This window comes from Bombina bombina, chromosome 1 (assembly GCF_027579735.1).
Source record: "Bombina bombina isolate aBomBom1 chromosome 1, aBomBom1.pri, whole genome shotgun sequence".
Classification (NCBI taxonomy): Eukaryota; Metazoa; Chordata; class Amphibia; order Anura; family Bombinatoridae; genus Bombina; species Bombina bombina.
The window spans coordinates 1,534,523,103-1,534,801,411 of NC_069499.1; the positions used below are offsets into that span (position 1 = coordinate 1,534,523,103).

The window sequence follows — 278,309 nt, forward strand, 5'->3', positions numbered from 1 at the left end:
AGACGGCCTGGCACAAAAGGATGGCAGGCAGGAGGGAGATGCAATTCAAGGACACTAGGAGACTGATTACTGACAGTCTAAACAGTGATGATTGACAATTTTTGCAATACTGTTAACAGAAATATGATTGCTGACAACAATTGGCTAGGTGGGCCTGGCTCACAGCAGGCTGCAAGGCAGGAGGAAAGTGCTATTCAATGGCACCAGCAAACTGAGGATTCAAATCACAGCAACTATTACCAAAAAATTTAATTTTTAATTATTAGAATACTGTAACAACAAATATGATTGGTGTAAATATTTTTTAAGTAGGCCTGGCACACAGGCTTGGAAGGCTGTAGAAAAGTGCAATTCAAAGGCACGAGCAAACTGAGGGTTAAGATCAACACTAAAATTTTTTTTTATTTCAATTAACTATACTGTCTGACTGTGACAACAATTATGATTGGTGTAAATAGTTGGCTAGACGGCCTGGCACAAAAGGCTGGCAGTGGCAGGCAGGAGGTAAATGAAATTCAATGGCCCTAGGAGACTGAATATTTCCAGTCCAAAAAATTATGTTTTTTGTTTTTTTTATTACTGTTACAAGAATTGTGATTGGTGCCACTAATTGGCTACTTGGGCCTGGCAGACAGGCTGGCAGATATGAGTCGTGGATGGTAGGTAGGGCAGCAATTTAACACAGTATGCTGTGTAAGTGACAAAAACACAGGACTGATAGAAAATTAAGTTACATTACACTAGCAAAATATTTTAAAATTTTAGATTTTAATATTAAAATTATGTTAAGAAGTGCAATGCACATATGACTCTATGAGTGGTCGCACTGGCTGGCTGCTACGTAGGGCAGCAATTATAACAACAGTATGCTGTGTAAGTCAGATAGACAGTTAGACACAGGCCTGATAGAAAATACAATTAGATTACACTAGCATAATGATTTAAAGACTTTTTTTTGGAAATTTTATGAAAAAGGTTAAGCACATACATATGAGTCGTGGCTGATAGCCTTGGAAGGGCAGCTATTAAAAACAGTAGGCTCTGTATGTCGGATACACACACGCCTGATAGAAAATACTATTAGATTACACTAGAAAAATGATTGAAATTATTTTTTTGGGGGGGAAATTAAAAAAAGGTTAAACACATATGAGTCGTGGCTCATAGACTAGGGAGGGCAGCAAGTAAACACAGTAGGCTCTCTATGTCAGCAAAACACACAGACCGGATAGAAAATTATATTAGATTACACTAGCAAACAAATTTAAACTTTTTTTTTTATATATTAAAATTAAGGTGAAAGAAAAATAGATATGAGTGCTGGGTGGCTGCCTGGCACAGACCAATTAACCAAAAGACTGGAAAAAAAGAGGTATATTAATGCTGAGTGAGCCTGACAGACACAGGCCTGATAGTCAATGTAATTAGATTACACTAGCAAAATATTTTTTTGTGTTTTTTTTTTTAAATTAAAAATAATGTTATAAACGGATATTAACACTGCTGGCTGCTGGCTGGCACAGGGCAATGAACCAGAGTATATGCTGTGTGACACTGGCCTGATAGAAAATGAAAAAAAATTACACTAGAAAAATAATTATATTTTTGGGTTAGTTAAATTTAAACTAATGTTGTTAGGGAGATATCAGTGGTGGCAGTAGTCACAGCATATGCTGTGAGCCTTAAACACACAGCTGAAAGCCAGGCAAATGCTAATAAAAAAAAAAACTGGCACGAAATATAGCCCTAAAAAGGGCTTTTTGGGGTGCTGTGCTTGCAGCAGAGATGAGTGGAGTCCTTCTGGACTGTAAATACACTAGCCTAGCTATGTTTTTCCTATTAATGTCAGGAGCAAAAACACAACACGTCCTCTCATTAAAAAAGCAAGGTCGTTATGAGTCTAAAATGGCGGATTCCGAGTAGCTGGGAGTGTCTGTGAGGGAGTGTCTGATGTTGATTGGCTCTAATGTGTCAGGCGGCTGTGACATAAAGGGTCAAAGTTTCCACAATGATGACACATAGGGGCGGATCGAACATCGCCATGTGTTCGCCCACAAATGCGAACGCGAACAACCTATGTTCGCTGTGAACCGTTCGCGGGCGAACAGTTCGGGACATCACTATTGACTGATTGCTTCAGCTAATAGGATTTTTTCAACTTTAATTCCGATTGGCTGATAGAATTCTATCAGCCAATCGGAATTCAAGGGACGCCATCTTGGATGACGTCCCTTAAAGGAACCTTCATTCTTCAGTAGCCGTTGACAGAAGAGGATGCTCCGTGCCAGATGTCTTGAAGATGGAGCCACTCTGCGTCGGAAGGATGAAGATAGAAGATGCCGTCTGGATGAAGACTTCTGCTCGTCGGAGGACCACTTCTTGCCACTTGGATGAAGACTTCTCCCGGCTTCGTTGAGGACTTCTGCCCGCTTGGATGAAGACTTCTCCCGGCTTGATAAGGATGGATGTCCGGTCTTCAAAAACTGTAAGTGGATCTTCGGGTGTTAGTGTTAGGTTATTTTAAGGGTTTATTTGGTGGGTTTTATTTTTAGCTTAGGGTTTGGGCAATGGAAAAGAGCTAAATTCTCTTTTAAGGGCACTGCCCATCCAAATGCCCTTTTCAGGGCAATGGGGAGATTAGGTTTTTTAGATAGGATTTTATTTGGGGGGTTTGGTTGTGTGGGTGGTGGGTTTTACTTTTGGGGGGTTGTTTGTATTTTTTTTTTACAGGTAAAAGAGCTAATTTCTTTGGGGCAATGCCCCACAAAAGGCTCTTTTAAGGGCTTTAGGCAGTTTAGTTTAGGGTTAGGGTTTTTTTTTTTATTTTGGGGGGGCTTTTTTATTTTGATAGGGCTATTAGATTAGGTATAATTAGTTTAATTTTTTTGTAATTTAGTTCATTCTATTTAATTCATGTAATTGATTTAATTATAGTGTAATGTTAGGTGTTAGTGTAAGACAGGTTAGGTTTTATTTTACAGGTAAATTTGTATTTATTTTAACTAGGTAGCTAGTAAATAGTTAATAACTATTTACTAACTAGTCTGCCTAGTTAAAATAAATACAAACTTGCCTGTGAAATAAAAATAAAACCTAAGATAGCTACAATGTAACTATTAGTTATATTGTAGCTAGCTTAGGGTTTATTTTACAGGTAAGTATTTAGTTTTAAATAGGAATTATTTAGTTAATGATAGTACTTTTTATTTAGATTTATTTTAATTTTATTAAAGTTAGGGGTGTTAGGGTTAGACTTAGGGTTAGGTTTAGGGGTTAATAACTTTAGTATAGTGGCGGCGGTGACGTTGGGGACGGCAGATTAGGAGGTAATAATATTTAACTAGTGTTTGTGATGCGGGAGTGCAGCGGTTTAGGGGTTAATATGTTGATTATAGTGGCGGCGATGTCTGGAGCGGAAGATTAGGGGTTAATAAATGTATTATAGCGTTTGCAATGCGGGAGGGCCTCGGTTTAGGGGTTAATAGGTAGTTTATGGGTGTTAGTATACTTTGTAACACTTTAGTTATGAGTTTTATGCTACAGATTTGTAACGTAAAAACCCATAACTACTGACTTTAGATGGTGGTAGAAATCTTGACGGTTTAGGCTGTACCGCTCACTTTTTGGCCTCCCATGCAAAACTCGTAATACCGGCGCTATGGAAGTCCCATTGAAAAAGGACTTTTAGAAAGTTGCGGTAGTTACGTTGCATTACGGCCAAAAAAGTATGCGGTACACCTATACCTGCAAGACTCGTAATACCAGCGGTAGTGAAAAAGCATCGTTATGAGACTTTTTCTACTCATTACACAAAACTCGTAATCTAGCAGACTGTTGTATTAATATAATTTTTACCTCTGTGATTACCATGTTTCTAAGCCTCTGCAGACTGCCACCTTATTTCAGTTAATTTGAAAAACTTCCATTTTAGCCAATCAGTGCCCTCTCATAAGTAACTCCATGGGCATGAGAACAATATTATCTATATGACACACATGAGCTAACACCCTTTAGCTGTGAAAAAAAATTGTCAACTGCTTTGAGATAAGAGGCAGCCTTCAAGGGCTTAGAAATTAGCATATGAAATTACCTAGGTTTAGCTTTCAACAAAGAATACCAAGAGAACAAAGCAAATTTGATGATAAAAGTGATTTTTGTTTAAAATTGCATGCTCAATCTAAATCATGAAAGTTTAATTTTGACTAGACTGTCCATTTAAGCAATTTCCTATTTGGTACGGAGCTTGATGCCCCATGTTTCCAGCGAGCCTTCTAAAGACCGCTGCTCTATAACCTGTCTGTCTGCTCTGAGGCGGCAGACAGAAATAAACCCGATCGAATACGATTGGGTTGATTAACGCCCCCTGCTAGTGGCCGATTGGCCGCAAATGTGCAGGGGACGGCATTGCACCAGCAATTTACAAGAACTGCTGGTGCAATGATAAATGCTGAGAGCGTTTGCTGTCGGCATTTATCGCTATATCGGACCATGTCCCCCCGCACAATCATAAATATGTCCCTATGGAGCAAACTAGTGCCACTCAGGCCTCTGTTCTGTTAGCTGATCATCTAGAAGGGAGATCTGATCCTCTGTTGCTTTAATCCCTTCTAGTTTGTGTCTGCTTCTTAGTTGTGTGTGTCCTTGCTCAGCTTTGTACCTTATGAGCTGAGTTTATTGCTAATCCTAAGCAGGAACACTGAAGAGTGTGCAAGGGTTTTTATCATATCAAAGAAGCTCCCCGGATTATATTCACTCTGCTATTAGTAAGGTTTTAGCTTGCTTGCCTCCAGCTGTTAAGCGCAGACATTTGCTTTGGAGGATAGTTCCTCTTTTAAGGATCCTTTAGATAGAAAACTATCATAGGTGATCCTTTCAGCTTGCAGGTTTTATGTTTAGACCAGCAGGCTGTGTTGCCACTGCCACTGCTGTTTGGTGTGAAAATCTCTTAGAATTTCTGCGTAAACAAATAAGGATCACATTAATCTCCTGAGAATAGCAAATTACATTATTTGTGATGCAGCAGTGGAAATGATTTATGATGCCAAGAATGCTGCTTTAGCTGTTTTAGCTAGTTGAGCTTTGTGACTTAATTCTTGGGGGTCAATTTATTAATGTGTGAGTGGACATGATATGATGTAGCATATCATGTCCTCTGCACATCGATAAATGCTGACAGCATATGCTGTCGGCATTTATCATTGCACCAGCAGTTCTTGTGAACTGCTGGTGCAATGCCGCCCCCTGCAGATTTGCAGCCAATCGACCGCTAGCAGGGGGTATCATTAAACCCGATCGTAAGTGATCAGGTTGATTTCTGTCCGCCGCCACAGAGCAGGCGGACAGGTTATGGAGCAGAGGTCTTTAGACTTAGACAAGCTTCTGTACGGCACTTGATAAATTGACCCCTTGGTCTGCTAATATGGTTTCTAAACTCAGACTGCTTTCTCTCACCTTACAAGGTAAATCTCTGTTTGGCCTGGGTTGGATGCTTTTATTGCCACAGTTACTGGGAGTAAGGGAACTTTTTGGCCCCAGGATAAGAAATATAAATGTAAGCTTATATCTGCAGGGCATTTTCGTATCTTTAGGCAATCTAAGGCTCAGAAAGATTCCCCCTCTGCCCAGAGTTTGGATTCCTTGGTCAAAAAACAAACAGTCCAAGATGTCTACCCCAGCTCCTAAGACTGCATAAAGGTGTGCCCCCCATACCAGATCAGTCTCTGGTGGGGGCAGATTGAGTCTCTTTCAGGAGTCTTGGGAGAGATCTGTTGAATATCCATGGGTATTGAAAATCATTTCCCAAGGGTAATGAATAAGCTTTTATTCAAGGCCTCCTCAGGGAATATTCTTTCTGTCTCAGGTGTCTCAAGATCAAGATTTAAAGGTTCAAGCTTTCTTGGTTTGTGTGAGAGATCAGGAATTAATGGGAGTGATTACTACAGTTCCAACTCTAGAATTAAACCAGGATTTAATCAAATAAAGAAGACATTTTTCAGGCCACAAAATATTAAACAAATTTCTTAAAGTTCCTTCCTTCAAGATTGAGACAATTCACAGTTTAGTTCCTTTAGTGCAGGATGGTCCATAGGCTTAAAAGATGCTTATCCACAGCGATCATGTCAAGTTCCTGATATTTGCTTCTCTATCAAGTATTATCAGTTTGTGGCCCTCTCTTTTGATTTTTCTAAAGCTTTTTTCTGTAGTTGTTTTTGTACACCATTCTGGTTCAGGCTCTTTCTTATAATCTCACTGTGTCTCACACTCAGATGGTTCTTCAGTTGCTTCAAAGTCACAGTTGGAAAATAAATCTTCCAAAAAACTCATTAAATTCTCAGACCTGTGTGTCTTTACTGGGGTTCATAATCAAGTCCATAACTATGTTTTCATTTCTGACAAATCAGCGCAGACTGAAGCTGCAACTGCAGATATGCATTCAGGAAGGGTAAATCCATAGGTAACCTAGTCTCTCCCATGGAACGGCATAATCTGATACAATATATTAGCTCTTGGTAACATTTCAAGGGTGTTTATAGATGAAGCAATTAAAGTTGTATGGCTTGTAACTACATTTCAGTGGGAGACACTTCCATGAATACCAACATTAGGGAAGTGTACAGGAAAAGGTAATGTGCCAATTGCAGTTCGGTATATGCCATTTATTTACTGACTTGCATTGGATGTCAGGTTCAATATCTGGGCTCACCACGAGGGAAGCCCGTACAAGGATACAGGAACACCTCTCAAACATCAAAGCAGGATCTCTGTCTACCCCCCTGATTCAGCATTTCAAAAATAAATATCAGAAAATAGCAAACACTGCAGGTGGCTGATTTTATAAGAATTAATAAGAATGCGGTCCAGGGGCGGAGACATGGACAGGGGGCTGGTCAAAAAGAGGTGATTTGCGTCCATAAACCTAAAACAAGAACTCAGTGTGGCTTGAACTTGGAATATGATGTTATACATTTCTGGTACTAACTTTGGCACTATGTGGGCTACTTAGCCTTTGTATGTTTTGAAATCAGGTTTTGGTCACATAGAGAATATCCAAATTGGAATTTTAGTGCCTTTAATTTGTTGTTCATATACTATAGCAATGGATCACTTAGTTCCTCTTTATATCTATTAATTTATTTATTTTGCCCGCTCCCTTAAGGTGAGCCTGTTCTACATTTTCTACTTATTCTGTTTATTTATTGACTGCATTATGGATTAACTGCATTGGTTGAACTGTTCACTACATATGAATAATTATGCCCTAAGAATTATGCCAGTGTTACCACGCAAATGGCTGAGGTGCATGAATTTCACGTACCTGTAAATAATTTACTATTTTAATTTTATATGTATGCTAAATACTCATTGATTAATAGGTACGCAAAATGTAAAACATAAATTATTATTGAGGCGGGGTGTAGCCGTGCAGGGACATGGCCGGATTCTGACAAGCTCCGTGTGTGTCCTAAGTCTCCAACTCAAATGACCAAACCTGAACTGAGGAAAATTCATTAACCCTGGTCTGCGTGAAAGAGGAACCTGGAGGGCAGCAATTGAGAGTGGCTACAAAACACCTAATCAACCCGTTGGTACTAACGAGCAAACGGAGGTTCACACCAACGCCAGCAGGATAAGCGAGCCCAATTGCATACCCCATCAAGTTAAAGGTGCTTGTTCCAGCCTAAATCACACTGCCGCAATAGAAGACTGACCGACAGAGGAGCTCCGACACTACTGGGAGCACAAGGAGACCAAGGACGCCATTATCCTGAGCCACGCGGTGAGTTAGCTGAGCGAGTATAAGTGAGGGGGAGGAAAAACTTATACGGAGCCCCTGAGACAGCACATATCAGATCCCTGAACCCAAATTCCACACCCTGAGGGGAACGCTTTGAAGTAGGCTCAGTTTAAGCCGAGATAGGTCTGGACTGGGGTCATATTGTGCTAACTGAGACAGCCGCAATAAGGGAGAAGCCCTACTACATAAGAGGCAGTGGTTTCTTTGCTTCGCTCTGTGCGCAGCACTGCTGGGACTGCACAGAGTTTAACACGATACTCAGCAGAGGGGAAAAGGATAAAAATAACTAAATATATAATAAATAATAATAATTTATAAACAGAGTGTGAAAGAAGTCTGCTTAGGCCATATTAACTGCTATACTATCTTGGGAGGACATATTAATTCTGCGCAAGCATCAATGGCAGCTAAAAGAAATATAAAATCAGACAAAAAGCAAACAAACACACCAATTATGAACTCTTTCTTCCCTAAACAAGATGTAGAATTGCAGGATCACCCGCAAACACTCACTAACAACAACAGTATACAGATGGACGTGAGACCTGCTAATCCAACCTCACACACGGACCAGTTATCTCAGATCCAGTCATCCAATATCTTATTACTCCCTTCCAAATCAGATATAGCAGACCTAAAATCCTTTATAAAAGCGGAAATGTCTTCTCTGAGGAAGGATATAAATGAAATGGGGTCCAGGCTAGAATACTTGGAAGAAAACCATGACACACTAAACAATATGATGTCCGATGTCAATCACCAACTAACAAGACACAAAACTTTGGTTCAATCTCTCCAACTAAAAATAGAGGACCTAGATAACCGAAACAGGAGAAGTAACTTAAGGATTTGTGGAGTCCCAGAGGATGCAACTAGAGAGTCATTGACCTCCTATCTCCTGCAATTGTTTGAATACATCATACCTAATCTTAAACTTACAGAGACATCGATGGAAAGGGCACATAGAGCTCTAAAGCCCATATCAGTTCCTCCGAAACCGCCAAGAGACATCATTATCAAATTTGCTAACTATCTGGATAAAGAAGCTATCTGGAAACAAGTTAGGCTACAAAAAGAAATCAAATTCCAGACCTACAGCATACAGATCTTCCAAGATATCAGCCCCGCAACTATTGAAAGGAGAAGGGAGATTCGCTTTATCACCCAGCGCCTGCAGGAAAGAAAAGTTAAATATCGTTGGGGATTCCCTTTTAGTCTCATAGTACAACAAGATGGGAAAACACATATTTATAAAGAACCTACTGACTTGGACTCTTTCTCTAAAAGCTTGAATATAGACTTTCCACAGGAGGGTGTACCATCTTCATCAACACAGAGATTGGATAAACCATTACCCCAGAGGGCACAGTGGTCGACAGTCCAACACAAGAAGAAAAGGGAGGAAGATCCCTCAATGGCTTCCTGAATAATCACTGGATGCAGTGATGGATCTATGTTAGAGACCCCCCTCAGAGGGAATATTTCGACGACTACCTCCAGAACTGATAAGTATATGACATAATACAATCAAACTGTCATGTGCCTAAGATTACGTCTAATATGCAGCTAGCCATTAAGCTATATGATCACCAAATTTGCATATTAGGGAAAGGCTGAGAAAGACAATAGATAAAACTGATATGTTGATGGTTGACTTTGATCTGTTTTGGTTTTATGAATGGGGGGAGGTCCTAGATAAGGATGTTTTGAGTTAATTAACCTAGAAATAAGAAAGATCTTGTTAAATGAGGGTTGTTACTTGACTGTTGTGAGGGTGTATATAGTTTAAAACTGCATGTGAACTTGTATTGCCACTTGTTAATGTTTGAGATTCTTCTAACGTAAGATCCAAGGCCGACTGAGTCAGTACATAAGCTAAAAGTCACAGTACCGGAATTTATAAGGTCAAATAATTAATTACACAAACATAAAACACTATCATATAGAAAGACTACAAGAGGGATAGTTTGGAAGGTATATTCTAAGTATCCCCCCGATGAAAATGAACCAAGTATATAGGGTCATATATGACTCTGAGGAAGACCCAGTTTAAAAAACCCATGAACTTGGACCAACATAATTACAAATATATTAAGGATATGACACTCTACTTCATTTTGAGTATACTATATAAGTGTGATAAGGGCTACAAACTAGCCGCAATAGAAATGAAGACCGTAGGGTGAATACTTAACTTAATAGACCCCAAACTTACAATAGATAGACATATGGAATTAATAGAGAGCCATCTCACCAAATACTTGTGGCCCTATAATTTAAAAAAAAAAAAGGGAACAATAGATAAGAATACAAAAGATTTGATAACATCGGCGACAATGTTAAACATTGGTAGAGTTAAAATCAAGGAGTTAAAATGGGAAATTCATGTTAATTCCTCATAAATGTATAATGATTAAGAGTTGGAGACTTAGAATTTGACATGCTACCTCAAGTTTGAAAGTATGTTAATTTCTATTGCATATTTTTTTTTTTTTTATGTTTAATTTTATTATTTTTGGGTTGTGTTCCTGCCCTGTCCCGTGGTTCCAGCCAGATTACTATAATACACTATTGCTTGGGATGTCACACATACTGCTCACTCATCACACATATCACCTAGATTATTACCTTAAAAATTAGAAAATGGAAATTTATGCAGTGATAACCCAGACTTGGGACACATATCTTCAATTGCTAACGGAAAAACAATCCACAATAAGTTAGACTGGTTGGGATTCCCGGGCGGGGCAAGACAGACCCATTTTTAATCCCTCTTTCCCCCTCTCCCCCCTTTTTTTTTTTTCCCCTTTTCTTTCTTTGGTTGTTGTTGTTGTTTTTTTACAACCTTGGGAGTTTAAACCCTTTCTAAAGGTTTTGATGATGTAATTAGAAACTCCCCTACGAACATTAGCTATAAATACGTTTATTAAACAGAGATTTCTATAATGCTGAATACTCACAACATGTTATGTTAGTATATTTTGTATTAGTTTCATGATAATAAAAATTGGACAACTGTTGAACATGTAACAACATGGAGCTGCGTCTCCTATTATATTTATCGCAATATACAATATTCAAAGTTTTTTTTTTAATAGCCATTGATTATGTATAGAAGTACACATCACTTTGATAATGCATTAACATATGATGAACATATACTGATTGAAGTATAGTTTTTTATCAATGAAATTGCATCTAAGAGGTTTTAAACACTAAAGCCGGAAGGTGAATCTCAGTTTTTATTACAGCTAACGCCAAAACGTGTCAGCTGATTTGACTCCGGTGGCATTGAGTGCCTTGTTTTTATGCTGTTTTTACACAGAAAATAAAATGTTTCAAGTATGGTGCTCCCCGTGTTGTGTATACACGTAAACGTAATTGAAATAAGGTCCTCGAGGATCTGTCTCAGATGATTCTGTTCAATCACAAGATATCCCTTGACTTGGTGGCAGACTCACCCATCGTTACCAATAAATATTATGGAACTCCGAGCAATTTCAGGGTTGACACAACTTCCGATACCAATCTTTTCTGAGATTCCAGCCAGACAACGTCACTGTAGTAATTTATGTAAATCATCAGGGAGGAATTTGCAGATCCTTACAGATGAGGGAAGTTTCCTTCATCATCATTTGGAAAGAGCACCATCATTGCAGGATTTCTGTTATCCACATTCTGGGTGTGAACAATTGGGAGGCAGACTTTCTCAGTCGCCAGTCTCTTCACCCAGTGAGTCAGGAAGTTTTCGACCAAATTGTGAGAAGTTGGGGTTTGGCAGAGAGATATCTCCTGGCTTCTAATTTGACTCACAAACTGCCTCAGTATTGTGTCAGGTCTTTGGACCCTTAAACGAGTCTGATAGGTGCCCTAATGGTCCCTTGGTCATTCAACCTGATTTACATTTTTACCTCTGTTTGTCTTGCTCTCTAGAGTGATATCAAGAATCAAGCAAGAACAAGCCTTAGCATTTCTAACTGCTCTGGTGACGACTTGAAAGATTTGGTTTGCAGATCTGGTGGGCCTGTACTTGTGCCCACCTTGGAGGCATCCTCTAAGACATGATCTTCTCTCTCAAGGTCCTTTTTTAAATCAAGATCTCAAAACTCTGAATTTGACATCATGGTTATTGAACGCTTAATTCTGTCTGAAAGGTTTTTCTGAAAAGGTTATTGATACCCTAATTCTGGCTAGGAAACCTGTTACCAGGTGTATTGATCATAAGGTCTGGAAAACCTTTTTTTGCATGGTGCTCTTGCGAAGTTTACCATTGGAATTTGTTGAAATTTTATCATTTTGATGTGTATGTTTCTTCTGAGGCTGCCTTTGGCAAGAAAGTTCCGCGGGCTAATTCACTGTGGTCTTGTGGACTCCATGGCTTGGGTATTGATTCCCACATGTGATGACTTCTGGACTCTCTTCATATATTGAAACAAAACAAAAATGTATTTTTACCTGATAAATTAATTTCTTTCATGATGGTGAGAATCCACAAGCTCCATTCATTTTGTTTAGTTGGCGGCAATACTTTTTTGGCACTTCTTTGCCCCTCTTTATCTTTCCTGCTTTTAATTTTTCGTCATCTACTTGGCTATGTGTATGACTGTGGATAATGGGATGTGGGAGGGATATAAAGCCATGGTATGTTAGGATGTTGTTTGCCTCCTCCTAGTGGTCAGGAAGGGAATATTCCCACACGTGATGACTTATGGACTCCCACTACGATGAAAAAAATTAATATATATATATATATATATATATATATTTAAAATTAATTTAAAAATGTGGAAAAAAATAAAAAGAACATAGGAATGTCAATTATTTCTATTAAAGAAAACATGGAAACATAATAAAATTGTTTAAAAGTGATAGCCGGACAGATAGCTCAGCATGCTAAGGCACTGTGGCTGAGCGCTGTAGCAACCCAAGGGTTGCAGGTTCGATCCCCGGCGAGGTCCAATCAGCCTTTCATCCTTCCGAGGTTGATAAAATGAGCAGCGCCTTGAGACCTTTACGGGTGATTAGCCGCGCTTTACAAGTACCCAATACATACATACATATTGTATATTTCAAGGTATTTGACTTTGAAAGACTTAAAATTGTATAAATATATCTATTTGTATGTAGGTATGAACATACAAATTGACACATGTATGCATACAAATATATATATATAAACTTCCGAGCACTTCCCAGTCAAACAACTTGCAATGTACCATATCCCTTTCAACCCATTTTAAACATTTATTTCAATAATAAACTGATATTTGTAATTAAGAATATACATGAGTGTAATACTGTATTTAAATGTGTTTTCTGAAACCTTTATTTATGTCTCATGTCGTGCTTATACAGGGGGTGCAACGCATAACTTTTAACTTGTAATATGAGCAATGTTTCGCGTGTTTGCGATAACCATTAAAAGTATAGGGAGCGCTAAAAAGATGTCGGCCGCTCTAAAAATTTTTATGTGAAATATGTATTACCATGGACTTGTAATATCAATTTGCGTGCTAATTTTAGTGCAAGCCAACGATATTGATAGCTCACCTTGTGCTATCAGTAATGTTCTACTTTATTATTATTATTATTATTATTATTATCAGGTATTTGTAGAGTGACAACAGATTCCGCAGTGCTGAATCTACTTGTAATCTGGACCATAATTTGGAATAAAAAAAAAAAAAAGCAATAAAATAAATACTTATGAAAGAGGGCACTAAATAGCTTGCTTGGTTTGTTTGCAAACAAGAGTGTATTTGTAAGCCAAAGGGTTATAGGTTTCAATTTCCAGCAGGCCAAACTATATATTACACTCAAAGGACATAGAAATATTGTGTGAGTTCCATTAAATTGTGCTGACAGTAACTTGTGTTTTTCAGCTGAAGCTCATAGCTATGGTTTCAGTGTCTTTGGGCTGTAAAGCACCGTAAACGTATTACGGTTAAAAGAAATATTATTATAACCTCAGTATAACCTCAGTATACAGCTACAGTATAAACACTAAAAATCAGTTTCTGCAATCTGTAACTTACACCTGTAGTTTATTATCCAGTTAATTGTGATGCAAAACTTACACGGTCTAATTTTTCAGAACATTATTTTTGAATTACTTACTCCATTTAAAAACAGCCAAATACACAAACCCTTTGCCCCTGTCCGCTCATCATCACCACTATCGGGCTACAATATGCTGCCTGTATTTATCATTGCACAAGCTTCTGCTTGTGCAACCCCGCCCCTAGTCTGTGCACGGGCAGGGGCTGTCAATCACCCTGATCTGAGAGGTCAGGAGGATAGAAAAGTCACTTAAGAGTTGGCGTAGCAGGTTAAGAAGTAGTGATCCAATGACTGCCGCTTCTTAACTATCAGTTGCAGGCTCGCTCATGCATTTGCAGTTTTTAAATGGAGCCCAAAGGGTTAAACGCATAGGTAAAAATGTGCTTTAGAGTCAAAACTGTTGCAGCTCCTGAGAAGATCATAGATCATGATTGGTCTGTTGTGCGACTTCCATGCCTGATTGACACACCAGCATTTTTTTGCTTTGGAGTCACAATATTTGCAGCTCCTAAGCAGGACTGACTAGCTCAAACAATACACAAATACACTATTTTTTGCATTTTATGTCCCTTTAATTTCCAAACAAGATAGCATTGTGACAACTACTGTTAGCACCACATCTGTTACGATCTAGAACCACAGATGAATACAAAGTTTTTGCTTTCCTCTCACTGAAAAAAAAAGATCTATACTCAAACCTTTCAAATATCTAGCAATTTAGAGAAGAATCCTGAATGGTGAGATAATCCCTGCTTTCCCTCTTTATCTATATTCTGATTTTCTCTGCAAATCCTGGATTCAAACGCTGCTCTAAAAAGCCCAAACCTGCACAGAATGCTACCCCTCCCCCCCGAGCCACTCAAGTAGCACTGCCTCAGGACAGCATAGTCCCTCCCTTTAATAGGCTCCATCCTGTGAACAGAAACATATTTATAATATACAGGTATTGACAAAAATGCTTCTAGTAAGTTATCACTGTTTTAGTGTTAACATTTTTCACTGCACGTGCATGTGAAGCATAGCTAGATATTTTCAGTGCACCAGCATTTTAAATAGTGCAGCTGCTCAGAGCACCAGTGGGGCTTGTATCATGTCAGCAATTAACAAGATGGTACAAGCACCTCTCTGAGCACTTCCTATGTTTATAATGCTGGTGCACGGTGCATACTTAAATACACTTTTGAAACAGCCATAGTTTTTATTAGAAGCATTTTTGCGAATAAATGTATATTACAGAAATGCTTCTAATAAAAAATCAAATGCATCCATGGAGATTTCAATTTTGACTGGAGTGTCCCTTTAAGAGCACATGAACACATTTTTAAATATCGAGAAGTATGCAAAAATGTTGCTTTTATAAAGTATGTACCAATTCTTTACTTAATGATGATAAATAAAAATATATACAAATATGTATAGTGGTTTAAAATGTATACAAAAGCCTTAAAAACTTATAAAATATTAACCAAAAATAATAATTATTACTATTATCATAAATATAAGGATAAGAATACTGGTTTCCACTTAAATAAGTATTTTTTTCCGTTCTTGAAATAAATTTACATGTGACTCTTGGCTAGCATACATTGTATGTTTCCTTCCATAATAAAGGGATTTTATTTCTTCCTTTATCCTATAGTGTACATTAACCTCTGTTGCCCTGTATTAAATACATTTTATACAACTTCTTTCTACTTCCTGTACTGCAGTCCAAGAAATGCGTTGGCTGTCAATATTAAAAGATACATTGAGCTTCCCAATTCTCTTTCATGGAACTAAGACAGTGGGATAGATTCACAAAAGTCTCTCTTAATCTTAATGATTTTCAAGTTATTCTGTAGAGCCTGTTTACTAAAGAATGTATTGATGTGTTGACTTAATTGAGTGAGCTCAATAGAAGAACCGGAACTGGTGAGAACAGATGCAGGAGTTAGTCACGTGATGTGAGGTTAAAGGGACACTGAACCCAATTTTTTTCTTTTGTGATTCTTTTGTGATTAAATTAGAAAGTTGCTTAACATTGCATGCTCTATCTGAATCAGGAAAGAAAAAATTTGGGTTCAGTGTCCCTTTAAGAGGTTCTACAATCTCGGCTTGTTGGTACTCCAGACATGCAGAGGCAAGTATGCTGCCGTTCAAGGCACATTTACATATTTGATCTGATTGGAGGATGGGGGCTATTAGCTTTGCTGCAAGCTCAGCCTTTTCCTTAGGGAGTGCCTGAATTACGGTGCTCACATTCAGGATCAAGAAGTTTATTTGTAAAATTTATAAAAGCCATTTACTTTTAAAAAATGCTCTACGTGTTGTGAGTTTCTAGGATGCTTTATATATATTGGTTAAAACAAATATGTCTGGTGACTATACTGGCCCTTTAAGATAAAAAAAACACTGAGGTAGATTCACTTACAGCCCCTCTAATCTCACTAGTTGTGATGGAATTCTAAAAAAATGCAAACATGCCCATGTTGCTTCAAATATTTTCTGGGTAGTATACTGGACTTGGCTGAAGTGAAGTCTTGACTGCATGGGGAGAGAGGTAGAGTCAGGCTGGGTTATGCACAGCGACTGGACAGGCTATAGGCAGGGTCAAGACCATGGCTGAGCCGTCTATGATTGTGTCTGGGTGTCTGTAGTTGGGTTTTAGGTGTAACCGTGGAATATAAATATTAGAGAGAGCATTAGATGGGACATTAAGACCTCAAATTTGGACCATTCCACAAAATGCCAAAAATAGAATACTTGCCTCCTTAGAGGTTTTTGTAACTCATGGTGTTTGCAGTAAATGGAGTTATATGGACATTAAAATAAGTTTGTTTTCTTTACTGGATCAAAAAGAGGCGATTTGAAAATGTATTTAATTTTTTGTACTTTTTTTTTTTTTTTTTAGAAAATAATTGGTCTTGTGATAATTTTTTTTTTTTAACTGTGGGACATGTAACACCAGTAAAAGACCAAACAGACAGTTCCCAGAAAAATATATCATCTGCTAGCACGGAGAATAATAAGACTCATGTCCACTTAATATGAAGTAATACCCACTAAATCCAAACGAATAAACAGCAAGGGATAGGCAAGTCATGTAGATGAAGCTCACACAGTGACCCCAAATAGAGAAATGTCCGGCATCCACTATAGCGGAATAAGGAGCTTAAAACTCACCCTTCTGATGGAGACAAATGACCGTTGTCATGTTTTATGCATAGCCTGGAGTTAGCGTGTGAGGATTACCATGTAATCACCTGTCTCACATCAAACGCTGTTCTCTCTCCAGTGCTTGTATCCGGGACTGAAGCTTGACGTCAACAGGGGTGTGTGCGAGTAGAGGAGCGTCTATTGGCTAGCCAGCCTCTTGCCTTTTATCCAGACGATGCCTTTGCTCAGCTTTATCACAGACTTGGGCAACAGCGGTAATCGAGCGTGGGGACTCAAATAGAGGTATCTGCCAATAAAGGATTCCTTGTAATCCAGTCGAAATAAGCAGCAACAAAAGAAGGCGCAGAAGTCCTCTTGTAAGTTAAAAATTCGCAACCTTTATTTCAATTGGATAAAAAATCCATAGCACAAAAAATACAGGACAGAAAAAACAAAAAAGTTTGACTAGTTCCGGCTTGTTGCCGTAATCATAAACCTGCTATACGATGAGTCTTGGGTAGTTTAAAAAGGGTAGTACTACTCACTCATTGGTTGATTAACCGGGAGGATTAAAACCTACCCATTAACCCCTGACTCTCCAGACTCACTGAACAATTGGAACAATATATCAAGTAAAATATGGCTAGATATTCACTTGGGGAACTATATACACAACATAAATGAATATGAATCAATTCACAGGTAAACGGACATGAGTAGTGATTGTACTTATAATATGTTTGTACTTATCCCAAAAGTGACCATTCAAAATTTTTAAATGATATTAAAAAAACAATATGTATGTAACTTACTAATTATAGAAAATGAATATGTGTTATCTTTTCAGCAACATGGTCTCCCTCCTTAAATTAATTACTAAGGGCTAGATTACGAGTGGCACGTTAACATTTACACGCAAGCTTAAAGGGGTTTATCACGGGTGTTTGTGCTCATTGGATTTTCCAATAGTATTACAAGTTGAAAGTATACATGATTGCTTGAGCGCAATTGAAGTTAACATGCGTAAGGTTAGCTCCACCTCATAATAACAATATATAATAAAAAATATTTTTAAAAATATTGCACAAAAAAAGTTATAAGGGCTCAAAGGAAGGGACAATAGGAAGGGACAATAATTCCTCCACTAATGTTGTTAGAATTCACAACTTTAGGTAAAAATTGAAATGAGGTCAGCAAAAACCACCTTATCCTGATGAAAAATCAGAAAAGGAGATTCACAAGAAAGAACAGATAATTCAAAAACTGTTCTAGCTGAAGAGATGTCTAAAAAGAACAATACTTTCCATGAAAGTAATTAATGTCCAAAGAAAGCATATGCTCAAACAGAAGAGCCTGTAAAGCCTTCAAAACCAAAATAAGACTCCAAGGAGGAGAAATTGGCTTAATGACAGGCTTGATACGAACCAAAGCCTGAACAAAACAATGAATATCAGAAAGATTTAGCAATTCTTACTGTGAAACAGCACCAAAAAAGCAGAGATTTGTCCTTTCAAGGAACAAGCAGACAAAATATTATGAAGAAACTATAAAATCCTAGGAATTCTAAAAGAATGCCAAGAGAATTCATAAGAAGAGCATCATGAGATGTAAATCTTCCAAACTCGATAATAAATCCTACTAGACACAGATTTACAAGCCTGCAACATAGTATTAATCACTGAGTCAGAGAAACTTCTATGACTAAGTACAAAGCGTTAAATTTTCATACCATCAAATTAATAATTTGAATTCCTGATGAAAAAAACAAATGATAAGATATAAGGTCTGGCCTTAATGGAAGTAACCAAGATTGGCAACTGGACATCCGAACAAGAACTGTAAACCAAAACCTGTGTGGCCATGCTGGAGCTACCAGCCACACCAAAGATTGCTCTCTAATGATTTAGAAAATCACTCTAAAAAGAAGAACCAGAGATGAAAAAATATAGGCAGATTGATAATTCCAAGGAAGTGTTAATGCATACACTACTTCTGCCTGAGGATCCCAGGACCTGAATAGGCCCCTGGGAAGTTGATTATTTAGATGAGATGCCATCAGATCTATTTCTGGAAGCCCTCACATCTGAAAAATTGAAAAACATATCTGGGTAAAGAGACCATTCTTCCGGATGTAAAGCTTGATTAACAGAGATAATCCGCTTCCCAATTGTCTGTACCTGGGAAAAAGACCACAGAAATTAGATAGGAGCTGGATTTAGCCTAAACAAATATCCGAGATACTTCTGTCACAGCCTAAAGACTGATAGTCCCACCCTGATGATTGACATACGCCACAGTTGTGACATTGTCTGTCTGAAAAAAACGTCTCTTCTTCAAAAAGAAACCAAACTGAAAAACTCTGAGAATGCACGGAGTTCCAAAATATCAAATGGTAATCTCGCCTCCTGAGATTTCCAAACCCCTTGTGCTGACAGAGATCCTCAGACAGCCTCCCAACCTAAAAGACTCGCATCTGTAGAGATCATGGTCCAGGTTGAAAGAACCGAAGAGACCTGTAGAACTAAATGATGGTGATCTTAACCACCAAATCAAAGATAGTTAAACATTAGCATTCAAAGATATAAAAAGTGATATCCTAGAATCCCTGCACCATTATTCAGCATAAAAAACTGGAAAGGTTTCCTATGAAATGAGCAAAGGGAATCGAATCCAATGCTGCAGCCATGAAACCTAAAACTTCCATGCATATATAGCAACTTGAAGGAAATAATAGAGACTGAAGGTTCCGACAAACGGAACCCAATAAACTTGTTACTTGTCTGTAAGAGACAAAAACATTGACACAATCTATCTGGAAACCTAAAAAAGGTGACCCTTGTGTGAGGAATCAAGGAGCTTTTGATAAAAAGATCCTCTAACCATGTCTTGAAGAAACAACAAAGTTAAATCGTATGAGATTCTGCAGAACAAAAAGACTGAGCCAGTACCACGATACCGCCCAAATAAGGAACACTGAGAACCTTGAAAAGATTCTTAGAGCTGTCGCTAGACCAGAAGGAAAAGCAACAAATTGGTAATGCTTGTCAAAAAAAAAAAAGAATCTCAGAAAATAAAAAATAATCTGAATGAAAACAGAAAATGAAGATATGCATCTATTGTATCTATTGTAAACAAATAATGCCATCAATGACCAAAAAGGCAGAATAGACCATATAAACACCATTCTAAAAGATGTTACACTTATATGACAGTTCAAAAAGATTTTCTATCTTTGGAACAATGAATAGTCTTGAATAAAACCCCAAATCCCAGTTCCTAAAATGAAACTAGAATAAAAACTAGAATAAATACCCCAGAAAACTCCAAGGGCTCAAAGGAAGGGACAATAGGAAGGGACAATAATTCCTCCACTAATGTTGTTAGAATTCACAACTTTAGGTAAAAATTGAAATGAGGACAGCAAAAACCACCTTATCCTGATGAAAAATCAGAAAAGGAGATTCACAAGAAAGAACAGATAATTCAAAAACTGTTCTAGCTGAAGAGATGTCTAAAAAGAACAATACTTTCCATGAAAGTAATTAATGTCCAAAGAAAGCATATGCTCAAACAGAAGAGCCTGTAAAGCCTTCAAAACCAAAATAAGACTCCAAGGAGGAGAAATTGGCTTAATGACAGGCTTGATACGAACCAAAGCCTGAACAAAACAATGAATATCAGAAAGATTTAGCAATTCTTACTGTGAAACAGCACCAAAAAAGCAGAGATTTGTCCTTTCAAGGAACAAGCAGACAAAATATTATGAAGAAACTATAAAATCCTAGGAATTCTAAAAGAATGCCAAGAGAATTCATAAGAAGAGCATCATGAGATGTAAATCTTCCAAACTCGATAATAAATCCTACTAGACACAGATTTACAAGCCTGCAACATAGTATTAATCACTGAGTCAGAGAAACTTCTATGACTAAGTACAAAGCATTAAATTTTCATACCATCAAATTAATAATTTGAATTCCTGATGAAAAAAACAAATGATAAGATATAAGGTCTGGCCTTAATGGAAGTAACCAAGATTGGCAACTGGACATCCGAACAAGAACTGTAAACCAAAACCTGTGTGGCCATGCTGGAACTACCAGCCACACCAAAGATTGCTCTCTAATGATTTAGAAAATCACTCTAAAAAGAAGAACCAGAGATGAAAAAATATAGGCAGATTGATAATTCCAAGGAAGTGTTAATGCATACACTACTTCTGCCTGAGGATCCCAGGACCTGAATAGGCCCCTGGGAAGTTGATTATTTAGATGAGATGCCATCAGATCTATTTCTGGAAGCCCTCACATCTGAAAAATTGAAAAACATATCTGGGTAAAGAGACCATTCTTCCGGATGTAAAGCTTGATTAACAGAGATAATCCTCTTCCCAATTGTCTGTACCTGGGAAAAAGACCACAGAAATTAGATAGGAGCTGGATTTAGCCTAAGCCAATATCCGAGATACTTCTGTCACAGCCTAAAGACTGATAGTCCCACCCTGATGATTGACATACGCCACAGTTGTGACATTGTCTGTCTGAAAAAAACGTCTCTTCTTCAAAAAGAAACCAAACTGAAAAACTCTGAGAATGCACGGAGTTCCAAAATATCAAATGGTAATCTCGCCTCCTGAGATTTCCAAACCCCTTGTGCTGACAGAGATCCTCAGACAGCCTCCCAACCTAAAAGACTCGCATCTGTAGAGATCATGGTCCAGGTTGAAAGAACCGAAGAGACCTGTAGAACTAAATGATGGTGATCTTAACCACCAAATCAAAGATAGTTAAACATTAGCATTCAAAGATATAAAAAGTGATATCCTAGAATCCCTGCACCATTATTCAGCATAAAAAACTGGAAAGGTTTCCTATGAAATGAGCAAAGGGAATCGAATCCAATGTTGCAGCCATGAAACCTAAAACTTCCATGCATATATAGCAACTTGAAGGAAATAATAGAGACTGAAGGTTCCGACAAACGGAACCCAATAAACTTGTTACTTGTCTGTTAGAGACAAAAACATTGACACAATCTATCTGGAAACCTAAAAAAGGTGACCCTTGTGTGAGGAATCAAGGAGCTTTTGATAAAAAGATCCTCTAACCATGTCTTGAAGAAACAACAAAGTTAAATCGTATGAGATTCTGCAGAACAAAAAGACTGAGCCAGTACCACGATACCGCCCAAATAAGGAACACTGAGAACCTTGAAAAGATTCTTAGAGCTGTCGCTAGACCAGAAGGAAAAGCAACAAATTGGTAATGCTTGTCAAAAAAAAAAAAGAATCTCAGAAAATAAAAAATAATCTGAATGAAAACAGAAAATGAAGATATGCATCTATTGTATCTATTGTAAACAAATAATGCCATCAATGACCAAAAAGGCAGAATAGACCATATAAACACCATTCTAAAAGATGTTACACTTATATGACAGTTCAAAAAGATTTTCTATCTTTGGAACAATGAATAGTCTTGAATAAAACCCCAAATCCCAGTTCCTAAAATGAAACTAGAATAAATACCCCAGAAAACTCCAGGTCTGAGCAGCGCTTGAGCCCCAACGGGTGACCAGCCGCACTTCACCAGTACCCAAAACATATAGGTCTGAAACACACTTCAGGAAAGTGTTAGTTTTACTGGAATAGCTGGAATATGATAGAGAAAAAAGACTTCTCACAGACGGTTTTACTCTGAAACCTATTCTGTACCCAAAGTCTAAGAATTTTGGACCGAATAGAACCAAATAAATTTCAAAAAAGTCTTAACCTGCCCCTTACCAGCCAAGCTGGAATAAGAACCGCACCTACATGCAAATTTGGGGAGCAGACTTTGAACTTTTTAAAAGGCTTAATTGAATGAGGAAAAATTCAGGATTCTGTTCCTTAGTAAGAACAGAAAACTAAAATAAGCTTAAAGATTTAGTCTTAGAACTCAATCTTGAAGCCCAGAGTAACAGTTAAAGAATTGAATCCAATTATGAACCAAATAATTGATTATCTTGGAAAAAAAGAAATATGGATTTTAGAAATCAAAATTGAAATCACAAAGTTCTTCTAGCTAAAATAGCTAAAGACATAGATTAAACCTCATTTGCGAAAATATTTAATAAAATGACAACACAAAGGAAATTATTAGCATGTTAATCAAGTTAAAGGACCAGTCAACACACTGGACTTGCACAATCAACAAATGCAAGATAACAAGACAATGCAATAGCACTTAGTCTGAACCTCAAATAAGTAGTAGATTTTGTCCTTTTAACAATGCTAAACAAATCATAATCCGATACTTGATCTTAAAGTATCCAACCAGAAAGATGACGCAATTGCAACATCAGCAAAATAAATTAGAGGTCTAAGAAAAGTACCTGAAAATAATTTTCCTTAAATAAGATACGACCATCTGAAGGAAAAAAATAAATACTATTTGCTATAAGAATAATAGTATATTTAGCAGGAGTAGAGATAGCCCCATTAACTTGGGGAATCTTTCCTCAAAACTGAAAACTAACTGCCGGCAAAGAATACAATTTAAAAACCTTAAAGAAGGACTAAAAGAAAATTCTCAGCCTATTCGATTCCCTAGTATCAGGGACTGGAAAAAAACCTCTGAAGCTAGTTTTTAAAATCAAAAGAACTAGTTACTTCAATATCCAAAATAATCAACACCTTTTGAACAAAGAACGAATGTACTCTATTTAAAAATAAAAAAGAAGATTTGCTAGTGTCAATATCTGATGAAGAAAAATTCTGAATGAGAAAAAACACCATCAGAGAAGTATAATTCATTATGTTGTTGGTCATTTGAAACTTCATCAACTAAAAAAGAAGATTGAAAAAGACCTAAAAAAAATTATTAGAAGGCGGGATATCAGACAAAGCCTTTAAAATAGAATCAGAAAAATATTCTTATAAATTTCTAAGTATATCTTGCACATAAGATATAAAAAGAATAGCAATATATAAAGCATAAATACTAATGGATTCTGCATGTAAAAGTTTATCATGATAACTTATTACAAACCATAGCTAAAGATAAACATTATGTACTCTATTTAAAATTAAAAAAGAAGATTTGCTAGTGTCAATATCTGATGAAGAAAAATTCTGAATGAGAAAAAACACCATCAGAGAAGTATAATTCATTATGTTGTTGGTCATTTGAAACTTCATCAACTAAAAAAGAAGATTGAAAAAGACCTAAAAAAAATTATTAGAAGGCGGGATGTCAGACAAAGCCTTTAAAATAGAATCAGAAAAATATTCTTATAAATTTCTAAGTATATCTTGCACATAAGATATAAAAAGAATAGCAATATATAAAGCATAAATACTAATGGATTCTGCATGTAAAAGTTTATCATGATAACTTATTACAAACCATAGCTAAAGATAAACATTCATAACATTAAAATAAATGAACTTAGCTTTGGTAGGACTGATATCAGTCAACAGGAATCCCTTAGCATTTCTTGATACAGGAACAGTGTTTGAATATCTTGCAATATGTAATAGAAAAAACAACAACATATAAAGCAAAATTATCAAATTCCTTAAATGACAGTTTCAGGAATGGGAAAAAATGCAAAATAAACAGCTAGCAACCAGAAGAAAAAAAAAAGTGAGTCTTAAATAATGTGAAAAAAAGTGGAACAAGTATGACGCCCACATTTTTGGCGCCAAGTATGACGCCCACATTATTGGCGCCAAGTACAACGCCCATATTTTTTGGCGCCAAGTATGACGCCACATCCTTTGACGCCGAAAATGAGGCCCACATTTTTTGGCGCAAAAAAACATCTGAACACACAAGCGTCAAAAAATTACGTAACTACGAACAAACTTCCGGCGTCAACTACGGCACCGGAAATGACAAAATTTGGCGGCAAAAAAAGTTTGCGCCAAAAATGACGCAATAAATTGAAACATTTTCTGCCCCCGCGAGCCTAACAGCCCCCAGGGAAAAAAGTCAATTGAAAATTTTCAAGGTAAGAAAAAAATATTTATTCATATGCATTATCCCAAATAATGAAACTGACAGTCTGAATGAAGGAATACTGATTATCCTGAATCATGGCAAATATAAGTTTAAACACATATATTTAGAACTTTACATATAAAGTGCCCATCCATAGCTTAGAGTGTCACAAATAAAATAAGACTTACTTACCCCAAGACACTCATCTACATAAAGTAGATAGTCAAACCAGTACTGAAACGAGAATCAGTAGAGGTAATGGTATATAAGAGTATATCGTTGTCCTGAAAAGGGAGGTAGGAGAAGAAATCTCTATGACCGATAACAGAGAACCTATGAAATAGATCCCCTAGAGGAAGGCCATTGTATTCAAATAGGCAATACTCTCTTCACATCCCTCTGACATTCACTGCACTCTGAGAGGAAAACCGGGCTTCAGCCTGCTGCAAAGCGCATATCAACGTAGAATCTAGCACAAACTTACTTCACCACCTCCATGGGAGGCAAAGTTTGTAAAACTGAATAGTGGGTGTGGTGAGGGGTGTATTTATAGGCATTTTAAGGTTTGGGAAACTTTGCCCCTCCTGGTAGGAATGTATATCCCATACGTCACTAGCTCATGGACTCTTGCTAATTACATGAAAGAAATTGTAGGAGTAAATTAGAAAGTTGCTTAAAATTGCATGCTCTATCTGAATCACAAAAGAAAAAAATTGGGTTCAGTGTCCCTTTTAGTAGATGAAAACATGAAAAAGCATATGTATGCAACATTCATATTTAAATGCCATGATACCCAAATGTTGAAACACTTGAAAGTGATGCAGCATAGCTGTAAAAAGCTGACTAGAAAATATCACCTGAACATCTCTATGTAAAAAAGAAAGATATTTTACCTCAAAATGTCCTAAGTAATCACACCCCATTGTTAAGGACTTTAAGCAGCAAATCAGTATGCCTGTCCCGGGACAGGCAAAGGAGTGAGCATCGTGCACACTCATGTTATTTCCCTATTCAGTTTAAGGAAATTTACTATGAAATTTCATGAGAGTTAAGTGAAATCTCATGAGATCACAGTAAAAGAGTTCATGACCTCAGCACTGTTGATGCTAATTGGCTACAGTTCATTTCTTCTTTTTTTTTTTTACCTGCAGCTGGACAGTAGCTAAAGTATAACTTTTTACACATAAATCTTCAATTTTTTTACATAGAGATGCTCAGGTGATATTTCCCTGTCAGCTTTTTACAGTTTTACTGCATCATTTTCAAGTGATTTAGCATATGAGTATTATGTCCCTTTAATGAAGTGTTTTATTGTCTATTTACTGAAAATATTTCACATTCCAATGTTCTGCACATAGAAAAACATGTTCTAAGTATTTTTAAATAGACATTCCTAAATATCTGTTGCAAAGAACTGACAATGTTCTGATTAATTCTGGGTTCAGAGTCACGTTTTGATGCTTTTTCTTTGTTTGGAAATCTTATTACATGTATTATTTGGTTACTGGGCTAAGTTTAGTGAAACACAACTTTACACTGCAGATATAGGTCATTATTAAATTAATTTTGTTTATAAAAAAATAGTATTTGTATATGAAGCCACACTCCATCATGCTTAAAGGGACAGTATACACTAATTTTCATTTAACGGCATGTAATAGACACTACTATATAGAATAATATGCAAAGATACTGATATAAAAATACAGTATAAAACCATTTAAAAACTTAATTAGAAGCTCACAGTTTAACTCTGTTAAAAAGGTTAGCTGGAACGCCCACTGCAAGTGCTTCAATAGCAAAACCAGCAGACACTCACCCCCTCCCCCTTCCTCTGCATATGAAAAGACCCTTTACACAAACAGGAGCAAGCTGGAGTAGGTATACGTCAGTATTCTCCTAAAACGTCGGGGCTTGGTTAGGAGTCTGAAAATCGACGCAATGTTATAAGAAAAATAAGCAAAACTAAATATTGGTTTTTTTAAAAAAAAAACCTGTATAGGCTATAGAAATGGATCATCTACAAAACATCTACAAAACATTTACACAAAGAAAAATTTAGTGTATAATGTCCCTTTAATTTACAATGTTTTATGTTTGGATGCACATTTTATATTTTATTATGTTTATACTTATGCTTTAAGTAATTAAAAACCATAAAATTGTATTAATCAAATGCCTACCTCTTTTTTTGTAATGTTTTGCAATGTAGCTTGTGTCTGTCAGTGTTGTAACTGTCATTCATTTGTCTAGATTTAATAAAAAAATCTTTCTTGAATATGATATTTAGATTGGCGCAATTCAACTTGATTGAGTACGATAGGGTTGATTGACACCCCCTTGCTGGCGGCGAATCTGCAGGGGGCGGCGTTGCACCAGCAGTTCACAAGAGTTGCTGGTGCAATGCTGAATACGGAGAGCGTATTGCTCTCCGCATTCAGCGAGGTCTGTCGGACCTGATCCGCACTGTCGGATCAGGTCCGACAGACCTTTGTTAAATAGGGGCCTGTATGTTAAAATAATGAAATCATGATGATAGAGCACAAATCCAAAAAAAGTGAAAAAAACAGAAATGGAGGATATGATAAAAAGCAGAATGATAAAATAAAAAAATAGAAATGAATAATTAGTATTTTAAAATCTTACAAAATGAATAATTGAACCATTCACATAAAGTATGCAGGAAAAAAATCTGTTGTGAATCGTAACAAAATTCTTCACCAAAAATTGTATTTTATCAAAAGCGTAAAATGTGTATGTAAATTACACAGGAATAAATTGTATTAAATATGCACAGTGTAATTCGTAATTTAAGTGCAGTGGATGTGCAAAAATCACTTTGCAATTCCTACTTATAAGTACAAAATAATAAACGTAATTGCTGTTTTTATGAAAATGTCTCTCTAATCCCAGTGTAATTCTGTAAAGATTTTCGTACTATAGTTTTTCCTTGCAAACTAAATAGTGAAAAGCTTTTCTCAAAAGACTTATAACCCTAATAGAAAAACACATGCATAAGAAAATAAAGGCAATTGTAAGACGCTATGTGCAGAAAGCAGCGTAATGTGATTTATTTTGGCTGCTAACTTCACTCTATGGAGCGAAGTTTCCCTTCCAGCAAAGCTCTATTAGTTTCAATAGTAGACATCTCGCCACTTGGGTTGGCTTGAAAAACCACGTCTGAACTTGTGAGGTTTAGATCTTCGAGCCCTTATTCTGATTGATGTGATTGACAAGCCCTTCTCTCATTTAATTTTTAATGTGAGTGCAGGGGAGCGCATAAATATGGAGACAAAATGCACCCAGCAACTTGCTATCTACAAACTCACTTCTCACAATGATAAATCTGCCCCTTCCACTGGTGATCAGCTAGAAAAGAAAGGTGAACTGATCCACCATAAAACTAGACCATTGTTTGGCTCTTTTGAAATGTTGATTGCAGCCAGAGCATTTATAAGACTCGATTTAATAAAACCAATTCATGAAATTAATCTCATTAAAAAAACTCACATCAAACTGTGTTAATAATAAAGATTTGTATCCGCCCTTCAGCTCAGCAGCAAATTGTTACATCAGCTCTACTATAATTAATAGAGCTACATCTCTTTACCGATAATGTTTCACTGTATAGAATATGTTCCACTGTAAAAGATACTGGCATCTCGCAAAAGGACCCTTACATTTTTGCTACAAAATATTAATGCCAGCTCAGTAAAATAAGCCAACAAATGGTGGTGCTAACCTCCCGAAATGATAATGAAGACCAACTTCTGGCTCAAAGCCAGCAATGTTATCTGTATCCTGACATAGCGAATCACAAAAGTATGATTAAGCACCAACTCTGCGACAAAAGAATTGCACTCACAGTGGAGCTTTTCTATTTAATAATAAAGATAGGCACATGCATTCGTGAGTTTCTGGATTTGCACAGATCTTGTGTGTTGAACTTTCACAAGAATAAATCCAGCTCCGTAAAATGGTTGATTGCGGCTTGCACCTGCCATCTTCAGCATTCTAAACTCACAAAATGTACGTGCTGAAATAAAAGGATACGCATGAAGAATTCAATCATTTTTAATACAAGTTTAAAAATGTAAGAACAGCTTTAAAGGGACACTGTACCCAAATTTTTTCTTTTGTGATTCAGATAGAGCATGCAATTTTAAGCAACTTTCTAATTTACTCCTATTATCAATTTTTCTTCATTCTCTTGGTATGTTTATTTGAAAAGCAAGAATGTAAGTTTAGATGCCGGCCCATTTTTGGTGAACAACCTGGGTTGTCCTTGCTGATTGGACAGCACCAATAAACCAGTGCTGTCCATGGTTCTGAAACCAAACATTTGCTGGCTTCTTAGCTTAGATGCCTTCTTTTTCAAATAAAGATAGCAAGAGAAGGAAGAATAATTGATAATAGAAGTAAATTAGAAAGTTGCTTAAAAGTGCATGCTCTATCTGAATCATGAAAGATAAAAATTGGGTTCAGTGTCCCTTTAAGTAAATCACTCAATGTGTTTCTGCCGAAGACCGCATCTTTTGCTTTCTTTAGCATATGGATGACGAATCTGGCTTCCTCCAATCGATGCATGCCACATAAGCTGGATGCCAAAGGGGGTACACAACGATTAGAGGAAGCCGGATTTGTCATCGATATGCTAAAGAAAGCAGGAGATGCGGGCGGAGATCTGCGTTATGTTTACCATAGCGCTAAGGTAAGTATTTAAAAAAAAAATAAGCATCTTTGTAAACTTTAATGAATTAAAGTGCCCCTTTTTTTAACCGCTTAATGACCACAGCACTTTTCCATTTTCTGACCGTTTGGGACCAAGGCTATTTTTACATTTCTCCTGTGTTTATGTTTACCTGTAATTTTCCTCTTACTCATTTACTGTACTCACACATTTTATATACCGTTTTACTCGCCATTAAATGGACTTTCTAAAGATGTCTTTATTCTCATCATATCTTATAATTTACTATAAAAAATTATAAATTATGAGGAAAAAATGGAAAAACACACTTTTTCTAACTTTGACCCCCAAAATCTGTTACACAAAAAACACCCATGCTAAATAGTTTCTAAATTTTGTCCTGAGTTTAGAAATACCCAATGTTTACATGATCTTTGCTTTTTTTGCAAGTTATAGGGCAATAAATACAAGTAGCACTTTGCTATTTCCAAACCACTTTTTTCAAAATTTGCGATAGTTACATTGGAACACTGATATCTGTCTGGAATCCCTGAATATCCCATGACATGTATATATATTTTTTAGAAGACAACCCAAAGTATTGATCTAGGCCCATTTTGGTATATTTCATGCCACCATTTTCACCGCCAATTGCGATAAAATAAAAAAAATTGTTCACTTTTTCACAAATTTTTTCACAAACTTTAGGTTTCTCACTGAACTTATTTACAAACACCTTGTGCAATTATGGCACAAATGGTTGTAAATGCTTCTCTGGTATCCCCTTTGTTCAGAAATAGCAGACTCATATGGCTTTGGTGTTGCTTTTTGGTATTTAGAAGGCCGGTAAATGCCGCTGCGCACCGCACGTCTATTATGCCCATCATTATTATTATTATCGTTATTTGTAGAGCGCCAACAGATTCTGCAGCACTATTAACAAAGGCGGAGTACAAAAAAAAAGTTATAGGGATCAAATGGGTAGAGGGCCCTGTCAAGAGTTGCACTGTTGTAGTCAGCTCTTGAGAAGGTGATCAACAAACAGCTGGACTCTTAAGCTTACATGCTAAGGTGGTTCAGGGGATAGCAATGGAGGAGAGGAACTGGTATAAAGAAAGGTTAGCGTAGGTTGTATGCATCCCTGAACAGTAGAGTCTTTAGGGAGCACTTGAAGCTTTTAAAACTAGAAGAGAGTCTTGTGGAGCGAGGCAGAGAGTTCCACAAGATGGGAGCCAGTCTGGAGAAGTCCTGTAAACGGGAGTGTGATGAGGTGACAAGAGAGGAGGAGAGTAGGAGGTTGTGAGCAGAGCGAAGGGGATGGGAGGGAGAGTATCTGGAGGCAAGGTCTGAGGTATAGGGGGAGCAGTGCAATTGAGGGCTTTGTATGTCAGAGTGAGAATTTTGTGTTTGATCCTAGAGGCAAGAGGAAGCCAGTGAAGAGATCGGCAGAGAGGTGCAGCAGATGAAGAGTGACTTGTAAGGAAGATGAGTCTGGCAGAGGCATTCATTAAGGAGTGTAAAGGAGCTAGGCGGTAGGTGGGGAGACCAGAGAGGACAGAGTTGCAGTAATTAAGGCGGGAGAGGATGAGAGAGTGAATTAAAATCTTAGTTGTGTCTTGTGTAAGGAAGTGTCTAATTTTAGAGATGTTTTTAAGGTGGAAGCGGCAGGCTTTAGCCAAAGACTGAATGTGAGGAGTGAAAGAAAGATCTGAGTCAAATGTGACCCCGAGACATCGGGCATGCGGGGTAGGGGTAATGATGGAGTTGTCGACAGTTATAGAGAGATTGGGGGTGGAGAGTTTTGAAGAAGGGGGAAAATAAGGAGCTCAGTTTTGGAAAGATTTAGCTTGAGGTAGTGAGAGGACACCCAGTTGGAGATGTGAGAAAGACAGTTAGTGACATGGGTTAGCAAGGAAGGAGAAAGGTCTGGTGCAGAGAAGTAGATTTGGGTGTCATCGGCATACAAATTATATTGTAAACCGTGGGACTTTATTAGGGAACCTAGTGATGAAGTGTAGATTGAGAAGAGAAGGGGACCGAGGACAGAACCTTGCGGTACTCCGACAAGTGGTGACGGGGCAGAAGAGGCCCCAGAGAAGGCTACACTTTGACAGGTAGGAAGAGAGCCACGAGAGGGCGCTGTCACATATGCCGAAGGATTGGAGGGTTTGGAGCAAGAGAGAGTGGTCAACAGTGTCAAAGGCTGCGGACAGATCAAGGAGAATAAGCAGAGAGAAGTGGCCTTTTGATTTTGCTGTAAGTAGGTCGTTGGTAACCTTAACAATTGCTGTTTCTGTGGAGTGATGGGGACGAAATCCAGATTGCAATGTGTCAAGGAGGGAGTTTATTGTAAGGAAATGGGATAGGCGTGCATAAGCTAGTTTTTCGAGAAGCTTTGATGCAAGAGGGAGGAGGGAAATAGGGCTGTAGTTGGATGGGGAGGTAGGATCAAGGGAAGGTTTTTTGAGGATAGGTGTGACCAGTGCATGGTTCAGCGATGAGGGAAATATACCGGTGCTGAAGGAGAGGTTGAAAGTGTGTGTGAGTATAGGGGTAAGGGTGGTAGAGAGGAAGGGGAGTAGCTGTGAGGGGATAGGGTCAAGGGGACAGGTAGTGAGGTGAGAGCGCAGTATAAGTGCCGAAACTTCTTCCTCAGTAACAGGGGAGAATGAGCAAAGTTTAAGGTTATGTGGGTTGTGGTTGATTGAGAGCATTTGAGGGGGTGAGAGAATGGAATTATGTTGAGAGCTGATTTCATTTCTGATGGAGTTGATTTTGTTATTGAAGTGGTTGGCAAAGTCTTGAGCTGACATCAGTGAAGGGGTTAATTAGGGAGCTTGTAGGGATCTTGTAGGGTTAATTTTAGCTTTTGCGTAGTGTAGTAGACAACCCAAAGTATTGATCTATGCCCATTTTGGTATATTTCATGCCACCATTTTACCACTAAATGCAATCGAATAAAAAAAATCGTTCACTTTGTAAATAATTTCAGTGAGAAACCTAAAATTGTGAAAAACAGCTTGTGCAATTGTGGCACAAATGGTTGTAAATGATTCTCTGGGATCCCCTTTGTTCATAAATAGCAAACTTATATGGCTTTGGCGTTGCTTTTTGGTAATTAGAAGGCTGCTAAATGCCGCTGCGCACCACATGTGTATTATGCCCAGCAGCGAAGGGGTTAATTAGGGAGCTTGTAGGGTTAATTTTAGCTTTAGTGTAGTGTAGTAGACAACCCAAAGTATTGATCTAGGCCCATTTTGGTACATTTCATGCCACCATTTCACCGCCAAATACGATCAAATAAAAAAAATCGTTCACTTTTTCACATACTTTAGGTTTCTCACTGAAATGATTTACAAACAACTTGTGCAATTATGGCACAAATGGTTGTAAATGCTTCTCCGGGATCCCCTTTGTTCAGAAATAGCAGACATATATGGCTTTGGCATTGCTTTTCAGCAATTAGAAGGCTGCTAAATGCCGCTGCGCACCACACTTGTATTATGCCCAGCAGTGAAGGGGTTAATTAGGTAGCTTGTACGGAGCTAGCAGGGTTAATTTTAGCTTTAGTGTAGGGATCAGCCTTCCACCTGAAACATCCCACCCCCTGATCCCTCCCAAACAGCTCTCTTCCCTCCCCCACCCTACAATTGTCCCCACCATCTTAAGTACTGGCAGAAAGTCTGCCAGTACTAAAATAAAAGGTATCTTAATTATTTTTTTTCACATATTTACATATTCTGCTGTGTAGGATCCCCCCTTAGACCCCAACCTCCCTGATCCCCCCCCCCAAACAGCTCTCTAACCATTCCCCTTTACCTTACTGTGTGCCATCTTGGGTACTGGCAGCTGTCTGCCACTACCCAGTTTCCATAAAATGTATTATTTTTTGAGGGGTTTCTATATTTTTCTGTGGTGTAGCTTCCCCCCCCCTCAATAAACAACCCCCTACCCCCTCCCAGATCCCTTTGGCTAAAATTCCCTCCCTCCTCTCTCCCACTTTGTGTACAAAAATGTCCCATAGTGTAGCGGTTCCCACCGGCTCCCGACCCCGTGCACGCCCCGGCGACCCCACACGTGATCCCACCCCCCTCTGACGCGCAAACCGACATAGATGGCCGCCCACCCGCCACCCTTATCGGCTCCCACCCACCAACGATCATGGCCATCGATGTCCCATGTGGAGAGGGTCACAGAGTGGCTCTCTCTGCATCGGATGCCTAGAAAATGTTATTGCAGGATGCCTCAATATTGAGGCATCACTGCAATAACAGGAAAGCGGCTGGAAGCGACCAGGATCGCTTCCACCACTTGAAGACACCAACGACCTACAGGGTACGTCCTTGGTCGTTAAGGAAAAATTTTTGTAGGACGTACCCTGTACATCGTTGGTCCTTAAGGAGTTAAGATTATTTTTTGATCCTGGGCTTTAATTCATTAAAGTTTACAATCACTTTAAGTAACAAGTCATAAAAACACATCTACCACTATTGATCATAATAATAAAAAAAAAGGAATAGTTATAGTCTTTTACCTAATATGGGCTAGATAACAAGTGGAGCGTCAAATTTGCCCGTTTGAGGGCATGCGATAAATAACCAGCCATTACAAGTGGCTGTTTATTGCTACCGCCAGCTCGCAGTAGCAATTAGCGTTTAGAAAATAAACCAGAGATCCGATCTCTGGTAAATTTTATAGATCTGCCCCAAATGCCCCCAAAATACTGTATAGTGTAGTTTATTAAAAAAATAAAGATGGCAGCACATATTAACACACATATATATATATATATATATATATATATATATATATATATATATATGTGTGTGTACTGTATATGCTTATATACATATATATTTATGTGTTAATATGTACACATATAAACACATAAATTTATATGTATATGCTTATATACATATATATTTAAACTTTGCTGCGCAACTTACCCCCTTTGCTGCGCTAGGTTCTGTGCCATGTATGATGACATCAGAACAAATATTCCATTGAAGCCTATGGAAGTGCGCTCTCGTGAGCACAAAGCTTCCATGCAATCGTCCACATTGCACCTTACTTATAATACCAGTGCACAATTAAGTGCGCTGGTATTACGTGCCAAATATCACGCTTGCATAAGCCCAATTTTGCGCTCCACTCATAATCTGGCCCAAAATAGGTAAATCTCTATAACTATTCCTTTTTTTTTTAATTGTGATCACCATGGTAGATATGTATTCATTACTTGTTACTTAAGGGAGTTTAGGATCATTAATTAACTCTCACCTAGATTACGAGTTTTGCGTTACAGTTTTAACGCTGAAAAAAATGGCCATTTCAGCGCAAAAAACGTAATGCAGCCATTACGAGTCTTGCCGGTATATCTGTACCGCAAGCATTTTAGCCTGTAATGCAACGTCAATCCTGCACTAAAAAAAAACACGTTTTTGCGTGGGGTTTCCATAGTGCCGCTATTACAGGTTGTGCAGTGAGGCTAAAATGCTTGCGTTCGAGACTATACCGACACGATCCATACCGCCACCTGAGACCAGTAGCTATGAGTTTTGCGCAACAAAACTGTTACACAAAACTCATAACTAAATTGTTACAAAGTACACTAACACCCACAAACTACCTATTAACCACTATTTTGCCATCCTCCTGCATCACAAACACTAAATTAAACCTATTAACCCCTAATCTGTCACTCCCGACATCGCCACTAATACAAGTTATTAACCCCTATTCCATCGCTCCCCGACATCGTCACCACTATAATAAAGTTATTAACCCTTATTCCCCCACACCCCAACATCGCCCACAGTATAATAAAGCTATTAACCCCTATTCCGCCGGTCCCCGACATCGCCGCCACTAAATAAAGTTATTAACCCCTAAACCTCTTATTAAAATAAATAAAAACTTACCTGTGAAGTTAAAAAAAACATAAGTTAAAAACGTACAATTAACCTAACATAACTATTATACTAAAATAACTACCAATTAGGGAGCGTGGCTAAGCCACGGACATTGCCGGTCATGAAAATCAATAGCTCCATCTATACAGCACACTCTCATCCTACTCTACGCAGCTGACTATCTATTACAGAAAAGATTTAGTGGCAAATGATATCAGTCTTCTTCCCCTCTCGTGTCCAGAAGTCCCTAACGGGTGAGACCAAAGTCTGCGGCCTATCATACGTTTACATCAATCCCCCCAGACAGAAACTAAGTCTGGTAAAGAGGTTGTCGTCTGCTGTATTCCTAACTTTCTAATCGTTGGATCCCTACACAACAGAAAACTGAAGTGTTTGCTAAGAAGTAATCAGAAACCATAGCCCCATACTAAATCATAATGGAGGTGGAAATCCTAACTCTCCTGCAGCGGATATCCTATAAAATGGACATTCACTATACCTCCCTCACTCTGAGTATGAGATCAGAGCGGACAGACGAGGCCACAGCTTACAGAACAGCTCCACTAACTGCAAGTCCACTGGTCATGACTGACAGAAGATGCAGAAGGGAACGTATTGCAGACCTAAATGAGGTGGCTTGTACAGACACTTTTCCAGCTGTAGACGGATCAGTTTTTCAAGGTGATAACCATCTGGATTTACCGATACAGAAAAGATCCGACATCGAGACTCTGACTAGAAGTGAGAGGTCGGCCCTGAGCACCCTGGAGATGCGGCCGGTCAAAGGGGTGCCTAGAATAGACTTTGAACCGAGGAGTCTCAGGGGCCTGACGCCAAAATTCACACACGCCACGATCCAGTCTGCCATGATTCTGCAACTTCAGAATATGGATGGAAGATGGAAGTCTGAGAGCTGTTGAACCTCCTCCACATGCCTGGTACATAACCTATCCCATACTAACCTCTTACGCCTTTACCTCAATATGCAAGAGGACAGTTTATTTCCCAACAACCTTTTATCACCGTATCAAATGTCTGATATATTGCAACTGTTGGATAGAATTGTTTTATCTAATTCTTTCTGTTTAATGATGCTGCTTGTCATGTCTTTGAAATACACAGGTGTTAGTATAGATGTTCAGAGTAATGTGTGGGAACAAATTATCTCATATATAGTAGACACATATACTTTAGTACTTAAAGTTTTTATAGTTAACACACATAACCTATTAGCAACCTATGACTTAGAGAAACTAGTAGACATTGACCATATCACACCCCACTCACACAGCATACAGTGTACTACAGTCCTCCTCCACAGTTAGTGTTGCCTACAGATCCTACCATGGCAGGGTTTATGTTTTTTGTTATGCCTATTATGTTTTGCACCCTCCCATCTATACTCAACAGGATAGTCTCTTAGACTGACTTTCAGATCTTGATAGCTTCACTATACTGTTGAAATGCTCCTAGATAATTTCTCTCCAAGTTTTTTGAGGTAAAGCCCTTTTCTTGCTCTATATGGTTTACATGATTTTCATTGCTCACCTTCTTAAGTAACTATACAATATCAGTTGCCTTGATATTTACAGCAATAACTATATTTACATTAAGTGTCATGAACAACCCAATCCCTCTCCCAACCTAGAGCAGCTCCTGTCTGCTGATTTACCCTGCCTCTTTATATCCCATTACATACTCTTTACCTTTATGAAAACTTTAGAATATAAAAATATCTGGATCCTTTATCAGTTATTAAATTCAATTTCTATACCAATACCCCTCTATTTTTTGTCATATAATATAACACTACGCACTCATAGTCTATCAGACGCTAAGACAACACTCAGTCCTAAGGTCCAAGAGTGACTGTTTCATTTGAAAATCTCCCCTTCTTGTACATTCTGGCTCCAACTGGGCCCAAGTGTGGCCTCACAGGAACCATGGGGAGTACCATTCGCCATTTTAGAAAAAGGAGGTTTCAATGTGTTATAGCCACTCATATTGTTGACATACTAGTCAGTTACGATTTTAAATGTCTGATTTTTTGGTTGTGTGGTGGGTGTAGGATATGTTCTCCTTTACTCCATTTAGTTATTGCAATTGCTTTTGTTTTTTTTTTAATGGTAATAATTAAATCCTTTGTTCACCACAGGACTGATGGATGATCTTGATGTGTACATTATCAAAACCTCAATAAAAAATGTAATATTAAAAAAAATAACTACCAATTAAATAAACTAAATTACACATTAAAACAAATTAACACTGCTAAAAAAAAAAAATCTAAAATTACAAAAAATAACAAACACTAAATTACGAAAAATAACAAACGAAATTTTACAAAATATAAACAATTACACCAAATCTAATAGCCCTATAAAAATAAAAAAGCCCCCCGAAATAAAAAAAAACATAGCCTACAATAAACTACCAATAGCCCTTAAAAGGGCATTCCCCTAAAGATATCTGCTCTTTTCCCTGTTAAAAAATACAAAGACCCCCCAACAGTAAAAAGCCACCACCCAACCAACCCCCCAAAATAAAAAAACCTAACTACCTATTGCCCTGAAAAGGGCATTTGTATGGACATTGCCCTTAAAGGGGCATTTAGCACTTTTGCATTGCCCTTAAAAGGGCATTTAGCTCTTTTAAGAAAGCCCAAACCCTAATCTAAAAAAAAAACACCCAAAAAAAGTAAAAAAAAACTTAACACTAACCCCCGACGATCCACTTACAGTTTTTGAAGTCTAGACATCCAGGAGGCGTGATGTCTTCATCCAGGCAGCGAGGTCTTCATCCATCCAGGTGGCGTCTTCTATCTTCATCCAGGCGGCATCTTCTATCTTCATCCTGGCGGCGTCTTCTATCGTCATCCTGGGTCCATTATTCAAGACATCTGGCGCGGAGCGTCCTCTTCATACGGTCGCCGCCATACACTGGATCCTTACTGCAAGGGAGCTTTTTCAAAATGGCATCCCTTGCATTCCTATTGGCTGATTTGATTTTTTAAATTCAAATCAGCAAATAGGATGAGAGCTACTGAAATCCTATTAGCTGTTCAAATCAGCCAATAGGATGAGAGCTACTGAAATTCTGTTGGCTGATTTGAATAGGTTTTTTTCTATGGGGAATGCGTGCACGAACACGTATTCTCAGCCCTTGGCTTTTGTGCGGTATGGAGCTTATTGCCACCATATCGCACACACAAGGAGGCTTTTTAAAAACTTGTAATGGCAGTGCTATGGGGGTGAAATAACGCAACTTTTGTTGCATTCGTTTTGCACCCTCTATAGCGCAAAAACATAATTTATGCTTACCTGATAAATTTATTTCTCTTGTAGTGTATCCAGTCCACGGATCATCCATTACTTATGGGATATTAACTCCTCCCCAACAGGAAGTGCAAGAGGATTCACCCAGCAGAGCTGCTATATAGCTCCTCCCCTAACTGCCATTACCAGTCATTCGACCGAAAACATGCAGAGAAAGGAAAACCATAGGGTGCAGTGGTGACTGTAGTTTAATGGAAAAATTACCTGCCTTAAAGTGACAGGGCGGGCCGTGGACTGGATACACTACAAGAGAAATAAATTTATCAGGTAAGCATAAATTATGTTTTCTCTTGTTAAGTGTATCCAGTCCACGGATCATCCATTACTTATGGGATACCAATACCAAAGCTAAAGTACACGGATGACGGGAGGGACAGGCAGGCTCTTTATACGGAAGGAACCACTGCCTGAAGAACCTTTCTCCCAAAAACAGCCTCCGAAGAAGCAAAAGTGTCAAATTTGTAAAATTTGGAAAAAGTATGAAGAGAAGACCAAGTTGCAGCCTTGCAAATCTGTTCAACAGAAGCCTCATTCTTAAAGGCCCAAGTGGAAGCCACAGCTCTAGTAGAATGTGCTGTAATTCTTTCAGGAGGCTGCTGTCCAGCAGTCTCATAGGCTAACCGTATTATGCTACGAAGCCAAAAGGAGAGAGAGGTAGCCGAAGCTTTTTGACCTCTCCTCTGACCAGAATAAACGACAAACAGGGAAGACGTTTGTCGAAAATCCTTAGTTGCCTGTAGATAAAATTTCAGGGCACGGACTACATCTAGATTGTGTAGCAGACGTTCCTTTTTCGAAGAAGGATTAGGACACAAAGATGGAACCACAATCTCTTGATTGATATTCCTGTTAGTGACCACCTTAGGTAGGAACCCAGGTTTAGTACGCAGAACTACCTTGTCTGAATGAAAAATCAGATAAGGAGAATCACAATGTAAGGCAGATAACTCAGAGACTCTTCGAGCCGAGGAAATCGCCATTAAAAACAGAACTTTCCAAGATAACAACTTGATATCAATGGAATGAAGGGGTTCAAACGGAACCCCCTGTAAAACATTAAGAACTAAGTTCAAACTCCATGGTGGAGCAACAGTTTTAAACACAGGCTTGATCCTAGCTAAAGCCTGACAAAAAGCTTGAACGTCCGGAACTTCTGACAGACGTTTGTGTAAAAGAATGGACAGAGCTGAAATCTGTCCCTTTAAGGAACTAGCGGATAAACCCTTTTCTAAACCTTCTTGTAGAAAAGACAATATCCTCGGAATCCTAACCTTACTCCATGAGTAACTCTTGGATTCTCACCAATATAAGTATTTGCGCCATATCTTATGGTAAATCTTTCTGGTAACAGGCTTCCTAGCCTGTATTAAGGTATCAATAACTGACTCAGAAAAACCACGTTTTGATAAAATCAAGCGTTCAATTTCCAAGCAGTCAGCTTCAGAGAAATTAGATTTTGATGTTTGAAGGGACCCTGGATCAGAAGGTCCTGTTTCAGAGGTAGCGACCAAGGTGGACAGGATGACATGTCCACTAGATCTGCATACCAAGTCCTGCGTGGCCATGCAGACGCTATTAGAATCACTGATGCTCTCTCCTGTTTGATTCTGGCAATCAATCGAGGAAGCATCGGGAAGGGTGGAAACACATAAGCCATCCCGAAGGTCCAAGGTGCTGTCAAAGCATCTATCAGAACCGCTCCCGGATCCCTGGATCTGGACCCGTAACGAGGAAGCTTGGTGTTCTGTCGAGACGCCATGAGATCTATCTCTGGTTTGCCCCAACGTCGAAGTATTTGGGCAAAGACCTCCGGATGAAGTTCCCACTCCCCCGGATGAAAAGTCTGACGACTTAAGAAATCCGCCTCCCAGTTCTCCACTCCCGGGATGTGGATTGCTGACAGGTGGCAAGAGTGAGACACTGCCCAGCGAATTATCTTTGATACTTCCATCATTGCTAGGGAGCTTCTTGTCCCTCCCTGATGGTTGATGTAAGCTACAGTCGTGATGTTGTCCGACTGAAACCTGATGAACCCCCGAGTTGTTAACTGGGGCCAAGCCAGAAGGGCATTGAGAACTGCTCTCAATTCCAGAATGTTTATTGGTAGGAGACTCTCCTCCTGATTCCATTGTCCCTGAGCCTTCAGAGAATTCCAGACAGCGCCCCAACCTAGTAGGCTGGCGTCTGTTGTTACAATTGTCCAGTCCGGCCTGCTGAATGGCATCCCCCTGGACAGATGTGGCCGAGAAAGCCACCATAGAAGAGAATTTCTGGTCTCTTGATCCAGATTCAGAGTAGGGGACAAGTCTGAGTAATCCCCATTCCACTGACTTAGCATGCACAATTGCAGCAGTCTGAGATGTAGGCGTGCAAAGGGTACTATGTCCATTGCTGCTACCATTAAGCCGATCACCTCCATGTATTGAGCTACTGACGGGTGTTGAATGGAATGAAGGACACGTCATGCATTTTGAAGCTTTGTTAACCTGTCTTCTCTCAGGTAAATCTTCATTTCTACAGAATCTATAAGAGTCCCCAAGAAGGGAACTCTTGTGAGTGGAAAGAGAGAACTCTTCTTTTCGTTCACCTTCCATCCATGCGACCTTAGAAATGCCAGTACTAACTCTGTATGAGACTTGGCAGTTTGAAAGCTTGAAGCTTGTATCAGAATGTCGTCTAGGTACGGAGCTACCGCAATTCCTCGCGGTCTTAGTACCGCCAGAAGAGCACCCAGAACCTTTGTGAAGATTCTCGGAGCCGTAGCCAATCCGAATGGAAGAGCTACAAACTGGTAATGCCTGTCTAGAAAGGCAAACCTTAGATACCGGTAAAGATCTTTGTGAATCGGTATGTGAAGGTAAGCATCCTTTAAATCCACTGTGGTCATGTACTGACCCTTTTGGATCATGGGTAAAATTGTCCGAATAGTTTCCATTTTGAACGATGGAACTCTTAGGAATTTGTTTAGGATCTTTAAATCCAAGATTGGCCTGAAAGTTCCCTCTTTTTTGGGAACCACAAACAGATTTGAGTAAAACCCTTGTCCTTGTTCCGACCGCGGAACCGGATGGATCACTCCCATTAATAAAAGATCTTGTATGCAGCGTAGAAACGCCTCTTTCTTTATTTGGTTTGTTGACAACCTTGACAGATGAAATCTCCCTCTTGGGGGAGAGAATTTGAAGTCTAGAAGGTATCCCTGAGATATGATCTCTAACGCCCAGGGATCCTGGACATCTCTTGCCCAAGCCTGGGCGAAGAGAGAAAGTCTGCCCCCCACTAGATCCGTTCCCGGATCGGGGGCCCTCGATTCATGCTGTCTTAGGGGCAGCAGCATGTTTCCTGGCCTGCTTGCCCTTGTTCCAGGACTGGTTAGGTCTCCAGCCTTGTCTGTAGCGAGCAACAGCTCCTTCCTGTTTTGGTGCAGAGGAAGTTGATGCTGCTCCTGCTTTGAAATTACGAAAGGAACGAAAATTAGACTGTCTAGCCTTAGGTTTGGCTCTGTCTTGAGGCAGGGCATGGCCTTTACCTCCTGTAATGTCAGCGATAATTTCTTTCAAACCGGGCCCGAATAAGGTCTGCCCCTTGAAAGGTATATTAAGCAATTTAGATTTAGAAGTAACGTCAGCTGACCAGGATTTTAGCCACAGTGCTCTGCGTGCCTGAATGGTGAATCCGGAATTCTTAGCCGTAAGTTTAGTTAAATGTACTACGGCATCTGAAATAAATGAGTTAGCTAACTTAAGGGCTTTAAGCTTGTGTGTAATCTCATCTAATGGAGCTGATTCAAGTGTCTCTTCCAGAGACTCAAACCAAAATGCTGCTGCAGCCATGACAGGCGCAATGCATGCAAGAGGTTGCAATATAAAACCTTGTTGAACAAACATTTTCTTAAGGTAACCCTCTAACTTTTTATCCATTGGATCTGAAAAGGCACAGCTATCCTCCACCGGAATAGTGGTACGCTTAGCTAAAGTAGAAACTGCTCCCTCCACCTTAGGGACCGTTTGCCATAAGTCCCGTGTGGTGGCGTCTATTGGAAACATCTTTCTAAATATCGGAGGGGGTGAGAACGGCACACCGGGTCTATCCCACTCCTTAGTAACAATTTCAGTAAGTCTCTTAGGTATAGGAAAAACGTCAGTACTCGCCGGTACCGCAAAATATTTATCCAACCTACACATTTTCTCTGGTATTGCAACTGTGTTACAATCATTCAGAGCCGCTAACACCTCCCCTAGTAATACACGGAGGTTTTCCAGCTTAAATTTAAAATTTGAAATATCTGAATCCAGTTTGTTTGGATCAGAACCGTCACCCGCAGAATGAAGCTCTCCGTCCTCATGTTCTGCAAATTGTGACGCAGTGTCTGACATGGCCCTAATATTATCAGTGCACTCTGTTCTCACCCCAGAGTGATCACGCTTACCTCTTAGTTCTGGTAATTTAGCCAAAACTTCAGTCATAACAGTAGCCATATCCTGTAATGTGATTTGTAATGGCCGCCCAGATGTACTCGGCGCTACAATATCACGCACCTCCCGAGCGGGAGATGCAGGTACTGACACGTGAGGCGAGTTAGTCGGCATAACTCTCCCCTCGTTGTTTGGTGAAATATGTTCAATTTGTACAGATTGACTTTTATTTAAAGTAGCATCAATACAGTTAGTACATAAATTTCTATTGGGCTCCACTTTGGCTTTAGCACATATAGCACAGATATCTTCCTCTGAATCAGACATGTTTAACACACTAGCAAATAAACTAGCAACTTGGAAATACTTTTCAAGTAATTTACTATAATATGAAAACGTACTGTGCCTATAAGAAGCACAGAAAAAGTTATGACAGTTGAAAATTAATAAACTGAAAAGTTATAGCATCAAATCTTTGTAAAAAACACAATTTTAGCAAAGGATTGCTCCCATTAGCAAAGGATAACTAACCCTGATAGCAGAAAAAAAATACAGAAATAAACGTTTTTTTATCACAGTCAACTACAATCTCACAGCTCTGCTGTGAGTGATTACCTCCCTCAAAACAAGTTTTGAAGACCCCTGAGTTCTGTAGAGATGAACCGGATCATGCAGGGAAGACAATAAACTTCTGACTGAATTTTTTGATGCGTAGCAAAAGCGCCAAAAAAGGCCCCTCCCCCTCACACATAACAGTGAGAGAGATCAGTAAACTGTCATAAATTAAATAAAACGACTGCCAAGTGGAAAAAAATAGTGCCCAAAACATTTTTTCACCCAGTACCTCAGAAAATTAAACGATTTTACATGCCAGCAAAAAACGTTTAACATTAATAAATTGAGTGTTATTAAAAAGCCTGTTGCTAGTCCCTGCAAATTAGGCTAAAGTTTTATGCATACAGTATAATTCCAGTGAAGTGCCATTCCCCAGAATACTGAAGTGTAAAATATACATACATGACAGCCTGATACCAGTTGCTGCTACTGCATTTAAGGCTGAGTTTACATTATATCGGTATGGCAGAATTTTCTCATCAATTCCATTGTCAGAAAATAATAAGCTGCTACATACCTCTTTGCAGATTAATCTGCCCGCTGTCCCCTGATCTGAAGTTTACCTCTCCTCAGATGGCCGAGAAACAGCAATATGATCTTAACTACTCCGGCTAAAATCATAGAAAAACTCAGGTAGATTCTTCTTCAAATTCTACCAGAGAAGGAATAACACACTCCGGTGCTATTATAAAATAACAAACTTTTGATTGAAGGTATGAAACTAAGTATAATCACCACAGTCCTCTCACACATCCTATCTATTCGTTGGGTGCAAGAGAATGACTGGTAATGGCAGTTAGGGGAGGAGCAATATAGCAGCTCTGCTGGGTGAATCCTCTTGCACTTCCTGTTGGGGAGGAGTTAATATCCCATAAGTAATGGATGATCCGTGGACTGGATACACTTAACAAGAGAAACTTGTAATCTAGGTGTCTGTGAACAGATAATTTTGCTTTAACGCTAAGTGTATGTGAATGTTTAGGGTTATATGATTGCACACCCTTACTTAAATACTTTACAAAACACCTATATTTAAATAGTTATCCTTCTCCCTTTGTTTTGTCATATTGCAATTTATATTTTGGTATTACCTTTTTAGGATTATTCCAGTAGTTATATAATTTCCACAAATGATTTATCCAACAAATATTTGTATAATAGTTAATTAGGACTATGGCCCATTGGGACTATATTAAAGGGACAGTAAAGTCATAAGTAGACATTCATGATTTAGACAGAACATACAATCATAAAAAACTTCCCAATTTACTTTTATTAGTTAATTTGCTTCCTTCTCTTGATATCCTAGGTTCTAGCTGCTGATTGGTGGCTGTATATATATATATATATATATACCAAGTGTCATTGGCTTACCCATGTGTTCAGTTAGTTCATTGCTGTTCCTCAAATGATACCAAGAGAATGAAGCAAATTAGATGATAGAAGCAAACTGGAACGTTGCTTAAAATTGTATGTTCTACCTAAATCATGAAAGAAAAAATGTGGGTTTCATGTCCCTTTAATAAGTATAATTTGTGAAATGTGACTTGCTAATGTCCTATGATATGATTTTAACTTGCACTAGCGGTGTACCACAGCTTAACTTAAAGGGACAGTCAACACCAGAATTGTTGTTGTTTTAAAAGATAGATAATCCCTTAATTACCAATTCCCCAGTTTTGCATAACCAACACAGTTATAATTATACACGTTTTACCTCTGTAATTACCTTGTTTCTAAGCCTCAGCAGTCTGCCCCCTTATTTCAGTTCTTTTGACAGACTTGCATTTTAGCCAAATCTAAAGCAAAGGAATATAGAGGGCGCTAAAAGCTAAGTTCTCCACCACATTTAGTCAATTATGGAAATAAACACAATGGATTTAGGGTAACAACTTTACTATCGGATAAAATTAAAATGCAAATTTATTACAATACAATACATAAGAGAAAATAAAGGGACGTCTCCCTGATTTTTTTAAAAAAAGTAAAAAAGGACTGGAGTACCACCTTAAAAATGTTTAAAAAAGGTATTTTGCATATGTTTGATTTGATACAATGTGAATAAAGGTATCCGTCAAACTCAAAAAAACAGTCTGTCCCAATTTAGGATATGTGGTTACAAAGTATCTTATAATAGCTGTTCACCAAATGTTGCAACTGTGACAGATAGGGTCGGCGTGAAAATCTTTAGAGTATAGCCCCCTTTAGGGAGAATTAGACGATGGAAGACACCTTAGTATCAGATCTTTTTTTCTTACTCACACTTTCTTTTCAGAGTAGCTTGCTGACGATTTTATGGCTCACGGCTTTGGAGATTGGACACAGGCAAACAGCGTCTCCCAATGTGGATCACCTTTGCTGGTGTCGGCTGAAACCGGTCAGCGTGAATGAAGACTGCTCGTTACTCCAGCGTTTGTAGTGCGCCAAATTGATCCCAATGCAGAGGGGATAAAAGAGATTGACACACCCGCACTTAGCGTGATACACGCGCGGGCAAGGATATAGAAAGCTAGGTACCTAGATTTTCAAATTGTGGTTAAAGTCCTTAGCAGGATACAACACAGATACAATCTACGCGTTTCACCCGTTAGATAGGATCTTGAAAAAGCCCTAACGGGTGAAACGCGTAGATTGTATCTGTGTTGTATCCTGCTAAGGACTTTAACCACAATTTGAAAATCTAGGTACCTAGCTTTCTATATCCTTGCCCGCGCGTGTATCACGCTAAGTGCGGGTGTGTCAATCTCTTTTATCCCCTCTGCATTGGGATCAATTTGGCGCACTACAAACGCTGGAGTAACGAGCAGTCTTCATTCACGCTGACCGGGTTCAGCCGACACCAGCAAAGGTGATCCACATTGGGAAACGCTGTTTGCCTGTGTCCAATCTCCAAAGCCGTAAGCCATAAAATCGTCAGCAAGCTACTCTGAAAAGAAAGTGTGAGTAAGAAAAAAAGATCTGATACTAAGGTGTCTTCCATCGTCTAATTCTCCCTAAAGGGGGCTATACTCTAAAGATTTTCACGCCGACCCTATCTGTCACAGTTGCAACATTTGGTGAACAGCTATTATAAGATACTTTGTAACCACATATCCTAAATTGGGACAGACTGTTTTTTGAGTTTGACGGATACCTTTATTCACATTGTATCAAATCAAACATATGCAAAATACCTTTTTTAAACATTTTTAAGGTGGTACTCCAGTCCTTTTTTACTTTTTTTTAAAAAATCAGGGAGACGTCCCTTTATTTTCTCTTATGTATTGTATTGTAATAAATTTGCATTTTAATTTTATCCAATAGTAAAGTTGTTACCCTAAATCCATTGTGTTTATTTCCATAATTGACTAAATGTGGTGGAGAACTTAGCTTTTAGCGCCCTCTATATTCCTTTGCTTTAGATTTAACTGTTACAGTCCTGGGGTGACTGTTCTAGAGTGGTCAAGGTTTTTCCTTTAGAAATTAGCGCCTTATTTCTGTGTTTATCCTTGCATTTTAGCCAATCAGAGCTGTCTCCATGGTAAATTCACGTGCATGAGCTCAATGTTATATATATGAAACACGTGAACTAATGCCCTCTAGTGGTGAAAAACTATCAAAATGCATTTAGATTAGAGGCGGCTGACAAGGTCTAAGAAATTAGCATATGAACCGCCTAGGTTTAGCTTTCAACTAAGAATACCAATAGAACAAAGCAAAATTGGTGATAAAAGTAAATTGGAAAGCTGTTTACAATGACATGCCCTATTAGAAACATGAAAGTATTTTTTGGACTTGACTCTCCCTTTAATGCCAAATAAGCAATTTTAAATTTTGGAATATAAACTTTACTTTATATAGTTTCCTTTTTCCTTCTGTCTTGATAAAATATAGTACTTTGTGCATTTTTACACGGTGGACTTCCTTTGTTCTTTGGTTGCTTCATGTGTAATTATTTGTTGTCCACAGTGTATCTCTGGTTATAATTAACCACAGTTATACTTTATAATTTAACTCTTTTACTCCCTACAATTTTTTTTTCTTAATATGTACATAGCCACCAATCACCAGCTAGCTCCCAGAAATGTATGTTCAAAGTTTAAATTTGAATTTATCTTAAGTTTAGCTCACGAGACATCAGTTATAAGAAACTATCTGCACTTCAGGATTTCTCCAGAATTTTCTGAGGTATTGATAGGGTGACCCACGATAATTAAAGGAATAGGAAAGTCAAAATTAAACTTGCATGATTCAGATAGAGCATGTTATTTTAAGACACTTTTATATTCACTTCTATTTTAAAATGTGCTTTGTTCTCTTGGTATCCCTTGTTGAAAAAGGATATGCACATATCCTACACTAGTGGGAGCTAGCTGCTGATTGGTGCCTGCACACATTTGTCTCTTGTGATTGGCTAACTAGATGTGTTCAGCTAGCTGCTAGTAGTGCAGTGTGGTTGCTTCAGAAAAAGATAAGATAATGAAGCAAATTTGATAATAGAAGTAAATTAGAAAGTTGTTTAAAATTGTATGTTTTACCCAAATCATGAAAGAAAATGTTGGGGTTTCCTGTCCCTTTAACTAGAACAGTGAAGATAGAAGGCACCAGACAGCCAAACTGGATACCCTGTACACCGCATAGAAAGAAATTCCTTCTGCTCAAAAAAGTGTCAACGCATTTTTACATACAAGATATTCAAGCTTTATTTAATCAGATCAAATTAGCAACGGTTTGGTCACATGCTAACCATAACTCATTTTGGACCAGATCAGCATTTCTGTATCAACCTGTATTTTAGTAAAGCAAAGTCAGATAAACATTCAAATGAATTTTATTTACAGATACAATTGATATTATGTTTTTACAGTGTAAATGTACAAATCTGCCTGAAGGGTCTTTTATAAAGATTTTATTTTCAAAACAAGCATTACACAACAATGGCTGACTGAAGTACTAAATTGTAGATTAATATTTAATAGTTTAATCTTTTTCCTTAGATACATCAGCAAAAACAGTTTGCTACAGTAAAGTTATTATAAAATATTATTGTGAGAATTTAACCAGTACCCACTAACTTTTTTATATTTTTTAGTGGGGTATATGATCTTTGTCAATGAAAAAGATTTAGTCAAATTTGTTTGTAAAAAATTGGGTAATTAATAAAAATATGTACTTGCCCCTTATCTGAGCTGCAAGTGACGAGTTCAGCACAGCAATTAAATGGAGATAAAACCCAAACATTTTCCTTCATGATTCAGATAGAGCATACACTTTCTAACAACGTTCTAATTTACTTCTACTATCAATTTTGCTTCATTCTTTTTGTATCCTTTATTGAAGGAGCAGCAATACACTACTGGAAGGTACCCAAACACATTTGTAAGCCAATTATAAGTTGCATATATGTGCAGCCACCAATCAGCAGCTAGCTATAAGCTCCTGAGCCTACCTTGGTTTGTTTCTCAACAAATTATATAAAAAGAACAAAGCAAATAAGATTATAAAAAAGTAAATTGGAAAGTTGTTTAAAATTGTATGTTCTTTCCAAATCATGAAAGAAAATGGGTTCCCTGTCCCTTTAACTTCTCATCCAATGTCGAGGACACAGGTGTCACAAAAATGTTCTAAAAACATTACAAAACAAACTAAAAAAAAATTCAAATAAATAGAGCTGTCAACTTTAACATATAAAAAAAATTGCAGAGAAATAAAAGATTTTTTTTTTTAAAATTGCAAAATAAAATTAAAAAAATTTCAGCTTTGAAATAATGAGATTCGACTTCAAAATTAGATACTTTAAAGTGGCAGTCATGTGCATTCAGTAGTTTCATTAGCTGCCAAATGCGGAAAAAGGCGGAGACTCACAGAATGTGTCTTTTTTCGGAGACGGATTTCTGCGTGTTAAAGGGCAACACATTAAAACCTGGATTTGTACAGGTCTTAATCTGTTGTAATTTCACTAAAAGAAATCCAGCTCTGAAAAGAACCAAATGACACAAGTGGCCACCTTTTTCCGCATTCAGCAGCTTACGAAACTGCTGATTGCCCATGCCTAGTGGCAACAGCGTCATTAGGAATTCCACATGTTTGAACAAGGCTCAGATGACAACGTTGAGAACACCGCCATAGTGCCCCAGATCTAACTGAAACACCGAAGGTTAGTCCCTTATTAACTTGTGCGAGATCGCAGAGAGAAATTCCTTCTATCCAGCAAGATGACTTTACCATATCTAAACAGACATGCAAATTATTAATAATTACACACATCTACAAAACACATTTGTTGTAATTATTGTTTTTCTGCAATTATAGCGCTTCTCGTTTGATGTGCAATTATTGGAACAATTAGAGAGGCGCCAATACCAAATTAATTCTTCATGATACAGATAGAACATACGGTTTTACTTCCATTATCAAATTGTGCATAGTCTTTTAATACACACTTACTGAGATGCCACCTCCTACTGAGTATGTGCAAGAGTTAACAGAGAATATGATTGGTTGATAGATATAATGGTGTAGATCTATCAATCAGCAGATGCTGCTTTCTTCGCCCGAAGTTTCAGCCTCGTCTGAAATGAAAGTTAAGAAGCAATGGTCGTAAGACCACTGCTCCTTAACTTCTCAGCCACCGATCGGGATGATTGACACCCCCTGCTAGCGGCCAATTGGCTGCGAATGTGCTGCTTGTGCAATGATAAATGCTGACAGTGTATGCTGACTGCATTTGGCGAGGTCGAGTGGACATGATTTGCTACAGTGAATCATGTCCGCTCAACCAATTATACATCTACCCCATTGTATATACTGATTGTATTTACATTGAGGCTGTAGATTTACCTATTGTGCCTTGTTATGCTGCTGACTTTTGCATCATCTATTAAGGAAAACCATCATCATTGTTTTTCTTTTACGCTTGTCATAAATAACAAACTGAGAATTATTTTCAGAAAACAAATCAAATCAGAATAATAAAAGAAAAATAACAAAAGCAGAAATATACAGAAAGGACATTCCATAAAACTAAAGTGTGAAAAGGATCAGAATTTTCGGACACAAAATATTTGGTAACATTGGAGTCAATAACTTTATTTTTAATTCACAAATTGCTTTATGCGTTGGGATTTTGTTTCTCAAAAAAACAAATAAAAAAAACATAACAGTTAAATTCTGAAATCTGCAGCAAAATCTCTTTAAAGGAAAACTTTGTCAACAAAAATATGTTAACTCTTTCATATTTATATATTTAACTATAAATCACCAGTGTATTGGAATTAAATGAATGGCACAATATTAATTTTCAATCATTCATACAAAACTGTTTAAAACTAAAGTCCTTAAATTTCACAATAAACTCTTACACGGAATTTAAACATTGTACAAGTTACTTAAACACGTAAATTGAAATAATTCAGTTCTCAGTATAATCAAGTTTATATTGTTAAATTAGTATTTATATATTTTGCTATTTACTTTTGTCTTACAATATACAAAAAAGAACAAGCAATCTTGAATTAATTCTACTCAGGGGCTATGTATCAAGCTCTTGAACAAAGGTAAAGGGATGTGAATATTCTTGGGACAGACATAACTATCCTGCGTATAAATATATATATAGTATAATTGAACAAGATTTTAAAAAAAACAGAAAGAATCAGATCAAAAATGGTCTGGACTGTGATCTTCCTTAAATGATAGCCAAATGTTGAAGCACTTGAAAGTGATGCAGCATAGCTGTAAAAAGCTGACTAGAAAATATCAGCTGAACATCTCTATGTAAAAAAGGAAAATATTTACCTCAACATTTCTTAAGAATTCACAACCCACTTTAAAGAGACTTAAGTCCCAGGACTTCCAAGGGAGTGTGCATCTAGAATGTGCAGGCACAGTCATGTTATTTTCCTATTCAGTTTAAGGAAGTTTACTGTGAAATCTCATGATATCACAGCAAAGCACTGTATGAGTTCAGCACTGCTGATGCTGATTGGCTATTGTGTTTTGTTTTTTGTTTTTTTTCTCAACTTGCAGCTTTACAACAGGTCTAACTGTTCACAGAAATATTTTCATGTCAGCTTTTTACAGTTATGTAGCATCACTTTCAAGTGATTTAGCATATGGGTATTATGTCCCTTTAAAGCTTAAAGGGATGAGAGAATGTTTTTTCTTTGTTGTGTAAAAAATGGAATTTTTTAAATATACTACATTTTTTAACTGATATCCCTGTCCTGAATAAAATCACTGTTACTTTCAAAGTTCCAGAAGATTGTGCCCTATTCCAAACACATTCTTAATGGTTAACAATTAATTATTGGGTGTCAATTGTGTACAAACATCCATTTCCTGATATTTTCAAAATTAAAGGGACATTTAGCTAAAAACTGTTCTTTCATGATACAGATAGCACATACAGTTTTAAACACCTTTCCAGTTTACTTCTATCATTAAACTTGCTTTATTCTCTTGGTATGCACTCTTGGGAGCTAGCTTAACACATTAGGTGAGCCAATGACAAAACGCATATATGTGCAACCAATCAGCAGCTAGCTTCTAGTAGTGCATTGCTGTTCCTGAGTCTACCTAGCTTTGTCTTTTTAAGAAATTATATCAGGAGAGTAAAATAAATCAAATAAAATAAGTAAATTGGATTTTTTTTTTAAATTGTATGAATCATGAAAGAAAAAGTTTGGAATTACTGCTCCTTTCATTTAAACAGCTATGACATTTTTTCTTCATAAAAAATAAAATCATTTTAGCATACATACATCAGCAATAAAGGTGTGAGGGCTACTCCTGTCTGCCAACGAGCATATACCTATATACAGTATATATATATATATATATATATATATATATACTCACTGGATTTTTAAAGTAAAAAGTAATGTTTATTCACAAAAGTCCATGGGACTCTTTTATGGACTTTTGTGAATAAAAGTTATTTTTTTACTTTAATTTTTTTTATTTGATGATTGCATAGGCAGAGTATAGTTTTGAACTGGGAATTTGGCTCTATTTATTTGTACTGAAGTGTTAGATTCTTCCAATAAATATCTGTATTCTATAAATTAAGATACAGATGTTATCTTTCTCATGTTGAGATATCAATGGGGGGAAATCCAGAGCTTGATAGATAGTCCTTTATATACAATTACATATATTTTTTAAACATATACATATTGACAATATAAAACATATTTTCATCTGTTAATGTATTTCCAGTCCCTCATTTACACCAATTTATCATTAGTACAACTATTTAATTAATTAAGCTCTTATGAGACAAATTGCAGGGCAAGTTTCAAACATATATCTTATTGAAATCAGAGGGGCTAGTCTGTCACCTTTATTAAACCATTAATGGTTATGACAAGATATCAGAATTGATGATCCATTAACTACCAAGGATTTGGAATTAGACTGAAGCAAAAAGGTTAAAAAAAATGGGTATTGAATACAGGCACCATGTTGTACTTTTTAATGTATACTTTGTTACAACAAGCTGAAATATTTAGCTATGTGAAACAAATGAAAACCAGCTGTTGAAATAATAAAGTGTGTTTAAAAATTTACTTGGTTATGGTATAATTCCAAAAGGTCAGTAGCTACCTATTAGTCTCATGGGATGGGGAACAGTTTTCCAGGATGAGGGAGGAGTTGCAGGTGTTCTGTGGGTGGTTCAGGGGCGTGACTTGGTGGTTAGGGGTGTGTCTAGGTGTTCTGGGGTGTGGCTAAACAGGAATAAAACATTTGTGGGGGGATTTTCTCTATACTACTCTTGCTGTCCTAAATTTTCCTCAGCAAGAGAGAGATTAGGAAAAAGAGAGAGATAGAAAGCTTAAGTTCAAACATGGTGGTGCCCATTAATTTAAAAAAAACTCAGTCTAATTTAGAAAACCAACCATTTTCAGACTTAAATTACAGAAAAAAGAGGACAAAATAAATAAAGTGAAAGTATACCGCAAAGTTGTTTAACTACACATAATTAATACTTTTAATTACAATCTCATACTGTTTAATTCCCCTGTAAATATTTTTTTCTTGTTTGGCGAATAAACAACATTTTGTACTTATTCTTGTAAAACCTGTTTTTGTCCACTATAGTGTACTGTCTTTATTAGTCTATTGTGAAGTTTTAGTTTTTTGGCAATGGCTTCAACAGTTAACACTGATAATTATGACATTAATTTTAGCTTCTTAACAAGATAACAGGTTCTTTTGTAAAGGAATTCTACATAGACCTTAAAAACTTTGCTAATTCAGCCACAAAGAACAGGGCAGCTGAGCGACAGACTCCAGTTTCATTTGCTTTTTACTTGTTTTTGAAAATAAAAATAGTTATCTGTATTTGTTTATGAAATACTAACAATGGCAGACAATATCTTTTCCAGGACTGGTCTGACATGGGTACAATGTGTTTACATATTACCCAGCTAGATTGTAATATTGATTTACGTATTTAAGGTTTTTCCCAAAGCAAGCTAACATTCCCAGATCCCCATGAAAAAATAATGATTTGGTGACACAGCACTGTATGACATTTTTTTTCTTACAATTATTTACACTATCCATGCCTTGGCTGTATAAACATCCATCCAAATTTGAAATCTGAATTAGAAATTCAGGAAAGCAACAAGAGAAAAAAATAAGTCTATATGTCCATGTCAACTGGTCTGATATCTCCTGTTTTGTGTTCCTTCACCCACAGTTCTCTGTCTTTCGCAGGGTCCACTTTCTGAAGAAGCTGATCCACTGGTTCTACCGTCTGTAGGAAAATAAATTATAATTTTAATGGGAGGTATAAATGGAGTTTATATACAGGGTTTAGGCATAAACAAATCTCCAGGGAAGATCATTTGATTAAAGAGATCACTTGAGAACATATTTTTCTTCCTCAAAAATAGACCAAATAACTTAGGTGTCTATTCAAAAAACTTGAGACCGGTTGGATAAAAAAATTGCATATTACAAAAGACTCACACTGCCCATGTCAGTTCAACAACATAATTTATGTAAGAACTTACCTGATAAATTCATTTCTTTCATATTAGCAAGAGTCCATGAGCTAGTGACGTATGGGATATACATTCCTACCAGGAGGGGCAAAGTTTCCCAAACCTCAAAATGCCTATAAATACACCCCTCACCACACCCACAAATCAGTTTAACGAATAGCCAAGAAGTGGGGTGATAAGAAAAAAGTGCGAAAGCATAAAAAACAAGGAATTGGAATAATTGTGCTTTATACAAAAAAATCATAACCACCACAAAAAAAGGGTGGGCCTCATGGACTCTTGCTAATATGAAAGAAATTAATTTATCAGGTAAGTTCTTACATAAATTATGTTTTCTTTCATGTAATTAGCAAGAGTCCATGAGCTAGTGACGTATGGGATAATGACTACCCAAGATGTGGATCTTCCACGCAAGAGTCACTAGAGAGGGAGGGATAAAATAAAGACAGCCAATTCCGCTGAAAAATAATCCACACCCAAAATAAAGTTTAAATCTCATAATGAAGAAAACTGAAATTATAAGCAGAAGAATCAAACTGAAACAGCTGCCTGAAGTATTTTTTCTACCATAAACTGCTTCAGAAGAAGAATACACATCAAAATGGTAGAATTTAGTAAAAATATGCAAAGAAGACCAAGTTGCCGCTTTGCAAATCTGAACAATCAAAGCTTCATTCCTAAACGCCCAGGAAGTAGAAACTGACCTAGTAGAATGAGCTGTAAACCTTTGAGGCGGAGATTTACCCGACTCGACATAAGCATGATGAATTAAAGAATTCAACCAAGATGCCAAAGAAATGGCAGAGGCCTTCTGAACTTTCCTAGAACCGGAAAAGATAAGAAATAGACTAGAAGTCTTTCGGAAATTCTTAGTAGCTTCAACATAATATTTCAAAGCTCTAACAACATCCAAAGAATGCAATGATCTCTCCTTAGAATTCTTAGGATTAGGACATAATGAAAGAACCACCATTTCTCTACTAATGTTGTTAGAATTCACAACCTTAGGTAAAAATTTAAAAGAAGTTCGCAACACCGCCTCATCCTGATGAAAAATCAGAAAAGGAGACTCACAAGAAAAGAGCAGATAATTCAGAAACTCTTCTAGCAGAAGAGATGGCCAAAAGAAACAAAACTTTCCAAAAAAGTAATTTAATGTCCAGTGAATGCATAGGTTCAAACGGAGGAGTTTGAAGAGCCCCCAGAACCAAATTCAAATTCCAAGGAGGAGAAAATTGACTTAATAACAGATTTTATACGAACCAAAGCTTGTATAAAACAATGAATATCAGGAAGAATAGCAATCCTTCCGTGAAAAAGAACAGAAAGAGCAGAGATTGTCCTTTCAAGGAACTTGCAGACAAACCTTTATCCAAACCATCCTGAAGATACTGTAAAATTCTTGGAATTCTTAAAAGAATGCCAGGAAAAATGATGAGAAAGACACCAAGAAATGTAAGTCTTCCAGACTCGATAATATATCATCCTAGATACAGATCTACGAGCCTGTAACATAGTATTAATCACAGAGTCAGAGAAACCTCTTTGACTAAGAATCAAGCGTTCAATCTCCATACCTTTAAATATAAGGATTTGAGATCCTGATGGTAAAAAAGGACCTTATGACAGAAGGTCTGGTCTTAACGGAAGAGTCCACGGATGACAAGAAGCCATGTGGACAAGATCCGCATACCAAAACCTGTGAAGCCATGCTGGAGCCACCAGCAGAAAAAACGAGCATTCCTTCAGAATCTTGGAGATTACTCTTGGAAGAAGAACTAGAGGCGGAAAGATATAGGCAGGATGATACTTCCAAGGAAGTGACAATGCATCCACTGCTTCCGCCTGAGGATCCCTGGATCTGGACAGATACCTGGGAAGTTTCTTGTGTAGATGAGAAACCATCAGATCTATTTCTGGAAGTCCCCACATTTGAACAATCTGAAGAAACACCTCTGGGTGAAGAGACCACTCGCCCGGATGTAACGATTGGCGACTGAGATAATCCGCTTCCCAATTGTCTATACCTGGGATATGAACCACAGAGATTAGACAGGAGCTGGATTCCGCCCATAGCAGTATTTGAGACACTACTTTCATAGCCAGAGGACTGTGAGTCCCTTCTTGATGATTGATATATGCCACAGTTGTGACATTGTTTGTCTGAAAACAAATGAATGATTCTCTCTTTAGAAGAGGCCATGACTGAAGAGCTATGAAAATTGCACGGAGTTCCAAAATATTGATTGGAAATCTCACCTCCTGAGATTTCCCAAACCCCTAGTGCTGTCAGAAACCCCCATACAGCTCCCCAACCTGTCAGACTTGCATCTGTTGAGATCACAGTCCAGGTTGGAAGAAAAAAAGAAGCCCCCTGAACTAAACAATGGTGGTCTGTACCACGTCAGAGGGTGTCGAACAATCGGTTTTAAAGATATTAAATGAGATATCTTTGTATAATCCCGGCACCACCGGTTCAGCATACAGAGCTGAAGAGGTCGCATGTGAAAATGAGCAAAGGGGAACACGTCCAATGCGGCAGTCATAAGAACCTAGAATTTCCATGCATAAGGCTACCGAAGGGAATGATTGAGACTGAAGGTTTCGATAAGCTGAAACCAATTTCAGACGTCTCTAATCCAACAGAAACAGAGACATGGACACTGAATCTATCCGGAAATCTAAAAAAGGTTACTCTTGTCTGAGGAATCAACAAACTTTTTGGTTAATTGATCCTCCAACCATGTTCTTGAAGAAACAACACTCATAAAAAGCTGGAAAGGATCTTTCCAATGAAAATGAGCAAAGGGAATTGAATACAATGCTGTTAAAACTTCTATGCATATATAGCAACTGAAGGAAATAATAGAGACTAAAGGTACCGACAGACGGAACCCAAATCAAATTGTCCCTTGTCTGATAGAGACAAAGATAGTGACATAAACCATCTGGAAACCTAAAAAAGGTGACCCTTGCATGAGGAATCAAGAGCTTTTGAAAAAAAGATCCTCTAACTATGTCCTGAAGAGCAAGTGAAACATATGAGATTCCGCATCCACAGGAAATAATCTGAATGAAAACAGAAAAATGAAGAATACGCATTTATTGTATCTAAAGAAAACAAATTAATGCTATCAATGACCATAAAAAAGGCAGAATAGTTTGAATAAAACTCCAAAACCCAGTTCCTAGAAAAAGAACTGGAAGAAATACCCCAGAAGATTCCAGGTCTGAGCAGCGCTTGAGCCATGCTTCAACAGTATCCAAAATATATAGGACAGAAACACACTGAAAGAAAGTGTTAGCCTTACTGGAATAAAATCAAAGAAATTTGGACAGAATAGAACCAAATAAATTTCAAAGAAGTCTTAACCTGCCCCTTACCAGCCAAGCTAGAATACGGCACGTACATCGCAATATTAGGGAGCTGATTTCGAACCCCAATTATAAACATGTTACTTGGGAAAGAACTCAGGAATTCCTTAATAAGAACAACCAAACTAATATAAGCTTAAAGTTTAGTCTTAGAACTCAATCTTGAAGCCCATAGTAACAGTTAAGTATTGAATCCAATTATAATTGATTATCTTAGAACAAAAGAAATATGGATTTTCTTTTTGTTGTTTTTTTTTTTTTTTTTTAAAACACAAAATTCTTCTAGCTAAAATAGCTAAAGACATAGATTAACCCTCATTTGCGAATATATTCAATAAAATGAAGACACAAATGAAATCATTAGCATGATAGTCCAGTTTAAAGGACCAGTCAAAACAGAGGACTTGCAAAATGCAAAACAACAAGACAAATGCAACAGCACCTAGTCTAGTAAATGTTGTCCCTTTAAAAATGCTAAAATAAATCATAATCTGATACTTAGAAATGTACCTGAAACTAAATAATTTTCCATAAATAAGATATAACTATATAAAGGAAAATAAATACTAGTTTGCTATAACAACAATAGCATAATTAGTAGGAGTAGAGATAGCTCCAATAAATTGGAGAACCCTCCAAATTAAATTTAACTGCTGACAAAGAATATAGTTTAAAAATAAAAGAAAATTCTCAGCCTATTCCATTCCCTAGTATGGGGAATTGGAAGGAAAACCTCTGAAATCACAGAAGAATAAAAAGGCAGAAATAGTGTCAGCTAGTTTTAAAGAACTAGTTACCTTAATATCCAAAATAATCAACACCTCTTCAACAAAGAACAAATGTACTTTAATAATAAAAAATTTATATAAAAAAGTAGATTTGTTAGTGTCAATATCTGATGAAGAGATTTTCTGAAAGAGAAAAAAAGATCATCAGAGAAGGATAAATCAGTATGTTGTTGGTCATTTGAAACTTCAATAATTAAAAAAGAAGTGAAAAAGACCTAAAAATTGTATTAGAAGGCACAAAGTCAGACAAAGCCTTAATCAGAAAAAATATTTCCTATCAATCTTCTAAACATTTCTTGTACTTAAGAATGGAAATGTATAAAGCATAAATACTAATGGAATCTGCATGTAAAAGTATATCATAATAACTTAATACAAACCATAGCTAAAGATAAACATTTATAACATTTAAAATAAATGAACTTAGCTTTGGTAGAACTGAAACTCAGTTAAGCATTTTTCCAGAAGTAGCTTCTGACTCAGTGTCAATCTGAGACATCTTGCAATATGTAATAGAAAAAACAACATATAAAGCAAAATTGATCAAATTCCTTAAATGACAGTTTCAGGAATGGGGAAAAAAATGCCAGTGAACAAGCTTCTAGCAACCAGAAGCAATAAATAATGAGACTTAAATAATGTGGAGACAATAGTGACGCCCATATTTTTTAGCGCCAAAAAAGACGCCCACATTATTTGGCGCCTAAATGCTTTTGGCGGCAAAAATGACGCCACATCCGGAACGCCGACACTTTTGGCGCAAAAAAACGCCAAAAAAATGACGCAACTTCCGGCGACACGTATGATGCCGGAAACATAAAAAAAAATTTGCGCCAAAAAAGTCCGCGCCAAGAATGACGCAATAAAATGAAGCATTTTCAGCCCCCGCGAACCTAATAGCCCACAGGGAAAAAGTCAAATTTTAAGGTAAGAAAAAAATTGATTAATCCATATGCATTATCCCAAATATGAAACTGACTGTCTGAAATAAGGAACGTTGAACATCCTGAGTCAAGGCAAATAAATGTTTGAACACATATATTTAGAACTTTATATAAAAGTGCCCAACCATAGCTTAGAGTGTCACAGAAAATAAGACTTACTTACCCCAGGACACTCATCTACAAGTAGTAGAAAGCCAAACCAGTACTGAAACGAGAATCAGTAGAGGTAATGGTATATATAAGAGTATATCGTCGATCTGAAAAGGGAGGTAAGAGATGAATCTCTACGACCGATAACAGAGAACCTATGAAATAGACCCCGTAGAAGGAGATCATTGAATTCAAATAGGCAATACTCTCCTCACATCCCTCTGACATTCACTGCACGCTGAGAGGAAAACCGGGCTCCAACCTGCTGCGGAGCGCATATCAACGTAGAATCTAGCACAAACTTACTTCACCACCTCCATAGGAGGCAAAGTTTGTAAAACTGATTTGTGGGTGTGGTGAGGGGTGTATTTATAGGCATTTTGAGGTTTGGGAAACTTTGCCCCTCCTGGTAGGAATGTATATCCCATACGTCACTAGCTCATGGACTCTTGCTAATTACATGAAAGAAATATGATTTTCTAGTAAAAGTAAGCAAGCTGCCATCCATTAAGTACCACCTTGAGACCAATTAGTGGAGTCCATTGGACTTTATCTCATGTCTGTGATTTCAAGTTCCATGTCCCTGATATATCTAATTTCAAATGCCTGCTTAAAATCTAACTACAGCATGCTCTTTTTTGTTAATTTTGAACTACATACATATATAAAATCCTGCAAAAATTAAAAAAAGACTATCTGATCCACTCAGTGTTAAATATAGGAAAATAAACAAATTTGCTAATTTAATTTCCAGCTTTACTTACAAGTTGTAGCAATCTGGCTAACATGTTGAGCAAGCCCAGCAGCACTGCTAGACACTATACAAACGGACTGTGATGAATAAAATGTCCAACAGCAAGGAACGACCAGGCATAATATTAAAAGGGCACCAAAATTAGGGCTAAAAGAGGCTAACACTTTTGATAGGAATATTTTGATTTTACAAATTTGCAATAGTTTAAAATCCTAATTAAAAATAAAATAAGACATTAAAGACTTCGTGGGGATATGCATTTGTCTCTTTCGTTATGAAATGAATGGCGAATATGATCGCTGCTAGTGGCATTCATCTCTATTCAGAGTCGGGGTTTCTTCTTGTCAAAGTGCAACACACTAAGATCTGTACAAATCCAAATCTTTCCCCTTTCACAAGAAGAAATGGAGCTAGCAGCAACCATATTCAACATTCACTTCATAATGAAAGAGACAAATGTACAAGCAATCAGACCTTCAAGCAATCAGAAGTTAATAAAGTCATTTTCCATAATTAACACAAGTAAGATCCCAAAAGACCAAATCTTGCTTAAAAGGACATTAAAGTATTTTTTTTTTATTTATAAATCAGAAATAATTAATTACATTTCAAAAGATCAGCATGCAAAATAAATATCTTAAAACAAATTGAAACGGTCATTTGTTTAGCAAAATGTGCACTATTTTTCAGGTCCAGGACACACCTCTTCATTGTTGTTTATCTTACTTCCTTTGTTGTGACCAATTAGATACAGACATGAATGAACTCGTGTCCACATCAACCAATCATAGTGCAGCATATAGGAGTGTCAGTAGTCTGCAATACTCTACAGTCTCTCTGATGGGAAAATGTAACACTACATGTTTCAGGAAAAACAGGTAAAATAATGAAAGAACTAAGCAAAGTTTTTTAGGGCTCTCTATACTTTTAAAGGATAGCACAGGGAGCTCTATTAGTGCGCTCCTTGTGCTCGTATTAAGTGATGAGTGAAGTGATACTCTCAAGTGTCATCCAAAAAAACCACTGTTAAATTTAGACCTTTTTAAGACCTGAAGTAAATCATTATTAATAGTATAGCATTGTACTACTTGAAAAACTCCGCTACTTGCACACCCTCAGCTTAGTGCACCCCAATCTTAGCTCTCAAGCGATATCCCACATGAAATTTACTGCACACTCTCATGGAACTCTATTCTGTGCACTCGCGCTATGAGATATGCAAATGTGAGTGTACCCTTAGACTAATGCTCAAGCAATACAAAAACATGTTTGGACTTGTAATATGAGTGCAAAATAAAAGCGGCATTGATTGTGCTCAAGCGATGTTAATGCAAAATAGTGCTAATAATTTGGTGCTTTGATTGTAATCTAGTCCATTATGTGGCATTACATTTTAAGTGTTTTTTTCCTTCATAACTTGAAATGTCTACGTGTGGTTTATTATTTAATTTGACGTGTATACAACATGAATAAAACGAACTACTTACACTTTGGTTAAACATGTCTGTTTCATGTCTTAACTGTGTGTACTGACATAGATGCTGACGTATCATTTCAACACGCTCCACTTCCAATCTTTCAAGTTCCTGCAAAAAACAAATTTAAGACATAACATATGAAAATATTCCAGATTGAAAATAAGACCAGCATATGACATATTGTAGGACTGGTGAACGGTTTTTCTCAATAATACAGCCATATTATATAATATGCATACAAATATAGGCTCCAATAGCATTCAGGCTCTACTCATATCCCAGTGAGTTGTGAATAATCCTGAAGTAACTGTAGTATAAATAATTATCCCCTGTACAAACACAATTCCATATATTTATATTTATAGCAGTTTTTTTTAAAAAAAGAACACAATGTAACCCATTTTGTACCGTATGTATTCATTTTACATGCTTTAAATGTGAGAAAGAGGGTAAAACCATTTACAACCCCATTTAAAAAGACAAAAGCCGTTAATAGGCTTAGTGTTAATTGAAAGCAAATTACCATCGTTTGGCTCCAACTAACTTCACTGGCAACAGAAACAGCCTTTTTACTGCTGCAATTTAGTGAGCACAAAATGAAAATCGGAAAGTTTTATAAAGATATTGATCAACAGCATAACTGTAAAATGCTGACTAGAAATTATCGCATGAACATCTCTGTAAAGAGGAAGCAATTTTGCCTCAAAATCACCTCAGTATCCACATCACATTGTAATAGGATGCTTGCCCCTGGCAAGGGCGTGCACATCGGGCATGTGCAGAAATAGCCACATTATAATCCTCATCAGTTTAAAAAAAGCTTGCTATAAAATCTAACAAAGTCATGGTAAACTGTCATAAGATTAAAGATGAAGTTGATTGGATATTTGTGTGTGGGGGGGAGGGGTTACTAGATGAAAGTACAAAGAGTAGCGGAATTGTGTTTACAGATCACTCTGGTGAGCTGATCTTAGCTTGAAATAAAGAAAAAACACATTTCCCACAGTTGCATGAAGGGTAAATGAGAATTTTAATGTATTTTGGATCTCTTTAAGAGATATCACAAGCAACAAACCTACCAGAGTCGTTGTAACCATTTCTTCAAACCACTTGGACTGTGATTGATTGTAGAGATCTACACAACGCATCAAGTCGTCCCCTTAAACAAATAGAAAATGAAGAATTATCAAAATAATATATCAATAAATTACTCCTTATACACCTCAAATTTTCACTTAGTCTTTAATTAAATTTTAACAAGGATTACCGCTATGGTAAAATTATAGGGGGGAAATAAGTGAGAATTTAGAACATTGTAGATGATCACTGCTGATAATATTGTCTTATTTTATTATCTCATTTAAAGGGACACTCAAGTCAAAATACATTTTTTATGATTCAGGAAGAGCATGCGGTTTTAAGACACTTTCCAATTTATTTTATATACACAGTTTCTGGGGAACAAGATCCTACTGAGCATGTGCACAAGCTCACAGGGTATACACATACTAGTCTGTGATTGGCTAATGTCTGTCACATGATAAAGGGGGCTGGAAATGGGAGAACAATTTAATTTGTCAGAAAACATCTACTGCTTATTTAACATGCAGAGTAGGTGTTAAATCATTGTCTTTTTATTATGCACTAGTTAATTATGTAATTCTACTGCATTGAGTGGTCATTTAATTATAGTTGCTTTCAAAGACTCAAATTTAACATTTACCACCTTTTTGCAAACAAAGCTTATTAAAACTAGAGGTACCATAAAGTGTCAGATTACTTCGCTTCACATCATTCAATCTCCAAGTGTGAAAAAGGAAAAAAAATCAGTTAATCTTTCTATAAGCAAAGCATTAACCTAACATGCTTGTAGTCACACATTGTGTAATATTCACTATATATCTTTAGTTCATAGTGTTCTCATTATAATAAAATTATGAAAATTAAGAGCATAAAAAAACACATTAACATTTCCCTCATCTAACTCATCTTTCTCAATCTTGCAGTCTTCACCACCTGTTTCTCAATCTCCTACCCTTCTAGATTGTAAATTCCCACGGGAATAGGGCCCTAAATTCCTCCTGTATGTGTTTGTAAATTTTGTCCTGTATCTTACAAGTCTTGTATTGTTTTATTTAAATAATTTGTATCCATGGTCAGCGCTGCGGAATATGTTGGCGCTTAATAAATAAAGTATAATAATAATAAAATAATAATAATAAGCATATCAAGAGTGTCTATAAAAGTATTAAGAAAGCTACATTTCCTACTTAAGACTGTAATTCTGTGTCTGATCACAAGAGGGAGCTAAACACCAAAGTTATGAAAAAAGCTACAGTCTTTATTAATAAATACATTGTGAAAAATTATAGTATACACTAAACAGCTTAAGCACAAAGCTAGAAAATCTCTCTTTGAACCCTTATCATTTCGTATCTCTGTCCACAGAGGTAATAAATTAAATCTATCTATCTATTTATCTATTTATCTATCTATTTATCTACAGGGCCGGATTTACATCTCAGGTGCCTGTAGGCACAAAAACCTGAAGCGCCCCCCCCACCCCCCCACCCCCCCTAGAAAAAAGTGGAAAAAATGAGGACTTTTTTTTATTATTATTTAGGACAACTAAAAATAAATATTAGATGTAAAATTACATTTTCCCTTTTATGGAGATACACAAATACACACACCAATTGCAATATTTGTTGTAATGGAAGCTACACCAAAAATCAATATTCACTTGACTCAAATGGCCATACAATTTCTATTATGTATAACAAAAACAAATCATGTTAAACTTTTAATGCAAAATATTCTAAAGAAAACCCTATTTAAAGGGACATCAAATGTGACAGTTTGCTGGGCATTTTATTATTGCACTAGTGCTTGCAGAGAAGTGTGTTAGCCTCTTGCAAAAGAGTTAAACACATAGTCAATGTCAGTTCTGAGACAGCAATACACATCTGTGCAGACCCAGATGGGCTCATAGGACATGTTTATTGACAAGCCATTAGTGTATTGCTTTTCTGGAGATGACTTTGACTATGTGCTTAACATTTTGTTGGAGTCAAACACAGTTTTGTGTAAACAATAGCAATATTAAAACTAGCAGCATGCAAGCTCATCACCATCAACAACCTGTGCAGCCAGTGGAAGAAAATATAAAATGTAGGGAAAAAAATCTTGTAAACTCTGATATTTTTGGTACAAACACACACAGATGTTACATTTATTTTGTTCTGAAATATAAATATCATATGATGTTGCTCTCAAAGGAAAACATGGAATGTTGTAGATTATATGTAATCCAGGGGTCAACAAATGTGTTTAAAATTAGAATTTAGAAATTCAATGGGAGGGGTTTAGTTTTAATCTTTGCCCCTCTCTCCTTCATGGCTCCCTCAACTGCTGTAACATATTCCCAATGAAACACTCGACTTTGTAGGCACCTGGCAGCACAATTCTTACTAAAATAAATGCCCTCATAAAAAATAAAAAAAAAAAAAAAAAAAAATTTTTTTAATTTTTTTTTTTTTATTATTGACAGGCAGGCGCCCCTCACTGCAAGGCGCCTGTAGGCACATGCCTACTGTGCCTAATGGGAAATCCGGCCCTGTTTATCTATCTATCTTATTAAAAAAATTCCCATAAATACATGAAGGCTCAAACTAAATTTTTCCTTAAAATCAGTTTATCTAGCCATGCATTGCAATATAAAGCTCAAAATATTCCCAAAAGATTTCACGTAATGCCTCTGTGTGCCGGCGAGTTTTTGATCCTTATGCCCTTGGTGTGTTTATTTATCGACTGGTTGCTCAAATAGCGACCCTATTTACCGACACTTCCATGACACAGGTACCTGGTTTCAGGCTAATTTTTTTTACCATTCGGAGCTTGATAAAAATGCCCCAATAGCTATTCTGATATCCCAGACTGCCATGATATATAAATACTCAATACTATTTTGTCATTTTGGCTATGTACATTTTAATTTAAAATGCATAATATTTATAAATTCAGGAGAATAGCTAAGAAAATCATAGTCTGATTTGAAGAAAAAAAATAATGGAAAACTCCTATACATTTTTAAAAAATGTTGTTTCATGTCTTTATCACATACAAGTTACAGTTCTGTCTGTGTTTTTATTTATTTATTTTTTTCTCTCGGAAAGATTAGATTTTTAACCATTAATAATAACCATTAATTATAATGAAATTTAAAGGGACAGTCTAGGCCAAAATAAACTTTCATGATTCAGATAGAGCATGTAATTTTAAACAATTTTCCAATTTACTTTTATCACCAATTTTGCTTTGTTCTCTTGGTATTCTTATTTGAAAGCTTAACCTAGGAGGTTCATATGCTAATTTCTTAGACCTTGAAGCCCACCTCTTTCAGATTGCATTTTAACAGTTTTTCACCACTGGAGGGTGTTAGTTCACATATTTCATATAGAGAACACTGTGCTCGTGCACGTGAAGTAATCTGGGAGCAGGCACTGATTGGCTAGATTGCAAGTCTGTCAAAAGAACTGAAAAAAGGGGCAGTTTGCAGAGTCTTAGATACAAGATAATCACAGAGGTAAAAAGTATATTAATATAACTGTGTTGGTTATGCAAAAGTGGGGAATGGGTAATAAAGGGATTATCTATCTTTTAAAACAATAACAATTCTGGTGTAGACTGTCCCTTTAAGAAACTTGTGGGGTTTCACAAACTAACAGGTCACAAAGAGGCCAGCATTCTATGACATTTTAATTTTCGTTACTGTATTCTTTACGCCCTAAAGCCAACAAAATGGTGATTTTATCTTTTAACCTTTCTTGCACCACACACAATATAATGTATGATCCAGTTAGATTGATGGAAATTTTGTTTCCATTAACCCCTTAATGACAACAGTACTTTTCCATTTTCTGTCCGTTTGTGACAAAGGCTATTTTTACATTTTTGCGGTGTTTGTGTTTAGCTGTAATTTTCCTCTTACTCATTTACTGTACCCACACATATTATATACCGTTTTTCTCGCCATTAAATGGACTTTCTAAAGATACCATTATTTTCATCATATCTTATAATTTACTATAAAAAATATATAAAATATGAGGAAAAAAATGGAAAAAAAACACTTTTTTTAAACTTTCAGCCCCAAAATCTGTTACACATCTGCAACCACCAAAAAACACCCATGCTAAATAGTTTCTAAATTTTGTCCTGAGTTTAGAAATACCCAATGTTTACATGTTCTTTACTTTTTTTGCAAGTTATAGGGCCATAAATACAAGTAACACTTTGCTATTTCCAAACCACTTTTTTTTCAAAATTACTGCTAGTTACATTGGGACACTGATATCTTTCAGGAATCTCTGAATATCCCTTGACATGTATATATTTTTTTTTAGAAGACATCCCAAAGTATTGATCTAGGCCCATTTTGGTATATTTCATGCAACCATTTCACCGCCAAATGCGATCAAATACAAAAAATCGTTCACTTTTTCACAAATTTTTTCACAAACTTTCGGTTTCTCACTGATATTGTTTACAAACAGCTTGTGCAATTATGGCAAAATGGTTGTAAATGCTTCTCTGGGATCCCCTTTGTTCAGAAATAGCAGACATATATGGCTTTGGCGTTGCTTTTTGGTAATTAGAAGGCCGCTAAATGCCACTGCACACATACTTGTATTATGCCCAGCAGTGAAGGGGTTTATTAGGGAGCATGTAGGGAGATTTTTGGGGTAATTTTAGCTTTAGTGTAGTGTAGTAAACAACCCAAAGTATTGATCAAGGCACATTTTGGTATATTTCATGCCACCATTTCACCGCCAAATACGTTCAAATAATTTTTTTTTTTACATTTTTCTAAATTTTTGGTTTCTTACTGAAATTATTTACAAACAGCTTGTGCAATTATGGCACAAATGGTTGTAAATGCTTCTCTGGGATCCCCTTTGTTCAGAAATAGCAGACATATATGGCTTTGGCGTTGCTTTTTGGTAATTAGAAGGCCACTAAATTCTGCTGCGCATCACACTTGTATTATGGCTAGCAGTAAAGGGGTTAATTAGGTAGCTTGTAGGGAGCTTGCAGGGTTAATTTTAGCTTTAGTGTAGAGATCAGCCTCCCACCTGAAACATCAGACCCCCTGATCCCTCCCAAACAGCTATATTCCCTCCCCCACCCCACAATTGTTCCCGCCATCTTAAGTACTGGCAGAAAGTCTGCCAGTACTAAGATAAAAAGGTATATTTGTTTTTTTTTATAGCATATTTACATATGCTGCTGTATAGAATCCCCCCTTAGCCCCCAAACTCACAGATCCCCCATCAAACAGTTCTCTAACCCTCCCCCTCTAACTTAATGGGCACCATCTTGGGTACTGGAAGCTGTCTGCCAGTACCCAGTTTATTAAAAAAAATGTGCTTTTATTGTTTTGTTGGACTTTTTTCCCATTTTCTGTAGTGTAGCTTCCCACCCCCCCCAGAACCCTTCGATCATTAATTGCATTAAAAAAAAACCCTTTTCTCCCAATTTTGAAATTACATTTTTCTGTAGTGTAGCAGTTCCCACCCGCTCCCACCCCGTGCACGCGCCTGCCCGCCGCCCACGTGCACGCGCCCGCGCGTCCGTGCGTGCCCCCGGACACTGCCGCATCCGATCCGGCCTCCGATCCCGCCCCCCTCCAAATCACAGGCCCTTGGCAGGCCGCCCACCCACCTCCCTGCCTTGCTCCCACCCACCAACGACGCTCCGGTGCAGAGAGGGCCACAGAGTGGCTCTCTCTGCATCGGAGGCTTGTAAAGGGGTATTGCAGGATGCCTCCATATGGAGGCATCACTGCAATACCCTCAGAGCTGCTGGAAGCGATTGTGATCACTTCCAGCACTCTGTTAGACAACTGACGTACCAGGTACGTCTATTGTCATTAACTGCTTGTTAATGCATGACGTACCTGGTATGTCAGTTGTCATTAAGGGGTTAAAGGGACACTAAACCCAATTTTTTATCTTTCATGATTCAGATAGAGCATGCAATTTTAAGCAACTTTCTAATGTATTCCTATTATCAATTTCTCTTTGTTCTCTTGGTATCTTTATTTGAAAAAGCAGGAATGTAGGCTTAGTAGCCGGTCAATTTTTGGTTAAGCACCTGGGTAGAGCTTGCTGATTGGTAGCTAAATGTAGACCTTGGTGTCCTTCACTAAGATCTGTACTTTGGAAAATATCCACCACCGCTTGGGTTCATGCCTATAGCCTGTTCAGGAGTTATTTACAGAAGGCTTCATCATAAATAAACAAAAATTAGAGATGGGGGACTTAAAGGGACAGTATACACCAATTTTCATTTAACTGCATGTAATAGACACTACTATAAAGAAGAATATGCACAGATACTGATATAAAAATCCAGTATAAAACCTTTTAAAGCTTACTTAGAAGTTCCCAGTTTAGCACTGTTGATGAGGTTAGTCTGGAACACCCACTGAAAAGGGCTAAGAGCAGACCCTTCCTCCTTCCTTGCACATGAATAGACCCATTATACAAACAGAAGGAATGTGAAGTCGGTACACATCAGTATACATCTAAAAGTTTGGGGCTTGGTTAGGAGTCTGAAAATCAGCACAAATGTGTAAGCAAAACTACACATTTTTACAAAAACAGATGGGCTGTAAAGAAAAATCTAGTGTACAATGTCCTTTTAAATAATGCCTGAGATAAGCAAACAGCTCTCCTACAAACAAATTAAAGGGATATTCCAGCCAAAATTGGAAACCACATGGGTGCATTTCGGTATTGAACAGAAGCAATATTGTAATATACATGCATTAGAAAAAATGCTTCTAATAAAAGCTATAGCTGTTTCAAAAGTGTATTTAAGTATGCACCGTGCACCAGCCTTTTAAACACAACACTTACTCAGAGAGCCTAAGGTGCTTGTATCGTCTGGTAATGACACAATTTGTTAATTGCTGACATGATACAAGCCCCACTGAGGATCTGAGCAGCTGCAGTATTTAATATGTGGGTGCAGTAAAAATATCTAGCTATGCTTTACATGCACATGCAGAGAAAAATGTTAGCACTAAAACAGTGATAACTCTTAATAGAAGCATTTTTGCCAATACCTGTATATTAAAAATATGTTTCTATTCAAAGATGCAATACATCTATGTTCATTTATATTTTGACTGGAATGTCCCTTTAAACTTACACTTAACAGGAAACTTGCTTGTTAGGCCTATCTATTCTTTTTCTATTATCAATTTTTATTTGTTCTCTTATTATATTTATTTGAATGTAAGCTTAGAAGCCGACCCATTTTTTATTCAGCCCCTGGGTAGCGCTTGTTGATTGGTGGCTACATTTAGACACCAATCAGAAAGTGCTACCCAGATCTGAACCAAAAATGCGCCGGCTCCTTTGATTACATTATTGCTTTTTCAAATAAAGATACCAAGAAAAAGAAGCAAAATTGATAATAGGAGTAAATTAGAAAGTTGCTTAAAATTGAATGCTCTACCTGAATTATGAAAGTTTAATTTTGACTAGACTATCCCTTTAAGGAGGGCAGCTTTATATGCATATCTCTGGCACTATGGGATGTGCACAAGTGGATAAACTACACACTCATCTCTCCTTGCTATATCAACCTATTTTTCTCATATAACCCCAATAATAGCTGTCTATACAGGAAAGAAATCCCAATCAGACTGCACTGAAGTAGCGAACAGACGCCCATAGCTATAGAATGATGATGAACTTTACTACACTGGGAAATTGCCACAGTAACTTGATTCCCCAGAGTGCTAGGGTAAAAGACGTTCCCTGCCATCTGTTAAGACACACGCAGTACAGAGACAGCCATTTAGTACATGGATAAAAGCCAGATTACATTTTATTTATTCAGAATGGAATTCTTGAGTTTTCTCTGCCTCTGAGGATAAAGGAATTGGCCTAAAAAGATGTTCTAAGAGGTTTTTAACAACTTGACTGGGAAAGGGTACTGCATAGCAGTGTGTGGCAGCCAAGTAGCTACATATCTCAGGTTTCAAGGCTGGGACACTAAGGGCTTGAATACAAGCGGAGCGCTAAATTATCACACACCCACTAACGTGCAATAAATAATCAGCCATTTTCAAGTGACTGGTTATTGCTATTGCAAGCTCCTGGTAGCAATTAGCGCACAAAAAATTAACCTGGGGTCTTAGCAGTTTTTAGGGGCTAAAGTCGGTGGCTGAAAAGTGCTTTTACATTGCAGTCTATGGGAACTGTGTGTTCCCAGTAAATATATATGTATATGATTATTTACATATATATTTATGTATTTAATATGTATATATACACATATCAACACATAAATATATATGTATATAGTCATATACATATATATTTACAAACTGCTGCCATCACTGCGCAACTTAACCCTTTGCTGTGCTAGATTTTCATGCCGTCTCTGACGGCATGAGAACGAGGCTCCCTTTGGAGCCTATGGAAGCATTCTCTTGTGAGCGCAAAGCTTCTCAGCAATGCGAAACTTGAGCTTGCATTCGCATTGCGCTTAACTTGTAATACCAGCGCACATTTAGCACTCCACTTGTAATCTGACCCTAAATTAACTTGATCACTAAAAGCAATGCCGACACACAACATTAGTGATCTGTATGTTGAGAAATTTGATAGTATGAGTCTAATACATTTTTTTTTCTTTCTTGCATATGAGAAGCAACGTGATGGGAGGTTGTAAATAAAATTATATCACATTAATACTTTTGTTGAATAAATATCTAACTATTAGTTAAGAGTTGCTATGTATTAGCTAGTGATGTATTTGTGTATCAGTATTGGTTTATTATTGCCATTATATTGCCCCCCCCCCCCCAAGCTATTTTGTTGTACTTATGTATAAATAAAAGGAAAAATAAATGTAAAAAATGGAGTGCCACCTACTATCTGCTAGACAAGAAAATAGACAAACAGGGCTATAAATCCCAGAAACAATTGCATATTTAGGGCATTAGAACAGGCAAGGAATCATAGAACTGTTTCGGAAAACCTGGGTCCTCTACAGGGGTGGGCAAGACGTCGATCGTAGTCTACCAGTGGACCTTGAGTGAATTTTGAGGTGATCGCCTGTAAGATTTCAAAAGTCTGCATAGTAAGAGAAAGATTTATCACACATCTACGGCGGCGAGGCTCTTCACTCAGAATCTAGAATTCTAGATAGAATCTAGATTCTTAGTGAAGAGCCTCGCCACCGTAGATGTGTGAGAAATCTTTCTCTTATGCAGACTTTTGAAGTCGGCTATGACTGAGTCTATGACGGCGGTATGGGCACTGTACTTCAGTATGCATGACGTGACTGTAGCTGAACTCACTGCCCCAGCTTTGGTTACAGGACCTGCTCCTTAATCAACCTGACATGGCGTCAAGCCAATAAAATTAATTTGTAGAATGAGTCTTGAGCTGTCTTGATTGTGAGACTACTTATCATACGCAGGCGCGGTACACAGATAAGGTTGCTTGACGGTCCCAAAGAGAGAGCTCTCGCAGAAAGTAAAGAAAGAGCGTGGCTGTATTTGTTAAAGAGCATGGTTGATTTTTAAAGCTGTATTATTTGGGTCAAAAATACAATTTTCATCCAGCAGGTCTTATTTGTGGCAAAATCTAAATTTATGCTTACCTGAAATATTTCTTTCTTTCCGGGCATGGAGAGTCCACAATGTCATTCCAATTACTAGTGTCATATTCAACTCTTGGCCAGCAGGAGGAGGCAAAGAGCACCCCAGCAAAGTTGTTAAGTGTGACTTCCCTTACCCATAATCCCCAGTCATTCAGCCGAAGGAAAATGAAAAAAAAAGAAATACAAGGGTAAAAAATATAATTTATGCTTACCTGATAAATTTTTCCGGATATGGTGAGTCCATGGAATCATCAATTACTAGTGGGAATATCACTACTGGCCAGCAGGAGGTGGCTACAGAAAAGCTGCTATATATATGTCACTTCCCTTACCCATAACCTCCAGTCATTGGGCCGAAGGAAAAAAGGAAAAGAAGATAACACAAAAGTGTAGAGGTGCCTGAGGTTTTAGAAAAAAATAACTGTCTTAACTAAAGGGTGGGCCATGGACTCACCATATACAGAAAAAAATAAATTTATCAGGTAAGCATAAATTATGTTTTCTTTCCTAAGATATGGTGAGTCCACTGAATCATTACTAGTGGGAATCAATACCCAAGCTAGAGGACACAGATGATAAGGGAGGGACAAGACAGGTAGACCTAAACAGAAGGAACCACTTGAAGAACCCTTCTCCTAAAAGAAGCCTAAGATGGGGCAAAAGTATCAAATTTATACAATTTTGAAAAAGTATACAAAGAGGACCAAGTTGTAGACTTGCAAAACTGTTCCATAGAAGCTTCATTTTTAAATGCCCAAGAAGAAGAAACAGCCCTTGTGGAATGAGCAGTGATTCTCTCAGGAGATTGCTGTCCAGCAGTCTCATAGGCCAAGCAAATAATACTCCTTAGCCAAAGAGAAAGAGAAGTAGCCGTACACGCACGCACAACATCTAGGTTGTGCAATAAACGTTCCTTAAGAGAAGAAAGATTAGGACACAAAGAAGGAACCACAATCTCTTGAATATTCTTGTTTGAAACAACCTTAGGTAGGAAACCTAATTTAGTACGTAAAACCACCTTATCAGAATGAAAAATAAGATAAGGAGAATCAAACTGCAGAGAACCTTGGCATTCTGCCGAGAAGCCATGAGATCCAGTTCTGACTGCCCCCAATTGAGGATTAAACTGGAAAAAACTTCGGAGTTCTTACTCCCCGGGATGAAAGGTCTGTTGGCTCAGAAAATCTGCCTCCCAATTGTACACTCCTGGGATGTGGATCACAGAAAGACAACAAGTTATGAGACTCTGCCCACTGGATTATCCGGGCAATTTCTGACATGGCGAAAGAACTCAGAGTTCCCCCCTGGTGGTTGATGTACGCCACTGAAGTTAAGTTGTCCAACTGGAACCTGATAAACCGGGCTAAGGCTAACTGTGGCCAGGCCAGTAGAGCATTGAAAATTACTCTCAGTTCTAGAATGTTTATAGGGAGAACTGACTCCTCTCGAGTTTAAAGACCCTAAATGCTCCACAACCTAGAAGGCTGGCATCCGTGGTCACGATCACCCAGGAAGGTCTACAAAAGCAGGTTCCCTGGGAGAGGTGTACCTGAGACAACCACCACAGAAGAGAGTCCCTTGTTGCCTGATCCAGAACTATTTGCAGAGATAGATCTGCATAGTTCCCGTTCCATTGCCTTAACATGCATAACTGCAGAGGTCTGAGATGGAACCGAGTAAACGGAATGATGTTCATGGAAGGTACCATGAGACCAATTATCTCCACACATAGAGCCACTGACGGCCGAGGAGAGGACTGAAGGACAAGACAAGAGTCGAAGATCTTTGTTTTTCTGACCTCTGTCAGAAATATCTTCATTAGTAGGGAGTCTATTATGGTCCCTAAAAACACTACTCTTGTGGCTGGAATCAGAGAACTCTTTCCCAGATTTACCTTCCAACCGTGGGAGCAAAGAAAATACAACAAGATCTCCATATGAGAATTTGCTTGTTGAAAAGACGGGGCCTGAACCAGGATGTCATCCAGATAAGGCACAACAGCAATGCCCCAAGACTGGATCACTGCAAAATGAGCCCCCAGGACCTTTGAGAAAATTATGGGAGCTGTAGCAAGGCCGAAAGGAAGAGCCTCAAACTGGAAATGATTGTCTAAGAAAGCAAAACTTAGAAACTTGTGATGATCCCGGTGAATGGGAATATGAAGGTACGCATCCTTTAAGTCTATGGTTGTAATAAACTGACCCTCTTGAACCAAAGGAAGAATAGAACATATAGTCTCCATCTAGAAGGACAGTACACTGAGGAACTTGTTTAAACACTTTACATCTAAAATAATAGGTCTTAAAGTCCCCTCTTTCTTGGGAACCACAAACAGATTTGAATAAAACCCCAGACCTTGTTCCTGCAGAGGAACTGGAACTATAACTTCCAGGGCAAAAAGATCATTGATACACTTTAAGAATGCCTCTATCTTTATCTGGTCTACAGATAATCTAGAGAGAAGAAACCAGTCTCTGGGAGGAAAAGTCTTGAATTCTATATTGTACCCCTGAGATACAATTTCCACGGCCCACAGGTCTGGGACATCTCGTATCCAAGCCTGAGCAAATTAAGATAGCCTGCCCCCTACTAGATCCAATTCTGGATCGGGGGCCGACCCTTCATGCTGACTTGGAGTCAGCCGCAGGCTTCTTAGACTGTTTCCCCTTGTTCCAAGACTGACCAGACTTCCAGGAATACTTGGATAGTTTCCTGCTTGGAAGAGGAAGCGGAGGGTTTACCACTAAAGTTACAAAAGGAACGAAAATTACTCTGATGTCCTTTCTGCTTATTCTTTCTATCTTGAGGAAGAAAATATCCCTTTCCTCCTGTGATATCTGAAATAATTTCAGCCAAACCAGGCCCAAACGAGGTCTTACCCTTGTAGGGAATAGCTAATAATTTAGATTAGAAGAAACATCCGCAGACCAGCATTTTAACCAAAGGGCTCTGCGAGCTAGAACCGCAAAACCAGACATTTTTGCTCCCAGTTAAATGACTTGTAAGGTAGCATCCGTAATAAAGGAATTGGCTAACTTAAAAGCCCTAATCCTGTCCTGGATCTCCTCAAGAGGAGCATCTGTCTGAATAGAATCAGACAAAGCATCAAACCAGTAAGCTGCAGCGCTGGTAACAGTAGCAATACACACCGCAGGCTGCCATGGAAGACCTTGGTGAACATACATTTTCTTTAATAATGCCTCCAATGTCTTATCCTTTGGATCCTTAAAAGAACAACTATCCTCTATGGGACTAGTGGTTCTTTTAGCCAAAGTGGAAATAGCTCCTTCCACCTTAGGAACTGTTGGCCACGACTCCTTAGTAGAGTCAGCTATAGGAAACATTTTCTTAAAAATAGGAGATGGAGAAAAAAGAAATACCTCCACCGCAGAGAGAACATCAAAATACTTGTTCAGCTTACTAGACTTCTTAGGGTTAACAATGATAGAAGTATCGGAGTAATCCAAGGTAGCCAAAACCTCCTTAAGTTCCAGCTTAAATCTGAAGGACACAACTTCAGCATCAGTAGAAGGAATTATACTGCCTGAATCCAAAATTTTACCCTCAGATGCACCCGAAAGAATCTTCATCCTCAGACTTCTGAGAGGAAATACTTTGATTAGCCACCTCAGTAGCTAAGTAACTCCAGACGGAGCATGAGAGGAAATGCAGGGCACTGCATGTGCAGATGAATAGGATTGGGACACTTGAGGAGAAAGCTGCGGCACATCTGAAACAGGAGGCTCCTGAACAGCATCCGCCTTAGCTAATGATGGCTCAAAAAAGTCTATTTCTAAAGTTCTTTTAATACATGAACAAACAGGTACTGGGAGTGTTACCTGGGCATCAAAACATAAGCTACAGGTAACATCCTGCACAGCCTCCTGATCCATAATACAAAAAAAGAAGCAAATAAAAAAAAAAAAATTTTTTTTTTTAACTTTTTTTACTTTTTTTTTTATCTTTTAACAAAGGATATAATACAGAACCAAAAAAAAAAAAAAAACGTTCTTAAATAAATGTTCCCTTTAAATTTACCAAGTCAAGAAAACATACCCCAGGCAACACTGAATTACTGAGGTGCCATACCTGTCCTGCAACCCGCAGCAAACTGAGGAAAAAAATTATCCCGTTTACAATCCAGATTTACAGAGAAGCAAAAACAGCAAGAAGCCTTCTAAACAGCAGAGCCATCTGAAATATGCACACCTCACTCTTACAGGAAGTGAAGAAAAGCGCCAAAAAACTCTCTGACATCACAGAATCAGAACCTCCCAAAAAAGCCATTTTTTTTTTTAAACAACTTTCTTGAAAAACAGGCTTAAAAACAAACAATGAACCCTCCCAAAAAAAGTACATAATCTGTTACTAAAAACGGATCCTCACTGAGCCATCAATAAAATAAATAACTCCTCACACTAACAGTGCCTGACAAAACTGCCATAAAAACCTGCACCCTGACAGGAATAATAAAAAACTTCCCCCTGCAGCGTTTCAGCTAAATAAGTGCCAAATTTTTCCCTGCAACATATAAAAATAAAACTGGCACTTACCTTAATATTTCTCTGTTCAACAGTAGGACAGCTCACCTGGTTTGAGATGATGCCATCACTCATATGGACCTGTGGAAATACAGAAAGAATGAGTAAACTTACTATCTAAATAGGACAGCAAAATGTTTTGGGAAAAACGCAGTCAGGATTGTACCCCACAAGTTCCCAATTGCTTAAAAGCCACCACTGCCCTTCTAAAGAGATTGACATGGGCTAAGGCTAGACCCTTTAGAACAGCAGTCGCCAATGGTGGTCAATGAGAAGATGTTGGTGGTCCCTGACATCATCAAGCAGGAATCTTCTCTGATGGTGTCACCCTTGTCGCGCGACAACTCCCTATAGTGCCTGGCTGGACATCAGTGAAAACCGGTGGAGGAGTTAAATTACAATCTCCCTACGTATGTTGTGTAGTACTGTGCAACTTGTGTAGCTAAATTGTATATTTAACTCCTCCTGCCTGGCGCACTGTTCAGAGAGGTTGGTATAGTCTTGGCTTGAAATATTGGAATTATAGTATATAAAAAAAGAAAATCTTAAAAAAAAAATTCTCTCTTATATTTAATTTATTTTCTTCCCTTTACCTGTCTATTTATAGTAGTTTTCCTAATTCCTTCAGATGGACTTACATCACTGTTTGTCTTCCTCCCCTTCATTTTCTTATTTTTTTAATTAAATATTAATTATTTTTCATTCTAATAATTTTCCAGCACACAAATCCATTCCACCTGAATTCCATTAATTGCCATCCAGCAGATTAGCCATATCCAACCAGTATTATAGTAATTGCCAGTAACATCTGTGGTAGTTAGCTCACATCCATATTGAAAGCTTTCTGATATGAACTTAATTTATGACTCCAATGTCTGTCCATGATCATAAGTAGTTTTGAATAATTCCTAACTGGGGAGGTAACTTAGAAGTCTTGAGGTCATTTTAAGCATAATTCTTTTTTCCCACTTTCTGCCTCTGTTTGCAGCTCAAAAGTTGGCACTCACCCTTCCTCTGTCATTCGGAAGGATTCTCTCAGTTCTGTCATACAGTTAGTTAATTCCAAAAAATTATTCTTAAAAAATGTGTAAATATATACATAATGTAAACTTAGCTATGGTTATACTAGTTATGTACAGTATGTCAGTATGTGTGTGTATATATACTGTGTATATATATATATATATACACACACACATTATAGAGGTTTGTACATGTTAGTGGTCCACGGGATTCAAAATTGTTAGTTTAGTGGTCCCTAAAGTCCGAAAGGTTGGCGGCCCTTGCTTTAGAAAGATCAGAGCAAACCTACTCTGCTTTAAAATAAAAAAATCTTGATTGTAGATCAGACACCAAAACTTCACCTCCTCCTTGCACAGCAGGCAAAGAGAATGACTGGAGGTTATGGGTAAGGGAAGTGACATACATAGCAGCTTTGCTGTAGTGCTCTTTGCCTCCTTCTGCTGGCCAGGACTGATATTCCCGCTAGTAATTGGTGATTCCGTGGACTCACCATATCTTAGGAAAGAAAGGTGCCTGAGGATTACTCAAAAAAAATGCCGAATTATAATTTCAAACTCCTATGGCATGAAGAGTTCACAAAGTCATTCCAATTACTAGTGGGAACCAATACCTAAGCTAGAGGACACGGAATGAACAGGGAGGGAGAACAAGGCAGGAGGACCTAAAAAGAAGGCACCACTGCTTAAAGAACCTTTCTCCCAAAAGAGGCCTCAGCCAATGCAAAAGTATCAAATTTGTAGAATTTGGAAAAAGTATGCAAAGAGGACCATGTTGCTGCCTTGCAAATCTGTTCCACAGAAGCTTCATTTTCGAAAGCCCAAGAAGAGGAGACATCCCTAGTGGAATGAGCCGTAATTCTCTCAGGAGGCTGCTGTCCAGCAGTCTCATAAGCAAAACAAATCATACTTTCTTAAACAGAGGGAAGTAGTAGAAGTGGCCTTCTGACCCTTACGCTTTCCAGAGAAAACAACAAACAGGGCAGAAGATTGGCCAAAATCTTTAGTAGCTTGTAGGTAAAATTTTAGAGCACGCACAACATTCAAGTTATGCAAAATACGTTCCTTATGAGAAGAAGGGTTAGGACAGAAAGAAGGAACAACAATTTCCTGATTAATGTTTTGATCCGACACCACTTTAGGGAGAAACCCCAATTTAGTACAAAGGACTGCCTTATCTGCATGAAAAATAAGGTATGGGGAATCACAGTGCAGAGCTGAAAGCTCAGAAACTCTGTGAGCGGAAAAAATAGCAAGGAGAAACAAAACTTTCCAGGATAACAATTTTATATCGGCTCAAATGGAGCCTGATGCAAAACTTTGAGAACTAGGTTAAGGTTCCAAAGAGGAGCAACAGGTTTAAACACAAGCCTGATTCTGATCAGGGCCTGAACAAAATCTTGAACATCTGCCAAATCTGCCAGACGTTTGTGCAAAAGAATAGACAATGCAGAAATCTGACCCTTCAGAGTACAGACTGACAAACCTTTCTCCAAGTCATCCTGAAGAAAATATAAAATTCGGGGAATCCTCTACCAGCTCCAAGAGAAACCCTTAGATTCGCACCAATGAAGGTATTTACGCCATACCTTATGGTAAATTTTGCGAGAAACAGGTTTACGAGCCTGAAGCATTGTATCAATGACCACTTCAGAAAAACCATGTCTAGAGAGAACTAGGTGTTCAATCTCCAAGCAGTTAGCTTCAGAGAATCCAGGTTTGGATGGAGGAATGGACCCTGAATTAGAAGGTCCTTCCTCAAAGGTAACCTCCAAGGTGGAAGAGATGACATCTTCACTAGATCTGCGAACAAGATCCTGCAAGGCCATGCAGGAGCTATTCGAATTACTGATGCTCTCTCCTGTTTGATACGAGCAAAGACTCGTGAAAGAAGAGCAAATGGAGGAAACAGGTATGCCAGAGAGAAGATCCCAGGAACCGCCAGAGCATCTATCAGAGCATCCTGAGGATCTCTTGACCTTGAACCATACTTTAGAACTTGGCGTTTTGACGAGAAGCCATCAGATCAAACTCTGGAACTCCCCACCTGAGGGTTATCAGAGATAACACTTCTGGATGGAGAGCCCACTCCCCGGGATGAAAAGTATGTCTGCTCAGAAAATCCGCCTCCCAGTTATCCACTCCTGGAATGTGGATGGCAGATAGAAGACAATTGTGAGCTTCCACCCACTGCAGACTGTGAGTCACCTCCTTCATAGCCAAGGAACTCTGAGTTTCTCCCTGGTGGTTGATGTTAGCCTCTGAGGTGATGTTGTCCGACTGGAATCTGATAAACCGGCCTAAAGATAATTGAGGCTAAGCTACCAAGGCATTGAAGATTGCTCTCAACTTTATGGGGAGAGAAGACTCCTCCCGAGTCCATAGGCCCTGAGCTTTTAGAGAGCCCCAAACATTTGTCAGGAAAATCTTCATGGACAGGGAATTTATGATTGTCCCTAGGAAACACACTCTTGTATCTGGAACTAGAGAAGTCTTTTCCAGATTCACTTTCCACCCCTGGGGACGTAGAAAAGACAACAACATCTCTGAATGAGTTTTTACAAGTTGAAAAGATAATGCCTGATCAAGATGTCATCTAGATAAGGTGCCACAACAATACCCTGGGATCTGATCACCGCAAATAGAGCCCTTAGATGCTTTGAATATTCTGGGAGCCATGGCAAGACCAAAAGGAAGTGCAACAAACTGGAAACGCTTGTCCAGAAAAGCAAATTTTAGAAACTGGTGATGATCCCTGTGAATGGGAACATGTAAATATGCATCCTTCAGGTCTATAGTTGTCAGGAACTGACCTTCCTGAACCAATGGAAGAATGGAACGAATAGTTTCAATCTTGAAGGGCGGAACTCTGAGGAATTTGTTGAGGCACTTCAAGTCTAGGATTAGACAGAAAGTTTCCTCCTTTTTGGGAACCACAAATAGATTTGAATAGAATCCTTGAACTTGTTCCTCTAGAGGGACTGGAGCAATAACTCCCAGAGAGGATAGGTCCTCTACACAATTTAAGAAGGCCTCCCTCTTAACCTGGTTTGAGGATAGTCATGACAGGAGAAATCTGTCTCTTGGATGGCAAGACTTGAATCCTATCGTGTAACCCTGGGATACTATGTCCACAGCCCACGGATCTGAGACATTGTATATTCAAGCCTATTGAGAAAAGTAAAGCCTGCCCCAAACTTGATCCAAAATTGGATCGGGGGCAGATCCTTCATTCTGATTTAGAGTCAGCAGAATGTTTCTTGTTTTGTTTTCCCTTATTCCAAGACTGGACTTCCAAGAGGACCTGGATTCGTCTGGTTTGAAAGAAGAAGAGGAAAACTTCTGTCCCTTAAAATTGTGAAAGGAAAAAATTAGAAGTCTGTAGACCCTTAGGTCTTTTCTTCTTGTCCTGAGATAGGAAAGATCCCTTTCCACCCGTAATCTCTGAAATGATTTCCGCCAGACCAGGACCGAATAGGGTCTTACCCTTATAAGGTAAAGCCAAAAGCTTGGCTTTTGAAGAGACATCAGCCAACCAAAATTTTAACCACAGAGGTCTACAAGCTAGGACAGTGAAGCTAGATATCTTAGCTCCCAGTCTAATTACCTGCATGTTGGCATTGCAGATAAAGGTATTGGCCAATTTAAGAGCCTAGATCCTATCTTGGATCTCCTCAATTGTAGTCTCCACTGATATCAGAACTGACAGAGCAAAAAAAAAGGAAAAAACCTGCCCCCCAGTTGATCCAAGAGTGGATCTGATGCGGCCCCTTCATGTCGATTAAGAATCAGCGGACTTGCTTCCCTTTGTTGCAAAGACGACTGGATATCCATAAAAACCTGAATTACACAGACTTTTTTCCCTTGAAGATACACAAGGAACAAAAATTTGAGTTTTGACGATAGTAGAAAAATCCTTCCATGAGAAAGGTAAAAATATCTACAAATATGCATAAGAGGCCTACCACCATGAAAATAGAATTAGTCAATACTGAATATTACGGTTCCCATACCGAGTCATAGAAATCGACTTGACGGTTGTAAATCTATTACTGCAACAACAACAAAAAAAGCAGTAAAACAAAAAGGTACAGGGAATAACCATTAGATACTGTAACAAATGACATCTCTCAAAGAAACATCAAATTAGTTAAATTTATGTTTTTTATCCTATTAAGGGACTGTCCAGAACAAAAGGACAGAATCATCCCATATATTCCTAGAAAACTAGGAAAAAAGATAAACAAAGTTGTGTCCCAAGAACACTAAACAAGATATAAATATATATACATAGGACAATCATCACTGACATAGACAAAGTAGTGTCCTAAGGCCAAAGATATGAATAAAAGAAATCATTCATATACATATGATATCTCATAAGAGAAAGACCAAAAAGATGCTGCCATAGAAAAGATAACAAATCCCACACTATAAAAGGGATTGAAAGTATAGCCCAAAATAACTTATAGGAAGTAAATCATTTGTTTTACTTTACATAGAGAAAAGCAGCAGATAAACTATGGCAATGCAACTTACATGAAACTGCCACCAGATGGCGACAAACCCAAAGAAAAAAGACCAATACTATATAAAAGTAATAAGGTCTCTTCAATACACTCAGCCCCTGTTCTTTCTAATCTTTATAATTTATAAATGTGCAGAAATAAAACAGAAACTTGTAATCAAGAATCTTAGAGAAGTATAACATAAACATTCCTTTACATTCTATAAAAAGCTCTGCATAAAGGATTGCTTGAGATAGACCCCAATAAAGAGCAGAGCTATGATATAGTCTATGGCGGGAAAGTACCGCTATGGGAAAATGGCGAATGAAATACAAATAGTCACCATAAAAAACTCCATGAGCCCCTTCTGAAAGAAAAAGGGCGATTTGTCCTTATATCCTGAGGACAAGAATGCCGCAACTGCCCGCGGCGGTGCTCTCTTAAAGGGAAACATGTCCTTACAAATAAGCAACAGTTAAACTCAGGGGCCGAAGACAAGAGAAGCTGCAGATCACTTTACATCGCCAGTCTGATTGAAGTTAAAATTTTGTTTCCGGAGCAAGTTGCAATGACTCTATTGAGACAAACACCGCTCTCCCTCCGATCAAAAGGGAAGTTATGAGAAAGTCGCATCAATTTAAAATGCAACATAACAAAAAGTGCACAAGTTATGCTGCGCTGTGTAGTCAGGCTAAATAAAATGGCTGTTAAAGACGAGACACCTCCTATAAAATGAACTTAAAGTTAGAGAGCAGGAATAAAAAACCCTAGATCCATCAGAGGTTATGCTATCCTGTTCTAAAAAAATGAAATATGTTTCCCCCCCAAAGGAAAAATTTCCTAGCAGATATGCCCCACTCTCTCAAGTCAGCCTCCAAAATATAGGGGAATAAAGTTAACCCCTTATCTCCTTATACAGAGCCTGCAGTGCTGCCCTCATATAAATCCCTAAATAAAGGGATAATCATGTCCCAATTTACATAAATCTCTATATAAAGGGATAATCATGTCCCAATTTACATAAATCCCTATATAAAGGGATAATCATGTCCCAATTTACATAAATCCCTATATAAAGGCATAATTATGGCTAGACTTGTGTGCGTCGGAAAAATTTGTTTAGTTTCGCTTCGGATCGATTCAGATGTTTTGATTTCGAATTTCGTTTTCGGATCGATTCAAATTCAGATACATTCGAATGCATTCATTTCGGATTCATTTGTATTCAAATAAATTTGGATGTATTCGGTTCGGATTCAATTCATAAATTCGAAAGTTCGGTATATGTTAGGTGAGATGTGCTGTGTATAAGAATAGTATTATGTACTGTAATATTAGGTGTAACCCATAGCAGAGTGATATAACCTAATATATTGTACAACACTAGTGTAATTGTGATGGCCATCCGAATGTAACAAATACATCCAAACTAATTCAGATTTATTCGTTAGTTTCGGTGCTAAGGTAATTCGGAAATTCGAATCGATCCGAAGCTCTGAATTTGACAAATTCGTCCGAATTTCGATTCGGAATGAAATGAAACGCACGTCTAATCATGTCCCAAATTACATCCACTGAGGATACATCCTGTCTTTATGTACCCCTGAAGTGCTGTCCTTCAATACCTAGAAGGCAAAAGCACTTACCTGTGGATCCAGCTGCAAGGCAGAAACAGCTTCTTAGGTGTGATAGATACTTCACTCTCTATCAGAGACCTGTAGACATAGAAAGAACAGAATAACCAACCCTGGCTTTCTTTTAAGGGGCAGCAATAATGTTAGAAATAAAGCAAAGACAACCTCGCCACTTTCTAACTGCTAAAAGCTACCATTACTCGTGCTAAAGAGATTACATTGGACACAGCAGAGCTCCTAACCCTTGCTTGCAGGGAAAAGTACCCATACAAGGATTAAAATCTTCAGACACCATCTTCGCACATCCTCCATTGACAAAGGCAAAGAGAATGACTGGGGATTACGGGTAAGGGAATTAAACTTAAAAGCTTTGCTGGGGTACTCTTTGCCTCCTCCTGCTGGCCAGGAATTGAATATCCCACTAGTAATTGAAATAACATTGTCGACTCTCCATGCCATAGGAAAGAAAATACAATTTTCAGCCAGCAGGTCCTATTTGTGGCAAAAATTCAGTGTGTACTGGACTATTCTTTGTGTTTTTGTTTAATAAATACATTATTAAATTGTAATCATTATTATCAAGACTGGTGTGTTTTTTTAGTGAGGTGACCACATCACTTGGAATAAAATTTGAGGTAGCCCTTGCCTCTGCCCACCCCTGCTCTATAACATCTCCCACATGTCCCACTTGCAAGGACATATGCTAAGTGCTGATTTGCTAAAATTCTACATCAAGTGGTGAAATCATTACACTGACCCTTGCATGGACTGACTTCATATGATTCTCTAAAAAGGGGGCTGAGCTTGGAAGTGTTTAAAACTAGCACAAAGGGAGATTTATTGATGATATATTTAAAGATACCTTCAAAAAATGTACCTCTGTACTAGTTTTAAATGCATCTGTTTAAGGGTCTGTATATATCAAAAATTATTTACACAACATAATTACACATTATTGCTTCTTGTCATTGGCTTACATTTTAGGTTCCATTCTATGTCCCTTTAAAATATGAACAGGATTATATATATATATATTTTTAAATCCAAAAGCCTGTAAGATTAATTAAGATTCATAAACTGATGGATGTAACAATGGGATTGAATATCATATTTAGTCATCTACATCTTTAAGTAGTCCAGGGACTCGCTATGTTCCATATTTATATTATTATTCTTTGTGATTTATAGACCAATAGGGACCTATTATGCAGAACATGATATTTTATTTTTCTATAAAGTTATTAAATTTAAATAAGTTATGTATTTTATAAGAAAATAGAAGCTACTGATTAAGTGCAGGACTGTGAGACTGACAAATAAATAATAATAAAAATTAATAAGAATTGCAAATTGAAAGAAAGGGTGTAAACTTATACTGCTTTATAAAAATTAGGATATGTGACAATAAGTTCCAATGAATTATAAAATCGAACTATATATATTCATTGTATGTGAAGGTACTGGACACCAGTTCTGAAAAGTTTGCTAAATAAAAGTTTTTTCTTTTGGAAGACTGGTGCACAGTGAATTTATATAATATGATAAGACTTCATATGCGGTATGGGCTTGGATACTTGTACCCATTACTTTGAATTAGTAGCTAGCTTTTACATTAAATGTGCTACCTCTACTTTTTTTTCTTTGCCCTTAACATTACCTTAAAGTAAATTTAATATGAAATGTTGGCTTAAAGGGATATTAAAGTGAATGTCAACTTTCATGATAAAGTGCCCGTTTAAAAAAAACAAAACAAAAAACGATTAAAAACAGGGGCACTTTCATTCATGAAAGTTTACATTGCACCAGGAGCGTCCATCTGGCGAGGCCACGCCATGATTGGAGGAAGCTGGTTTCGTCATTGCTGTGTAAGTACACCAGGAAGAAACAGGCGGGGGGATCGGCGAAACAGTAATTTATATGAATAATAAAAAAATGCTTATTTTGCAAACAATCATTCATTTTAAAGAAAGACTCCCCAGCCAAATGCTTAAATACCTCCCCCACTTCCCTCATCCCCCAGTCATTCTGCCAAGAAAACAAGGAACAGTAGGAGAAATATCACGGTAAAAAAGGTGCTAGAAGACCAAACAAATACGGCCGTCCCATAGATAAAATGCGGGCGGGGAGCTGTGGAACCGTCAGAAGAAAATTATGAGGTAAGCATAACAATACCCAAGCAATAGAGGACACTGAATGCAAACAAAGGGCAGGTACAGAAGGCAGCCCCTTCGAAAGGCACCAAAGCCTGAAATTATCCAACACCCAATAAAAAAAACATAATTTATGCTTACCTGATAAATGTATTTCTCTTGTAGTGTATCCAGTCCACGGATCATCCATTACTTATGGGATATTAACTCCTCCCCAACAGGAAGTGCAAGAGGATTCACCCAGCAGAGCTGCTATATAGCTCCTCCCCTAACTGCCATTACCAGTCATTCGACCGAAAACATGCAGAGAAAGGAAAACCATAGGGTGCAGTGGTGACTGTAGTTTAATGGAAAAATTACCTGCCTTAAAGTGACAGGGCGGGCCGTGGACTGGATACACTACAAGAGAAATAAATTTATCAGGTAAGCATAAATTATGTTTTCTCTTGTTAAGTGTATCCAGTCCACGGATCATCCATTACTTATGGGATACCAATACCAAAGCTAAAGTACACGGATGACGGGAGGGACAGGCAGGCTCTTTATACGGAAGGAACCACTGCCTGAAGAACCTTTCTCCCAAAAACAGCCTCCGAAGAAGCAAAAGTGTCAAATTTGTAAAATTTGGAAAAAGTATGAAGAGAAGACCAAGTTGCAGCCTTGCAAATCTGTTCAACAGAAGCCTCATTCTTAAAGGCCCAAGTGGAAGCCACAGCTCTAGTAGAATGTGCTGTAATTCTTTCAGGAGGCTGCTGTCCAGCAGTCTCATAGGCTAACCGTATTATGCTACGAAGCCAAAAGGAGAGAGAGGTAGCCAAAGCTTTTTGACCTCTCCTCTGACCAGAATAAACGACAAACAGGGAAGACGTTTGTCGAAAATCCTTAGTTGCCTGTAGATAAAATTTCAGGGCACGGACTACATCTAGATTGTGTAGCAGACATTCCTTTTTCGAAGAAGGATTAGGACACAAAGATGGAACCACAATCTCTTGATTGATATTCCTGTTAGTGACCACCTTAGGTAGGAACCCAGGTTTAGTACGCAGAACTACCTTGTCTGAATGAAAAATCAGATAAGGAGAATCACAATGTAAGGCAGATAACTCAGAGACTCTTCGAGCCGAGGAAATCGCCATTAAAAACAGAACTTTCCAAGATAACAACTTGATATCAATGGAATGAAGGGGTTCAAACGGAACCCCCTGTAAAACATTAAGAACTAAGTTCAAACTCCATGGTGGAGCAACAGTTTTAAACACAGGCTTGATCCTAGCTAAAGCCTGACAAAAAGCTTGAACGTCCGGAACTTCTGACAGACGTTTGTGTAAAAGAATGGACAGAGCTGAAATCTGTCCCTTTAAGGAACTAGCGGATAAACCCTTTTCTAAACCTTCTTGTAGAAAAGACAATATCCTCGGAATCCTAACCTTACTCCATGAGTAACTCTTGGATTCGCACCAATATAAGTATTTGCGCCATATCTTATGGTAAATCTTTCTGGTAACAGGCTTCCTAGCCTGTATTAAGGTATCAATAACTGACTTAGAAAAACCACATTTTGATAAAATCAAGCGTTCAATTTCCAAGCAGTCAGCTTCAGAGAAATTAGATTTTGATGTTTGAAGGGACCCTGGATCAGAAGGTCCTGTTTCAGAGGTAGCGACCAAGGTGGACAGGATGACATGTCCACTAGATCTGCATACCAAGTCCTGCGTGGCCATGCAGGCGCTATTAGAATCACTGATGCTCTCTCCTGTTTGATTCTGGCAATCAATCGAGGAAGCATCGGGAAGGGTGGAAACACATAAGCCATCCCGAAGGTCCAAGGTGCTGTCAAAGCATCTATCAGAACCGCTCCCGGATCCCTGGATCTGGACCCGTAACGAGGAAGCTTGGCGTTCTGTCGAGACGCCATGAGATCTATCTCTGGTTTGCCCCAACGTCAAAGTATTTGGGCAAAGACCTCCGGATGAAGTTCCCACTCCCCCGGATGAAAAGTCTGACGACTTAAGAAATCCGCCTCCCAGTTCTCCACTCCCGGGATGTGGATTGCTGACAGGTGGCAAGAGTGAGACTCTGCCCAGCGAATTATCTTTGATACTTCCATCATTGCTAGGGAGCTTCTTGTCCCTCCCTGATGGTTGATGTAAGCTACAGTCGTGATGTTGTCCGACTGAAACCTGATGAACCCCCGAGTTGTTAACTGGGGCCAAGCCAGAAGGGCATTGAGAACTGCTCTCAATTCCAGAATGTTTATTGGTAGGAGACTCTCCTCCTGATTCCATTGTCCCTGAGCCTTCAGAGAATTCCAGACAGCGCCCCAACCTAGTAGGCTGGCGTCTGTTGTTACAATTGTCCAGTCCGGCCTGCTGAATGGCATCCCCCTGGACAGATGTGGCCGAGAAAGCCACCATAGAAGAGAATTTCTGGTCTCTTGATCCAGATTCAGAGTAGGGGACAAGTCTGAGTAATCCCCATTCCACTGACTTAGCATGCACAATTGCAGCGGTCTGAGATGTAGGCGTGCAAAGGGTACTATGTCCATTGCTGCTACCATTAAGCCGATCACCTCCATGCATTGAGCTACTGACGGGTGTTGAATGGAATGAAGGACACGGCATGCATTTTGAAGCTTTGTTAACCTGTCTTCTGTCAGGTAAATCTTCATTTCTACAGAATCTATAAGAGTCCCCAAGAAGGGAACTCTTGTGAGTGGAAAGAGAGAACTCTTCTTTTCGTTCACCTTCCATCCATGCGACCTTAGAAATGCCAGTACTAACTCTGTATGAGACTTGGCAGTTTGAAAGCTTGAAGCTTGTATCAGAATGTCGTCTAGGTACGGAGCTACCGCAATTCCTCGCGGTCTTAGTACCGCCAGAAGAGCACCCAGAACCTTTGTGAAGATTCTCGGAGCCGTAGCCAATCCGAATGGAAGAGCTACAAACTGGTAATGCCTGTCTAGAAAGGCAAACCTTAGATACCGGTAATGATCTTTGTGAATCGGTATGTGAAGGTAAGCATCCTTTAAATCCACTGTGGTCATGTACTGACCCTTTTGGATCATGGGTAAAATTGTCCGAATAGTTTCCATTTTGAACGATGGAACTCTTAGGAATTTGTTTAGGATCTTTAAATCCAAGATTGGCCTGAAAGTTCCCTCTTTTTTGGGAACCACAAACAGATTTGAGTAAAACCCTTGTCCTTGTTCCGACCGCGGAACCGGATGGATCACTCCCATTAATAAAAGATCTTGTACGCAGCGTAGAAACGCCTCTTTCTTTATTTGGTTTGTTGACAACCTTGACAGATGAAATCTCCCTCTTGGGGGAGATAATTTGAAGTCTAGAAGGTATCCCTGAGATATGATCTCTAACGCCCAGGGATCCTGGACATCTCTTGCCCAAGCCTGGGCGAAGAGAGAAAGTCTGCCCCCCACTAGATCCGTTCCAGGATCGGGGGCCCTCGATTCATGCTGTCTTAGGGGCAGCAGCAGGTTTCCTGGCCTGCTTGCCCTTGTTCCAGGACTGGTTAGGTCTCCAGCCTTGTCTGTAGCGAGCAACAGCTCCTTCCTGTTTTGGTGCAGAGGAAGTTGATGCTGCTCCTGCTTTGAAATTACGAAAGGAACGAAAATTAGACTGTCTAGCCTTAGGTTTGGCTCTGTCTTGAGGCAGGGCATGGCCTTTACCTCCTGTAATGTCAGCGATAATTTCTTTCAAACCGGGCCCGAATAAGGTCTGCCCCTTGAAAGGTATATTAAGCAATTTAGATTTAGAAGTAACGTCAGCTGACCAGGATTTTAGCCACAGTGCTCTGCGTGCCTGAATGGCGAATCCGGAATTCTTAGCCGTAAGTTTAGTTAAATGTACTACGGCATCTGAAATAAATGAGTTAGCTAACTTAAGGGCTTTAAGCTTGTGTGTAATCTCATCTAATGGAGCTGATTCAAGTGTCTCTTCCAGAGACTCAAACCAAAATGCTGCTGCAGCCGTGACAGGCGCAATGCATGCAAGAGGTTGCAATATAAAACCTTGTTGAACAAACATTTTCTTAAGGTAACCCTCTAACTTTTTATCCATTGGATCTGAAAAGGCACAGCTATCCTCCACCGGGATAGTGGTACGCTTAGCTAAAGTAGAAACTGCTCCCTCCACCTTAGGGACCGTTTGCCATAAGTCCCGTGTGGTGGCGTCTATTGGAAACATCTTTCTAAATATCGGAGGGGGTGAGAACGGCACACCGGGTCTATCCCACTCCTTAGTAACAATTTCAGTAAGTCTCTTAGGTATAGGAAAAACGTCAGTACTCGCCGGTACCGCAAAATATTTATCCAACCTACACATTTTCTCTGGTATTGCAACTGTGTTACAATCATTCAGAGCCGCTAACACCTCCCCTAGTAATACACGGAGGTTTTCCAGCTTAAATTTAAAATTTGAAATATCTGAATCCAGTTTGTTTGGATCAGAACCGTCACCCGCAGAATGAAGCTCTCCGTCCTCATGTTCTGCAAATTGTGACGCAGTGTCTGACATGGCCCTAATATTATCAGCGCACTCTGTTCTCACCCCAGAGTGATCACGCTTACCTCTTAGTTCTGGTAATTTAGCCAAAACTTCAGTCATAACAGTAGCCATATCCTGTAATGTGATTTGTAATGGCCGCCCAGATGTACTCGGCGCTACAATATCACGCACCTCCCGAGCGGGAGATGCAGGTACTGACACGTGAGGCGAGTTAGTCGGCATAACTCTCCCCTCGTTGTTTGGTGAAATATGTTCAATTTGTACAGATTGACTTTTATTTAAAGTAGCATCAATACAGTTAGTACATAAATTTCTATTGGGCTCCACTTTGGCTTTAGCACATATAGCACAGATATCTTCCTCTGAATCAGACATGTTTAACACACTAGCAAATAAACTAGCAACTTGGAAATACTTTTCAAGTAATTTACTATAATATGAAAACGTACTGTGCCTATAAGAAGCACAGAAAAAGTTATGACAGTTGAAAATTAATAAACTGAAAAGTTATAGCATCAAATCTTTGTAAAAAACACAATTTTAGCAAAGGATTGCTCCCATTAGCAAAGGATAACTAACCCTGATAGCAGAAAAAAATAAATAAAAAAATACAGAAATAAACGTTTTTTTATCACAGTCAACTACAATCTCACAGCTCTGCTGTGAGTGATTACCTCCCTCAAAACAAGTTTTGAAGACCCCTGAGTTCTGTAGAGATGAACCGGATCATGCAGGGAAGACAATAAACTTCTGACTGAATTTTTTGATGCGTAGCAAAAGCGCCAAAAAAGGCCCCTCCCCCTCACACATAACAGTGAGAGAGATCAGTAAACTGTCATAAATTAAATAAAACGACTGCCAAGTGGAAAAAAATAGTGCCCAAAACATTTTTTCACCCAGTACCTCAGAAAATTAAACGATTTTACATGCCAGCAAAAAACGTTTAACATTAATAAATTGAGTGTTATTAAAAAGCCTGTTGCTAGTCCCTGCAAATTAGGCTAAAGTTTTATGCATACAGTATAATTCCAGTGAAGTGCCATTCCCCAGAATACTGAAGTGTAAAATATACATACATGACAGCCTGATATCAGTTGCTGCTACTGCATTTAAGGCTGAGTTTACATTATATCGGTATGGCAGAATTTTCTCATCAATTCCATTGTCAGAAAATAATAAGCTGCTACATACCTCTTTGCAGATTAATCTGCCCGCTGTCCCCTGATCTGAAGTTTACCTCTCCTCAGATGGCCGAGAAACAGCAATATGATCTTAACTACTCCGGCTAAAATCATAGAAAAACTCAGGTAGATTCTTCTTCAAATTCTACCAGAGAAGGAATAACACACTCCGGTGCTATTATAAAATAACAAACTTTTGATTGACGGTATGAAACTAAGTATAATCACCACAGTCCTCTCACACATCCTATCTATTCGTTGGGTGCAAGAGAATGACTGGTAATGGCAGTTAGGGGAGGAGCTATATAGTAGCTCTGCTGGGTGAATCCTCTTGCACTTCCTGTTGGGGAAGAGTTAATATCCCATAAGTAATGGATGATCCGTGGACTGGATACACTTAACAAGAGAAAACTGTATTACTAGAACACAAGGGGTAAAAAACCGGAAGGACCCAGTAACTGCCAATCAGTTAAACCACCTGCAAAGTTGTGCTAGAGACCACTGAGCAGAAAGGCTTCCAAGTAACTAAGCCCTGTGGCTCCCAGCTCCCACAAAACGTACCCCCCGACCCGAAGGGAGAGAACATCCCTCTACCCCTGAGGGGGAGAACAGAGGACACAAAAAGAGATCCAAAGGACCACCAACAAGGGTAAGAAGAAACCTCAAAATGACTAAAGCGAACCCAAGGTTGCTACAAGACCACCGCCCAGGGAAATTAACTCCCTATAAGGACAAGGACCAGAAAGTAACTCCACACCCATGAAGAGCGATCACGAGGAAGAACAAAGGTCCACCCTCAGATCCATGACACAGCACCATATAACTTACGGTGCTCCAAGGAAACCGCAAGCTCCTCACTGTACCATAGTCTAGCCGACACAACCGCTAAACTAGTCAAACAGAGGTAGACCAACTGTCCTAGCAGATAAAAAAGGCTCTCTGAGAGAACACAGAGCCACACTGACAAGAACTCACGCAGACCAGTCTCAAGGCAGCAAAGCTGACCCTAAGCCATTGTGGTACACCATCCCACAGAAAAAATGACGAAAAATATCGGCAACAACTTCCCGTCCAGGAAGAATCCAGACCCTAGAAGAGCGCCCAACACCCGCAGCAAATGTAACCAGTGGAGGGATGGACACTGAGAACCCCCCACCAAAAGTAGGAGAACAGGATCAACTGAAAGTACACGGTCAAGACTCAACAGAGCAGACATATCCCCAACCCCCACTCCGAGGTAACGGACCCAGCCCAGAAAGCTGGCAACAACTGAAGACAGAGAATACAAAATTCTCTGAACCAGACCTCAGGAAGAGAAAGAAGGGGCTAAGAGGAAACAACACCCATGGGAGAACAACTCTCACCATTACTTAAATCTGGAATGCTACCACAAAGCCATGACAGAAAAACTATGTGCTCGGGTTCCAGAATCCCTACACAGCTCCCTTCCCTAAAGAAGGAACAGTCCCAAAAAAGGAAGATAGGGCACTGAACTACAGCAACCTACTACCAGAATCCAGCCCCATTATCTCGTGCACGCAAGGAAGGGAAGAACCGCTCGGAAATGAGCAGCTAAGGACCCTCGGGGCCTCAACGGATACTGTGATACTTCCAAAACCTCCCCAAAGGAGGGCAAATGCAAAGGAACCACATCCCCAGCCATAGGCATGGAGAAGAGGATGTAGAGAAATGGTAAAACCCATACCATTAAGAAGAGACCATTCGGCCATTACTGCCAGCTCAGTCGATACAAACAACCACCAGCCTACATCAAGGTGCAATAGCTGCCCCTGATGACAATTGTAGGATCCCGCCTGAGAGACAGTAAAACTAACCATCAGGCAGTTACCAAATCTCCCATTAGGGAAAAAACCAACCCCACCTGAAGGGACAAGTGAATGTTCCAAAACCTAAAGGTTGAAACTGAATCACCCAGGACTGAATCCAGAATCTGGACACCGAAATCTCAGGCAGGATACATGGCCATGTTCTAACCCCTTGAGGAACCATCAAGCTGCCTCAGACGGGGAAGCACACCCTGAGCAGTGCAACCCACATCCCAATGTCCTTGGACATTGGGAAATTGTAATAGACTCAGACCAAAGAGCCTAGAAGACATCTTAACATGCCTAAGAAGACGGCAACCAGCACCGGAGGTAAAACTGAACCCAAGACCCTCTGCTTGCAAGCCCAAAGAGCTGGATCCCCTAGAGGGTCGAAGGGCAACACCCCAGAGTCAAAAGAGCATGGGGATTACAAGGGACAGGCTCTAAACAAGCCCTTAGGTTGAGAAGACAACATATTCTCAAAAGATCCCTACAGGATCATTCTCCCGGAGATCCCTGTACGTCCAAGGAATAACGATGGGAGCCTCACAACTCCTAGCCAACAAGCTGACCAGGGGAATGCCGGGGAAGAAACAGAATTAACCCAAACCCCTGCACTCCCATATATGAGAGCGATATGCTGAAAAAGGACATGCCCAAACTTCCAGACAGAGATGACCCGATCCCCCAAGAAGGGAAAACAGCAGCCCCAGCAACCTACGAGAGGAACTGTGACTAGGCCACAAGAACAGACATTCAGAAGATACCAAAAGTTAAAATAAAAATCCCATCCATTCTGGTACACCAGACGTCCGGAGGTCATCCAAACCTCCAAACCATAAGGGAATGGAGAACTTCAGTTCCGAGTCAAAGGACCTCCAGAACCCCCTGTATCGAAAGGCAAAGAATGACTGGGGGATGAGGTAAGTGGGGGAGGTATTTAAGCCTTTGGCTGGGGTGTCTTTGCCTTCTCCTGGTGGGCAGGTTCTAAATTGCTAAAAGTAATGAATGCAGCTGTGGAATCTTCCCATTTAAGAAGAAAACCCCAACATTTTATTTCATGAATTGGTTAGAACTTTCAATTTTAAATTTTTTTCCAATGTACTTCTATTGTCAAATTTGCTTCATTATCTTATTACCCTTTGCTGAAGGAACAACATTGCACTACTGGCAACTAGCTGAACACTAACACTAGTTAACCAATCACAAGACACAAATGTGTGCAGGCACCAATCAGCAGCTAGCTTCCACTAGTGTAGGATATGTGCATATTCTTTTTCAACAAAGGATACCAAGAAAACGAAGCACATTTGAAAATAGAAGTGAATTTAAACATGTCTTAAAATGACATGCTCTATCTAAATCATGCAAGATTAATTTTGAATTTTCTATCCTACCACTGCACATTCCTTCTTGAGAATTAGGTTAGATTTAGAAAAAAATTGTGTTCCAAAATTTTTAAAAAAAAATGCCACAGGTGTCAGACTAAAAGAATCATTTTTAATTTGAAAACTCAAAAATGGTGAGAAAAAATATTGTTAAACAATGTGTTAATTTCATATGGAATGACCCGTAAACCATTGGGGCGATGGAGCTGACGCGCTCACCTGCTTGCGTTGACTTCCGTCTTGCTTTCTTTATATCTTCTTCTGTTTTATTGCTGAGTTTAATCTCTAATTGCTGAGTTTTTACTTCCAGATCTTTCTGCCTTTCTGCTAAAGCTTTTCTAGCCTTTAAAAAAAAAAGAAGAGACAATTAAAAAACGTTACTTGTTAAAGGTATTGTAACATGAGGGTGCAGGTTTACTACACAGTGAATGAACATATTTAGCTATCTCTGGTCACTGGTTCTGTTATTTTGTGTGTTTTTTTTACGTACACATCTGGAAGTCACTGGTCACTGGTTCTGTTTGAGTGAACAATAAAGTTTTATTTTGTGGGGGTCACATACACATCTGAAAGTCATTGGTCCTGTTTGAGTGAACAATAAAGTTTTATTTTGTGGGGGTCACATACACATCTGAAAGTCATTGGTCCTGTTTGAGTGAACAATTAAGTTTTATTTTGTGGGGGGTTACATACACATCTGAAAGTCATTGGTCCTGTTTGAGTGAACAATAAAGTTTTATGTTGTGAGTTTTTTAAATACACATCTGAAAGTCGCTGGTCACTGTTTGAGTATTTTTTTTTACGTACCCATATTCTATATGAGCAATGAAGAACTGATTGTAAAGGGTTTTCAAAGGGACAATAAACTCAAGTTAAAGGAACATGAAACCCATTTTTTTCATGATTCAGATAGAACATGCAGATGCAATTTTAAAGAACTTTCTAATTTACTTATATTACCATATTATATATATATATATACATGCAGGTAGCCCTCAGTTTACGCCGGGTGAGGTTCCAGAAGGAATGGTTGCAAATTGAAGTATATATATATATATTTTAATAATCATGGGTGAGCTCTTCAGCAAAGGAAACCAATAGAACAAAGCAAATGTGATAATAGTAGTAAAAAGCAAAGTTGTTTAAAAGTGCATGCTCTATCTGAATCATAATTGTGGCTTTACTACACCTTTAAATACACGCATAATGTCCGACAGCAGATGAACAGGACAAGGAAACTATATAATTCTCTAATACTCTTTGCCCAGGTTTTTAAAGAGCTTCATTACTCTCTATAGGAGGCAGCTTACTGGGACTTCCAGCTTCCGCCTTCTTTTATAGAGTTGAGTGAGGTCTGACCATCAGTGTGATATTTCACTCCATGACAGCAAACCTTAGAGAATGAGTTCTCAAAACACATGCAAGTTCCTATACCTATACATAGGTATTGATGGCTGTATTGCCAATATATTGTAACTATGTTTTAGTCATGTTTTAACAGTTCCATGTTATGTAATTGACGATAATGATGTAAAATCCAGATGTCATCAAAAAGAGCCTCTGCCATTGTTGCGCCATCTTGTTTTTTCGAGTTTGAGCATGTGTATATAAGTGGCTGATTTTGTTTTCTTTTATCAGATCTGTGTTATCGGTTGATCTGCGGGGCTTGAGCATGTGTATGTCAGTAGCTGATTTTGTTTTCTTTTATCAGATCTGTGTTATCGGTCGATCTGCGGGGTTTGAGCATGTGTATATCAGTGGCTGATTTTGTTTTCTTTTATCAGATCTGTGTTATCGGTTGATCTGCGGGGCTTGAGCATGTGTATATCAGTGGCTGATTTTGTTTTCTTTTATCAGATCTGTGTTATCGGCTGATCTGCGGGGCTTGAGCATGTGTATATCAATGGCTGATTTTGTTTTCTTTTATCAGATCTGTGTTATTGGTCGATCTGGGGGGCTTGAGCATGTGTATATCAGTGGCTGATTTTGTTTTCTTTTATCAGATCTGTGTTATCGGTTGATCTGCGGGGCTTGAGCATGTGTATGTCAGTGGCTGATTTTGTTTTCTTTTATCAGATCTTTGTTATCGGTCGATCTGCGGGGCTTGAGCATGTGTATACCAGTGGCTGATTTTGTTTTATTTTATCAGATCTGTGTTATCGGTCGATCTGCAGGGCTTGAGCATGTGTATATCAGTGGCTGATTTTGTTTTCTTTTATCAGATCTGTGTTATCGGTCGATCTGCTGGGCTTGAGCATGTGTATATCAGTGGCTGATTTTGTTTTCTTTTATCAGATCTGTGTTATCGGTTGATCTGCAGGGTTTGAGCATGTGTATATCAGTGGCTGATTTTGTTTTCTTTTATCAGATCTGTGTTATCGGTCGATCTGCGGGGCTTGAGCATGTGTATGTCCGTGGCTGATTTTGTTTTCTTTTATCAGATTTGTGTTATCGGTCGATCTGCGGGGCTTGAGCATGTGTATGTCAGTGGCTGATTTTTTTTTCTTTTATCAGATCTGTGTTATCGGTTGATCTGCGGGGCTTGAGCATGTGTATATCAGTGGCTGATTTTGTTTTCTTTTATCAGATCTGTGTTATCGGCTGATCTGCGGGGCTTGAGCATGTGTATATCAATGGCTGATTTTGTTTTCTTTTATCAGATCTGTGTTATTGGTCGATCTGGGGGGCTTGAGCATGTGTATATCAGTGGCTGATTTTGTTTTCTTTTATCAGATCTGTGTTATCGGTTGATCTGCGGGGCTTGAGCATGTGTATGTCAGTGGCTGATTTTGTTTTCTTTTATCAGATCTTTGTTATCGGTCGATCTGCAGGGCTTGAGCATGTGTATACCAGTGGCTGATTTTGTTTTATTTTATCAGATCTGTGTTATCGGTCGATCTGCAGGGCTTGAGCATGTGTATATCAGTGGCTGATTTTGTTTTCTTTTATCAGATCTGTGTTATCGGTCGATCTGCTGGGCTTGAGCATGTGTATATCAGTGGCTGATTTTGTTTTCTTTTATCAGATCTGTGTTATCGGTTGATCTGCGGGGTTTGAGCATGTGTATATCAGTGGCTGATTTTGTTTTCTTTTATCAGATCTGTGTTATCGGTCGATCTGCGGGGCTTGAGCATGTGTATGTCCGTGGCTGATTTTGTTTTCTTTTATCAGATTTGTGTTATCGGTCGATCTGCGGGGCTTGAGCATGTGTATGTCAGTGGCTGATTTTGTTTTCTTTTATCAGATCTGTGTTATCGGTCGATCTGCGGGGTTTGAGCATGTGTATATCAGTGGCTGATTTTGTTTTCTTTTATCAGATCTGTGTTATCGGTTGATCTGCCGGGCTTGAGCATGTGTATGTCAGTGGCTGATTTTGTTTTCTTTTATCAGATCTGTGTTATCGGTCAATCTGCCGGGCTTGAGCATGTGTATATCAGTGGCTGATTTTGTTTTCTTTTATCAGATCTGTGTTATCGGTCGATCTGCCCGGCTTGAGCATGTGTATGTCCGTGGCTGATTTTGTTTTCTTTTATCAGATCTGTGTTATCGGTCGATCTGCGGGGCTTGAGCATGTGTATATCAGTGGCTGATTTTGTTTTCTTTTATTAGATCTGTGTTATCGGTCGATCTGCCGGGCTTGAGCATGTGTATATCAGTGGCTGATTTTGTTTTCTTTTATTAGATCTGTGTTATCGGTCGATCTGCGGGGCTTGAGCATGTGTATATCAGTGGCTGATTTTGTTTTCTTTTATCAGATCTGTGTTATCGGTCGATCTGCCGGGCTTGAACATGTGTATGTCCGTGGCTGATTTTGTTTTCTTTTATCAGATCTGTGTTATCGGTCGATCTGCGGGGCTTGAGCATGTGTATATCAGTGGCTGATTTTGTTTTCTTTTATTAGATCTGTGTTATCGGTCGATCTGCCGGGCTTGAGCATGTGTATATCAGTGGCTGATTTTGTTTTCTTTTATTAGATCTGTGTTATCGGTCGATCTGCAGGGCTTGAGCTTGTGTATATCAGTGGCTGATTTTGTTTTCTTTTATCAGATCTGTGTTATCGGTGGATCTGCGGGGCTTGAGCATGTGTATGTCAGTGGATGATTTTGTTTTCTTTTATCAGATCTGTGTTATCGGTTGATCTGCGGGGCTTGAGCATGTGTATATCAGTGGCTGATTTTGTTTTCTTTTATCAGATCTGTGTTATCGGTTGATCTGCGGGGCTTGAGCATGTGTATGTCAGTGGCTGATTTTGTTTTCTTTTATCAGATCTGTGTTATCGGTTGATCTGCGGGGCTTGAGCATGTGTATGTCAGTAGCTGATTTTGTTTTCTTTTATCAGATCTGTGTTATCGGTCGATCTGCGGGGCTTGAGCATGTGTATGTCAGTAGCTGATTTTGTTTTCTTTTATCAGATCTGTGTTATCGGTTGATCTGCGAGGCTTGAGCATGTGTATATCAGTGGCTGATTTTGTTTTCTTTTATCAGATCTGTGTTATCGGTTGATCTGCGAGGCTTGAGCATGTGTATATCAGTGGCTGATTTTGTTTTCTTTTATCAGATCTGTGTTATCGGTCGATCAGTGGGGCTTGAGCATGTGTATATCAGTGGCTGATTTTGATTTCTTTTATCAGATCTGTGTTATCGGTTGATCTGCGAGGCTTGAGCATGTGTATATCAGTGGCTGATTTTGTTTTCTTTTATCAGATCTGTGTTATCGGTCGATCTGTGGGGCTTGAGCATGTGTATATCAGTGGCTGATTTTGTTTTCTTTTATCAGATCTGTGTTATCGGTCGATCTGCTGGGCTTGAGCATGTGTATATCAGTGGCTGATTTTGTTTTCTTTTATCAGATCTGTGTTATCGGTCGATCTGCGGGGTTTGAGCATGTGTATATCAGTGGCTGATTTTGTTTTCTTTTATCAGATCTGTGTTATCGGTCGATCTGCGGGGTTTGAGCATGTGTATATCCGTGGCTGATTTTGTTTTCTTTTATCAGATCTGTGTTATCGGTCGATCTGCGAGGCTTGAGTATGTGTATATCAGTGGCTGATTTTGTTTTCTTTTATCAGATCTGTGTTATCGGTCGATCTGCGGGGTTTGAGCATGTGTATATCAGTGGCTGATTTTGTTTTCTTTTATCAGATCTGTGTTATCGGTCGATCTGGGGGGCTTGAGCATGTGTATATCAGTGGCTGATTTTGTTTTCTTTTATCAGATCTTTGTTATCGGTCGATCTGCGGGGTTTGAGCATGTGTATATCAGTGGCTGATTTTGTTTTCTTTTATCAGATCTGTGTTATCGGTCGATCTGCAGGGCTTGAGCATGTGTATATCAGTGGCTGATTTTGTTTTCTTTTATCAGATCTGTGTTATTGGTCGATCTGGGGGGCTTGAGCATGTGTATATCAGTGGCTGATTTTGTTTTCTTTTATCAGATCTGTGTTATCGGTCGATCTGGGGAGCTTGAGCATGTGTATGTCAGTGGCTGATTTTGTTTTCTTTTATCAGATCTGTGTTATCGGTCGATCTGGGGGGCTTGAGCATGTGTATGTCAGTGGCTGATTTTGTTTTCTTTTATCAGATCTGTGTTATCGGTCGATCTGGGGGGCTTGAGCATGTGTATATCAGTGGCTGATTTTGTTTTCTTTTATCAGATCTGTGTTATCGGTCGATCTGGGGGGCTTGAGCATGTGTATGTCAGTGGCTGATTTTGTTTTCTTTTATCAGATCTGTGTTATCGGTCGATCTGTAGGGCTTGAGCATGTGTATGTCAGTGGCTGATTTTGTTTTCTTTTATCAGATCTGTGTTATCGGTCGATCTGTAGGGCTTGAGCATGTGTATGTCAGTGGCTGATTTTGTTTTCTTTTATCAGATCTGTGATATTGGTCGATCTGCGGGGCTTGAGCATGTGTATATCAGTGGCTGATTTTGTTTTCTTTTATCAGATCTGTGTTATCGGTCGATCTGTAGGGCTTGAGCATGTGTATATCAGTGGCTGATTTTGTTTTCTTTTATCAGATCTGTGTTATCGGTCGATCTGTAGGGCTTGAGCATGTGTATATCAGTGGCTGATTTTGTTTTCTTTTATCAGATCTGTGTTATCGGTCGATCTGTAGGGCTTGAGCATGTATCAAGTGCCTTTGGCTGCTGATGTTGGTGTGTCCATTTTGTTTTCAATATTTAGTCAATATTACTAATATGGGTACATGTTCTGCTCTACTGTGCTCCAATGTTGTTTAAATCAAAATGTTGTAACTGTTTGAATTGCAGTCAGTCGATGTTGAAAAAGGCACAGGAAGTGTCATAAAACAGCCATTAAAAAAAAACATTGACAAGAATGGAACTGACCCCAAAGTTAAACAAACTTTTCTTTCTTTCTTTAGTTGTATTGCTCACATTCACCATCTCAAAAGTCAATTTACAAAACACATCATAAGATATCCTAAAAGACATAGGGCTAGATTACATGTTAGAGCGGGACGCAAGTTGAAAGTAAACGACTGCACTAATCAACATATATAATATATATATACAGTATATATACACACACATATATATTTACTTTTGACCCCTTTCCAGTTAAATACCTTGAAACAAGAAATATAATTTTTATTCCGTTTTAATACTTTTTAATGTTTCATTGTGTTTTGAACATAAATACTTTACATTCCAATGTTCTTCACATTGAAGATATTATTTTTATTTTTTAATATATATCTCAATATATATATATATATATATTAGGGATGAACGAAGGTTTTGTAACATTTGAAAAATGAAATTAATTTTAACACATTCGTTCGTTCATTTCGAATTTTGAATGTTTGTAAAACATTCTAACATTTATTTAATGTATTCAAATTAAGCAATATTCTAATTCGAAAATTTTTAATTTAAATATTTATAATAATATTTCTAATGTTTTCTTTAAATATAATATTCAAATTACGCATTATTCAAATTTGAAAATTTCAAATTTATATATTTGTAATAGTATTTAGAATGCTTTCTTTAAATGTAATATAATTGAATTATGCAATATTCGAATTTGAAAAATTCGAATTTATATATTTATAATAGTATGTCTAAGGCTTTCTTTAAATGTAATATTCAAATTATGCAATATTCGCTATTTGAAAAATTTTAATTTATATATTTGTATCTATTATGTATCAATTTCCAAATTTCCTACCACATGAACTATTGAACTTCTGAATAGTATTTGTTAAATAATTTTTTTTTTATTTTGAATGTGGACTTTCAATCTAATTTTGAACATCTGAAATCAAAAGTGACATTCGAAAACTATAAATAGCATTCAATTATAGAATTTTTAAGAATATTCGTTCTTATCATCATTCGATTATGTCTGATGAAACCGGAGTTATAGCCGAGAAACGCGTTGCCCTTTGTTTTTTAAGTATTTTTAAATAAATATTTTTTTTAACTTTAGCACAGTGGTAGCAACTTTTGTCTTCCAATTTGAGCTTTTTTGACTTCAAACAAGCCTTGCATCCAGTCTGGGATCTAGCCGGTACTGGAATATCTGGAGAAAAGGTGAGCTGATTCACCCAGAGATATCAGCTTGTTACTACCAGCACATAGGTGTGCTATTGCCAATGTGAGTATCCCTTTGGCTTTGGTTTACATATATTCTGCACCTTATTTTGGTTGATCTACACATGAGGTGCCCCTCTGTTTTGTGTTTCACTTTACGATTATGTAAATCAAATTTCTACAATAACATTCGTACTAACATTCGAATTTGAATATAAACACATTTGCCCATCCCTAATGTATTGATATATATTTTACAAAAAAAGGACATTTTCTTCTAAGTGAAGTACATTGGAATGTAAAGTATTCATAACTACCTTCAGCATTAGCACTGTTGGTCTACTGCGGTGTCTGGTTAGCGCGCTCCATTGAAGTTTTAAAAGAAGAAATTAGCAAGGTCACAATATCCAAAGTCCTGAAGTAGGGGGGCATTGGACTTTTGTAAGATAACTTTTTACTTTCAACTTGTAATAAAGTCACTAACCCGCCTACATTAAAAGTTTACTTTTAGTGAAGTTAGCATGCGAGCAGAAGTAAAAGTGCGCCACTTGTAATCTAGCCCATAGTATACTCTTACAATGGCTTTTGTGTCATAACACAATCAGAAAAAGCTCATATCCCCATTGTATTATAAGTATGTAGAGTGGATCCTGTGGTTTTGCGGCATGGTGCAGTTTTGTTTACCTTTTCTACTGATGCATATCGGCTGGCGAGTTGTTTCCGTAAATCTGCTATGTGGTGGTCAAACTTCCTCATGTCCTTTTTGAAGTTTTCTCTGAAATTTAATAATGGTTTCTCTACTTCACTTTGTAACTGCAAAAAAAAAAAAAGATGAGAAAATGTTTTTCTTTGCTATATCTACATTTAACACTGAGTAATCATTTATGTATACATGTGTACAAATTGTTTCAAGACTAATATAAGACAGGTGGAAATTGAAATGTGCATGGCTAGATTTCAACCTCAGCAAACAGCAGCCAGACAGGAAGCGATGAATAGTAGCAACACTTAATGCTGGCTGTGGTACTGGGATTTTGTAAGATCCAGTCGCAGAACATGCTAATTTCTAAGCCCTTGAAGGCCGCCTTTTATCTCAGTGCATTTTGACAGTTTTTCCACAACTAGATAGTGCTAGTTCTTGTGTGCTATGTGTGCTCACTCCCATGAAGTTATTTATGAGTCAGCACTGATTGGCTAAGATTCAAAAGAACTGAAATAAGGGTCAGTCTGCGGAGGCTTAGATACAAGGTAATAACAGAGGTAAAAAGTGTAGTAATATAAGGATATGTAAAACTGGGGAATGGGTAATAAAGGGATGATATATCTTTTTAAACAATACAAATTCTGGAGTAGACTGTCTCTTTAAGGAAATGATAGGACATCCAGGATGAAATATTAGAAAGACAGTCAGTGACACGAGTTAGCAAGGGAGGGGATAGGTCTGGTGCAGAGATGTAGATTTGGGTATCATCAGCACACAAATGGTATTGAAACCCATGGGAATATATTAAGGAACCTAAGGATGATTTATAAATTAAAAAGAGAAGGGGACCAAGGAGAAAGCCTTGAGGTACCCCAACAGAAAGTGGTAAAGGGTCAGAGGATGTGCCAGAGAAGGTTACACTAAAGCTCCAGGTAGGAGGAGAACCACAAGAGGGCTCTGTCCAAGATGCCGAAGGATTAGAGGGTTTGGAGGAAGAGAGAATTTACTTTATTCTACTTGTATCCTTTGTTGAAAGCATACCAAGGTAAACCCAGGAGCAGCAATGCACTACTGGGAGCTAGCTGGGGATTGGTAGCTACATACATATGCCTCTTGTCATTGTCTCACCAAATGTGTTCAGCTGGTGCCAAGTATTGCATTGCTGCTTTTGAAAATAACTTTAAAGGGGCAGTCTACATCAAAATGTTTATTGTTTAAAACGATAGATAACCCACTCCCCAGTTTTGGACAACCAACATAATAACAATTATATTAAAGGGACACAAAACCCAATTTTTTTCTTTCATGATTCAGATAGAACATGCAATTTTAAGCAACTTTCTAATTTACTCCTATTATACATTTTACTTTGTTCTTTTTGTATCTTTCTTTGGTCCATTTTTGGTTTGGCACCTGGGTAGCACTTTCTGATTGGTGGCTAAATGTAGCAAGCGTTACCCAGGTGTTGAGCCAAAAATGGGCCGGCTATAAGCTTACATTCCTACTTAAAATGGCATGCTCTATCTGAAAACTGTCAAAATGCACTGAGATAAGTGGCTGCCTTCAAGGGCTTAGAAATTAGCATATGAGCCTACCTACGTATAGCTTTTAACAAGGAATACCGGGGGCCCGATCCGATATGCAGTGTCGCATGCAAAAGCCGGCAACGCCAAATATTGCGCTGGTTTGGTATCCTATATACGGCGTAACATAGAAGTTACGCTCGTATATTTCACCCTTCGGCCGTAGTTTTTTGGCCCATAGAGTGATATACCAAACCCGCGCAGTTTGGTATCCAATATACAGCGTAAGGACTTATGTGGCGAAAATGGAGAAATCTTACTCCATTTTCACCTATGCAGGCGTAGTAAGCCTTACGCTGAGTATTGGAGCCCCGTAACTCCCTAAACTGGCTGCAAAATAAAACCTAACACCTAACGCATGCGCAATGTCTATCTACCTGTCAACCGCAATCCCCCGCCGCCATCTTTAATAAAGTGTTTAACCGCTAAACCGCCGCTCCCGGACCCTGCCGCCACCTATATTATATGTATTACCCCCTAATCTAACCCCCCTACACCACTGCAACCTATATTATATGTATTACCCCCTAATCTGACCCCCTTACACCGCCGCCACCTATATTAAATTTATTAACCCCTAATCTGACCCCCCTACACCGCCGCCACCTATATTAATTTTATTAACCCCTAATCTGATCCCCCTATACCGCCACCACCTATATTAATTTTATTAACCCCTAATCTGACCCCCCTACACCGCCGCCACCTATATTAATTTTATTAACCCCTAATCTGATCCCTCTACACCGCCGCCATCTATAATAATTTTATTAACCCCTAATCTGAGCCCCCTACCCCGCCGCCACGTATTTTAAATATATTACCCCCTAATATGATCCCCCTACACCGCCGCCACCTATATTAAATTTATTAACCCCTAATCTAATCCCCCTACACCGCCGCCACCTATATTAAATATATTAACCCCTAATCTAATCCCCCTACACCGCCGCCACCTATATTAAATATATTAACCACTAAACCTAAGTCTAACCCTAACACCCCCTAACTTAATTATTATTGAAATAAATCTAAATAATATTAATATTATTAACTAAATTATTCCTATTTAAAACTAAATACTTACCTATAAAATAAACCCTAAGATAGCTACAATATAATTAATAATTACATTGTAGCTATTTTATAGTTTATGTTTATTTTACAGGTAACTTTGTATTTATTTTAACTAGGTACAATAGCTATTAAATAGTTAATAACTATTTAATAGCTACCTAGTTAAAATAATTACAAAATTACCTGTAAAATAAATCCTAACCTAAGTTACCATTACAACTAACACTACCCTATCAATAAATTAATTAAACTACAATTATCTCAACTAAAATACAATTAAATACACTAAACTATATTACAAAAAAAAACCCACTAAATTACAAAAATTAAAAAAAGATTACAAGAATTTTAAGCTAATTACACCTAATGTAAGCACCCTAATAAAATAAAAAAGCCCCCCAAAATAATAAAATTTCCCTACCCTAAACTAAATTACAAAAGTAATCAGCTCTATTACCAGCCCTTAAAAGGGCCTTTTGCGGGGCATTGCCCCAAAGTAATCAGCTCTGTTACCTGTAAAAAAAAGAACAACCCCCCCATTACAACCCACCAACCACACACCCCTACTCTAAAACCCACCCGATCCCCCTTAAAAAAAACCTAAGTCTAACCCCCAAGTGGTCCTTACCTGTCCTGAAGACCGGCGGAGATGGTCCTGTTCCAGGCGGAGAAGTCTTCTTCCAAGCGGCGACATCTTCTTCTTCCAGGAACCAGCCGGCGCGGAGTGGAGGAGTTGAAGACCGATGACCACAGAGCTGAAGACCGTCCACTCTGGAACTGAAGACCGGCAATGCTGGAACTGAAGATCGTCAACATTGGAACTGAAGACCGGAGCCATGGAGCGTGGAGGATCCTCTTCATACGATCTCCGCCGTACACTGAATAGGAATTCAAGGTACGCGATTAAAAATGGCGTCCCTTGAATTCCTATTGGCTGATTTGAGCCTTCAAATTCAAATCAGCCAATCGGATGAGAGCTACTTTAATTCTATTGGCTGATTTGAATAGCCAATAGAATAAGAGCTACTGTAATTATATTGGCTATTCTAATCAGCCAGACTTAGGTTTAGTGGTTAATATATTTAATATAGGTGGCGGCGGTGTAGGGGGATCAGATTAGGGGTTAATACATTTAATATAGGTGGCGGCGGTGTAGGGGGATCATATTAGGGGTTAATATATTTAAAATAGGTGGGGGCGGTGTAGGGGGAACCATATTAGGGGGTAATATATTTAAAATAGGTGGTGGCGGTGTAATGGGATCATATTAGGGGGTAATATATTTAAAATAGGTGGCGGTGGGGTAGGGGGCTCAGATTAGGGGTTAATATAGTTAATGTAGGTGGCGACGGTGTAGGGGGATCAGATTAGGGGTTAATAGAGTTAATATAGGTGGCGGCGGTGTAGGGGGTCAGATTAGGGGTTAATACATTTAATATAGGTGGCGACGGTGTAGGGGGGTCAGATTAGGGGTTAATAAATTTAATATAGGTGGCGGCGGTGTAGGGGGATCATATTAGGGGTTAATATATTTAAAATAGGTGGGGGCGGTGTAGGGGGAACCATATTAGGGGTTAATATATTTAAAATAGGTGGGGGCGGTGTAGGGGGAACCATATTAGGGGGTAATATATTTAAAATAGGTGGTGGCGGTGTAGGGGGCTCAGATTAGGGGTTAATTTAGTTAATGTAGGTGGCAACGGTGTAGGGGGATCAGATTAGGGGTTAATAGAGTTAATATAGGTGGCGGCGGTGTAGGGGGGTCAGATTAGGGGTTAATACATTTAATATAGGTGGCGGTGGGGTCCGGGAGCGGCGGTTTAGGGGTTAATACATTTATTGTTAGGAGTGAGAGGGGGGATTGCAGATAGAGGGGTATATGTGTCGGGCTATTTTTGGGAGGCGTGTTAGACAGTAACGGGAGATTTAATATTTTAGTTAGTTTTTTTAGGCGGCGGCAGTTTCTAAAGTGCCGTAAGTCACTGGCGACTCTAGAAATTTGTACTTACGCTGATTTCTGGACATCGCTAGTTTGTCTGACTTACAGCACTTTAGCAACTGTCGGCAGCGTATATGTGATAGGTCGATGTGCGAGGTGAAACTACGGGTGGTGCAGGTTTCCACGCTGCGCCGTATATCGGATCGCGCCCCAAGAGAACAAATTTTATTATAAAAGTAAATAGGAGAGTTGTTTTAATTAAAATTGCAAGCCCTATCTGAATCATGCAAGTTTAATTTTCACTTGACTGCCCCTTTAACTATGTATTTAAACACTTTGCAAGCCATAGTGCAATATTACATTTTAATAACACATTAGAGCATTTTATTTTTACAATTTGAGTCACATTTTCCTCTTCGTTAGCTTTGTTTCCTAGAACATAAACACTTTTCCAAAACACTGCGCAACCTGTACTGTTATATGTCAAGAATATAGTGTGTTCCTTTGAGCAGGGGACTTGTTAGACTGCAGCTTCCAACAGCTCATAAAATAAAGTAACAACCTACACAAGAAAAGGCCGCAGTGAGTAGTTATGAGTTGGCGCAGCTGTTCATCAAAACGCATAGAAAACGTCTCCTTTTTAAAAATAGTTCTCTTGCATGTTTGGCAGGGAGAATCCTGAAGGTTATCTTAATTGAACAACTCAGAAAATATAAGGATGACATCAAATGCACATAAAGCTATTATGGCTCAAGAAAACTCCAGCAACTTCTCAGAAGTGGAAATGACTTTGGCCTCTAAGCAACTTCAGAGCCTTTGCAGTTGTTAAAGGGACAGTCAACACCAGAATTTTTGTTGTTTAAAAAGATAGATAATCCCTTTATTACCCATTCCCCAGTTTTGCATAACCAATAGTTATATTAACCCCTTAGTGACCAGACCATTTTTCAATTTTCTTTCCGTTAAGGACCAGGACTGTTTTTACATTCCTGCGGTGTTTGTGTTTAGCTGTAATTTTCCTCTTACTCATTTACTGTACCCACACATATTATATACCGTTTTCCTCGCCATTAAATTGACTTTCAAAAGATATCATTATTTTCATCATATATAATTACTCTAATTTTTTTTATAAAATATGATGAAAAACACTTTCTCTAACTTTGACCCCCAAAATCTGTTACACATCTACAACCACCAAAAACACCCATGCTAAATAGTTTCTAAATTTTGTTCTGAGTTTAGAAATAACCGATGTTTACATGTTCTTTGCTTTTTTGTGAGTTATAGGGCAATAAGTACAAGTAGCACTTTGCTATTTCCAAACCATTTTTTTTTCAAAATTAGCGATAGTTACATTGTCACACTGATATCTGGCAGGAATCCCTAAATAACCCTTCACATGTATATTTTCATGCCACCATTTCGCCGCCAAATGCGATCAAATAAAAATATAGTTAACTTTTTCACAAACTGTAGGTTTCTCACTGGAATTATTTAGAAACAGCTTGTGCAATTATGGCACAAATGGTTGTAAATGTTTATCTGGGATCCCCTTTGTTCAGAAATAGCAGATATATATGGCTTTGGCAATTAGAAGGCCGCTAAAGGCTGCTGCGCACCACACTTGTATTATGCCCAGCAGTGAAGGAGTTAATTAGGAAGCTTGTAGGGTTAATTTTAGCTTTAGCCCACCTGACACATCCCACCCCCTGATCCCTCTCAAACAGCTCTCTTCCCTCACCCACCCCCCAAAAGTCACCCCATCTTAAGTACTGGCAGAAAGTCTGCCAGTATAAAAATAAAAGCTTTTTTTTTTTTTTTTTTGGTAATTAATTTATTACATATTTTCTGCAGTGTAGGATCACCCCTAAACACCTAACCTCCCTGAGTCCCCCCAAACAGCCCTCTAACCCTCCCCCCTCTACCTATTTGCCACCATCTTTGGTACTGGCAGCTGTCTGCCAGTACCCAGTTTGCTCTAAATTATTGTATTTAAAAAAAAAAAAACAACAGTAGTGTAGCATCCCCCCTCATTAGCAAACCCCCCTCCCAGATCCCTTTACAGACATGGTACCCACATAGGATCCCGATCTCCTCCTTCCCTATCCTGCCTGCCGTGATGTAGTGTGGCGTGGCGGTCCCACCCGCTACCCGCCCCCTTCAACCCCCTTCCCTCCTCCTCCAGCGAGTGGCCTTCTCTGCATTGGTTGCTTTGCAAAGGGTGTTGTACGATGCCTCAATATCGAGGCATTACTGTAATACCCTGAAAGCGGCTGGAATCGGTCACAATCGCTTCCAGCGCTTGAAACCCCTGAAAACGTACCAGGCATGTCCTTGGTTGTTAACTACCAGTATTTGTAGGACGTTCCTGGTACGTCCTTGGTCATTAAAGGGTTAATATACTTTTTACCTCTGTGATTATCTTGTATCTGAGCCTCTGCAAACTGTGCCCTTATTTCAGTTCTTTTGACAGACTTGCCTTTTAGCCAATCAGTGCTGACTCCTAGGTAACTTCACTAGCGTGAGCTCAATGTTATCTATATGACACATGAAATAATGCCCTCTAGTGGTGAAAAACTGTCAAAATGCAATCAGATTAGAGGCGGCCTTCAATGTCTAAGAATACGAGCCTACCTAGGTTTAGCTTTCAACTAAGAATACCAAGAGAACAAAGCAAGATTGGTGATAAAAGTAAATTGGAAAGTTGTTTAAAATTACATCAAGAAAGTTTATTTTGGACTTGACTGTCCCTTTAAAGGGACACTAAACCCAAAATGTTTTTTTTCATGATTCAGATAGATCATATAATTTTCTAATTTGCTTGATTCTCTTGGTGTCATTTTTTTGAAGAAGCAGTAATGCACTACTTGGAGCTAGCTGAAAGCCAATGAAAAGAGCCATATATGTCCATCCACCAATCAGCAGCTCCGAGGCTACAATGATACAAAGAGAATTAAACAAATTAGATAATATGAATAAATTGAAAAGTTATTTAAAATTGCATGCTATTCCTGGACCATGAAAGAAAAACATGGGTTTCCTGTCCCTTTAAAGTACGAAACCTTAAATTTGTCTTTCATAATTCAGATAGCGTGTACAATATTAAAGAACTTTTCAATTTACTTCTATTATATAACTGATTTTGTTCCTTTGGTATGGTTTGTTGAAAAACAGGTAGATATGCTCAGGAGTGTGCATGTGTCTGGAACTCTTTATAGCAGCAGTTTTGAAATGTTATACAATGTGCAAATACTGCTGCCATCTAGTGCTCAAAAGCGTTCTGCCATGTTAGTTCTCCAGACATGTGCAAGCTAGCTACCTAGGTATTCCCAAAAAATACCATGAGAAAAAAGTACATTTGATTAAAAAAATATATAAGTACAAGTGATTAATTGTGCAATCATTAAGCAGCAGATGCTGCAACGCTGACCATTAAAATGGGCAGACAGGGTCCCTGTCTGGGAACATTGTCTGCCCATATGTTTATCACTATAGATCTGTATGCCATATTAAGTAGTATAACATTGATACATGGGATTTCACAACTGTTTTGTACTGCCCAGGGATTAAAGGGACATTATTTTTTCTTAAAATGAGTTGGACACCTAAAAGGGACATTTTAATGCATGTGTGTTATTTTTGCATTAGGGACCACAGTTTTCTATGTGTTTAACCCCTTTGAGCAGAACACTGCCTGTGAGACAATCAGAAAACACAGTCACACGATTTACCAATCACTGGCTGTGTTCTGCAGGACTTTATCTATGTGTTTTACCCTTGCAAATATGTATCTTTATACAGCAATATATCTATCTATTACACACACACACACATATATATATATATATATATATATATATATATATATATATATATATATATATATATATATATATATATATATATATATATAAATAAAAAAATTACATATTATATATAAAGGGCCAAATTACAAGTGGAGTGGTAAATATTGTTGTGTAATACCAGTGCACACATATGTACATATATTTACTGGGAGCACACAGTTCCCATTGACCGCAATGTAATGCACTTTTCAGTGCCGTGTTTTTCTAACACCCCACTCCCACCAACTTTAGATGCAAAATACTGCGTAATGCAGTAATTTACTGCCATCTTTAATTTTTAATAAAATACACCAGACAGTATTTTAAGGGCATTTGGGCATATTTATAAAATTAACCAGAGATCTGACTAATTTAGCGCTCCTCTTGTAATCTAGCTTAAAGTGTATTATCACAATATATAATCCAAATATATATATATACAAATATTTGAATTATAAATTGTGATAATACACTTTTGTTAGGTGATATTCTTGTCACGTCTTTTTAGGATAAGATAAGTTTGAGCAAATTAATATGTAAATGTTCTCCAGATTTATTATATATATATTATTTATATTTGAGTAGACTAATAGCACTATTATTACGTATGTGTGTTACATTATGTAGTGTAGATATCTTGCACTCATGGCGATTTGTTATTTTAGTTATATACGTTGTATTTTAGTTTTTTTATAATGTTAATTAATTTGATATGCTTTTATAGCTATCATTGTAAGCCCTGTAGATGTGAATTTGTGACAGGCAGTCTCATTTATTTTAAATGAAGATATTTATTGGCACATGCACTATTTAAGGGATACCCAAGGCGAGTAAATTTAAGATATTTTGTATTATGTTAGAATACATAAACTGAGTGAATTGATCGGATTAGTGTTGAAGCATTTGGTATTTCACAGCCATATTTGTTTGCCTGCTATGAAAAATTGGAGGTTGTTGTCTTAGAAACGTTTGGCGACTCGATTGGCTACATATTTTACATGTCAAGCATTGACTAGAAGAAAAACATGTGACCGTCCGTTGCTATAATGACGCGTCACTTGATTGATATCTGATACACAAGTTAATATCGATCCTCTTAGAAGCTAATCATTGATCAAAAGAAAAAAACACATGAACGTTGTTATAGCGACGGTGTGTTCACTTAATTGAAATCAGACCTACAAGTTAATATAGATCTTCTTATGAGTGTATATTATATCGAGACATAACGTAGATAATTCACGCATGTGCAATCTGGGCAGGCACTAACAGGTTGCCTTTGATACTTGTTTTTTTTTGATTGGTCACAATGTATTTAAAAGTCCGGAATTATGGTTATACAAATATTAAGCCTGATGAAATGATCCTGTTGTGATCGTGACACGCATTTACATGTTTGTTTTTTAGTTTGGACATTAGATGTAGTAACTTCTTCGAGCCTTACAGAGTTTGCTAACTGGTGAGTTTCTGACACATCAGCTGCCTGTTAAGCACCATTCTGCTTTTGTTGATTCTCTTTTGTGGGTATCCTTTAAAGGAATACTAAACCCATTTTTTCTTTTATGATTCGGATAGAGCATGCAATTTTAAGCAACTTTCGAATTTACTCCTATTATTCTACGTTCTCTTGGTATCTTTATTTGAAAAGCAAGAATTAAAGCTTAGGAGCCTTCCCATTTTAAGTTCAGCATCTGGGTAGCGCTTGATGATTGGTGGCTAAATGCAGCCACAATCAGCAAGCGTTATCCAGGTAGCTGAACCAATAATGGGCCGGTTCCTATGCTTGCATTCCTGCTTTTCAAATATAGATACCAAGAGAACAAAGAAAAAAATGATAATAGGAGTAAATTCGAAAGTTGCTAAAACTGCATGTTCTATCTGAATAAAAGAAAAAAATAGGTTTCATTTCCCTTTAATCTGTTTTTTCTAATAACTCTTTCATTTAAGTGATCCTTAGGATAAGGAAGAGGTCTTTTTGTTTTCTTACACAGGATTGGCCAGTGATATCAGTTAGCTGGGAGGCTGCTAATTATTCTAGTCTGCTTTGTTTGCACTTCTTTATATACGTTTGTGTTTGTCCTGCAAACCAGTGTTTTATTGCACCAAGAGGCGCCCTTGTATACAGAAGGTTTTAACCCCTATGGAACCAAGGAGCTGACTCTATATCGTTTTTGGGACTATTTTATAACAAACTAATAACTAAGATTTTTTGGTAAACTATTTTATTCTTAAAAAGCTGATTAAGATGTGTTATGTATGGATATATTAACCATTAACTTTCCACATATAGACTTCTAAGGACTTCTAAGGACAGAGTGCTCCCTTTTTTCTTTCTTTTTTGTATTTTATAATATATTTATGTTATGTTTGGTGCAACTTTTTATTTAGCCCTAACCCTTTACACAAGGTATTCAGTCACGCTAACCCAGAGAGCGCAGATTTAGTGCTTGTGTGCCTGAAATTTCAATATCGTGTGCACGCTATTGTTAGCACGCCACTTGTAATCTAACCCAGTATCGGCACAAACCTTTATTGCTGCAATAATTTGTTTTTGTGTATATTAATTATATGCAGATTGATTGTCACTGAGCAGTTAAAAAGAAATAAAACAACACATATTAAACCAATTTTTTCCTCCATGGCTTGTGCACGTGCAATATACTTAACAGTGAGAAGGTGCATATTACTGTAGGTGCTGGATACATTGTTTGGATGATGTCATGGAACTAATTTCACATACAGGGCATCCAAAGCTCATGTGTACAAAACCTAATCTCCATGGCAATATGCTGTAAATTTTCATGCTGAGTCCCACTGTCGAGTGTCACTAAATACGACATTTATGGGGTCTGACAGTAAAATAAATACACACATTAACAATGTAACATTATTTATTACCTTTGAAGAAAATTTGAGATGCACCTCAGCTTCGTCAGCTAAACTCTTCTTTACTTGCGTCCAAGCCTCTCCCAACGTTCTGTAACGTAAAAAAATAAAAGAAAAATGTTATTGCATAAAATGTATTGCTTTGATGTAAGTGTCTCAAAAGAAAATGTATGATACTGCCTACTTACTACAGTGTATTGTAAGCAGAACTTTTTGTTAAATGAACAAAATGTAGCGTTCATGTCCGCCGCACATCGATAAATGCCAACTGCATACGCTGTCGGCATTTATCATTGCACAAGCATTTCACTAGAAATGCTTGTGCAATGCTGCCCCATTCACATTTGCGGCCAATCGGTCTCTATCAGGGGGTGTCAATCAACCCGATCGTATGCGATCGGGCGGATAGCTATCCGCTGCCTCAGAGGTGGCGGACAAGTTAAGGAGCAGTGGTCTTAAGGCTCGTGCGGAAACAGATACATTCTGCTGAATACGGGGCTTGCTAAATCGGCCCCTAAGGCTCCCATTTATTAAGGTGTGAGAGGATAAAGTTACACTAACGAGGGACCATCAGCTACCTACATTTATTATGGCATAATAAAGACTTCTGGGATGTTCTTGGCCTCTGATATGCTGCAGTACTAGGGCTCAAATGCAGCTTTCAGAGTTTGATTAATGACGGCTATGGGCTAGATTATGATTGGAGCACAAACGTTTGCGCCTGAGCGATAAGGGGTATATCGCGAGGGTTTGCGCTAATTGGGCGTACCTCTTGTATGACGAGTTGAAAGTAAAAATGATCGTGTGAGCGCAATCGTGATTTACGCTAGAATCATTACTGCAACTTCAGAGCTCATGGTATCCCTTGTTGAAAAAGAATACGCACATATCCTGCACTAGTGGGAGCTGCTGCTGATTGGTGCCTGCACACATTTGTCTCTTGTGATTGGCTAACTAGATGTGTTCAGCTAGTGGCCAGTAGTGCAGTGATGGATAACAAGATAATTAAGCAAATTTGATAATAGAAGTAAATTGGAAAGTTGTTTGAAATTGTTTGCTGTGTCTGAATCATGAAAGAAAATGTTGGGGTTTCCTGACCCTTTAACTGTTTGGTGAAACATAAAAGTCTGACAGTACTAAAATAAAAGGCTTTTTTTCCTGCATTGTAGGATCCCCTCTAACCCCTCCCAAAAGATCTCTAAACCTCCCCCCTCTACTTATTAGCAGCCATCTTAGGTACTGGCAGCTGTCAGTACCCAGTTTGCAGTAATTTTAATTTTGTTTTATAAAAAGAAAACCACAAAAACATGTTTTTATGTTGTGTAGCTGCTCCCTATCTCCCCCCTCCACATCCGAGATTATATCTGTCCCTACCCCCCCTTCACATCTAGGATCCCCCCTCCCTTCCACCCACTACCACCCCCTCCCGCCCCCCTCCAGCGATGGGCCATAATTGTGATGGCTTCCAGATGCTTTCAGGATAGACCGCCTGGTACCCCAAATGAGTACCTCTGTCAGAACACTTCCCTTGTCCTGGACATCCCTTTATCCAGAGCAATAGCTCCTGGTATCTCCCTTTGACCGCAGTCTAAAGTTATAGGTGAACAGAAGGGGTCTGAGCACAAAATGAACACTTTATTTAAAAGCAGCACACAGATTTATACACTCTGACATTCCAGAGTCACAGAGCTTCAGCATAAAGAGGGAAGTGTTTAAATAGTAAAACAAACATATGAACAATACATCAATCCTCTAACAATTGTCTATTCACAGGTAAAACAGATTAACATATCAAGCTTATTAACTGGGGAACACAATCAGTTTACCCAGACAGACTCCTGAGACACAATCAGATCTGAAACATAAATAAAATACATCTTATTACAAAATATAAAAAACAGCTTTTATTAACTATTAAGCCCGTTATGCCCAGACAGAGTTATAAAAGTACATGCGGTGTCCAGCATATAACATTCAACATTTCCCTGCAGTCTCTGGGTATCCTTAAAGTGAAAATAAATCCTAGTGTTTTACAATTGCTAGGATTTACTATTGAAACAAATAAAGGGCACTTTCATTCATAAAGTATAAGATACTTCATGTAGAAAGCTTCTTTATTTGATTCAATTGATCGCCGCTCTTAGCTCCTACAGCAGCGCATGGCTAAAAATGTTTGGCTAAGAGGTGATGTTTTCACCTTTTAGCCAATAGCCGTGCTGTAAATTTGGCTCCCATGGGCGCCAAGCCGGATTTACCGCACAGCTATTGGCTAAAAGGTGAAAACGTCACCTCTTAGCCAAACATTTTTTAGCCGTGGGCTGCTGTATGAGCTAAGAGCGGCAATCGATTGAATTATTATTATTATTAGGTGTTTGTAGAGCGCCAACAGATTCCGCAGCGCTGTAAACATAGTCGGTGTACAGGATAGCTTTTGTAGGGGTCAAGTGGGTAGAGGGCCCTGCCGAGAGTTTCACTGTTGTAGTCGGCTCTTATGAAGCGATCTTTAAACAGCTGGGCCCATAAACTTACATTCTAAGGGGTTCAAGGGGAAAGCAATGGAGTTAGGAAAGGTTAGTGTTGGTTGTATGCATCCCTGACTAGTAGAGTTTTTAAGGAGTGCTTGAAGCTGTTAAAACTAGGGGAGAGTCTTTGATTGAATCAAATAAAGGAGCTTTCTACATGAAGTATCTTATACTTCATAAATGAAAGTGCCCTTTATTTTTTTCAATAGTAAATCCTAGCGTTTGTAAAATGCTAGGATTTACTTTCACTTTAAGCCCATGTACCCCTGCCCAAAGAATGTTCCATAACAGGCCCTCAGATCTTGGTTACTCACATCACATATCTCCCCCTTCGGAAGGAGACTAACACAGGAGGAGACCCCAGATGAGTTGGCTTCATAGTTAGTCCATAGATCCATTCCCCCAATGCCCGTATCCACACAGTACCCCAAACAAATTGTCCCAAATAGAGCATCACTCACCCGACCGACCTCTGTCTCTCTCATAGAACATACCCACTGCTGGGGACAAGTGCCGAGTGTCCTTTCAGTCCCTGGAGAGAACACAGGTGGAGACTGTAGTCCCATCCACTTGTACTGGATAGGAATCTCCCATTGCTTGTGAAAAGAGAGGCTGACATCTCTCTGTCCCAATGCCAGCTCCTCCACTGGGATTGCTGCATGCTTCTCCGGTTGCTCTACCAGTGTGAGGCTGTCATTCCTGTTTTCTGTGGTTGCGGTTAGGGGTGGGCAACAACACTCTGCCCTGTTGCCTGTTCTTCTGCTGGGTAATCCGAATCTGACACCTCAAAAGAAAAGTCAATTATATCCACAATCTCTGTGTCCTGCTGGGTAGATAACAGGGTGACTAGGGTTCACATGCCAGGGGCTTGGTGATCTGGGCTGACTTCCCCATGTCCCTGCACTCCACGTGTGGAGACCACTGTCTCAACCACACCTCCTGGACCAACATCCATGGATATTAAGTCCACTAGATCCGATGCCTCTGAAGTAATTAAAGGACCACTTTCCAACAGTTCTAGGTAATCCACCTTAAGGTAGCATTCCTGATAGATAAGCCATGTCAGGTCAGGCCCTAAGGCAAGTGCTTCTGATGGCTGTAACAGCTCCTGCCTCTTGCTTTGAATGTCCCAGAATCGATATCCCTCTCGACTACCAAAGTAAACTTTCTCCTTAAATGCTTGCCATAAGCCGGGACACCAAAGTCATCACCTTCCGGGGAATAGTGCATTTCTGCCATCGACTGCCACTTGTCTGCAAAACAATATAATGCTCTGTAACCATCCTCGAGCTCGACATCTCTTTGCACCAGACACTTCAGTTCGGCTATCCTCTCACCTGTGAGTTGTCCTCTCAGTAAGCAGAGCAGCAAGTTTACCTGGTCCCCGAAGCGCTGTTCTGGGGAGGGCAAGACTTTGCCTCTGCAGCCATACCAATTCTCCAGTGCATCTTCCCACATCTCTAGCCAGATCAGGGCACTCCATTCCAGGAACATCTTCTCTGGAACTGGCCCTCCTAGCACAGCAAGGGTGACTTTGACTTGCGGCTTGAAGTGTCATATCGGAACTTCCCATTTAGAGGTATCTGATCCCAGGATCTCAGCTGTCTGAATATTCCGATACCTGGTGATATGCTTCACCACCTCAGCATACGTTACAGGGACTGCTGCTTCAGATGGGTTGACTCCGTAGATTGACAACCTTCTCTGCACTCTGCTGTGGAATTTTTTTCCTCCGCATCATCCATAATCATCTGGCTGCGATCCTTCATTGGCTGCCATTGATGCATCTTTGTAGTGCTGCTTAGGGACTGATAGCTAGGCAGCACATCCCTCGAACCTAGCTTGTCCTGTGCAGAAATAGTTTCGTCAAGGTGGGTCAGCACTTGCTGCATTCACCATAGGAGCTCAGCTTCCATAGCTGCAGGTGACAGTGTCGCTCCTCCTCTGTCAGCAGAACAAGAAATCAATCCCAGCGCTTGCCACCAAATGTAATGGACTGCCTGGTACCCTGAATGAGTACCTCCGTCATAACATTTCCCTTGTCCTGGACATTCCTTTATCCAGAGCAATAGCTCCTGGTATCTACCTTTGACCGCAGTCTAAAGATAGAGGTGAACAGACCTGGAGCAACACTCAGTTGTTTGAACACAAAATTAAAACTTTATTTAAAAGCAGCACATAGATTTATACAATGTACAATGCAGGTATTCCAGACAGGGATATGGGTCAGTTTCAAAGGCAACACTATCACTGAAGCATCAATGTGGGTTAAAAAGTCCAACTTTTCTTGGTAAATCGTAAAACTTACAATTTCATACAGGACACAAACTGGGGAGTGTAGGTGAAAGGACACAGCCTACGTCATCTGACGCATTTCACGCCCTGATGGCGCTTTCTCTATGACAGTGAGAAAGCGCCATCAGGGCGTGAAATGTGTCAGATGATCACATTTGGCAGTGAAATGGTGGCATTAAATATACTAAAATGGGTCTAAATCAATATTTGCTGTTGTCTACTAAAAACATTATATACATGTGAAGGGTTATTCAGGGATTCCTGGTAGATATCAGTGTTACAATGTAACTATCGCTAATTTTGAAAAAAAAAATGGTTTGGAAATAGCATAGTGCTACTTGTACTTATTGCCCTATAACTTGGAAAAAAAGCAAAGATCGTGTAAATAGTGGGTATTTCTAAACTCAGGACAAAATTTAGAAACTATTTAGCATGGGTGTTTTTGGTGGTTGTAGATGTGTAACAGATTTGGGGGGTCAAAGTTAGAAAAAGTGTGTATTTTTCCATTTTTCATCATACTTTATAATTTTTTTTATAGTAAATTATAAGATATGATGAAAATAGAAAGTCCATTTAATGGCGAGAAAAACTGCATATAATATGTTTTTACAGCAGAAATGTAAAAATAGCCCTGGTCTCAAACGGTAAGAGAATTGAAAAGTGCTGTGGTCACTAAGGGGTTAAAGGAACTTGAAACCAATTTTTTTTCTCTCTTATGATAGAGACAGAACATGCAATTGTAAGCAACTTTCCAATTGACTTATATTACATATGTATACTTTTCAACAAAGGATTCCAAGAGAACAAATCAAATTGGATAATAGAAGTAAATTAGAAAGTAGTTTAAAATTGTATGCTCTATACATAACAATCGTGAAATAATGTTTTTGTTTTATGTCCCTTTAAGTGGAGGATGCCTTACCATTACTATTTTACTTACTATTTAAAGACAACAAACAAAATGATAAGAATTTGATTAATCATGGACTAAATGTGACCTCTTTGTAGAAGAATCAAATCATTGGAAATCAAGTTTAGAGGAAATTATAGGAAGCTCCCAGCATCGGGAAACTGGTTACGTTTTATTATGTTTTCCAGACACTTCACACAGTATCAAATAACATGTATATTAAAAAGTGATTATTGTAGACAGGAGAACTTATTTTACATAAACGCTGCTTAAAGGAGCAATGTACTAGAAATGTATCTTCCCTTTTATTTGTATATAATTATTCATTTTACCTGGAGTGTATTAAATTGTTTGCTGATAGCTCCTTTGCCTTTATTTTGACATTTAAAAGGGCTGTTTTTGCAGGTGGTATTTTCATTCATACTTAAGCCACTCAGTATTCACAGCTATATCACATCCCTATCCTGATATATACAGTAAATACTGAGTAAATATGAAGAGTGTAAAGAGTTCTGGCTTCTGTGAATTTAATTGTCCAGTGGTCACTCTTAAACTAAATGTAACTGTATAGTGAAAGTCACAGCTTTGTTTCAGTACAAAGAAAGCAACAAGACAGCAAATCTGGTTTCCATAGAAACTGCTTCTATTAAAATACTAGATATATGTACTGCGGATGCACTATTTCTTACATTCAGGCCAAATTCTTATGTAATAAAAATGATTCAAATTTTGACAGTTTCTCTGGATTAAAGAGCTGGCTCCTGGCACTGTAGAGTCAGGCTTTGAGATACAAAGACTAGGCCCTGCAAGTATATGGGTCAGACTCCTTCTGAACAGGGTGAGAAAGCTTCATAACATTTTATACAATTTTTATTTGTTAATCTTTTTGGAAGTGGTGCCACAGAATGTACATTTCTGGATTTTCCTCTACATAAGGAAGGTTCTCTTAACCCCTGGAAGAACTACATGTAGGGAAGTACAATATTACTGAGTATGTCTGTAAGGGAAGTACAGTATTACTGAGCATGTCTGTAAGGGAAGTACAATATTACTGAGCATGTCTGTAAGGGAAGTACAATATTACTGAGCATGTCTGTAAGGGAAGTACAGTATTACTGAGCATGTCTGTAAGGGAAGTACAATATTACTGAACATGTCTGTAAGGGAAGTACAGTATTACTGAGCATGTCTGTAAGGGAAGTACAGTATTACTGAGCATGTCTGTAAGGGAAGTACAATATTACTGAGCATGTCTATAAGGGAAGTACAGTATTACTGAGCATGTCTGTAAGGGAAGTACAGTATTGATGAGCATGTCTATAAGGGAAGTACAATATTACTTAGCATGTCTATAAGGGAAGTACAATATTACTTAGCATGTCTGTAAGGGAAGTACAGTATTACTGAGCATGTCTGTAAGGGAAGTACAATATTACTGAGCATGTCTGTAAGGTAAGTACAATATTATTGAGCATGTCTGTAAGGGAAGTACAGTATTATTGAGCATGTCTGCAAGGGAAGTAAAGTATTACTGAACATGTCTGTAAGGGAAGTACAGTATTACTGAGCATGTCAGTAAGGGAAGTATATTATTACTGAGAATGTCTGTAAGGGAAGAACAATATTACCAAGCATGTTTGTAAGGGAAATACAATGTTATTGAGTACAATATTACTGAGCATGTCTGTAAGGGAAGTACAATATTACCGAGCATGTCTGTAAGGGAAGTACAGTATTACTGAGCATATCTGTAAGGGAACTACAATATTTCTGAGCATGTCTGTAAGGAAAGTACAGTATTACTGAGCATGTCTGTAAGGGAAGTACAATTTTACTGAGCATGTATGTAAGAGAAGTACAATATTACTGAGCATGTCTGTAAGGGAAGTACAGTATTACTGAACATATCTGTAAAGGAACTACAATATTACTGAGCATGTCTGTAAGGCAAGTACAGTATTACTGAGTATGTCAGTAAGGGAAGTACAATATAACTGAGCATGTCTGTAAGGGAAGAACAATATTACTGAGCATGTCTATAAGGTAAGTACAGTATTACTGAGCATGTCTGTAAGGGAAGTACAGTATTACTGAGCATGTATGTAAGGGAAGTACAATATTAATGAGCATGTCTGTAAGGGACATACAATATTACTTAGCATGTCTGTAAGGGATATACAATATTACTGAGCACGGCTGTAAGGGAAGTACAATATTACTGAGCATGTCTGTAAGGGAAGTACAAAATTACAGAGCATGTCTTTAAGGGAAGTACAATATTACTGAGCATATCTCTAAGGGAAGTACAATATTACTGAGCATGTCTGTAAGGTAAGTAAAATATTACTGAGCATGTCTGTAAGGGAAGTACAGTATTATTGATCATGTCTGTAAGGGAAGTACAATATTACTGAGCATGTCTATAAGGGAAGTACAATATTAATGAGCATGTCTGTAAGGGACATACAATATTACTTAGCATGTCTGTAAGGGATATACAATATTACTGAGCACGTCAGTAAGGGAAGTACTATATTACTGAGCATGTCTGTAAGGGAAGTACAAAATTACAGAGCATGTCTTTAAGGGAAGTACAATATTACTGAGCATATCTCTAAGGGAAGTACAATATTACTGAGCATGTCTGTAAGGTAAGTAAAATATTACTGAGCATGTCTGTAAGGGAAGTACAGTATTATTGAGCATGTCTGTAAGGTAAGTAAAATATTACTGAGCATGTCTGTAAGGGAAGTACAGTATTATTGAACATGTCTGTAAGGGAAGTAAAGTATTACTGAGCATGTCTGTAAGGGAGGTACAATATTACTGAATAAATCTGTAAGGGAAGTACAGTATCACTGAGCTTGTCTGTAAGGGAAATACAATATTACTGAGCATGTCTATAAGGGAAGTACAGTATTACTTAGCATGTCTGTAAGGGAAGTACAATATTACTGAGCATGTCTATAAGGGAAGTACAGTATTACTGAGCATGTCTGTAAGGGACATACAGTATTACTGAGCATGTCTGTAAGGGAAGTACAATATTACTGAGCATGTCTGTACGGGAAGTACAATATTACTGAGCATGTCTGTAAGGGAAGTACATTATTGATGAGCATGTCTTTAAGGGAAGTACAGTATTACTGAGCATATCTGTAAGGGAAGTACAATATTACTGAGCATGTCTGTAAGGGAAGTACAATATTACTGAGCATGTCTGTAAGGAGAGTACAATATTACTGAGCATGTCTTTAAGGGAAGTGCAATATTACTGAGCATGTCTGTAAGGGAAGTACAGTATTACTGAGCATGTCTGTAAGGGAAGTACAGTATTACTGAGCATGTCTGTAAGGGAAGTACTGTATTACTGAGAATGTCTGTAAGGGAAGTAAAATATTACTGAGCATTACTGTAAGGGACGTACAATATTACTGAGCAAGTGAACATGTCTGTAAGGGAAGTGCAATATTACTGAGCATGTCTGTAAGAGAAGTACAATATTACTGAGCATGTCTGTAAGGGAAGTACAATGTCTGTAAGGGAAGTGCAATATTACTGAGCAAGTCTATAAGGGAAGTACTATATTACTGAGCATGTCTGTAAGGGAAGTACTGTATTACTGAGCATGTCTGTAAGGGAAGTAAAATATTACTGAACATATCTGTAAGGGAAGTACAGTATTACTGAGCATGTCTGTAAGGGAAGTACAGTATTACTGAGCATGTCTGTAAGGGAAGTACAGTATTACTGCGCATGTCTGTAAGGGAAGTACAATATTACTGAGCATGACTGTAAGGGACGTACAATATTACTGAGCAAGTGAGCATGTCTGTAAGGGAAGTGCAATATTACTGAGCATGTCTGTAAGGGAAGTACAATATTACTGAGCATGTCTGTAAGGGAAGTACAATGTCTGTAAGGGAAGTACAATATTACTGCGCATGTCTGTAAGTGTCAGGAACTTTTGATCTGGTGTATACACTTTTAGCTCTTCCCTACAAAACCTTGCACCTCCTTCTTAACTCCAATTAACTGTTTAGCAGTGTAGCGTTAACGTTCATCTGAACAAGCTCTAAACCTAAACTGTCCTGGCTCTTCCTTCACTGAACTGACCTTATCGTTTGATTCAGAACATTCCTGGAGGATTACAGTTACCGAAACTGCTTGATTCTGCTCTACGGGATAAAACCCTACATCTCACAGAATACTGCGCATGTCTGTAAGTGTCAGGAACTTTTAAATTGGTGTATACACCTTTAAAGGGCCACTGTAAGTAAATATTTTCTATGCCTGTTACTAATTAACTGCCCCAAATACGCTATTTTATCAATAGCATTTCATTAACATATCCCTACCGTATAGCAGAAATCTTGTCTGCAAATTTAATTGTTTTCCAAACCCACTCCATGGGTATCCTTTGCTCTGTACCAATCCGTTTACAATACCTAGGTTTCAAAGTAGCGCTTTAAATACAAAGTTATTGGTTTAAGTATTTTGAACACGCAGTGCTGAAAATAGTGGGCAGGATAACGTGACATCATCGGCGAATAAAATATATAACTTTTAGAACGTTATGAAACTTCGTTTTGGAGAACATATAGGTCAGTAGGTTTTAATTAATGTTTATTAACTTTAATATGTTAGTTGTTTAGCTTAAAAATTATAACAGAAAGTAATCCTTTAACTTTTCCCTACCAAACATTGCACCTCCCTTTCACACCTGCCAATTAACTGTTTAGCAGTGTAGCGTTACCATTCATCTGAACAAGCTCTAAACCTAAACTGTTCTGGCTCTTCCTTCGCTGAACTGACCTTATCGTTTGATTCAGAACGTTCCTGGAGGATTACAGTTACCGAAACTGCTTGAGATTCTGCTCTACGGGATAAACTCTACTTCTCACAGAATATCTTATCTAGAGCTCTCCTGGGACTTTTGAAAATCTGCTAACAAGCAAGCTATTCCCGCACGACAGCAGCAGTTTGTCACTTTGAGTTTACCGCCATAGTGGTTATTGAAGTGGAGATTCCAGCCAATATGGTACTGCATATATTGTCTTAATAACGTACTCCTGAAACAAAGAATCACTTCTTACTGTTGATATATACCGCAGTACAACCGCTGCTAATTCCGTTAAACTGCAGTTCATTATCCTCCTATCTCAGACTGTCAGTTGTTCTCCGCATCTGATTGGTTGTTCCACACACACCCTCAGCTCTACGTCACTAGGGAACTCACGGAGGGTTCTCATTACCCTATATCTTTGCCTCTACTGCAGGAACAGCGTGTAAACAACACGCATACTCAAACTGTATATCCTTTTGCCCGCACAGTGCCAAGAAGCAACTATTTGTCAATTTTATAAAACGGACTACCAGGTTCTCTACAAACCAAAAAAGGCATTGCACAGCACATCCAATATACAGGACTTGATCAATCTCTCTCCTGTAACAAACAAATCAAGACATCAATTACAGAACTGTGAAAACCCTACACAAGTCCTATACTAATACTCACTAATGTGTTGCGTTTCTGGACAGCTGTATAGTATATAATACATTTCTCTGTAGTCTTTGTCCCCCTCTTCTGAGTTAGACCACAAAGCAAATGACTATAATGCACTCCTTGACTCATGAGTATTTTAGAACAGAATTCTTCAGTGCAAATCATGCCATTATTTACACAGGGTCACAGCCCTGCAGATTCGGTTGCAATGAAATCACAAGCTCTAAAGTCTGCTTCTGATGTGAGGTCCCCCTGCCTATATATGAACAGCGATGTTATTGACTACCCATGACATATATACAGATATAATGTGATAGTGTACAAAAGGATATATTAAGTCCCAAATGTAGCTGGTATTGTTGTGGGTCCGGAGGATACCTCAGGAAAAGGGAAAACATACATATAAATATATATATATATATATATATATATATATATATATATATATATATATAGTGAAGTCCTGTAAACAATTGAAAGGTATGAGCAAGTGGAAGAGGGTACTCACATATTCTAGAGCTTCAAAATCAAGATCAAGATATACAGGCACAGGGAGACTCTGAATGGAGACCAGGATTAAAACTCCTAATGGAGGCATGGACAAGGAATCAAACTCTGACTGGAAGCTCAGAAGTGGATAAAACTTAACAATTTTATTGCATAAAAACAAGTGAAGTCACCAGGCAATATACATGAGAATGCGCCAATACAAGAACCACAGCAAATTACAGACTGTATAGTCACAATATCTGTATGGTGCGGTTGTTTGGTTTTAGTAGGACAAACTCCGCCTGTGTTTGTGACGTCACAATGTTTTGACATACATTTCGCCAATGACTGCTTGGCTTTTTCGAGTTTGCCATGATTTTCATAATAATTATAAAAGTCTCTTTACATCCAATAAAAAAAATATTGCATATACAAATAAAAACAATGTAATCCTAACATATTTAAATATATCAACGCAATAAAGTACAGTATTACTGAACATGTCTGTAAGGGAAGTACAATATTACTGAGAATGTCTGTAAGGGAAGTACAATATTACTGAGCATGACTGTAAGGGACGTACAATATTACTGAGCAAGTGAGCATGTCTGTAAGGGAAGTACAATATTACTGAGCATGTCTGTAAGGGAAGTACAATATTATTGAGCATGTCTGTAAGGGAAGTACAGTATTATGGAGCATGTCTGTAAGGGAAGTACAATATTACTGAGCATGTCTGTAAGGGAAGTACAGGAAAGATACATGAGAATGCGCCAATGCAAGAACCACCGCAAATTACATAAAGTATAGTCACAATATCTGTATGGCGCGGTTGTTTGGGTTCAGTAGGACAAACTCCACCTGTGTTTGTGACATCCAAAGAGGGATTCACCCTAATTTTTTTCTGAGAAAAAGCCTACTTATTTTAAAAAACAGATAGGAACCAAGAATATACTTGGACCATAGTAGGTTATAAAAACAGAGGGTAAACCTAACATGCATAATGTATCATATGATCAAGAAGAATATGAAACTCCAGTAAATAATAGATATGATAAGTAGTGAAGAAGAAGATGTAGATCTTTTTTAGAGAGAGGCAAAAGAAAGAAACAACTAAAACAAAAGATTGATTTAAAAAAGAAGAGAAATTACGAAAACCAAGAGAAATACAAGAGAATGTGGTGAATGCAAAAGGAATATTTAATCTGAGTAAAGAAACTAACAAAACACCAGATAATGGTTTCAAATAGAGGTCTAAAATATGCCCCCACCTCCCAATGTAACAAATTCCAAACCTATATAGGAATAAATAAATTTATACGTAAACTAACATTGAAAATAACCCAATTGTAAAGAATAATAGTGATGTGATTAACAATACATTCAAACATATAGAAGTAGACAAAAAATCTAAATTTTACCCAACACAATTTAAATCAGGAGTCATGGAAACATTTACAGAGTTACTCCAAAATGACTTAAGAAATTTGAAGAAAATACAGAAAGTAAATTTAAAACAATCTGAACTTATAGCCCTAGAACAGTTAGAAAAGGATAAGGATCTGGTAATAAAACCCACCGATAAATGTGGAGGCATCGTAATTATGAATAAAGAAGATTAAATAGCTGAATGAAATAGACAACTATCAGATACCAAAACATATTAAAAACTAAAAAGTAACCCTATGACACTCTATAAAAATAGACTAATTGAATATCTAAATAAAGGACTAGAACTAACTATATAAAACAAGAGAATTTGATTTCATGAACACTTTACATCCAAAAATCCCCACATTTTATATATTACTAAAAGTGCACAAAGATCCTGTCAAAACCCCCGGAAGACCTATTGTCTCCGGAGTGGGATCTTTAACTATTAATCTTTCAGCTTATATCAATAAATTTCTTCAACCTTATGTCATCAACACAAGAGCGTATCTAAAAGATACACTAAATGTATTACAAATTTTAGAAAAAAATCAAATGGGAAGAAAATTGGTGGTTGGTATCAGCCAACGTGACATCTTTATACACCAATATTAATAAAGATAAAGGGGTTTTGGCTGTAAAAAGTGTTCTGGAAAAGGATAAAATCCAAGAACAATCAGAGATAGATTATATTCTAGAAGGAATAAAGATTATCCTTGAAACTAATTTCTTTTGGTTCGAAAAATATTTTTTCCTTCAATTAGATGGGACAGCAATGGGTACCAGGTTTGCACCAAGCTAAGCTAATTTTTATATGTCTGCTTGGGAAGATACCCATGCATATGAAAACGTTAGTTGGGGCGCAAACCTGGTAACCTATCACAGATACATAGACGATCTGTTTATGATCTGGAAGGGCTAAAATCAAGATTTAGACATCTTTATGGAATCTCTTAATATGAAATATTGGCAAATTAAATTGAACTGGTAATCCAGCAAAAAATCTCTAGTATTTTTGGACTTAATGATATATATAGTAGAAGGAACCTTAAAGACTAAAAATCATTTTAAACCTGTAGATGTAAATAGTTACATTCAACTAGATAGTTGTCATCTCTTCAATTGGATAAAAAATATTCCCAAGAGCCAAATATGCAGACTAATACGAAATTGCAGCGATCAAAAAACTTTCTGTGAACAAGCAGAACATTTCAAAGAAAAATTTATAGAGAAAAAATACCTCAACAATCAAATATAATCCATTATTAAAGAACTAGGAAACAAAAAAGAGAAAACTTTATGAATTATAAAACTAAAAATCAGGATCTGAAAGGGCCACTGTAAGTAAATATTTTCTATGCCTGTTACTAACTAACTACCCCAAATACGCTTTTTATCAATAGCATTTCATTAACATATCTCTACCGTATATCAGAAATCTTGTCTGCAAATTTAATTGTTTTCCAAACCCACTCCGTGGGTATCCTTTGCTCTGTACCAATCCGTTTACAATACCTAGGTTTCAAAATGGCGCTTTAAACACAATTTCAATGGTTTAAGTATTTTGAACACACAGTGCTGAAAATAGTGGGCAGGATAAGGTGACATCATCGGGGAATAAAAGATATAACTTTTATAACGTTATGAAACTTCGTTTTGGAGAAAATATAGGTCAGTAGGTTTTAATTAATGTTTATTAACTTTAATATGTTAGTTGTTTGGCTTAAAAATTATAACAGAAAGTAATCCTTTAATATAACAGAAAACACTAAAATTGGACCTTCTATTCTTGAATATGGTGCTCAAAATAAAGCAATAAGAAACATTTTAAATAAGCACTGGGATGTGCTTTAAAAAGATTATGGCCTGAGAGATATAATTCAGGATAAACCTTTTATAGTCTTTAAAAGAGTACCAAATATTAAAGATTAAATTACCAACAGTTATCTTAAGGATAAAAATAAAGACCAAAATCTAAAAGATTTTTATAAATGTGGTAAATGTATGGGACGCAAAGAATTCAACTTCCAAGAGAGAAACATAAGGTGTTTTTTAAATAAAAAATAAGAATAACTACGAGATACCATTATTCCAAATGGTCTAAATAAAGATTTTGAGCTTCACTATTTTCTAGATTGACCTTTTTTGCATTTTTTGTTTCTCCTCTGGTACAAACTGATTTATTTTGCTTCATTTCTCTCATATCTGTATAAGATGAATAGGGTAGAGGGTTAAGACAGTAAACCTTTATCTCTTTTGTCACTTGGAAATCATCAGTTTGATTCCCCGTATGAATCTATATATATATATAATTTGAAAGAGAGAGAACAGCACTCCATGAGATAGAACAGAAGCTGGAAAAACTTCCATGCATGTTAATTTTTATTGTAACTCCTCATGGTGCACATTCTTTTTGCTTGTTCAGAGAGGAATTACCTGATATTTCGGCGCTGGACAGACCGTAATAGGGGGAATCAGACTGATATACTACAGGAAAGTTCTTCTCTGTGAAAAGCATTACTGGGCTAAAAAAAGAAGCTGCACCCAGGTGGTAAATCGCCATAGAACAGGCTAACAATGGTATTGAGCCGGCTGTTTGTTCCTGTGAGTGCACTTATCTCTGTGTGTATTTAGTCTCCCTATGGGAAAAAGGGGAAACCCGACGTGGACTCCTTGCTCAGTGAGCTTAGAGGAATATGGCTACACCTCACTAATGAGCCCCAATGAAGGCCAAAACGATCGTCTGGGGTTGCTGTGTTCCTTGTTCAGAGAGGAATTGCCTGGTATTTCAGCGGTGGACTGACCCTAATAGGCAGGATCAGACTGAGATACTACAGGAAAGCTGCACCCAGGTGGTAAATCGCCATAGAACAGGCTAACAATAGTATTGAGCCCTGGGACCCTAAAACAGCCACACAATGCAAGCTTTAAAATCCAAACAAACTGGGAACAAGGGAAGGGTGCACAGGCATATGTAATCACCCTAGACATATACAAAACACGGAAGGGAACTAGACTCTTATACCGGACCGGGTACACATCCCATGACCCTGCAACATGCTCAGCCCTGGGTGCCACTGGCACTCACAGGAAGCTGTGCTGTATATATACTGTATATAACAGGGCACTGACGTTATTGTGAATGGAAGCTCGTGGATATTCAATCTGGACACGGTTATTCCCTGTGGTCTAAACACTAACATAGACTTTGGCTGCTGTTATAGGGCCTAACCTGGCATGTTTGGGAGTCAACTTTTTCATATCTTTTTCATTTCATTCATTCTATTTGGCATGACCATGGGGCGCTCTGCGCCCTTCCTCCTGTTAAATGTGTCTAGGTTAACTCACATATGAATGCTTTCACTACATGTTCCTCTGGAGTTACCCTGACACCGTGTGGGTATAGAGGGTAACGCAGATTCTGTAGTTTTATTTACTACTAAGTGTTGTGCGATGTTGTGCTTCTGATATTCTCTTTAGGTTTCTTAAAGTGTATACTTATATATGTTTAGTCACTTAATTTGGGTGATTTTTTTGCATTTATGGTATAATATCACTCTGACAGCAGCTCTATGTTTACATGCTCCTTCTGCTGTTAGTGTAACAGCTGTGCGTATGTTTACTGCGTCTGTCTCTATGACAACCAGCAGTGTCTATGTATGCTCAGGCTGATGCGGTTTGATTATGTCATCCGCAATCGCCCATACTAAAAGCATGGAGCACAGGTGTTACCTATAAGATTGAGATGCATAGTTGTTGCTTTCTGATTGGTACATACTAGGTCATGCTGGTATATAGGGGAGGGTCTTGAGTGTTCACTGTATGTTCACTGTATGTCCATTGAGAAAGGCTCCTGTGAGAGACGAAACGTTTGGAAATTAGCCTTTCCTTGCTGAATAAAGGCGAAATCCTGTGCCCGCCTGCTTTTTTGGATATCCCAGGATTAACGGCTGCCAGCCGTATGTAACATCCAGTGATCGTGTATACATATTTTCTGCAGAGCACCAGGTGATTGAACTGTTGGAGTGTGCCGTGTCCCTGCATCTATCTATATATACTGTATATATATATATATATATATATATATATATATATATATATATATATATATATATATATATATATATATATACTTTTTCCATAATATATATTTCTTATCTGTGTAGAATGGAGATATATTAGAGATCAGTAAACTCCAGAAATTGACAATTTTTTGCAGTTAAAAGGACAGTAAAGTCACAACTTTCATGATTCAGGCATATAATTTTAAACAACTTTGCAAATTTACTTCTATTATATTTTTGCTTTGTTCTCTTTGTATCATTTGTTAAAGAGTAAACCAAGGTAGGTTTAGGAACAGCGATGCAACTATGAGAAAAAGCATATATGTTTCTATTGGGAGGTGGCAAATAAAAAAAAATATTTTATAGTGTAAGGTCAGGTTACCATAGCAACTAACTTGCTATCGTGTGATTTTCAAGAAATCCGACTTCGGATGAAAGCGTTAACTTACACCTACATGAAAAGACTGATTGCACAAGCTGTACAAAATATTTCAATGGAAACATGGTATTAAAATGGAGCAATAAACTGAATTTAGCTGTCGGCAACTTTGATGTGTGTACATATTTATTTATGTATTTATATGTGTATAAAGTATATGTATTTAGAGACATAAATACACATATAAACACAAAAATACATATGTACACATATAAAGACATACATGCATTGGAGCTATTGGTGTTTAGTCAAGCACAAAGAATGGTGCCCTTTTGTGAACGTGCAGCCTGGTGCACTGGAATGGGAAGTTTGCCAGTTTGGGAACAGTCTGAGAGCATGGCTGGATGGAATATTTATGGTGATGGTCTTTAAGTACACAGTCTTTTAATATGAACTTTCTGAGGCACCAGTTCTTACTGAGCACGTGCAAGAGTTCACATTTTATACTATATGAGTCTGTGATTGGCTGATTGCTGTTACGTGATACAATGAAATCAATTGGTTTGGAAGACAGCACATAACCATTAATCTTCAAAAGGCATGGAATTCAGGACTGCTACATCCCACTCAAATTCTAAATAATGCAATGTGAATCCAGCCTTATTAAAATATGATCTTTATTAATTAAACACAGGGTCCACAGGCATGCAAAGAACATTTCGGCCTTGCTATAGGCCCTTAGTCATGTTCTAAGGGCTTATAGCAGGCCCAAAACATTGTTTGTATACTTGTGGACTCTGTGTTAAATTAATAAAGGTCCTATTTTAATAATATTCTGTTCTCTCACTAACTAACTCCTTTGGCCTCTCACAATCCACCCTATTCCCTACCCACAGCGACGGACACTCTATTGATCTGGTATTCTCCTATCTCCACTCTCTCTCTGATGTTGCCTGTCACCTATTTTCCATATCAGACCACCATCTGCTCACCTTTAATCTTAATATACAGGTTAAACCTACTTCTCTCCCTCACACCTGCAGACATCCGCACACTGTGGGCCCTCCCCAACTCTCCAACCTTATTCAAATACACCTCCCCCACACTTCCACAATATCCTGCCCTGACCTTGTTACAACCCACTATAACAATACTCTCTCCTCTGCACTTGACACTCTCGCTCCTCCCCAACTTTGCAAAGTCCCACGTCCTCAGCTCCAGCCCTGGCACTCCCAGCAAACACCTACAAAAATGCTTCCGCACTGCTGAACGTGCCTTGAGGAAATACCGCCCTGAAACTGATTTCATGCACTATAAGTTCATTCTTTACTCTTACACCTCTGCCCTTCACTTACTTAAGCAAACCTACTTACCTTCTCTTATATCCACTCACTCCTCAAACCCTAAAAGACTCTTCTTCATTTTCAACTCTCTCCTCTACACACCTGCACGACCACCCTCATCTGCATTCAGTGCTCAAGACCTGGCTGACTACTTATTCAATAAAACATTTACCATCTGAAGAAACATCCCAACACAAGCCTGCAATCTCCCTACCTCGCTCCCATTACCCCCTATGCCACTCTCTGCACCCTCCTCCCAACCACTGAGAGTGAAGTGGGTTCCCTATTGTGTTCTTCACACCTTACTTACCTGACAACTTGACCCTATTCTTTCACATCTAATACCTTCTCTGTCTCCCACCCTCACTCCAGCTCTTACTCACTTATTCAACCTATTCCTTTCTAATTGCTCTTTCCCTGCCTCCTTCAAACATGCAAAGGTCACCACCATCCTCAAAATACCCTCCCTAGACCCTAACTATCCTGCAAACTACCACCCCATATCACTGCTCCCGCTAGCTTAAAGAATCCTTGAAAAACTAGTTTTCGATTGCCTAATCCACTTCATGTCCTCCAACTCATTGCTTGAACCCTTGCAATCTGGCTTCTGTCCCCAACACTCAACTGAGACTGCCATCACCAAGGTTACTAACAATCTCCATTCTGCTAAAAAACAAAGGCTTCTACTCTATACCTCATCTTACTTGACCTCTTTGCTGCCTTTGACACTGTTGACCATCCCCTTCTCCTACAGACTCTCAGCTCTCTTGGGCTCTGTGACACTGCCCTCTCCTGGATTCACTCTTATCTCTCTAACAGATCCTTCTCCGTCTCTTTTGCTGGTGACTCCTCCTCTCGTTTGCCTCTGTCTGTTGGAGTACCTCAAGGCTCTGACCTGGGTCCTCTACTCTTCTCTATTTACACTTCTTCACTGGGTAAACTTACCAACAGCTATGGCTTCAACTATCACCTCTATGCTGATGATACCCAGATCTACCTATCCACCCAGGCCCTCTCTCCTTCTGTCAAATCTCACATCAGCAACTGCTTATCTGGCATTTCCTCCTAGATGGCCTCTCACCACCTAAAAATAAACATGTCCAAAACTGAAATACTTCTAATCCCCCCCCCCCCCTCTAACTCTACTCCAGTTTCTAATTTTTCTATTACTGTTGGCGGTACCACTATCTCCCCATCACCCCATGTCTGCTGCCTTGGAGTCACACTTGAATCAAATATGTCCTTCATTCCCCACATCCAATTGCTCTCTTCATCCTGATGCAACCACCTACAAAATATCTCCAAAATGTGTCTGTTTCTGAGCGCTGAAACTTCTAAACAGCTAATCCCCTCCCTGGTAATTTCCCGACTTGACTAATGTACTAACCTACTAACTGGCCTCCCTCTCTCCCGCCTCTCTCCCCTTCAATCCATCCTAAATGCATCTGCCAGGCTAATCCACCTCTTCCGATGCTCTGTATCTGCTGCACCTCTCTGTGAGTCCCTACTGGCTCCCAATTCACAGCAGAGTTAAATTCAAAATTCTCACCCTGACCTACAAAGCTTTCACCAATGATGCCCCACCCTACCTGTCCTCACTCATCAACAAAAATACTCCAGCCCGCCCCCTAAGATTCAACAATGACCTGCTGTTTGCGTCCTCTACCATCACCTCCTCTCATGCTAGACAGGACTTCTCTCGTGCGGCACCAACCCTCTGGAATGCACTTCCTCGAGCTGTCAGACTTTTCCCTAACCTCTCCTCCTTAAAAACGTTCCCTAAAGACCTTTTTGTTCAATAAAGCTTATCACCCGACTTATTAACAAACAAACTTCACTTACCTAACAGTTGCCCTCATTTATCTCCTCACTAATATAATTCTCACCTTTGCAGCCCCCACCACCTGTTTCCCATCCTCCTACCCATCTAGATTGTAAGTTCCCACTGGAACAGGGCCCTCAGTTCCCCCTGTATTTGTCTGTAAATTTTTGTCTTTTATTGCCTTGTTTCTTGTACTTTTATCTTTGTACCCATGGGCAGCGCTGCGGAATCTGTTGGCGCTTTATAAATAAATAAAAATAATAAGGCTGGATTCACATTGTGTCACATGATACAGCTGGGGGCGGGCAAATTGAAGTAAATTTTAACATTTGTCAGGAAAAAAATCTGCTTCTCATTTAAAATTCAAAGTACAATTGCATTGTTTTTCTTGTTATGTATTTGTTGATTATGCAGCTCTAGTGTATTTAATGGTCCATTAATTGGATGTTCTCAATGCACTGATCAGATTGAATATTTGGTTATTAATGCAAAAATAAATAAATAGTACACTACTCTAAGAACAGGATTACAGATAAAAACATGATTTAAGTGTATAGGTCAAAGAAATCCATTATTTGCAACAACGGAACCGTCTTTGATAGCAGCAGGGAGGACCATAGTACATTCAAATCACAACTGTGCCTAAAGCCGCTTGGTTTGAGATAACACATTGAAGCCTTATCACACAATGCACACACATCCAAATCATTACCACTCTGCAAGCAGCAAATGTTTCTCCATTTTTCAAATCAGGCTTCAAGTTACAGAGCAGAATTGTGCTTAAAGGCACATACATAGTGGTGTCATGTGAGGTTATGACAGAGAATGTTTCACAGTCATTTCATTAGTATAGTAAGATCTGTGCGGTATCTGGGTGTACTTTATAGGCTTACAAATCTTTGTTCTCTATATGTATCTATATTTATTGTATATTGTGCTTCTTGCATCCTTAAAATTTATAAAAAATATATGTTTTATATAACACATGCCTAAATCTGATGTCTAAAAACATGGGTTAGATTACAAGTGGAGTGCTAATTTAGGAACACAATAAATAACCAGCCAGACAAGTGGTTGGTCATTGCTACCGCAAACTCGCTTGCCCCCAAAATACAGTGTAGTGTATCTTATAAAAAAAAAATTGAACCTTTTTCTTTTTAATAAAATGACTGCACTAAGCAATATTTTTGGGGGAAAGTTGGCAGGAGTGGGGTGTTAAAAAAAACAAACGGCATAGCGGTCTATGGGAACTGTGCGTTCCCAGTAAATATATATGTATATAAGCGTATACATATATATTTTTATTTGTTGCCATCGCTGTGCAACTTACCCACTTCGCTGCACTTAGGTTCTGATGTTGTCTCTCTTGGGATCAAAATGAGGCTCCCATATGGAAGCGCATTCTCGTGAGCGCAAAACATCCGTGCAATGTGAATGTAAGCTTGCGTTCGCATTGCGCTCAACGTCTAATAACAGCGCACATTAGCGTGCGCTGTTATTACTCTGTGAAGTACTAATATCGCTTGCGCGCAAGCTATATTTAGAGCTCCACTTGTAATCTAGCCCATGATGTTCTCTCAAATACTTTATATCAGTTTGATTGTCATCTACATATACATCAAAGGGCCATTATACACTCATTTTTTCTTTGCATAAATGTTTTGTAGATGATCTATTTATAAAGCCCATAAAGTTGTTTTTTTTTAAATAAATGTATAGTTTTGCTTATTTTTAAAGAACATTGCTCTGATTTTCAGACTCCTAACCAAGCCCCAAAGTATTATTTGAATACCGTTAGCTACCTTCTCCAGCTTGCTCCTGTTTATGTAAAGGGTCTTTTCATATGGAAGGGGGAGGGGGAGTGTCTTATTTCCCACTTGCAGTGGGCTTTCCAGCTACCTTTTCAACAGAGCTAAACTAAGAGCTTCTAAGTAAGTTTTTTAACAGTTTTATACTGGATTTTTATATCAGTATCTGTGCATCTTATTCTTTATAGTAGTGTCTATTACATGCAGTTATATGAAAATGAGTGTATACTGTCTCTTTAAAGGGACACTGAACCCAATTTTTTTTTTCAGGATTCAGATAGAGCCTGCAATTTTAAGCAACTTTCTAATTTACTCCTATTATCAAATTTTCTTCGTTCTCTTGCTATCTTTATTTGAACAATAAGGCATCTAAGCTAAGGAGCCAGCAAATGTTTGGTTCAGAACCATGGACAGCACTTGTTTATTGGTGCTGTCCAATCAGCAAGGACAGCCCATGTTGTTCACCAAAAATGGGCCGGCATCTAAACTTACATTCTTGTTTTTCAAATAAAGATACCAAGAGAATGAAGAAAATGTGATAAAAGGAGTAAATGAGAAAGTTGCTTAAAATTGCATGCTCTATCTGAATCACGAAAGAAAAAATTTGGGTTCAGTGTCCCTGTAAATGTCCATTCTGAAGCAGCTTTTACCAGTTCTAATTTGTTACAGCATGACAATCTTGTATTATTAAAGGGATATGAAACACAAAATTGTTCTTTCATGATTCAGACAGAGAATACATTTTTAAACATTTTTTCAACTAACTTCTGTTATCATATTTGCTTTTCTCTCTTAGTATCCTTTGTTGAAGGAGCAGCAATGCACTACTGGGAGCTAGCTGAGCATGTTTGACCCAATAACAAAAGGGATATATATATGCAGCCACCAATCAGCTCCCAGCTCCTGAGCCTACCTAGATTTTCTTTTCAACAACAGATACCTAGAAAATTAACACATTAGATAATAGAATTAAATTGTAAAGTTGTGTAAAATTGTATGCTCCGTCTAAATCATGAAAAAAAAAATTGGTGTTTCATGTCCCCATTTTTAATTCATTTTCGGTAGATAACAATTGTCAGATAGTAGTTCCTGTAATCACAATCCCCAAAAGCTTCTGCTGTTAATACCTCTGAAGTGTGAAATTGTTACCTCCAGAAAAACAACACAAAATCCCTATCACCCTTGTTAATTCAAATTCGTAATCGAAAAATGAAATGCATATAATTAGCAACAAACAAAATGGCGGTTTCTGTGGTCTAACAATTACATCACTGGTTAATCCCTGTCAGTATTGTGTAGTGATACTAATAGGTGATGTGTGTGCAATTAACCTGTTGTGTTCCAACACCACAGAGAGATGTGTGTAAGCCTCGCTAAAGGGCATTATAAGTATAGTCGGCATGTGTGTGTGTTTTTGGGCTATTGATTTTGCTAATTTTTCTTAGTAAAAAATGTGCTTATTCATTTTTTTACTTTCATTTATTGAGTAGGTAGAGTTTGTATCTGTTTGGTTACGTTACTTTCTTTTGGCAGTGGGTAATTTCCAGTGGCGTCACTAGGGTTGGTGTCACCCTTTGCTGTAAGTTATATAGTGTCACCCCCCAGAAAGCAGAGACACACAGACACAAAAACACAGGCACACACACATACAAACACTCAGACACACTTAAAAACACACTCAGATGCACACAAACACTTGGAAACACACTCAGACACACACACACAAAAACACACACAGAAAAACACTCACACACACACACAAAAACACTCAGACACACACACACACACACAAAAACACTCTGACACACACACAAAAACACTCAGACACACACACACACAAAAACACTCTGACACACACACAAAAACACTCAGACACACACACAAAAACACTCAGACACACACACAAAAACACTCAGGCACACACACAAAAACACTCAGACACACACAAAAACACTCAGACACACACACAAAAACACTCAGGCACACACACAAAAATACTCAGGCACACACACAAACACTTAGACACACACCAGTGTTAATTTGGTCGACTAAAACTAGACTAAAATGACTATAAAACTAAAGAAATTCTGATGACTAAAATACGACTAAAACTAAAATGACATTTTAGTCAAAAGACTATGACTAAAACTAAATCAAAATTTGCTGACAAAAACATTTTATGCAAGGTGTTATAATCAATCCATATCTAATTACTGCTCTTTTGTAAAATTTATGAAACTTAATTTTATTACATTTTAAGATAAATAAAGACATGTTATATACCACAACAGTTAAATCTGTTATATCTGTATTGCATGTTCAAACCTTAATACCATAAAAGAAAACAGGTTAATAAACCTTTACTCCAGGAGTATATAATGAGTTTGTTCTAGAGCAGTGCTAATAACTTTGCCGAAAATTTTACAAATCTGTGAATAATAAATTGATTCTTCCTATAGAAATAAGAATAACCCACAAGTATGGGTTTAAGTTATGCTGTGCCTGTGCTAGCTGAACAAACTTTTTGTTGTGTTGAGTTACTTGATACTTGTTTTAATTATTAACAGAGAACTGTTAAAGTTTTTATATTGGGTAATATGTGCAATACAGCCAATACAGTTTACAGTTAGTTTTTTTATATTTTAAAGTTGCACGTCTGTTTGTTTATGAAACTTGGTTTTATTTAATTTTAAGTTTAATAAAGATGTTACATATCACAACGGCTAAATCTGTCTGTATTGCATGTTTAAACCTTAATACCATAAATATTAACAGGTGTTATGTTTACTCCTGGAGTATGTAATCAGTTTGCAAATGATAGAGAAATGCTTAAATAATGCACTACACTTTAACTAAACCCCTTAGATTTTAGTCAACTAAAATCTACTGGAGATTCAGTCAACTAAAACAAGACTAAAACTAAAACAATTCAGATGACTGAAATACGACTAAAACTAAAATGGCATTTTAGTCAAAAGACTAAAACTAAGACTAAATTAAAATTTGCCGTCAAAATTAACACTGACACACACACACAAAAACACTCAGACACACACACAAACACTCAGACACACACACAAACAATCAGACACACACACAAAAACACTCAGACACACACACAAACACTCAGACACACACACAAAAACACTCAGACACACACACAAAAACACTCAGACACACACACAAACACTCAGACACACACACAAAAACACTCAGACACACACACAAAAACACTCAGACACACACACAAAAACACTCAGACACACACACACACACAAAAACTCAGACACACACACACATACAAAATATGTTAACTGCACTGCATTCATTATAAAGCTCATGCCTAGAGCTGCTCCCTGGCTCAGCAGAGCATCAAATGAAAAATAAACAGAGCGTGCCTACCACTTCTTATGGCCAATCACCTCTGCACTCTGCCCACCCCCAGACCCCTGCCCGCCCTCCCCTCCTACCTCTTCAATGTGCACTCAGTGTACCGTAACCGTACTGGTCTGGTGGTCATCATACATGGCTCCTTCACTTTAGAGACAGTGTCAGACAGTCATGCGGTCAGTTGCCAGGCATCCCCCTCACAAATTCCCGGTTCCCGTTTAGAGAGACAGCACAGCAGTGAGTGACTCCACTGCTCCACACGTCACTGAGCAGTGAGCACAGATAGGCAGGCAGGTTTAGGCTAGCAGCGCAACTTCGCAAGCACCACGGCACGCCCACAACATTCATAGTGAAATTGGGCAGGGGAAGAGCAAAGTACAAACAAGCAAAAGCAGCCGGGAAAACTGTTTGTGGAAATTGCAGCGCTGGCTCAAGGGGCAAAAAAAATTAAGTGTCTACAACTTCCCCAGTCCCATGAATGTTCACAACTGCTGGCCCCTCTAATAAAAACATCTATGCATCTCTACATAGTATTTCTTTGAATTTCAATAAAATGTAAAAAAAAAAAAAAAATCTGGTGCTGTCAACCCCCAGATGACGCCACTGGTAATTTCAGTATATTCTGCTCATGCACAAAGACCAGTCTTAATACATTTGACAAGTTTTGGGATACTTAGTAATAAGTCAAAAAGTTTTGTCCTAGATTAATTAACCTTTTGCTGTTGAATTCAATAAGAGAAACATGGCTCCATGGAAGTGTTATTTAGTTTCAAGAATTTGGAGGGTGATTAGAAAACCAGGATTGCCACATATTAAAGGGACAATAAAGTCAAAATTAAAGGGACATGAAACCCAATTTTTTTTAATTTCATGATTCAGATAAATAATCTAATTTTAAACAACTTTCAATTTACTTCAAGTATGTAAATTTCTTAATTTACTTAGTATCCCTTGTTGAAGAAGCAGCATTGCAATACTGGGAACCAGCTGAATGCATTGGGTGAGCCAATAACATGAGGCATGCCACAACACAACAGATCATGAGTCTACTTAGGTATCCTTTTAAAAAGGATATCAAAAGAGCAAAAGAAATTAGATAATATAAGCAAATTGGAAAGTTGATAAAAATCACGTTCTATCTGAATCATACAAGAAAAAAAAAATGTGTTTCATGTCCCTTTAAACTTTAAAGATTCAGGTAGAGCATGCAATTTCAAACAATTTTCTGATTTGCTTCTATTATAAAATTTGCTTTGGTTTCTTGGTATTCTTTGCTGAAGACTAAATCTAGGTAGCCTGATAGTAGTTTAGGAGCATCCACGTGTCTATAGAAGTCTATGGGGTCAATTTACCAAATGGCGGATGGATATGATTCGCTGTAGCGAATCATGTCTGCCCGACAACGCTGAATGCCGACAACATACAGTGGGGCAAAAAAGTATTTAGTCAGCCACCAATTGTGCAAGTTCTCCCACTTAAGAAGATGAGAGAGGCCTGTAATTTTCATCATAGGTATACCTCAACTATGAGAGACAAAATGTGGAAACAAATCCAGACAATCACATTGTCTGATTTGGAAAGAATTTATTTGCTTATTATGGTGGAAAATAAGTATTTGGTCACCTACAAACAAGCAAGATTTCTGGCTCTCACAGACCTGTATCTTCTTCTTTAAGAGGCTCCTCTGTCCTCCACTCATTACCTGTATTAATGGCACCTGTTTGAACTTGTTATCAATATAAAAGACACCTGTCCACAACCTCAAACAGTCACACTCCAAACTCCACTATGGTGAAGACCTAAGAGCTGTCGAAGGACACCAGAAACAAAATTGTAGACCTGCACCAGGCTGGGAAGACTGAATCTGCAATAGGCAAGCAGCTTGGTGTGAAGAAATCAACTGTGGGAGCAATAATTAGAAAATGGAAGACATACAACACCACTGATAATCTCCCTCGATCTGGGGCTCCACACAAGATCTCACCCCGTGGGGTCAAAATGATCACAAGAACGGTGAGCAAACATCCCAGAACCACATGGGGGGACCTAGTGAATGACCTGCATAGTGCTGGGACCAACGTAACAAAGGCTACCATCAGTAACACACTACGCCGCCAAGGACTCAGATCCTGCAGTGCCAGACGTGTCCCCCTGCTTAAGCCAGTACATGTCCGGGCCCATCTGAAGTATGCTAGAGAGAATTTGGATGATCCAGAAGCGGATTGGGAGAATGTCATATGGTCAGATGAAACCAAAGTAGAACTGTTTGGTAGAAACACAACTCGTTGTGTTTGGAGGAGAGAGAATGCTGAGTTGCAACCAAAGAACACCATACCTACTGTGAAGCATGGGGGTGGCAACATCATGCTTTGGGGCTGTTTCTCTGCAAAGGGAACAGGACGACTGATCCGTATACATGAAATAATGAATGGGGCCATGTATTGTGAGATTTTGAGTGCAAACCTCCTTCCATCAGCAAGAGCATTGAAGATAAAACGTGGCTGGGTCTTTCAGCATGACAATGATCCCAAACACAACGCCCGGGCAACAAAGGAGTGGCTTCGTAAGAAGCATTTCAAGGTCCTGGAGTGGCCTAGCCAGTCTCCAGATCTCAACCCTATAGAAAACCTTTGGAGGGAGTTGAAAGTCTGTGTTGCCCAGCGACAGCCCAAAAACATCACTGCTCTAGAGGAGATCTGCATGCAGGAATGGGCCAACATACCAGCAACAGTGTGTGACAACCTTGTGAAGACTTACAGAAAATGTTTGACCTCTGTCATTGCCAACAAAGGATATATAACAAAGTATTGAGATGAACTTTTGATATTGACCAAATAATTATTTTCCACCATAATTTGCAAATAAATTCTTTCCAAATTAGACAATGTGATTGTCTGGATTTGTTTCCACATTTTGTCTCTCATAGTTGAGGTATACCTATGATGAAAATTACAGGCCTCTCTCATCTTCTTAAGTGGGAGAACTTGCACAATTGGTGGCTTTTTTGCCCCACTGTATGTTGTCGGCATTTAACATTGCACAAGCTGTTCTGGTGAACTGCTTTTGAAATGCCGCTAGAAGGGGTGTCAATAAACCCGATCATATCTGATCGGGTTGATTGCTGTCTGCTGCCTCAGACTGCTGCTTCTTAACTGATAAATTTGTCCCTATAGCTGCAGCGCTTGTAACTATGTATAACATTGCTATAAATAATGTTGCAAATACTACTGCCAGAAGGCTTAAGATATGTGCACACTCCTAACCGAACTCCTGAGCTCATCAATAATTACTCTTTAACAAAGGATACCAAGAAATATAAGCAAAATTGTTTTGGTCACATGTAGAAACAGAACATACAGTATATCCTACATCTGTTTGTACATGTGACCAAGGCCTCTGTGAGGGGCCGAAACGTTATGTGACCTATTTATACACATTAAAGGTGATGAATTTATTGCTTCCGACTTGAAAAAGGAAGACATTCTTCAAAAAGCTTGTCATCTTATAAATGTATAGTTAGTCCAATAAAAAAGTATCATTGCTCAATGCAATACTCTTGTTATTTTATATATATATGTAGAAAGTAGAAACAGCTCATCTACCGCTGTAAACATGTTGTTAATTGTCAAACCGTATGTTTTCATTAACCCCTATGGGGCATATCTATCAAGCTCCGAATGCAGGCTCGCCAGAAACAGCAGTTATGAAGCAGCGGTCACAAAGACCGCTGCTCCATAACCCTGTCCGCCTGCTCTGAGCAGGAATCGCCGCAATTCAACTCGATCGAATACGATCGGGTTGATTGACACCTCCCTGTGGCCGCAAGTCAGCAGGGGGCGGCGTTGCACCAGCAGCTCTTGTGAGGTGCTGGTGCAATGCTGAATACGGAGAGTGTATTGCTCTCCGCATTCAGCGAGGTCTTGCGGACCTGATCCGCACAGTCGGATCAGGTCCGCAAGACCTTTGTTAAATAGAGGCCTTTGTATTAATGTACGTATTAGGGATAGGCGAATGTGTTTATATTCAAATTCAAATGTTAGAACGAATGTTATTGTAGAAATTTGATTTACATAATATAATGTTGATGAACGAATATTCTTAAAAATTCTATTATCGAATGTTATTTACAGTTTTCGAATGTCACTTTTGAATTTGAATCTGACATTCGAATTCGAATGCCACATTCAAATTCGAATATTACATTTATAAAACACAGTTGTAAACTAGAAATACTATTTCAAATTTGAATGTCACATTTGAATTAGAATGTCACATTCGAATTTGAATCTCACATTTGAATTCAAATATTACATTTATAAAACACAGTATTAAACTAGAAATACTATTTTGAATTTGAACGGGGCATTCAAATTCGAATGTAGCATTCAAATTCGAATATTACATTTATTAAACACAGTTGTAGACTAGAAATACTATTTCAAATTCAAATGTCACATTTGAATATTACATTTCAAAATTGAATTAATACATAGCTAAACATTCAATTATTCGAACGAAAATTCAAAAATAGAATGTTATATAAACATTTGAAATTCAATTCGAACGAACGAATGTATCAAAATTCGTTTTAAATTTCGATTTTTTAGAATCATTGGCCCATCCCTAGTACGTATAGGTAAAGTCACAAACAGGAGCCACAGGTATTGCACTTTCTAAGTATAACATGAATGGTGATTGGCAGCTAAATAAAATCAGTCCTGAGTAGGGATCTGCATTGGGAGGTTTTGTGAACCTCCGAATGCGGAAGAAGGCAGCCCTTCGTGACGCTCGGCTATTTTCGTTGCCAAATTCATTCTTGAGCAACAGCAGCATGCTTAAATCTGTGCAAATTCATATCTGAGCGTGTTGCTGTTACACAAGAATGAAAATGCACATCTCTGATCTGCGTTTTCCTTTGTGTCTAACCTTTTTTACAGGAGTTGAATAAATAATAAGCTAGGGTCAGTAAAACAAACATCACATGTACAACCAATGGGGATGTTTTTCTAAAGATATTGTAAAGCCTCTTTCTGTTTTTTTTATGTTTGTTTTGAATGGATTGGAATAGACACCATTGCAAGTAGAAACTATTTATATATATATTATAATTTTAGTTTACCCTACAATTCTCTTTAAAATAATAATTGTCTTATAATGTCACATCTTTGGACCTATTTACAGACAACTCTGCATTTAGGGATAGATTACAAATTGATTGTTAATTCATTGCACAACCGCAAACGGGAAAATCTGCCCATTTGCGGGCGCGCGATAAATAACCAGCCATTACAAGTGGCTGTTTTTTGCTACCACAAGCTCGCGATAGCAATTAGCACTTATAAAATTAACCAGAGATCAGATCTCTGGTTAATTTTATAAATGTCCCCCAAATGCCCCCCAAATTAAGAGTAATATATTTTATTAAAAAATAAAGATAGTACCATCTTTATTTTAAATAAAATAACTGCCAAAAGCAGTTATATGGGGTTAAAAGTGCCTGGTGTGGGGTGTTAGCCTTTACATAGCGGTCTAAGGGAACTGTGTGTTCCCAGCAAATATACATGTATATGCTGATACATACAGTATCTCACAAAAGTGAATACACCCCTCACATTTTTGTAAATATTTTATTATATCTTTTCATGTGACAACACTGAAGTAATGACACTTTGCTACCAGGGATAGGCAAGGTGTCCATGACTAGCCCTTGCAGTGTCCGCCACAGCCTTAGTATATATTTTCTTTCTGATTAAATAATAGGAATAAAAAAAATATGTAATGTGAATAAAGTTAGTGGCTTGTCAAGAGATTGCTAGCGATATTGGGTTATAAGTTATGGAATAAAAAAAGCCTGAGTGAAATACTGGATGTATATCTGCATCTGTATAATAACACCAAGCTCTATACAAAGACACAGTAGTGACACTGGCACATGTGTATATCCAGACAAGGGCTGGTTATAGGGTCAGTGGTATCTGCATCAGTATAGTAACACCCAGAGCTATATAATGACACAGTAGTGACACTGACACATGGGTAGAGCCAGAGGAGGGCTGGTTATAGGGTCAGTGGTATCTGCATCAGTATAATAACACCCAGCGCTATATAATGACACAGTAGTGACACTGGCTCATGGGTATAGCCAGAGGAGGGCTGGTTATAGGATCAGTGGTATCTGCATCAGTATAATAACACCCAGCACTATATAATGACACAGTAGTGACACTGGCACATGGGTATAGCCAGGGGTGGGCTGGTTATAGAATCAGTGGTATCTGCATCAGTATAATAACACCCAGCACTATATAATGACACAGTAGTGACACTGGCTCATGGGTATAGCCAGAGGAGGGGCTGGTTATAGGATCCGTGGTATCTGCATCAGTATAACAACACCCAGCACTATATAATGACACAGTAGTGACACTGGCTCATGGGTATTGCCAGAGGAGGGGCTGGTTATAGGATCAGTAGTATCTGCTTCAGTCTAATAACACCAAGCACTATAAAATAATGTTGTTAATTTCAAATATACCTTGGTGTCCTTCACTAAGGTCTGTACTTTGGAAAATGTCCGCCACAGCCTTTGTCTGTGTCTATCCATGTTTGCTAAAATGTACAGTAGGGAGTGTATAGCCTGTATACCAGTGTAAATTTGCTGTCCCCTCAAAATAACTCACACAGCCATTAATGTCTAAACCATTGTCAACAAAAGTGAGTACACCCCTAAGTGGAAATGTCCAAATTGGGCCCAATTAGCCATTTTTCATCCCCGGTGTAATGTGACTCATTAGTGTTACAAGGTCTCAGGTGTGAATGGGGAGCAGGTGTGTTAAATTTGGTGTTATCGATCTCACACTCTCTCATACTAGTCAATGAAAGTTCAACATGGCACCTCATGGCAAAGAACTCTCTGAGGATCTGAAAAAAAGATTTGTTGCTCTACATAAAGATGGCCTAGGCTCGCAGATATAAACATATATTGTGTGGGGCGGAGCGAACAGCCGACTAAGATGGCCGCACTGCACTGAGGCTCCGTGTACAGACTGGGTGCCTTTGACACTAAAAGCGGCACAAAATGCTTTATTTGGTGAGAACACAGCGGAGAATCTAGTTGGAACCCCCAGCCGACATTACAACGTGACCCTTCAAACAGCCGAGTAAAACACTGAATCACGGCACAACCAGAAGGAACTGCGGCCTAACACGGAGAGCATGACACTTGCCGCGTGGGACGTAAGCTGAACTACTGTGCATGCCTGCGGATGATTCCGAGCTGAACTCACAAGCTTCTAGTTCCCTAGACGGGGTCACTATCGGCAACAGGCAGCAGACTCACAGTCTCCCAAGGAGACAGCTACGACACACCGCTGATATACGGAGACTACCGGTGGCGGTAACGTATGTAAAGTGTGCAACGTATATAAAGTATATGGAGATAAGTAATGCCACTCTGTTTACTTGAACACATGGGCCCACTGTGAAACAAAGAACATCACATTGCCTTACTGGTAGAGACATTTTATCAAGCTAGAGGAGTTGTTAGACCCGCATAGCAGAAACTTTTTCTGGGCTAACTGAAAGTGACTGATTGAAGTAAAATGGCGCAATAGATATACTGGGACAATGTTAACACACTACTAAAGCTTCATAAGGAGATATACTTGATACCGACACCGAACGAAACATCTTGTGAAACACTACAGTGTCTGGAATCTGCTAGCTTTAAGCCACGCAATAAGCAAGAAACACCTCTTCTCACAAAATCTCTGCCTAACTTACAGAACGGTTCTAAAACAGATTCTTGCAGTCTTCTAGGCCTTATTAGAGTTGGTCACGTATCTATCTATACCCTGTACCCCTACTCCTTTTCCTGTCACACGTCGTGGTGACGGGTCATACCCAACTCTCCTTCTCCGTGATCACCCTGTGAGGGTAAATTCCCCGGGGGGTACAGAGGTCTTTAGTGAGGACTTTTCCAAAACAACAGCAAGACAATATGTCACAGAGGAAAAACACCAGGCAGGATAAGGCTCTTAAACCTCCGCAGGTCACTCAGGGAGTGGTACATGAGTTCTTTAAACAAATGGATCAGACAGTACAAAAAACAACAGTGAACGCACCACAAGCTCCCACCAATAGCGACCACATTGACACCTTGGTTGCCCCTATCTGCTTACCACCCACAGAGCAAGAACTAGAGAATGACCCCCCTATTACTTACAAGGCTATAGTGGCCCTGATCGAGCAAGTAAAGTCGTGCATCAGAGACGAATGCGCTGACTTGAAAAAGGAAATGAATGACCTTGGCCACAGAGTCGACTCATTAGAGGAGCACGAATATGTGATGGCGCAAAAAATAGCAAAAAATGCAGCAAATCAAACACATCAATCCCAACACATAAATGAATTAGAAGACAAAATTGACGATTTGGAAAATCGTTCAAGAAGAGGTAATTTGCGCTTTAGGGGGGTCCCAGAGTCAGTTCTAAACAACGAACTCCAGGATTATCTACAGGCCCTGTTTGCAGAAATACTGGGAGAGGAGACCTCAGAAGATTCCATTATTCCACTTGATCGAGCACATCGTGCTCTCCGTCCGAAACCCCCAGATGACTCCCTGCCTAGAGACATTGTAGTACATTTTCAGAACTACAGACAAAAGGAAGAGCTCTACAACATAACCAGAAAACGACAAGCTATAAGTTTCCAGGGCCACAAAATCCAGGTTTACCAAGACCTATCGGTGAGAACATTACAAAAACGAAGAGACTTTCAGTTTCTAACATCCCATTTAAGATCACTACGTATCCCCTACAGATGGGGTTCCCCCACGTCAGTAATATCAATGAAAAATGGCAAGAAGATAGAGTGTACCTCTATATCAGAAATAAACAGATTCTGCAACATGATGAACATTCCACAGCCCCCTACTGCAGACTCCCAATCACAAAAAGAGAACCAGAAAATCCAGGGTAGCCCTAAATCACAAAGGCGTCCAAACCCTGACCTGCTAAATAAACAGAACAAAAGAAGACAACTACTACAGACGGAGGTTGACACAATGGACACAGACTCAATTGGATAAGTACTTTTGATTACCCATTTGTGCCCCTAGTCATGCTGCTCATATAACATAAAAGGCTGAACTGCCCAATAAGAGACTTTTATGTATATATAGTGTTCCTAGGCTGAGTATATATACAGCTGTTAGAAGGGCGACCTCTTAGCCTAGCTCATATAGATTTCCACCATAGTTACTTAGATCTCAAACTGGTCTTAGACCCAACTAATCTGCCTTAACATCTAGACCCCTCACATTGTATAAACGTATTATTTAATAATGTGATCTGAAATGAATGTTGGTTTTCTTATGTTGAATTAATACATGTGTTTCTACTTATAGAACTCTAGTTTTTTTTTAAAAAAAAAAGGGAAAAAAAACAAAAGTTTTCACTAAGGAGACGTTGTTATCTAACTCTGTTGTATTATTGTTGCCATTGTTTGCTATAATCACCTAACTGTTATATCTGTTATTATAATCTTCTATGTATAAAACGGGACAGCTCCATACAACACATAAGCTCCTGGTAGCGAAGAAATATACCAAATCTTGTTCCTTAATTAATTATATATAACCAAACATCTTAAAATTGTTATCTTTGCCCTACGGAGCAAAGTACGTCACTATGACGTCCCATTCCCCTATAGTACCCAAAAAGCGACCGAGGGCCATGATTAAAGTACTGCACTAGCTAGCTCCACGTTAAGCTAAATACTTCCCATTAAACAATAGCCGCATTACCGAACTTTAACAAAAGCACCTAGACACCCGGTCTGTAAAAAAGCCCCCAACTTAGAACTTACAACCACAGACCTTAATTGATAGTCCCTGCACTTTGGAGCTCAGATTGCGGACTCTGAACTGCAGGTTCTACCCCAGCATTTCCACCCCCTAGATTCCCCTCATTTTTATTTTTATTTCAATCCCTAACTCTCCCACAGCTGTCTCCCCCCTTACACCCTTTTACCAATACCCACACTCCTATACACTGCACCTTCATTGCTCTAACTCAAGCCAGTACACTGACTAGACTAGATTAGCTCTTTTTCAGTATCATAGTACATCGTTTTTACCACACTATGGCCCAAAAGCTTAACAACAGAGCGGGCACACTCCAAATTGCAACTCAAAATGTTAAGGGGTTCCTCTCGGCTGAGAAACGCTCCATAGCTTTCCATGACTTCTACAAGAGGAAAATAGACGTAGTAATGACCCAGGAAACCCATTTCACTAGACACAAAGAACCCACCTTATCCAAGAGATACTTTGACCAGCACTATTGTAACTCAGGTCCAAATAGAAAAAATGGAGTGTGCATCTCATTTAGAAGCAATACTCCCTTTGAACTCTTGCAGAGGTACGTAGATAAGGAAGGCAGGATACTTGTCCTAGTTGGACTTTGCTACGAAACCCTGGTAACTTTTGCCAACATATACGCCCCAAACAAACCTACCATTCACTTTTATAAATCAGTAATTAACATTCTTATAGACAATGCTAAAGGCCCGATTATACTTGGAGGAGACTTCAACTTCCCCATGCAACCTGCATTAGACACCTCAACAGGAAGATCATACTTACGTAAAAACACCCTAAGGAATAACTATATGGCCCTACAATCCATAAACCTCTTTGATACCTGGAGAATAGCACACCCAACTAAGAGGGACTATACCTTTTTTTCCCACCCGCAACACTCATACTCTCGATTAGATTACATCCTGAGCAGTCAAGCTCTCCTTTCGAACATGATACACTCCAAAATAACCCACACAACTTGGTCCGACCATAGTATGGTTACTACAACATTCCAATGGACAGGTAGGACTCGCAACACATTAAATTGGAGACTTAATGACTCCTTGCTTACTAGCCAGGAGGTAGTAGATGAGCTCAGAGCGTCATCAGAGGAGTTCTTCTCCCTGAACAAACCAGAGGACACGTCGTCCGCGAACAACTGGGAGGCATATAAATGCTACATACGTGGCATCCTAATAAAACACAACGCCAAGCAGAAAAAATTATATACGACTCAATTCTCTGAGTTAACCTCTGCATTGACCATGCAAGAAACTTTGCATAAAGCTGATCCAAAGTCCACCGCTAAGCTCGCTAACTTAAATGAAGCAAGAGAAAACCTAAACAAATTTCTAACACAAAGAGCGCATATGAGAGCCCTCACAACTAAATCTAGATTCTTTGCGGACAGCAACAAGGCAGGTCGAATGCTAGCCAGGTCACTTAAAAAGCAGAAATACTCTACTTTTATTAAATCTCTTAAAGTAGCATCAGATAAACACACATCTAAAATTGAGGAGATCACAAACCAGTTTATTTCCTACTACACAAACCTATACAATATAACAAAAGACCCAGCGCTGGATGCACAACACAAGCTGAACTCCTTCTTAGCGGACATTCCTACGCCCGCCCTTACAGAAGACGACAGGCAAATATTAGATTCCCCTATTACATTAAAAGAAGTTGTCCTGGTAATCAAATCACTACCTGGTGGGAAGTCCCCTGGTCCGGATGGCATTACCGCAAAACTATACCAACTCCTCCAAGAGCAAGTAAGCCCTCATCTCTGTTCACTCTTCTCAGACATAGACCGAGGTAGAGTTTTCCCTAGCACTTTATTAGAGGCATTAATAACTGTGATCCCGAAACCAAATAAAGCTACAGATATTGTAGGCAACTATAGGCCAATATCACTCATTAATATAGATATGAAACTATACGCCAAAATCCTAGCGAACCGCATAAATACAGTTCTGCCTAAAATAGTTCATCCGGACCAGGTGGGCTTCATTAGAGGATGGGAGGCCAAAGATAACTCTATAAGACTGCTCCATACTTTGCAATTTGCCTGTGACAACCATACTCCGATGTTCCTACTATCCACTGACGCGGAGAAAGCTTTCAACAGGGTGGACTGGCAATTCATGTGGGCCACCCTGTCGAAGTTTGGCTTCTCCAAAACGTTCATTAAGAGAATACAGGCCCTATATCATAACCCAAGCGCTAGAGTTAAGATTAATGATGCCACCTCCCAATCGTTCCCTATATCGAATGGCACAAGGCAAGGGTGGCCACTCTCGCCCTTGCTATTTGCATTAACAGTAGAGATTTTAGCAATACAAGTGAGGAATAACCCACATATCGAAGGCATAAAACTAGGCGACATAGACCAGAAATGCCTCTTGTTCGCGGACGATGTGATTTTCACTTTAAAATCACCGTCGACCACACTTCCAGCACTTCTCGATACGTTGGAGAACTATAAACAAGTCTCTAACTTTTCTATTAATATGGATAAGTCCGGCCTTATGCCGATCAACTTAGCATCACAAGAAGTTGAAAATTTAGCGCACATAGGAAGGTTTAGCATAACTGATAAACTTCAATACTTAGGATTAGCTATATCATATGATACTGACAAGCTTTTTACAGACAATTTCCTCGCACTCCAATCGCGCACCAAGAGCTTACTGGAAAAGTGGCACTCACAGGGACATTTGTCCTGGTTTGGAAGAATTAACACAGTTAAAATGATGATCATTCCTAAATACCTATATATCTTCCAAACACTTCCACTGGCTCTCCCAAACTCATACCTCAAGACACAACAAAAGCTAATTAATTCATTCATCTGGTCGTACAAACGCCCAAGAGTGGCACAGAACACATTATACCTTAGCAAAGAGGACGGGGGTCTCAATGTTCCTAATATCACCAACTACTACAGAGCAGCACATTTAGCAAGGTTCATTTCTTGGAATCACGCATTCCAGCAAAATTATGGGTACAGATAGAGGGACACTTAACACAGACCAGACACATGAGAGATTTACCCTGGCTCCCTAAAGCCACTAGACCACATTTGGCACAGCGTAATGAATACATTAGGGCTGCACTCGAAGTGTGGGATTATGTCATATTGCATACCAAAGGTGTATCGACTGTAATTTCTCCACTTACCCCACTACTTCACAATCATTTGTTTCTACAACACAGTAGATTTACTCACACTAACCCAGTAAGACACTTGCAGAACCTTCCTTTATACCTTTTTGTAGGCCCAATGGGCATAAAAGACAGAACTGTACTAGAAGAAGAACTAGGGCCCCCCTTTCATAGCTGGTATGCATACCTGCAAATTAGGCACGCTATACATAACAACCCATACAAGAGAGATATCCTTAGACCACTAACCGCATTTGAGCAACTATGTACCAATCCTGTTATCACGAGAGCACACCTGTCCATAGCATATAAAATCCTTAGGAATAAATTTCCTGAGACACGCCCTTCCTACCTAGATAGGTGGTCTGAGGAAATACCGTATGACCTAGACGATGAAGATTTGAAACGTTGTTTCCGTAACACACACGCTTCCTCAACCTCCCTCTTGTTATCAGAACTAAATTACAAAATCATGGCCCGCTGGTATCTGACCCCACACCGCCTGCGGGTTATCTACCCGACGGCCTCTTCTAGCTGTTGGAGAAGGTGTGGCGAGACGGGCACCATGGCACATGTCTGGTGGTCCTGCTCGAGTCTAACCATATTTTGGCAACTAGAGGCTAAACTGATGAGCGAAACGCTAAACATAGAAATCACACTAAACCCTCACATCATTCTCCTTAACCATACTCCAAAACTCCCTTGCGCCTATAGAAAAAAGCTTTTCTTAATAATGCTGACATGTGCCAAGAGATTAATCCCCAGGCTATGGAAATCAACAGAAACTACCACAATAGCCCAATGGATAGCTGAGGTTAATCATGTGATACTGCTAGAAAAAATGCACTACTGCTACCTAGGTAAACAAGAGATGATAACTAATGTACAATTTATCTGGGAGCAAAGACCTCATAGTACCCCTTAAAGCAGTTTAGGAACCAATAGAAGAACACTCTGAATCGTTTACTGGGTTTAAAAACTAAGTACTAAAAATTAAACATTAAAAAAGCAAACATACGAACTATTGGCTGTTAGTTAAGAACATAAAACCATCACTTTAAGCTATCAACTCTACATGTACAAACCTGTCAGTGTATGACCTGATTCTCTCCCCTCCTCTACCCCAGACCCCTGGCTCCCTTGAGCGCACATTCCGATCCCCATAAGCCACCTTGAGCAAATCACCGAGCTGTGCAGTGCTAACTCAACTCATTGAATTCAGAATGTCTCCCCTTTCTCTCCATTCCTCTCCTAACAGTCTTTATACTTCCCTTTTTTGTTTATCCCTCATTTATCCTACCTCCCCCCCCCCTCGCCACCCACAAAAAAGCTGGGCCACTGGTTTACTGTTGTTTGACAATGCTTATTCTGATAATACTGTATTATTGCTTATTTGTCTACTATGTCAAGAATTTACATTTTGATTTGTTGTAACCTAGTGAACCCTATTCTAATAAAAATTATTTAAACACAAAAAAGATGGCCTAGGCTATAAGAAGATTGCCAAGAACCTGAAACTGAGCTGCAGCACGGTGGGCAAGACCATACAGCAGTTTCACAGGACAGGTTCCACTCAGAACAGGCCTTGCCGTGGTCGACCAAAGAAGTTGAGTGCACGTGCTCAGCATCATATCCAGAGGATGTCTTTGGGAAATAGACGTATGAGTGCTGCCAGCATTGCTGCAGAGGTTGAATGGGTGGGGGGTTTCAGCCTGTCAGTGCTCAGACCATATGCCGCACACTGCATTAAATTGGTCTGCATGGCTGTCGTCCCAGAAGGAAGCCTCTTCTAAAGATGATGCATAAGAAAGCCTGCAAACAGTTTTTGCTGAAGACAAGCAGACTAAGGACATGGATTAATGGAACAATGTCCTGTGGTGCGATGAGACCAAGATAAACTTATTTGGTTCAGATGGTGTCAAGCGTGTGTGGTGGAAACCAGGTGAGGAGTACAAAGACAAGTGTGTCTTGCCTACAGTCAAGCATGGTGGTGGGATTGTCATGGTCTGGGCCTGCATGAGTGCTGCCGGCACTGCGGAGCTACAGTTCATTGAGGGAACCATGAATGCCAACATGTACAGTACTACAGTGACATAATATAGTAACAAGATAGTAGGTAAAGTAGTACTAATGGTAAGTACCTATAGGTGCCAAATATTTTTGTAATCAACAAGCACCTGTTAGAGGGGAGCAATATAGCACTAAAGAGACTCATTAGTTAAAAATTAGTTACAAAGTCTGTAACAAAAAGAGTGCTTAACCCCTACAATTATATAGGAAAAAATCCTATATAATTGTAGGGGTAAAGCACTATTTTTTGTTAGAGACTTTGTAACTCATTTTTCTATGTACTGTGACAAACTGATGCAGAGAATGATCCTCTACCTCAGAGACCGGGCTGCAGGGCAGTATTCCAACATGATAACGACCCTAAACACACCTTCAAGACGATCACTGCCTTGCTAAAGAAGATGAGTGTAAAGATGATGGACTGGCCAAGCATGTCGTCAGACCTAAACCCTATTGAGCATCTGTGGGGCATCCTCAAACGGAAGGTGGGGGAGCGCAAGGTCTCTAACATCCACCAGCTCCATGATGTCGTCATGGAGGAGTGGAAGAGGACTCCAGTGGCAACCTGTGAAGCTCTGGTGAACTCTATGCCCAAGAGGGTTAAGGCAGTGCTGGAAACTAATGGTGGCCACACAAAATATTGACATTTTAAGCCCAATTTGGACAGTAGTGTACTACTTTTGTTGCCAACAGTTTAGGCATTAATGGCCGTGTGTTGAGTTATTTTGAGGGGACAGCAAATTTACACTGTTATACAGGCTGTACACTCACTACTTTATATTGTAGCAAAGTATAATTTCTTTAGTGTTGTCACATGAAAAGATCTAAAAAATATTTACAAAATGTGAGGGTTGTACTCAATTTTGTGAGATACTGTATATATTTATGTGTTAATATGTGTATATACACATATGAACATATGAACATATGAATATATATGTATTTAGTCATATACATATATATTTCAAAATGCTGCTCATTGCTGCACTACTTACCCCCTTCGCTGCACTAGGTTTCCATGCCGTGAGAACAAGGCTCCCAGTGGAGTAAATAGAAGCGCACTCTCGTGAGCGCAATGCTTCCTCAACTTGCACTCAACTTGTAATACCAGCGCACATTAGCAAATAATTTAGCGCCTCACTTGTAATCTAGCCCTAAATCCTGTTCTTTATTTCCTGTAGCCTAAACCGGCAACTTTATTTTCTGTTTTTGAAAGAAAATACCAGATTATTCAAAATTATTGTGTGAATAACAAGCAGCCATAAACAAAAAATCTTTTTCTTTATGATTTTCCTGGGACAATATAAAGTACTTAATTTTAATCATAATACAGCATTCACGTCTGTAAATTATTGATGCTTATGAATGCGGTAACCAATCAAATAACAGCTTCTCTCGCTGCCTTCATCCCTCTTAGCAGTATAATTACAGAACTAGGGACAGACTGTTATTTCAATACAAATTAGTTGTCATTTATCAAGAAGTGGCTGACTATCAATGTCATGTACGCAAGTATGCCGTAGTGATAAGTTTCCTGCCTAAAACGTTATTGTTGAGAAATCCATGTAATTTTCTATGCGTGACATATTACTTTATTTGCTTTGGCGCACGTCTATACTATGCAAATTATATGTCGATGAAACACCTCAAGCTTAAAATGAGAGATGAAGTTCACTAAAATCCAAAAGCAAAAGTAATTTATTTTTATTTTGCAGATGGAATAAAAATAAGCCTACATGAAAGAGAATTTTAGCCTATGTTAAAGGGACAAATAAGTCAAAATTAAAATGTAATGATTCAGATAGAGTGTAAAATAAAAATAAAAAAAACATATTTCTATTATCAATTTTATCTCTTTAGCGTCATCTCATTAGTTAAAATTCAGTTCTATTACATGAGGGCATACTGGTGTAGGCGCAGGAGCGTGCACAAATCTGGAGCAGAGTTATAAAGCTACCTGTAGAGGGAACAGTAGGGAACACCCACAGCTCGGCCTTCACTTATGGATACTGCACACACTGCTTATGGGTCTGCTATTTAAAGAGAAATGCACTCTCAGTTTGTATTCAAATTGTCTTCTTTATTAATTCCTTTGTGGTGGTGTAACAGTATCACATGAGAACAAAGTTACGATGTAAACACTATTAGTAAAAATAAAAATCAAGCAATCGTCCATGGCTTGGATCGGATCATGGGGGACTGCCTAAACTGCTGGGCATGCCCCCAGGCCTATCCTTGCCATCGTCAAAGGGGGAAGTTGAAGCACATCATATAAGGCAGGACCTTCCATGACGTTCTAACAACAAGGAGTTAAACAGTACTTCTAGCTATACAGCACTAGCATAATTTACCATAGAATGGCTTGCTTTGCAGCACTCTAAAACTCTCATGTGCAGGTGGATTGTATCATATTGCTACACATACTAAAGTCACATAATGCTCAAGACATGCACTCTGCTGTTGCAAGAAGTAAATTGGAAGATTTTATGTCTTAATCATCAAAGTTCAATTTTGACTTCATATCACTTTAATTTATAAAGAAATATGGAGAAAAAAAAAATAAGAATTATCTGGTGTTTCTATGTTATGATTTACAGAACATTATCTGTTAGTGGACAATACTGATTTATGAGCTATATTCCATCCATCATCACTCAGACTCCGCCTCTAGCCTCTCAGCTCATCCCAGATTCTTCCCCCAAATCCCTTATCTCAAATGGTGGTCTACACAGAGATTAAACTGACCCACACTAGTCCCTGGTTACAATTTAAGAGTTAACACATATTTAAACTCAGCTGATGCTGAGCTGAACACAGCTATGATTGGTGGTGATTCACATACCTCTTATAAATTTAAAGGGACACAGAACCCAAATTTTTTCTTTCGTGATTCAGATAGAGCATGCAATTTTAAGAAACTTTCTAATATACTCCTATTAGCAAATTTTCTTCATTCTCTTTGAATCTTTATTTGAAAAGCAAGAATATAAATTTAGAAGCCGGACCATTTTTGGTGAACAACCTGGGTTGTTCTTGCTGATTGGTGTATAAATTCACCCACCAATAAACAAGTGCTGTCCAGGGTCTGAACCAAAAATTGGCTGGCTCTTTAGCTTAGATGCCTTCTTTTTCAAACAAAGATAGCAAGAGAAAAAAAATTAAAATAGGAGTAAATTAGAAAGTTGCTTAAAATTGCATGCGCTATCTGAATCACAAAAGAAAAAAATTGGGTTTAGTGTCCAAAATTATAGCAATTACTGAAAGAGAACTTATAGATTTCCTATATGTTCTGTTTCAGTAATTCCTATAATTTTGGAATTTGAGGAAGTGGCCAACATATTACAATTGTATGGCAACAGAAAAGATTATTTTACCATTGGAAGAATTTTCACACATTAAAGAAAACAAACCTCTCTAGCTATTAGTGCACTTACAGACATCAACTGCATCACTAATTCTGTACTCGCTTGGCACTGAGCTGTGGCAGAGTTTATGGTTTTTCAGTGATATGTGAGATTAGGTTTACAGCTGGAGACAGACTCTGCTGAACTCTCTAATTCTTCAGGTATTCATTTTTGTTTAGATTCCATGGAAACCTCACGTATTTCCTTAACTTCATTTGTCTATATGTATAGCATGTGTCCTTTAATTTTCTTCTTAATACATGCACAAGTTGTTTTTATTGCATGTAACCCACAAATATATTATACGTTTTTGCTGAATTTATGCAAGTGTTCTTAAAGCGCCATTTATATCTATTATGAAATGTACTTGTTCTTTTGGTATATTTTGTTATAAAGCATATCTAGGTAGGTTTAGGAGCAACAATGCACTACTGGGAGCTAGCTGCTGACTGGTGGCTATACACATATGGCTTTTGTCATTGGCTCACTAGATGTATTCTGCCGGTTCCAATAGTGCATTGCTGCTCTGGAGATGACTTTACCTATGTGTTTACCGGTTTGCAGAGGTTAAACACATATTTATAGGGAAAGAGTGCAATAATAAAATGCTGTAAAACATTAGGAGCTAGGTTACAAGTAGAGCGCTAATTTAACGTGCGCCTGTTACAGGTGCACTATAAATAACATGTGGCTGGTTAATGCCCCCATGAGCTCGCGGTAGCTGTGCTAGGTTCTGTGTCACCTATTGGTATGAGAACAAAGATCCCACTGGAGCGTACGGAAGCGTGCTCTTGTGAGTGCAAAGCTACCATGCAATGCAAACGCAAGGTTGCTTTCGAATTGTGCTTTACTTGTAATACCAGTGCAAATTTGCCAGCTACGTTATTACTGAGTGGAGCTCAAATATCACGCTCACGAAAGCACAATTTTGCACTCCACTGGTAATCTACGTATCCCTAGATCTATTTTTTGCACTTTTATGTCCCTTTAAAGGAAAATGAAGCTGCAATAAACATGCTCTAATGCATTGAGAATTGTTTTATAGCACTATTGCTTATCTATACCCATTTCTCTAACCTCCAATGATGGCTTTATTGACACAGTAATCAGCTCTGGGTCAGTAATATACACTGCAGCTCTAAGCACCACTTGTGATTGGCGCCTGGCATGTGTGCCACTGCTGATTGCCTCAGAGGCTAATTTCCGCTCAGGACCCCTAGTGCATTGCTGGTCTTTAAAGGGATAGAAAGGTCAAATTGAAATGCGCATGAATGCATTTCAAGTTTCAAATAGAAAGATTTTTAGCAAAAATGCTTCTAGTAAAAGTAATTACTGTTTTCAGCAGCATACACACATATGCTGTGAGATTCCATGCACCAGTATTCAAACAGCACCTTGTCAGAGAGTCAGCTGTGGCTTGCATGACGCAAATTAACAGAGACACAACATCAACCAGCTCTCTGAACTTGAATATGTGCGTATGCCTCTGAAAAACAGTAAGAACTTTTACTAGAAGATTTTTTGCTAATGGAAGTAGATTCCAAAAATCATTCTATTAATAATTTAAATGCACCCATACACATTTACATTTTGTCTTTTCTATCCCTTTAACTATGTATTTTTAGGGGTTAAATACAATGGTATACCCAAGCATTAGAGAATTTTACTTTCGCGGCTTTGAAGCCCTTTAATCCAACACCTTATTTTGACCACGTATTCGCTTTACAATATAGGCAATGTGGCCTATCTATCAAGCTCCGAATGGAGCTTGATGCCCCGTGTTTCTGGCGAGCCCGCAGACTCGCCAGAAACAGCAGTTATGAAGCAGCGGTCACAAAGACTGCTGCTCCATAACCTGTCCGCCTGCTCTGAGCAGGCAGACAGACATTGCCGGAAATCAACCCGATCGAGTACGATCGGGTTGATTGACACCCCCTGCTGGCGGCCCATTGGCCGCGAGTCTGCAGGGGGCGGCGTTGCACCAGCAGTTCTTGTGAGCTGCTGGTGCAATGCTGAATACGGCGAGCGTATTGCTCGCCGTATTCAGCGAGGTCTGGCGAACCTGATTCGCACGGTCGGATCAGGTCCGTCAGACTTTCTTAAATAGGGGCCATTGTCTTGGCTTTAAACATTTGACCATACCTAGTGTTATCCTTTTTTAATTAAACAAATATTCGCCTTTTTTTTCTAAACCAATACAAAATATTTGCTGAATGCTGAACCCACAACATTAATTATTTTGCAAATAATTGTTACATTTTGATATGAAATATTGAATATTGATTGTAAAATGAAATTTAAAAACAACACTTTGAAGAAGTGTGAAGTACATTTTTTTATGAATTAAAATTTTAATGTATGCAACTATATCAGTTATGTACTTCCTACTGAATGTTATTGGCTGATCTGTACATCCTGCTAAATCTCATTAGCTAATATATACTTCCTACTAAAATTCATTGGCTGATATGTACTTCCTACTTAATCTCATTGGCTGATATATACTTCCTACTAAATCTCATTGGCTGATATGTACTTCCTAATAAATCTCCTTGGCTGATATATACTTCCTATATAATCTCATTTGCTGATATATACTTCCTACTAAATCTCATTGGCTGATATTTATTTCCTACTAAATTTCATTGGCTGATATACTTCCTACTAAATCTCATTGGTTGATATATACTTTCTACTAATTCTCATTGGCTGATATGTACTTCCTACTAAATCTCATTGGCTGATATATATTTCCTATATACTCTCATTGGCTGATATGTACTTCCTACTTAATCTCATTGGCTGATATATATTTCCTATATAATCTCATTGGCTGATATATACTTCCTACTAAATCTCATTGGCTGATATATACTTCCTACTTAATCTCATTGGCTGATATATATTTCCTATATAATCTCATTGGCTGATATATACTTCCTACTAAATCTCATTGGCTGATATATACTTCCTACTAAATCTCATTGGCTGATACATACTTCCTACTAAATCTCATTGGCTGATATATACTTCCTACTAAATCTCATTGGCTGATATATACTTCCTACTAAATCTCATTGGCCCGATTCTAAAAAGCTCTCTGGGCTCTTCTATTTCCCTGGTGGAATTATATAAAGCCACTTTTTACTGTGAAAACAGGGTGTCAAGGTTACGAAAGGGCACAATGAAAATTGTTATTTAAAAATTCATTCAAAATGAATAATTGAACTATTCACACCAAAATGTATCAGAAAATATTGTCCTGTAAAAGAGATAGAAAGGTCAAAATTGAAATGTGCATAGTTGCATTTCAATGTGAAATATAAGCATTTTTGCAATATACTTTGATTAGCAGAAAATACTTATAGTAAAAGTTCTAACTGTTTTTCTGCGGCATATGCACATATGCTATGAGGGCCTGTGCACAAGTATTCAAACACTACACCTTCTCAGAGTCAGTGGTGGAATCTATGACACAAATTATGTCTTCACAGAAGCAATACACATTATCTTCAGCTCTCTGAGCTTGAATGCTGGTGCACAAGCCCATACAGGATATGTACGTATGCCTCAGAAAAACAGTGATAACTTTTATTTTAAGTTTTTTTGCTAATGGAAGAATATTGCAAAAATGCTTCTATATAACATTGAAATGCATATATGCACATTTCAATTTTGACCTTATTATCCCTTTAACCTTATTATCCCTTTATCCCAGGCACGTCCTACAAAATTACAAATCACGTCCTACAAAATTATACAGTTAAGGACCAAGGACGTGTCAGGCACGTCCTACAAAATTATACAGTTAAGGACCAAGGACGTGTCAGGCACGTCCTACAAAATTATACAGTTAAGGACCAAGGACGTGTCAGGCACGTCCTACAAAATTATACAGTTAAGGACCAAGGACGTGTCAGGCACGTCCTACAAAATTATACAGTTAAGGACCAAGGACGTGTCAGGCACGTCCTACAAAATTATACAGTTAAGGACCAAGGACGTGTCAGACACGTCCTACAAAATTATACAGTTAAGGACCAAGGACGTGTCAGGCACGTCCTACAAAATTATACAGTTAAGGACCAAGGACGTGTCAGGCACGTCCTACAAAATTATACAGTTAAGGACCAAGGACGTGTCAGACACGTCCTACAAAATTAAACAGTTAAGGACCAAGGAGGTGCCTGACACGTCCTCTTGGGTTTCAAGCGCTGGGAGCAATGGTGATCGCTTCCAGGCGCTTTCGGGGTATTGCAGTGATGCCTCGATATTGAGGCATCACTGCAATACCCTTTTTTACCCACCGATGCATTAATGTATTGTAAATGTATGGGAAGGAGGGAGAGGGAGGGGGGGGTGGATAAATGTTGTGTAAGGTATCTCTTTAGGGTATTGAGGGGGCAGTTACACTACAGAAAATGTTTCATTGTATATAAAAAAATAAAAAACACATTTTTTTTTGCAAACTGGGTAATGGCAGACAGCTGCCAGTACCGCAGACCGCAGATGGCGGCAACACAGCAGAATCAATATATATGAAAAAAAAGCTTTTTATGTTAGTACTGGAAGACTTTCTGCCAGTACTTAAGATGGCAGTGACAATTGTGAGGTGGGGAGGGAAGAGGGCTGTTTGAGGGGGGTCAGGGAGGGATCAGGGGGTGGGATGTGTCAGATGGGAGGCTGAGCTTTACACTAAAGCTAAAATTAACCCTACAAGCTACCCAATTAATCCCTTAACTGCTGAGCATAATACAAGCGTGTTGCGCAGCGGCATTTAGCTGCCTTCTAATTACCAAAAAGCAATGCCAAAGCCATATAAGTCTGCTATTTCTGAACAAAGGGGATCCCAGAGAAGCATTTACAACCATTTGTGCCATAATTGCACAAGCTGTTTGTAAATTATTTCAGTGAGAAACCTAAAGTTAGTGGGAAAAGTTTGGGAAAAAGTTAACGATTTTCATTGCATTTGGCGGTGAAATGGCATCATAAAATATACCAAAATGGGCCTAGATCAATACTTTGGGTTGTCTACTACACTACACTAAAGCTAAAATTGACCCTACAAGCTCCCTACAAGCTACCTAATTAGCCCATTAACTGCTGGGCATAATACAAGTGTGGTGCGCAGAGGAATTTAGTGGCCTTCTAATTACCAAAAAGTAATGCCAAAGCCATAAATGTCTGCTATTTCTAAACAAAGGGGATCCCAGAGAAGCATTTACAACCATTTGTGCCATAATTGCACAAGCTGTTTGTAAATAATTTCAGTGAGAAAACTAAAGTTTGTGAAAAAGTGAACAATTTTTTTTATTTGATCGCATTTGGCGGTGAAATGGTGGCATTAAATATATCAAAATGGGCCTAGTGTTACAATGTAACTATGGCTAATTTGAAAAAAAAAATGGTTTGGAAATAGCAAAGTGCTACTTGTATTTATTGCCCTATAACTTAGAAAAAAAGCAAAGAACATGTAAACATTGGGTATTTCTAAACTTAGGACAAAATTTAGAAACTATTTAGCATGGGTGTTTTGGTGGTTGTAGATGTGTAACAAATTTTTTGGGGGTCAAAGTTAGAAAAAGTGTGTTTTTTTGTTTTTTCCTCATATTTTATATATTTTTTATAGTAAATTATAAGATATGATGAAAATAATGGTATCTTTAGAAAGTCTATTTAATGGCGAGAAAAACAGTATATAATATGTGTGGGTACAGTAAATGAGTAAGAGGAAAATTACAGCTAAACACAAACACCGCGAAAATGTAAAAATAGCCCTGGTCCTTAAGGGTAAGAAAATTGAAAAATAGTCTGGTCACTAAGGGGTTAAGGTGCATCAAAAATCATAATAAAATCATTCACCAAAATCTTATTCATTCAAAAATGTAAAATTTGTATGTATACTGAACATGAATAAATCGTATTAAATATGCACAGCAAAATTTGTACACATAAGTTAAAATACAAAGCGTAATTGTTTTTTATTTAGTAAAATGGGCCGAACATGGGTGTTCAATGGCCAAATATGAAATTGTCTCTCAAATACAAGTGTAATTCTGTAAACATTTCCACCTTGCAGATCTCACATTTTTTTCTCACAATTTAAAGGTGGTGAGCTTTTATCAAAATACTCAAAAAAACTAATTACGCTAAAAGAAAAACCTATGCATAAGAAAATAAAGGGAATTCAAAGGGACACAATACTCATATGTTAAATCACTTGAAAGTGATGCAGTGTAACTGTAAAAAGCTGACATGAAAATATCCCCTGAACATCTCTATGTAATAAAGGGAAGATATTTTAAGTCACAATTTCATCAGCTCACCGGAGTAAGTGCACTGTGAACAGTTATACTTCAGCTGCTGTCCAGCTGCAAGTAGAAAAAAACAAAAAAACACACAATAGACAGTGCTGAGGTCATGCTTTGCTGTGATCTCATAAGATTTATTAATAAACGTCCTTAAGCTGAATAGGAAAATAACATGACTGTGCCTGCACATGCCAGATGCACACTCCCTTGCAAGTCCTGGGACAGACATCCTGATTGGCTGCTTAAAGTCTCTTTACAGTGGGGTGTGAATACTTGGGAAATTATGAGGTAAACTATCTTCCTTAGAGATGTTCAGTTGCTATTTTCTAGTCAGCTTTTTACATCTATGCTGCATCTTTTTTACGCGTTTCAAAATTTGGGTATCATGTCCCTCTTTTCAGGTACAGTGCACTGAAAGCAGCATAATTTGATTTCTCTTAGGTATAATATTAAAATTTAAACATACATCGGGTTCTCACTCTGTACTTCACCCTTTATTGCAAACTTTTATATAGCAGAGAGCTCTCAATATTTCCATGGGAGACATCTCGCTACTCGCAGGTACATCCCTTTTTTTTTAAAGAATACCATGAGGGATGCCCGACGAGTGTCATGTGGAAAACCCCATCTGGACAGGCAAATTTTATAGAATTGGCCTCTTATTCACACAAAAGTTGTCCCAGTACCTGACACCCATGTTTAAAAGGACAATAAAGTAATTATTAAACTACAGATAGAGCATGACGTTAAAAAACAAACAAGAAAAACCTTCTAACAATGCATTGCAATGCTAAAAATATTACTGCAAATGCTGCTGCTATAGAATTGGATTTTTTTTTAATTGCGCGCTCTATCTAAATTATCAAAGTTTATTTCAGATTTTGCTGTGCCTTTAAAATGTAATGTATGTTTCATGGACCCTACAGTACTGAATATTAGACGTTTGCATTCAGAGGTTTCAGATACCGCCATACTCAGAAGAAGGCGGCTGATTGCGGCACTCGTCTCTTTTCAGAGCTGGATTCATTCTTATGAAAGTTCAGCACACTCTGTGCAAATCCGGATCTTAGTGAATGAATCTGGCTCGCCTTCTTCTGCATATGGAGGTATCCGAAACCTTCAAGTGTACACGTCTACTGAATAGGACTGCTAACTATTTTAGAAGAAAATAAGACAGACTAAAGAATCAACACATTTCATTTAGGTAGTCAACAAATTATACAGTAGTTACTGAAAAAAAAAATCTTTATTTTACAATTTGCTACAGTTTTGTACAACAAAATTCTTCATACAAATCCTCTTCATTCACACAGTCAAGCTTAATACATTTAACAACTTTCTGCAAATCTGACTGTTCATTATATTTCTCATTTAAGGCACAGTGGGGGTAAAGACATTAAAGTGAATGTAAATTTTGATGCTAAAGTGCCCGTTTTTTAAAAAATTTGATTAAAAACAGGGGCACTTTAATTCATCAAAATTTACAGGTAAATACCTTTTAAACTTGACAGCAGCTCCAGCTTCCTCCGGTCGTTGCAAGCCATTTCTGATGTCAGAAATGATGGATAGGTCATCTTCCAATCACGGCTTCCCCCCGGGGGAATCAGTGTCTGATTCAATGCCGTGATTGGAGAAAGTCGGATTCCTCATTTTAGACCCAGGAAGAGGCTTTGCGATGGGCGGAGGAAGCTGGAGCTGCTGTGAAGATTAAAAGGTAAGTTTTTTTTTCACAACAGGAGTGAAATGTACATTTTGATGAATTAAAGTGCCCCTGTTTTTAATCAAATTTTTTAAAACCGGGCACTTTAGCATCACAATTTCACTTTAAACTGTCAGATACATCAAAATTATTAACTAAATAAGAGTACAACAGTACAATATTACATGCTTGAAATAAAGATTTTACATGTAATAAGAGATAAAAAAAAAAAGTTCTGAGAGCAGATAATAAGGGAGCCTGGGAGCCTGTAAAAAAGTTTGGGAAATAAGGGAGATCCCTAGAGGGTTGGTATCTGAAGCACTTGAGTTTGATGAGCCTCAGCTTGGTACCTTATTTAGGTACTACATGTGTCCAGAGGAAGATCATTTTTTCCATGAAGAAATTTGAACAGTACTGGATCATTAGCACTAGATGGCAGTGCAATACCATTTTCTTTTGGCTATGACTTTAGATTTGCATATGTTAGCTCTATGATTGGTTATACTGTAGCAGTTATCTAATTACATTGTATCAAGAAGAACAGCATTGAACCTACACATGAACCACACATACATTTTCCTTATTCTTCCAAGTCAGTCAACTAAATGTCTTAGAACAGTTAGGGACATGCAACCTAACATGTTTCTTATTGATTCAGATAGAGCACAGAGTTTTAAACAACTTTACAGCTTACTTCTATAATCAAATGTGCTTAGTTCTCTTGCTATTCTTTATGGAAGAGCCATTCATGCACTACTAGGAGCTAGCTGAAGACATCAGGTGCACAAATAACAACAGATATATATGTGCAGTCACCAAGCCACATCTAGCTAGTGCATTTCTGCTCTCAAGCCTACCTAGGTATCATTTTTAAATAAAAGATACCAACAGAAAGAATGAAATAAGATAATAGAAGTAAATTGGAAATTTTTGTAAAATTCCATGCTCTTTCTGAATCATGGAAGTTTAATTTTGTCTGTCCCTTAATAATGGTGTAAGAAGCTCTGCCAGTTCAAATGAACTCAAAATGGTAAGCGTTCATTTTTTATTGATTAAAGGGATACAAAACACTTTTTTTTTTCTTTAATGATTCAGATAGAGCGTGCAATTTTAAGCAACTTTCTAATTGACTCCTATTTTAAATTTTTCTTCATTTTCTTGGGATCTTTATTTGAAAAGCAGGAATAAAAGCTTAGGAGCCGGCCCATTTTAGGTTCCTCACCAGGGTATTGCTTACTGATTGGTGGCTAAATGTAGCCACCAATCAGCAAGCGCTATCCAGGATGCTGAACTAAAAGTGGGCCGGCTCCTAAGCTTTCATTCCTACTCTTTCAAGTAAAGATACCAAGAGAATGACTCAAAATTAATAACAGGAGTCAATTAGAAAGTTGCTTAATATTGCCTGCTCTGTCTGAATCATTAAAGAAAAAAAATGTGTTTAGTATCCCTTTAATCGATAACTGGAAGCTGATAACAGCTATTATTTCCCAGGTCAATGATCCTTTTCAGTCTCAAGTAGGTCAAAACCTGAGTCAGCCCTGCTATTATTCGAACCTGCAACACAGAGGTTTTGTAGCTATAGCAGTCAACCACCTTATTCATTATTTTAAAATAATAAGGTCTGCTCTCAATCTTAATATATATCCTTATGTGGCATTGGCCATGTCTGACTCTTCCTTTCTCAAAAATATATGGCAGAATAGCAGTCATTTTTTTAAATTTGGTTATGAGAAACATAAAATGTAGATACCTTAGTCCTATATATATATATACTGTATGTTTCACTGAGTATGAAGCCTCTGACGAAGCAGACATACGAAACGCATTAGGCCATGTTCAGCTTACGCCGCGGTGAAAGACGCCGACAAGGGATACACCCTACAAAGTAGCAATTTGTATCTGTTACATGCAATTCTCTTTGCCACATTGTCAAGCTATTTTATTACTGTGATTATTCACAACGCATGGGGATTGTCTCACAGCGGATTGCTTGGATTAACAAACTTTTGTAGACTACCGGACAAACTTTTAGATATACAACTTACCTCATAGTGAGATATCCTGTTTTCACCCTTTGAAGTGTATTACGTACATACCTTACCTCATACCGATTGAGGTTACCTGTGTGTGTACCCACCTAAAAAGGGGGGGGGGATGGTGGAATTTGTTTATGTGTGTTTATTAAAGCAGATTACACTATGAGGAGATGCGCTTATATTTCTAGATCGAATACGATCGGGTTGATTGACACCCCCTGCAAGGGGCGGCATTGCACCATCAGTTCACAAGAACTACTGGTGCAATGATAAATGCCAACAGCATCGTTGTGCAGCGGACATGATGCGCTACATCGTATCATGTCTGCTCGCACTATGATAAATTTACCCCATATATCTTAAAACACAGGATGGCTAAAAAGAACAGAAAGTGTTACAGAGGTCTGATGCAAGGGTGAGGAGGGGGTTTCAAAAAAAATCAAGAGGGGGGCTTAGCTGACAGAGGCAGACAGTGTGCAGTGTAGGAGAACAGACAGGGGAAACATATGGTTTTACATAGAGCATATACATATAAATATATATTTATAACAATTATATAGAAGTAGCTAAGAAGGATATATTACTCCTTATTAAAGGGATACTAAACCCATTTTTTTTCTTTCATGATTCAGATAGAGCATGAGATTTTAAGCACCTTTCTAATTTACTCCTATTATCAATTTTTATTTGTTCTCGTGCTATCTTGATTTGAAAAAGCAGTACTGTAAGCTTTAGAGCCAGACCATTTTTTGTTCAGCACATGGGTAGTACTTGCTGATTTGTGGCTAAATGTAGCAAACCAATCAGCAGCTCTACCAAGGTGCTGAACTAAAAATGGGCCGGCTCCTAACCTTTTATTACTGCTTTTTCAAATCAAGATAACATGAGAACAAAGAAAAAATGATAATAGGAGTAAATTAGAAAGTTGCTTAAAATTGTATGCTCTATCTGAATCATGAAAGAAAAAATGTGGGGTTAGTATCCCTTTAAGGAAAGGGAATTCAGCACTCTTTATTATTAAACACCATATATTTATTTATAAAAAACAAATATATTATATAAGAAACCAAAGAAGTCTCTTTGCTACATATTCTATAAAAAGTTACATGCAAACCCAATTCTTACATATCTGTGTAATTGGATACAATTAGGATAATAAATGTTTCACATTGAACCACCTATTGTTGCAATCTATTATGAGCTGTTACAGGAAACCTCTAAAACCAAACAATATGGTACAGAAAGTCCCAAACGTAAAGCCAAAGTAATGGCTGGTGAAAAAAGCATCCAGGATAGATGATATAGGCAATAAGGCTTTTTGCACCATGCTGCTGCACAGATTGAGTCTGGACACTTTCTATATGCAATACCCTCTGTATATTGGATTCATATGAGCCGCTGCGACTGAGTTTGGTGAATAAGTCTGGATGCTGGTGTGGACATTAGTACCGGGACTGCCTTGGAGTCGGTTTGCACGGTGTTAGCACCCTGGTGGAAGATGACCCTTTGAGAGAGAAGAGGTTCATGTGTCTATTTGTCTCTCACTGAGCAGTGCCGTTTGCATACAAGGCAGGTGTGTGTACGTTTGCACCGGAGCTCTTCACAAGCTGTCCAGTGATGTGAGAGAAGTAGGAGGGCTTAACAGATGAAATCAAACTACTCGTGTCTGTACAAGCTCCCGTGAAAGGGAGTCCCAGGAGGGGAATACAAGCCGCTTCTACCGTCTAGGTCACGTAAGCACTACAGTATTGACTTTGCTAGCTCTCATACAAGTCCGGTTTAAACCTAGAGTGCGGTATGAACCGCGGTTATACACCGGAAAGAGTGGGCACCTAAGTTATGAACTGCGCATATAATAGCTTAATATATCATCTATCCTGGACGCTTTTTTCACCAGCCATTACTTTGGCTTTACGTTTGGGACTTTCTGTACCATATTGTTTGGTTTTAGAGGTTTCCTGTAACAGCTCATAATAGATTGCAACAATAGGTGGTTCAATGTGAAACATTAGTTATCCTATTTGTATCCAATTACACAGAATTGGGTTTGCATGTAACTTTTTATAGAATATGTGGCAAAGAAACTTCTTTGGTTTCTTATATAATATATTTGGTTTTTATAAATAAATATATGCGCCTAGATTACGTGTCTTGTGTTAGCCTTAACACCCGCTGGTATTACGAGTCTTGCAGGTACAGGTGTACCGCTCACTTTTTTTCCAAGACTCGAGCATAGCGCAAATCCACTTACGTCAATTGCGTATCCTATCTTTTTAATGGGATTTGCCTAACGCCGGTATTACGAGTCTTGGAAAAAGTGAGCGGTACACACTCTCCTGTCAAGACTCCTACCGCATTTAAAAGTCAGTAGTTAAGAGTTTTATGGGGCTAACGCCGTAACATAAAACTCTTAACTAAAGTGCTAAAAAGTACACTAACACCCATCCATAAACTACCTATTAACCCCTAAACCGAGCCCCCCCCACATCACAAACACTTAAATACATTTTTTAACCCCTAATCTGCTGACCGGACATCGCCGCCACTTCAATAAATATATTAACCCCTAAACCGCTGCACTCCCGCCTTGCAAACATTAGTTAAATTTTATTAACCCCTAATCTGCCATCCCTAACATCGCCGACACCTACCTACATTTAGTAACCCCTAATCTGCCGCCCCCACCGTCGCCGCAACTATATTAAATTTATTAACCCCAAAATCTAAGTCTAACCCTAACCCTAATATAATTTAAATACATCTAAATAAAATAACTATTATTAACTAAATAATTCCAATTTAAAACTAAATACTTACCTATAAAATAAACCCTAAAATAGCTACAATATAACTAATAGTTACATTGTAGCCTTTTAGGATTTATTTTAATTTTACAGGCAACTTTGTATTTATTTTAACTAGGTACAATAGTTATTAAATAGTTATTAACTATTTAATAACTTCCTAGTTAAAATAAGTACAAATTTACCTGTAAAATAAACCCTAACCTAAGTTACAATTACACCTAACACTACATTATCATTAAATTAATTACAATTAAATTAAATAAACTAAAGTACGAAGAAACCCCCCCCACTAAATTACAGAAAATAATAAAATAATAAAAAAAAAATTAAACTAATTACACCTAATCTAATCCCCCTAATAAAATAAAAAAGCCCCACAAAATAAAAAAAAACCTACCCTATACTAAATTACAAATAGCCCTTAAAAGGGCCTTTTGTGGGGCATTGCCCCAAAGTAATCAGCTCTTTAACCTGTAAAAAAAAAAAGACAATACCCCCCCAACATTACAACCCACCACCCACACACCCAACCCTACTCTAAAACCCACCCAATCCCCCCTTAATAAAACCTAACAATACCCCCTTGAAGATCACCCTACCTTGAGACGTCTTCACCCATCCGGGCAGAAGAGGACCTCCAGATGGCCAGAAGTCTTCATACAGGTGGCATCTTCTATCTTCATACATCCGGAGAGGAGCGGGTCCATCTTCAAGCCATCCGACGCGGAGCATCCTCTTCCATCCGACAACTAACACTAAATGACGGTACATTTAAGTGACGTCATCCAAGATGGCGTCCCTTCAATTCCGATTGACTGATAGAATTCTATCAGCCAATCTGAATTAAGGTAGAAAAAATCATATTTGCTGATGCAATCAGCCAATAGGATTGAAGTTCAATCCTATTGGCTGATCCAATCAGCCAATAGGATTGAGCTCACATTCTATTGGCTGATTGGAACAGCCAATAGAATGCAAGCTCAATCCTATTGGCTGATTGGATCAGCCAATAGAATTTTTTCTACCTTATTCAGATTGGCTGATAGAATTCTATGAGCCAATCGGAATTGAAGGGACGCCATCTTGGATGACGTCACTTAAAGGTAACATCATTTAGTGTTAGTCATCGGATGGAAGAGGATGCTCCGCGTCGGATGGCTTGAAGATGGACCCGCTCCGCGTCGGATGGCTTAAAGATGGACCCGCTCCGCACCGGATGGATGAAAATAGAAGATGCCGCCTGGATGAAGATTTCTGGGGGTCCTCTTCTGCCCAGATAGGATGAAGACTTCTGCCCGTCTGGAGGACCACTTCTGCCCGGTTGGGTGAAGACGTTTCAAGGTAGGGTGATCTTCAAGGGGTTAGTGTTTTATTAAGGGGGGATTGGGTGGGTTTTAGAGTAGGGTTGGGTATGTGGGTGGTGGGTTGTAATGTTGGGGGGGTATTGTCTTTTTTTTTACAGGTAAAAGAGCTGATTACTTTGGGGCAATGCCCCACAAAAGGCCCTTTTAAGGGCTATTTGTAATTTAGTATAGGGTAGGGATTTTTTTTTTTTTTTTGAAGGGCTTTTTTATTTTATTAGGGGGATTAGATTAGGTGTAATTAGTTTTAAAAAAATGTAATTATTTTATTATTTTCTGTAATTTAGTGGGAGTTTTTTCAGTACTTTAGTTTATTTAATTTATTGTAATTCATTGTAGTTAGTTTAGGTAATTAATTTGATTATAGTGTAGTGTTAGGTGTAATTGTAACTTAGGATAGGGTTTATTTCACAGGTAAATACAAAATAAAAATAAACCCTAAGATAGATACAATGTAACAAGTGTAGTTGTAATGTAATAAGTGTAGTTAGGTGGCGGCGACATTGGGGGTGGCAGATTAGGGGTTAATAAATAAAAAGTAGGTGTTGGCGATGTTGGGGGCAGCAGATTAGGGGTTCATAGGGATAATGTAGGTGGCGGTGGTTTACGGAGCGGCAGATTAGGGGTTAATAATATAATGTAGGTGTCGGCGATGTCAGGGGCAGCATATTAGGGGTTAATGAGTGTAATATTTGGGGTGTTGAGACTCGGGGTTCATGTTAGGGTGTTAGGTGTAGACATAAAAGTATTTTCCCATAGGAATCAATGGGGCTGCGTTAGGAGCTGAACGCTGCTTTTTTGCAGGTGTAAGGTTTTTTTTCAGCCGGCTCTGCCCCGTTGATTCCTATGGGGAAATCGTGCACAAGCACGTTTAGCCAGCTCACCGCTACCGTAAGCAGCGCTGGTATTGAGGTGAGATGTGGAGCTAAATTCTGCTCTACGCTCACCTTTTTTGCAGCTAACGCCGGGTTTAAAAAAAAAACTATAACACCAGCGTTACTTTATTTGAGCAGTGAGGGAAAACTGTGCGTTAGTCACGCACACCATTACTGACAAAAACTCGTAATCTAGCCGATGGTGTTTAATAATAAGAGTGCTGAATTCCCTTTGTTTAATAAGGAGGAGTAATATATCCTTCCTAGCTACTTTTCTATAATTGTTATAAATCTCTGTACTAGGGTCTGCACCATTTCCCTTTAATAAGGGTTTAAACACTTTACACCTGGTAGTGACATCCAGGTGAGGGATTTAACTTTTTCTCTCATTCTTAAATTATATATAAATATATATACATATATATATAAAGCATTTTTCTTATCTAAAAACACTTACCCTTCTTCCTGATATGCAAGGGAATTTTGAGACAGCTTTGCTAAGTTTTTTGCATATTCTTCCTCAATCTTTATCCTAGAAATATAAATTAGAATACATTTGTAAGCATATTATGGCCAATCTTAGTGTAGCTATATGTTTATTAAAAGGAACATTATTTTTTTGCGTGAAAACGGTTAAAGTTAAAGCTGTCTAGATATGACCCTACAATCTTAAATGGACAGTAAAGGAGCTTCTGAAGCCTAACCCTGCTACATATCTGCTTATAATAATCTCAGGAGATGTTATGAGACACTGAACTGGAAAATAATGCTATCTTTTGTTAACATAATGACCGTAGCTAGCGGTATTTACTTCATTAAAAAATCCGTATTGTTTCCTCCAAATAAGGCAAGCGGTAGATGGAGTTCAAAAACAATTTGCCACAAAAAATGCGTTACGGTTGAAAATGATTACAATTGGCTGACAACAGAAACCGTTATTCTAATAAGCACAAAAACATTTGTCATATATTTTACAATACCCTATTTATTCCAGTGCAACAAAGAAAAAAAAAAATATATACAAGATATTGTTAAAGAACAGTTATATGTACAATGTAAAAAAATTACATTTGTACAGTGTAAAACAGATAAATCAGATATGTACAGTGTATAATAATCATATGTACAGTATGTAATAATTATATGTACAGTGTATAATAATCATATGTACAGTGTATAATAATCATATGTACAGTGTATAATAATCATATGTATAGTGTATAATAATTATATGTACAGTGTGTAATAATTATATGTACAGTGCATAATAATCATATGTACAGTGTATAATAATTATATGTACAGTGTATAATAATCATATGTACAGTGTGTAATAATTATATGTACAGTGCATAATAATCATATGTACAGTGTATAATAATCATATGAACAGTGTGTAATAATTATATGTACAGTGTGTAATAATTATATGTACAGTGTACAATAATCATATGTACAGTGTATAATAATGATATGTACAGTATATAATGATATGTACAGTATATAATAATGATATGTACATTGTATAATAATTATATGTACAGTGTATAATAATCATATGTACAGTGTATAATAATGATATGTACAGTATATGATATGTACAGTATATAATAATGATATGTACATTGTATAATAATTATATGTACAGTGTATAATAATCATATGTACAGTGTGTAATAATGATATGTACAGTATATAATGATATGAACAGTATATAATAATGATATGTACATTGTATAATAATTATATGTACAGTGTGTAATAATTATATGTACAGTGTGTAATAATTATATGTACAGTGTATAATAATCATGTGTACAGTGTATTATAATCATATGTACAGTGTGTAATAATTATATGTACAGTGTGTAATAATTATATGTACAGTGTATAATAATGATATGTACAGTGCATAATAATTATATGTACAGTGCATAATAATCATATGTACAGTGTGTAATAATCATATGTACAGTGTATAATAATCATATGTACAGTGTATAATAATTATATGTACAGTGTGTAATAATCATATGTACAGTGTATAATAATCATATGTACAGTATATAATGATATGTACAGTGTATAATAATCATATGTACAGTGTATAATAATCATATGTACAGTATATAATGATATGTACAGTATATAATAATGATATGTACATTGTATAATAATTATATGTACAGTGTATAATAATCATGTGTACAGTGTATTATAATCATATGTACAGTGTGTAATAATTATATGTACAGTGTGTAATAATTATATGTACAGTGTATAATAATGATATGTACAGTGCATAATAATTATATGTACAGTGCATAATAATCATATGTACAGTGTGTAATAATCATATGTACAGTGTATAATAATCATATGTACAGTGTATAATAATTATATGTACAGTGTGTAATAATCATATGTACAGTGTATAATAATCATATGTACAGTATATAATGATATGTACAGTGTATAATAATCATATGTACAGTGTATAATAATCATATGTACAGTATATAATGATATGTACAGTATATAATAATGATATGTACATTGTATAATAATTATATGTACAGTGTATAATAATCATATGTACAGTGTGTAATAATTATATGTACAGTGTATAATAATCATATGCACAGTGTATAATAATCATATGTACAGTGTATAATAATCATATGTACAGTGTACAATAATCATATGTACAGTGTATAATAATCATATATACAGTGTATAATAATGATATGTACAGTATATAATAATGATATGTACATTGTATAATAATTATATGTACAGTGTATAATAATCATATGTACAGTGTGTAATAATGATATGTACAGTATATAATGATATGAACAGTATATAATAATGATATGTACATTGTATAATAATTATATGTACAGTGTGTAATAATTATATGTACAGTGTGTAATAATTATATGTACAGTGTATAATAATCATGTGTACAGTGTATTATAATCATATGTACAGTGTGTAATAATTATATGTACAGTGTGTAATAATTATATGTACAGTGTATAATAATGATATGTACAGTGCATAATAATTATATGTACAGTGCATAATAATCATATGTACAGTGTGTAATAATCATATGTACAGTGTATAATAATCATATGTACAGTGTATAATAATTATATGTACAGTGTGTAATAATCATATGTACAGTGTATAATAATCATATGTACAGTATATAATGATATGTACAGTGTATAATAATCATATGTACAGTGTATAATAATCATATGTACAGTATATAATGATATGTACAGTATATAATAATGATATGTACATTGTATAATAATTATATGTACAGTGTATAATAATCATGTGTACAGTGTATTATAATCATATGTACAGTGTGTAATAATTATATGTACAGTGTGTAATAATTATATGTACAGTGTATAATAATGATATGTACAGTGCATAATAATTATATGTACAGTGCATAATAATCATATGTACAGTGTGTAATAATCATATGTACAGTGTATAATAATCATATGTACAGTGTATAATAATTATATGTACAGTGTGTAATAATCATATGTACAGTGTATAATAATCATATGTACAGTATATAATGATATGTACAGTGTATAATAATCATATGTACAGTGTATAATAATCATATGTACAGTATATAATGATATGTACAGTATATAATAATGATATGTACATTGTATAATAATTATATGTACAGTGTATAATAATCATATGTACAGTTTGTAATAATTATATGTACAGTGTATAATAATCATATGCACAGTGTATAATAATCATATGTACAGTGTATAATAATCATATGAACAGTGTACAATAATCATATGTACAGTGTATAATAATCATATATACAGTGTATAATAATGATATGTACAGTGTATAATAATTATATGTACAGTGTATAATAATCATATGCACAGTGTATAATAATCATATGTACCATGTACAATAATCATATATACAGTGTATAATAATCATATATACAGTGTATAATAATTATATGTACAGTGTATAATAATTATATGTACAGTGTATAATAATCATATGTACAGTGTGTAATAATTATATGCACAGTGTATAATAATCATATGTACAGTGTATATTAATGATATGTACAGTATATAATGATATGTACAGTATATAATAATGATATGTACAGTGTATAATAATCATATGTACAGTGTGTAATAATTATATGCACAGTGTATAATAATGATATGTACAGTATATAATGATATGTACAGTATATAATAATGATATGTACAGTGTATAATAATCATATGTACAGTGTGTAATAATTATATGCTCAGTGTATAATAATGATATGTACAGTATATAATGATATGTACAGTATATAATAATGATATGTACATTGTACAATAATTATATGTACAGTGTATAATAATCATATGTACAGTGTATAATAATCATATGTACAGTGTGTAATAATTATATGTACAGTGTATAATAATCATATGCACAGTGTATAATAATCATAAGTACAGTGTATAATAATCATATGTACAGTGTACAATAATCATATGTACAGTGTATAATAATCATATATACAGTGTGTAATAATTATATGCACAGTGTATAATAATGATATGTACAGTATATAATGATATGTACAGTATATAATAATGATATGTACATTGTATAATAATTATATGTACAGTGTATAATAATCATATGTACAGTGTGTAATAATTATATGTACAGTGTATAATAATCATATGCACAGTGTATAATAATCATATGTACAGTGTATGATAATCATATGTACAGTGTACAATAATCATATGTACAGTGTATAATAATCATATATACAGTGTATAATAATTATATGTACAGTGTATAATAATTATATGTACAGTGTATAATAATCATATGTACAGTGTGTAATAATCATATGTACAGTATATAATGATATGTACAATGTATAATAATGAAATGTACAGTATATAATGATATGTACAGTGTATAATAATCATATGTACAGTGTATAATAATCATATGTACAGTGTATAATAATTATATGTACAGTGTATAATAATTATATGTACAGTGTATAATAATCATATGTACAGTGTATATATATATATATATATATATATATATATATATATATATATATATATATATATATATATATATATATATATATATGTTCATGGGCTGATTTATAAGAGTCTGCAGTCCACCTCTTGTCTCACAGTCTGGCTGTGAATAGCTATTGACATGTACTTTTTGCTTCATATAGATAACATTGTGCTCACCCAAGTGGAATTATTCAAGAGTCTGCAAGTCTGTCAAAAGATCTGAGATAAGGAACCGTCTGCAGAAGCTTAGATAAAAGGTAGTTATAGAGGTAAAAAGGATATTAATATAACAGTGTTGGTTATGCAAAACTGGGGATTGGTAAATAAAGAGATTTTCTTAATTTTTAAACAATAATATTGCTGGTGTTTACGGCCCTGCTTGTGCACTAACTCTGGGCTCATTTCCATTGAACCGTTATTAGGTTTGCGTGCACTCGCAAACCGTTAAATATACTATCGGAAGCAATATCGTTCACCGACTGCTTCCATCAGCCAGTTATAACTCTATTTCGGCAACTGGACTTCGGCTGCCGAAAACATTTTCGTGTCCCATACAAAGTATCAGAAGCCGCTAATCTATAAGTAATACCAGGTTTCCAATGACCGCACAAACCGTAAATACACTGTCGGAAGCTGCCGATACATTAACAAAAATTACACCCGGCTCAGCTAGGTGTAAAATAGGGAAAAAGTGCTTTTTTGAGACCTTTTTCCCATTGAAATCTAACCCGCCTCCCAAAAATAAACCCGACACGTCAAAACCTCTCTATCCGCCATCCCCCCACATCGCAACTAATAATAAAATGTATTAACCTCTAAGCCGCCATTTCCCCACATCGCAACTAACAATGGGCTAGATTACGAGTTTTGCGTTATGAGCGGTGCGGTACTAGCTTGCAAGTTATTTGCACCGCTCACTTACCTACAGCGCTGGTATTACAGGTTTATAAAAACCCGGCGTTAGCAGGCAAGAAGTGAGCGTAAAGCAAAATTGAGCTCCATACCGCACTCCAATACCAGCGCTGCTGAAAGCTGCGGTAAGTTGGTTTTACATGCTCGTGCACGATTTCTCCATAGACATCAATGGGGAGAGTCGGCTGAAAAAAAAGCCTAACACCTGCAAAAAAAGCAGCATAAAGCTCCGTAACGCAGCCCCATTAATTCCTATGGGGAAACAAAATTTATGTTTACACCTAACACCCTAACATGAACCCGAGTCCAAACATCCCTATTTTTACACTTATTAACCCCTAATCTGCAGCCCCGACATCGCCAACACCTACATTATACTTATTAACCCCTAATCTGCCACCCCAGACATCGCCAACACCTGCATTATACTTGTTAACCCCTAATCTGCTGCCCCCCACATCACTGACACCTACATAATGTTATTAACTCCTAATCTCCCGCCCCCAATGTCACCGCAACCTACCTACACTTATTAACCCTTAATCTGCCTCCCCTAACGTCACCGCCACTATACTAAATTTGTTAACCCCTAAACCTAACCCTAAGTCTAACCCTAACACCCACTAACTTTAAGGTAATTAAAATAAATCTAAATAAAACCTACTATTAATAACTAAATTATTCCTATTTAAAACGAAATACTTACCTATAAAATAAACCCTAAGCTAGCTACAATATAACTAATAGTTACATTGTAGCTATCTTAGGTTTTATTTTTATTTCATAGGCAAGTTTGTATTTATTTTAACTAGGTAGAATAGTTACTAAATAGTTATTAAAGGGATACTAACCCCACGTTTTTTCTTTCATGATTCAGATAGAGCATGCAATTTTAAGCAACTTTCTAATTTACTCCTATTATCAATTTTTCTTTGTTCTCATGTTATCTTGATTTGAAAAAGCAGTAATAAAAGGTTAGGAGCCGGCCCATTTTTTAGTTCAGCACCTTGGTAGAGCTGCTGATTGGTTTGCTACATTTAGCCACAAATCAGCAAGTGCTACCCATGTGCTGAACAAAAAATAGTTTGGCTCTAAAGCTTACAGTACTGCTTTTTCAAATCAAGATAGCATGAGAACAAAGAAAAAATGATGATAGGAGTAAATTAGAAAGGTGCTTAAAATCTCATGCTCTATCTGAATCATGAAAGAAAAAAAAATGGGTTTAGTATCCCTTTAACTATTTACTAACTACCTAGCTAAAATAAATACAAACTTACCTGTAAAATAAAACCTAACCTGTCTTAAACTAACACCTAACTTTACACTACAATTAAATCAATTACATAAATTAAATACAATTAACTAAATAAAAAAAACACTAAATTACACAAAATAAAAAAAAGAAATTATCAGATATTTAAACTAATTACACCTAATCTAATAGCCCTATCAAAATAAAAAAGCCAACCCAAAATAAACCCCCATTGCCCCAAAGAAATCAGCTCTTTTACCTGTAAAAAAAAAAATACAAACAACCCCGCAACAGTAAAACCCACCACCCACACAACCATCCCCCAAATAAAATCCTAACTAAAAAACCTAAGCTCCCCATTGCCCTGAAAAGGGCATTTGGATGGGCATTGTCCTTAAAAGGACATTTAGCTCTTTTTCCACCCAAAAGCCCTAATCTAAAAATAAAACCCACCCAATAAACCCTTAAAAAACCTAACACTAACCCCTGAAGATCCACTTACAGATTTTGAAGACCCGACATTCATCCTTAACGAAGCCAGCAGAAGTCCTCAACGAAGCGGCAGAAATCTTCATCCAACCGGGCAGAAGTCTTCATCCAGATGGCATCTTCTATCTTCATCCATCCGCGTGGAGCGGGTCCATCTTCAAGACATCCGGCACGGAGCATCATCTTCTCTTGACGGCTAACGAAGAATGAAGGTAACTTTAAGTGACGTCCCTTTAATTCCGATTGGCTGATAGAATTCTATCAGCCAATCGGAATTAAAGGTGAAAAAGTCCTATTGGCTAATGCAATCAGCCAATAGGATTGAGCTTCAATCCTATTGGCGGATCCAATCAGCCAATAGGATTAAGCTCGCATTTTATTGGCTGTTTGGAACAGCCAATTGAATGTGAGCTCAATACTATTGGCTGATTGGATCAGCCAATAGGATTGAAGTTCAATCCTGGACCGGATCTTAAGGCCACATGCTGATTGCCGCAGCTTACTTAGATGACGTGGTCATACATAGCAAAGATTGGGAGTCTCACTTGCCAAAAGTGCAAGCTGTCCTTAATTCCATAAGAAATGCCGGTCTGACAGCAAATCCTAGTAAATGTACCATTGGCTTGGAGGAGGCCAAGTATCTTGGCTATTCCATTGGAAGAGGAATAGTGAAGCCATAAGGAATTGGCCACGACCTATGATGAAGAAACAGATAAAAACATTTCTTGGGCTTGTTGGCTACTACAGAAGGTTTATCTCCAACTTTGCTACTATAGCGGGTCCTTTAACTGACCTCACTAAAGCAAAAGCTCCAGTAATAGTGAAATGGTCCTCTGAAGCTGAACAGGCATTTCAAAATCTCAAGGAAGCCATCTGTAGACAACCAGTGTTAGTCACCCCTGATTTTTCAAAGGAGTTTGTTTTACAGACGGATGCCTCTGATGTAGGGCTTGGAGCAGTGCTTTCCCAGGAAAGTCAAAGTGAAGAGCACCCAATACTATACCTGAGCCGGAAACTTCAATCTAGAGAAAAGAACTATTCGATTGTTGAAAAGGAGTGTCTAGCAATTAAATGGGCTGTTGAAACTCTCAAATATTATTTGTTGGGCAGAAAATTTAGACTAGTTACTGATCATGCACCTCTCAAATGGATGGGTAAAAATAAGGATAATAATAGTAGAGTTACACGCTGGTTCCTTAGTTTGCAACCCTATCTCTTCTCAGTAGAACACAGGGCAGGAAGTAAACAGGGTAATGCTGATGGCCTTTCACGTATGCATACGCTTTTGGCCATGATCGCTCGACCCACTAGGCCTGAGCTGGGGGGGAGGATGTGTGACAGAACCCAAGGCATAGTAATGGAAGGTGTCTATATTCCCTCAAAAGTGCTGCAGTGCGTGGTATGGTCTGACAACCCCAGGGAGAATTGTTATGTTTGTTTACCACATAAAGAAAAAATGTGATTTATTTCTGGGTCCCTGGGGTGGAGCATTTGGAGAGTAGGGCGGGCCAGTGCTCTACCCCACAGTTTGCAGGTAGCACATCATGTCAAAAATTCCAGTCCAGGAATTCTGTCTGACTTAGCTAGCTACTCACCTGCATGTGGTAATTGACAGAAGGTGCTAATAAAATCCCCAGTCAGGGGTTGAGACTCGGGTAGATTTGCCAGCAGTAAAGGGAAACTGTAAACACTCTCCTGAGAGACTGAGAGAAATTATCTTTAAAGGACAAACAAAGTTTGAAAGGTCTGTGCATTATTCCTTTTGTGAAAAGCTACTTACTGCAAGCTGACAGTTGTACTTGTTAGTAAGTGCTCAATGGAGCAAGCCTCTTGTTTTGTTTATCTTTATTTTGCCTTTTTTGCCAGACCTGATAATAAACAGACTGTATTTTATAAAGCAGAGCTTTCCAAACTTTTCATGTTGGTGACACACTTTTTAGACCTACATCATTTCGCGACACAGCAATTCAGTTGTACTGGCAAACAGGAGGTTAAACTAACTTGTTTTAAGAGATACGGACACATACATAAATTATATAATAACAAAATGTATTTACAAGTAACAGTAAGTAAGTATGTGCAAGAATTAAACAAAAGTTTAATATCACCAACAGCTACTTACTATTTTAATAGGATGTATAAGATTGATAGGATGGACACAATTTCTGAATATTTGGTGAAATATTAGATAAAGACACTCGCATTTCATCATTAAGCATTTGTAAGCTACCCCTTCCTATCCCTATATCAAGAGCAGGAGCAGCAATGCACTACTGGGAGCTAGTTGCAAAAAAACCCCACTGACTTCTGACTTCAGCTCAGCGTTTAAGCTGCCGCCCTCAGAGCTTGGAGAGTCCGATTGACTACTGCCCATGCTGCAAACACACTGCTGTCCCACTCACTGACTACACTTGCAGTCATGAGCCAATTAAGGAGACTACACATGCAGTCAGGAGCCAATGTGCCGCCAAAGCCACCAATGGCAATAGTTTCAGTTCCCACTGATCTGCGCCAATAGGTTAAGATGATCTGTGACCCCCTAGGTATCAATCACGTGTCAAACATGTGATATGCGTAGCAGGCAGACGGAAAGTCAGAAACCAAAAAAAAAAAATGTATAAAAAATTTAAATTTTAAAAAATTAGTGCTGAAGCAGGGACACACCTACACACTGCTGCCGACACACTAGTGTGTCCCGACACACAGTTTGGAAAGCACTGTTATAAAGCTACAACCTTGTGTGGTGTTTCCAGCTTTGAGGACTGTGTTTCCAAGATCCCAGGTCACTATATATATATATATATATATATATATATTACAGTATATATAATATTAATTATTAATATTTTTTCAATATTTTATAATTCATATTTAAATAACATATTTTAAGATAACCAATTTTTTATGTGTGCTAACCCGAGCCTACATTAGACCTAAAGCGTGAAACCTGAAGTGTGTTATGCATATTTTGCATTCCAATATACTTCACATAGAAAAAATAATAATTTTTATTATTTAATACATATTTTATATATATATATATATATAAATATATACTGTATATATATAAAATAAAAATTAAATTTTCCTGTATGTGAAGAACATTAGAATGTGAAATATTTACAATACACAGTAAAATACAATATTAAATATTGTTATTGATTTATTATTTAGACACATATATTTATTATAGCCCTTTAAAGTCAAATACATGACCATATACCATATACCATTTAACAGTTCTAAATATTTTTTTTATTAATACTTATATGAATATTTATTATCAGAAAATGTTTATATGAGTGTAACAATTTATTTTAACGTTGTGTTTGGTGCAACTTTTATTTTTTCCCTATCCCTTTACGTGAGGTTTTCAGTGGTGCTAACCCAACGGGGCATATTTAACAATGTGCGAGCAGACATGATACGAAGTAGCGTATCCTGTCCGCCGCACTTTGATAAATGCCGATAGCATACGCTCTCTGCATTTATCATTGCACCAGCAGTTCTTGTGAAATACTGGTGCAATGCCACCCCCCGCTAGCAGGGGGTGTCAATCAACCCGATCGTATTCGATCGAGTTGATTTCTGTCGACCGCCTCAGAGCAGACAGACAAGTTATTGAGCAGCTGGAAACAAGGGGCATAAAGTTCCATACAGAGCTTGATAAATATGCTCTAAAGTGTGTTAAATTCTATTGTGCTCCGGAGAACCCTTATACTTTCAATTTGTAATACACCTGCAAATTAACACACCTATGATATTCCAATAACACTTTAGTGCTAACGTTAGCGTGCCACTTGTATTCTAGCCCTTAGGCGGAAACATTTCAAATTTACACTACTCAATAACTATATCTAACATTTTCATTATCGGTTGATTGATTTCTGTTGTACATAAACTTCCTTTCTTTCATGTAATTAGCAAGAGTCCATGAGCTAGTGACGTATGGGATATACATTCCTACCAGGAGGGGCAAAGTTTCCCAAACCTCAAAATGCCTATAAATACACCCCTCACCACACCCACAAATCAGTTTTACAAACTTTGCCTCCTGTGGAGGTGGTGAAGTAAGTTTGTGCTAGATTCTACATTGATATGCGCTCTGCAACAGGTTGGAGCCCGGTTTTCCTCTCAGCGTGCAGTGAATGTCAGAGGGATGTGAAGAGAGTATTGCCTATTTGAATGCAGTGATCTCCTTCTACGGGGTCTATTTCATAGGTTCTCTGTTATCGGTCGTAGAGATTCATCTCTTACCTCCCTTTTCAGATCGACGATATACTCTTATATTTACCATTACCTCTACTGATTCTCGTTTCAGTACTGGTTTGGCTTTCTACTACATGTAGATGAGTGTCCTGGGGTAAGTAAGTCTTATTTTCTGTGACACTCTAAGCTATGGTTGGGCACTTTTATATAAAGTTCTAAATATATGTGTTTAAACATTTATTTGCCTTGATTCAGGATGTTCAACGTTCCTTTTTTCAGACAGTCAGTTTCATATTTGGGATAATGCATATGAATAAATCAATTTTTTCTTACCTTAAAATTTGACTTTTTTTCCTGTGGGCTGTTAGGCTCGCGGGGGCTGAAAATGCTTCATTTTATTGCGTCATTCTTGGCGCGGACTTTCTTGGCGCAAAAATTTTCTTGTCATTTCCGGCATCATACGTGTCATCGGAAGTTGCGTCATTTTTTTGACGTTTTTGCACCAAAAAATGTCGGCGTTCCGGATGTGGCGCCATTTTTGGCCAAAAGCATTTAGGCGCCAGATAATGTGGGCGGCTTATTTGGCGCTAAAAAATTTGAGCGTCATTGTTGTCTCCACAATATTTAAGTCTCATTATTTATTGCTTCTGGTTGCTAGAAGCTTGTTCATTGGCATTTTTTTCCCATTCCTGAAACTGTCATTTAAGGAATTTGATCTTTTTTGCTTTATATGTTGTTTTTTCTATTACATATTGCAAGATGTCTCACCCTGAATCGGAAAAGTGGAAAAACGCTTAACTGAGTTTCAGTTCTACCAAAGCTAAGTTCATTTATTTTAAATGTTATAAATGCTTATCTTTAGCTATGGTTTGTAATAAGTTATTATGATATACTTTTACATGCAGGATCCATTAGTGTTTATGCTTTATATATTTCCATTCTTACATCTTATGTACAAGAAATATTTAGAAGATTTATAAGAAATATTTTTCTGATTCTATTTTAAAGGCTTTGTCTGACTTCGTGCCTTCTAATAAAATTTTTAGGTCTTTTTCACTTCTTTTTTAATTATTGAAGTTTCAAATGACCAACAACATACTGATTTATCTTTCTCTGATGATGTTTTTTCTCTTTCAGAAATTTTCTTCATCAGATATTGACACTAACAAATCTACTTTTTTATTATTTTTCTATTATTAAAGTACATTTGTTCTTTGTTGAAAAGGTGTTGATTATTTTGGATATTAAGGTAACTAGTTCTTTGAGACTAGCTGACACTATTTCTGCCTATTTATTTCTTCTGTGTTTTTAGAGGTTTTCTTTCCATTTCCCCATTCTAGGGAATTGAATAGGCTGAGAATTTTCTTTTATTCCTTCTTCAAAGGTTTTAAACTATATTCTTTGCAAGCAGTTAAATTCAATAAGGAGGGTTCTCCAATTTATTGGGGCTATCTCTACTTCTACTAATTATGTTATTATTTCTATAGCAAAATAGTATTTATTTTCCTTTAGATAGTTGTATCTTATTTATGGAAAATTGATTAGTTTCAGGTACTTTTCTTGGTCCTGTGATTTATTTGGATATTGCTAGCATTGTTAAGGGACAACATTTACTAGACTAGGTGCTGTTGCATTTGTCTGTTGTTTTGCATTTATTGATTATGCAAGTCCTCTGTATTGACTGGTCTTTTAAACTGGACTATCATGCTAATAATTTCATTTGTGTCTTCATTTTGAATATTTTCGCAAATGAGGGTTATTCTATGTCTTTAGCTATTTTAGCTAGAAGAATTTTGTGATTTAAAAAAAAATAAAAAAATAAAAAATCCATATTTCTTAACTGTTACTCTGGGCTTCAAGATTGAGTTCTAAGACTAAAACTTTAAGCTTATACTAGTTTGGTTGTTCTTATTAAGGAACGAATTCCTGAGTTCTTTCCCAAGTAACATGTTTATAATTAGGGTTCGAAATCAGCTCCCTAAATATTGCGATGTACGTGCCGTATTCCAGCTTGGCTGGTAAGGGGCAGGTTAAGACTTCTTTGAAATTTATTTGGTTCTATTTTGTCCAAATTTCTTTGATTTTATTCCAGTAAGGCTAACACTTTCTTTAAGTGTGTTTCTGTCCTATATATTTTGGGTACTGTTGAAGCATGGCTGGGCACCCATGGGGTTCAAGCGCTGCTCAGACCTGGAATCTTCTGGGGTATTTCTTCCAGTTCCTTTTTTAGGAACCGGGTTTGGAGTTTTATTCAAACTATTTCGCCTTTTTATGGTCATTGATAGCATTATTTGTTTTCATTAGATACAATAAATGCATATTTTAATTTTTATGTTTTCATTCAGATTATTTTCTGAGGACGCGGAATCTCATATGATTCACTTGCTCTTCAGGACATAGTTAGAGGATCAAGAACATGGTTGGAGGATCAATTTACCAAAAAGTTTGTTGATTCCTCAGACAAGGGTAACCTTTTTAGGTTTCCTGATAGATTCAGTGTTCTTGACTCTGTCTCTGTTGGACAAAAGACGTCTGAATTTGGTTTCAGCTTGTCGAAACCTTCAGTCTTAATCTTTCCCTTCAGTAGCCTTATGCATGGAAATTCTAGGTCTTATGTCTGCTGCATTGGACGCGGTCCCCTTTGCTAATTTTCACATGCGACCTCTTCAGCTCTGTATGCTGAACCAGTGGTGTAGGGATTATACAAAGATATTTCAATTAATATCTTTAAAACCAATTGTACGACACTCTCTGACGTGGTGGTCAGACCACCATCGTTTAGTTCAGGGGGCTTCTTTTGTTCTTCCAACCTGGACTGTGATTTCAACAGATGCAAGTCTGACAGGTTGGGGAGCTGTTTGGGGGTCTCTAACAGCACAAGGGGTTTGGGAATCTCAGGAGGTGAGATTACCAATCAATATTTTGGAACTCCGTGCAATTTTCAGAGCTCTTCAGTCATGGCCTATTCTAAAGAGAGAGTCGTTCATTTGTTTTCAGACGGACAGTGTCACAACTGTGGCATATGTCAATCATCAAGGAGGGACTCACAGTCCTCTGGCTATGAAAGAAGTATCTCGAATTCTGGTTTGGGCGGAATCAGCTCCTGTCTAATTTCTGCGGTTCATATCCCAGGTATAGACAATTGGGAAGCGGATTATCTCAGTCGCCAAACGTTACATCCGGGCGAATGGTCTCTTCACCCAGAGGTATTTCTTCAGATTGTTCAAATGTGGGGACTTCCAGAAATAGATCTGATGGCTTCTCATCTAAACAAGAAGCTTCCCAGGTATCTGTCCAGATCCAGGGATCCTCAGGCGGAGGCAGTGGATGCATTGTCACTTCCTTGGAAGTATCATTCTGCCTATATCTTTCCGCCTCTAGTTCTTCTTCCAAGAGTAGTTTCCAAGATTCTAAAGGAGTGCTCGTTTGTTCTGCTGGTGGCTCCAGCATGGCCTCACAGGTTTTTGGTATGCGGATCTTGTCCGGATGGCCACTTGCCAACCGTGGACTCTTCCGTTAAGACCAGACCTTCTATCACAAGGTCCTTTTTTTCCATCAGGATCTCAAATCCTTAAATTTGAAGGTATGGAGATTGAACGCTTGATTCTCAGTCATAGAGGTTTCTCTGACTCTGTGATTAATACTATGTTACAGGCTCGTAAATCTGTATCTAGGAAGATATAGTATCGAGTCTGGAAGATTTCCATTTCTTGGTGTTTTTCTCATCTTTTTTCTTGGCATTCTATTAAAATTCCTAGAATTTTACAGTTTCTTCAGGATGGTTTGGATAAAGGTTTGTCTGCAAGTTCCTTGAAAGGACAAATCTCTGCTCTTTTCTGTTCATTTTCACAGAAAGATTGCTAGTCTTCCTGATATTCATTGTTTTGTACAAGCTTTGGTTCGTATAAAACCTGTTATTAAGTCAATTTCTCCTCCTTGGAGTTTGAATTTGGTTCTGGGGGCTCTTCAAGCTCCTCCGTTTGATCCTATGCATTCGCTGGACATTAAATTACTTTCTTGGAAAGTTTTGTTTCTTTTGGCCATCTCTTCCGCTAGAAGAGTTTCTGATTTATCTGCTCTTTCTTGTGAATCTCCTTTTCTGATTTTTCATCAGGATAAGGCGGTGTTGCGAACTTCTTTTAAATTTTTACCTAAGGTTGTGAATTCTAACAACATTAGTAGAGAAATTGTGGTTCCTTCATTGTGTCCTAATCCTAAGAATTCTAAGGAAAGATCGTTGCATTCTTTGGATGTAGTTAGAGCTTTGAAATATTATGTTGAAGCTACTAAAGATTTCCGAAAGACTTCTAGTCTATTTGTTATCTTTTCCGGTTCTAGGAAAGGTCAGAAGGCCTCTGCCATTTCTTTGGCGTCTTGGTTAAAATCTTTGATTCATCATGCTTATGTCGAGTCGGGTAAAACTCCGCCTCAAACGATTACAGCTCATTCTACTAGGTCAGTTTCTACTTCCTGGGCGTTTAGGAATGAAGCTTCGGTTGATCAGATTTGCAAAGCAGCAACTTGGTCTTCTTTGCATACTTTTACTAAATTCTACCATTTTGATGTGTTTTCTTCTTCTGAAGCAGTTTTTGGTAGAAAAGTACTTCAGGCAGCTGTTTCAGTTTGATTCTTCTGCTTATAATTTCAGTTTTTTTCATTATAAGATTTAAACTTTATTTTGGGTGTGGATTATTTTCAGCGGAATTGGCTGTCTTTATTTTATCCCTTCCTCTCTAGTGACTCTTGCGTGGAAGATCCACATCTTGGGTATTCTTTATCCCATACGTCACTAGCTCATGAACTCTTGCTAATTACATGAAAGAAAACATAATTTATGTAAGAACTTACCTGATAAATTCATTTCTTTCATATTAGCAAGAGTCCATGAGGCCCACCCTTTTTTGTGGTGGTTATGATTTTTTTTGTATAAAGCACAATTATTCCAATTCCTTATTTTTTATGCTTTCGCACTTTTGTCTTATCACCCCACTTCGTGGCTATGCGTTAAACTGATTTGTGGGTGTGGTGAGGGGTGTATTTATAGGCATTTTGAGGTTTGGGAAACTTTGCCCCTCCTGGTAGGAATGTATATCCCATACGTCACTAGCTCATGGACTCTTGCTAATATGAAAGAAATGAATTTATCAGGTAAGTTCTTACATAAATTATGTTTTTTGTTCTTGACAAATATTAAGTTTAAGCTGCTGTTCTGCTGCTCCTCTGCTGCTCCTCTGCTGCCTTGAAGACATTCCCCATAGGAAATAAGAAGCTGATGCATTTCTGTCAATGAAAAATATTTTTACAAAATTCTGCAACATTCAATGAGTCCTTGCGCTAATCTTGGGTAAGACTTTCATCACGAATAATTTATCCAAAATAAATATTTTTGTCTGTGTACATTTCTAATGATTTATTGTTGAAATTATTTTATGCTTAGTGGATTATAAAATCTTTGAGAGCTTGGCCAGTGTAAGAGTATGCACCTGTTGTCAAAACCCCTCTCTGAAATATGAATTTTGTGTAGTTTTCCAGTTTATCTCTTTTTGGTTCTATTACAGACGTCTACTGAAAATCATGGGTTATAAAAATGATAATGTTTAGTTTTATAGGATTGGTGAGTTGATGCTAACTATTACATTTTTGTTTTCAGATGTATAAAATGACACATACTGACCACTATGGTTGGGGGGCCGTACCTAACCAGACCGCCATTGAGAAGCTTATGTGCTTTGTTAGAAACACCCTGAAAAGACAAAAGTTACAGCACAAGGGAATATATTCCAATTTTTTAAGAAAAAGAAATGCAAAGTGATTTGCACATGTTTTTCACAGGATTTTCAAACTCAGGGCTCTTTCTATCCATTAAATCCAGTTACTGCGTGAACTAAAATAATACTTTGCTAGCTATGGGAGAATTCAGTAATGGATTTCCATTCCTTTTGAGAAATATGATTTTTGGATTTTTCTATTTTAACCCTGTCTTTTTCACACAGTATTTTTATTTTTAAATTATTTTTATTTATTCCAGTATCTCATATATAACAAAGACTTATAACGTTGGATCAGTTGTTTATCATACAAATCATATGCAGTTGTTAGGTTTCTATACATTGTTAGGAGTAACAATTTGTACATTTTAGGTTTGACATGTTTCCTTCTAATAGTCCTATTATATGTATGTTGTTCTGGTCATCTTTTTTTGTAATCCTTTAGAATCAAATCCGCCATGTAATGATGTCTAGATCATTTTCAGCTATTTCAATTCAAGTGTTTTCCTTCATCACATCGCAGGAAAAAATTAATGAGATTGGAACCTTTTACCTTTTACAAATGAACTTAAAATAAACAAATGAACTAATAAACAAACTCACACAGTATTTTTAAATGGACAGTCTAGTCCAAAACAAACTTTCATTATTCAGATAGGGCATATCATTTTAAACAATTTTTAAATTTTCATCTATAACCAATTTCGCTTTGTACTCTTGGTATTCTTAGTTAAAAGCTAAACCTAGGAGGTTCATATGCTAATTTCTAAGCCCTTGAAGGCCGCCTCTCATCTCAGGGAATTTTGACAGTTTTCTTTACCATAGAGGGTGTTAGTTCATGTGTATTATATAGATAACACTGTGCTAGGAGCCAGCACTGATTGGCTAAAATGCAAGTCTGTCAAAAGAACTGAAATAAGGGGCAGTTTGCAGAGGTTTAGATACAAGATAATCACAGAGGTAAAACGTGTATTAATATAACTGTTGGTTATGCAAAACTAGGGAATGGGTAATAAAGGGATTATCTATCTTTTAAAACAATAACTATTCTGGAGTAGACTGTCCCTTTAAATCTTTACATTTTCTGGCACACTTATTTTACAATGAATATAACTGTTTCCTGGTTTAAATATATATATATTGAACTTGTGCACAACTAAATATAATCATCACAATGTTCTTTGTTTTTTAACTGCAGTGAAATGTTCTGCAAGTTACTCATTAACCAATTCTCTTCCAGGCTGAGATTATGGCCCTGGAGGGAGTGGACAAGTTTTTCAACTCGAGAAGTTGTCCAGTCGCCTTCACTACATACGGGCAGCGGCGAACAGGATGCGCTGCCTGTATGTATCATTACATGCTTAAGTGAGCGTGTAAAGCCGCCCCTTCTCTCGTGTGACCAATCGCGTGAGAGAAGGGACTGTCAATCACAGAGAGCTCACTCACTCTCTGTGATTTCCCTTCTAATGACTGCTGCTTCTTACATTGCAGGAAGCAGGCTCACATATGCAAACCTGCCCCACAAGGGCTTCGGAGCAGCTTTCGCTGCTTAGTAAATGGAGCCCTATGACTCCTTGCTCTGGTCTATCAGGTAGCCCAGGGTCAGGGTACACATGTGATGCACCCAGCCTTAGATCCGTTTTCCTGAGCTTTCTGAATCTTATCTCTCACTTCATTGGGGGCTAGTTATCAAGCCGTCTACTTTTCTGGCTTCGCCGGCCCAATACGTCCGCCTAAGCTCGCCTACCTTCGCCGCCGCGGACCTGAAAAAATACGCCTAAGTTATCAAATAAAGCTGTCAAAAAGCCGCGGGGCGATGAGCAGCGGACTGTGACAGTTATCACTCATCCGATCTCGCTGCCCTTCGGCTTTTTCCCAGCTTTATTGCTAGCCTGTCACTAAGCACTCACACTAAACTGCACTGTTCTACCCCCTATACCGGCGCCCCCGGAGCCCCCCGCAACTCAATAAAGTTACTAACCCCTAAACCGCCGCTCCTAGACCCTGCCGCAACTCTGATAAATGTATTAACCCCTAAACCGCCGCTCCCGGACACCGCTGCCACCTACATTATACCTAGTAACCCCTATCCTGCCCCCCCTATACCGTCGCCCTCTATTATAAAATTATTAACCCCTATCCTGCTGATCCCGCACCTCTCCGCAACTAAATAAATAGTTTAACCCCTAAACCGCCGCTCCATGAACCCGCCGCAACCTATAATAAATTTATTAACCCCTATCCTGCCCCCCACTACGCCGCCGCCACTGTAATAAAATGATTAACCCCTAAACCTAAGTCTAACCCTAACCATAACGCCCCCCTAACTTAAATATTAATTAAATAAATCTAAATAAATTAACTCTTATTAACTAAATGAATCCTATTTAAAACTAAATACTTACCTTTAAAATAAACCCTAATATAGCTACAATATTAATAATAATTATATTCTAGCTATCTTAGGATTTATTTTTATTTTACAGGTACCTTTCAATTTATTTTAACCATGTACAATAACTATTAAATAGTTATTAACTATTTAATAGCTTACCTAGCTAAAATAAAGAGAAATGTACCTGTGAAATAAATCCTAACCTAAGTTACAATTACACCTAACACTACACTATACTTTAATAAATTATTCCTATTTAAACTAAATACTTACCTGTAAAATAAACCCTAAGATAGCTACAATATAATTAATAATTATATTCTAGCTATCTTAGGATTTATATTTATTTTACAGGTAACTTTGTATTTATTTTAGCTAGTTAGAATAGTTATTAAATAGTTATTAACTATTTAATAACTACCTAGCTAAAAGAAATATAAAATTACCTGTAAAATAAATCCTAACTTAAGTTACAATTAAACCTAATACTACACTATCATTAAATTAACTAAATAAACTACCTACAAAGAACTACAATGAAATACAATTACATAAACTAACTAAAGTACAAAAAATAAAAAAAGCTAAGTTACAAAAAATAAAAAATTAAGTTACAAACATGTTAAAAATATTACAACAATTTTAAGCTACTTACACCTAATCTAAGCCCCCTAATAAAATAACAAACCCCCCCAAAATAAAAAAAATCCCTACCCTATTCTAAATTACATAAATTTCAAAGCTCTTTTACCTTACCAGCCCTTAAAAGGGCCATTTGTGGGGGCATGCCCCAAAAAGTTCAGCTCTTTTGCCTGTAAAATAAAAATACAACCCCCCCAACATTAAAACCCACCACCCACATACCCCTAATCTAACCCAAACCCCCCTTACAAAAACCTAACACTAATCCCCTGAAGATCATCCTACCTTGAGTCGTCTTCACTCAGCCGAGCCACCGATGGAACTGAAGAGGACATCCGGAGCGGAAGAAGTTAATCCTCCAAGCGGCGCTGAAGAAATCTTCCATCCGATGAAGTCATCATCCAGGCGGCGCTGAAGAAGTCTTCGATCCGGCCGATGTCATCTTCAAAGAGGCGCTGAAGAGGTCTTCTATCTGGGCGAAGTCATCTTCCAAGCCGGGTCTTGAATCTTCCTTCCGCCGACGCGGAACCACCTTCTTCACCGACGGACTACGACGAATGACGGCTCCTTTAAGGGACGTCATCCAAGATGGCGTCCCCTCAATTCCGATTGGCTGATAGGATTCTATCAGCCAATCGGAATTAAGGTAGGAAAATCTGATTGGCTGATGGAATCAGCCAATCAGATTGAGCTCGCATTCTATTGGCTGTTCCGATCAGCCAATAGAATGCGAGCTCAATCTGATTGGCTGATTGGATCAGCCAATCGGATTGAACTTGAATCTGATTGGCTGATTCCATCAGCCAATCAGATTTTCCTACCTTAATTCCGATTGGCGGCGTAGTGGGGGGCAGGATAGGGGTTAATAAATTTATTATAGGTTGCGACGGTGTAGGGGGGGCAGATTAGGGGTTAATAAATGTATTATAGGTGGCGACGGTGTAGGGGGGGCAGGATAGGGGTTAATACATTTAATATAGGTTGCGGCGGGTTCAGGGAGCGGCGGTTTAGGGGTTAATACATTTATTATAGTTGCGGTGGGCTCCGGGAGCGGCGGTTTAGGGGTTAATATGTATAGAGTAGCTTGCGGTGGGCCCCCGGGAGCGGCGGTTTAGGGGGTAATAACTTTATTTAGTTGCGGCTGTGTAGGGGGGTCAGATTAGTGGTGTTTAGACTCGGGGTACATGTTAGGGTGTTAGGTGTAGACAGCTCCCATAGAAATCAATGGGATGTCTGTCAGCAGCGAACTTGTACTTTCGCTATGGTCAGACTCCCATTGATTCCTATGGGATCCGCCGCCTCCAGGCTGGCGCTTTGAAAACCAGGTACGCTGGGCCGTAAAAGTGCCGAGCGTACCTGCTAGTTTTTTGATAGCTAGCAAAAGTAGTGAGAATGTGCCGCACTTGTGTGCGGAACATCTGGAGTGACGTAAGAATCGATCTGAGTCCGGCGGATCGAAGCTTATGTCACAAAATTCTACTTTTGCCGGTCTCGAGCCTTTGATAACTAAGGCGTATCAGCCTCGCCACAAATACGCTGCGGAATACGCAGCGTATTTGAGGTTGACGGCTTGATAACTAGGCCCCATTGTCTCTGTCTCCTTCTCATATGTGTCTCGTTCTCTCCCTGGGGAGTTTCACATCCTCCTCTACCACAGAGAGCACTTTATATTCACTTTGCTTTCACTATGCTGATATAAAGCCATATTATTATTAGGCTGCTCTCCTGCCATTTGCTTGACTGGAATATTATGATATAACATAGTGATTACGGTCTACAGAACATTCGGTTTATGCTGAGTGACTGGAGATAGAATTACTTTCATATTGCTTAAAATGTAGCAATGATTTTGTTGATGTTCTCAGCCTTCAAATCCTTCTGCATCCGTCTGAGGTCTGTGTTAATTTATAGTTCTCAGTATTCCCCTTTCCACTCTTTAGAATCTGTTGTCCGTAAATAAAGGTCAACAGTCTTATGGATCATGCGTAATATCTTTTTAATTTACTGTACTACAAAGAGTCTTATATCACGGAGTAAAGATATACAACAATAGCAATTTAAACACTAAATAAATTCTAGATAGAATGATGCAGATTAGTCTGAGAATAACATGTTGGTGTATTTTTTAAAGTTTCATTAGCTGTTTAAATAGTGACAAAATAGTGTAAAGTTTTAGTGTCTATAAAACAATGGGAGCTGCCATGTTGTAACTTAGGTTACCTTCTCTGCTGTGGCCAATTAGGGAGTTATACATAGGTCACTAGAGTTTGCAGCCAATGGCTGAAAGGAATATAACAATGTTCTGCACTTCCATTTCTAACAGGAACTGAAAGGCTCAAAATTTCAGAATGGAATTACAGGAAATGTGGACAAAATAAATGATGGAAGTATATTGCAGAGTTTTTTTATGTATATGATTTATCATTTTATATTTCCATCTCAAAGTGTTTAATGTCCCTTTAAACTTTGTGGCCACCATACCTGCAGGAATATATGCATGCTCTCTACTTTATAGACAGTGCACATATGCAAATAATTATTAATTAATTTATAACTATACTGGTGCCTTTCAATACTAAAATCATTGCCACATTCCATGTAAAATTGTTCAGCCATTTGGGCTGTATGTATGCCCAAACATTCTTAAAATCTCCCTACTTATGCAAGATCAGTCAAAAAGATTTGTCACAAATTCAAGATCCTTCAAAGGATTCTAGAATGGCAAATTTCATATTGATAGCTCTGTGTAGCATTAAATAGGGTTTTTTAGATTTCTGGAAGTTGAGAGACAAATGCATTACAGTACAGCACTCACTAAAATTAGTTTCTTTTTTCCATTTGGACTTTGGATTTTATTATTTATAATTATTCACCTTAGGCTTTGCATTTATTTTTTACTTTGAAAGGACATTCCAAACAAAATTCTAATGCATGTGGGTGCATTTCAGTTTTGAGTAGAAGCATTTTTGCAATATACAATAGCTTCTAGTAAAAGCTACAGCTGTTTTAAGAGTGTACTTAAGTATGCTCCGTGCACTAGCATTTTAAACACAGCATTTGCTTAAAGAACCTAAGGTGCTTGTATCATCTGGTAATGACTCCATTTGAATAATTGCTGACATGATGCAAGCCTCACTGACTCTCTGAGCAGCTGCAGCATTTAAAATGCTGGTGCACTGAGAATATCTAGCTATGCTTCACATGCAGAGAAAAATATTAACACTAAAACAGTGATCATTTTTACTAGAAGCATTTCTGCAAATATACATTTATTGCAAATGAGAGAATAGTTGATCAAAGACTTAAAGAAATGGGAGAAAGATTCATAGAAAGGGGGTATCCTGAAACCATGATTAAAAGTGAAATGGATTTGTTTAAATCTATCCCTAGATCCAATCTATTAAAACCTAATAAATTTGGAGATAAAAATAGAAATGGAAAGGATTCAAGATTAATATTTGTTTCAGAATATAATGCTCAAAGCACAGAAATTCAGCTTATAATTAGGAAACATTGGAATGTATTATCAAGTTGTAATCCCACCATACAGGAATTTCAAGAAAGTCCTATGCCCGCCTATAAAAAGGGTATGAACATCCAAGCAAATCTTGTGAAGGCCAATGTAGGGACCAATATTAAGTCAGGTTTAAGGTTTATAACCACTAAAAATCAAGGCTGTTATCCCTGTCTGGGATGTTCAAGTTGCAGCAACATGACAAAAGGATCAGTGCTTTACCATTTACACCAGTGTTTTTCAACCAGTGTGCCGTGAGAGATCCTCAGGTGTGCCACAGCAGACTGACAACAGTGTGACATATTTTTTAAAAATTGCTTGTTTTTTACTCCCAGTGCAGGGGTAGTTTGTAGGAGGCATGGCATAAAAGCACAATACATACAGTATGTGTGTGTTTGTGTGTATGTGTATATATATATGCTGTATTAGGCTACAATGTGTGATTTTTTTTAAATTTTGGGATAGTGGTGTGCCACAGGATTTTTTAATGTAAAAAAGTGTGCCACGGCAAAAAAAAGGTTAAAAATCACTGATTTACACAAAGGAAAGAAATACAATATTAATGGTTAAATGTCCTTGTGGTGTGGTTTATATCGGCGATTTAATGAGAACTGCCAAAGACCGCATTATTGAGCATAAAAATAACATTCGTACTAAAAATGTGAAATCCCCTCTTGCTAACCATTTTCTTAAGGCTGGCCACACAATTAGCCAGCTACGTTTTCAAATTATAGCCCTATAGGGAATTGAAACTTAAGCAAAAGCAATCCTTTTTGGATTTATGAGTTAGGAACCCTTAAACCTAAGGGTATGAACAAAGATTGGGATCTATCTGTTTTTTTGTAAATAATTATACTATGCCTTTTTGGCATTTTGATATATGGGGGCATATTTAACAATGTGCGAGCGGACATGATACGAAGTAGCGTATCATGTCCTCTGCACATCACTGCCCATTGATAAATGCCGACCACATACGACCACTAGAAGGGGGTGTAAATCAACCCGATCGTATTCGATCAGGTTCATTTCTGTCCGCCGCCTCAGAGCAGGCGGACAAGTTATGGAGTGGCGGTCTTTAGTTAGCTTGAAGGGGCCTCAAGGTTCATACGGAGCTTGATAAATATGCCCCATAGGACTGTCTATATGTTTTTTCTCTGCCTTTGGGTCCTATGAGATTCATTAATATAAGATGTGTAACATACCACTAGAAACATCCTTTCTTATAATAAATAAAAAAACAGTTAAACTGTTGTTAGTGGTGTAAAGGAGTTAATTGATTTACAGCACCACCTAGTGGTACAAGTGTATATGAGTCACTGTAACATGTTTGTTTGGCATAGCATCACTAAGGGATTGCCCCCCGAAACGTCACCTTTTAATCTATGTAACATTAAATAAACCATGTTTTGCTGTCACCTACCTGCTTTTTTCTAGTAATTCATTTATGTGCATTTCAATTTTGACCAGAATGTCCATTTAAGTTTTAGCAAGATAAGAAATTTCATACTTTATATTTTGTATTTACAAAGCATAAAATAAACTCTATGGGGTCAATTTATCAATGTCTGTCTGACATGATACGCTGTAGAGTATCATGTCCGCCAGACATCGCTGAATGCCGACAGCATACGCTGTCGGCATTTAACATTGCACAAGCAGTTCACCGCCCTGCAGATTCGTGGCCAATCGATTGACCGCTAGCGGGAGGTATCAATCAGCCCGATTGTATAGGATCGGGCGGATTGCAGACCGCAGCCTCAGAGGCAGTGGACCAGCAGTCTTTAGCTAATTGATAATTCGGCCCCTATAAGTGCAAACATTGTAATTACACACAGAGCATGTTATCAAATTAACGTGTTTCTCCTTTGTTGAAACATAGCTCCTTTCCATGAGGGCTTACTGTTATAGGCTCAGGAGTGTGCACGTGTCTTTTGCACTATAAACATTGTTACAAACACTGTCACTCCTCTGGCTTCAGTTCGCTCTCCTGGAAATAAGCCACGGTTTATCAAAGGATAATAAGAAAAAGAGCTAAATTTGATAGAAGTAAATTAGAAAACTTTCTTTAAATTGTCTCTGTTCTAAATCTAAATTTGGCTTCAATTTTCCTTTAACATTTAACATCCAGTATGTTCTACATAAGCATTTTTATTTGTTGGGTAATTACCAAAGGGAAGTCCTTCCACTATTTGAAGAACAAAAAAACATAAACATTCCCTTCAGATTAACATAAGAAATGCACTGAGCATGTGTACATGGCTGTAAATTTATTTAAAGACACTAAAGTCAAAATTAAAATTGATTCAAACTGAGCACACAATATAAACAAATAAATAAATAAATTTACTTTTGATATCAAATTGTGCATTCTTTTTATATGCACACCTTTTGAGGCACCAGTCCCTAATGAGAATGAGTCTCTGATTCACTGATTGCTGTCACATGATACAAACACGCCTACTGAGCATGTGTAAGAGATTAAAGTGTATACATATGTGCTACTGCACTGTCTTTTTATTATGCATGCACTAATTATGCAATGCTACTGTATAAAATGGTCCTTTAAATCCATTACACAGATAATATAATGTATATCATCTTCTGCCAGCCTGTTCATCATCCCTGGTTCTCATTCTTATTAACAGGCAAGAGTATAATTTCCATTTAAATATTCTTTAGAGGATGAAACAAAAAAGTCTTATTTCATTATTTTTTCATTTTAACTGAAGTAGGTTACTTCCCTTAGGCAAAGACAAAATTAATATTCTTCAATGCTTGTTCCAGGAAAGATTAGGAAATGTGTAATTACCTTTCACGGATAAACTCAGCCATCTCCTTTTGCATTTGTTTCCCCTTGAGCTGTTTCTGAAGGAGATCTTCGAATCCAGTCACAGTGGTGTTACCTTGTGGGTCTTTCTTATCAGCCTATAAATAAACAAACAGCTCGTGGTAAGTACACTCCAGTAGGAAGTAATTTATCAACAACATGTCAGGGAGTGAACAAGGATATCTGTGTTGGATAAATGTCCTATGCACAATTAATCCTGGATGGCTAAAGGGACAGTAAACACCTTGTAATTAAAAAAAATTTCTGCAGGCTTACAATCGACTAACATATCAGCATAGTCTGAACATTATTAGAACAGATTAACACTTTCACCTAGATTACGAGTTTTGCGTTAACAGGGGTGCGGTGCTAACGAGCAGTTTAAGCTCACTGCTCACTTGCAGACAACGCTGGTATTACAGGTTTTTAGAAACCCGGCGTTAACCACAAAAAAGTGAGCGAAGAGCAAAATTTAGCTCCACATTTCACCTCAATACCAGCGCTGCTTACGGTAGCGGTGAGCTGGTAAAACATGCTTGTGCACGATTTCCCCATAGGAATCAATGGGGGAGAGCCGGGTGAAAAAAAAACTAACACCTGCAAAAAAGCAGTGTAAAGCTCCTAACGCAGCCCCATTGATTCCTATGGGGAAATACTTTTATGTCTACACCTAACACCCTAACATGAACCCAGAGTCTAAACACCCCTAATCTTACACTTATTAAATCCTAATCTGCCGCCCCCGACATCGTCGACACCTACATTATAATATTAACCCCTAATCTGCCGCTCCGGACACCTACGCCACCTCCATTATAGTTATGAACCCCTAATCTGCTGCCCCCAACATCGTCGAACCCTACATTATATTTATTAACTCCTAATCTGCCGCCCCAATGTCGCCGCAACCTAACTACATTTATTAACCCCTAATCTGCCGCCAACAACGTCGCCGCCACTATAATAAACATATTAACCCCTAAACCTAAGTCTAACTCTAACCCTAACCCCCCCCCAACTGAAATATAATTTTTATAAATCTAAATAAAATTACTACAATTAACTAAATAATTCCTATTTAAAACTAAATACTTACCTATAAAATAAACCCTAAGCTAGCTACAATATAACTAATAGTTACATTGTATCTAGCTTGGGGTTTATTTTTATTTTACAGGCAACTTTGTATTTATTTTAAATAGGTACAGAAGGATTGAGCTTGCATTCTATTGACTAATTGGAACAGCCAATAGAATGTGAGCTCAATCCTATTGGCTGATTGCATCAGCCAATAGGATTTTTTCTACCTTAATTCCGATTGGCTGATCAGCCAATCGGAATTGAAGTGATGCCATCTTGGATGACGTCATTTAAAGGAACCTTCATTCTTCAGTCGGCCGTTGTTTGAAGAGGATGCTCCGCGTCGGATGTCTTGAAGATGGACCGGCTCCGCGCCGGATGGATAAAGATAGAAGATGCCGTCTGGATGAAGACTTCTGCCCGTCTGGAGGACCTCTTCTGCCCGTCTTGGATGAAGACTTCTGCCCGTCTTCAGGACCACTTCTGCCCGGTTGGGTGAAGACGTCTCACGGTAGGGTGATCTTCAAGGGGTTAGTGTTAGGTTTTTTAAGGGGGGATTGGGTGGGTTTTAGAGTACGGTTGGTTGTGTGGGTGGTGGGTTTTAATGTTGGGGGGGTATTTGTACTTTTATTTTACAGGTAAAAGAGCTGATTACTTTGGGGCAATGCCCCGCAAAAGGCCCTTTTAAGGGCTATTTGTAATTTAGTGTAGGGTAGGGCTTTTTTTATTTTGGGGGGCTTTTTTATTTTGTTAGGGTAGATTAGAGTAGGTGTAATTAGTTTAAAAATCTTGTTATTATTTTATTATTTTCTGTAATTTAGTGTTTGCTTTTTTTCGTACTTTAGATAATTTTTTTAAATTGTATTTAATTGTATTTAGTTTAGGGAATTTAATTATAGTGTAGTGTTAGGTATAATTGTTACATAGGTTAGGTTTTATTTTACATGTAAATTTGTCTTTATTTTAACTAGGTAGTTATTAAATAGTTAATAACTTTAATAACTATTGTACCTAGTTAAAATAAATACAAAGTTACCTGTAAAATTAAAATAAACCCTAAGATAGATACAATGTAACTATTAGTTATATTGTAGCTATCTTAGGGTTTATTTTATAGGTAAGTATTTAGTTTTAAATAGGAATAATTTAGTGAATTGTATTAATTTTAGTTAGATTTATTTAAATTATATTTAAGTTGGGGGGTGTTAATACATTTAATATAGTGTTGGCAACATTGGGGGCGGCAGATTAGGGGTTAATAAATGTAGGTAGGTGTCGGTGATGTTAGGACCGGCAGATTAGGGGTTAATAATATTTAACTAGTGTTTGCAATGCAGGAGTGCGGCGGTTTAGGGGTTAATATGTTTATTATAGTGGCGGTGATGTCCGGTTCGGCAGATTAGGGGTTAAAAATTTTATTTTAGTGTTTGCGATGTGGGGGCTCGGTATAGGGGTTAATAGGTAGTTTATGGGTGTTAGTGTACTTTTTAGCACTTTAGTTAATAGTTTTATGCTACGGCGTTGTAGTGTATAACTCTAAACTACTGACTTTAAAATGCGGAACCAGGCTTGACAGGAGAGGGTGTACCGCTCACTTTTTGGCAGACTCGTAATACCGGTGCTATGCAAATCCCATTGAAAATATAGGATACGCAATTGACGTAAGTGGATTTGCAGTATTTCCGAGTCTGGCCAAAAAAGTGAGTGGTGAGCCTGTCATTTCAAGACTCGTAATACCAGCGGGCGTTAAAAAGCAAAACGCTGCTTTTTAACCCTAATGCAAAACTCGTAATCTAGGTGACAGTTTCTTGCAGTTGTTTTTTAATGGTCAAACTTTATTCACCACTTTCCTTTGGATGAGCCAATTCATATTTGGATCTGGAAGACACAGGGCTTTCCAGTGTAATAACAAAACCTTTATTGTTTGGCTTTAGCAGAAGAGTTATGATAACACATTGTAAATTGAGTACAGATATGTGGCAGGGTTAGGTTTGCGGAGTTCCATGTTCCCTTCTTTTAGATTAAATTACTGGAAAGGGGGGCAAAATAAATATAGCATAATTGTTATATTGTGTATAATTAAAGGGACAGTTAACACCAGAATTTTTGTTTTAAAAAGATAGATAATCCCTGTATTATCCATTCCAAAAGTTTTGCATAACCAACACAGTTATATGAATACACTTCTTTACTACTTCACATGGGAACTATTTGTGACCCTTTTATCTAAGCCTCTGCAAACTGCCCCCTTATTTCAGATCTTTTGACAGACTTGCATTTTAGCTAATCAGTGCTGTCTCCTAGGTAACTCCACGTGTGTGAGCACAATGTTATCTATATGACACACATGAATTAATGCCCTTTAGTGGTGAAAAACTGTCAAAATGCATTTAGATAACAGACGGCCTTCAAGGTCTAAAAGAAATTAGCATATGAGCCGACTTAGGTTTTGCTTTCAACTAAGAATACTAAGGGAACAAAGCAAAATTGGTGATAAAAGTAAATTTGAAATTTGTTGAAAATTGTATACCCTATTAGAATCATGAAAGTTTACCATGGACTATACTGTCCCTTTAAGAATACAATCTCCTACTATCACATAAAACATTGATGACCGTTTACAGTATGGGGCTGATTTATCAATGTCTGTCCGACATTATACGCTGTGAACTGCTTGTGCAATGCCGCTCCCTGCAGGTTGATTGCTGTCCGCCGCTCTGTAGACCGCTGCTTCATGACTGTTGTTTCCGGCGAGCCTGAAACAGGGGCACCAGGGGCCATTCAGCCCTTGATAAATCGGCCCCTATGTCTTCATGTATATGGTGTTTTGCCTTTGTCCTTAAAGGGACACTGCATATGTAATAGAATGCTGGATATGTTGTATCATACACAAAGAGCAACCAATCACCAACTATGTCATGAGTGTATGTATTCATTTTTACATTATTCAATATTGACACAACAATGTCCCTATCAATTGACTGGCTTCTGTATCAGCTTATGAGTATATGACCTTCACTTTTGTCCTTGACCAATACTGAACCCATTTGGGGATGTCTCAAAAATATAAGAAACGTCTCTCATGTCAGTTTTCTTTTACTTAAAGCTTAGTTAGCTTGCTGCTTGCTTGCATTACCAGTGCCGCTGTACACACCAATTCGACATTGTTAAAAATAATAATTTTTAAAAATGTGCTCATTCTAGCTTGTAACAGTATTACTTGCTATTACTTTAACTTTATTTAACTGCTGCCCTGAGATGTTGCCCATGAATTCTCATTAACAAATTCCCAATGACCCCATGAATGATTATAGGACAAAATGAAATACATTTTTTGTGACAAACAATTTGTCCAAAATAATTTGTATATCTGTGAACATGTCTAGTTACTGTTTGGTGGTGCAAGCAAATTTGAGGAGGCATGTGGATGGGTTTGTGTGGATGTTGTCAGTGGGTGGCACACCTGTGGTCTAGGTTGTATGCCACCACCAGCTTTATTACCAGCTGCATGCCCACATCTGACAAGGTATATGCCACCACCAGCTTTATTACTAGCTGCATGCCCACATCTGACAAGGTATATGCCACCACCAGCTTTATTACCAGCTGCATGCCAATATCAGACAAGGTATATGCCATAACCAGCGTTATTACCAGCTGAATGCTCACATCAGACACGGTATATGCCACCTAAAGCTTTATTACTAGCTGCATGCCCACATCTGACAAGGTATATGCCACCACCAGCTTTATTACTAGCTGCATGCCCACATCTGACAAGGTATATGCCACCACCAGCTTTATTACTAGCTGCATGCCCACATCTGATAAGGTATATGCAACCACAAGCTTTATTACTAGCCGCATGCCCACATCTGACAAGGTATATGCAACCACCAGCTTTATTACTAGCTGCATGCCCACATCTGACAAGGTATATGCAACCACAAGCTTTATTACTAGCTGCATGCCCACATCAGACAAGGTATATGCAACCACCAGCTTTATTACTAGCTGCATGCCCACATCTGACAAGGTATATGCAACCACAAGCTTTATTACTAGCTGCATGCCCACATCAGACAAGGTATATGCAACCACCAGCTTTATTACTAGCCGCATGCCCACATCTGACAAGGTATATGCCACCACCAGCTTTATTACTAGCTGCATGCCCACATCTGACAAGGTATATGCCACCAAAAGCTTTATTACTAGCTGCATGCCCACATCTGACAAGGTATATGCAACCACAAGCTTTATTACTAGCTGCATGCCCACATCTGACAAGGTATATGCCACCAAAAGCTTTATTACTAGCTGCATGCCCATATCAGACAACGTATATGCCATAACCAGCTTTATTACTAGCTGCATGCCCACATCTGACAAGGTATATGCCACCACCTGCTTTATTACCAGGTGAATGCCAACATCTGACCTCAAACTAGATTCCTGCCTCTGCAAAACCTTTAACCCACTGGCTGTCAGAGTGGTCTGCAATCAATTGGAAGCCAGTGCAATACAACCCGATTTTGCAGCTAAGGGGTTAATGGCAGCATCATGCCTGCATCCAATCTCAGTCCATATACAGCTCTTTCAACCACTTGGTTGCAGATTGGGCAGCAATACATTTCAAATCAATGTTTTAAACCCTCCCTGGCAGGCAAGGGGTTCAAGTCAGCAATAAGCAAACATTAAATATAAGACCAGATGCATCTTCTAACATAGTTCTGCCAACCCTTAGTTGCCTTATGCCAATCTGCTGTGCTAAGCTTATTTTAAAGGGCAGCTGCATTCATTGCACATGGAAACTACAATTCCTATCAAGCCACTCTTTATTCAAGTCACAGTGCTGGGGCTGACGAGGACCAGATCAGTGTTCTGAAACATGTTCTTTGTCGGTTTCTGGTATTCAGGGGTTAAATCATTGCTGTGGGTTTGTTGTGCACTGGGCTCTTGTTTTAGAAAATATAAGAGGAATTTAGTACAGTTTTGCTATTACCAAGCTGTTTTGTTTCTACAAATAATTATCAGTTTGAACTCTTTCTCAGTTTGAGTTTAGGGGTTTAAATTTGCCTAGGACCATTAATTGTAGAGGTGACCCTTTATGCAACAGTGGCCTGATAATGTAATATATTTTGATACATTAATTTGCTAGCATATATCTGACTAGTGATGCAGTGTAATTAAGGATTGAGATGAGCTTGCTGTGTAACTAATAGATCTCACTTTTCAAGGGGCTCTTAAAAATAAATAGCACTAACTACAATATACTTCCCCAACGTAGCATAATGATTGCATTAACCGCAGCTTTAACTATTTCATTGCTGGGACTGTTTTGGGGACTTTTGTAGTCTTTATTTCTTAACATCAGTTTTAAAACGATTTTATAATGTACAAATTATTCCTGAACAGATGTAAACTGTCATTATCCTAAATACCAAATTAAGGGATTATTGCTGATTTTTAGAATTTAAGTGGATGCATCCCAGGTTAACCGCCCCTGTACTTCACATGGGAGCTAGCTGTGACCTGTATATCAATCCAAGCAGCCTAATGTATACAGTTGCACCCTGACTATTAAAACTGAAAAACTGTCAGCATCAATTTCCCAGAGAGCATTACTTTCTATAGGCCAGAGAGATTATAGTGCTGATGCTGATTTCACAGGAGCAGAACTCACTGAATTTTCTAAATAAAAAGGGGAGGAACCTGGAAATCCCATAGAGATGAGAAATACCTTCCATACGGCTAGATTACGAGTTTTGCGTCATGAGGGGTGCAGTGCTAACTTGCACGTTATTGTCACCGCTCACTTTCCTATAGCGCTGGTATTACAAGTTTTTCTAAACCCGGCGTTAAAAGCCAAGAAGTGAGCACAGAGTAAAATTGTGCTCCATACCACTCTCCAGTGGAGGCTCCTCCATATGTGCACTGTCGCACGTGAACCCCCAGGGGGCAGATGAGGGGGGAAAAATGAGCAGAAGAAAAAAAAAATGAGAAAAAAAAATTATGAAAAATTTTATTTTTATTTTTTATTTATATTATTTTATATTATATTTATTAATAAATGTATTATTTTCCTGTGTGCTGTCTGTGTCTGTGAGACTGTGCAGTGTAACTATCATCCATCATGCATATTAGGCTCAGGGCTGAAACCTGAAAGTGGAAAGCAAGGGCTGTTTTGCCTATACTTCAATGTATCGCACATGCTGTGCAGTGCGATACATAGAAGTATAGGCAAAAGCACTTTCCACTTTAAAACTGCATTGACTGCAGCGCCACCTACAGGCCAGCCCATAGCCTTCCTGTTCGCACAGCTCTTAGTGTGCGGGAGCCAGCTGTCACGTGACACTCGCATACTAAGAGCTGAGCTGACTATGTGTGTGGGAGGAGGCAGGGGCGTAACAGTTACGCTGTAACTAGTACTACACAACTACTTGCAGTCTCCTCCAACTGGCTCCAGTGTGTGTGTATGTGTATATATATATATGTATATATATATATATATATATATATATACACTGTGTGTGTGTGTGTATACTGTGTGTGTATGTGTGTATATATATATATATATATATATATATATACTGTGTGGGTGTGTATTCTGTGTATATATATATATATATATATATATATATATATATATATATATATATATATATATATATATATATATATATAGTGTATGTATATATATATATATATATAGTGTATGTATATATATATATATATATATATATATATATATATATAGTGTATGTATATATATATATATATATAGTGTATGTATATATATATATATATATATATATATATATATATATATATATATATATATATATATATATATATAGTGTATGTATATATATATATATATATATATATATATATATATATATATATATATATACTGTGTATGTGCCCTTCAGTTATGATATATTACCCACATACAGTATATATATATATATATATATATATATATATATATATATATATATATATTATATTACTCACATACAGTATGTCTATCTATTTAAATATGTAGTCAGGCGTCATCTGGTGACATTACTGAATTATATCATTCAAAATCAAAGAAGGGATGTGCTGTCTCCCCCCTCTGTTTCTCACTGTCTCCCTCTCTGTGTCTCCATCTCTCTCTCTGAATCCCCCCTCTGGCTTCACCCTCTGTCTTCCCCCCTCTGTCTACATCTTCCTCACTCTGTCTCCCCCCTCTGTCTCTGTCTCTCTTTGTCTCCCCTCTCTGTCTCCATCTCTCCCTCTGTCTCCCCCCTATGTCTCTCTGTCTCCCCCCTCTGTCTCCGCTTCTGTCTCTCTTTCCCTGTCTCCCTCTCTGTCTCCATCTCTCTTTCTTTCTCTCTCCCCCTCCCTTTCCCTCCTCCCCCCTCCCTTTCCCTCCTCCCCCCTCCCTTTCCCTCTTCCCTCTCTCTCCCCCTTCCCTTTCCCCCTCCCCCTCTCTCCCTCTCCCCCCCTCTCTCTCCCTCTCCCCCCCTCTCTCTCCCTCTCCCCCCCTCTCTCTCCCTCTCCCCCCCTCTCTCTCCCTCTCCCTCTCCCCTCTCTCTCCCCCTCCCTCTCTCTCCCCCTCCCTCTCTCTCCCCCTCCCTCTCTCTCCCTCTTCCCCCTCCCTCTCTCTCCCTCTTCCCCTCTCTCTCCCTCTTCCCCCTCCCTCTCTCTCCCTCTTACCCCTGCCTCTCCCCCTCCCTCTCTCTCTCTCTCTCTCTCTCTCTCTCCCTCTTACCCCCTCTCTCTCTCTCTCTCTCTCTCTCTCCCTCTTCCCCCTCTCCCTCTTCCCCCCTCCCTCTCCCTCTTCCCCCCTCTCTCTCCCTCTCCCCCCTCTCTCTCCCTCTCCCCTCTCTCTCCCCCTCCCTCTCTCTCCCCCTCCCTCTCTCTCCCTCTTCCCCCTCCCTCTCTCTCCCTCTTCCCCTCTCTCTCCCTCTTCCCCCTCCCTCTCTCTCCCTCTTACCCCTCCCTCTCCCCCTCCCTCTCTCTCTCTCTCTCTCTCTCCCTCTTACCCCCTCTCTCTCTCTCTCTCTCTCCCTCTTCCCCCTCTCCCTCTTCCCCCCTCCCTCTCCCTCTTCCCCCCCTCCCTCTCTCTCCCTCCCCTCCCTCTATCTCCCTCTTCCCCCCCTCCCTCTCTCTCCCTCTTCCCCCCCCTCCATCTCTCTCCCTCTTCCCCCCCTCCCTCTCTCTCCCTCTTCCCCCCTTCCCTCTCTCTCCCTCTCCCCCCCTCCCTCTCTCCCCCTCATCCCCCTCCCTCTCTCTCCCTTTTCCCCCTCCCTATCTCCCCCTCCCTCTCTCTCTCTCCCTCTTCCCCCCTCCCTCTCTCTCCCTCTTCCCCCCTCCCTCTCTCTCCCTCTTCCCCCCTCCCTCTCTCTCCCTCTTACCCCCTCTCTCTCTCTCTCTCTCTCTCTCCCTCTTCCCCCTCTCCCTCTTCCCCCCCTCCCTCTCTCTCCCTCCCCTCCCTCTATCTCCCTCTTCCCCCCCTCCCTCTCTCTCCCTCTTCCCCCCCCTCCATCTCTCTCCCTCTTCCCCCCCTCCCTCTCTCTCCCTCTTCCCCCCTTCCCTCTCTCTCCCTCTCCCCCCCTCCCTCTCTCCCCCTCATCCCCCTCCCTCTCTCTCCCTTTTCCCCCTCCCTATCTCCCCCTCCCTCTCTCTCTCTCCCTCTTCCCCCCTCCCTCTCTCTCCCTCTTCCCCCCTCCCTCTCTCTCCCTCTTCCCCCCTCCCTCTCTCTCCCTCTTCCCCCCCTCCCTCTTTCTCCCTCTTCCCCCCCTCCCTCTCTCTACCTCTTCCCCCCCCCTCCCTCTCTCTCCCTCTTCCCCCCCCCTCCCTCTCTCTCCCTCTTCCCCCCTTCCCTCTCTCTCCCTCTCCCCCCTCCCTCTCTCCCCCTCTCTCTCTCTCCCCCTCCCTCTCTCTCCCCTCCCTCTCTCTCTCCCCCTCCCTCTCTCTCCCCTCCCTCTCTCTCTCCCCTTCCTCTCTCTCTCCTCTCTCTCTCTCTCTCTCTCTCTCTCTCTCTCCCCTCCCTCTCTCTCTCCCCTCCCTCCCTCTCTCTCTCCCCTCCCTCCCTCTCTCTCTCCCCTCCCTCCCTCTCTCTCTCCCCTCCCTCCCTCTCTCCCCTCCGTCTCTCTCTCCCCTCCCTCCCTCTCTCCCCTCCCTCCCTCTCTCTCCCCTCCCTCCCTCTCTCCCCCCCCCTCTCTCTCTCTCCCCTCCCTCTCTCTCCCCTCCCTCTCTCTCCCCTCCCTCTCTCTCCCCTCCCTCCCTCTCTCTCTCCCCTTCCTCTCTCTCCCCTCTCTCTCTCTCTTCTCTCTTTTTTTTCTCTTCTCTTTTTCTCTCTCTCTTTTGCTCTCTTTCTCTCTCTTCTCTTTCTCTTCTCTTTCTCTCTCTGTCTGGCTGTTAAGCAGCTGATATAGCGCAGCCCTGCCCCCTCCAATATGTGGACCAGGTGTTGATAACCCCGATCCACATATTCTCCAGCTCCACCCACGTACCCACCCACCTGTTTCCAATTATCCATTTTACTCACTGGAGTTAGCTCCTTTACCTTTATTTTGTCATTTGAAGTAGCTGTTTTGCCTGTTAAAGCCACCACCTATACAGATAATATGAATACTGCTGTATTGCTCTATCTCCACTGCTATAGTTGAAACCAATGATAAAATACTTGCTAGGTGGTATTTAGCTCCAGTTCATGTATTGTGAACCCCCATTTGAATAACCCACGAGCCGCCACTGCCGAACTCCAATACCAGTGCTGCTTAGGTCAGGGGTGAGCTGGTTGTACGTGCTTGTGCACGATTTCTCCATAGACATCAATGGGGAGAGCCGGCTGAAAAAAAGTCTTACCCCTAATCTCCCGCCCCCAATATCGCTGCAACCTACCTACATTTATTAACCCCAAACCCCTAATCAAAAAATAAAACCCACCCCATACACCCTTAAAAAATCCTAACACTAACCCCCTGAAGGTCCATTTACAGTTTTGAAGAGACGACATCCATCCTCAACGAAGCCAGGAGAAGTCTTCATCCAAGTGGCAAGATGTCCTCAACGAAGTCGGCAGAAGTGGTCCTCCAGACGGCATCTTATATCTTCATCCTTCTGACGCGGAGCGGGTCCATCTTCAAGACAACCAGCGCAGAGCATCCTCTTCAATCGACGGCTTCTTGCTGAATGAAAGTTCCTTTAATTGATTGATCAGCCAATAGGATTTTTTCAACCATAATTCCGATTGGCTGATAGAATTCTATCAGCCAATCGGAATCTAAGGGATGCCATCTTGGATGATGTCATTTAAAGGAACCTTCATTCAGCAACAAGCTGTGGATTGAAGAGGATGCTCCACGCCGGATGTCTTGAAGATGGACCCACTCCGCGTCGGAAGGATGAAGATAGAAGATGCTGTCTGGAGGACCACTTCTGCACATCTGGAGGACCACTTCTGCCAGCTTCGTTGAGGACATCTTGCCACTTGGATGAAGACTTCTCCCGGCTTTGTTGAGGATGGATGTCGGCTCTTCAAAACTGTTAGTGTTAGGATTTTTTAAGGGTGTATTGGGTGGGTTTTATTTTTAGATTAGGGGTTTGGGCTGCAATAGAGCTACATGCCCTTTTAAGGGCAATGTCCATTCAAATGCCCTTTTCAGGGCAATGGGGAGCTTAGGTTTTTTTAGTTAGGGTTTTATTTGGGGGGTTTGGTTGTGTTGGTGGTGGGTTTTACTGTTGGGGGGTTGTTTGTATTTTTTTTTTACAGCTAAAAGAGCTGATCTCTTTGGGGCAATGCCCCTCAAAAGGCAATTTTAAGGGCTATTGGCAGTTTAGTTTAGGCTAGGGTTTTTTATTTTTTGGGGGGGGCTTTTTTTTATTTTGATAGGGCTATTAGATTAGGTCTAATTAGTTTAAATATCTTGTAATTTGTTTTTTAATTTTCTGTAATTTAGTGGGGGTTTTTTGTAATTTAGGTAATTGTATTTAATTTATTTAATTGTATTTAATTTAGGGAATGTATTTAATTGTAGTGTAGTGTTAGGTGTTAGTGTAACTTAGGTTAGGTTTTATTTTACAGGTAAATTTGTATTTATTTTAGCTAGGTAGTTAATAATAATAGTTAATAACTATTTAGTAACTATTCTAACTACAGGTGGCCCTCGTTTTACAACGGTTCAATTTACACCGTTTCAGAATAACAACCTTTTTTTCCAGTCATGTGACTGCTATTGAAAAGCATTGAGAAGCAGTGCATTTATTAAAATAGCCAGTAGGTGGAGCTGTCCGCTTGTGTTGCAGCAAAGCCAAGCAAGCTGAAATTAATCAGTTTAACCAGACCTGAGCTATCAAGCAGATTTCAAAGGAACAAGATCTTCCTGTCTATAACTCAGTCCAGATTGGAATGCATAGAAAGAACTGTTTGCAGAAAAATGCAAGTGAAGTCTGTGTTGTGTGATTATTTTATTAGGTTTATAATGCTGTTTAGCAAATGTTTTTGTTCATTTAACTTAGTTTAATTATATATTCTGTGTTGTGTGATTATTTTATAAGGTTTATAATGCCGTCTAGCATTTAAAGTCTTCATTTCAAAGCTTTAAAAATAATGTATTAGATGTTACTTATGACAATTTTGAGAGTGGCCTGGAACCTATCTCCCTCACTTCCCATTGACTTACATTATAAACTGGTTTTCAATTTACAACAGTTTCGATTTACAACCATTCCTTCTGGAACCTAACCCCGGCGTAAACTGAGGGCTACCTGTAGTTAAAATAAATACAAACTTGCCTGTAAAATAAAACCTAAGCTATCTACAATGTAACTATTAGTTATATTGTAGCTAGCTTAGGGTTTATTTTATTGGTAAGTATTTAGTATTAAATAGGAATTATTTAGTTATTAATAGTTGGTTTTCTTTAGATTTATTTTAATTATAGTTAAGTTAGGGGGTGTTAGGGTTAGACCTAATATAGTGGCGGCGATGTTAGGGACGGTAGATTAGGGGTTAATAAATGTAGGTAGGTGGCGGCGATGTTAGGGACAGCAGATTAGGGGTTAATAATATTTAACTAGTGTTTGGGAGGCGGGAGTGCGGCGGTTTAGGGGTTAATATGTTTATTATAGTGGCGGCAATGTCGGGAGCGGCAGATTAGGGGTTAATACATTTATTTTAGTGTTTGCGATGCGGGAGGGCCTCGGTTTAGGGGTTAATAGGTAGTTTATGGGTGTTAGTGTACTTTTTAGCACTTTAGTTATGAGTTTTATGCTATGGCTTTGTAACGTAAAACTCATAACTACTGACTTTAAAATGCGGTACGAATCTTGACGGGATAGGGTGTACCGCTCACTTTTTGGCCTCCCAGGACAAGCTTGTAATACCGGCGCTATAGAAGTCCCATAGAAAAAAGACTATATGCAATTTGCGTAAGTTGATTTGCGGTAAGGCCAAAAAAGTGTGTGGTGCCCCTAAATCTGCAAGACTCATAATCTAGCCGATTGAAAGCAATGAAGCTCTCTGGGATAGAAAATTTCACATGGGAGAGAGAACTGTAGAACCCCTGGGGCTGATATAAAGGCTCTGTTTGCCTCAACTCCAAATAAAATAGAAAAACATTTTTAATATACATGTATTAGCAAAGAAGCTTCTAATAAAAGCTATAGCTGTTTCAAAAGTGTATTTAAGTATGCACCGTGCACCAGCATTTTAAACACAGCTCTTGCTCAGAGAGCCTAAGGTGCTTGTTCCATTTGGTAATGCTAACATGATACAAGCCCCACTGCTGCTATGAGCATTTGCAGTATTTAAACTGTTGCAGCACTGAGAATATTTAGCTATGCTTCACACGATGTGCATAAACAAATGTTAACTCTAAAATAGTGATAACTTTTATTAGAAGTATTTTTGCCAATGTATGTATATTGCAAATATGTTTCTATTCAATGATGTAGTCTATCTATGTGCATTTAAATTTTGACCAGAATGTCCCTTTAAAGGGATACTAAACCCACATTTTTTCTTTCATGATTCAGATAGAACATGCAATTTAATCAACTTTCTAATTTACTCCTATTATGAATTTTTCTTTGTTGTCTTGCTATCTTTATTTGAAAAAGAAGGCATCTAAGCTAAGGAGCCTGCCAATTTTTGGTTCAGACACTGGACAGCAATTGCTAATTGCTGGGTACATTTAGCCACCAATAAGCAAGCATAACCCAGGTTGTGAACCAAAACTGGCCCGGCTTCTAAACTTACATTCTTGCTTTTCAAATAAAGATAGCAAAGGAATGAAGACAAATTAATAATAGGAGTACATTAGAAAGTTACTTAAAATTGCATGCTCTATCTGAATCATGAAATTGTATGAATTGTTCCACAATAGAAAAATATACATTTGGGTTCAGTGTCCCTTTAAGTTACATTATTTCTAATGCAGACCAGTTTTATAATCTTCAGCATATAGCCATATAGTTGTATAGCACTTTATGGAATTTAGTTAATAGATGATAAGCCATCCTTTTGAAGTCTTTCACATAAAGTTTTGCAGGCTGAAAGACGGCAATAAACAAACATCTCTGACAATGGTATGTGACCTATTGATATAAAAGTGACACTTGCCTGCAGATGTATTGTTTCTGCGTATGTGCACACTGATGTGACGCAGTCATGTTTATATAACAAGCGCAAGGTGAGTGGGGCACAGGGTTGTAAAGAATAAAAAGAAACACATAGGGCTAGATTACAAGTGGCGCTAAATGCTGCGCACAAGTGAAAAGGGGATTATCACGGCTGTTTCCGTGCAAATTATTTTTCGCTCGTATTATTATTATAAGTTGAAAGTAAATGTCATTGTCCTCAGTAACAGAATAATAATCTCATAAAATCAGACTTGCTAACCTCTCTTTATTATCATTATTATTGGTATTACTATCTTTATTTACAACATAACAGGTTTGCGTCTCTATACAGGGGCTACATAAAAAATAAGACAAGACAAGGAAAGCAGACTGAGACAGAAAGTCTATAGGGTCCTGCTATATACAGAACTTAGAGTCAGTGACCAACCAATCAACTAATTCCACCCATTTGCAGCAGCCACACATCCAGAATGCACTGACTCCACCTCTAGCCTATGGGGTCAATTTACTAATGTGCGAGCGGACTTGATACGATGTAGCGGATCATGTCCGCTGCACATCAATAAATGCCGACAGCATAAGCTGTTGGCATTTATCATTGCACCAGCAGTTCTTGTGAACTGCTGGTGCAATACCGCCCCCTGCAGATTCGCGGCCAATCCGTATGGAGCTTGATGAATTGACCCCTATAAGCAGGGCCGCTATCAGGGGGTGACAGGGGTGACTCCTGTCAGGGGCCCAATGGGCTAGGGGGGCCCCATGAGGCAAGAACTAGCAACAACAACAAAAATGTTGGCAGCCACCAGTGGGTACTACAGCAGAGTGCTAATTGAGCATGGGAAATGTTATTACAAGGAGTAAATTATTAGCATTTGAGAGGATTTCTGAGTGTGCACTAAACCACTATGCACAGTGTGAGACAGACTTGGCACTTTGTTTGTAGAGTGTGTGCCTGAGTCAGACGGCTGATCACTTTCATTTGCAGAGGAGGTAGGAATTACTTAGCAAATGTTTTTTATTTCTTTGTGCAATTTAAGATTGTAACTTCAGTGTGGTAGTAGTTGTATGGTGGGGCCAGGGGTCCATAAAAACACATTTTTTTAGCAGCAGTGTATTTATGATTATTTGACAATGCTGTAGAAATTCTATATTTAAAACCATGCAGAAATGTTTCCTCCTCAATACACAAATGATATATATTACATTCCAGTTTACTGCCCCTTTATGCAAAGACTTTCCAGATACAAGGAGGCATTTTATCTAAGATTTTTATATCTGCATAACATGTTATACTCTCAGACTTAGATTGCTCAGTGTTGGAAATGAGACATGTTAACTTAAAACTGTTCAGTTTACTCTACAGCTGACTTAATTTTGAAATGCATACCAACAAATCCTGCATTTAACCAGATCTAATGGTATGAGTACCACAGCTTATGGTTCCACCAAGACCATATAGAGTACAGCATTTTCAAAATCCACAAGTACAGCTGACAGATGGGAACATTTGTACACTATATTTGAAGTGGTGCTCTTGGTTGGGGAAAATGGGGAAAATATCAAACAAACATATGTCAACCTTTTAAAAGTACTTTTCTTCATCTAGCCATCTACCCAGATCATTAATGTACAATTTTGAATTCACAGAATTATTTTTGTTTGCACATTTACAAATATGATTCTTTAAAAAGTGATCTCTTAATTTCTGCATTTCTTTATCATGATTGTCACACACTGTTGATTTAGGGGATGCAAGGTGCATAAATGTTTCCTCCTGTGAGTGTATCTGTGGGTGTCTGTGTTTATGTGTTTGTGCTTGGTTTGTGTCTCTATGAGTGTGTATGTATTTTTTTTCTGTTGGTATCTCTGTGAGGGTGGGCATGTATGTCTTTGTGTATTTTCTGTGGATGTCTGTGAGGGTGTGTGCATATGTCTTTGAGCTTTTTCTATGGGTGTCTCTGTGAGGGTGGGCGTGTGTTTGTTTTTGTGTATTTTCTCTGGATGCCTCTGTGAGGGTGGGTGTGTATGTCTGTGTTTTCTGTGGATGTCTCTGTGAGGGTGTGTGCGTGTGTGTATGTAGGTTTGTGTTTTCTGTGGATGTCTCTGTGAGGGTGTGTATTTTCTGTGGGTGTCTCTGTGAGGGTGTGTGTATGTCTTTGTGTGTTTTCTGTGGATGTCTCAGTGAGGGTGTGTATGTATGTCTTTCTGTGTTTTCTGTGGGTGTCTCTGTGTGTGCGTGTATGTCTTTGTGTGTTTTCTGAGGCTGTCTCTGTTGGTATATGTGCAAGTTTTAGTTTGTGTGTGTGTGTGTCCATTGTCTGTTCCTTTTTAGGACATTTTGACCTTACTACTGATTATTCACATCTTTCTACAGGATTTGAGACTAATGAGACCTTTCCGGAAGTCACCAATCTACCATTTAACCTTTAAATTATTGTTTATGCAGTTCAGGGCCCTTCCTTTCAGCCACTGCATGCTGTTGTCATCATTTAGTTGGTATGCTCCTCCTACTTATTAACATCTAAAGTGTGAGGTGCACAATACATCACACATCAAACACAAACCACTAGCAATCTGGAGAAATATGAATTACAATTGCAGGACTCAGAAAGTCACTCACTTGCAAAACGGTTAATTGTAAAACATGTTCATGTGTGTTTTGTTACTGTAAAGGGGTCTTGCCGGGCATCTGGAAAGGTTGACCAAGGTGTTCCAGGGAGATCTAGATGTGTGGTTGGAATGTTAAACCTATAATTAGGTCCAGTGGTCAATAACACTATGTTAGCATGGGCTGGTTTATAGAGGGGTCAGGTTTTGTGATGTATTCTTCACAGTGTGACAAACTCTATGTGCTAAGTGTTGGACAGTCACAAGATGCTCCATTAAAGGGACAGTCTAGGCCAAAATAAACTTTCATGATTCAGATAGAGCATGTAATTTTAAACAATTTTCCAATTTACTTTTATCACCAATTTTGCTTTGTTCTCTTGGTATTCGTAGTTGAAAGCTTAACCTAGGAGGTTCATATGCTAATTTCTTAGACCTTGAAGCCCACCTCTTTCAGATTGCATTATAACAGTTTTTCACCACTAGAGGGTGTTAGTTCACATATTTCATATAGATAACACTGTGCCCGTGCACGTGAAGTAATCTGGGAGCTGGCACTGATTGGCTAGACTGCCGGTTAAAGGGGTCAAGCTGCAAAATACCTGCAGATCGTACGCAGCATCAAGGATTACATTTTCACTACGAGAGAGCAGCTACCTGGACAGCTGTTAATGCTCCAGAAAGCCATTGTAGCACTTCTCAAGTGCCTGACTTCTTGTAAGTACAATTTATGTGTGGGGAGTGAACAACTTTCAATACTGATTCACACTATGTTGGCGCCTTCTTTTCTTTTGTGTTCTATACAGATTTGCTTCGTTTGAATTGCCTTCAACTTTTGGAAGAAGTTTTTGCCGCCACACCTTCATTATTTGAACTTTGGACTTTTGTGTTCACACACCAGGTTTCAGGTTTTTGGTTTGATTGTTGTATCATTTTTTGTGAGAATCACCTCACACCATTTAGCGTGTGGGTCACATATTATTGTGTTTATGCACTTACTTTCATTTGCACATATATATATTTTTTTTGTCAGATATATTATTTGTATTTGTTGTTTTATCATTAGGCGCAACTGATTTATAACACTTGGTTTAATATTATTTTTCTTATTTGGCACTGGTCAGTTAGCGACTTTTATACACTTTGGTTTTTTTATTGTGAACTATTAGTGTTATCATAAGATTTTTATTTGTTGTATCACAGTACACAAGTTGGGGAAGTACATTTAATTGACACCATGCAAAGTAAAGAGCAGAGAGTTAATTCACGTCAAATTTTAAGTAATTTAGATACCCCTTTAGAGGTTTTATCTAAAGGAGATGATGAACTCACAATGGTTCAATTATTTCATAAACTAGAAGATGCTTTAAAACGGGAACACAGACATTGGTGGGACATAGACACTCTAAAAAAATATAAAAACAAAGGTCATATACCAAGAGGCTTAAGGATTAGTAAAATATGTTCTTTTACACATGATGAAGATCTTACTAAAAAATGGCAGAATGAACTAACTGTTTGTTCATTTAAGTTAATAGATCTACTTATTGAATTTAGAGAGTCTCTTTTGAATGGTGTGGGCTCGGAAATTGAGAAATTACAAATGTTATTAGGTAAATTTTCTAATAACCCTGATTATATGAGCAAAAACAAAGAGATACTAGATAGATCAGATATATTACAAAAGAAATTAATTAAGCTAAAAATCAAAAAATTAGCTAGAGACGAAAAAGACTATTTAGAAGGTTGTATCTATAGTACACCCACAATGAGTAATGAAATGGAGGATATCTCCAATGAAGATAACGGTGAACAGAAGGAGATCTTAGAATCAGAAGGAGAAACTAATAATAAATGGGTTAAGGTTAATTACAAAAAACCTAAAGATAAAAAGAAAAATGTGGGGAGTAATCAGAATTTGAGGCCGGACTATCAATCGCCAGGTCCCTCTAGGAATAATTTTGATACATGGAGAGATAAAAATAACCATGTCAATCAGGGTGTTTATTCTAATAATAGGAGATTTAATAGTAACCATTATTCACCTAGGAATTCTTTTAACAATAGATATAATCGATTTGGAGAGTATAGTCACAGGAATGATGAATATTACAGGATGTCATCACAAAATAGAAATAAACAACATTATCCTGATCAGTATAATTGGGAGAATAAAAAATCGGATTGGAGATCACAAAATTCACAGGATTTTCAGTCAAACAGAGAGCAAGGTCCCCATATAACACATCAGAGACACATGCCTATACGTCTAAAGCAATTAGAGAGAGCTCCCCCAAGAGTAGAAAATATAAGAACTTTTACACCACAAAAAAGATCATACGCAAGCGTGGCAGGAGAGGCAGAGGTAAATTTGCCAAAAAGAAGAGACTTGAGAGAATGAAAGAAGGCATCTTCAATCTCTCGAGTCACATCCTCACAAATGAAGAAATCTGCGTATTAAATAGGGGCCTTTCTTTTTGTCCTTCTAACGAACATAATTTGTTCGAACTGTTTGTGGATCTTAATCGGTTTGTAAGAAAACTGTCTATGCAAAAGTATTTTTGTGATAAGAAAATTAACAACACAACACAATCTGCTATCATTACTGATGATATGCCAGAAAGACCAACTGATAATATAGTATATCATGAACCAGAAGAGTTATGTAATATTTTATTTGATGACTATATCCATTCCAATTTAATGTTAAGATCTAATTTTAATCCGCCAGTTACTAGTCCATATATTTCTCTATTTCAAAATCTTGTTCTAGAGGAGTTTGGTGCACTAGAGAAGAAGGTGGGTAACCCCAATTTGAATCTATATGAGATTAAAGCTTTGTCAAGACTAGCCAAGAATGACAACTTGGTGATTAGGCAGGCTGATAAAGGGGGAGGGGTTGTTCTGCAAAATATGTCAGATTATTTACAGGAAGCAAATAGGATCCTTTTAGATCAAAATTATCATAAAAAGCTTACATATAATCCTACCAAAACATATACCACCCATTTAATTAAAATGGTAGACAGGGGTTTTTTAGAGGGGATCTTAACCAAAAAGGAGAAAGAATATCTGGTCCCTATGTCACCAAATCTAGCATATTATTATCACCTCCCGAAAATACACAAATGTACCAATAATCCACCTGGTAGGCCCATTATTTCGGGCATAGGGAGTCTTACTTGCAACTTATCCGAATATATTGATCATTTTTTTAAAAAAAATAGTGAAGGGTCTTCCATCATATATCAAAGATACCCCGGACCTCATAGCCAAGCTATCTAAAATAGAAAAGGCTGAGCGTAAGCTCATTTGGTTCACTTGTGACGTGACAGTTCTTTATTCAAACATAGAGCACCATCTGGGCATAGATGCTATAGATGCTTTTTTGAAGAGAGATCAATTTTTACCCACTAAACAGAGATTATTTTTGTTAGAAGCTATTTCATTTGTGTTAAAACATAATTATTTTGTTTATCAGGAAAATTTTTTTTTACAAATTAAGGGAACGGCCATGGGCACCAGATTTGCCCCCAGTTTTGCTAATTTATTTATGGGGGTATTTGAAGAAAGACACATTTACAACTCCCCCCTGGGGGCAAGTCTGGTGTTCTATGGCCGCTTTATAGATGATCTTATTTTTATTTGGGAAGGTACAGAGGATAATGCCTTAGACTTTATTAAATCACTTAATGAAAATAATATGGGACTTAAGTTCACTCATAATATTAATGCAGATCATATTGAATTTTTGGACTTGGTATTATATTGGGACCAAGTAGGTCATATTTTGACCAAAACTCACTTTAAAACAGTGGACACAAATAGTTACTTGAATTATAAAAGCAACCATTATAAGGCATGGAAGAAAAATATTCCATACAATCAGTTTTCTAGAATCCGTAGAAACTGTACAAATTTAACTCTTTATGACGAACAAGCAGGAATCCTAAAAAGTAGATTCTTTGAAAGAAATTATCCTAGGGATCTAATAGAGGAGAGCTTCTTGAAGGCTAGAAATAAAGATAGATCTGAATTTTTTAAAACTCCAAAAGAGAAAGAGAATCTAGAGTGCAACAAGTTAGATGAAATAGGCACTAATAAGAACAAAATCAATAAAAATAAAAATCTTAGATTTATAACTAAATATACCTCAAACCATGACAAAATTAAGAGAATTGTTCGTAAACATTGGAATATTCTATTGAACGATCCGGTATTAAGAAACATTTTAGATGAAAACCCTATATGTACTTTTAAAAGAGCACCTTCACTTAAAAATAAACTTGCCCCTAGTAAAATAGTGATGAGGAAATTTGGAAAAAATATAGAACAAAAGACGAAAAATTGGCTGTCGAATAAGAAAGGGTTCTATAAATGTAACAGAGCGAACTGTGGGTTATGTGAATTTACGAAGGGGGAAAAATTGAAGTTCAGGTCTTTTTCCACAAAGGAGGAATTTGAGATAAAGACTCGTTTTTCATGTGATTCCTCTTTCGTAATATATCTACTGGAGTGCAAATGTGGCCTACAGTATATAGGGAGAACTTCTAGACCCCTGAAAAAAAGATGGGGGGAACACATGAGAAACGTGAGAAAGTCCTGTATTAAACATAGTGTCTCTAGACATGGAGTTTGTTGTCATGATGGGCAGACAGATTTGTATAGTATTTTTCCAATTGAACAAATCCCTTCTAAATGGGGCAGAAATAGACTAACTGATCTAAGACAAAGGGAGACATATTGGATCTGGAAATTAAAAACTTTGAATCCATATGGTCTAAATGAGAATCTTGACATGGCGGCATTTAATTAGGTGGTAGTCCAATATTTTATTAGTTAGCAGCTATTTCTATTTTTTAGTTTCATCATCACCATCTAATTGGGAGGTGTACCTACATTCGACTTGGCCTAAGTATTTTAGTAACATTTTACCCTTAGAGCTTTCAACATGAGAATCTGATTTTTATATCTTTATATTAGGAGGAATAGTTGTTGGGACATCATGGTTCGTTATAACCGGACATAGATGCGAACACCTAACCCGTTTAATACATTTTATGTATATGTTAATATATTATTTTTATGATTATGTATTTTTTTGTATCTATTTAATACAAGAGTTAGTTTATATTTTATATTTTATGTATGATGGGTAGTATATTTTATATATATATTTTATATCCAGTATATTTCTGTTCATTGTGATATTAGCTATTTGAGCTGGTATATGGTATAGCATTGCTTTCCTTTTTGTAAATGCATGAAGGAGTAGCATCCAAATTTGGGGTTGTACGTACGCATATAAGATTCTTGTATCGTATCGCCGCCAATAGTATCTATTGAATTTGTGTTACCTTTTACACGTAATATATATTAGTAATTTGATACTTTTACTTAGCACAATATATTACGATAATGGTGGTCATTGCATTATCCTTTCGGCATTGACTTGTAGACCTCGTAACTATTTGGTATATCCCCTACACACACTTTAGAGGTGTGTTATCATATCCCGTTTTGGTTGGTCCGATTTTATGGTCGACAACCAATCACTTAGGCGTAGATACACACCCCCTTTGATCTTGGGTACTGCATACTCCTTCACGCATGCGCTCTGCTTCGGCTTGAACGCCGAGTAAAGCGAATATAAGCTGTGTATTTTAGATATAGTTTATTCACCTGAGGAAGCGGTCAAGGTAGACCGGGAAACGCGTTGTGATTACATGTTTACCAAATAAACATTTGTTTTTAACTATATCTTTATCACGGCTGGAGTGATATTTTATACGTGTGAGGTTTTTTTAATACTTGGCATCTGGATATAGCTGCTAGCCCACCTGGTTTGGGCTTCTCTCCCATCATTAATACTACGAGAGAAAGTAGCCGGTTAAAGGGGTCAAGCTGCAAAATACCTGCAGATCGTACGCAGCATCAAGGATTACATTTTCACTACGAGAGAGCAGCTACCTGGACAGCTGTTAATGCTCCAGAAAGCCATTGTAGCACTTCTCAAGTGCCTGACTTCTTGTAAGTACAATTTATGTGTGGGGAGTGAACAACTTTCAATACAGATTCACACTATGTTGGCGCCTTCTTTTCTTTTGTGTTCTATACAGATTTGCTTCGTTTGAATTGCCTTCAACTTTTGGAAGAAGTTTTTGCCGCCACACCTTCATTATTTGAACTTTGGACTTTTGTGTTCACACACCAGGTTTCAGGTTTTTGGTTTGATTGTTGTATCATTTTTTGTGAGAATCACCTCACACCATTTAGCGTGTGGGTCACATATTATTGTGTTTATGCACTTACTTTCATTTGCACATATATATATTTTTTTTGTCAGATATATTATTTGTATTTGTTGTTTTATCATTAGGCGCAACTGATTTATAACACTTGGTTTAATAGTAGTTGAAAGCTTAACCTAGGAGGTTCATATGCTAATTTCTTAGACCTTGAAGCCCACCTCTTTCAGATTGCATTATAACAGTTTTTCACCACTAGAGGGTGTTAGTTCACATATTTCATATAGATAACACTGTGCCCGTGCACGTGAAGTAATCTGGGAGCTGGCACTGATTGGCTAGACTGCAAGTCTGTCAAAAGAACTGAAAAAAGGGGCAGTTTGCAGAGGCTTAGATACAAGATAATCACAGAGGTTAAAAGTATATTATTATAACTGTGTTGGTTATGCAAAACTGGGAAATGGGTAATAAAGGGATTATCTATCTTTTAAAACAATAAAAATTCTGGTGTAGACTGTCCCTTTAATGAAAAGGGTAAATGACTTGTAGCTAAGAGGTATGACAAGGGGCAGGTACAATTCTTCATCAACTCTGCAATTTCTCACTTGGGATGTTGCGGAAATTTTTTATTTCTTTTTGCAATATTTTAGTTTTACTTAGTCTTTTTTTAATGTAGGTCATCATATATTCATATCACAACTAAAGGAGCACTAGCCACGTGAACTTCCAAACCTAGAATTAAAGGGACATGAAAGTCAAAATTCATCTTTCATGATTAAGTATATAGATTTAACAGACTATTCGTGTTATGTCTGTTATCAAATTTACTTTGTTCTATTGGTATCCTTTGTTGAAAAGCATACATAGGTAGGCTCTGGTTCAGCATTACTAGGAGCTAGCTGGTGATTGGTGGCTGTACATATATGCTTCTTGTAATTGTCTCATCTGGTGTATTCTGCTAAAGCAATATTGCACAATAATAAAATGATCTACCATTTTAAGCATCGAAAAGGTGTGTGTGTGTGTATATATATATATATATATATATATATATATATATATATATATATATATATATATATATATATATATGTACTCTGTATATGAGATTCCATTCTAAAACCATAAGCATTAATATGGAGTTGGTTCCCCTTTGGGGCTATAACAGCTGCAACTCTTCAGGGAAGGCGTTCCATCAAATTTTGAAGTGTATCTGTGGGAATTTGTGGCCATTTATCCCCGAAAAATAACAATAATAATAATTTGTTAAGTCAGGCACTGCTTTTGGATGAGAAGGTCTTGCTCAAAACTGACTTTCAATTCTTCACAAAGGTGTTCAATGGGGTTACGGCAGGGCTCTGTGCAGCCCTTTAAAGTTACTCCACACCAAAGGTCTTTATGGACCCTGCTTTGTACAAAAGGGCACAGTCTTGCTGGAACAGGAACGAGCCTTCCCCAATTTGTTGCCACAAAGTTGGAAGCACCCAAAAGTCTACAATATCTTTGTCTTTTATAGCATTAAGATGGCCCTTCATTGGAACTAAATGGCCCAAACCCTTAAAAACAACACTAGTATCCCTCCTCCACCAAACTTTTCTGTTAAGTAACGTTATCTTGACATCCACCTCATCAGATTCCATCAGAGTGTATCAGGTAGTGAAGTGTGATTCATCAATCCAGAAGATACATTTCCACGAATCTAGTGATGTTGTGCTTTATACCACTCTAGCTGAAGTTTGGTACAGTACATAATAATGTGAGGCTTGTGTACAGCTGTTCGGCAATGGAACCCCATTTCATCAAGCTCCTGAAGCACAGTTCTTGTGCTGATGTTTCCAGAGGCAGGTAAGGTGCCTAGAGGGATATGGCTGCACCTCACTGACGAGGCCCACAATAGGCCGAAACGTACGTCTGGGGTTTTGCCGTTTCTCTTGTTCAGAGAGGGATTGCCGGGGCTGGACTGTACTGTGAAGTCAGGATCAGACTGATATGCTACAGGAAAGTTCTTCTCTGTGAAAGGCACATATTGAGCAAAAAGAGGCTGCTTCTAGGGTGGTAACTAGCCATAGAACAAGCTATTATGCTATTGTTCGTTCCCAGGTCGAGCGCTTCTCTCTTTTTATTTATGCAAATTATGACACTTGGGGAAGTCTCCCTAAGTGTGATGCGGGAATCCAGACGTGGACCCGTTGCTCAGTGTGCCTAGAGGGATATGGCTGAACCTCACTGACGAGGCCCACAATAGGCTGAAACGTACATCTGGGGTTTTGCTGTTTCTCTTGTTCAGAGAGGGATTGCCTGGTATTTCGGGGCTGGACTGTACTGTGAAGTCAGGATCAGACTGATATGCTACAGGAAAGTTCTTCTCTGTGAAAGGCACATATTGAGCAAAAAGAGGCTGCTTCTAGGGTGGTAACTAGCCATAGAACAAGCTATTATGCTATTGTTCGTTCCCAGGTCGAGCGCGTCTCTCTTTTTATTTATGCAGGTAAGGTTTGTACCTGTTAGACTCTTCAGCACTTGTCAGCCCCACTCTGTGAGTTTGTATGGTCTGCCACTTTGTGGCTGGGTTGTTGTAGCACCTAAAAGCTTCTCCTTCCACAAAGGTGGACTCCTATGACAGTACCTCTTTAAAAGTCAAGGAGCTCTTCAGTATGACCCACTTTACTACCTGTTACACTGTTGCTCTAACATTATGATCACAGGAAATCCTCTATACTGAATCGAGCGGTTATATCTGAGATGTAGAGGGATTAACACTCTAGTGATACAAACTATCACCTAGATTACGAGTTTTGCGTTAACAGGGGTGCGGTGCTAACGAGCAGTTTATGCTCACGGTTCACTTCACTTGCAGACAACACTGGTATTATGGGTTTTTAAAAATCCGGCGTTAACTGCAAAAAAGTGAGCGAAGAGCAAAATTTAGCTCCACATCTCACCTCAATACCAGCGCTGCTTACGGTAGCGGTGAGCAGGTAAAACGTGCTCGTGGATGATTTCCCCATAGGAATCAATGGGGGAGAGCCGGCTGAAAAAAGGGGGAGAGCCGGCTGAAAAAAGGTAGAAAAAATCCTATTGGCTGATGCAATCAGCCAATAGGATTGAAGTTCAATCCTATTGGCTGATCCAATCAGCCAATAGGATTGAGCTGGCATTCTATTGGCTGATTGGAACAGCCAATAGAATGCCAGCTCAATCTTATTGGCTGATTGGATCAGCCAATAGGATTGAACTTCAACAATATTGGCTGATTGCATCAGCCAATAGGATTTTTTCTACCTTAATTCTGATTGGCTGATAGAATTCTATCAGCCAATCGGAATTGAAGGGACGCCATCTTGGATGACGTCATTTAAAGGAACCTTCATTCAGTCGTCAGACGAAGAAAGAAGAGGATGCTCCGCTTCGGATGTCTTGAAGATGGACACGCTCCGCGACGGATGAATGAAGATAGAAGATGCCGTTTGGATGAAGACTTCTGCCCGTCTGGAGGACCTCTTCTGCCCGGCTTGGATGAAGAGTTCTGCCCATCTGGAGGACCACTTCTGGCTGGTTGGGTGAAGACGTCTCATGGTAGGGTGATTTTCAAGGGGTTAGTGTTAGGTTTTTTAAGGGGGGATTGGGTGGGTTTTAGAGTAGGGTTGGTTGTGTGGGTGGTGGGTTTTAATGTTGGGTGGGAATTTTACTTTTTTTTTTACAGGTAAAAGAGCTGATTACTTTGGGGCAATGCCCCGCAAAAGGCCCTTTTAAGGGGTATTTGTAATTTAGTGTAGGGCTTTTTTTAATTTTGGGGGGCTTTTTTATTTTGTTAGGGGGATTAGAGTAGGTGTAATTAGTTTAAAAATCTTCTAATTTGTTTATTATTTTCTGTAATTTAGTGGGGGGGGGGGGGGGTTTCCGTACTTTAGATAAAATAATTTTAATTGTAATTAATTGTATTTAGTTTATTTAATTTATTTAATTATAGTGTAGTGTTAGGTGTAATTGTAACTTAGGTTAGGTTTTATTTTACAGGTAAATTTGTCTTTATTTTAACTAGGTAGTTATTAAATAGTTAATAACTATTTATTAACTATTGTACCTAGTTAAAATAAATACAAACTTGCCTGTAAAATAAAAATAAACCCTAAGATAGCTACAATGTAACTATTAGTTATATTGTAGCTATCTTAGGGTTTATTTTATCAGTAAGTATTTAGTTTTAAATAGGAATAATTTAGCTAATTATAGTAATTTTATTTAGATTTATTTAAATTATATTTAAAATGGGGTTAGGGTAAGGGTTAGACTTAGATTTAGGGGTTAATACATTTAATATAGTGGCAGCGATGTTGGGGTCAGCAAATTAGGGGTTAATAAATGTAGGTGGTGTCGGCGATGTTAGGACCGGCAGATTAGGGGTTAATAATATTTATCAAGTGTTTGCGATGTGGGAGTGTGGTGGTTTAGGGGTTAATATATTTATTATAATGGTGGCGATGTCCGGTTCGGCAGATTAGGGGTTAAAAATTTTATTTTAGTGTTTGCGATGTGGGGGGCCTCGGTTTAGGGGTTAATTGGTTTATTTTATAGGTGTTAGTGTACTTTTTAGCACTTTAGTTAAGAGTTTTTATGCTACGGCATTGTAGCGTTAAACAGATAACTACTGACTTTAAAATGCGGTACCAGGCTTGACAGGAGAGGGTCTACTGCTCACTTTTGGTTAGACCCATAATACCGGCGTTATGCAAGTCCCATTGAAAATATAGGATACGCAATTGACGTAAGTGGATTTGCGGTATTTCCGAGCCTGGCCAAAAAAGTGAGCGGTGAGCCTGTTATTTCAAGACTCATAATACCAGCGGGCGTTAAAAAGCAGCGTTGGGACCTCTCAACGCTGCTTTTTTAACCCTAATGCAAGACTCGTTATCTAGCTGTATATTTGTTATGATATATGCTGTAGATGTTTCCTTTAGGTGACTACATAGATCCTCAATTTGTACCATAGCAACAGGGCCCTACTACAATTTCTTGGGGTTATTATCTGGTAGAGGTGTTGTAGCTCTCCTTTGAGGAACCATATTCTCAACATACTTTTTGGCTATTATGGCAAAATATCTTTGCTATATAAGTCTTGGTGATTTGGATAACTTTGGGCTTGGTTAAAAAATATCTAAAAATACTATTGTTGTTATTATTAGTGGAATAAAATAAAAAATATTTGTAAATTCCTGTCTATTTTTGAAAGGGTTACTGTCCCTTTTTGAGCTTGACTAAATTTGTCTATGGAGATTACGGGCAAGATTACGTGGTTTTGGTATTACATATATGGTGCTGCATATAAATGTGGCGCGTATATTTCACCGGTCGGCTGCTATTTTTACTCCTACAAGCTAACATAGATCTGCGTCGCAAATCGGTATCACATATTCAGCAAATTGAGAAATTTTACTCCATTTTCACCTCGCCACACATAGGCAGGCGCAGCAAGCCGTACGCTGAGTATGTGAGCACTGTAACTCCATGAAAATAGTAACTAATCTAACACCTAACGCATGTGCAACATCTATCTAACTGTCAACCGTAATCCCCCACTGCAATAACTAATAAAGTATATTAACCCCTTATCTGCCAACCCCCACATCGCAATAAATGTATTAACCCCTAATCCGCCATTAACCCACATCGCAATAAACCTAATAAATATATTAACCCCTAATTCGCCAAACCCCCACAACGCAAATAACTAATTACTAAGCCCCCTAACCTAACTCCTCCTAAATTAAAAAATACTAAATTGCAATTAAAATAAAAAACTAACATTACTTAAAAATAAAAAAATTAAAATTAATCTAAGATTACAAAAAATAAAAAAGTCTAACATTACATAAAATAATGAACAAAATTATCCAAAATAAAAATAAATAAACCTAATTCCTATGAAAATAAAAAAGTTCCGCCAAAATAAAAACACCCCCTATTCTAATGCTAAACTACTGATAGCCCTTAAAATGGCTTTTTGTAGGGCATTGCCCTAAACAGCTCTTTTACCTTAAAAAATACTAAGTCCCCCCTCTAACAGTAAAGCCCCCTGTGTGGGGGGTTTTACTGTTGGAGGGGGGACTTTAAAAGGGCTGTTTAACTTAGGGCAATGCCCTACAAAAAGCCCCTTTAAGGACTATTGGCAGTTTAGCATTAGATTATGGGGTGTTTTTATTTTGGGGGGGCTGTTTTATTTTCATAGGGATTAGGTTTCATTTTTTTTATTTTGGATCATTTTGTTTATTATTTTATGTAATGTTAGACTTTTTATTTTTGTAATCTTAGATTAATGTAATTTTTTTTTTTAAGAAATGTTAGCTTTTTTATTTTAATTGTAATTTTAGTGTTTTTTAATTTTGGTAATTGGGGTTAATTTAGGGGGTGTTAGGTTAGGGGGCTTAGTAATTAAATTAGTTATTTGCGTTGTGGGGGGTTGGGAGATTAGGGGTTAATAGTTTTATTATTAATACATATGTGGGTTTGATGGCAGATATAGGGGTTTTACGTGTTGTGTTTATTTTTTGGAGGCGGGTTAGACTTTTATGGGAGATTTGATATATTTTTATTTTATTTTATTAGGGCGCTGGCAGTTTCTAATATGCCGTAAGTCACTGGCGACTCCAGAAATTTGTATTTATGCTCATTTCTAGACATTGCTAGTTTATCCGACTTACAGCACTTTATGAACTGCCGGTGCCATATATGAGATACCCCGATGTGCGAGGTGAAATTACGGGCAGCGCAGGTTTCAGCAGTTGCGCTGACGCTTGCACCATACATGTAATCTCGCCCTACATGGCTATGTTCTGATTGTATGCACCCGTTAGCAATGAATGTGGCTTAAATACAAGAACTCAATTATTATGGGTGTCCATTTATTTTTGGCCATATATTGTTTATTTTTCAATACATCTCACCTCATTTCTACATATCAAAGATAAAAACATAATAGTGATAATCTACAAATGACTCTACTGAATATAAAAGAGGGAATTCCAAAGCCATTTAGTTAAATATACTTTTGCCTTTCTTACTGGGTAATTTTCTCTAGACCTAGCCAACTACAACAGAGTTGTAAAGAAAAGTTTTGTTTGAGGCTCCTATAACAGTTTTATTGCAAAGTATAATAGAGCTAATGATATACATGTTGTTTTACAAAGCTAAAAAGATAGACACAGTGTTTAAAAATGAACAGATGCAAGATTTGTCACACCTATTGCGCAATTATATTCAACGTAAGATGAAAAGATGTTGATTTTTGGCCTAATATTTAAAACCTCCCACTCAGGTGAGATATTCTAAGAAGTCTTGTCGGTAGCGCGAGGCCCTTAAAGGTAATTTAAAAACACAAATGTTATCTTGTGAAATGTTTAAGTTGCTATGTTGTGTTCTTTATGTGAAACATAAAGGTCTAAAAAAAATCCCTAAAATGTTGTTATTTCTCTCCATGAGGTTTTGAATGTCAAGCCCTGAATGAGAAGTCACAAGTAGGGATGGGCAAATTTTTCGCAACATTCGAAAAACGGCACAAATTTTAACACATTCGTTCGTTCTAATCGAATTTCGAATGTTTACATAACATTCTAACATTCAATTTTAGAATGTTCAGTTTCGAATTTTACAATTACATTCAAAAATATTCTTTTCGAAAAATTCTAATTTAGATTGTAATAGAATTTCTAATGCTTTTTCTTTAAATGTAATATTCGAATTATGCAATATTCGAATTCGAAAAAAAATTCTAATTTATATTTGAATTCGAAAAATTCGAATTTATATGTTTGTAATAGTATTGCTAATGCTTTCTTTAAATGTAATATTCAAATTATGCAATATTCTATATGGAAACATTCGAAATGATATATTTGTATCTATTATGTATCAGTTTACTAGATTCCCGCCCTACCACATGAACTATTGAACTTCTGAATAGTATTTGTTAAATAGAATGTTAAATTCGAAATTTCGAATGTGGACATTCGATATAATTATAAACATTCGAATTCGAAAGTGACATTCGAAAACTGTAAATAACATTCGATTTTTGAATTTTTAAGAATATTCGTTCTTATCGACATTCGGATTTAGAATTCGAATTTTGGTAATAACATTCGTTCTACATTTGAAATTCGAAAATTTACACATTCGCCCATCCCTAGTCACAAGTAAAATTAATTTAATGGGTATTTGACCTAATTTAAATAGAGATAATAATAAAATGCTCTACTGTGTTAGAATCACCACATGAACAATTGCCTGGAACCATGTGTTTAACAACGGCATACTATAATATGTATATATAAAAAAAACACATTTAGTTTCCCTTTAAGATTTATTAGCCATGTATATTCACACATTTGTCATGTAAGGCATAAAAAATTGTTCTTTGTCTATCAATGCGACTTTTAAAGCAATGACTTTATGTAACTGATGTGTCTGAAGGTGCTTGTAATATCAGCAAGACCAAGGCCACCAGGAACCTCTGTGCTTCCTATCCAGCAGATAAATTGTACATTTAATCTGTTACAGGTATACCTCACTTTACAGCGCTTCACTTTACAGCGATTCGCTAATACAGCGCTTTGTGGAGCTGAAGTTCAACCTCCAAGGATTTTGAAACAGTGCTGTAATCATCGTGAGATTGCGAGAAAAGTGAATGGCACTATTTTGTTATGCTTAGTTCACTCTGTTAACAGCATTGCAGGGCAATCTTTGTCTCAGTGCTATAGTCTGGCAAATTTTACTACAGTAATTGTCACTATTTTACAGGTACAGTATTTATTGAATACTTGTTGTGCTAGTGTTAAACTAAACATAGCACTATTGCACCCCTAATATATGTTAGTTCAAACATGTTTTCAAGATTTTAAACACTGAAAAGAAAGCTAAAACTGTCTTGTTTCACTTTAAGGCGGTTTTCACTTTACAGCGGGGCTCCGGTCCCTAACCCGCTGTATGAGCGGGGTATACCTGTACTTGTGTTTACCATTCTTTACAATCCAGATGTGAGCCTCAGCGTGCATCTTAAATACAAACGCATGAGTGCGATTGGCAGAGGTAATCACATCCTGGCTAATGTAAAATGCCAATCAAAATCATTCAGCTAGCAATAGATAAAAGATCCTCAGGGAAAAGCCCTAAAGGCCGCAGCATGGTCAGTGAAGATAGCAATAAGGAGCATTGAGGATAATACGCTCTGTACTCTCTGTATTGTTACATGATTGTTATATTTCATATTGTTCCGCTGTTGTTAATGAGAAACCAGCACACACCAATGCAATAGAGGAAACAAAACATTTCCGTGGGATTTAAATCCTTTGCTGACCTGAAAGGCATTAGGTTTTAATACTGTATGTCAGAGGTTTCTGTTGTAGCAAATGGTATAAAGTAAACTCTGCTAGAAGTAAGGTTTTTGCGTGCATTGGGTTGAACTCGTATTACAAGTTGAAAGTAAAATGTTTTCATTAGCGCACTAACCCGATGAGCGCAAAATGCCGACCTTAGAATATTGCAATTTCGTTAAAGTATACCCCATAGAAGCCAATGGAGCAAAAAAGTGGGGGGAAAAACACCCTACTCGTGCGCAGACTTGATCGCATATTTTCAAGTGTGCTAACCCAACATAAAAATATGAATATTTCACATTCCAATGTTCTTCACATAGCAGAATATGTTCTATTTATTCATATATACATATTTATATATCTACTCTCTCTCTATCTATCTATCTATTTTATACTGTGTGTGTGTATGTGTATATATAGTATATATATATATATATATATATATATATATATATATATATATATTAAACAATTTCCAGTTCAGCCCACCGATAGACAGCTCGCCTGGGTGCAATGATACAGCATCAAATAAGAAACAAAAGAATGCACTCTCAGGACTTCTTCAAAAAACCAATTTAATGGAACGTTTTTGGGGTTCACAACCCCTTCATCAGCATACATAACAGACAAAATACAACTCATTTATAGTGTTTCATACAAATTAAATCACACCAACCTTAGTGCCTCTCCAAAAAAGTGCGCCAATATTTCGAGCTTGGAACGCATCTTGCATACATACTAGTGTAGAGAACTTCATATAGACAAACATGTGGAACATTGCCACAAATACCTAAAAATGTGTTATATAAATATTTATTATGTTTGTCTATATGAAGTTCTCTACACTAGTATGTCACATAAGAATGTTCAAACATGTAGACTGAATAAGTTTAGGAATAAGTTTATGATTGTATATTGGGACCGAAAACCGGAAGTGATGTAATGAAACTTCCGGTTTCGGACAGCACTGTGGAACGCAAGATGCGTTCCAAGCTCGAAATATTGGCGCACTTTTTTTTTCAAGGGCTAAGAAATTAGCATATGAACCTCCTAAATTTAGCTTTCAACTAAGAATACCAAGAGAACAAAGCAAAATTGGTGATACAAGTTAATTGGAAAGTTGTTTAAAATTACATTCCCTATTGGAATCATGAAAAAAAAAAATTGGACTTGACTGTCCCTTTAAACCCTGTTGTGGGGGTTAAACACACAAAGCTAGATTACAAGTGGAACACTAATTAATGCTCACGGTTGAGCGTTAATTGCGCTAGAAGTAAGCTTTTTATGCATGCCGAGTTGCGCTCGCGTAATGAGTTTAAAGTATACTGTTTTCACTTGCGTGCTAACATTGGAATGTGAAATATTTACAGTAAATACATAGTTAGAAACTTTATTAAAAATGAATACTGCATAAATTAGCAATTAGCGCTCCGAACATTTACTAGAGATCAGTACTTACCCAGAAATAATCACAATAGCTCCACTCTCCAGGCTTTAGTAACTGTTGCTCTGGCATAGTGTCAGGGTGAGGAAATGTCACACAGTTTATCTGTGAAGAGAAAATAATATACAAAATATATATAAAAATTTTTTATTTTTTTTTAATTTCCTTTTATTCCTAGAGTGAAACAAATATATATAATGTTAAACACAGAAAATATGATAACCTATAACAACTTTATAAAAATTCTTGTCTTAAATAGACTTTACATTTAAAAGGTTATGTAGTAATAAACCTACTTTGCATTCAGTAATTGCATTAAGTAATTTATTGCATTTTCTTTTTCCTGTAATTTAGCTCTGACATTTATTTTCCACCCCCTAGTCTTGATTAGCATCCTGCAAGATCCATAACACCAGACCCTGCAACATAGTAGATTCTACAGTGTATTACAGTAGGGTTTTTCACAGGGTATGTACCTGGACTGCAAATTAATGCAAACTGAGCAAAAAAAAAATGGCCACTTTTAATGAAATTGAAACATTTAGTTGTAATGCCCTTTATTTTAATACAGTGCAGTGTGTAAATGCTGATTTATACTATGTGCATATATATATATATATATATATATATTCGCACAAACAAATGCATTTGTTTGTGTGAATATTTCCTGATATTTCTGCACCCAGGCAGCTGACACTGGTGGGCTGAGCTGTTGAAAGGAATATATATATATATATATATATATATATATATATATATATATATATATATATATATATATATATATATATATAAACAGTACACAGCAGTTTAGCACTCACCCTACAATCCTTTTGACCGGGGTGCTCAGCAACATATTTCATAGACCTCCAACAAAAGCAGGCACTCACCGGGGTTTGAAGTGGCAAAAAACTTTATTCCAACAGAGAATAAAGTTTTTTTGCCACTTCAAACCCTTTTGTTGGAGGTATGTATTTTGCCCATTTAACTTTATTCCCGGCCCCTCTTTAAATTGATTTGCATGTTCTCTAAGATGAAATAGGTCACCATAATGCTGACATAACACAATGCTTTTATATGACTGTAGTTTACTTGCTGCAATAGCTCAGCACACTAAACCTGCTAGTAGTAATATTTCTGCACATCTAATATTATGAACAAGTGTTAAAGGATCAGTTCCGTGTGATTGTAATATAAAATGTTTAGAAATGCATAGTAAAACAACTGAAATAAATGTTTTATTTATTTGGCCCCTTTTTCATGTAGTTTAACCCTGAAAATTGTGAATTTGCTCATTCGAAAAACTAACCCTGCTACATATCTGTGTGTAACTGGCACCAGCAGAGGTAATCATAAGGCTTACATAAGGACTGTGGCTAACCTTGTTAAATCCGTATTGGCTGTATAAAATAAGGAAAGCTGCCGGTGGGTGGGATTTGGCTGATGGAATGTCTTAAAGGTGTTTAGTGTCCCTTTAATCCTTTGTTGGGACAGCAAAAGCCAACAATTTTCTCTCATGATTCAGAGCATACAATTTTTAAATAACTTTCCAATTTTCTTCTATTATCAAACTGGCTTCATTATTTTGGTATACTTTATTGAAGGTGCAGCAATGTCCCTTTAAGGACCAGGTGTAGTTTGCACATTAAAGACAAAATACTTTTTCCCCCTAGTTGTATTACTTAGAACCTCTCTGATTGGTTCACAGGGCTGTAGATGGTACACATCAAGACAAGGAGCCAACATGTCCCATAATGCACTGTGGCTCAGATTATCTTAAACAGTCTATGTTGCCAAAAGATCTGTGCACTTAGAAGAGGTGATATAATCAGATGGTCCTCAAAACTTCATAAAAGCGCAATAGTAAAATGTAAGCCATAAGAATACTTAAAGGGATAGGAAAGTCAAAATGTATGATTCAGATAGAGTAGGTCATTTTAAGACACTTGTAAATGTACTTCTATTTTCCAATGTGCTTTGTTCTCCCTTGTTGCAAAAGAATCCGCACATTTCCTATTCTACAGGGAGCTGGCTGCTGATTGGTGCCTGCACACATTTGTCTCTTGTAATTGGCTAACTAGATGTGTTCATCTTGCAGCCAGTAGTGCAATGCTGTTGCTTCAGCAAAGGATAACAAGAGATTGAAGCTAATTTGATAATAAAAGTAAGTTGGAAAGTTGTTTAAAATTGTATGTTCTATGCAACCCATGAAATAAAAATTGGGGGTTCCCTGCCCCTTTAAAGGGACATTAAACATTTTGAGTGTGTTAAAGGGACATGAAGCACATTTTTTATCTTTCATTCATGATTCAGTTAGAACAAACCCTTTTAAACGGCTTTCCAATTTGCTTAAAATTTGTTTAAAATTGCATGCAAACCCTAGTGACTTATTTACCTCCACAAAATGATTAAATTCCACCCCAAACCAAGACACAAATGGCAATTAGCAGCTATGCACATATGCCACTCCTAATGGTCTCACTGCTCATGTTCACAAATAGGATTATTGCACCTTAAAGGGACATGCCACCCACATTTTTTTCTTTTATGATTTAGAAAGAGAATGCAATTTTAAACATCTTTCTAATTTACTTATATTAGCTAATTTGTTTTATTCTCTTGATATTATTTGATGAAAAGCATATCTAGATATGCTCACTAGCTGCTGATTGGTTGCTGCACATAGAAGCATTGTGTGATTGGCTCACCATGTGCATTGCTTTTTCTTCAACTAAGGATATTTTAAAAATGACGCAAAATAAATAATGGAAGTAAATTGTAATCTTGTTTAAATTTCTATTCTCTATCTCAATCATGAAAGAAAGATTTTGGGTTTAGTGGCCCTTTAAGTGGGCGAGACTCTGTGACAGAGGAGGATTCTCAGGCAACCATTCGACCTTTCATTGGATTTAATTTGCTTTCTTAACCAAAAGGTATAGATTATATGCATATAAATACAGTGAGTATGTGTGTGTGTATGTATATATATATATATATATATATACTTTTTTTTTGTAGCACTTGATCCCTGGTTCAGAAAATGTGCACACTTTAACTGTGTATTTACCCCTTTGTAGAGCTTAAACAAATAGAAACACACAGTAGTTCAACAGTAAAGTGTTATATTTCAAAGTGATACATAGTACAGTTTTGAACTAAAAATTTTTTTAGATCATTTAAATAATTACTTTCATACATTATGTATTTTTTCAATAACCTTTTTCTCTTTTGTAAACATTAAGCGGATGAATAAATTCCTCTAATGAAAACACAATTGCTTTATCACAGAGCTTCATTTGGGAACCATAAAAGTTGCCGTCCTATTTTCTGGATAAATACCTCACAGATGAAGGATCCTTGAGATAAAGTAATTTAAATGCATAGATTCGTATTTGGTACAAGAAATCTGTTTGGATATTCCAGTGAGAGCATTTGAATCAATAAACAGGAAAGGGAACCTGGATCAGAAGACTCAAGTACTGCTAAGATAAGCCGTACCTCAGAGTTTAGTCAAGAGAAGGACTTGTGAGAAAAGCCGCAGAGAGGACAATAAACCTGAAGGAGATAAATAATTCTATTGGTGGGAATGAAGCCAAATTTAACTTGCGTGTATGAGACAGTGGTGCAAAAGAAGACAAAAATCTAAAAACTTTTGGTAAGTTTACCATCTCTGCAGGCTGACATGTTCGCAAGTAGTGAACCTGTCCGCCGGTAATCGCCACTTGAGATTGCACGACGATATTTATCAATGTAGAAGAGGATTCTTGTGCAATACCGCCTCCTGCTCTGGCGCAACCAATTGCACTAGAACAGGGAATGTCAATCACCTTGAATGAGCAAGTATTGGGGTGATCGATCTCTCCACCTTTGAGGTGAGGGAGAGGAAAAAAGAAGCATTTTTTTTCTAATGTACTCCTATTATCAATTTTTCTTCGTTCTCTTGCTATCTTTATTTAAAAATCAGGAATGTAATGCATAGGAGTCGGCCCATTTTTGGTTGAGAACCTGGGTTATGCTTTCTTATTTGGTGGGTAAATGTCAGCCTCCAATAAGCAAGCACTATCCATGGTGCTGAACCTAAAATGGGCTGGCTGCTAAGATCTACATTCCTGCTTTTAAAATAAAGATAGCAAGAGAACAAAGAAAAATTGATAATAGGAGTAAATTAGAAAGTTGCTTAAAATGTCATGCTCTATCTGAATCATGAAATAAAAAAATGTGGGTTTAGTGTCCCTTTAAATATGTGGCAGCAGGCCCCACATAGCTGGAAAGGCTGCAAACGCCACTTAAAGGGATATGAAACCAATTTGTTTTCTTTTATGATCAGTTAGAGCATCTAATTTTAAATATCTTTCTAATTTACTTCTGTGATCACATTTTCTTCCTTCTCTCAGGAGCGTGCACGTGTCTGGAGCACTATATAGCAGCAGTTTTGCAAGATTGTTATCCAAATGCAAGATCACTATATGGCAGCACTATTTCCTGCCATGTAGCGCTCCAGACACCTACCTAGGTATCTCTTTGATAAAGAATATCCTGGAAACAAAGCAAATTTGATAATAGACGTATATTGGAAACTACATTTTTCGGGTTCCCTTTAATAAATTTACCGTTAGAGTTTGCCATAAAGCCTGAGAGTACCTTGATGTGAAACAAGATGTTGTGGTTAGGTGAGATCTACCTAAAGTTTCTTGCCCAAAGCTCAGAGAACACAAACCTAACACAGTCTATATCTCAGCACACCCCAAGCCGATGATTAAAGGGACAGTAAAGTTATCACATTTGCTTTATTCTCTTCATATCATCTGTTAAAGGGCATACCTAGGTAGGCTCAGAAGAAGCAATGCACTACTTGCTACTAGCTGCTGATTTGTGGCTCACACATATGCCTCTTGTCATTTGCTCACCAGATGTGTTCAGCTAGCTCCCAGTAATGCATTCCTGCTTCTGAGACAACCTATGTTCACCAAGAGAAGTAATGAGATATTAAACATGAGTCTGTATATTTGATATGTTAGCAAAAGGCCATAAGGATTTTGACAGATATATTGCTCACAGTTTATATTAAGGTTAAGCGTATATTATCATATGGATGAATTGAACACTTCTGTATTAGTGAGCGTATTGGCAAATGACATCACCAGCTTTCACTTTGCAAACTAAAGAGCCATATGCGAGTGAATGAAGAATACGCTTACTTTTTTTAATCTGCATAACCACACCTCAGACTACCCAACTCCGCCCACTGAACAAGACTCTGCCCTAACTCCAACCACTTAGTCTCCAGCCTCCTGCTAAGTACCCACCTAGCCTGCTCAAGCCCCCTAAACATAAAAGTAGTAATTCATGTTACATAATTAGGCCGTAACAGCAGAGTAGAAAAGGACAGTGATGCAGGTAAGGTAAGTCAACTTTTGGGAAGTTAAATCTTTAATTTTTCTTTCTTTTTGTCACAGGTATGGTTAGCCTAATGTCAGGGCCAGACTGAGACTAAAAAGAAGCTCTGAAAAAATTGAAGACCAGCCCTATTTTCCGTTAGGTCAGTAGAATGCACATGCCCCATTTTTCTCAAAAGGTATTGCAGGGCTACTCCTACCCCCAATATCTTTCCCCACCAGAATTTAATTATATTAGTTGTTTTGAAAGAAGTGCCAGATTGTTGTTATATAAGCAGCCTACAACCCAATTGTATCAATTAATCACCCCTTTAAATTGCAGCTTTCCAGCCCCATCTCCTGCAGCCTACCAGGAAATATCCTGTTATCCTGGTAGGCCAATCCAACCTAGCCTAATGTTATATAATTATGCACATAGTGCAGATTTATGTTACAGAAATTCCTATTGTTACTGTCCCTTTGAGAACACAGTATAGTTTACTACACTATTAATAATTTGTTAGATTCATTTACCAAAAGGATGATATTTTGATCTTTACCATTTATTATTGGAAAATGAGATCTGAGTCATATTAAGGCATTTATAGATCAAAAAAATACTTACCTATAGCACGCTGGGGAGCCACTCTAATCCAAACCTACAAAACATTTTTCACAGAGCCCAGGGCAGCGGTAACAGGAGGTTTAGCGCTGTGCTAAGCCTCCTATTAGCGCAGCCCTGGGCTCTCTGAAGAATGGTTGGGATTAGAGCAGCTCCCCAGCGTGCTATAGGTAAGTATTTTAATAAAATACTTTACCTATAGTGCAATAATCCAACCCTTATTCACAGAGCCCAGGATCACTCCTCAGCACGTTGTAGGTATTTTACCCTTTAAAGGTATTTTAAAGGAAACAAATGTATATTAACAAATTTTATTATAAATTATGTATTCGTAACAAAACAAACGCACATATCTCTATCTAATCTCTCTATTTCTTTATAGTTATATATATATATAGTTATAGTTATATATATATATTATATATACACACACACTTGTATTGAAAGAGTTGGTACAGCGCTGAGTAGAAAAAAACCTGTGATTTCTAATAGGTAGTATCTGACCACAGACACCCTTATTCCTAATAGTCAGATAAAATAAGTATATTTTCTGGGTAGGCTAAAAACATATATAATAAATTGAAATAGCTTGTTCAATATTGCTCTTATTAATTGAAATGGGTATTAGTACACCTTATTGAGTATCAGAAGTGCTCAAACACAAATGCAAGAGTACAAACGTATATAATAAATTAAAAACAGCTTATTCAATACTGCTCTTATTGTTATGGGTATTGGTACACCTTATTGTATATCAAAAAGTGCTCAACCACAATTGCAAAAGTACAAATATAAATAAGTTCATATAAATGATCCCAGTGCAGAGTAGTGTTGAGTGAAAATAAATCCCTGACGGGGTTCCTACTTAAAGGGACACTGAACCCAAAATTTTTCTTTCGTGATTCAGATAGAGCATGCAATTTTAAGCAACTTTCTAATTTTCTCCTATTATCAATTTTTCTTCGTTTTCTTGCTATTTTTATTTATAAAAAGCAATGCAATAGCATTTTGAGCAGTAGAATTTTTTGTGACAAATTTTAAAATTTGCTTCAATTTGCCAGCTTTTTGTATCATGTGACAGCCATGAGCCAATCACAGATTCATGTACACTATGAATTCTTGCACATGCTCAGGAATAGCTAGTGTGAAAATATAAAGACTGTGCACAAAATCATGGAAGTAAATTGAAGTGTTTTAAAACTTAATGCTCTATCTTTGAAAGTTTATGTTTAACTTTATTGTCCCTTTAAATGGACATTAAACAACTTTTGATATTGTGTAAAACGTATGCTTGTCCCACGCTCCTTAGAGAAGAAAAAAGCAAATTCTGTAATGTAGGTTGTCTTCAAAATGCTGACATCCAATAGTTGGTTTAGGAAATGTGCAGTATTTTGAAAAAGCAAACAAACAAGAGACCTTAGGTTACAGAATTAACTTTTGTTCTCTCTAGGGAGTGTGGAACAAGCACAGTTTTACACACACAAGGTGTTTAATATTTCCTTGATCCACAGTAATTTTTCCACAGTTTGTAAAAAAACATAACCCCCCCCCCAAACATAGTATCAATGTTGTCATAAATAAAATCAATTACTAAATATATTATAATGTTTTTTTTTATAATTATATTGATTGTAATAAATTAGAACAGACCGACACAAAGTCACTGGTGGCGCACAGGTGGTAAAGGCAGAGAGTGTATTTCCAGATGACTATGCTGTCAGGTCGCCAACCTCTGCGAGCCAGAAAGCTGCGCGCTGTACTGCATAAGTGTGTTGCTAGGCAGCAACATGACCACGTGTAAATTCAATGGTTTGTCTCTCTAATCATAACCTAGATCTAATAACATAACCCTACAAGTACTGAGATGCACACACACACACTGTAGTGGAGACAACGATAAATGCACCTTTGCAATTCTGTATCAAAGTATATAGGGTACAAGTACAGCACAAAATCCCACAAGCACCCAGGATCCAGATCAGCACATCTAGGTCACCAAATCACACAAGCACCCAGAATGTTGATCAGTGCATTTAGGACACAAACTCACACAAAGCATCCTGATCAGCACATGTAGGTCACCAAATCACACAAAGTAACTAGAATCCTGATCAGCGCATTTAGGACACAAAATCATAAAAAGCACCCAGAATCCTGATCAGCGGATGTAGGTCACCAAATCACACACGCACCCAAAATGTTGATCAGTGCATTAAGGACACAAACTCACACAAAGCATCCTGATTAGCGCATGTAGGGAAACAAATCCCACAAAGCACCCAGTATCCTGATCAGTGCATGTAGGGCCCCAAATCACACATAGCACCCAGTATCCTGATCAGCGCATGTAGGGCCCCAAATCCCACAAAGCACCCAGTATCCTGATCAGTGCATGTAGGAGACCAAATTACACAAAGCACCCAGTATCCTGATCAGCGCATGTAGGTCACCAAATCCCACAAAGCACCCAGGATCCTGATCAGCGCATGTAGGTCACCAAATCCCACAAAGCACCCAGGATCCTGATCAGCGCATGTAGGAGACCAAATCCCACAAAGCACCCAGGATCCTGATCATCGCATGTAGGGCACCAAATCACCCAAAGCACTCAGTATCCTAATCAGTGCATGTAGGTCACCAAATACCACAAAGCACCCAGTATCCTGATCAGCGCATGTAGGACGACATATCACACAAAACACCCAGGATCCTGATCAGCGCATGTAGGAGACCAAATCCCACAAAGCACCCAGTATCCTGATCAGCGCATGTAGGGCACCAAATCCCACAAGCACCCAGTAGCCTGATCAGCGCATGTAGGGCACCAAATCCCACAAAGCACCCAGTATCCTGATCACCGCATGTAGGGCACCAAATCACCCAAAGCACCCAGTATCCTGATCAGCGCATGTAGGTTACCAAATCCTACAAGCACCCAGTATCCTGACCAGCGCATGTAGGACACCATATCACACAAAACACCCAGGATCCTGATCAGCGCATGTAGGAGACCAAATCACCCAAAGCACCCAGTATCCTGATCAGCGCATGTAGGTCACCAAATCCCACAAAGCACCCAGTATCCTGATCAGCGCATGTAGGACACCATATCACACAAATCACCCAGTATCCTGATCAGCGCATGTAGGGCACCAAATCCTACAAGCACCCAGTTTTCTGATCAGCGCATGCAGGACACCATATCACACAAAACACCCAGGATCCTGATCAGCGCATGTAGGAGACCAAAGCACCCAGTATCCTGATCAGCGCATGTAGGTCACCAAATCTCACAAAGCACCCAGTATCCTGATCAGCGCATGTAGGACACCATATCACACAAAACACCCAGTATCCTGATCAGCGCATGTAGGGCACCAAATCACCCAAAGCACCCAGTATCCTGATCAGCGCATGCAGGTCATCAAATCCCACAAAGCACCCAGTATCCTGATCAGCGCATGTAGGACACCATATCACACAAAACACCCAGGATCCTGATCAGTGCATGTAGGAAACCAAATCCCACAAGCACCCAGTATCCTGATCAGCGCATGTAGGTCACCAAATCCCACAAGCACCCAGTATCCTGATCAGCGCATGTAGGTCACCAAATTCCACAAAAGCACCCAGGGTCCTGATCAGCGCATGTAGGTCACCAAATCCCACAAAGCACCCAGGATCCTGATCAGCACATTTAGGTCACCAAATCCCACAAAGCACACAGAATCCTGACCAGCACATTTAGGTCACCAAATTCCACAAAAGCACCCAGGATCCTGATCAGCGCATGTAGGTCACCAAATCACACAAAGCACACAGAATCCTGATCAGCACATGTAGGTCCCCAAATCCCACAAAGCACCCAGGATACTGATCAGCACATGTAGGAGACTAAATCCCACAAAGCAGCCAGTATCCTGATCAGCGCATGTAGGAGACCAAATCCCATAAAGCACCCAGTATCCTGATCAGCGCATGTAGGACACCATATCACACAAAACACCCAGGATCCTGATCAGTGCATGTAGGAAACCAAATCCCACAAGCACCCAGTATCCTGATCAGCGCATGTAGGTCACCAAATCCCACAAGCACCCAGTATCCTGATCAGCGCATGTAGGTCACCAAATTCCACAAAAGCACCCAGGGTCCTGATCAGCGCATGTAGGTCACCAAATCCCACAAAGCACCCAGGATCCTGATCAGCACATTTAGGTCACCAAATCCCACAAAGCACACAGAATCCTGACCAGCACATTTAGGTCACCAAATTCCACAAAAGCACCCAGGATCCTGATCAGCGCATGTAGGTCACCAAATCACACAAAGCACCCAGGATCCTGATCAGCACATTTAGGTCACCAAATCCCACAAAGCACACAGAATCCTGATCAGCACATGTAGGTCCCCAAATCCCACAAAGCACCCAGGATACTGATCAGCACATGTAGGAGACTAAATCCCACAAAGCAGCCAGTATCCTGATCAGCGCATGTAGGAGACCAAATCCCATAAAGCACCCAGTATCCTGATCAGTGCATGTAGGAGACCAAATCTCACAAAGCAGCCAGTATCCTGATGATCGCATGTAGGTCACCAAATCCCACAAAGCACCCAGGATCCTGATCAGTGCATTTAGGAGACCAAATCCCACAAAGCACCCAGTATCCTGATCAGCGCATGTAGGGCACCAAATCCCACAAGCAGCCAGTATCCTGATCAGCACATGTAGGAGACTAAATCCCACAAAGCAGCCAGTATCCTGATCAGCGCATGTAGGAGACCAAATCCCATAAAGCACCCAGTATCCTGATCAGTGCATGTAGGAGACCAAATCTCACAAAGCAGCCAGTATCCTGATGATCGCATGTAGGTCACCAAATCCCACAAAGCACCCAGGATCCTGATCAGTGCATTTAGGAGACCAAATCCCACAAAGCACCCAGTATCCTGATCAGCGCATGTAGGGCACCAAATCCCACAAGCAGCCAGTATCCTGATCAGCGCATGTAGGTGACCAAATCCCACAAAGCACCCAGGATCCTGATCAGTGCATGTAGGAGACCAAATCTCACAAAGCAGCCAGTATCCTGATGATCGCATGTAGGTCACCAAATCCCACAAAGCACCCAGGATCCTGATCAGTGCATTTAGGAGACCAAATCCCACAAAGCACCCAGGATACTGATCAGCACATGTAGGAGACTAAATCCCACAAAGCACCCAGTATCCTGATGATCGCATGTAGGTCACCAAATCCCACAAAGCACCCAGGATCCTGATCAGTGCATGTAGGTCACCAAATCCCACAAAGCACCCAGGATCCTGATCAGTGCATTTAGGAGACCAAATCCCACAAAGCACCCAGGATACTGATCAGCACATGTAGGAGACTAAATCCCACAAAGCAGCCAGTATCCTGATCAGCGCATTTAGGAGACCAAATCCCATAAAGCACCCAGTATCCTGATCAGTGCATGTAGGAGACCAAATCTCACAAAGCAGCCAGTATCCTGATCAGTGCATTTAGGAGACCAAATCCCACAAAGCACCCAGTATCCTGATCAGCGCATGTAGGGCACCAAATCCCACAAGCACCCAGTATCCTGATCAGCGCATGTAGGAGACCAAATCCCACAAAGAAGCCAGTATCCTGATCAGCGCATGTAGGTCACCAAATCCTACAAGCACCCAGTATCCTGATCAGTGCATGTAGGAGACCAAATCTCACAAAGCAGCCAGTATCCTGATGATCGCATGTAGGTCACCAAATCCCACAAAGCACCCAGGATCCTGATCAGCGCATGTAGGGCACAAAATCCCACAAGCACCCAGTATCCTAATCAGCGCATGTAGGGCACAACATCCCACAAGCACCCGGTATCCTGATCAGCCCATGTAGGGCAGCAAATCCCACAAGCGCCCAGTCTCCTGATCAGCGCATGTAGGGCACAAAATTCCACAAGCACCCAGTATCCTGATCAGCGCATGTAGGGCACAAAATCCCACAAGCACCCAGTATCCTGATCAGCGCATGTAGGGCACAAAATCCCACAAGCACCCAGTATCCTGATCAGCGCATGTAGGGCAGCAAATCCCACAAGCGCCCAGTCTCCTGATCAGGGCATGTAGGGCACAAAATCCCACAAGCACACAGTATCCTGATCAGCGCATGTAGGGCAGCAAATCCCACAAGCGCCCAGTCTCCTGATCAGCGCATGTAGGGCACAAAATCCCACAAGCACCCAGTATCCTGATCAGCGCATGTAGGGCACAAAATTCCACAAGCAGCCAGTATCCTGATCAGCGCATGTAGGGCAACAAATCCCACAAGCAGCCAGTATCCTGATCAGCGCATGTAGGGCACAAAATCCCACAAGCGCCCAGTATCCTGATCAGCGCATGTAGGGCACAAAATCCCACAAGCGCCCAGTATCCTGATCAGCGCATGCAGGGCAGCAAATCCCACAAGCGCCCAGTCTCCTGATCAGCAGCGCATGTAGGGCACAAAATCCCACAAGCATCCAGTATCCTGATCAGCCCATGTATCTCTGCATACATACGTGTACTGGTTGTATTTCTGCATACAGTAGTGGACCTATTCAACGGAGGGCCCTGGTGCAATTTTTTTTTTGCTGGCAACAGTAATATTCATGCTGCTCTGTATAATGATTTTGAGGATAGATAGACCTGCAACCTGAATTAGTATTGTATAAATTCTGCACATCTCTGCATACATACGCGCACATGTTGTATCTCTGCATACATACGCGCACATGTTGCATCTCTGCATACATACGCGCACATGTTGTATCTCTGCATACATACGCGCACATGTTGTATCTCTGCATACATACGCACACATGTTGTATCTCTGCATACATACGCGCACATGTTGTATCTCTGCATACATACGCGCACATGTTGTATCTCTGCATACATACGCGCACATGTTGTATCTCTGCATACATACGCGCACATGTTGTATCACTGCATACATACGCGCACATGTTGTATCACTGCATACATACGCGCACATGTTGTATCGCTGCATACATACGCGCACATGTTGTATCGCTGCATACATACGCACACATGTTGTATCTCTGCATACATACGCGCACATGTATCTCAGCATACATACGCGCACATGTTGTATCGCTGCATACATACGCGCACATGTTGTATCGCTGCATACATACGCACACATGTTGTATCTCTGCATACATACGCGCACATGTATCTCAGCATACATACGCGCACATGTTGTATCTCTGCATACATACGCGCACATGTTGTATCTCTGCATACATACGCGCACATGTTGTATCTCTGCATACATACGCGCACATGTTGTATCTCTGCATACATACGCGCACATGTTGTATCTCTGCATACATACGAGCACATGTTGTATCTCAGCATACATACGCGCACATGTTGTATCTCTGCATACATACCCGCACATGTTGTATCTCTGCATACATACGAGCACATGTTGTATCTCAGCATACATACGCACACATGTTGTGTCTCTGCATACATACGCACACATGTTGTGTCTCTGCATACATACGCACACATGTTGTGTCTCTGCATACATACGCACACATGTTGTATCACTGCATACATACGCACACATGTTGTATCACTGCATACATACGCACACATGTTGTATCACTGCATACATACGCACACATGTTGTATCACTGCATACATACGCACACATGTTGTATCTCAGCATACATACGCACACATGTTGTATCTCTGCATACATACCCGCACATGTTGTATCTCTGCATACATACGAGCACATGTTGTATCTCAGCATACATACGCACACATGTTGTATCTCTGCATACATACGTGCACATGTTGTATCACTGCATACATACGCGCACATGTTGTATCACTGCATACATACGCGCACATGTTGTATCACTGCATACATACGCACACATGTTGTATCTCTGCATACTTACGCTCACATGTTGTATCACTGCATACATACGCACACATGTTGTATCACTGCATACATACGCACACATGTTGTATCACTGCATACATACGCACACATGTTGTATCACTGCATACATACGCGCACATGTTGTATCACTGCATACATACGCGCACATGTGTTTCTGCATACATACGAGCACATGTTGTATCACTGCATATATACGGGCACATGTTGTAATCTCTGGCACATGTAATCTCTGAATAGATGAGACTGTTTTTTGCCCTCTCAAAAGGATCAGACAGCAGAGCTTGGTTGGGTTAGCAGTAAGCGGCATTAGTGCTGCACCACCTGAAAGGGAGATCATGTACATTAAACAATATCTAATTTTATTTTAATAATGTTGCACTTTACAATTATAATGTATTCATTTTATTTATTTTTAAAGCATGCACTGTCCCTTTAACCCCACACCACCAGACCAATACTGTGCAAAACTTGTTTGTTTGTTTTTTTGTAAAGCAAAGCAGATTCCATCTTCCTAACACTTTGACTGACAGCCCCCTGCCTGCACCTTTTATATGGTGAACGTCAATGACTGACTAGTTTTAGTTACCATCACCCCTTGATTGAGGGAATACAGTGTCAGTTACCATAGAAACACAGAAGAAATGGTTGGAGGCCTTTCTTACGGATCTGAAATACTTAGAAGCTGAAATAGCCTGAGGTTAAGAAACCCAGTACTAATATTTAATCTTTCAGTGCCAGAGAGGTTGTGATGGATTGTTTTGCTACAGGTCTAAAAGCAGAAGTCATTAATAAACCTGAAAAATCTAAAATATCAAAATAAGAGTGAATGATTTAAATAAATATTTTCAACTAAATGTCTTTTCTGTTAGAGTTGCAGCACATGGTTCTTACTAAAAGATAGTAGGTGCCGTAATAATTTAATTTCCCATAATGGCTCAGGTAAATTTTTAGCCTAACAATAACAGAGGAAGCTATAGCAGAAAATCCACAGAAAACACTGAAAGATTATGGTCGTATGTAGGGTTGCCAAGTCTCCTGTTTTTAAACACACTGTATGGTATTTAAGCAAGATGTCAAGTAAAATCTATACAAAAATACAAAACACTTAAATGTCCCCAAGACCTACATTTTAAAGGCCTTCTATGCCTCTGTAAATTACAGGTATGGTCATGAAAGAATTGACACCACTCATTTACTGCTCTGTGTGCTACTGGTAACCAAAGAGATTAAAAATAACACCTGCTGTATGTGGTACCCACAGTTATAAAAGCTATTAAAACGCTGCTTTTTGTGTGTTAAATGGACCCACTAGGATAAATTCTCTGCTCTGTGTTTTTTACTGTTGAACTTGGGAGTGTAAAAACAGTGCTGTGTGTGCTACTGCCAGTCAAATGGGTCAGATCACTGCTTTGTGTGTTACTTTCATCCAAAGAGGGAGGTAAAATAATGGATATATTACTGGCATCCAAATGGATAAAATAACTGCCCAGTTGTGAAGAATACCCATACGGGTGATTAGCCACGCTTTATAAAAACTGAATAGATAGATATATGGGTGTGGTCTAAAGGTAGTGCTTTGGAGAGGGGCTAGTGTACAACCTACCACCCCTGCCCAGTCTAATATCTCAAGGACATAACAACATCCAGTATACATAACTATAACCAAGTGTTACTCTTGTGTTAAAGGGAGAGTAAAGTCATGATTTAGGTCCTGATATCCAAAACCTCGCTGGCATGAAGAGAAATCACACAAGGCGGCCAAGTTATTATGGCCCGAATGGGACCAAATACCCCTGTTTCCGCACAAGCCTTTAGACTCGCCGGAGACAGGAGTTAAGAAGCAGCTGTCTTATTGGCCGCAAATCTGCAGGGGGCGGCATTGCACAGGCAGTTCACCAGCTACAGCCTATCATATCTGCCAGACATTGATAATTCGCCCCAAAATCTTTGGGATATTTATTAGACCTTGAGGCCGATTTATGAAGCTCCGAAAAGAGCTTGATGCAGCTGTTTCCATGCGAGCCTTCAGGCTTGCCGGAAACAGGAGCTAAGAAGCAGCGGTCTTAAGACCGCTGCTCCTTAACTCGTCCACCTCTGATGCTGCGGACAGCAATCCGCCCGATTGCATAAAATCACATTGATTGACACCCCTGCTAACGTCCGATTTGCCGTGAATCTGCAGGGGGTGGCATTGCACAGGCAGTTCACCAGAACTGCTTGTGCAATGATAAATGCCAACTGCGTATGTAATGTTGGAGTCTCTATTTCGCATTAAAGAACAATACATAGCAAGATATACATTTCTCAAGATAAAATTTGTGTTTCTACATACCGCCATACCGATGAGACTTCTTAGAATATCTTGCAAGGTTTTGGAATATCAGGCCCTCAGAGAGCGCATGCAATTTTAAACAACTTATCAATTTAACTCTATAATCAAATTTGCTTTGTTCTTTTGGCATCCATTAGTGAAGAGTAAATCTAGGTAGGCTGATAAGAGCTAAGGAATGTGCACGTGTCTATGGCAGCAGTGTTTGGAACTTTGCATAACATTGCTATAGCAGACATCCCAACCTGCAAAAACTCATTTCAGGGAGGTGGCTTCACCGGCTACTGTCCCCAACCCCCCCCCCCCATGCATCCCCTAATAACATATTTAAAAAAAAAAGTACTTTTTTTCATTATATTAGTGTAAATCGAGTAACCTCCTAGGATATTTTCCACCCACTCTCCTGGGTTTACCAGAGTATACCTACTTTATCTCATAATAACTTTCCCTGGAACCTTTATTTATTAAATAATTATTTTTCTTCTCTATCTGAAGCCTCATTGCTCATTTGCTTATAACTTTAAAAGTGTCTCTTCCCAGGTGCACGTTGTATGAAAGAAACATTTTGAAATTAAAAGGAAATAACATACAAAAGCTTCACAGAAATAGAGCTAATAAACTTGCATCTCAAATTACAAAACTTTTTTTTAAGCATTAGCAAAAACAGCAAAGTTCTTCTGCTTATGACTTGTGAGCAAACCTAGAGTTATTACATAATGATAGCTAAGGAGCAACGGACCTTACTGTATTTCTGAACTTCTATTGAGTCCTGTCACAGTCCTACTCTCATTTTAATAATCCCAGCCTGCTGTTTGCGCACCACGTATCTGCACTAAACATCCTAGATTGCACAGATAGCGCCCTCTATTGGTGCCAAGTAAACTTACAAGAAGCAGGGTTTTTTTAATAGCGGTCGGGAGCTTGCCTGGGAATATTAAATCTGCTCAGGGGAGATTTGTTTTAACATCGCTTCGCTTCCTATCCTGGCACAGCCGAGTTTCCAAGATATTATATTTCATTTGCGGGTGTCAGGGAGCCGCTATTACACTGCTGGAGACTCCCGGATCTTCCGGGAGAGTTGGGATGTCTGCCAGGCAATGTTGCAAACATTCCTGCCAAATAGTTAGAAAGGTGCACACTCTTAAACTCATCTAGCAATGACTTTTTATAAGGATACCAAGAGAACTAAGCAAAATTGAGAACAGGAGTAAATTAAAAAGTTGTTTAAAGCAGACGTCCTCAAACTTGGCCCTGCAGAGGTTTTGGAACTACATTTCCCATGATGCTCAGCCAGCATATCAGCTGACTGTGCATCCTGGGAAGTGTAGTTCCAAAACCTCTGAAGGGCCAAGTTTGAGGATGTCTGGTTTAAAGCATCATGATCTATCCAATACATTTAAAGTGAATGTCAATTTCCAAACTACTCAAGGCTCCTAATACTTCTATTATACATGGTGATTCAAACCGTCAACTTTAAAAAAAAAAAAAAAAAAATTATAATATATTTTATATACTAACTTAGCTCCGTCTTGAGCCACAACTCCTCCCATAAGGCACTTCCTTGTTTTGCAGAGAGTGAGGTATAGAGTGGTCCCACCTACTCTACGTATCTCTGATGCGCGCACCCGTGATGCCCTTACTTTGCGCATGTGTGAAAAAACATTTGTACTTAATCTGCGCATGCGTTTAAAAAACTAAATACTTAATGTGCGCAAGCGTGAAAATAGGATAGACAGGCTGCGCATGCGTTAACATCCGACCTCCTCAAAGCGCAATATAGTATTCAATTAATGTATCCCACGGGCACCGTGAGCAGTGGCATACAGCGCTGACAGGGCCACCGCGACCATCGGTGTACAGTGCAGGCAGTGGGAATACAATTATTGGTATAGAGTACTGACAGGGGCACCGTGACTAGCGGTATACAGTACCTGCAAGAGTAATGGGTCTTATAGAGAATAAGCGTCTCGTGGACACGCATCACTTCTGAAGCTGGGTATTAGAAGCTAACGCATGCACAGAATAAACGCATGATGTTGCAAAAAAGGGGTTGAACGCCACAGGGTAAAAAAACGGATTGGCAATCGCTATTGTCAATTATTTCCAAATAGAGGGACAAAATGGTGGGTGGAGGAATCTCGGCTCCAAAAATGAGATAAAAAGGTATATATTTGGGATTAGCAAACACACACAAAAACATGATGAATTAAGGTCCACCTAAATTGTTGCGAGTGATAATATGGCAATAAGTGACACTGTTGAGTTTACAGTTACTTTAAGTTTAATTTTGAATTCACTGTCACTTTAAAGCCAAAAGGGAAGATTACCAGGTTTAGATTATGTAACTAGCCATAATTACTAAAGGTTATATCATTTGTGGCATACAGAGTATTGCATTAAAGTTATGATATTCTAAGTCTTCACTGTCATGCAAATCTCCCTACCCGAAGGTTCTTGAATCATTTATTATCTTATACTATTTCTCCTGTTGTATTTGAAAAGCTTAATTAGCCATCTAAATACTTTAGTAAGTCTCATCAATGCCTGAGGTCATCTTTTAAACTATAGACACACATATGTGTATATATGTGTATATATGTGTATGTAGTAGTATTATTATTATTATCATTATTATTTTTATCCATTCTATATATTTGGTGAATATAAGGTACTGTATTTTTCAGGATTGTCCATATCAGCTGTATTAATGTTACACTCATATTTATGAATATAAGATATGTGACGTGTCTTAAAGGGACACTGAACCCAAATTTTGTTTTTCATGATTCAGATAGAGCATGAAATTTTAAGCAACTTTCTAATTTACTCCTATTATCAAATTTTCTTCATTCTCTTGGTATCTTTATTTGAAATGCAAGAATGTAAGTTTAGATGCCGGCCCATTTTTGGTGAACAACCTGGGTTGTCCTTGCTGATTGGTTGATAAATTCATTCACTAATAAAAAGTGCTGTCCAGAGTTCTGAACAAAAAACAGCTTAGATGCCTTCTTTTTTAAATAAAGATAGCAAGAGAACGAAGAAAAATTGATTATAGGAGTAAATTAGAAAGTTGCTTAAAATTGCACGCTCTATCTGAATCATGAAAGAAAAAAATTGGGTTCAGTGTCCTTTTAACTATATAACAATGAACTGGAAATCATACTTTTCAGAAACATAGGACAGTGCTTGAATTTGATTATTGTACTATTACATGTATGTAAGTATGTGTTTAACTCTTAAAAAGGGTTAAAGGCATCTCCAGGGCAGCAAGTCCATGCCAGCAATATTACAGTCTCTTTTTGATCAGCTGAATCACTTTGGGAGATAACAAATGGTGGAAGCTTCAAGCTAACATGACAAAAGGCCTTGAAACCTTTCCTTTATGTACAGAATAATAAAGCTGTGACATTTTGTATGGATGATAAAGATACAATAGTTTGTCTCTACACATGTATGTCTGTATTTTCAGAAGCCATTCGATAGAGTTACAGTTATTGATGGGAGAATATTTTCAAACATCCGCTCTACAGGTTGCTTGCTCAAGGTACATATGTACATACGCCTACCTCAGTATGCTCTCATGGAAAGGTGCACAGTTTCAACCAAGAAGACCAAGTGAAAGTGCTCTTTCTAAACCATGATAGTTTAATTTAAAGGCTCACATCCCTTTAAGGAATTGCTGTTGCTGTCTTAGATTTAATATTTTTTATTGAGCAACGGGATTGGTTGTTCTGTAATATGACTCCATATCCTTTATAGTCTAAAAACTGATTAGTAATGTATTGCTCTATATCACAAATGTTTACACAAATGCACTTAAATTAATTTAAAACGTTATAAGCATTTTTTTAAATAAAAATAGTGAAATAAAAAAATACTCAATTTACACATTATTTTAGTCCTTTTTCTTAACATTATTTTTTTGTAAATAAATATGGTAAAAGTTACTACAGTAAAATGAGTTATGCTCTGTAGCTGTCAGATCAGAGAAATATTATAATAGGCTGCAGATATTCAATGTTTCATCAAAGCATTTCTACAATGCTAATCCTCTGTGTAGCTGTTAATTTCTTCTAGGCAGAGTTTTGTATTTTTCTTTTTTAATATCTTTACCCTTGAAAATAAGCGCTGGGTACATGACATACTAATGATTTCCGTATTCCCCAAAAGCAGCAAATCTAAATAATCAGAATTTATTTATACAGAACTTTGTCTCATTAGATAATATAAAAAAATAAAAAATAAACTACAGAGACTTTAAATAATGCTCAAAATGCCCATGATGTTGCAATGTATTTGTTAAGTAATATTTATGGATTGAATTCATAGATGGCAAACAACCTCTTTGTAAAGGGCACAGGGGCGGAACTACAGGGGGTGCCGAGGTCGCAACTGCGACCAGGCCCCCCAAGGGTGGGGGCCCAGCTTTAAAAAAAAGAAGAAAAGAATTTAAATAAAAAAATGTTTACCTGCCATTGCCTGCACTGATATCATGTGAGTGTGATGTGATGCTTCACTAGTGTCTATGACTACAGGGGTTAGTGTTTCTCTTTTACCCATTGGTGTTTATGTGTGTATGTGACTGTGTGTGTATTTATGCATGTATGTGTGTGTGTGTGACTGTATGTGTATTTATGCATGTATGTGTGTGTGTGTGTGTGTGACTGTGTGTGTATTTATGCATGTATGTGTGTGTGTGTGTGTATGTGACTGTGGTGTATTTATGCATGTATGTATGTGTGTGTGTGTGTATGTGACTGTGTGTGTATTTATGCATGTGTGTGTGTATGTGACTGTGTGTGTATTTATGCATGTATGTGTGTGTATGTTTGTGGAACCAGCAAATTACAGACCTTGTTACTACAGTATGGGGGGGCGGGGTATAAACAGTGTCACTATACAGTACCACTATATACAGTACAGGGGGGCTGGACCATGTCACAGACTACTGTGGTCACTTTATAAAGTACTGGGGCAGGTAGGGGCAGGCCAGCCATCTCACCGGCAGATTACAGACTGTGTCACTGACTCACTATATACAGTACTGGTGGTTAAACAGTGTCACTATATACAGTAAAATGGGGGTCAGACCATCTCACAGACTACTGTGGTCACTTTATAGAGTATTGGGGCGGGTAGGGTCAGGCCAGCCATTTCACCGGCAGATTACAGACTGTGTCACTGACTCACTATATACAGTACTGGTGGGTTAAACAGTGTCACTATATACAGCAATAGGGGGTCAGACCATCTCACAGACTGTGGGCACAGGGTACCTCCTTTCACAGACGTAATCTGATTCACATTTTTTTTTCTGTGTTAAATGTTAAAAAAAAAATAAGATGTATCAAATTCACCTTTTTCTTGGGGGTGGGGCCCTTCTTAGATTCTTGCACCTGGGCCCTGTGGTTTCTAGTTATACCTCTGAAAGGGCACATTTTGTTCAAAATTCCTTGTTTATCGCTTTGAATTATTGCTATTCTGTATTAATTTAAAAGATTTTTGCAATATATTTCAATTATAAAAAATGCTGCTAGTAGACTCTACTGTTTCAGATGCATATGCACATATGGTGTGAGTGTTTGCAGGTGGTTTGTATGACACAAATGAAGTCTATATTGGTGCAATAAACACCACTGCCACATTAATAACTTTTACTAGAAGCATTTTCACCAACAATAGTATACTGCAAAAATACTTCTATCCAAAATTGAAAAGCACGTGTACAGATTTTGTTTTTTGCTGTTTATGTATTTCATCATATGTTCATGGCAACATTTACATTTTGGTATTTTTTTTTATAGAGAAGGTTGTTTTTTTACAAAATGAGTTTCATAATTATAAAGACAAGGAAGCTGTTTAAATCCTTTTGTTGTATGCATTTATTTGTCACATACCAGTTTGAAGTCTGCTTATCTGATCATCTTAGTAGGAGATACCAGAATATCAAATATTTACAATTAAGTAACAATGCACTAGCATTATAAGCACCCACATGTACTATCAAGTGTTTTTTTGTAAAACAATAACTAATTTTAATGATACAATGTAGATAAGACTTAAAAAAGACAAAGAAGTCCATTAAGTTCATCCTTCACAGAAATCCTGTGATCCACGACCTAATACTAGCTAAGTGAATAGACCATAGTAAAACATTATTGCTCCCATTTTTTGCACTAGTTGTCGTAACCATAGATACCTCATAGCTAAAAATATATACAAGCCCTATTTAAAATAGAGTCTGCAGTCGCTGGCTCCCCAGGCTGTGAGTTCCACAACTTGATTGGCCGTTCTCTACAAAACCATTTCTCAGCTGGAATCTCCTTTTCTCTAATCCTAAAGGTTTCCCTTTTGTCAGTTCTAATTGCATAGAATAAACGAGGCTCATGTCAACTCACAATATGGATCCTGAATATATTTATTTAAGGTAATCAAGTCAGATATTAAGCCCTCCATATTTAGACGAAACAGACCATATTTAGCTAACCTCTCAGAACCACTAAAGTGACAGAATTAGGGATAAAAATTTGTATCCTTCATTAAGATCCAAATGCAGAAGGAAGCCACTCATAGCATTCAGCTCTTTCCAGAGCCAGGTTTATTCTTGTGAAAGTTCAACACACCTGTGTAAATTCAGATCTTAGTGTGTTAAACTTTCCCAAGAACAAATCTGGCTATGAAAAGAGCCGAATGCCTCGAGGGGCCACCTTCTTACACATTTGGATCCTTTACCAAGGATCTGAAGCACGCCCCTAGACAGAATGATACATTTCCCCTTTGTGCCTATGTCCCTTTTAATGAAAGTTTACATATTATTTGTTTGGCATTGAGAAGATTCTTTTTTTTTTTTGCCTTAAAAAAATCCTTTCATTCCAGATTCCCTCATTTATTCTCAGTAATTTTATATTTATTTATGTTAAATTTGTCATTTATTGACTTTTCCAGCTTGCAGAGCCCTGTTCTATATTATATAATATAGTATCATCACATGAAAAATGTAAACACTCTAATCCCTTGTCTATGACACTAAAGATATTAAAAAGAGCTTGGTTTAGTATTGATCTCTGTTAAATCCCAATTATCATTTTACCTGTATTCCAATTCAGAGAGATACCTGGCCTATTAAAGGACCAGTCAACACTGTAGATTTGCATAATCAACAAATGCAAGATAAGACAATGCAATAGCACTTAGTCTGAACTTCAAATGAGTAGTAGATTTTTGTTCTGACAATTTTAAAAGTTATATCTTTTTCCACTCCCCCCTGTACCAAGTGACAGCCATCAGCTAATCACAAATGCATACACGTACCATGTGACAGCAATCAGCCATTCACAAATACATACACACTTATTCTTGCACATGCTCAGTAGGAGCTGGTGACCCAAAAAGTTTAAATATAAAAAGACTGCACATTTTGTTAAAGGAAGTAAATTGGAAAGTTGTTTAAAATTGCATGCTCTATTTGAATAATGAAAGTTTAATTTTGATTGAGTGTCCCTTTAATGAGTCCTGAGGACCACAATGCATAGGATGTATAAATCAGTAGGTCGTGTTAGCCCTGTAGTATGTTCAGAGAGCTAAGTGATATATAATTAGCAGTGTGTGCAGCAGGAGATATTTGCTTGTTGTATGCAGCATTAAAAAGGTGATTATGTTTAGCTACAAGGAGCTAACTCCTTGCCCCCCTGAAGATAACTATGCTTTGTGTGGACAAATGAATCCAGTGGACAAAATGTATAGTTAGACCACCTAGGCCTGATTCTAAAAACTTTGCTGGGTCAGACACAGTTTCACACTCCAACATTCACAGGGGCTGCACTTAAAGTGAATGTAAATTTTGATGCTAAAGTACCCAGTTTTTAAAAATTTGATTAAAAACAGGGGTACTTTAATTCATCAAAATTTACATTTCACTCCTGTTGAGAAAAAAAACTTACCTTTTAATCTTGACAGCTGCTCCATCTTCCGATTGTTGCAAGCCATGTCTGACGTAAGAAATGATGAAAAGGTCATCCTCCAATCACGGCTTCCCCCCAAGGGGAATCAGTGTCTGATTCAACGCTGTGATTGGAGGAATCCTGATTCCTCATTTTAGACCCAGGAAGAGGCTTTGCGACAGGCGGAGGAAGCTGGAGCTGCTGTGAAGATTAAAAGGTAAGTTTTTTTCTCAACAGGAGTGAAATGTAAATTTTAATGAATTAAAGTACCCCTGTTTTTAATCAAATTTTTTAAAATTGACATTCACTTTAAAGACTTATATAAAAAAAGGGCTGCCCCTGTCAGAATACTTACCTAAGGAGCTCTGCTTCTGGCCCAGCCTCAGGGAAAGCCGAGAGTGACTGTTTCAGCCTCAGACCCAACTCCTCCAACCTCTGCTGTGTCTTCCCCTAGGATTTTGTAGGCCTTAATCAACTAACCACCCCCTATACCTGTATAGTGGTTAATTAGGAGATAAATAATGGTCACCATTTATTAAGCCTTAATTACCTAACCACCCATCATGGGCGCGATCCGATATCGATCGCAGTTTGCGGCGCAAGCGAGGGAACCGGCGTCGCCCGCAGTTTCAGCTCGCAACTCGAGCTATCCCATATAGGTCGCCGTCAGATGCTAACGTGCCGTAAGTCTCACAAACCAGCGATGTCCAGAAATCTGCGTAAGTACAAATTTCTGGCGTCGCCAGTGACTTGCGCCACGTTAGAATCTGCCGGCGCCTATAAAACCTGACTAAAGTCTAAAACACCCGCACTGTCTAACACGCCTCCCTAACATAGCCCGCACTGTCTAACACGCCTCCCTAACATAGCCCGCACTGTCTAACCCTCTATCCGCTATCCCCCCTCACTAGCCTAACAATAAAAATGCTATTAACCCCTAAACCGCCGCTCCTTTACCCCGCCGCAACCTAATAAAATTATTAACCCCTAAACCGCCGCTCCCGTACCCCGCCGCCAGCTATATTATATCTATAACCCCCTAAAGTGAGCCCCTAACACCGCCGCCATCTCTATTAAAATGATTAACCCCTAATTTAATCTACCTACCCTGCCGCCAGCTATATTATCTATATTAACCCTAAGTATATTATAGTTAATATAGTTATTACATTATATATATTAACTATATTAACCCTAATTATATTAGGGTTAATATAGTTAATATAGTTACTATAGTATTTATATTAACTATATTAACTCTATCTAACCCTAACACCCCTAACTAAATTTATATTAAATTAATCTAATTAATTTATAAACTAAAATATTCCTATTTAAATCTAAATACTTACCTATAAAATAAACCCTAAGATAGCTACAATATAATTAATAATTACATTATAGCTATGTTAGGGTTAATATTTATTTTACAGGTAAATAGTTAATTATTTTAACTAGGTATAATAGATATTAAATAGTTATTAACTATTTAATATCTACCTAGTTAAAATAATTACCCAATTACCTGTAAAATAAATCCTAACCTAAGTTACAAATACACCTACACTATCAATAAATTTAATAAACTACTAACATCTATCTAAAAATACAATTAAATTAACTAAACTAAATTACAAAAAAAAAAAACAAACACTAAATTACAAAAAATAAAAAAAACATTACAAGATTTTTAAGCTAATTACACCTATTCTAAGCCCCCTAATAAAATAATAAACCCCCAAAATAACAAAAATTCCCTGCCCTATTCTAAATTAAACAAATTTCAAAGCTCTTTACCTTACCAGCCCTTAAAAGGGCCTTTTGTGGGGCATGCCCCAAAGAATTCAGCTCTTTTGCATTCAACAAATACAATCACCCCCCCCCCATTACAACCCACCACCCACATACCCCTATTCTAAACCCACCCAAACCCCCCTTAAAAAATCCTAACACTACCCCCCTGAAGATCTCCCTACCTTGTCTTCACCACACCGGGCCGAACTCCTGATCCGATCCGGGCGATGTCGTCCTCCAAGCGGCAAAGAAGAATTCTTCCTCCGGCGACGTCTTCCTCCAAGCGGCAGCAAAGTCTTCATTCTTCCGGCGGCATCTTCAATCTTCTTTCTTCGCTCCGCCGCCGCGGAGCATCCATCCCGGCCGACTGCTAAACTTGGAATGAGGTACCTTTAAATGACGTCATCCAAGATGGCGTCCGCCGAATTCCGATTGGCTGATAGGATTCTATCAGCCAATCGGAATTAAGTTAAAAAAATCTGATTGGCTGATTGAATCAGCCAATCAGATTCAAGTTCAATCCGATTGGCTGATCCAATCAGCCAATCAGATTGAGCTCGCATTCTATTGGCTGTTCCGATCAGCCAATAGAATGCGAGCTCAATCTGATTGGCTGATTGGATCAGCCAATCGGATTGAACTTGAATCTGATTGGCTGATTCAATCAGCCAATCAGATTTTTTTAACTTAATTCCGATTGGCTGATAGAATCCTATCAGCCAATCGGAATTCGGCGGACGCCATCTTGGATGACGTCATTTAAAGGTACCTCATTCCAAGTTTAGCAGTCGGCCGGGATGGATGCTCCGCGGCGGCGGAGCGAAGAAAGAAGATTGAAGATGCCGCCGGAAGAATGAAGACTTTGCTGCCGCTTGGAGGAAGACGTCGCCGGAGGAAGAATTCTTCTTTGCCGCTTGGAGGATGACATCGCCGGAGGAAGATTTCTTCTTTGCCGCTTGGAGGACGACATCGCCCGGATCGGATCAGGAGTTCGGCCCGGTGTGGTGAAGACAAGGTAGGGAGATCTTCAGGGGGGTAGTGTTAGGATTTTTTAAGGGGGGTTTGGGTGGGTTTAGAATAGGGGTATGTGGGTGGTGGGTTGTAATGGGGGGGGGGGTGATTGTATTTGTTGAATGCAAAAGAGCTGAATTCTTTGGGGCATGCCCCACAAAAGGCCCTTTTAAGGGCTGGTAAGGTAAAGAGCTTTGAAATTTGTTTAATTTAGAATAGGGCAGGGAATTTTTGTTATTTTGGGGGTTTATTATTTTATTAGGGGGCTTAGAATAGGTGTAATTAGCTTAAAAATCTTGTAATCTTTTTTTTATTTTTTGTAATTTAGTGTTTGTTTTTTTTTTGTAATTTAGTTTAGTTAATTTAATTGTATTTTTAGATAGATGTTAGTAGTTTATTAAATTTATTGATAGTGTAGGTGTATTTGTAATTTAGGTTAGGATTTATTTTACAGGTAATTGGGTAATTATTTTAACTAGGTAGATATTAAATAGTTAATAACTATTTAATATCTATTATACCTAGTTAAAATAATTAACTATTTACCTGTAAAATAAATATTAACCCTAACATAGCTATAATGTAATTATTAATTATATTGTAGCTATCTTAGGGTTTATTTTATAGGTAAGTATTTAGATTTAAATAGGAATATTTTAGTTTATAAATTAATTAGATTAATTTAATATAAATTTAGTTAGGGGTGTTAGGGTTAGATAGAGTTAATATAGTTAATATAAATACTATGGTAACTATATTAACTATATTAACCCTAATATAATTAGGGTTAATATAGTTAATATATATAATGTAATAACTATATTAACTATAATATACTTAGGGTTAATATAGATAACATAGCTGGCGGCGGGGTAGGTAGATTAAATTAGGGGTTAATAATTTTTATATAGGTGGCGGCGGTGTAAGGGGTCAGATTACGGGATAGATAAGGTAGATGGCGGCGGTTTTAGGGGCTCACAGTAGGGGGTTAGTTTATGTAGATGGCGGCGGGGTCCGGGAGCGGCGTTTTAGGGGGTAATAACTTTATTAGGGATTTGGGGGGGGGGGGGGGGATCGCGGTTGACAGGGAGATAGACATTGCGCATGCGTTAGGTGTTAGGTTTATTTTAGAAGATCGCGGTTGACAGGTAGATAGACATTGCGCATGCGTTAGGTGTTAGGTTTATTTTAGCAGCTAGTTTAGGGAGTTACGGGGCTCCAATAGTCAGCGTAAGGCTTCTTACGGCTGCTTTTTGTGGCGAGGTGAAAATGGAGTAAGTTTTCTCCATTTTCGCCACGTAAGTCCTTACGCTGCATATTGGATACCAAACTGCGCGGGTTTGGTATACCTGCCTATGGCCCAAAAAACTGCGGGCGACGGCAGAAATATACGCGCGTAACTTCTAGCTTACGCCGTATATAGGATACCAAATCCGCGCAATTATTGGCGTCGCCGGCTTTTGCGGGCGACGATTTTTATCGGATCGACCCCCATATCTGTATGGGTTTTGGTTAGGTGATTAGGTTAGAGCAGCTTAGGGGTTAATATTGCATTCATCTACAATTTTTTAAATATTATGTATTCTTATGTATTATGCATATTCTTTTAACTATTGTATATAAATTAATATGTATTTATTTTTTCTTGTATTTTTTTATTTTAAATATAAATATACGTGTATATTTTACAATGTATATTCATGTTAATAAAGGCATTAGTGTTACAATTGTTTAATTGCATAAAAGGCATGCAGTTATGTGATACTATAATTATAATGCAACTGTCTTTTATAACTTAAATATCTATTATAAAGATACATTTTATTTACAATAATAAATACATCGAGCAAGAATATCTACATTTTAATTTATATCCAATACTTAAATTAATAATAATTATACATGACCATGCATTTTATTTCCAATATTGTAGATATAATGTAGTCAGGCCTTGCATTGATATTCAATATTTAAACAGTTATGCATGTATATTGCAAAATGAATAAAAATGTGTTAATGTAAGCTTGTTGTGTTTATTACGGATAACATATATATATATATATATATATATATATATATATATATATATATATATATATTACAGTAGTCTGTATCATTAAATTATATATTTACATAACAGGCATGCAGTTATGTATATCTATAATATTAATTATGCTGTCTTTAATTATAAATAATAAACACAACAAGCAACATTAATCACATTTAAAGGGACAGTCTAGTCCAAAATAAACTTTCATGATTCAGATAGAGAATGTAATTTTAAACAAATTTACCAATTTACTTTTATCACCAATTTTGCTTTGTTCTCTTGGTATTCTTAGTTGAAAGCTAAACCTAGGAGGTTCATATGCTAATTTCCAAGCCCTTGAAGGCCGCCTCTTCTCTCAGGGCATTTTGACAGTTTTTCACCACTAAAGGGTGTTAGTTCATGTGTGTCATATAGATAACACTGTGCTCAAGCACGTGGAGTTGAGATGAGACAGCTCTGATTGGCTAAAATTGATGTCTGTCAAAAGAACTGAAATAAGGGGGCAGTTTGGAGAGGCTTAGATACAAAGTAATCACAGAGGTAAAAATTGTATTTATATAACTGTGTTGGTTGTGCAAAACTAGGAAATGGATAAAAAAGGGATTATCTATCTTTTTAAACAATAACAATTCTGGTGTAAACTGTCCCTTTAAATTTATATGCAAATATTTAAACATTATGCATTGTACATAACAATGCAACATTTAAATATTGAATATTTATGTTTTGGGCCTTAGCTTATACAATTTGTTTTAGTTTATGACAGATTGGGGTTAATGTTTAAATAATATGCTTTGTCATCTACAATGCCTATTGTTTAAATTATTGTAGATATCATAAAATGGATTTAATGTTTGCTTAATATTATTTTACACATAAACATCAAATATATATTTATGTTTGAAGTAATAGCAAGCAGATATTAAATATATTTTAAGATATCTTTAATACTTAAAATATGCATTGTCATGTAAAATGTAGATTTAGTCACAGAGATGCCTTAAAATGCTGGCAGGACCGACAAAACCTACTTGGCCTATCCTGGCTTCTGGAACTCAGTGCCAGACCAGAATTAAGCCCCAGAACAGAGGTGGACTACCGGAGGTTTTACCAGTCCTCCGGTGGTCGGCTGCTGACGACAGTCTGAGGCTTAATTCCAGTCCAGCACTGAGTTCCAGAAGCCCAGATAGGCCGAGCAGGTTTTGCTAGCGGTGCCAACGTTTTAGTGCATCTCTGTGAAACATTATTTAAACATTTATGATAACTTTAGCGACATAGCTGTAGAGTTATAATAAGGTTTATTACTTATAGTATAGTTCATTATAAGTAGTTATTTTCTTACATTAGTCAGTTAGATGAACGTTACAGGGGAAGTGTCGTTTAGATATTACATCAGTGTAGGCAGTATTTAAGGACTTAGCTGGGCATTTTGGGGGGGTGTAAGTTAGGCGTGACATAGGTGTAGGCGGTCAGGGGGAGTTAGCTGAGCGGTGCAGGGGAAGTGTAGGTAAACCGTGACATAGGTGTTGACAGTTGGTGGGAGGTAGCGAGGTGGAGCGGGCGGGTGTGGGTTAGATGTGACAAAAAAACAGGCATTTAGGGGGAGTTAGTGAGGCGTGCTTATGGGAGTAGCCTGCACTTTGCTTTGAACACTTTGACACAAGATCAATATGTTCAAAGCAGCGAAGTGCAGGTTGCAAAGGTTGGTAGCGGCCATGTTTATCTTGTCAGCTATCGAGACAAACATCGCCTTAGCTAGTTAGAGTAGATGTAAATAAACTTAATACCCCACAGCAATATTTGAAGTGTGCCTACACAGAAACTAATTTTAGTTTCAGCGAAAGCACTGTTTGCGCCGTATAAGCACACTTCAAATAGGCCCCCTCCTCTGAAGTAAAATGCCGACAAGTGGCGATGTTGTCGATGTGGGCGGTGATGTCAAGCTCCCATTGACTTCTATGGAAGTATCAATGTCGATCGCCAGAATTGCTCGGACACTCCCCTTTTATTTAAAACATTCAAATGAACCATCGGGTTGCGATGCCGACAAGGCAATCAAAGCAGTTTCTGTCTATGTTTTGCCAATCGTGCTTGAGTATCTGATTTTCCTTCAAAAATTTTAGCTCAGAAATTCACCATTTTATCTTTGACATACGGCAGCAGGTATTTCACAGGTGTTAAGAGGATTTGAACAAATCGCTTGATGTAGCAATAAAGATAAAAATAAAGACATATGAATTTCAAATCAGTTTCCATACACTTTTCTTTGCTTGTATCAGCGAAGTTGTGACATTCTACAGCAGAAAATGTTACGCTATTTATACTTTATAACATTTTGACCCACTAGCTTATGTATTGGGTATTTGTACAGCACAGCTAATCACCCATAAGGGTCTCAAGGTGCTGCTTATTTTATCAACCTCGGAAGGATGAAAGGATTAGTGGACCTTTGCCGGGGATCGAACCTGCAACACTTGGGTTGCTACAGAGCTCAGCCACAGTGCCTTAGCACTATCCAGCTTATAGCTTATCAAATGTTTGCATAATTGTTATAATTTGTAATATAATGAGGGAGCTACTCATTGTCCTAAGGCACAATTACTATATATATATGCACATAAAGTAAAAGTCATATACATTTATATGACATTGGTTCTAATTACTGGAGAGTATTTTACGTATGGCATTTCCCACAATAAAACACTTAATTAAAATGTTAGGTTGCAAATCTTTCCAGTCCTTTGTAGCCAAGTTTCCATTTGACATTTCTAATATAATATTGTGCAAGGTAATTTATCGTATAGTAAGGGAGTATGCTAAAATAATTAAGCATATTAAATTGTCACAAATATTTCAGTTTAATATACTGCAACCCTGTAAAGGTAATCTCTGAGTGCAAGCTTTGATTCACTTAATAAGTGACATTCCAACCAAATTTGACATCAGTGCATTTAAAGGGATATGTGATTTAGGCAGAACATACCATTTAAAAAAAAGTTTAGAATTTTCTTTTATTATCAAATTTTCTTTGTTCCCATATTATTCTGTGTTGAAGAGATACCTAGGTAGGCATCTGGAGAACTGCATGGCAGGAAATAGTGCTGCCATCTAGTGCTTTTGCAAATGGATTACATTCTTGCAAAACTACTGCCATATAGTGCTCTAGTAATGGGCCAGCTCCTAAGCCTACATCCCTTTTCAAGAAAAGATACCAAGAGAACAAAAATACATTGATAACTGAAGTAAATTAGAAAGTTGTGTAAAATCGCATGCTCTTTCTTAAAGGGACAGTCTACACCAGAATTTTTATTGTTTTAAAAGATAGATAATCCCTTTATTACCCATTTCCCATTTTTGCATAACTAACACAGTTATAATAATATACTTTTAACCTCTGTGATTATCTTGTATCTAAGCCTCTGCAAACTGCCCCTTTTTTCAGTTCTTTTGACAGACTTGCAGACTAGCCAATCAGTGCCTGCTCCCAGATAACTTCACGTGCACGAGCACAGTGTTATCTATATGAAATACGTGAACCAACACCCTCTAGTGGTGAAAAACTGTTAAAATGCAATCTGAAAAGAGGTGGGCTTCAAGGTCTAAGAAATTAGCATATGAACCTCCTAGGTTAAGCTTTCAACTAAGAATACCAAGAGAACAAAGCAAAATTGGTGATAAAAGTAAATTGGAAAATTGTTTAAAATTACATGCTCTATCTGAATCATGAAAGTTTATTTTGGCCTAGACTGTCCCTTTAATGATGAAAGAAAAAAATTGGGTCTGATATCCCTTGAAGAAATTTTAATTGTACATGTATTAAGAAAGATAATTCTAGATATGTACCAATATTTTAATCATTGTCTGCTAAGAAGCCGGTTGTGCCTTACATTGCATCAGAGTCAGTTTGCATGCAATAAGTCACTGGTAGAATGCTGAGCAGACACAACCTCTAAAATGTTGCTGAACAGTGGATATCTAGATATGCTCTGCATGTTCGTGCAAACTAAAATATCCCACTGAAACAGTGATAACTTTACACAAGTATTTTGTGCTAGACTTCCATGGCTAGACTTCCATCAACCTTAGAACACCCACTAGCAATTAAAATATTTAACTTGGGTCTGAGATGGTCCAAGGTTCTGGCCAAGTGACCTGGGGTGTGGTTTGGCAATCCAGGGGTGACATCTGGGAGGGGTGTAGTCCAAGTTTAAAGGTGACAGTAACAACAAAATGAAACATATGATTCAGAAAGAGCCTGCAATTTTAAAACGACGTTCCAATTTATTTTCAATATCTTAGTATCCTTTGTTAAAGAGTAATCATAGGTGAGTTTAGGAGTATACAGTGGATATAAAAAGTGTACACACCCCTGTTAAAATGTCAGGTTTCTGCGATGTAAAAAAATGAGACAAAGATAAATCAATTCAGAACTTTTTCCACCTTTAAGGTGACCTATAAACTGTACAACTCAATTGAAAAACAAACTGAAATCTTTTAGGTAAAGGGAAATAAAAATAAAAAAATAAAATAATATGGTTGCATAAGTGTGAACACCCTTTTATAACTGGGGATGTAGCTGTGTTCAGAATTAAGCAATCACATTCAAAATCATTTTAAATATGTGTCAGTACACACCTGTCATCATTTAAAGTGCCTCTGATTAACCCCAAATAAAGTTCAGCTGCTCTAGTAGGTCTTTCCTGACATTTTGTTAGTCGCATCCTACACAAAAGCCATGGTCTGCAGAGAGCTTCTAAAGCATCAGAGGGATCTCATTGTTAAAAGGTATCAGTCAGGAGAAGGGTACAAAAGAATTTCCAAGGTATTAGATATACCATGGAACACAGTGAAGACAGTTATCATCAAGTGAAGAAAATATGGTGCAACAGTGACATTACCAAGAACTGGACGTCCCTCCAAAATTGATGAAAAGACAAGAAGAACACTGGTCTGGGAGGCTGCCAAGAGGCCTACAGCAACATTAAAGGAGCTGCAGGAATATCTGGCAAGTACTGGCTGTGTGGTACATGTGACAACAATAGCCTGTATTCTTCATATGTCTGGGCTTTGGGGTAGACGGCAAGACGGAAGCCTTTTCTTACAAAAAAAACATCCAAGCCCGGCTAAATTTTGCAAAAACACATCTGAAGCTTCTCAAAAGCATATTGCAAAAGGTGTTCTGGTCTGATAAAACCAAAGTTGACCTTTTTGGCCATAATTCCAAAAGATATGTTTGGCGCAAAAACAACACTGCATATCACCAAAAGAAAACCATACCAACAGTGCAGCATGGTGGTGTCAGCATCATGCTTTGGGGCTGCTTTTCTTCAGCTGGAACTGGGGCCTTAGTCAAGGTAGAGGGAATAATGAACAGTTCCAAATACCAGACAATATTGGCACAAAATCTTCAGGCTTCTGCTAGAAAGCTGAACATGAAGAGGAACTTCTTCTTTCAGCATGACAATGACCCAAAGCATACATCCAAATCAACAAAGGAATGGCTTCACCAGAAGAAGATTAAAGTTTTGGGATGGCCCAGCCAGAGCCCAGACCTGAATCCAATTCAAAATCTATGGGGTGATCTGAAGAGGGCTGTGCACAGGAGATGCCCTCGCATTCTGACAGATTTAGAGTGTTTTTGCAAAGAAGAGTAGGCAAATCTTGCCAAGTCAAGATGTGCCATGCTGAAAAACTCATACCCAAGAAGACTGAGTGCTGTAATAAAATCAAAAGGTGCTTCAATAAAGTATTAGTTTAAGGGTGTGCACACTTATGCAACCATATTATTATTTTTTTTTTTATTATTATTTCCCTTTACCTAAAAGATTTCAGTTTGTTTTTCAAATGAGTTGTACAGTTTATAGGTCACATTAAAGGTGGAAAAAGTTCTGAAATGATTTATCTTTGTCTCATTTTTTTACATCACAGAAACCTGACATTTTAACAGGGGTGTGTAGACTTTTTATATCCACTGTATATGTATCCTTATTCACCTGGCAGCAGTGTTTGCAACAATGTTAATAGCAATGTTATACATAGTTACATTCATTGCTGCCATAGAGTGTTTGTAGTTATCTGTGGCAGCAGTGAAAATAACTGTAATATTAATATAAACATTGTTGCAAACACTGCTGCCAGATGGCTAAGGATACGTATATACTCCTAAACTCACCTATGATTACTCTTTAACAAAGGATATTAATATCATACTAAGATATTGAAAATAAATTGGAAGGTCGTTTTAAAATTGCAGGCTCTTTCTGAATCATATATGTTTTATTTTGGACACGTGCAGGCTCCTGAGCTCACCTAGAATACATTTTTAACAAAAGATACCAAAAGAACTAAGCTAAATTGATAATAGAAGTAAATTGGTAAACTGTTTAAAATTCTATGTTCTAACTTTAAAACTAGGACATATATGTGGGATGGAGCTTCCAAACTGCATAATGGTTAGAAGCTCTTCCTTATCTATTGGTCTAAATCAGTTACATATCACTTAAAGGGACACTAAACCCAACATTTTTCTTTCATGATTCAGTTAGAGAATACAATTTTAAACAACATTCAAATTTATTTCTATTATCTAATTTGTTTTATTTTTTTAGATATCCTTTGTTGCAGAAATAGCAATGCATATGGGTGAGCCAATCACACGAAGCATCTATGTGCACTCACCAATCAGCAGCAACTGTGCCTATCTAGATATGCTTTTCAGCAAAGAATATCAAGGTAATAAAACAAATTAGATAATAGAAGTAAATTAGAAAGCTTTTTTTTAAAAAATTGTACACTCTTTCTAAATCATGAAAGAAAAAATTGGGGTTTCGTGTTCCTTTAATGCTGATCTTGGTTTCCAACTTAATTCATCCCAATATTAAAGACACCTTTGTACCTTCAGAGGAATTATAATGATAATACAGGGAAATTATATGTAGTTTAATTATCTCCTATATAATAAAAATGATACTTTAAATAAATGTCAAAATTGATCATTGCATTTACATTTTTTAATAGAAACATTTTTTCAATACACTTCCATTTACAAACATGCTTCTAGTAAGTTATTGTTTCAGCAGCATACACACATATGCTACATGTGACTAGAGCATCATTAAAATACTATGGCTACTCAGAATTACATTACATTAATTAAATGAATCATACAAGCCACTGCTGACTCTCTGAGAAGGTCTGGTGTTTGGATGCTGGTGCAAGCGGCATTCACAGCATACTTGCATAGGCAGCTGAAAACTATTTTTTGTTAATGAAAGTTTATTGTAAAAATGTTTCTATTTAGAATTTAAATCCACCCATGCACTTTTTAATTTTGATCTTCCTATCTATCTAACATATACAAAACACAATATAACTTTTATTAATATTAGATTATTAAATCAAGAATAGAAATGAATTGAGCATTCTGAATAGTGCAAAAAAAAAAGGTTAGAATTGTATCAGTTTCCTCATTTTTATATTATACATTCAATAAACATCATCTTGTATTTCAACTACAGAGTGCTTAAAGGGACATGAAACACAAATGTTCTCTTTCATGATTCAGAAAGAGTATACAATTTGAAACACTTTCCAATTTATTTCTATTATTTAATTTGCTTCCTTCTTTTGTTATCCTTTGCTGAAAGGTTTATCTAGGAACGTTCAGGAGCAGCAAAAAACCTAGGTTCTAGCTGCTGATTGGTGGCTGCATATATATATACACCGATTTTCATTGGCTCACCCATGTGTTCAGTTAGAAATCAGTAGTGCATTGATGCTCCTTCAACAAATGATACCAAGTGAATGAAGCAAATTTGATAATATAAGTAAATTGGAAAGTTGTTTAAAATTGTACGTTTTACCTAAATCATGAAAGAAATTTTTGGGGTTTCATGTCCCTTAAATAATACTCTTATGCTAAATCGCTTGAAAATGATGCAGCATAACTTTAAAAAGCTGTCATGAAAATATCCCTTGAACATCTCTTTGTAAAAAAGGAGTAAGTGCTCTGTAAACAGTTATACTTCAGCCGCTGTAAAACTGCTAGTTGGGGGGAAAAACATAATAGCCAATCAGCACCAGCAGTGGTAAGGTCATGCATTGCTTTGCTGTGATCTCATGAAATTTCAAAGTAAAGTTCCTTAAACAGAATAGGAATATAACATGACTGTGCCTGCACATGCCAGATGCACACTCCCTTGCAAGTTCTGGGACTAGAAATCTTTACAGTGGGGTGTGAATACTTTGGAATTTTGAGGTAAAATATCTTCCTTTTTTACATAGAGATGTTCAGGTTATATATTTCTAGTCAGCTTTTTACAGATATTCTGTATCACTTTTAAATGCTTCAACGTTTGGGTATCATGTCCCTTTAACCTGCTTTGTGTTCTAAACAAAATTGTTTAGTTAGTATAATACATTTGCAATGCAATATACCTGATAATTCCCATAAAATGTAATTGGGGCATTTATTTTGTGAATTAAAAATAGACATTGCAAAGTCCAGGGAAGAACCAGCTATGATTGACAGACAGGTTCATGAAAAATGACAGGTTTGCTTTTCCACATCAAAATGCTTTCAAAACAGTCTGGCTATTGGTTCTTCTGAGTGCCAAAAGGCATAAGTTAAAGTAAAGTTAATATTAACTGGCAGTTTTGTTTTCTGAATCATTATCCTTTTTGGAGGCATTTTACTTTGATAGATAAGAAATCATGGGCTATGTGAGCAAGACACTCAGAGAGGCTTGACATTAATTAAGTGCAGGCTGTGGTATTGATCCATAGGCAGACAGAAAGTTTAGGACTTCCAATATAAACAGAAAGAAAGTACAGATTGTGTTTTGCAAATGTTACTTTAAGATCAAATATTACACCTTAAAGGGACATTCAAGGCAAATTCTGTAACCTATAGATCTCCTAACTGTCCCGGATATTGAGGGTTTGTCAGGGGTCCCTGTCCTCCCAGCAAAACTCCCTGTTTCCAAGGATATCCAGGCCCGCCCACTACACACCCTACCACACTGACGCACTACAGTCCCAATCCCTCTGGCCATGGCTCCGCCTACCAAATACCTCTGAGTTACTGTCCGCAAATCTCTCACACTTCACTACTCCGGATGTATAAACCGATTTTTTTTTTAAAATGTTGCAAATAAACCAGCAACTGATTTGCAGCATTTGCTGTTACAAAATTAGTTTTTTGACCTCTCTAAGGAGCATGGGCCAAGAACAATTTGTTATTCAAAAGCAAAACGTCTGTTAAATTTCCCTTCAAATATTCATGAGCAGGCATTTCATCCTTAAACAATGACAATCTAATAAAGAACTTAGAGCATGCAATATTAAATCCAGCAATGCTGTAATGCTATGTAATTAACCCGTGCAAAGTGTTAATCACATCGTTCAAGTCCTTCTCAGGACACGCAGAGTACTGCCATTCCAGAGGAGAACCTGCTGCTGATCCAATCAAAACGGACACTAAAGTAAACACTAAATGTTCATGATTCAGATAGAGAGTGCAATTTTTTACAACTTTCCAATTAACTTCTATTTTTCACATTTTGATTAGTTCTCTTGGTATCCTTTATTGAAGAGTAAATCTAGTTGCTTTGATGGAGATTAGGGGCTGAACGTATTTTTAGCAATCTTTGGCAGAAGTGTTTGCAACTATGTATATCGATCGCAGTTTGCGGCGCAAGCGAGGGAACCGGCGTCGCCCGCAGTTTCAGCTCGCAACTCGAGCCATCCCATATAGGTCGCCGTCAGATGCTAACGTGCCGTAAGTCTGACAAACCAGCGATGTCCAGAAATCTGCGTAAGTACAAATTTCTGGCGTCGCCAGTGACTTGCGCCACGTTAGAATCTGCCGGCGCCTATAAAACCTGACTAAAGTCTAAAACACCCGCACTGTCTAACACGCCTCCCTAACATAGCCCGCACTGTCTAACACGCCTCCCTAACATAGCCCGCACTATCTAACCCTCTATCCACTATCCCCCCTCACTATCCTAACAATAAAAAAGCTATTAACCCCTAAACCGCCGCTCCTTTACCCCGCCGCAACCTAATAAAATTATTAACCCCTAAACCGCCGCTCCCGTACCCCACCGCCAGCTATATTATATCTATAACCCCCTAAAGTGAGCCCCTAACACCGCCACCATCTATATTAAAATTATTAACCCCTAATGTAAGCCCCTTACACCGCCGCCATCTCTATTAAAATGATTAACCCCTAATTTAATCTACCTACCCCGCCGCCAGCTATATTATCTATATTAACCCTAAGTATATTATAGTTAATATAGGTATTACATTATATATATTAACTATATTAACCCTAATTATATTAGGGTTAATATAGTTAATATAGTTACTATAGTATTTATATTAACTATATTAACTCTATCTAACCCTAACTAAATTTATATTAAATTAATCTAATTCATTTATAAACTAAAATATTCCTATTTAAATCTAAATACTTACCTATAAAATAAACCCTAAGATAGCTACAATATAATTAATAATTACATTGTAGCTATGTTAGGGTTAATATTTATTTTACAGGTAAATTGTTAATTATTTTAACTAGGTATAATAGATATTAAATAGTTATTAACTATTTAATGTCTACCTAGTTAAAATAATTACCCAATTACCTGTAAAATAAATCCTAACCTAAGTTACAAATACACCTACACTATCAATAAATTTAATAAACTACAAACATCTATCTAAAAATACAATTAAATTAACTAAACTAAATTACCAAAAAAAACAAACACTAAATTACAAAAAATAAAAAAAAAAGATTACAAGATATTTAAGCTAATTACACCTATTCTAAGCCCCCTAATAAAATAATAAACCCCCCAAATAAAAAAAATTCCCTGCCCTATTCTAAATTCAACAAATTTCAAAGCTCTTTACCTTACCAGCCCTTAAAAGGGCCTTTTGTGGGGCATGCCCCAAAGAATTCAGCTCTTTTGCATACAACAAATACAATACCCCCCCCCATTACAACCCCACCACCCACATACCCCTATTCTAAACCCACCCAAACCCCCCTTAAAAAAGCCTAACACTACCCCCCTGAAGATCTCCCTACCTTGTCTTCACCACACCGGGCCGAACTCCTGATCCGATCCGGGCGATAGAATGCGAGCTCAATCTGATTGGCTGATTGGATCAGCCAATCGGATTGAACTTGAATCTGATTGGCTGATTCAATCAGCCAATCAGATTTTTTTAACTTAATTCCGATTGGCTGATAGAATCCTATCAGCCAATCGGAATTCGGCGGACGCCATCTTGGATGACGTCATTTAAAGGTACCTCATTCCAAGTTCAGCAGTCGGCCGGGATGGATGCTCCGCGGCGGCGGAGCGAAGAAAGAAGATTGAAGATGCCGCCGGGAAGAATGAAGACTTTGCTGCCGCTTGGAGGAAGACGTCGCCGGAGGAAGAATTCTTCTTTGCCGCTTGGAGGAAGACATCGCCCGGATCGGATCAGGAGTTCGGCCCGGGTGTGGTGAAGACAAGGTAGGGAGATCTTCAGGGGGGTAGTGTTAGGCTTTTTTAAGGGGGGTTTGGGTGGGTTTAGAATAGGGGTATGTGGGTGGTGGGTTGTAATGGGGGGGGGGGGTATTGTATTTGTTGTATGCAAAAGAGCTGAATTCTTTGGGGCATGCCCCACAAAAGGCCCTTTTAAGGGCTGGTAAGGTAAAGAGCTTTGAAATTTGTTGAATTTAGAATAGGGCAGGGAATTTTTTTTATTTTGGGGGTTTATTATTTTATTAGGGGGCTTAGAATAGGTGTAATTAGCTTAAATATCTTGTAATCTTTTTTTTATTTTTTGTAATTTAGTGTTTTTTTTTGTAATTTAGTTTAGTTAATTTAATTGTATTTTTAGATAGATGTTTGTAGTTTATTAAATTTATTGATAGTGTAGGTGTATTTGTAACTTAGGTTAGGATTTATTTTACAGGTAATTGGGTAATTATTTTAACTAGGTAGATATTAAATAGTTAATAACTATTTAATATCTATTATACCTAGTTAAAATAATTAACAATTTACCTGTAAAATAAATATTAACCCTAACATAGCTACAATGTAATTATTAATTATATTGTAGCTATCTTAGGGTTTATTTTATAGGTAAGTATTTAGATTTAAATAGGAATATTTTAGTTTATAAATGAATTAGATTAATTTAATATAAATTTAGTTAGGGTTAGATAGAGTTAATATAGTTAATATAAATACTATAGTAACTATATTAACTATATTAACCCTAATATAATTAGGGTTAATATAGTTAATATATATAATGTAATACCTATATTAACTATAATATACTTAGGGTTTAATATAGATAATATAGCTGGTGGCGGGGTAGGTAGATTAAATTAGGGGTTAATCATTTTAATAGAGATGGCGGCGGTGTAAGGGGCTTACATTAGGGGTTAATAATTTTTATATAGGTGGCGGCGGTGTAAGGGGTCAGATTAGGGGATAGATAAGGTAGATGGCGGCGGTTTTAGAGGCTCACAGTAGGGGGTTAGTTTATGTAGATGGCGGGCGGGGTCCGGGAGCGGCGGTTTAGGGGGTAATAACTTTATTAGGGATTTCGGGGGGGGGGGG

General features: G+C 38.1%; 1 protein-coding gene across 1 annotated transcript; it reads right to left on the minus strand.

The window, feature by feature from the left end:
- Nucleotides 1-48,733: 48,733 nt before the first annotated feature.
- On the minus strand, nucleotides 48,734-236,651 carry LOC128654568 (growth arrest-specific protein 7). Its single transcript, XM_053708558.1, has 9 exons — nucleotides 236,567-236,651; nucleotides 202,146-202,261; nucleotides 175,478-175,552; nucleotides 115,481-115,559; nucleotides 104,117-104,245; nucleotides 96,095-96,218; nucleotides 63,499-63,578; nucleotides 62,429-62,527; nucleotides 48,734-54,680 (listed from the first exon to the last, which is right to left on the minus strand). The coding sequence occupies exons 1-9, from the start codon at nucleotides 236,621-236,623 to the stop codon at nucleotides 54,567-54,569; spliced, it is 873 nt and encodes a 290-aa protein (XP_053564533.1). The 5' UTR covers nucleotides 236,624-236,651; the 3' UTR covers nucleotides 48,734-54,566.
- Nucleotides 236,652-278,309: the final 41,658 nt, after the last annotated feature.

Excerpts from the sequence above, each read along its gene's own strand:
- LOC128654568 (XM_053708558.1), bottom strand. The coding sequence starts at position 236,623 with ATGCCAGAGCAACAGTTACTAAAGCCTGGAGAGTGGAGCTATTGTGAT. Across the intron at positions 96,219-104,116 it reads GATATGCATCAGTAGAAAAG|GCTAGAAAAGCTTTAGCAGA; the intron begins GTAAACAAAACT and ends TTTTTTTTAAAG. Across the intron at positions 63,579-96,094 it reads ACGGAAGTCAACGCAAGCAG|GGGACGACTTGATGCGTTGT; the intron begins GTGAGCGCGTCA and ends TATTTGTTTAAG.